The sequence below is a fragment of the Lepidochelys kempii genome, chromosome 1 (assembly GCF_965140285.1).
Source record: "Lepidochelys kempii isolate rLepKem1 chromosome 1, rLepKem1.hap1, whole genome shotgun sequence".
NCBI lineage: Eukaryota > Metazoa > Chordata > Testudines > Cheloniidae > Lepidochelys > Lepidochelys kempii.
Genome location: NC_136380.1, coordinates 75,241,232 through 75,529,589, shown reverse-complemented (window position 1 = coordinate 75,529,589; position 288,358 = coordinate 75,241,232). Strand labels below are relative to the sequence as shown.

Below are 288,358 nucleotides of genomic sequence, written 5' to 3'. Positions count from 1 at the left end.
TATTTTCATGAGATAAATACGATTGTATTATGTACATCAGATGTGAATTGCAGTTATGCAGAGAGATCAGAGATAGACTGTACTCTTGAACTGTAAACATATATTTGGAATTATGTCTGTTGAAATCGAAATTCCACTTTAAAACATTCACTAGAATCAAAGTTAGGTCATCATCAGTCAGTTACGTCATCATCAATTTTGTGGGACTCAAATTCAAAATGTTCAAGGGCGCATCAGTCTAAAACAGCAACCCTGCCTTGGAAATAAAGTTGCCAGAAGCTCCCAAGAGTCCTCTATTGGAGAAAAGTCTATGTAGCTCTGGGTAAAGTCTTTCTCTTTTAATTAATCCATGTCTACAGACAACAAGTATAATTACTACAAAAATTTCACTCTCTCTCTCACACACACACACACACACACACAGCCTTGGTTTATATGGGACTGAAACTCTGCACTTCATCTGGAAACCCATAAGCCTCTACATCTTTAGCTAAAAGCTATGTCTTCAGCTTTCAGTAATTATAAGGTCCTATATCCTATGGGAACTAGCCACCAGAGGAGTAACATGATTACCAGAGTGTATTTAAAGACAAATAGTTTTCCTTTTTGCTCTCCTCTTCAGTGTTATTTTTGCTGACAAAGTGTGACTCAAAGATCCACACTCTGGTTGTTGTAGTTGTGACTCTTAATCCTTGTATTATGATGTCATGTCCTATATCAGTTTCTCCTCAGTAAAACTAGATTTAAAATAAAAATGTACTCATTGGGTAGGAGGGAAGTACAAGAGAATACAGACAGAAATTATAACTCTTCATACACTTTCTGTTCGAAGAGAGAAAGAGCAATTCAATGGCTGTAGATAACTAACAGAGAAAGGTGTCACCCTGGTGTCACAGCCTGGATTTAGGTACCTAAATCTGTGAGAGGGACCAGGGCACGGCTAGCTTAGGCAGCTCCCCACCTACCATGCTGGTTTTAGTGACTCACATCCTAATGTTCCTGTCTTCCCCCATGCATTGCACAGGGACACTAGACACCTAACTCAGGCTTTGTGGATCCCATTGTTGTTCCAATGATTTTCTATGTGCCCAAAAGCTAGGTGCTGCAACTCTGAGCATTGGAATTTTATTTTCACTATAATGAAATCCCATTACAATCTAAGGTTCAAGGCACTCGTCCATTTTACTAGGACTTTGCATAGTAGGAATTATTTACAGTGAAATAATAAATATTACTATGTGTTCATATTTCCATCAGACAAAGTCATACAAACAATCATTTAGTTGCTTCTCTAGAACATCTTTCCTCAAAGTATTGTACATTATACTGAAATGGAATTCTTTCAAATCAATCACAATTCAAAGATCCTGTATAGCTACTGATATGTAACTTGCTTAAGTACTTATGTCAAGGTTCCTCCCCCACTCTGAACTCTAGGGTACAGATGTGGGGACCTGCATGAAAAACCTCCTAAGCTTATCTTTACCAGCTTAGGTCAAAACTTCCCCAAGGTACAAAATATTCCACCCGTCGTCCTTGGATTGGCCGCTACCACCACCAAACTAATACTGGTTACTGGGAAAGAGCAAATTAAACTCTCCCTTTCCCCCCAAAATATTTCCCAAAACCTTGCACCCCACTTCCTGGACAAGGTTTGGTAAAAAGCCTCACCAATTTGCCTAGGTGACTACAGACCCAGACCCTTGGATCTTAAGAACAATGAACAATCCTCCCAACACTTGCACCCCCCCTTTCCTGGGAAATGTTGGATAAAAAAAGCCTCACCAATTTGCATAGGTGACCACAGACCCAAACCTTTGGATCTGAGAACAATGAAAAAGCATTCAGTTTCTTACAAGAAGACTTTTCATAAAAATAGAAGTAAATAGAAATAAAGAAATCCCCCCTGTAAAATCAGGATGGTAGATATCTTACAGGGTAATTAGATTCAAAAACATAGAGAACCCCTCTAGGCAAAATCTTAAGTTACAAAAAAGATACACAGACAGAAATAGTTATTCTATTCAGCACAATTCTTTTCTCAGCCATTTAAAGAAATCATAATCTAACACATACCTAGCTAGATTACTTACTAAAAGTTCTAAGACTCCATTCCTGTCTATCCCCGGCAGAAAAACAGCATATAGACAGACACACAGACCCTTTGTTTCTCTCCCTCCTCCCAGCTTTTGAAAGTATCTTGTCTCCTCACTGGTCATTTTGGTCAGGTGCCAGGGAGGTTACCTTTAGCTTCTTAACCCTTTACAGGTGAGAGGAGCTTTCCCCTGGCCAGGAGGGATTTCAAAGGGGTTTACCCTTCCCTTTATATTTATGACAACTTATAAGGCAGTGAAGAAAAGAATTCAGAACAAATTGTACCATTTTCTCAGTTATTCTGTTTCCTCCATTCCAAATGATTGTGAAGATCCGATTTGCATAGTCACTGTGCCATGATTTATCAATAACTGTAGAGTATACAAATCCCTCTATGCTGATTTGCCTGACAATCACTGCATAATTGTCCAGAGCACTGGATAGTTGCATTTTAACAATCCAGATAAATATTCACTGCTTATTAATTGTATTATGAATATGCAAAAATCCTCATTCACACTGGCTAGTATAACCCCATATTCTTTTACTGGTTCCTGTATTTAGAAGTTTCAAGCAGTTTGTCATTAACAAGGACAACAGCTTTATTTTTCACTCCCTTCATCTCAAACAGAAAAACTCCAAAGCTTCAAGGAGAGAGCTGGGAACTCAACATAGTGCAGAGAAACTGTGGAAAGGCAAATTGTTTATCAAAACATTAGAAAATCCTTTTGGGTCCCTTACTTGCCCGCATTTACCTATTCTTCTCTGCCCAGCTTCTTACCTGCTTTATACCATTAGGAAATCAACATTTTCCACATTTTTCTCCCATTAAAATTTCAAAATTTGAAAAATGTCAAACCACTCTCATAAAGAATGATATTGGAGTTTTTCTGAAGAGAAGAACCTTACTGAACTTCCAAGAGGCAAAAAGAAAAGGAGTACTTGTGGCACCTTAAAGACTAACCAATTTATTTGAGCATAAGCTTTCGTGAGCTACAGCTCACTTCATCGGATGCAGTCTCTAAGGTGCCACAAGTACTCCTTTTCTTTTTGCAAATACAGACTAACACGGCTGTTACTCTGAAACCTTCCAAGAGGCAAGAGGTCTAAGAATGGCAAAAGGAATAAGAAGGCAGAAAATAACGAGGCAAGAAAGGGAGATAATAGGGAGAAGGAATTGCCCAAACACTAGTTTAAATTATTTAACTTAAAGCAATTTCATAGATTCAATGGGACTGATTCTGCACCAATGGAAGTCATTGACAATGCTTCCAATGACTTTAATGGTGCAGTATCAGGACCATAGATTTTAAAATAGAACGGACCATTCTGATCACCAATGCAGGCATTCCCAAACTTGGTTCGTGGCTTGTTCAAGGTAAGCCCCTGGCGGGCTGCAAGACACTTTGTTCACCCGAGCATCCGCAGGTTCAGCCACTCGCAGCTCCCAGTGGCCGCAGTTCGCCATTTCTGGACAATGGGAGCTGCGGGAAGTGGTGGCCCGGCCCGTTTGGGAACCTCTGACCTAGTGTGACCTCCTGCATAACACAGCCCGTAGAACCTCACCCAGTAATTCCTATATGAAGCCCATACACACTGTTTGAGCTAGAACATATCTTTTAGAAGGAAATCCAGGCTGAGATTCTGTGCTGCATCTTTAAGTGGTGCACCAGAGAACTTGCAGCCCAGGGGATGAGGGACTAAGGAAGCTATAAGTTCCCTTTGTACCTACCTGATCCTGGGCTTCAACTGGAGCCCTTTTACCTGGTGAAAGGACTGGAATGGGGGTGCGGAGCTAATTCCCTAGTCTTCATTTAAAGACTTGATGGAGACCCTACCGCATCCCTTAGTGACTTGTTCCAACAGTTAATTTCCATCACTTTAAATGGTTTGTTCTTTCCTTTTACTTTTGAATATTTATTTTTAAATTTCTCCAAAATTAGTAATATTAACATTCAGGTTTTTCCTTTTAACTTGATGATAACATTATCCCAGTCTACTAATATCCTTGGCTTTCAACCTCAGAGTTTATTTACAGTGAATACTTGGGCCTGGAAGTTTATCAGCCTCAGGATATGATTATTATCTCACAAATAGAAAGTATATTCAAGTTATTATAACAATATACTGTAGCACTCAGGGCCTGATCCAAAGCACCCTGAAGTCAGTGGAAGTATTTTTGGATCGGGTACAGAATTCCTGTTGGATCAGGCCCTTGATGTACATTATTCTGACTAGTAAATTCCAACCTCACAAAAATCCTATTGATTTCAAAGATACTAAGATGCTTTTGTCATCTCCTGAAAATATTACAAATAAAACATTTATTCAGAGAAACTGTATAACTATATTTTTGCCTGTAAAATGCTCAGGTCGTAAACCTCTGAAGGATCCCAGGCTTTATTATGGAAATACAGATAAAAAAACCTAAATATAAGGGCACAGCCAGGTGTTGCTTTATTTAAAAAAAAAATCCTTAATATCCTAAGCTTTAGGGAGAAAATATAAGTTTTCAGACTCTCTCTTTGTCTCTCTCTCTCTCTCTCTCTTTCTCCCTCTACCTCTCTGTTAAAATGTTCCAAATATTAACACTTAACTCAGTGCTGTAATTTAAAACAGATAAAGGCTACACTGAAACAGTGCTGAATCGAACACTGTTAGAGATACTTTTTCCAACAGAAAGTTACTTGTCTGTTCTCATTTATGAGCTTGTGATCAAAGGGGAGGAAAGAGGGCATGACAGTGAAAACAGATAGTTGCCCAACCTTATCAGGGGCATCAAAAAGTTTTTCCATCTGCATTACATTGATCTATCACATAGCTTTGGAATATTGCAGAGAAACTGGCAGTCGAATTGCAGTTTGGACTTTGTGTAGTTAAAACTACTAAACATTATAAGGTCATCTCTGAACATATTAACTGTACTACACTATTAAATTTCTGAAAATGAAATGAGTGTTATTTTGAATGAAGAGTATGGGTCTGCAAGCAGTTGGGGGGTAATTTTCTTCCTTCTTGTTTGATTTATATGCATGCATAGGGATAACTTAATTCAGAAGAGATGCACAAGTAATTTATTTCCGACCACTGAACTAAAACTGGACAATAATTTATCTGACTTTTAATGTGATGCTGCAGCCAAGGCATAAATGACATTGAGTCATACTGAAGAGCTGTCATTTTGCTGTTTATCTTTGGCTTGGGGCACTTAGACATTTTCTTTGCAAACCTAAATTAGGTCTCTTTTTACACACATGCAGAGAACAGATTTCCCCTGGTCAGATATTAAATGAAAACCAAATGAGCAATAGTCATTGTTGACTGTTTTTACTTAAATTGGATAGCTACAGAGCTGCAATCAAAAACGAGGGGGGAAAATATTGCAGCATTACCAGGTGCCGAGCACAACTAAATACTCACCCTTATTCTTGCCACTCCATATAATCAATATATTTCATTTGGTATGGAATTCAATTTCCTTCTCTTTGCAGTTTAGAAACAAAGAACTGCAAATTGCATTCTATCTGATTTTACTCAATATATTAAAAATACCTTTTATACCTTATACCTTTTCATATGAGCGATGCGGCTTGTACCGCATGAATGATAAATAGAGCGGATTCCATATCTTCCTCAGCTGCAATTCTCTTGATCTTGAAACGTTTTGTAAACAGGCAAAATGACCTCTTTAAATGGAGCAGACGTTTCATGTCTACATAAAGATATCTGAAATAAGAAAAAAATACATTATATATTTGCTGCTTTAATTAAATGTGAAGCAAAGTAACCCCAAAATGAAAAGAACTGCACATTTGACCTTGTTGATACGGATTCCAGCCCTGCAATAAGGTCAGCACTGCCACTGACTTTACAGAAATGGCACCATGGTGCCTGAGCCAAAGTACTCTGAACATGGAGCTCCTATGGAAGGCAGTGGGAGATATTCTCATGGAGTACTTAGATAACCATACCCAATATTTCAGTATATGTTTTTCTAACTGTTTCACTAAGTTCAAATCATTGGGATTATATTGGTGAGTAGTTATAACGACATAGAACAAAACTGATAATGTTGGACTATTCAGAGCATTACAAGCTTATAGGGCAAAATGGTTAGTTCTTCAGAATTTGGTAGGTATATATATATATACACACACATTCAAAAATCAAAGTACAAATATAAGAAAAAGTAAAATAATTTTGACATTTTGGGGTTCAACCCAGACCAGGAAGGGGATGTGTCACCACCTGCCCTGCAACTCTGGATGCCTTAAATGCCATGCTACTGTGGCTCATGGCCTGGATGCCAGCAGCCAGTCTTTAAGCATGCAGGTCACCGCTAGCCTCCACTGCCCAATTACTGTTTGTAGAATGACCCAATGCCCCTGTCCAGACCAGCATTTCCCCCAAAATTGTCTCCCTGCAGTGTCCTGTCTTCTCCTAGAACATTCACAGAAGTTAGTAAATTGACCCCTTTTTAAAGAGACAGAAACACAAGCTTCTTATCACGACTCGAGTTAACAATCACTTCAATCAGAGTATTGGGTTGTCTTAGATAACAAATAAAACAAGTTTATTTAATCAAAAGGAGATAAGGCTTAAGAGAGTTCAAGTATAAGGGATAAAGATAGAAAGGGTTACAGCCAAACAAAAGTAAAAATATACATTTTCTAATGGCTAAGACCTGAGTTAACAAGCTACAGTCTTTGTTCAAGATAGTTCCCTCACTGATTTTCCTTTTCCAGCAATGGATGACTAGCTCTTAGTCAGGATCCCCACAGAATCCAAGGCACTGGTTTTCCTTTTCTTCTCAGGTGAATGACCATTTAGGATTCTTTTCCCTTCTTTTTATAGTCCAGTAATCCTTTAATCTCTCAAAGTTCATTGACCCTGCTTGGAGAGGCAGGAAGGCTTCCTGGAGTTCAGTCTCCATCCCCCATTGTGATTGTTAACTGATCACTTTTCCCCCTGCTTGCTTTTCTGTTGGATTTGTTTAGCTGGCATGCAAATATGATTCTCTTTGTCTTTGGTCATACCTTGCTCAATTTATATGGGAAATAGATTCAAGCAGGCAGAACCATATTCCTTTGATTGCAAAACAACAACAACAACAACACCCCAACTGTTTATCACCTCCCCCGACATCACTGGTTTAAACATATTTTAGTCACAATTCCAGCATGTTTCTATAATCCTTTTTGAGTTGACTGTACATACATCATGCAGGAATATTAATAATCAATAGTTTTCCAATAACATATTACATTACACCTTTTAGATACAGATTTTAACAACAGTGAGTTTGGTATACTGAACTTGTCAGGCTAGCTGAAACTCACTTTTAAATACCCCTGTCTTCTGGCATAGGGATCCTCCTAGTGTCACAGTAATACCATCCTACATTGACATAGTACCTTTCTTCTAAAATAATAAACCCAAACATAGGTTATGCAGGAAGGTTGGTGGAGTGATGTGAGGCCTAGGCCTAGACTCAAGCTGTTCTTAACTACCTATGGGGTAATGGTGTATTTGTACCTCTGTTATTTCTAGCTGCTAGGCCCAGTTCTGAGCGGTCAGCTGACTTCCATGCTTGGAAGGGAGAGTGCAGTGCCCGCTCATTGATAGCTGTCTCTCAGCTGGGGTCACCACCCCATTCTGTAATCACTTTCCAGAGAATCCCAGTGAGCAGCGGGGCAGAAGCTCTGTTAAACAGCATATCTGTAGATGGAACTTGAGGAGGTTTTCAGCTACTGCTGAGCACATCCTCCCCTTCAAGATCTGAGATTAATTACTATAGTGCAGAGTATGGCCTCATAAAAAGTTCTGCCAGACTCCTTGACCACTAAGCATATGGATTAGGTTTCCCCAATGAGATATATTTTATTTTCCCCAACACACACACACCCAACATTGTATTACTAAGATTCAGTCATTAATCACCTTGACCACTTTAAGTGGTCCTACCATTTGTCATTTATATTATTAGTATAGAGTTAGCACCACATAAGAATCTGGGCCCCATTGTACGAATCATTACACAAACAAGTAACATAAAGCCAGCCCCTGCCCTTGATAGTTTGCAATCTAGGATTTACACTTGTGACGTGGTTCAAGAGCACTCCCTAACCCAGACCCTATAGGTTTAAGACAGCAGCTGATTAACTCTGACATATTAGAGGGACCAGGGAAAATATAAAGGGCTGCCTGGGAGGAAGCAGGGGGAAACAGCTGGGTATGAACTGGACCCCTGCCCACAGGATTCTATATGGTGAGTGTTGGTTGAAGTTCCTGTGTGTGTTTTGCTGCTGGTAGTTTTGTTCCGTTCAGACTCTTTATATGTTCTCCTAAAAGTCTCCCAGAAAGAAGGGACCACAAGTGACTGAAGGCTGCCCGACTGTTATATTTTGTGGGCTGAGAAATCAATGCACCAGCCCACTTAGGCATACACAGCAGGTGGATAAAGAGACGGGGGTGGAGGTGGGAGGGAGAGAATACAGTCAGAGTAGAGAAAGGTGTATTGGCACAAGTTCACAGCCACAGAGGTCGCAGTGATAGGTGACCATCAGCTTAACCAGATGGCAGTGCAATCACAGCAAAGGCATTTGCTTACCTGTATTTTAGGCCCTGAGGTTGCAAGTCCCATTGTGCAGGTGGATGGGCCACTGCACTTACACAGAACCTCACTGATTCCAGCAAGACTGCATGTGTGCAGAAGGAGCTATTCACATGTTGCAGTTTGCAAAATAGGGGCCTTGGATTGGAAAGAATTTCCTTTTTTGCTTTTTGAAAGTACCTAGGACATTGTGAGAGCTTCTGAAAACAAGAAATAGTAAGTGGTGATTACAGACTGTAGGGCACTTTTGGCAAGTAGCTTCAAAGTTGGCTTTACTGACTTTTTCACTGTGATTTATGTAGTACATCATACATAGGATTTCTGGCTCTAGATATTTTCTTCATTGTTAGTAACTAGCAAGATTTGCTAAATCATAATTATGTTTTAAAAATAAAATCTAGATTTAAGCCAACTAAAAGCAAACAATATTCAACCAGCACAACACACATAGAACCATGCAAGTGAGCTCATATTCTGGTACTGTTACTGGAAACCCTTGTTCTGTAGTTCCCTAACTTCCTCCCTTAGGTTTTGTCTTCATTGTGATATATCCTTCTAGGATGTAACTTCTTTGAAGATGGGGCCATAGTTTTTATTTATACACTTCTGCCTCTGCAGCCAAAACTTTAAATCTTTGGTGCTTAAAGTCAGTGGGAACTGTGGATGCTTTTGTGCTTCTGAAAGTCAGGACTCATCTACAGGGGTAGATGAGTCACAGAATTTTGAAACTGTGGGTCTTTGTCAATAATTTTATAATACTTGTAGTGCAAGATCCCACAATTCTTGCTCTTCAATGGCAGTTTTATCTGAGTAAATATTGCAGGATGCAGCCTTTAGTTTGTGTTGTCTAATCCAGATCATTCTGATAAAATTTCTTAACAGAGGACAAAAATGCCATATCCTCCTAATGCTAAAAAAACACAGTGCCTGGACAAAGAAAATAAAAACTGGCTGAAATGGTATAACTGTAATATTACTAGTTTCCAGCTATAGCCTTTGGATTTTCCTCATTTTATTGGCATGTTCAGAAATATAAATTTGATACTATAGCCATCAACTAGAAGCCCTCATGTGACATCTCCAGTTACACCAGGAAAAAGTAAGGAGCTGCAATCAGTGCCGATATAGTGGTCTCTTTGTAATATAAGGTGACAGCTGTATTGATCATTTGTTAACAGGGTCCTGGTTTCACCCCTGCTGACACACTATAATCACTGTTTTCCAACTTGCTTAATCAATAAGGGACATTGGTAAGTAAAGAAGTTAAGAATACCGAAGAAAAAGTTTGTAGGAAAGTAGAATTAAAGCAACCACTCTGACAAGACATTATATGAGGACAGATTCAAGTCAAGGTGAGCTCCAAGCTGATTGATTTGGCATGGGCAGAGGGGATAGAAAGAACACAGTTGCATTATGTGATAGGGTTGGTAACTGCAAAGAGTAAAACAATAATGTTCCTTCTTCATAAATTTCATTACTAGGGTTTTCGAATAGGTGGGAACCTTAGCTCAATGTCAGAATACAGCTTGCTGTACAACGATAATCCCTGACAGATGACAGATCATGTCTCAAACACTGAGGATATTCCCTACACCTATTTCTCTTTTATTTTCATGTCACTTTTTTATTCCTCTTTCTTTTTCATATTTGGAAATATATGAAAATTGACATCAGCTTTCCTTGCAGGCAGCACATAAATAAGTTTGTGATGTGTTAAAGCATCTAAGTTTAAGTGGAGAAATGCTATCTGTCTTTTGCAGCCTTAGCATAGCTCTTAGGGCAATAGCTGTTTTCTGTGCTTATGGTCAAAAGAAAAACAACTTGTTACAAAAAAAAAATGCTTGAATCCCAAACTGACTTTAAAATAATGTAAATTTAAGCCTGACATTCTTTGTTTTAAACTCATGTCATTGCAAAACAACAGTGAAAAAATAAGGCACAAGGCACTGAAGAATATGTTTTTATCATGTACTTTTACCATAAAAGAGATATGAAAGGTGACAGAGTATATTTGTTACATAAAAAATGGGAACACACAACTTACGGAAATACATTTTTGATTGGATTGGTTCCTCTTTATTAGGGCCAAAGGATTTTTTTTTAAGTTTATTTCTTTATGATTTTAAAAGGATGCAGATATATGATACCTATTAAAGCATATAGTTCTTCCAGCAGTGCATGGGGAATTTGCTTGTATAATTCCCATTACTGCTAATGGCAGTTAGGCACATCCATCTCCCCTGATCTGATGGGAGAATAGATTCCTAGTTTTTGAAAATGCATATTACATAACCAGTAGACTATAGCAACTCTTCATGAGTCATTACAGTCTTTTGAGTAAATTCCTATTTAAGCATTTTCATAGTGGTGAATTTTTAACCTACCATGCAAAAACCTCTTTAGTTCATAGTTTTGATTTTCAGCTCTCTTCTGAAACATAGCAGTCAGTATTAAACTGGCTTGGACACACGATCACAAGCTAAAACTTTTAATGACCTTTTTATAAAATAATGTGGGTTGTAAAGTCAGTAGGTGGCATAGTCAGGTATACAGCTGCCAGCTCAGTGATATTCACATGTGATCATTCAGAGGCTTATAAACAGTATATATTCAAAGAACCAGACCCCCGAGATGTAAATTGACATCGCTCCTTTGACTTCAAAGGATCTATTTACACCAGCTGAAGACCTGGTCCAAAGTCAGCATTAGGTCATTGGCACTGAAATTCATATCATTTGAGAAGGAACAAAACAAATGGGTGATTTTTTTGTGGGATTTGGAGAGAAGGGAACCCTCATATCCAGCCAGGACGGAACCCCTGCTGTATATACCATTGCTATAGCTTGTAGTGGTTACAAGCTGCTGAGTGCCTTGCTTAAATAATCAGTGCATCAGTACAATGGATGGACCCCACTGGCCATGTTCCTATGATTCTACCAGTTCATTCAAGAACTCATGCCTTGTACCCATGCAGAGAGAACTCTTATAGCACACCGGTGAGTTGTGAATGGCCCCCTGAAGTGCTTCTCCAACATCTTTCCCTCCACTCTGATAGTTTCTATAAAATTCTGGCTTTGTGTGCCTATGGAGTTGGAAAGAGAGAGGCAGGATTAACTTTTTTTTTTGTAACCTTTGAACAATTGCTTTCAGGTCTTGTATGCACTTTAGTTCTGCAGCTGTATGTGCCTAAACTGAGCTGAAACTAAAACATTGGCACTAATACAGGAATTCCAGGTTTCTTCCTTCTCATTTCCCATTCCTCCCGGAATCCTAGCCACAGCAGCCACTGATGACTCCAGTGTCTCTACCTTAAAAAAAAAAAGTGGAAAAACAAATCTGACAATGTTATGTAAAATAAACTTTGCTATAAAGCAGTTCCAAGCTCCCTGACCAGCTTTGGTCTCTCAAATCTATTCACACTGATACGCTCATGAAAAATGCTAAGGGGGCTGAAAAATCTCACCCCTGAGTGCCTCTCTGGAACCAACAGCTTCAAAGCTACATTGGTTGTGATGTAAACATCCAGATGCTGGAGCAAGCTTTTAGTTTTGATGCAGGCTGATACGGTCTAGATGCAAAGCAGCATGCTGGGAGTGAGCTATGTGATAATACTTTTGTCCCAAATATCCCCTCTATTTTCACGAGCAGCAGGGAACCTGATCAAGTGGATTTGGACTGAAGGGCACGTAAGGGGTTCCACAGCAGGTCTCCCATGATCCTCCACTTGAATGTAAGTTTATCTGTCAGGTGCAGTATGAATAGTGTTATGTTCTGGCTTGAGCCCTGGAGCAGGATGTAATAGCAACCAGCAGAGGCAGACTTAAAAAGCAATAGTATCTGCAGTTTACTGAGGAACATGCAGCTAGCATACAAGCATGCTGCAAGCAGCTTCTTGCCAGAGCTGAAAGAGAAACAGGAAGGTCAGCCATCTCTTCTGGGTTCACAGAATTGTCTACTGCAGCAAACGACTAAAATAAGCCTCATCCTAACAATTTGGGGGAAGGGCAAGAAGAGAGTTGTTCTATATATTCTCATTCCCCTTCAACTCCATGTGATTCTCTATACTAGCTAATACCCTTTCCCACCCAGGAGGAGGCAAATTTGCAAGCTGCAGCCAGTGTGAGTTGCTGGGCAGTATAGTAGGAGCTCTGTTTCCCTTAGGACTGAGGGGCCTGTGAAGCAGCACTGATGCCCAGGGGCTTAACATCATGTAAACTCACCAGCCAAGAAGGTAAAACAAAGCACCCCATTATCATCTAGTCCAGGGTCCTTTCCTTGGGGCTGAATTTATTTTCATCAAGAGTTCCAAAGCAAGAACAGAGAGACTCAAAATATGGGGTACTAGCCACCTGAGGCTTTCCTGGCGTCTTCCAGCAGGAAGGGGAGAGGACACACTCTTCCTTTAGAAGCCCTTCCTAGCCATAATGTAGTGACGCAAACTAGGACTTCCCTGACCTGGGGTCTCTCCCATCTGCTGCCCCTGCCTGAAAGGCAGAATATTTTACACCTGGCTTCTTGTAGATAACATGCTTGTGGTCTAATCATGTGCTCTTCAGCCACGTTCCCAGTTTGAAACAGCCCAAGACCATAGCAAGTGCACTGGGAATCATACTTGTACTCTACGGCCCCATGCCTTGTTACATGTGGATTGCCCTGGGACTATGATGTTGTCCCAGTTCAATACATATCTTAATACATCCACATATTTTAGGAGGCTGAACACCTCTCCATGCCACAGAAGGAGAGGAACACCCCTCCACAAATTGAGTGAATTGAGAGTAAACTCCACATGTTGGAATATACAGTGTAGCTGTCCCTTGTGCAATGACCTGCCCTGGAAGGGAGAATTTAATACATGCTGTTGATTTCTAGTTATGGGGCTGGTACTGGTTTGCATAACAGTGATTAAAAACTAGCCATAAAGGTTCAGAAGGAGACATCTAAAAGCAGATAAGAACTTGTACAAAGATATTTCCCTGTATACAGTATGGGAGCATTTAACAAGTTACATCCCCTACTGTAAATCACTACAACCTAATAGTTCAGTAGTTTTTCTTAGTCAAGATACTTCTGCTGTTTATTTCCCTGAGAAGGATTCAGGGAGAACAAATAAGGATATAGGAGCTATTTTTATAAGCCATTAAGCCAAAGATCAACATTATTTGTATCAGACAAGAAAGAATTTCACTGAGAAATTAAAATATTGAAGCTAAATATTGTTTTTTAAAATGATTTTCAGCCAGGTGAAACTAAATAATCTAAGTCTTAATATTCTTCAGAATAACACTTTTGTGTAGTGCTGAATGAAACATTAATCCTCACAGCACAAATTCCAGTCCTACCTGCACGGTTCAGTCTTCAGACATGTGTATATTAATCCTGGGACACCCTCCTCACACTTCTGTTCCAAAAGAGAACTCTGAACCCCCTGATCAGTCCTTTCCCATCAGTTTATTCTCAACTTTTATTTTGTATTTTAGCAGCTTGAGTCAAACTTTTTTGACATGTAAGTTGTACAGTGGTCACTGATTAACATTTGGAGGGTCAGCCATCTTAAAGTTTACTCAGTTTACGCAAACTTCCTTAGACAATGGCTATGGCTGTTAATTTTCCTCTATTGTTTCCTCACATTCTACAGTTCTTTGGTTCAAAAACAGATGCAAAGCACACACACCCTCTACTCCTTTATTTTCATCTGCTGTTGGAACCTTTCTCTTTCCTGTGTCTTTAACTTCTACAACAGAAGAAAATGGAAGGAGTTAGACGATTACTATACTGTGAAGTAGTTGCTATGCAGAGGGGCACATGAACATTTTCACTGCAGTATTATTATAGGAAGGCCTATGTTTAATGAACTGGTGGTCTCATTTCGGTTGCTAGAATACATTACAAAAAATGTATCTGCATTACAAAAAAATACCATCACTGTCAGTACTAATTATCACACTTATTGAAGGTTTCAGTAGAGACTAGAGAGGCTAAAAACTGAATTAAGATGAAGATTTCAACACTTGAGATTGGCCCTTCAGACCAGGGTTTGGCACATGAGAGCAGTAGTGTGTGGGGAGATTGCACAGCCACAGTCTTGGCATACATGATGACTTCAAACCCAGAGCTTTCCACTGGAAGATTTTGGACCCAATTCTGTATTTCTTGTGCTCTTAGCAACATGAGATCCCTTACATTACAATTTGATAAACGTGGTTGCCTCAATGTAAGCCTAAAACAGGCTGAAAGAGGTAGTAGCCCTATATTTGCTCAATCAAAAATGGTGTTTTGAGTCATGGTAATGTATTCCTGTAGAGTAGCAGAATGTATCCTCACCTGTGGCCTCTTCTGTGAGTTGCATCATCCGTACCTGTGCTCTAGTTCAAGAAAGCAGTTGTGGACTCAATTTGCTTCAATGCATATTTGCAATCACCAAATGCTGCTTTAAGAGCCCAGACATCTCTTGACATACAATCTTCACTAAAGGCTAGAAGCACAGGAAATATCTCAGTTAACAGATAAACACTGGGCTTGCAGGTGGAAAAGTGCTTCTTGTCGAAAACAAGCACACCGTGCAACCATTAATAAAGCAATCAGGTGAATGAGCAATTAAGAGGAAAAGCAGTTCTTGGGATGTCTAGCCTTTTGTTTGAAATAAAACAGCAGATTTATTGTATTGTTTTCCTTTGAGAATCCACAATGCACCATGTTGTGCCCATTCAGCTCTGTAAATCAAGGAGAGCACACAAAAGACAAACTTTTTTAGAATTATTAAGAATATAAAAACATTTCATTCACAGTGGAGAGTTGAAGACTCAAATATGGAGAAAATAAAAAACAAACAAAAAAAAACAAAGAAACCCCAACCAACCACATATTAGTGTCGCCCTGTCAATACATGCCACTGATTTCTGAAACTGTTTAGGGCTGTTGTAACATATTAGATACAGGTTTCCTAAAGTGCCTGCACTGACCTCTGATGCAGAAATTAACCCTGATTTGCAGGCACACATACCTATACTTGCATGTGAATCAAGGAGCATACACATGCATTGGCATTTCAATTTACATTTTTCACACCCCTTTAGCATTAGCATTTAGTGAACGTTCTTGCGAGCAATGTTCTGTCCACATAAATGGACATGGGAAATGAAGTTTGCGTCTGTAGCACACATTAATTTCTGTGACAAAATGACCATTCTAACCAGCAGCAGACAGAGTACACATTCTGCTTTAATCAGTCACTTTGCCCATAAACCCCTGCTGTGCCTTTGCCGTGGATTGCCATCTTCTGTTTAGAAAAAGTGTCATATTGTGACTAAAGCTGAGTGAATAATTGATTTTTCAGTTCAGTGGCCAAACTAAAAAAATCAGGGGGAAAAATCAGTTTGTTTCCAGTGGAAAGTGATTCTTTGTTGTTTCTGTGTTTGTTTTTTCTCACCCAAATGAAAAACTGGAGCAAAAAAAAAATAGTATTGGTCAAAGCCACATGTTTTGAATGTTGATCTGAATAGACATTTATTTTGAAATGTCAAACTGACATTTTCAGAACGGTTTATGTCGATTTTTTCTAAACAAACTGTTTAGACATTTCCAAACTGTTTGTTTTCCTTTTTTTCCCCATTCAAAACTTTTTGCTGAATTTAATCTCAATTTTGCAAATAGTTCAGGTGTCCCTAAAAATGATTTTTTCAGTGAATTTACTATTTGTCAATAAAAATAATAATCACCCAGCTCTAATTTTGACAATAAGACTATGTGATAACACCCATGTTAGTACTGTCTCCTGCCTTGGCATTGGGCCTACACTGGCATATCTACACTGCAATAAAACACCTGTGACTGGCCCCGTCAGCTGACTTCGGCTTGCTGTGCTTGGGCTGCAGGGAAATAAAATTGAAGTGTACACATTTGGGTTCAGTGCTCTGGCACCCAGTGCGAGGGGAAGGATCCCAGAGTCTAAGCTCCAGCCCAAGCCCTAATGTATACACAGTCATTTTATAGTCCTTCAGCGTGAGCGCCACAAGTCCATGTCAGCTGTCATGGGCCAGCCACAGGTATTGTATTGCAATGTAGACGTACCCATGTCTTTTTGGCAGAAGTTTCTCCTTCCACTTCTCTTCTTCATTATGTGCACTAATGTCCAGCAAAGGCCACTGCAAACAGGACAGTGCTTACTTACCACAACAGAGGGATTTGCCTGTTGAAATATACCCCAGGCTCCTGACACAGACATTATTCTGAGTATAACTGTGCTCCCTTCCCAAGTACACACATAGATATACACTACAAATACAAATGACCATGGTGAATGGTGATGGACCACTGAAACTTGGAGAGCAGTATATATTCACAAAATGAATTGTGTATATTATACATAAAATATAAAGGCTAGGTATTAGTTATTCTATGAGACACTAATCAACAACAACAGAACACCACAGGGACTTTGTTGCTCTCCTTTTCTTTCTGTCTTTCCTTCTGTGTTAGAACTATTGCTTCTCAATAGTGGCATAATTTTGCTTGATTTTGGTTTATTGCTTTGTGGCATTTGGACCTGCATTCGCTGGAATAGCTAAACATGCAGTTAACTTCCCCTGCTCCACAAAATCAAACTGCACTCATAGCTCTTCTGAAAGGTATAACATATTTTCCATTTATTATGTTGAATATATATTTAAAAAACAACTTTTCACCCATTATTTTCAAGCTCTATAATTCTTTGGAAAATATTTTCATGGATTTGTGTAACAGGCTCTCTTTTTTTTTCTTTTCCCCAAAAGATTTTTAGACGAATCTACTCTTATAAAGCTCTAAAATGTGTTCCTTTGAATGAAAAACTGATGAGATGTCCCATTTACAGCAGGCCTCATATTCTATTTTGTCAGGATAAATAAAAACAACTACTGTACATTATCCCTTTCAGTGGTAACTATATAACTATTGTGATACCGAGGATATTTTATTTGTGTTTTCTAGGCTTCAAAATTGAAAAGAAATAGCATTGGCAAAGGAGGTAGCTGTGTACTGTGAAGATGTTATTTCATTAAGGCTTATGGCTTCATTAATTTGGAAAGTGGTGCACAATTCAAACTCCTGAGGATTATGCACTGATAGATTGTAATGTTTTAATGTTGAAGGAGAAAGCTGCTTTGAGGGCAAGCCTAGATTTGGATGTTTGGTTCAATGAGCATTGTGTTTTTTCTCTCTCGCTTTCATTTTTATTTACAGTAAAAGCTGCCTGAAATGACCTCTGAATGGCTCAATAAAAACTCGTGACTTGGCTGGCTAGAAGTTGACCTGTATTGTACTGGAAAGCTTGGAAATGCTTTAAAGTGTGCACTGATAGGGGTTACCAGCACTCAAGCCCCAATTCATCAAAGCATTCAAATGCTTTGCTGAAGCTGAGTCCCAGCTACTAACACAGTGCACAGACAATATGATGTTGAAAGCCATAAAGGCATCTATAGATAGAAAGCAGGCCTTCATGCATGACTGAATGTGTTTCTTTTCTTTTCAAAGCAGGAGGTCCAATGCGTCCCTGATATTTCCTCCATTGTATACCTCTCCTGTACTCAACTCAAGATTCAGCATTAGCATTACAGCCATCTGGCTAGTTGATTAACTGAATCCAATTCCCTGTGGATTATGACCATAACACCGCTTTATCAGCACTATGGGGTCACACTGAGCTCTAGGATCATCTTAAAACATTTATTCAGCACCATATTTATATATGACACTTTATTAAACACAGTTAAGACATATCCTCTAGTGTTGGGGTGAGCTCCAAAAAAAATAGTGACTAGTTAGTAGTGGAGCTTGGCTCTACCACACCCACTTTTGTCCCTTGGGACATGCCCTCAGCCCCTTTGGTCCCCCTGTGTACTCCACTATTGGTGTCTGACAAACTGAGGAGGTGGGTGTGAGGATCTGCAGGCTGAAGGACAGATGAACCAAAGGATGCATCTTGGGCTTTGCAAGCTTGCCCTAGGGCACAATGTCTTGTGAAGGTATGGATAGAACCCCATGTCACCACTTTACAGAAGTCAATGAATGGAACTTCTCAAAGCAAAGCTACTGAAGCTGTCTTACCTGTGGTAGAGTGGGACCTTGTTACCCCAAAATTTGGACCCAAGGCATGCCAATACTGGCTTGCCTATGACCATAAACCCATTGTCAATTTATTCTGCCCAAACTGGTAAAAAGGAGTGGCTTGCCCTAGAGGAACTGCTGGGGTTTTACCAGGGGGCTTGTTTCTGATGCACAGAGGACTCCCCAGAGCAGACCAGTTCTGCTAACCCATGAGAGGAGTAGCATTTGTCCTCCAATGTATATCTGGGAAGTTAGTCTCCTATAATCACACAATTCCCAGTTGGTTTTGTTTCATTAAAATATTAAAGATGTTTCTGTCCACATCCAAATCAGATCCTGGGGGTCTGTAGTATACCCCAAGCAGAGAAGCAGCAGAAGACCAAGACCTTGCAGGTTGGCCTTGCTGGAACATGAATCTGTAATGCAGAAACAAGCTATCTTCTATATGTGATACATTTTATTTACATACATCACCAAGTCCTGAAACAATGGTGATCAAAACACATGCAGACAATCCCTTCTTTCAGGAATCTCAGGCCAACATCAATCTTGGTTCCCAAGGGGCAGCTCTGCCTCAGGAATTTATTGTAATTGGACACAAAGGCAGAGCACAAACTTTCTTGCTGCTCTCACAGCTCACTGTAAACATAAGCTTGCATAACAAATCTAATAGCAATACATCATACCTTCCCAAGATTAAACATTTGTTTACATACTAAGAAAAAGAAGAGCGAAGAATATGTATAGCACCACCACCTGGTGACACTCCTCATAACTATATCCTTGTAGGGTAAAGAATGTTCCCTTATTAGCTTGAAGGAATAGACTAAACCAGAAAGTTGGGCTATAGATTTCCTATAGATCAAAATGTTATAAATATTTGACTCCATCACGCTCATCTCTGTTAATACACCACAGTATAATTGACAATAACCTACCAGTGCATCCTTTCATAAAATGACATATAACATTTTGAACATGATAATAACAATATGCAATTTATTCAATAGTAATATTCATATCTTCTTTAAGGAAAAATTTCAATAAACTTCCAGTGCAGTAAATTACACACAAGGACAAATTTAAAAGAATTGTCCTTGACTGTCTTATATCTACTGGACAAAAACAAGCATTAGTGATTTATGATAAGAGGAATAATGACTTTATTAAAAGGCTTGTTCAAGATCATTTTTCAAAATATATATACTACATGTGATCATTTTCATTTATTACTGATTTTTGAATGCTTCAAATGTGCCATGCAACACACATCATTTGCTTATCTCATTAAAATTCCCTCCACAGCAAGAAAACATTAGGTCATCAACCTATGATCACAAATTCCATAATCCAAATGAGCAAAAATAAAATTAGGAGGATGAGAGAGAAAATATCCTATTAGATGAGGTTTATGACTCGTGTATGGAATATTTTTAAATGGTCAGTTGTTTAAATACTTGTCAATACCGACTTATTTATGTTGGCTCTGAAAACTTTTTGTTTTTATGTCTGTCTGGCAATCAAACCTGAGTGCTGCACAGTTTAGATTTAACTGATTAATGGTTTAATCCTCCATTCCTTTCTCAGCTAAAATTCCCACTAATGCCAAGTTTTTACATTTTCATAAGGTCATAAGTTATTAAAAATAGTAGCTAAATTGACTCTGAGGCCCTGATCTTGCAAACATTCATGTGCTTAACTTTATGTCTGTGAATAGTTCCAATGATCTCAAATAATTTGCAGGTGACATTCATTAATTGCCATTAAAATGCTGACATTCACCATTTTAAACTAGTTAATGTTACCACGCTATTATGGGCTGCCATTCTTAGCATTCCAAAAGTTCTGATGTTTCCTTCTCTTGATCTGGATTGGCCAGTTCTTTGATACTGGAAAAACACTCAGCTCCCAGCAGAAGATAAGACAGCATCATTAGAGGTGGGCAAAAGATTTTGATCAAGTAATTTATTTGTCAAAAAATGCAATTTCAGGGCAACTGAAACTATTAATGAATTTGGGTTGAATTTAATGGAGAGTTTCAGCCAAATAAAGAAATGAAATTATTTTTCAGAAAAAGTCAAAATGATTCATTTCAACATTTTCTAAAGGAAACATTTTGACTTTTTTTTCAAATGACATTTTGTTTCCAAATTTAGCTAGTGTTGTTTTATTTTTATTTTTTTTAAGAGCAAAACTCCACCAAATCCTGAAGATGGTACTCAATGAACAAAAACAAAAAAAAAAGTTTTGGGTCAAACTAAATGTTTTGTTTGACATGAAACAATAATTTCCCCTGTTTTATTCCCCCCACACTCTTCACTGAGTGTAACCAAAACCACAAAATTGTTTGTTTTGGATTTTTTAGTCTGGCCACCAAACCAGAAAAATCAATTACTTACCCAAGTCTACTCATCGTGACTATTTATTATCACATCTGCACAAGCAGATCCTTGGACTCTCACAGACGTAAGTGAGGCACTACCTGGTCCACCCACGAAGCTCCTAGGGCAGGATCTAAGCCTTAATTATTAAACTTCAAATATTAACCAGTCCACTAAGTTCACCTTTCATCATGGAATCTCCAGCAAGGTAAAGCTGGCAGAAATGTCCTAGGCACTCCTATGTCAGCTGTGCCACCCCCCAAAGGGGCACACACAGCTCCTTTCAAGGGCATCAACCTTGGAATCTCGCCCAGATGACATGAACCGCAACAACTGGCACCCAAACGTGGGGCCCTCAGCACTCACCTCGCCCGGCAAGGGTTTCAGACGCGTCACTCATCTGCTTCACGGATCCCGGTGAGTATTTTTCATTGTGGTAAGTATGGGAAGCTCCCTCTCTGCTTTGCAAGTGCAACACCGCAGTGAGCTACAGTATTTGCTGCGTAAGGCTCAGCATGATTGCCCCACTCGAGAACTCACTCTCCTGCTACAGGAGGTGAGTGCCCAATGCCCGTGGTACCCTGAAGCCGGAACCCTTAAGCTAGCGGACTGGGAGCAGTTGGGCCAGACGTTGCACAAAGAGCCTCGGGCGCCCGTGCAGGCTCTACATGCCTGGCACCTCTGCCGCGACGCGATACAGCGTGTTGCCTCGGACAGGCCCTCCCTCGCGAGGCTGGTGATCTCGCCATGCCCGTCTGCTCCTGCAGCCATCCCCCCTCCTGACGATGCGACACAGCGTGTCGCCTCGGAAAGGCCCTCTCCCGCTCCAATAGAGGGGATGCCGATCCCGCCACCCCCGTCCGCTCCTGCAACCATCCCTCCCCCTGCTTCACCCCAGTGCCTTTATTACACCGCCTCCCTGGCCTTCCCCACCAGAGCCGGTGTGTGATCACCCTCCCCCCGTGGGGCCCCATGCTCCGGGGCCCCCCGGGGGGTCGTCCGCGTCTGCTCAGCGGCTTTCGCTGGTGCAACAAATGGTTCACGCAGCGAAGACTCGCTCAGATCTTACAGCAGAGGAGCTGGCTGATCTGGTCTCAGTTTGTCCGGTGACCTGGCAGGATGATGGCCAGGGCAACCAGGTTGCAAACTGGGTCAGTTTGCCCTACTCGGTGATCAGAGACATAAAGAAAGCGATTCGCGAGTTCGGCCTCACTAGCACGTATGTAAGTAGTCTCACTGAAGGGCTAGGTACTGGGTACACCCTGATCCCTGAAGACTGGAAGGCGCTGTTGCGCATGATGCTGACGCCCAGTTAGTATGTTATTTGGCTTAGTGAGTATCGGCAGATGGCGGAACGCCAAGCCCAGGTATATAGAGAGCAAGGTATCATTTATGAGCACTTGGCAGGGGAGGGCCAGTTTGCTACTGTTCTGATGCGGTCTCAACTCCCTCAGGCTGTCTTCCCCATTATTTCCACCTGCGCCCAGCATACTTTCCGGAAGGTCCCGGATTCAGGCAAGCCTACCAAAAGCTTTGCCAGTATCCGTCATGGTGCATCAGAGTCCTTTATGGATTTTACCAACAGACTGCAGGAGGCTATTCTCCGACAGATGGATAACCCTGCGGCAGCTCAGGAGATCCTGTTAAAAATGGTGATTGAAAATGCGAACGAGGATTGCCGCCGTGCTCTCCAGGCTGCACAAGCCTCTGGGATTCTAGAGCTGTCAGACATGCTGCGGGCATGCCAAAATATCGGCACCCAAGCCCATAAGGCTGGAGTTCTAGCTGCCGCCCTATGGAAAAGCGGGAAAGAGAGGAAGCGTTGTTACCGCTGTGGTAAGGAGGGTCACTTTCAGCGGGAGTGCCGCTCATCGATGGCGCCCGCCTGCCCCTCAAAGAAGTGCCCCAAGTGTCGGAAGGGCTATCACTGGGCTAATCAGTGTTGTAGCGGGTCGGAAAACTGCACGACGGGTCTCCCCCGAAGCCAGGGCCAAACGGGGGTGTTTCCCACTCAGACAGCTGTTCCTCTGCCTTAAAATCCGTAGACTCCATGAGGGCGGCGACTGCCAGAAGTGCAGGGCTTGATTTGATTATGCAGGAGTACGCTGATTTTCAGTTGCCAGGGGAGGTTTGTGCCATACCTACCCAGGTGACGGGACCTCTCCCTGCCGGATTTGTGGGTCTGGTTCTCACACGCTGGGAAACAGGGTTTTATTGTCATCCCAGGGGTCATTGACGCCGATTACACCGGCGTTATTAAGGTTCAGGTGTGGACCCATCTTTCGCAGTCGCTCCCGAGTGGACAGTCAATTGCACAATTGATTTTAGTCTCCTATCAGGTGCCAGCTGCAGAGGGATCGAGCCCGGGGCGGAGGCGGCTTTGGATCGACGCCGGCTCAGTCGCCATCTCACAACACGTCCTCTCCACTTGTTGCTCTAACAATGTCGGTCCGCTCCTCGAAACCTCAGTTAACACTTCTCTTAAATAATGTTCCTTTTACAGGGCTGGTGGACACTGGAGCTGACATTATGGTGATTCGTGATCCTGAGTGGCCGGTCGGTTGGCCAACAGTTCCTTCTAAAGAGTTGTGGGGGATCGGGGGTAGCAAACCTGGGCGCCAAAGTTTGTCTTGGGTCACGGTCTCTAAACCAGGAGGCCGTGCCCTTGCTACAATCCGCCCTTTTGTACTCCCTGTCCACCTCAATATTTGGGGCCATGACTTACTTGTAAAGCTGGACACCACCCTCAATATTAATATATAATGGCCCAAAATCCTCCCTCACCCACCTTGCCATCCGCATTACCATTGGTATGGCAATCCTTAGAGCCCGTATGGATTGACCAGTGGCCCCTCCCCCTAGAAAAGCTGAAAGCGCTTCATTCACTTGTAAAATAATATTTGCATGCATAGCGCTTGGAGAGCTTTACTAGTCCTTGGAACTAGCTGCTGTTATTTTGGCCTTTCAACTTTTTGCTGATTGTCCCTTTAATTTGATCGTAGACACGTATTATGTTTATCAGGTAATTGATCATTTACCCCTTGCCCTTATTACCCCTCAGGTCGATGCGGACCTTCTTTGCCTGTTTTTGTCCTTACAGTATCTCATCACCACTCGTAATTTCCCTTATTTTGTTGTTCATATTCGCAGTCATACCCCTCTGCCTGGGCTACTTACTGAAGGCAATGCGCGCGCTGATCGCTCGTTATGTGGTCAAGTAAATTCCCTTTTTTCTGACCCCATTGAAAGCCATTTCTTTTTTCATCAGTCTGCCTCTGTTTTGGCCTGACAGTTTCACATTCCTGCTGATCATGCACGTTCTATTGTTCGTTCCTGTCCCCATCGTGCCGCTGCTGCCCCTACTTTTTTTTATGCCGTTAACCCCAGAGGTACCGCAGCGAATCAGCTGTGGCAAATGGATGTCACTCACGTGCCACAATTCCGCCCCTATTCGTTTTTACATGTTTCCATTGATATCTATTCGGGATTCCTTCGGGCGACCCCACAGCGTGGGGAAGCCACTCCCAAAGTTATTCACCATTTGCTAGCCTGTTTTGCTGTTATGGGTCGCCCGAGCCAGATAAGAACAGATAATGCCCCAGCTTATTGCTCCACAGCCCTCTCCATCTTTTGTGCCCAATGGGACGTCTGTCTCAAACACGGGATCCCTTATAATTCCACAGGCCAAGCTATTGTTGAACGTGCAAATTGCACACTAAAAACCTTGCTCGACAAACAATTAAAACAAGGGGAGCTGCGTCTCCGAACCTTAGGAGACATTCAGCAACAAATGCATATCTTTTTGTTTACTTTAAATAATTTAACGCTGAACGCAGATCAGCAGACCCCCACGGATGAGCATTTTCATAAATCCGAGGTACTGGGAAGACTGAGTGTCTATTACCGTCAGCTGCCCGATCCGCAATGGCTGGGCCCAGTACCTCTAATCACTTGGGGTCGAGGACATGCTGCTGTGTCTCTCCCTGCAGGACCGTTGTGGGTTCTGGCCCGGTGTGTGCGACCGGCACTGAAACAGCATGGCGTGGCACCAGGGCTGTCGAACCCCATACCAGAGTTTCAGCTGACCTTGGAGGAGAACGCGGTGCCTCCTGGGTCGACAACGGCGGGACGGAAACGGAGGAGGCGTAGCATTCCAAGCCAGCCCGTGACATGGGGAGCAGTAAAAGCATTGGTCGCCGCGGCTCAACGAAGACTGGCAGCAAACCAACAGCCAGAGACTTCTGACTTTGTTTGTGGCAATTTTTGCCCAAATTACTGCTAATTCTGTATTGACTGTATGCCTTTTGTGCCTGCTATTTCCTGTAGGGGTTGGCTTGGGAGTGCTTTCTCCGTTACGAGCCCGAATGACATATAACCCATGGGAAAGATTGGCTTCAATATCAAATGTTACCCACTTTTGTTTATTTGATTTTGTAGCAGCTGAAGAATTGTTAGTTACGTGCCTTATTTCAGTATGTCATCACCCTGAGGAAATTGGGATTAAAATGATGCTCGCTGCTTACTCGAACCTCTCTTCCTAGTACTCTAGCATGGCTAATTGGGGCCTGGCCAATTACACTTTACCTTCTTAAGCTCATTTTTTGCTGTTGCTGTGTGCAACATATTTCCTTTTTGTTAAGGCTTTGTCGAGAACCGCCCTGGCAGGCTTCACGAGTTATGACCTTGTCTGTCCGGGAGTTAATTGGCTTGCAAAAGCAAATTGATGGCTAGCATGAGATGGCCGAGCACAAATAAACAAAAAAGGAGGGGATGTAGGATTCATACAAGGTTTATGCACTTGGCAACATTCAGGGCACAACCGGAGTGTTGTGCTGGACCTGTGCACACACAGCTCCTTTCAAGGGCATCAGCCTTGGAATCTCGCCCAGACGACATGAACCGCAACACCCCAGGAAGCTATCTGACTAAGCATGCCAAGTTCTTGGTTGTTTGGGTCCAAGCCTTGCCTCATGATCGCCAGTCTCTGATCCTGACCAGACTCACACCCTGATTCTTTCTTCCTGAATTAAGCTTGGTAACTACTCCTGATCTTCATTTTCTGACCTTGGACCTACTCTGATACTGAATCTTGTTTATTGATTCTGGCTTGAGCAATTACTCTGATCACTGTCCCTGGCTACTGGTTCATGGCCATCCTTGACTCTGCAACACCTTCCCAGCAGTGACAAATAGGCAAGACTGCCTATGCCCTGGTCTCTTACAGGATAGCGATCCATAAAGGCCATCATACACTAATTTCAGAGCACAAGGAAAGGAAAGGCTCTGGTGCAGACCAAAAGGTACTGCTAGCAAACATCTTCTGGTCTCATGCACATGGATTGCATGCATACCCACAGTGTAATACAGACTGGAACCATACCTCTCAAAGAACTTCAGTTCCTTTACAGAGTAAGAGCCTTTCTTTATAGGTAGAATTGGTAGCTGAACATAGTTAGGGGCCTATAGTTAATGTTGCTGAACATTTTCCATTATAATACCCTGTTTTCAGTTGCCTAAAACTTTGCCCAACTTTAAGTGGTCAGGCTGAAATGTCTCATTCTGTTTGTCTGCCACAGGTGAACTTCATTTAGGAAATTTTCAGCAAGAACTATTCAGACATTTCCAGGAATGAGGTTGAGAGGAAAATAATTCCTTCCTAGTGTTAAAAAACTCAAAACAATTTGCATGGCAGTCACACTGGAGTCAGAGGTGACTTTTCTGATTCTCATGAAAATCCACCCAAATTCAGCTAGATTATAAACCTTTGAGAACATCTGTTTGCCCTTGCATAGAAGAGGTTTGTTAGAGCCTAGCAGAAAAATTCTCTAAACAATACATCTACACTCCCTGCCTGCCAGAGCTCCATGACAAACACACTGAGCATATTCCACCCCTAAAGAGTTCACTGAGTATACGCCATGGCTGAACAGGACTTTTCTGATAACTTCTCCCTCCAGCTGCTGAGCTCCCCTGTGGCAGTGGGAGGAAAGAAGAGGCTGAGATGGTGTAGAGATGTGCTAGGAAATAGGGACAGAAGGGGTCAGGCTGAGGGAGATAGAAGCAGAAGGGTCTGTCATGAATGGAGCACAGTCTCCTCCAGAATAATAATAGTATCCAAAACTCCTGAGTCTCAACACCCCTTTTGCTGTTAGCAAATATCTGTGCAAACCATGAGCAAAATGTATCTCTCATCCCCTCCTAGAGCCTTGGTCCACAGAGAACAACGACCTATTATTGCTATCAGCTGTACTATTAGTTTAAGTGAAGGTCTATGCTGTGAATCTAAAGATTCCAACTCTGCTGATGACCCATGTGAGGGACAATATGTAATGGAATTTCTGTTTTTTTATTTACTTTTTTAATAATGTAGGAAATTATGTGATTTTTTTAAATGGTAAAAGAATATTGTTTTCCAAGACAAGCACTCCCAAGTTCAGAAATGCTACAATTAAGGTTGACTGTGCAACCTTAATTTCATCCCTTGGGTGTTTGCATTATGATATAGTATTTAATTACATTATCACATACTATTATTTCCATGGGATACCTGCCACATTCACTGTACAGGATGGATAAGTAGGCCACAAAGTATTATCAGTCTCAAGTAAGATAGTGATTATCTCATATTGGTATCTGCTGATCTGTGTTCGGTACTGGAATCAGTCCTTCTCCCTCACTGCATACAGTGAATCAAAATGTTAGCATAACAGCTTTCTGAACCACTGGTAGCATCTGGTATTTTTCCACATGGAATGGATATTTCTTACTGCTGCATGTAAAGCTGAAGCAGGCAACATCTAAGAACAAATTATTTCTGTACTTATGGTAGTTACTGTAGAAAACCAGAACACTCAAAGAGTTCAGCTGTCCTGACTTTCAGAGATACTTCTTTCCTTCTACATGTCCATACATTGCTTATATTTTGCTCAATTGGCTAGTTGAAACAGTATCAGAGAAGCTTCTACGAGAAACTATAAACATGATTTTTGTTGAAAGACAGATTCGGGAAAAATGATTGAACAAAACATGGAACTATAGGCCGTCTTCATTTACCTAAAAAAGAAAAGCACTGACACAGAATAGAAATGGCCTCTGGAGAATTCTAGAAACATTAGTCTGCCCCACCAAATTCTTTAACATATACCGTCAATTCCACAAAGGTATGTACTCTGAGATGGTGGCTTCTCAAAACCATTGCCCATATTTAATGGAGAGGAACAAGGCTATATGCAGGCACCGGTCCTCTTTGGTCTCTTCTTCAAAGCCATTCTGAATTATGCAACTGACAACCTTCAAAATGGGATCCTCATAAGGTACAGATCTGATGGGAAACTCTTCAATCTCAGAAGGCTTAATGCAAAGACAAAAGCCCTTGAGAAACTCATATGTGAAGCCCTTTTTGAAGAGGCCTTTGCTCTACTTGGTCATAGTTCAAATGACCCACAGCTTATCCTTGACAGGTTCTAAGAGGCAACTAAACTCAGTGGCAAGGAGTCCAGGAGAGCTGGCTGTATTTTAAAGAAGACTTATTGAGGGTGCAGGAACAAACGATCCTGAAGTGCAGAAAGAATAGGAAATATGGCAGGCGACAGCTTGGCTTAGCAGTGAAATCTTTGGTGAGCTTAAACTCAAAAAGGAAGCTTTCAAGAAGTGGAAATTTGGACAGATGACTATAGAGGAGTATGAAAATATTGCTAGAGCATGCAGGGGTATAATCAGGAAGGCCAAGTCACAAGTGGAGTTGCAGCTAGCAAGGGATGTGAAGGGTAACAAGAAGGGTTTCTACAGGTATGTTAGCAGCAAGAAGGTGGTCAGGGAAAGTGAGGAAACCCTTACTGAATGGGGGAGGCAACATAGTGACAGTTGATGTGGAAAAAGCTGAAGTACACAATGCTTTTTTTGCCTCGGTCTTCACAGACAAGGTCAGCTCCCAGACTGCTGAACTGGGCAACACAGCATGGGGAGGAGGTGAGCAGCCCTCAGTGGTGAAAGAACATGTTAAGGGCTATTTAGAAAAGCTGGACATGCACAAGTCCATGAGTTCAGATCTAATGCATCCAAGGGTGCTGAGGAAGTTGGCTGATGTGATTGCAGAGCCATTAGCCATTATCTTTGAAAATTCATGGCAATTGGAGAAGGTCCCAGATGATTGGAAAAAGGCAAATATAGTGTCCATATTTTAAAAAGGGAAGAAAGAGAACCCGGGGAACTACAGACCAGTCAGCCTCACTTCAGTCCCCAGCAAAATCATGGAGCAGATCCTCAAGGAAACCATTTTGAAGAACTTGGATGAGAGGAAGGTGATCAGGAAAAGTGAATATGGATTCACCAAGGGCAAGTCATGCCTGACCAACCTGATTGCCTTCTATGATGAGATAACTGGCTCTGTGAATATGGGGAAAGGGGTGGATGTGATATATCTTGACTTTAGCAAAGCTTTTGATATGGTCTCCTACAGTATTCTTGCCAGCAAGTTAAAGAAGTATGGGCTGGATAAATGGACTATAAGGTGGATAGAAAGCTGGCTAGATTGTCAGGCTCAATGGGCAGTGATCAATGGCTCAATGTCTAGTTGGCAGCTGGTATCAAGCGAAGTGCCCCAGGGGTTGGCCCTAGAGCCGGTTTTGTTCAACATCTTTATTAATGATCTGGATGATGGGATTAATTGCACCCTCAGCAAGTTCGCAGATGACACTAAGCTGAGAGGAAGAGGTAGATATGCTGGAGGGTAGGGATAGGGTCCAGAGGGACCTAGATAAATTGTAGGATTGGGCCAAAAGAAATCTGATGCGGTTCAACAAGGACAAGTGCAGAGTCCTGCACTTAGAATGGAAGAATCTCATGCACTGCTAGGCTGGGGACAGACTGGCTAAGCAGCAGTTCTGCAGAAAAGGACCTCAGGATTACAGTGGACAAGAAGCTGTATATTAGTCAGCAGTGTGCCCTTGTTGCCAAGAAGGCCAATGGCATATTGGGCTGTATTAATAGGAGCATTGCCAGCAGATCGAGGGAAGTGATTATTCCCCTTTATTCAGCACTGGTGAGGCCACATGTGTAGTATTGTGTCCAGTTTTGGTCCCATCACTATAGAAGGGATGTGAACAAATTGGAGACAGTCCAACGGAGGGCAACAAAAATCATTAGGGGGCTGGGGCACATGACATACAAGGAGGGGCTGAGGGAACTGGGGTTATTTAGTCTGCAAAAGAGAAGAGTGAGGGGGGATTTGATAGCAGCCTTCAACTACCTGAAGAGGGGTTCCAAAGAGGATGGAGCTTGGCTGTTCTCCATGGTGGAAGATGAGAAAACGAGAAGCAGTGGTCTCAAGTTGCCGTGCAGGAGGTTTAGGTTGGATATTAGAAAACACTATTTAACTAGAAGGGCGGTGAAGCACTGGAATGGGTTACCTAAGGAGGTGGAGGAATCTCCATCCTCAGAGGTTCTTAAGGTCAGGCTTGAGAAAGCCCTGGCTGGGATGATTTAGTTGGTGTTGGTCCTGCTTTGAGCAGGGGATTGGACTAGATGACCTCCTGAGGTCTCTTCCAACCCTAGTATTGTATGATTCTAAACACTTTGGATCATCATCAGCCTGGAAAAAACTGAAGTCCTCTCCCAGCTGGCCCCATCAACCAATACCACTGAGCCAAACATCACCATCAACCACTACGTGCTGTCTTCACTCTATTCTAAACATCCACTGGCAAGACAAAGTGTCAAACACTAACATCCTTGAAAGAGAAAAATCAACCAGTGTAACAGACACTCACATCTTGAGAGTTCCCCTTGTTGGCTGGGTGTGATCCTGCACTTTTTCTTGGTGCCCGCTGTCAGCTGTTGCCCTCATCAGGTGGGTCTTCAGTGGCTCAGTCATCCAGTTAAGTCACACAGAGTCTAACACATGAAGGATCCCCTTTTGGGTAAAAGATCCAACAGGGCCTGTCCCTGTGCCATTGGTAATGTTGTTAACCCTATCTCTGGGCTCAGCCCTCAGCCCTTCTGGGCTAGCATTAAGTCTGTGTCTGCCCCGGTATAGAGCAGTGGCCCCAGTGCTTCTTCCTGGGAGACAAAGTCCTGCCCCTCACTTGAGCCTCTAAACAATTCTTATCCCCTTCCTGGGGCTTAGGCCACCCTTCCAGTGTCTGGTGGGGGGACCACTACTCTGGGTCCCAACCTAGGGATCCTATAAATAGCAGCCACATGCTGTTTCCTGTAATAGTTACTGTTGTTATTCCCTGGGCAACTTCACACATAGCCCCTTCCTCTTCACCCTTACAAAAGGATTCTCTGTGTGTTCCCTGGTAAAGCAGGGTCTCTCCCAGGCCTCTTCACCTTGAGAGTCTCTCAGCCTTCCAGTCCTTTCTCACCCTTCTCATCTCAGCCAGCAACTGACCACCTCTGCCCTGCCTCTTCCCATCCCCGCTCTGGTCCCACCCCTTCTTACCCAGTTCCGCCCCTTCCCCTCAAGCACGCCCCATGCCCCTCTCCTCCTCCCTCCCTCCCAGCGCCTCTTACATGCCATGGAACAGCTGATCATGGCGACTGGGAGGTGCTGGGAGGAGTTGATCGGTGGGGCTGCCGGTTGACTGGAGGCTCTGGCTGGATGCTGGTGGGTGCTAAGCACCTGCTATTTTTTTCCTGTGGGTGCTCTAGCCACAGGCGTGGGAATTGGAGGTGTGGAAGGTGCTGGAGCACCTCAAGATTTTATGTGGGGTCCTGGTTGCTGGCCCCATGTCAGGGACTCTGCTCCTGGCCCTGCGCCAGGGGATCCGCTCCTGGCTCCACTCCTTCCCCCTGTCTGGGTCCCCCCTTCCCTGAGACACTGCCCTGCTCCCAGCCTCAGCTCAGGGGGGAAGTGGGAGGGGAGGCAGACGGGGTAAGGGGGCTGGCTTTCAGCACCCCCACTACTAAAAGTGTTCCAGCACCACTGGCTCCAGAGCTGCAGCTCTCACAGATTTGGTGCCTATGCTAGAGGACCCACCTTCACTGCTCTTTTTGCTGGGGCGGGGTGTGGTAGGACCACAAAGCCTTTTAACTGTGTCCTCTTGTGTTTATACATTCCAGCAGTCAGTAGGTACATGATCACATACTATTTCTGAAACAACACAATCTCAGGCCCCATTTCTACAATGGAATCTGCACAAGTGCAGGGGTTCACCCACTGCAGGATCAGAGACTAATGCTGTACCTTGCTTTTTTTCTAGAACCCTAAATATTCAGATAAGTATACAATAAAACCATATTTAATCAAGCCCCGGATGACATATAATGTTGTGCAGTTCTGATAAGCATTAGGTAGTTGTGTATGATTTTACAATATTAGCTCTTCATGATTATGCTACTATCAGTGTTGATTCATTAACAGCGCTACTGTAAATAAACCTTGTGTGGGGTTTTCAAAATCATGGTTGTATTGGTCTAATACTGGTCCCATTGAAGTCAGTGGGAGTTTTACCCTTGACTTCAGTGGGAAGAGAGTTAAGTCAGTACTGAGTGCTTTCAAAAATCCCACTGCAAATATCTCATCAAATTAAATACCTAATTTCTACAAAAAAACCCCTTTTTTTTCTGATAACTGCTTATGGGAAAAAAATAAAGTACTCATTGCTTATAAATCTAGGAGTAGATAACTTTGGAATAATTATTGTACCTGTACTTAGAACTTCTTATATAAATCAAACACTTTTACATTACTTTAAAAAAGTACATTCAGCAACTAGTGATAATAATGCGTGAACTTTCTTCAGAGAATTGGATGATAGATCACATGAAAAATACAACTTAGCTAAACTTCTGCATAAAAACATCTTAATGAAACAAACAAATCATAAATATGTCCTTATTAAAACCCTATAATTGCATTTCTTTTGCCTACAGCTTGTCAGAGACAAGAATAATTTACTCCTCGGGTATTATTATTTATTGTGTGCTGACACCTGTGCTCAACACTACACAGAACAAAAAGGATACACAGATCTCAAGGAGCTAACAATCAAAGAGCTCAGTATTGTGGGGTGCTGAGTGCTTTCTGCAAGTGTTGTGCACCCTCAGCGTCTGTGAAGTTTTAAGGGAGTTGAGGAAGCTCCAAATCTTGCTGCAGGCATTTAGGACCATGTCTTTAGCAAACAAACCAGACACAGGGCCCAACACTACAGCACACACATATAAACAATTTTAGTGAATAGTTCTATAGAACTCAGAGTCACAACACTTTCCCCAATCCCTTGCTTGCTCCAGGGAAAATAATCTGCTATTACCAGATTTCTTCCTCTCTCACACCAGTTTAGCTGTGCAAACAGCTCATTGTTGGGAACAGGAAAAGGGGATGGAGCCTGGGCTCTGCCACTCACCAGCACTCTCCAGCTACCTGCATGGTGCGCAGAGGTGGAAGCAGCAGCCCATGAAGTCTGTTCTCCCTCTGGAGCACAGAACAGTGATACAGAGAAACCATGCAGTAGAATAACCAGTGGTGGGGTCAGGTGGGGAGCCCTATGTGGCTTACTCCACCATATGTTACCATAAGGAAATGTCACAGTTCTGCCCATAGTTAATTAAAAAAAAACAGTTTATATAAATAATGTTGTACTGTACCTGCGTAATCATAGGTGTCTATGCAGAGAAAAACACCATCTGTGACTACAATCCCACATTAACTTCTATGAATCTTCTGGGTTATGTTGCTTTAAAATCCATTCTCTGTTGTGCTGCCCTGCCCTCTCAGAATCCACTTCATGATGACAATTTAAGTATTACATGGTTGCCCAATCCCATACTGTTCTTAAGGTGGATTCACTGATTCTAGACAGCCTATTTTCCATGTTCTTTATGATAATTGGGCTCGTGGTTATGACACAGACCTTGATATCCAAATACAGATGCAGATTCTTTCCCTGCTGACTGACATGCTCACCTCTGGAGGAACTTTAAAAGGGATGGATTGCTTGAAAATCTGTCTGGCTGATCTCCGTTACTGAGCTAGCTAGGGAGAAGGGGGAGGGGGGCTCACTGGGTCAAAGGTCCTCCACTCTCGCAACAGAGTGGTGATATGACATTGGGAAGCCATCCACTACAATAAGATTTGGCCCCCATACCAAAGGCTGGCCTTACATTACTTATGGAAATGTGTGGAAAAAAGTTAAAACCCACCAGGCACTCAGTGAAAAGTAGAGCTGTGTGATTTTTTTTTCAGGTGAATAATTTATTCAGTGCAAACTGCAGTTTTCATCAACCTGAAACTATTCATGAATTTGACCCAAATAGTTTTGACCATGCACAAAATAGCTGGAGGAGGAAGTAGTGGTGCTTCCCATCTTTATAACCTTTATCTCAGTGGTTAGGGCACTCACTCGGTATGTAGGAAACCCAGGTTCAGAGCCCTCCTCCGGAACAGATGCAAAGCAGCTTTTCAGTTCACCAAAACTTCTGACTTTTTCAGATTTGGTTTCATACAAGCTAAATTTTTCCTTTCACTTTTTTGGAAGTCCCACCAAACCATGAAGTCAGTTATTCATCCGGCTCTAGTGAATAATACCTTAATTATTATTAGCATTTATTATAGATTTGCATTTTAATAACATTTAGAGGCTGCAGCTGAGAAGGGGCCCTCTCTTGCTAAGTGTTGTGGATATATAGACACAGACCCTTCCCAAAGAGCTTACAAATTAAATAGACAAAGAGGGTTCATAAAGGAGAGATGTCTGAATACAAGTGCAGTATTAAAAGACAGATACCTTTTTCTTACTAGAAGAGACATTGGCTCTCAAGCTACTAGTATCCTAGATATATTTCTTCAGCAAGATGGCTGTCACAAGCACCCTCAGAAATCTCAATTATAACATAAATTTTTATTTTCAAATGCATTTCCCAGTTTATTTATGCTGAGGAATGCTTTCTGACTTTCAGATTGCTGGCTGAGCAAAATGAACACACTTTTCTTTTAAGTGTTTATTTGTGAATCTCCTATGAGTATTAAACACACTCATAAAGACAAGCCTATAAGGATGAGAACAAACACAAACTTCATCCTGACATTTCAGTTAAGCTGTATTTAAAGAAAAAAAACTTGCCTGACAGATACTATTTTCCCCCGTAGGCACTGAAATATAGGGGATTAGCACAGAGACTTGTGCTTAAAGTGAAGATCCACATTTATGGTGAAATGTGAGGAATGTTCTTAGCCCCTCTAGGTTTTCATACCTTTCAGAAATGTCCTATTGTATAATATCATTAACAAAACAGAAGATAGCATTGCTTTAAGGAAGCAAAATAGTCTATTAAGTGACTTTAGCTTAAAGTTTGACCTGTATTATTACAATCTGGTGGTAAGTGTCCTTCAGAATCTAAAAATCGTTATTCTGTTTGTTAAAATGTATCACTCTGACAGAGATTAAAGTAAAAACAAAAGCTGCTTATCATGTATGGTCAATGGCTTCAGAGCCAGCAGAGTGAAAAGTCACATATAAACAATGGCCCTAATCCTATAGTCGATGGACTAAGGACTGCAGACTGTAACCCTATTTCTGAAGCTGTGCTAACATAATCTATTATGCACTACAGTTGTAAGGAAAATAATACCAGCATGCTTACTTTTGATCTTAAAGAAACCTTGAGAGACCGGACATTTTTAAATATACAATGAATAAGTATTAAAAGTAACAAGATAAAAGTGAGTTTGAAAGAGCTCCTTTGAAGCCATTTTAGTGTATGAACAGTACTGAGTTTATGAAAATAACAGTACCATTAATATGCACTTGATTATGCTGAGCTTTCAAAATGTTTTTTTATAATTTTATAGTTCTATGAATCTGTACAAAGAAATCTCCATCTCCACTCCAAGAAGCAAAGAAAAGGCTCTGAGGGGAGCTGCCTAGGAGAAGCCATGAGAAGGTTTCAGCAGGCTTCCTGTGATAAGATGTGCAGATTTTCTAAAATTGCCCAGTTGGTAAGCAAGCTGTGGAAAGCCCTCCTTAGAAATCACAGAGGACATGTGCAAGCTTAGGAGCATGCCGAAGCATAGAGGCAAATAATGAAGGATTGCTCACCTGACAGTCCATTGCACACACCATTGTGGTAACTGTTATAAAACTGTTTCCAGCATCACATTGAAGTAAGAGGAATTTGCTGTTGAAGGGCACAATTTTAGCTCATGGTTTCAATTATACAGGAATATTCCAAAAGAGCTATGTAGCAATGAAATGAAAAGTCTAGTTGTAGCAACTTGTAAATCAAATGCTTACACTGATACAAAATTTATTTGAATTTGAGACAGTAATGGTATTCCATGTCTGCAACAAAATACAATGTGTGTGTGTGTGTGTATTGCCTCGATTGGGGCCAAATAATACCATTTTTGTACTCATTTCTATGTTACTACTAATATATTTCGGGTTGCTATTAATGAACGGAAAACAATCTACTAAACTCAGTCCTATTGGGCTCAACAGGTAGTGATCAATGGCTCCATGTCTAGTTGGCAGCCGGTATCAAGTGGAGTGCCCCATGGATCGGTCCTGTGGCCGGTTTTGTTCAATATCTTTATTAATGATCTGGAGGATGGCGTGGATTGCACCCTCAGCAAGTTTGCAGATGACACTAAACTGAGAGGCGTGGTAGATATGCTGGAGGGTAGGGATAGGATACAGAGGGACCTAGACAAATTAGAGGATTGGGCCAAAAGAAATCTGATGAGGTTCAACAAGGACAAGTGCAGAGTCCTGCACTTAGGATGAAAGAATCCCATGCACTGCTACAGAGTACGGACTGAATGGCTAGGCAGCAGTTCTGCAGAAAAGGACCTAGGAGTTACGGTGGATGAGAAGCTGGATATGAGTCAACAGTGTGCTCTTGTTGCCAAGAAGGCTAACAGCATTTTGGGCTGTATAGGTAGGAGCACTTCCAGCAGATTGAGGGATGTGATCATTCCCTTCTATTCGGCATTGGTGAGGCCTCATCTGGAGTACTGTATCTAGTTTTGGGCCCCACACTACAAGAAGGATGTGGAAAAATTGGAAAGAGTCCAGTGGAGGGCACCAAAAATTATTAGGGGGCTGGAGCACATGATTTATGAGGATAGGCTGAGGGAACTTGGATTATTTAGTGTGCAGAAGGGAAGAATGAGGGGGGATTTGATAGCTGCTTTCAACTACCTGAAGGGGGGTTTCAAAGAGGATGGATCTGGACTGTTCTCAGTGATACCAGATGACAGAACAAGGAGTAATGGTCTCAAGTTGCAGTGGGGGAGGTTTAGGTTGGATATTAGGAAAAACTTTTTCACTGGGAGGGTGGTGAAGCACTGGAATGGGTTACCTAAGGAGGTGGTAGAATCTCCTTCCTTAGAGGTTTTTAAGATCAGGCTTGAGAAAGCCCTGCCTGGGATGATTTAGCTGGGGATTGGTCCTGCTTTGAGCAGGGGGTTGGACTAGATGACCTCCTAAGGTCCCTTCCAACCCTGATATTCTATGATTGCTCTCTTCACAGATTTTGAGGTTTTGGGATTTTGTATTTTTTTCATAAAAAGTTCCCAACATAAGAGTTCCCAGGAGATTAACTTTTAAATGCTCCTGAGACTGTTTGGAAACATCTGCATGTGTTGAGAGTTGGAAGGGGAGAGAAGGAATGGGGATATTGCCGAGGAGCAGGAGGGGAAAGATAGAAGAGCCATGGTGAGAGGGTTTGGTGTGTAATTCCCCTTTCATCAGAAATAGGAGTAGAGGGATTCATAGCTTGGTTCTTCTGCAATAGGGCCAAGGATATGCTTGTTCACCAGACTGCTTGAATACAGTTAATCTGTAGTACAGTACGTGCTGTATAATGCAGTACACTTAAGAGGTCGAGCTAAACCAGCCAACCTTGAGCCTCCTACAGGCAATTGTGGGTATTCTGTTGTTGCCATATTACACCATAAAATGCTGAGTAAAGCTCCTCTCCACCTGAGTCGTGAAACTGGTAAACTAATTTTTCTGAGGCGATGCCTCACTCAGACAGTGCTTTACATACATTGCATAGAACAGGCAGCCACTTGCTGGAAGTCACACTTGTGCTGTCGTTGTATCTTACAAATTGCTTGGGTTTGATCATTGATGTCAATGGAAAAATAATCCCATATCCACTATTTCTTTTGTTGTTTTTCAATCAGATGCTATATTTTGTTCTCCTACTACTTCTGATGCTGCTTATCTGAGTGGAGAAAATACAGATAGACCAGCTGGAGTCTCGAAATTCCCACCTTGTCCCTGCAGGCCTCTTATTCCAATAACAGAAGGAACAAATTCATAACAATCATGGCTAATCTGTAGCTTGCTCTTCATGCACAGGAAGGCACTATCTCCAGGCAGAAAATGGAACATCTTGAACATCCCTTGCGGGTACCAATGACTGATCCATCACTGGCCATCGTAGTAGTTTATGTACAACTGTCCTGGAGAAAAAGCTCCTACCGTCCCTGAAAAACTAACTCCTTCAGAAACTCTACTGTTAGCCTCTCCTATTTGCCTGGAATTCCTCTTTGCAAAATGTTCAGCCAACTCTAATTATGAAACTGAGGCTCTGAGATTGTTTGGTAAATCAGAATAATGGATCTCCCCTCATTTGGAGATTTCTTCTCTCCTCTTTTTACTGTTCCACTCTGGGGTCAAACCTGTCCCCTTTGAAGTCAGTGGGAGTTTTTGTCTATCATTCTGAGACATAGTCACATGCCTGAAAGGCCAAACTCTAGCATTTGTGTTTTGGCTGGTTCAGAGCTGTGATCAGTATTCTTTGACATGGTTTCATGGTACATAATCACCAAATGTTATTCATTCTGATAACTACAATTTCAAGCCATTGCATCTGAAAGGGTCAGTGGCTGAAAAGTAGTTATTTGTAGCAGTCCTAGGCACTCATTTATGATTTCTATTTCTCAAATGTGGAGCATGCTTTCCATCACAACAGCCTTTTATAAATGCATTTTATTGCCAAATAAGTTTTAAACTATTTTCTCTATGGATATATTCTTATTTGCACACAGTTTTTACTCTGTAGTTGATAAGTTTTTCTCTTGCTGATAGAACTAGACATTTCTTGTAAAATTTCTAAGGTATTTGCTGGGCTATGTTTCACAGCAGATGTCCTTTTTTCCCCATTCAGGGAACTACACCAATATACCTTGTAATTCTTTAGTGACTTCATGTTTCACACAGTTTATCACACGCTTCTTTGGAATATTCTTGAAAGTTATTTCCTGACTTCCAAGTTTGAGCTCTGAAAAGTCTTCAAAACCATTTATTTTATTTGTTTCTATTCAAGTAGAATAATTCACTTGTCGTCTTGCATCTTAGATGCCTGAGGACCAGATTTTTTTAGAATCCGTATACTGGTGAGCTCTTACTTACACTAGTAATTCCTCCCTTGAATCCTATGAGCTCACTCAAATGGGTACACACTTGCCAAGAGGAGTAAGGATCAAAAAATCTGGATCTTAATATGTAATATTGGATAAAATGGTCATTGTCCATCTGTGTTTCTCAGTATTAAACCATGTTTATCACCTTGGAATATGAGTGCCTTTTGATGCCATTAATGCAAACAGTGAATCTGTGTTTGTTATGCGTAAAGTGGTGAATATCTGTGAAAGAACATACTGTGGAGAACGGGAAAATTCTGATATATTTTTATGAAAAAACTGAGAGACTCACTTTCTTTGCCTTTGGATTGATACCCACTGGATGTGAAGGGGTTAATTTCTGTTTTGAGACAAGACAAACAAAAAAGAACATAAGAATGGCTATACTGGGTCAAACCAATGATCCATCTAGCCCAGTTTTCTGTCTACCGACAGTGGCCAATGCCAGGTGCTTCAGAGGGAATGAACAGAAAAGGCAATCTTTGAGTGATCCATCCCCTGTCATCCATGCCTAGCTTTCGGCAGTCAGAGGCTAGGGACACGCAGGGCATGGGGTTGCATCTCTGACCATATTGGCTAACAGCCATTTATGAACTTATCTTACATGAATTTACCTATTTTAACCCAGTTTTACTTTTGGCCTTCACAACATCCCCTGGCAAAGAGTTCCACAGATTTACTGTGCATTGTGTGCAAAAGTACTTCCTTTTTTGTTTTTGTTTTTTTAAACCTGCTGGCAATTAATTTCTTTGGATGACTGCTGGTCTTCTGTTATATAGTGTAGTAAAAAACACTTCCTTATGTACTTTCTCCATATCATACATGATTTTATAGACCTGTCATATCCCTCCTTAGTAGCTTCTTTTCTAAGATGAACAGTCATACTCTTTTTAATCTCTCCTTGTATGGAACATGTTCCATACTCTTAATAATTTTTCTTGCCCTTCTCTGTACCTTTTCCAATTCTAAAGTATCTTTTTTGTGATGGAAAGACTAGAACTGCACACCATATTCAAGGAGTGGATGTACCATGGATTTATTTAGTTGCATTATGATATTGCCTGTCTTATCTATTCCTTTCCTACTGATGCCTAACATTCTGCTTGCTTTTTTGACTGCCACGGCACACGGAGCAGATGTTTTCAGACTACTATCCTCAGTGACTCCAAGATCTCCTTCTTGAGTGGTAACAGCTAATTTAGACCCCATCACTTTGGGGATTATGTTTTACAATGCACATTAGTTTGCATTTATCAAAAATGAATTTCATCTGCCATTTTCTTGTCCAGACACCCAGTTTTGTAGATCCCTTTGTAACTCTTGTCAGTTAGCTTTGGACTTAACTATCTTGAGTAATTTTGTATAATCTGCAAATTTTGCCATCTCACTCTTTAGCCCTTTTTCCAGATCATTTATGAATAACTTGCACAGCACTGGTTCCACTACAGATCCCTGGGGGACACCACTATTTACCTCTTTCCATGCTGAAAACTGAACCTTGAAAGCAAATCCCTAGGTAGTTAGAAGAATCTGGAGAGGTGCACCCCCACCCCCCAGGAAATTGCATATCTTGGCTTACAATGGTTGAAGAAGGCTACAAAAGAAAAAATGGAGACCAGCCTGATACCGAGGAGGAGTCACTATCGCCTGATCCAAGAACTGGCATGAGGCTGGACAGGAGGGTCAGACTCTTCAGAAAAGATTTGCAGGACTTTGAAACCTGCCAGGATCACCATGTGGAAGATGGGTGATACTTGGCTTGCCAGGTATGCCTATAATCTCTTTACAGAGAAAATATATCTCGAAAACCATAAAGCTTCTGTGAATCAATACTTTGCTTTATAAAGTTATGACTATAACAGGGTTCAAAAAAGAACTAGATAAATTCATGGAGAATAGGTCCATCAATGGCTATTAGCGAAGATGGGCAGGGATGGTGTCCCTGGCCTCTGTTTGCCAGAAGCTGGGAATGAGTGATGGGATGAAGCACTTGATGATTACCTGTTCTGTTCATTCCCTCTGGGGCATTGACCACTGTCAGAAGACAGGATACTGGGCTAGATGGACCTTTGGTCTGACCCAGTATGGCTGTTCTTATGGCCAACACTGTTTCCTCCCCTGAGTGAGAACAGGACAGCAGGTGCTGAATTAAACTTCAACTTGCTAAAGTGATCATAGTGAAAAGCAGGAGGAATTGCAGACTAAGTCCCCATAGAAGAAGTTGGGTTCCTGACCCAAGAAAGGAGCTGACTATAGGTCTGAGAGCAGTGTTCTCAAGCAAGCCACAAAAGGCTTAGAAATGCAGTTACCTTGGGAACTGTGACACACATTTCTGGTGAATTCAGTAAAGATATTGTACCACTTTCAAAGTAACACAGACCCTTATTTTGAAAAATAAATTAGGCATCCTTTTATTTCATTTTTCTGTGATGAGAAATGGCAATTTTTCTTCCATACCACACTTCCATCTTTGTCAGATAAGTGACCTGTTATTGCTGGGGTGGACATGTTAGTATCAATGTCAGCAATCAAGAGCTGACATACCTGATCAGACCACTGATTCATCTCACCAAGAAGAAGGAAATTATAGTGATACCCATGATGGACAATTATGGCACAATCTACCAATAAGGGGAGCTTTTTTCTAATCCCCATCAGTTTACTAGTCGGGTTATGTCCTAAATCATGAAGGTGCACGTTCCTTCTAAAAATCATATCTAATGTAGCTATCCATGTTCTCACTATCCATATAATGTCCAATCCTTTATTGAATCCTTCGGAACTTCTGGCTGGTGCCCAGCAGAGAAAGGAAATTCCCTGTCATAGAGGATTTACTTATTTCAAAATTTGGTTTTGTTCTGAATGACAAAAACCCAAAATGTTGACATTCTCCATGAAAGTCTCTGACTCCAAGGCAGTCTGCCTGGAAGGCTGCCCTAGAGCTAAGGGCCCTGGAAGCCTTAGGGTCCCTGATTCAGTGGCTGTCCACATGGCAGATTGTCCTGGAGCCATGGACCCTAGGGATATGCCTACATAGCAATTAGCAATAGCTGTCTACATAGCAATAGCTGACTTGGGCTCGTGGGACTTGGGCTGCAGGGTGTAACATTTCAGTGTAGATATTTGAGCTTGAGAGGAACCCCTAGTTCTGGGACCTTCCCCCATTGCAGGATCCCAGACCGTAGGCTCCAGCCTGAGACTGGATATCTACACTACAGTTAAACAGCTCCACAGCCCAAGCCCCACAATCCTGAGTCAGTGATCTAGGCCAGCCACATGTCTTTAATTGCTGTGTCAAAATATCCTTGTGAGACCAGGCTGCTGAGGAACTGGAGCCTGGGAGCTGGAATTCCAAGGCTTTCTGGCTTCTAGGCTCTCAGCTCCCTCTCAGGCCACCAGGCAGGGTGCTGAGCAATCAGGAAGCCATGAAAAAGCATGGGTTGATAAGACGCTATGAGTTCATTCAAATGGTTTCCTTCAGCACTTTGTCTCCAGGCACTTTTGATTTTGACAAACTGACAAATTCCAATGAAGAAAGTTTTCATCTGATTAGCTCTGCTGTTTGCCTCATCAATGTCATGTGTCAATGAGTTCCACAGGTCAATTTCTTTATTTTAAATTTGATACCTTTAGGTTTTATTAAAAATCTCTTGTTCTTGTATTTTGAGAAAGTGAAATTAGGAATGCTTGTATTACCTTATCCATACCATTAATTTTGTAGATCTCTATTAACTCCTCTTTTACGTGTCTTTGAATTAAACAGCCCATATTCTGCAGTCTCAACATATCAAAGTCTTTCCGTACCTTTAACCATTTTGTCACCTTTTTTCTTACTTTTACTTTTTATGAGATGAGGTGACCAGCATGGAAAATAGTTAACCAGGAAAATGGATCAGTGATTTTCATAATGGCATTTTAATATTTTTAGTAGCATTACCTGTTAAGATTTCATAAATCCAAACATTTTGTCAGCTCTTGTGACTATCTCTGTGCAATGAGTAGATGTTTTTGGAGAATGAAAATGACAATGAAACTCATGTCTGTTACCTGACTGATTACAGATGATTTTAAGCCCAGCAATGTCTATGAGTATTTCAAATTAATACTTGCTATTTGCATTATATTTCATTTGTCTTTGTGCTGACCATTAGTGTACCCTTATTATTGGGTCCCCTCTGTAGTTCATTTTTTTGTTTAATCTTTAATCTAAGTGTTGCTTCATTCATCGTTTACCCCCTTTTCTAGACCACCAGTCCTCTGTCTGCTAATTCTAGTTGCTGATCCTGCTAGTATCATTTTGTGATGCTAATCTCAAATGGTCTGTGTGTCCCCTATTAACTAGATACTGACATAGGTCTTTATCCCCCCATGGGGTTTGATCCAAATCCCATTAAAGTCAACCAGAATCTTTCCATTCACGTCAGTGAAAGTTGTATCGGTGATAATTTGTGACACGAAACCTTTACTCTAGCCAAAACAACAAATAGATATGGGGAGCTGGCAGCAGATGCTACCTCTACACTCACTACTCAGTGGCTCTTTTGGAGCTTTTACCTTACCCTACAACTGATTCCTGAATAAGTGGAGACTACTCTAAACAGTGTCTCTACCTCACTGACTTCAGATGCTCTGCAATGCAGGGGGAACTGTGTACATCATAGGCTTGCTCCCATACTCTTAAAGGGCCTCAGAAATCAATGGGATTCCATTTCAGATGCAGGGATGCGTCCAAACAAGGTTCATTGATGGATCAGGGCCTCTGCAGTTAATTCCATTACATTTACTATCTAACCTGTACACCATATATTTAATAGTGACCTTTTTTTCCCCAAGCAGGCATTCAACTCCTACAAGGTTACTCCCACAGAATAACTAACTCAACGTGCTAGGAATGGATTAGGTAACAAACCAGAGCCACCTTCCTCCTCCCAAAGACCAGCTTTATCTGAACAGATAGGTCTGGTGTTGAGCCTGCTAATGTTCCTTAGGAGACAGCCTAAAAAAGAGAGAGAAAGAAAAATAATTAGGTTTGAATCTGAACTACAAATTTATAATTCTAATGATAAAATAAGACCAAGACCAAGCAAGTGCAAAAAGCACAAGCCGTACATAAAAAAAAAAAGAAAGAAAGAAAGAAAGAGAGAGAGAGAGAGATCAGCTATCAGCACACAGCCAGCCACGTTCTTGGTGGTAAGGCATCACTTAATCAAATAAGTTATTTCAAAAAATTAAGCAGACCAGAACAAAGCTTAAAAGCTAACACTGACAAAGCACCAATCATAGTTATCAGCAAACATTAAATTGCTTTCAGAAACAAAATCCACTTAAAAGTTTACTACACAGGAAAGGACTACTTCCCCATAACATTGTGAGACCCAGAGAACTGTCTAGCAAAAAATTGAATCCTCAGACCATGATTTTAAAAGTAAAACATTTTTGATTCTCCCTAGATGTTTGTGCTAGAGGTTCTGTGCCAAGTTAAGCCACTGAGCATCAAAGTGTAAAAAGCAGATGTCTTTAGAATAAGGGGCTTTCCTATGTATACATAATGACAAAAAAGTGTGAGTGATTATTTTTGTATGATTTCACTTCTACTTTTATGCTATCTTTGTAATTAACATCTATTTATTATATTAAGGAATTTTCAAATAGTTTTTTTTTTCTCAATTTGGTAGAATTTAGCAGCTTGGTGTGCTCCCCATTGTACAAAGATTCTGACAGGAGTACAAGTTAAAATAAACAGCCTAATGGCCCAATATTTGGGCTGATATCTAAACGGAATGCCATCTCCCAGATTGTTAATTCTTATCGGGATTGTCTAATATAGTGATTTACTTGATTAAGTCATCCAATTAATCTACATATTAACTCATTTAATTATTAATTGGATATGCTTATTTTGTTTCTTTTCTTTTTCATTTTACCTTTTTCCTGTTATTCAATTTAAGCAATAAATTATCTAAAATAAGGAAATGCTGGGGATGGATATTCCCACCGGTCCTGTGAGAACCAAGGGTAGATATAAACTCACCTTCCTAGGTAGTCCATGGAACTATCCTTCTATCTAGTACTTCTCACAACATGATTGGGATGTTGCCATGACCACAACAATATGATGGCATATAATGGGGCAGCTCAGACCACTAATTTAGTGGGTATTTCCTTGCTTTTACCTTTCATGACCAGTGGTAGGTTAGTTTGCAATGGGCGAGCTCAGACTAATCAGAGATCAGGGTTTTTTATACACACTCACCTCTTGGGTCTGATTGCAGATGTGCTGGCAAGGACACTTTCTCTCCCCCCTTCCCCCTCCCCCCCCCCCCCCCCCCGTTAGGTGGCTCAATTCTTATCTTATATTTATGCTTTGTTTTTATGTGATTGAAATACCACAGATTGTTCCTTGTAGCATTAAAGCAGCACAATAAACATACTTAGATCTATTGTTACTATTGTAAGTTATTTCTTCTTTCACTTCTCTAGGAGTCTGAGGAATAAGGCTTTCAGGGGAGAGCATGGTAAGGAATGAGTTTTCTTGCCATTTTTTTTTACTTCTTTGATAACACACCTGTAGTCTGGCAGTGGCACAGAAGCTCAGAAAAGACATTTTCCTCTAAGTTCCTTGTTCAGTTTTAACTAAAATAAGAGAAGTCATCTTCTTCCTAAAAATCTCTCTTCTTCAGGCTAGAACTTCTATACAGATCTTTCCCCAGCCCACTGGAGATTCTTTGAATCCATGGTGGAAAGGCAAACAATATGTATGTTTCTAAGTTCCCTGAAATCAGAACATTTGAAAGTCAAGAAAAAGAAGCAATATTCCTAACCCTACCCAAGGCCCTGGGAACATTCCTTTTTATTTTTAGTTAGCTCTCTACAGAGTGAATGTGTGCGCGTGCATGTGAGAGCAAAAGTCATATGAATGATCTATGAAAGGTATTTAAACTATTGCTATTTTTTTCTTTCTGCTGCTGCAGAATGCTGGCTTTGGAACCTTGTTTATTACTATATTTAAGGGATTAATTAAGTCATACGGTATGGCAGCATCTTAGCTACAGTTGGAAGAAAAAGAAAAGAAATCTGTAGTTTAATTTGTCCCCCCCTCCCCCAAGATGATGCCTGTAGAATCCCTTATCTTGGAAGCAGAAGGGAGAATTGTATCTATTCCCTCTCCAACTTGATCCAGCAGGAGAGACTGAATCTGACAGCTACTTTCTGACAATTGGTTGCTATTAGGCTCCATCCAGCCCAGCTGTGACTAATTTGAGGGATCACAGGTGCAGCAATAATTAGTCAGCAGGAACAGAAGCAGCATGGGTATTCTGCTGTATTAATATACTTCAGCAGAAGCTTTGGATTTATTTCAGACAAGAACTCCAAAGGAGTAGGATGATAGAGATTAGGAACCAGTAGAAATTTTAGTAGCTGAAGTTAAGAGATTGGAAGTGCTTAAACATTTGGGAAACTGCAGTCCATGTTTAGACTTTTTCTTTTGACCATATATAATGGTTTGGTTTTATGCATTCCGCCTCCATTTTCTCCAACTCATTTTGCAGGCCTACTCCCTTAGTGGAGTAATGGGAAGACAGTGTGCCCCAATGGATAGTGCACAGGTTTCCAGAGATGTGGGTTCTATTCCTGTCTATGCTAGTGGCCTGTTGGGTGACCTTGATTTGGAGAAGTCACCTCTGTATCACAGTTTCCCAATCTGTACTATGTGGAAAGGGATGATTACCTCCTTTTTAAAATACTTTGAGATGTACAGATGAAAGGCACTATATAAGGGCTAGATGCTGTTATGATAAATTATTTGTTTCTTGTAACACTTGCATACTAGGTGCTTCATGAATACAAGGGAATGAACAGTAGAAGCACAGAGGAGCTCACAAACAAAATCCATATAATAAATAAATAAATCATTAATAACTTGTTAAAGGGGGAATAAGACACTGTTCACCACTTCAGATAAGCTACAGAAAAGCAGAGCACTGTAAAAGGTTCCGGTAGGAGCCCTAATCCCACTGAAAATCATGACAACTAACCAAGGCCACAGACCTTAGATCTTGTCCAACAAGTAGTGGTGGATATAAACATGGTGTTTGTACACTCCACATACACTTCTTTCTGGTAGACCTCCCTACCTGTACCCTCTCTGAGATGCTTTCCCCCCCTCCCCCGCCCTCATCCCAAGCCTTATCTTTGCTATTTTCAGGCAACTGTTGCTGGGGCCTACTGCCTCCTCCCAACATACATCACTGAATTACTAACTGATGTGAGGTAGATGGCTGAAGTGTACCAGGGGCTCATGGAGGGAAAAAGTACTGCTGGTACCAGGCCTACAAATGCCATCAGTCTGCTCCCCTCCAAAAAACTCACAGGACTGGCTTAAAAATTATGAGCTTTTAAATGATGTGGGGACTAGTTCTGCTTTGAGCCCATAGGGTACATTCTGGCATTTTGTCAGGCTTTTCTCTGCCACCTTGAAGGCTAGAAACTTACGGGGGGGGAGGGGGCGATACAAGCGTGGGAGGGGAAGGGGCGAGAGAACCTGAGCTGAGATTCTCATGTAATCTCGTAACACCAGGAGCTGGGGCTTTCTGGAAAAAGACTTGTGATAAAACTGCAAGAATTGGTAAAAATATGGAAATGCTGAGTGTGGAAGTGACATTCCAATGACTGAGACAAGAGCTCCTTTTCCATTTGTGTGTGTTCATGTCAGGCAGAATTTTCATCCTGAAACACACACACACACAGAAATGATTGCCAGGAAGCTTCTCATAAAGAGTTCAAAACTCAGAAGCCAAACACCTGCTTCCCTCCCTCTCTCCTCCCGGAATATAGTGGGTTTTTTTTGTTTGTTTTTTTTTTAATCACATGCCTTTTAAGACAATTTATGATTGGTGGGAGGTTTCTCTCATGATTTTTGAACTCCTGAGTAGGACTGGACCCAAATTTTTGAACTCTATCCAGAAGTCGGCAGTACTGTGCTAGCCTCCCTTGCAGTTATTTTACAATGGCCAGGTTCTTGGTGTGCAGAGACGACTGCCTGTCATGCTGCCCAATATTGTCTCATTATTTCCTTCTGTTCTCCCATCTGTTTATAAGAACATGTTGCCTTATGCTTGGATTGTAAGATCCTTGGGGCAGGACTGTCTTTTTAATCTGTGTTTGTACAGCAGCTAGCACAACTGGGTCGGGGAATGGGATTAACTTCTCGCTTCCTGGGGATAATTATACAGCTTGTTTGAGAACTCCTTATTCACTAAAAAAAGCTGACTACCTCAAGGGACAACTAAAGCATAGTTTATTGGTTAATTCAAAATCCTAGGCTTGGGAGGGACTTTACATACTGTTCATTTAGTAAACGCTGATTAAATAAAATCTGGATTATGAAGTAAATATCCCAATTGTGCAAATTGCAATTAGATTCTTTCATGCCAGAATGTAACTGCACTAAAAAGGTAGTAGTATTCTGAAGTTAATTAGCAACGATAAGAAGAAGATCCAAATGAGGGGAAAGTGTGTGTAGGAAATTACTAAAAAAGAAAACCTGGTATTGAAATCATGGAATTTCTCACTTTCATGGTATCGTAATAATGATTATTGCCTATTTTAAGAAATTAAACCTACAGGGGTAAGCAGGTAAACTGGGTAAAACTCCATTTTCTACATTTTAAAGTTGTTTCAACTCTCGTTCTCTATTTTTGTCTCCGTTTACATCATGTTCTGTGTTTCCACAGCAACAGATAATGTAATGCAGTACCAAAACCAAATAAAACATAAAAACCAAAAAACAACCATAACAACAAAACCCCCAAACAACAACAACAACAACAACAAAAATACCCACCTCCTCGCCCGCCCACACACAGAAAGAGACTGAACTCCTTTTATTTTTATTTTATTTTATTTTTTGGTATATTTTTACAACCCAAAAAGTAAGCACCATACCTGAAGTTCTCAGAATGTTTAACAAAATATTTTTACCATAAATTAAAAATACACATCTTGGCCCAATAGATACCAGGGACTTGATTCTTCAAAATCAGAGTGGTAGTCCTTGAAATTTGTACAGAGTAAGATGACTGCAAAAGGTGTATTGCAGTAGACACTCAGACCCTAGCAAACAACTGAATCCCTGAACCCAACAAAAAATAACACACATCCCCCAAAGCCATCATCCACCAAAAGGAAAACAAGTAGTTTAGTCTTGTTCTGTAGGATGTCACGAACATCTCTGGCCAAATATTAAAATGAAGAGTATTCCATAGAGGCAGTCCATAAAAAGACTTATCACCAGGCTCTTGAAATGCTCATTGAGAACTATGAACCGAGCTGAAATTAGATTGGGTTCTAGTTCTACAAGGGACAGCAGCCAGAAACATGTCTATTAGCACTACATGGGGGACATTCCATTACCTCCCATCACTTAATGACTCCTCCTTTAGCTGCCTATCTAGCTGCCACCTTTCACCTTAGACCAAAGAATAGCCCCTTCCAACCACTCCCTCACACATTAAAATTGTTGAACTTTTTTTTTGGGGGGGGAGAAGGAGGGGACAAGTTGTGGTCTGATACCTTTCTTCTGTCCTAGGGCAGGCTGCCCCCTCCTCAGGCCCTTCAGCAGTCCATTAGTAATGTTCCCTGCCCACCCACCCCCAGCACCTTGGCACCCATTATAACATCTAATATTCTGAGAGTGATTTTTAGTGCTGTCTTATACAAATGCCTGTCATAAATTGAAATTAACATTATCTTCCCTTATAAATCATTTTGATTAGAGCTGGTTGGAAATTCTGTTGAAAGGCTTTATTGGATGGGAAATGCAGTTTCCACCAAAAACAAACAAACATGTGGGAAAATTTTCATTTTGCCATTTGACCCCCATCACCCAAATTTCCATTGGGAAAATCTAAAATATTCCATTTTGGGTTTGGCCAACCTCACTTAAAAGATTTCAGTTTGTCAAACTGAATCAATTTTTTTATTTGCAGGTGAGTTCAACATTAATCTGAATCTGCCTAAACTGCTGCAGTCCCTCAACAGAGTTGTGGTTCTGGTGCCTCAAGCTCCCAATTTACTCGGTGAGCTGGGCTTTCTGTCTGGATTACATTTCTCATCCTGGTTTCCCTTGTGGATGAACTGCCACAGCACATCCTGGGAACTCTACGACAGCAGCACACCATGAGACAGAAAGTCTGAGCTGATCAGCTACCCCCAAAATCATGAGGATAACAAGGCACTCAAATGATAAGTCCCAGGAGGCACTAGGGCAGCTCTGGCAGACACAAGTTAATGTAAAATTTACCCAAAATGAAATATTTTAATTCAGGTCAATAAACTGAAATTTTCTGATATTTCTGAATCAATATTTTTCCATAGTGTCTATTCCACAAAATATGTCTGTATTTCTATTTTTAATATTTTAATTATTCATCTTGATTCAGGATTAAAAACAAACATAAAAATATCAGGATTTGTTACAAGACAATTTCAAATTTATCACCAGATCTAATTTTGATCTGTAGACAAAATGTAGTCAGTAGTGGTCAGGAAATTATTTCCCCCTCCCCCTCACAAAATGTTTTGACAAAGACAACATTATTATTATCAATATCATCCTCACCATCATCAATGGGGAGAGGTTAGTTGATAAACTGGAAGATTTTAACAAAAGAGAAAATGTTTTTATGAAAATTTCCATTTGATCAAAAAAACTATTTTAAAAATGTGTTTAAATGGGAACGTTTTGACCATCTCTGCAGAAAAGTTCTGTGTAGACCCAATCCTGTAAGATGCTCAGGACTCTCAATTCCCATGGACTACAAACAGAATTCGAGGGCACTGAGCAATTTGCATGACCAAACCCTATATATGCTAAGTATTATTACACCAAATATGGAAGGTTTTAGAGTAACAGCCGTGTTAGTCTGTATTCTCAAAAAGAAAAGGAGTACTTGTGGCACCTTAGAGACTAACCAATTTATTTCATATTGTTTTATGATCTCTGTGTGTATATAAAGTCTGCTGCAGTTTCCACGGTATGCATCCGATGAAGTGAGCTGTAGCTCATGAAAGCTCATGCTCAAATAAATTGGTTAGTCTCTAAGGTGCCACAAGTACTCCTTTTCTTTTTGCAAATATGGAAGGACATCTGAAACAATATTTGCTTACTTTCTTTGGCTTACATACACTGTACTGATTCCTGCACACAGAATCTGCTCTCAAATAATCCTTATGTTGATCCATTTTTTCCCAATTTTTTGGGACACATAAAATGAAAAGGGCAAATTCTTAAGCTTCATTAGTTTAGAGAAAAGCACCCTCTCCCCTCTACTTCTTAAACTACTGAAAATCTATCTATTCCTAAAATCATTCCAGCCTTAAGACCACATGCCACTTTATCTTTTGTGTTTGTTCACTGTAACAAACCATGCAATTAGATTGTAATCTCTAAAGTGAGGGAGTCTGTTCTTTGTTCAACATATTTTACCTACCGCAAAGTTGCGTGTGAAGTCTTACAGTATCAGGTAATTACTAACTAGTAAAAATATATTATAAACATTTTCTTTTATATGTATAAAATAGTATTGTTCCTACTTCTGGCTCCAGGCATCTCTCAACAGAACATTGACCTGAAGGCCAGACTTCCGACTGAGTAACTGAAGTCCTCAGATTATGATTTAAAGCCTTCAGGTTCCCGAGAATCCACCATTTGCACTAATTTAAACCTGCCCCATGCTGCAGAGGAAGGCAACAAACATCAGGGTCTCTGTCAATCTGACAGGGGAAAATTCCTTCTCAATCCCAAATATGACAGTCAGTTTGACACTGAGCATTTGCAAGACCCAACAATCAGACACCAGGAAAGAATTCTCTGTAGTAACTCAGAGCCCTCCTCATTTAGTATCCCATCACCAGCCATTGGGGATATTTGCTACTAGCAGTTGCAGATCAGGTATATACCTTTCTAGGCAGTCTATCATACCATCCCCTCCATAAACTTATCAAGCTTAGTCTTGAAGCCAGTTACCCCCACTGTTCCTCTTGAAAGCTGTTCCAGAACTTCACTCCTCTGATGGTTAGAAACCTTCATCAAATTTGAAGCCCTAAACTTGTTGATGGCCAGTTTATATCCATTTGTTCTTGTGTCAAAAAAAGTGCTTAGGTGTTAACCTAAATAATTCCTCTCCCTCCCTGGTATTTATCCCTCTGAATGTACTTATAAAGAACAATCATATCTCTCACAGCCTTTGTTCGGTTAGGCTAAACAAGCCAAGCTCTTTGAATGTCCTCTCATAAGGTAGGTTTTCCATTCCTCAGATCATCCTAGTAGCCTCTCTCTGCACTTGTTCCAATTTGAATTCATCTTTCCTAAACATCATAAACCAGAATTGCACACAGAATACTCCAGATGAGGAGTGCTGTATTAGTGCCTTGTATAATGGTACTAACACTTCCCTGTCTCTACTGGAAATACCTCACCTCATTTAGAAATTATACACTAAAGCAGTGCAAATAGAATAAAATACACAAGATACACAGACTATACAGCAGTTACAATGTAATACTTATGGTACACAGAGACCCTTCATACATACATGAAGCCTTACTACAATGCCATACTAAACCTCTTACAATGTAACATGCAAAACTTCTATACATATTGTGAAAAAGTTCCTCCTCTGCCTTTGTGGGTACTGCGCTTTTTGAAGGATTTGCTCACGACAGCCCTCAGTTTGGCCGCTTCTGCTAGATGCTCAAACCTGCCATTCACTCAGCTAACCTCATCGCTGTCCAGCATGGGAGAAAGGGAGAACAATCTCCGCAGTCTCTGTTGTCCCACCTAGTGGGTTGGAGATAGGCCAGACCCCTTTCCAAATTAGACCTTTCCGTCTGGTGTTGCTCACAGACCAGGTCAACTCCTCCTGTGTCCAATCAGGAGTTGGGCTGGATGTGGGGAACCCAGGCCCAACCCCTACACCGGGTTCCAGGCCAGGGCCCTGTGGATAGCAGCTGTCTACAATGTCCTCTGTATCAGCTGCATGACAGCTACAACTCCCTGGGCTACTTCCCCATGGCCTCCCCCCAGCACCTTCTTTATCCTCACCGCAGGATCTTCCTCCTGAAGCCTGATCACGCTTGTACTCTTCAGTCCTCCAGCAGCACGCCTTCTCACTCCCTACTCCTTGCACGCCCTCCACTAACTGATGGGAGGTCCTTTTTAAACCAGATGTCCTGATTAGTCTGCCTGCCATAACAGATTCTAGCAGGTTCCTGATTGCTATAGCGCAGCCCCCGCTCTGGTCACTCAGGAAACAGAAAACTATTCATCCAGTGGCCAGTATATTTGCCTTCGACCAGACTCCTGTACCCAACTCATCTAAGTCTATCACAATATGCATAAGAGAACACTATAACATTACGCATCAATGAAGCATCTACTATTTAACACTGACATCCTGTGAGTGCTGGCCAAAAGATCACAGAATGGGTAAGGTGGATTGCACTTGAACACAGGCACGGGTGCTCCCTGTGTGGGTGGCAACTGATCAGCCAATCAGTCTTGCCTCTCACTTGAGCTGAACCTCCTCCTTTCCCCTCCCTTCAGGTATTTTGGAGTGAGCTGAGTCATACCTGAAGAACTTTATTTCACCCCTATTTCTTATCTGTTATTGGTTGATTTGATCTGAGTCATAGAATCATAGACTATCAGGGTTGGAAGGGAACTAAGGAGGTCATCTAGTCCAACCCCTTGCTCAAAGCAAGATCAATCCCCTCCTAAATCATCCCAGCAAGGTCTTTGTCAATCCTAACCTTGAAAACCTCTAAGGAAGGAGATTCCACCACCTCCATAGGTTACCCATTCCAGTGCTTCACCACCCTCCTGTTAGGATATAGATATTCAAGCCTGTCGGTAAATTCCTGTACTCGAAGAATTTAGGTGTATTCTTATCACTTGGCTAGTTAGAGGTATAAAAGAAAGAATCAAAATCACTGTCTGCCAGTGTAAGGGCCTTCTCTTACTGTGACAGTCTGAGGCCCTGTTCTTAGGCTAAGGCCTTTGGCTATGCAGCAGAAGCAGCCATAAGCTGGGAAGCGAATGGTCACCTCCTCACGTTCCAAACTAGTCACATTGAAATAAGGTGCTATTGGGCTGTTAGGAATACAATCCTGTCCTGATAGTTCCTATCACCTCCAGAGAAAGGGAAGTGCCTAGAAGATGTAAAAGGAAATTTAGTTTGATAGCATCCTGTCTGGCACGAACTCACTTATCAATCGCTGGGATGTGAAATCCTCACTTCTGTATTGTTTTGTCATTATAGTTCCCACTTTGCTATTGTTTGTCTGTATAATCTCTGTCTGGTTCTGTGATTGTTCCTGTCTGCTGTGTAATTAATTTTGCTGGGTGTAAACTAATTAAGGTGGTGGGATATAATTGGTTACATAATCATGTTACAATATATTAGGATTGGTTAGTTAAATTTCAGGAAAATGATTGGTTAGGGTATAGCTAAGCAGAACTCAAGTTTTACTATATAGTCTGCAGTCAACCAGAAAGTGAGTGGGTGGGAGTGGGGGATGGGTGTCTGGGTGGGGGAAATGGGAACAGGGAATGGGGGTAAGGAAATTGGAATCATGTTTTGCTAAAGGGGGAAATGGGAACAGGGAATGGGAGTGGGGAAATTGGAATCATGTTTGGCTAAGGGCAGGAATGGGAACAGGGACACAGGTGTAAGTCTATGTGGTGTCAGAGCTGGGAAGGGGGACACTAAGGAAGGAAACTGGAATCATGCTTGCTGGAAGTTCACCCCAATAAACATCAAATTGTTCGCACCTTTGGACTTCGGGTATTGTTGCTCTCTGTTCATGCGAGAAGGACCAGGGAAGTAAGTGGGTGAAGGAATAAGCCCCCAAACACCTCCCAGTGAAAACGTTTTTCCTAACATCCAACCTAAACCTCCCCCACTGCAACTTGAGACCATTACTCCTGTTCTGTCATCTGGTACCACTGAGAACAGTCTAGATCTATCCTCCCTGGAACCCCCCTTCAGGTAGTTGAAAGCAGCTATCAAATCCCCCCTCCTTCTTCCCTTCTGCACACTAAACAATTCCAGTTCTCTCAGCCACTCCTCATAAGTCATGTGATCCAGTCCCCTAATCATTTTTGTTGCCCTCTGCTGGACTCTTTCCAATTTTTCCACATCCTTCTTGTAGTGTGGGGCCCAAAATTGGACACAATACTCCAGATGAGGCCTCACCAATGCCGAATAGAGGGGAATGATCACATCCCTGAATCTTCTGGCAATGCCCCTACTTATATAGCCCAAAATGCTGTTAGCCTTCTTGGCAACAAGGGCACACTGTTGACTCATATCCAGATTCTTGTCCACTGTAACCTTTTCTGCAGAACTGCTGCCTAGCCATTTGGTCCCTAGTCTGTAGCAATGCATGGGATTCTTCTGTCCTAAGTGCAGGACTCTGCACTTGTCCTTGTTGAACCTCATCAGATTTCTTTTGGCCCAATCCTCTCATTTGTCTAGGTCCCTCTGTATCCTATTCCTACCCTCCAGTGTATCTACCACTACTCCCAGTTTAGTGTCATCTGCAAACTTGCTGAGGGTGCAGTCCACACCATCCTCCAGATCATTAATGAAGATATTGAATAAAACCGGCCCCAGGACCAACCCTCTGGGCACTCCACTTGAGTCCTCCATTTTGCATTTTCAGCTCTAAAGCATTAATTCTAAAACTAACTACTGTTTCATGCGAGCTAAAGCACTATGATATTGTCACCACCTTTGTTATTCTAACTGGGGGAGATAAGTTTTTCCGGATGTTTCACTCCCTCTCCAGATGCCTGTCAGTAGCTCTATGCAGGTCTCTGTCCTGGGTGTTGCAAATTTGTACACAGTATCAGAGCAGCTTTAAAAAACAAACAAAATGCCTTTCATATCAACCTCACATCTTGTGGAGACGGAGTATTTGCTAACTGGCAACAGAGCAGAATATAGCCAGAAATCAACTTAGAAAGTCACTGAGAAGAGACAGCTGTTCCCTTTTTCTGTCCTGCCAAGGACATGAACAGTGTAGATGATTTTCTAAATGATTTTGTTCTCTGTAGGTAGAAAGCCAATGCCCAGCATATGTCCAAGGAATGGAGCCTCATTGATAGAATGTGTTTTGTTTTTTTCGGGGTTTTTTTGGGGGCGGGGGGAGAGGGGAAATAACACGGGTAAGTGTATTATCTGATTTAGGTTAAAGTTCAAGATTACCTTGGCAGGTGAATCTTGGGTGCAGCCTCAATAAAACATTATCCTCATGGAATATTGTGTATGGTGGCTCAGCCATATGGGCCCCTACCATTCTACTGAAGTGATGTTCACTAGGAAGATGACTTTCACAGCTAAATGCATCAGTGAACGTGTCACTAGGGGTTGAAATAGGGACTCAATTAATGCTGATAGGACCAAGTTAACATTCCATGTTGGAGCAGGTTTATTTATGAGAGGGAAAGTTGAGACCAGACCCTTCAGAAAATGTACAGTCACTGGATGGGTGAAAATGGAGTGATTGTCAGTTGGATGATGAGAAGTGCTAATCACAAAGTGTACTCATAGAGAGTTAAGGGAAAGACTTGGGGTTTTCAGGCAAAAGGTAGTCTAAAATGGTAGGATTATCTAATCCTTCTGGGGACATCTGGTGCTCTTGAGACCTAGATGAATATATCTTACATTTAGCTAAGTAACTCTTTCTGGTCAATTCCTAATGACTACCGAAAACATCTTCTCTAGGTTCGATGCCCATCCAAATATGGGGCATGAAATGGAGAGACGGTTAAATGTTGGAATGTCATCTTGTCCATGTTCTGTGTCAAGAGGTCTGGGAAGGATTGGATACTGATGGGTGGGAAGGCTTACAGCTGGGGAAACAAAACTGAGGATAATCACTGCCCTGTCCTGCTGGATATTCCTGAAAACTCAAGGTGAAAGTAGGCTAGGAGGTGGGGGGAAGCATATTGTTATATGTCTTATTCACAAGTTTAGGAGGATATTGTTCCTGGTGTACTGACCTTGATCCGCCATTGGAACAGCATATCCTGCATTTCCTGTTTTCTTGTGACACAAACAGGGCCCAGGATGGAGGTCCCCATTGTCTGAATATGCTGTTTATCATAGAATCATGTAAGGGAAGGGAAGGAGGGGGTCTGTATGGACCATTGATGCCGCATTGCATGCTCCTTCAGATGTTCCTTATGTCTACAATCTGGTGCTTGCTAGGTTCAGTTGGGAAAGGGGGACAGATTCTGCACTTGATGAAAATATGTGCTTCTCTGAGGCAGTATAGGCACCTCTGGTTGTTGGTTGTTGCTGACCAGAAAGGACCTAGGCATAAGATACAATTTTTGAAGCCTGAAATCCTGCTAGGGGACTTGGAAGGGGTTGTGAATTGTAGCTAACTAAACTAGACTAAATTAAACTAACTAAACTAGTCTCTATACTATACTTCAACTTCTAATCTGTAAATATTGTAAACATATTTAGAGATTAGAAGTTGAAGTTTCGGCTCCATGGACACTGAAGAGGTTCTGTCACAGACCATGTAGATGTAGAAAGGAACTGGAGAAGTGGTCAGTCCACAACACCCCTGATACTGTAGGTTCAGAGAAGGAGGGAAGGAAGAGTGCAGGTATGGATTAAAGGGCATTGTTAGCAAAAATCTTCCAATATCACATTATGAATCACATGTACACATGCAGTGGAAACACATAGGGACCAGCACTGGAAGAAGACTAGCTATTTTAGTTCAAAGATCTTGCTGTACTTTCCAAAGTTACTTAAGAATTATTACTCTCATTTTACAAATTGGGAAGAGGGGTAGTTAGGTTGAGAGTCTTGCATAAGCTCACATAAGGAGATAGTGGCAGAGTCAGGAATGAAACACAGAACCTGACTGGAACACAAAAGTCCCTTTACACCACTTCATTGTAAGGGGATGTTAAATGGGTGTAAATAATTGCAAATGAGAGTCAGGTTTGGAACACTAGACAAAACTGCTCTACTTAGATGCAACATTCTTTACATAAATAACTGGCTTGTGACACATAAATTATCTCAGTATAATGCACAAAATAATAAAAGAGCAATAGGAAATCTGATGGTATAAATACATACAATATAATTTAATAACCTTTCTCCATTTCTATGATGTTGTATTTGTACCAACATTTTAAAATCAATAATTTTCTAGCACACAACACTAATATTTTTAAAGGCAAAGCATTCTTTTTCCAATTTTTCCTAATTTACCTTGTGGAACAAATCACTAATTAGATATGCATAAGTGTCTACAAGAAAAACAAAGATGATATTTTTAACCATGTTTTTGCTGGACACATAGTATGTTGCATAGAGAACAGAAATGATCAAATTTGGTGTCCCCTATAATCATTTGCCAGCTTGGCATAGTGGATCCTCCCTCTCACTTGGAAGTGGCCTTTAGTTTTGGGCAGGCCTAATCATGCCCATCCCAGTACCCACAATAGGTACACAATATACTCAAATCCTGAGAAAAAGGTGAAATGTGGTGTTAAAAAATAGTATAATCCAAAACAGATCAGTCATTAAAAAGGAATCAGGATTCAACATTCTAACCTTTATAATGTCAAAGGAAACCCATTAGTAAATCCTTTTTTGCATATGTGGAAAAACCTATACAAACTTTGTAACCTTAAACCAGTTTTCCTTAAACTGAGCCATTTTTTTTAACCCAGCTTGCTGCATAGAGCTATGTGAGATCTACAAAATAAGCCAATTTTGAACAAAATGTGTTCAGTTGTGTTTGAGTTATGCATGTGCAAAATTTGAGATCAGAACATGATGGAAACTCATATGCAAAACTCAAAGATGGCTGAATGCATTTTACTTAAACTTTCAAAAAATAAATGTGTGGAATAGACCAAAAATAAAAGTTTAAGACCAAAAGGAATGTATTTGAAAATTTAGGAACAATTAAAGATTAAATTTACAATGGAAGTTGTATTTCAATCTAAATTATTTGTATAGTGATAATGATGAGAGGCCCATATCAGTTCTTAGGGTCTCATTGCTTTTGGGTCTCCCAGTCTAAATATATTACAATTTCCATATATGATGAGACACAATATGTGGATATAATAAGCAGACAGGGGAGCACAAGGTAACACTAAGAGGACAGTGATTATTGCATTAAACAACCATTGAATTATAAACTATATTGAGCTAAAGTTTCTATGATGGGGCTCCACCACCAAAGTGCAGCTTTCTCTGGGGTGGAGTGTGGCAGCTATTATAAAAGCACCAGGACACAGAAATTAAGGAGAGGAATATACGTGTGTTTAATTGTAAGTGACAGGATCTATGACCTTAGAACACATAAAACAACCCACACTCGGGTTGGATGGGTGGTCTTGTAGTTGTGGTGCTGGGTTAGCACTTAGTTAGAGCTGAGTTCAATTCCTAGACCTCCACAGATGTAGTGACCTGGGGTGAGTCACTTTGGTGTAGAAAAAGATCATTCCCTTTTGCAGAGGATTTGGATAGTTTGTAATCTGGTTCCCCCACCCCCAATTTGGAATGAAAACCAAAAATTTAGAAATTCTCCATGAATTTGCTCCATTGCTCTGGAGCAGTCTTCATAGAAGGCTACCAAGGAGCAGGGTAGGAGACCTGGTGGAAAGCCAGGCAGGAGCCCAACAGAAACCTGCCTGCCAGGATTCTGTCAGAAATTCATTGAAATTGAACCATCTCTGCAAAATGTTTTGCTCTTGACAACTTTGCAAACTTCTTTTGGTGGAATTTTTCTGCCCTCTACTTAGCCCCCAATTCATCAGTGCACATAAGCACATGCTCAAGTCTTGTTGAAGTCAATAAACCAGGCCTTCATCTCTCTGTACCTTAGTTCCCTGTCTTTAAAATGGGTATAACATACTTCTGTATATCATGAGGTGTTGTAAGCAGAAAGTAATTAATGTAAGTGAGGTGCTGAGGTACTATGGTGACCACATAAGATCTAGACAGACTCAGTGCACATATGGGGAACCTGCATTCTTGGATCCAAGCTTGGGATGTGCTCAGGGAAAGTTCCACTGTGAAAGTGTCTCCATAGGGTCAGGTCTATCTGACCATCAGTGGAGGGGAAAGTCCCAGAAATGGTACTCACACAGAAATAACATTCTCCTACTACTTGAGAAGGGGAGGGTGTAACGGGGTCCCCGGGGTGTAACGCGGACTGTGGGACTGCTGAGCCCTCCAAACACAACAACCTGGGCTGACTCTCATACTGTGATGCTAATGTCAAGCTACACATCTCTGACAGGCACTGCACTTATACAGCCTTCCACAGGCAAGGATACACCCAATGTAGTTAAATGAATGATCTCCCTGCCACTCATGAACCATCAACAGAGAGGCTCCAATCAATTCCCCCCAGCTCTCCAGCCTTTCATCCCAGAAATATACTGTCTTGCACTGATCAAGGTTCCCTTGGACAGTGCAAACTCATTAATAAGTTCATCACTTCTTCACAGGAAAGTGGACATGCACCAGCCTTTGAAACCTGAGCTGAGATTCTCTTAGCACTTCAACCAAAACCACACTGTTTTAGGTAAAATGTAAAACAGGTTTATTAACTACAGAAAGATAGATGTTAAGTGAATGTAAGTAGCAGGCACAGAAATCAAAGTTGATTACCTAAGAAATAAAATAATTTTGCAGTCCAAATTCTAATTTAAACAGATTAAGCAAGATTTGGATCAAGCAATGTTTCACACTAACAGATGGTACAAGCAGCTTACAGTTTCTCAATATACAGACCGGACCACTTTCCAGCCTGGAACCAGTCTTCCGCAGTTCAAAGTCCTTGTCTTCCAGATGTAATTCCAGGTGTTGAGATGGAGTGGGGGGAGAGAGAGAGAGACCAAGTGACAATGTCAGTATCCCTCTTTTATACTTTCTTCCAGATGGTAGAACGATCCTTGCTGTGAAGTGGTTTAGTCTGCCCCCCTGTCCTGCATGCTTTCTCCAAGAGGTCTCCGGGATAGTGAATTGGGTGTTGATGAGCCATTAACACCAATCTGGCCAGTGATGGGAACTCCTTTGTTTTAACTGAAAGGCTGGTTGTGGGGGGTTCCCAACCTCACAACATATTTCAGTAACTTATATAGCAATACTTCATAACTTCACATACAATGATAGTACATATAATCCAACAGGATATCAATGGTCATCAGATTAAGACTTTTAAAATGATACCTCACAAGGCATACTTTGTACAAAACATGTCATAATTATATGATAGTGGTGAATATGGGGATTCCAGGGTGCTACTTTGAGGTACAGAGTGTCAAGAGGGGCCACTACAAGACTGTGTTCACTGATTACTCAGGACAATTTAAACGTAAGAAAGTTGGAGTGAGGTCAAATGTTTAGCAAAAGCGGTGATGGAGGCAGGTAGAGCAGGATTGTCAGAGAAGCTCGGCTAGATTTTTTCCTCCCTCAAAAAATAAAAATAAGGCAGAACCCATCTTCACTTATTGCTGACTAAGTCATCCATAAATAGTATCACTTCTCCACCCATGAGTATGGGTTCAGGGGTGGCCATTGTCCACGGACTTCTTTGATGGCATGACTCCTGCAGCAGCCATGCTACCCAAGGGCCAGTGGGGCTCTACCTGGAAATCAAGGGGCTCTACCTGGAAATCACTTGTCTCTGAGAGATTTTCTGAGATCTCTGAATTTCTTCTTCAGGGGAACAAGCCCTAGACAAATGAGTGGAGATCACAGGAAGCTCACTGAATTGAAACTTGAATTTCTCACTCCCTTTTGGTGGGGGAAATGTGACTCTATATAGTTAATATGTAAGTGATGCTACATTCAAAGCAGGCTAAAGTTAACAAAGAGTTCAGGGATAAAAGGGTTAAAGGATTTCATTTTCTTAAAGTGTCAGCATGTTCTGTATTTTCCTCTTTCTATAGAATAAAGCAGTGCTTCTGTAGATTGAGTCAAAATTTTATTTGAACATTCAGCAAAGTAAATTATTACTTTGGATAAGGCTTTGTAGTGATAAGATGTTGGCTAATATACTTGATTAGAATTGAGTCAGCAAATAGTTCTACTTTCTCATTTGTAGGGCCTGACTGTATAGAGAAATAGCTATAAAAATGCATGAAATCTGCAGCAGAAATCTGGCAAATTTTGTGAAAACGTCTTGCATTAGGTTGTGTCATATCCCACCCTGCCTCATGGTTTGATACAGCATAATATCATATAATTAAAGGAAAAGCATGTTTTAAAATTAACCTTTTTGCCCCATGAATAGTAGAAACACTCTCCATTACTGCTGCTCTTCTCAAACCAAAAAAGCAGTACAGCTTAAAATGTGCATAAATCTACATTTGTTTCTATTGGCTATACTTGCAACTGCTAAGGGATAGTGTATTTTTGGGTAAAGACTGAGGCCTATGAAGTAGATTTACAAGAGGTCTTAGGTGTTACAATGCTGAGCTAACCTAACTTTTAGGCACCTTGCCACCTAATGCAATTCACAGCTTTGAGTTAGGTACCTAGGCTCCCTACACAATGCACTTGGAGAGTGAGGTGGTTAAGGGTATGTTTGCAAAGCATTTTGGTGAAAGTCTCCCAGCCCGGGTTGAGAGAGAAGGCCTAACAGGGCTTACTCTTGTGCTTTAAAAATAGTTGTACAGACTGCACTTTGAAGATGGGGTTTGGGCTTGAACTCTAAAGCCTACCCTAGGCTTTACAGCCTAGGCTCCAACCTGAGCCACAACTTCAAAGCACTCTCTGTACAACTATTTTTAGGGTATGAATGCAAACCATAAACCCAAGTTGGTCAACCCAGGCTGAGAGACTCGTTCCAAGATGCTATATATACATACATTAAGAATGGGATTCATAGAAGCCAGTAAAATGACTGCCTAAGCTCTCCAGTAGGAAATGTCAGGAAGTTATATATCTAAGTCCAGGCCACAGGGAGGCACCTCAGCGGTATAATACTTACCTCCCTCCAGTGAGGTTTCTCAATCCCCCCACAGTAGCCTAGTAGCCTAGCTACTAACTCTTACTCATTTGCATTCTGGCACCAAAAATACTACCAACACCAGAATACCTTCTGGATCAGATGAGAGAGGAAGGGAAACATGCAGTTTGTGAACTTCCCTGAGGCTTGGGTGCCAAGCAACTCAACAGTGTCAGATTTAGGCAGCTTTGTGCATGCCCACTGGCAGAAATTTGGTACCTTGGGAACTTTACGTGTGGAATTTTAGGCACCTACAGGCTTAGACAGCAGCTGAACAGGGTTTTTGAGGATCTAAGTGGTGCCTAAATGTTGGATTTAGGTACCTAAATTCATTTTTGGATCTAGATTATTATCTTTAGCTGAGATTTGGGACCCAGCTCTCTAGACCTGCCCCTCTGTACTGTATTTGACATTACAGGAAATGGAGGGGGGGTGGAAGGGAAGCTTAAAAAATAGCATAATGGAAAATGTAATCTGCCAGGGCATTTAAAACTTACAGGAGAAAAAGGGGGTATGGTCCCCACAACTACATGTCACATAAGGCACCACAACAGCCTTTCTTAATATACATGTTTTGGTTTTCAGTTCAATTTTTTTTCATTTTTTAACTGAAAAGTCAGTTTTCCAAAGAAAACAAAGTTCACACGTTTTCCTTTTTGTTCCTCCATTTTCACTGAAATTTTCCACAGGAAAATTCCATTTTCCTATCAGTTCTATATTGTAAAATTGTTGATTGGCACAATTGAGCCCTAATTGTGAATGAGGTCTCTTGGCACTCAGACAATAAATAATGATGGCGATTTACAAGTTATTTCAAAGTAGGGTGGCCAGACAGCAAGTGTGAAAAATCGGGACAAGAGATGGGGCGTAGTAGGTGCCTATATAAGACAAAGCCCCAAATGGGACTGTCCATATAAAATCGGGATATCTGGTCACCGTATTTCAAAGTCTTCATGTGCAATAGTTCTGTGACAAACAACAACATGAAGCACAATAAGACCATTGCTTATGTTCATAAATATTTTAAAACAAAACTCAGAAGAAATCTTCAAAATACCCTTTATGTAACCACAGTAACATACCTTGCCTTTATTTAAAGAACTACAATCCACGAGTGTTTCACATAACTATTGTGTTGAGTTTTGTGTTGGATACATACTGAGATAATACCTGTAATGGTGTCTACATCATCTTTATTTTTATATTAATATTTTTCTTCATGATCACACTAATGACTATGTTTGTTCATGTACTTTGTCTCTTAAACATGCCTGAAAATATAACCTGTCTCACTGTCAGCCCCTTATAATCTCTGTATAGAAGTGTTGTAAGTTTCCTGACAATTGATGTTAAGTTGTACACTTTTTTTGTGAATTTTTAATGATTTTGTTTATTGATTCTCTTTTTTGTGTTCCTTGATCTTTCAAATTCCTTATCTTTTCTCAGTCCTTGCAATCTTTCTGATCTTTTCAGTGTTTTTATGATAATACTTTTGTTCATCTCTGTTTTTTTCTGACTTTACACCCACTGTGGTTCCTAATGTGTTCTTTGATGCCTTCTATCTTTGTTTGTGGAGCTTCCTCTTGATTGAAAGGGCTTCTCTCCCTCTCTTCATTATCCAGGTCTGCAGTGAAATGACAACTGAAAACAAAGGGAGCCTTTCAAAAACTCATGCTTTTCTGATTGCAAATATTTTCCTCTCCACTGGAGACACACAAAATAGTATTGAAAACCTGAGTGAAAACAATACAATATTTTATTCTAAAATAAATTATTTCCAAAATGTGGTGATTTGTCATGAAGACTCTGAGTTCTGGAACAAGGTCTGTACATCCACTTTGAGGGTGTAGGTGGTCTAGCAATCTGCATGGAACTTGGAGGAGAGGAACACACGTTGCAAGAGAGAAAAGTTTATAGAAGGCACTAGCAAGTCAGTCTGTTTGGACATGGCTTGAAGGCTAGCTGCAGTTGCAGCATATCTATAAATAGTCATCTTACTAAATAGCCACTTTATATTTAGAAATATAGAATCTTCTTGTGTTATTACCTGGGATCCTAGTTTACCATGGTAACCTCCCCCCCAAATTCTCTGATTAAAAAATATAAAAATCCACATTTTCCCATGATTACCCAGCATGCAATGTATGAAACATCACCATGGCAGTAGTCAGTGTAGTGAAACTCACAGAAAGGAAGAGTGTAATTAACAGGAAAACAAAGCAGCACCCAAAAACTAGAAGGAACAGGCAGTATGGAGGGACGTAAACATGGAAACAAGAACCGAGTCTGTATACAGAGTCAACCTTGAGGAATCATCTACTGAAGCCCAACGATGTAATGAGCGCTAGGACACAGAAACAATTATAACACCATGCTAGGCAAGCAGTCCACCACAACAAAGAAGCCAAGGACCTGAGGTAAGTATGCACAGGTGAGTGAGTGTAACTATTTTAGCTGCTCAGTGCTGTGGTACACCAAACCTCTAAAGTACCAGTAGCATCCAGGTGTACCACAATTTGGAGACAAGTGTTGAAGGCACTTCAGCTGCTAGGCCCTTCAGGTATTAACTCTGGTTTGCCCCAATCAGCTGTCAGACACATGCCTAAAGTGAAAGGATGTTTTACTAGGGCTGGCACAAAAGGGAAGGGTTGCAGGTACCCTAGGTACAGTGGCTTAAACAGTTACAACTCAAAATAGAACTATAACAGTTTTTATTTGCGCCTCTGGGGACAGTCCTGTCAAGTTTAAGGCTTTCCAGGCCTGGTACCTGGGATGTCCTCTCCAGTCCCGGCTTTATTCAAAGCAAATAGGACCTTCCAGGTTTCCAAGACAGGATCAGGTAGTGTTTAGGATTAGGATCAGGATTAGGCCCCTTTCCACTAGCTCCGTGCCCTGCTTCCCCATAAATCTCACACAGACTTGTTCCGAGCTGCAGTATCTGACAGTCAGAGCCTGTTCCACACAGCTCCCTGGCTTCTGATGCAGCCTGCTGTGATGATTTGGGAATATGTCTGTATAGTTTATGAACTGTAAACTCTATGTATCTGTGTCAGGCTGCACATTGCATTTGGACTGTACAGCTTTTTGCTTTCTCTATTGTCTGTTACCTTTCATGTTGGGCTGAAGTCCCAACATGTAACGATACAGGGCTGACAATATAAAGTAGTTGACTTTAAGTACCGAATTGTTGGAAATCTAGTCATTCTAGACAAAAGACTGATCCCTGCCCAGAAGGACTGCTTTAGAGTAGGGGGGAGGACACCTTGGCAACAAAGTCACATGGCGTGAAGTTGTGCTCATGTGAGGAAGCTGACAAGGGTGTCACCTGAGACAGGTAGCTGAAATTTTTATAAGGACAGAAGATGGTTAGCTCACTGGCATCTTCCTCCAGTCCATGAGGGAGAAGCAAACCAGTATGTGGCAGCCTACAAGCCATACACTGAAGCAGAAGGACTCTGGACAAACCCACGGGAGTCTAACCCCCAAATGCCCTGGATGATGAGGAAACTGAACCAGGGATATGCATGTAGTGTTTATTGTTTTATATGATCTGTACTCTCCTGTGGTTGAGATGATTAAGTAGAAGAGCATGAATGTGTTAAACTCTGTGCAAAGTGTGTGTGTGTGTGTGTGAACAGGATTTCACCCTGAGTTCTGTTTCCCGTCAAAATTTCTTCCTTTGCCGAGGTGCAATAATTCATAGGTCTGCTGAGATTGTGAAAATTCTACAAAATCATCTATCCCCAAAGCCTCTGGTCACTGCAGAGCTCTTCTGTTTTTGTAAATGGAATCAAAATGGAAACAAAACATTTACTGACTATGTGGATGTACTACAGAAATTAACAGCATATTGTGAATTTGAAGAGATTGTAAATGATACATTAAGGGGTCGGTTAATGCGTGGTATGCAAAATGAAGCACCCAAAACTCAGAGACTGACTGAGGCTGATTTGGTCCTAAAATGTGCACTAGCAATTGCTGTATCAATGGAGACAGCTACTAATGATGCCAGGGAGGAGCTGCAGCAGCACCATGTGATCTGTGCAACAAATAAACTGGAGGTCAAAGAGAAAGCACAATAATTGGTAGCAAGAATGGGGTCCTCCAGGAATACAATGAAATAGAGTTCAAAGCCAAAAGGCTCATGCTAGATGCACAAAAGAAGTTAGGCATTGTGACACTAAGCTAGCTTCTTGAGCTGGGAATCACACCTCAAGCTTCAAGTGTGGACACAACTTTGTGTAATTTGCAAACTTTATCAGTGATGATTTTATGTTCTCTGACAGGTCATTGATAAAAATGTTAAATAGTGTAGGGCAAAGGACCAATCCCTCTGGGACCCCACGAGAAATACATCTGCTCAGTGATGATTCTCTGTTTACAGTTATAGTTGAGACCTATCACTTAGGCAGTTTTTAATCCATTTAATGTGTGGCATGCTAATTTTGCAGTCAGTGACTGCAGAGGTCCAGTAAAAGTGAAACTAAAGGAAAGTGCAGCTTTCAGCTACTGGAATGGTGAGCAGATAATGGATTTCTCAGTTCAGGATCTGAAACTAAACATCAGGGGAAAAAATGGTTAGATTCAAATAAAAAAAAACTAAAAAAAAAAAGGTTTCAAGTGGAGCAAAACATTTTGAATCTATCCAAAATTATTTTTGTTTTTTGATTAATTTCAAATCAAACAAAATATTTTGGTCAACTCAAAATCAACTTTTTCGGGTTTTTCATTTTGATTTGGCCATTTAAGGTGGGTGGAGGAGGGTTAAATTGGCCAAATTTGAAATTAAAAAATATTTTGACTCTTGACATTTTTTTCCAAACAAAACTATGATTGACTTTGACCCTAATTCAGCAAATAATTTGGGGCCCCAAAAATGCATTTTTCAGAAAAAAAAATGTTGAAAAAATTTGGTCTAGCTCTAACTGTGAGTAAACTGTTCAATCAAAAGATAAGGATTAAAAATGTCTGGCTATTTGGGAACAATGCACTTGTTTGGTAGCTCAAGAGAGGACTACTACACATATACTGAAAAAGTGGAACAATATAAAATGGGTATTGGAATAACTGATGACAGAAAGGTGGCAGTTTTATTGAAACTGACTGGGTTAGACTACTCAGCAGATTATAGATTTTAACAGCTCCTATTAAACTAGCCAAAGTAATAGTGTATATTTATAAGTATCCCTTGCATGTGGTATATATTTAGTAAACATGGTTATTTGGACATGTGATTTCTTTATATCATTACTGTTGCACAAAGAGCGAAAGGCACAACATATTTTTAACAGAACAAATAAATACAGATCTGACAACATACTAAGGAATTTAAGGCCAATGTTCAGATCCTTTTTTCTGAGTAAAAAAAATAGTAGATCTTTGAAAATCAATATAAGATGCCTTTTCTAACAATAACAGATATCCTTTTTGATAATATGATAAGAGGGATGTGAATTTGTTTAAGGAACCATATTGTCCATCTTTTCAGCTCTAGGTATTTCCAAATTCGGTAGACAAGGAAGATGTTCTTGGAGGACATTGCACGTTTAAGATATATTCTTGTAGGAACAAACTCATTCAACTCAAACTTTTTTGTTTTTGTTTTTTGTATTCTCAATTTCTGCCCTAGAACCATTGCTGGACTTCAGCTGTCAGACCAAAACCATCTCCCCTGCTGCAATGCAGAGAAATGATACTGTTTTCAGATATGAAACTACGTCTCAGTTCTATGCCCTAAATAGGTCCTCTTTTGTTGTTTTCTTATGGCTTTACTGTGTCACTTATATATAGCTCATAATAAGGACCAGTGAACAAAATAATGGCCATATGGGGTAATACCAATGCTCCATCTAGCCCAGCATCCTGTCTTCTGACAGTGGCCAGTGCCAGATGCTTCAGAGGGAATGAACAGAGCAATTATTCAATGTTCCATCCCTTTCCTGTCATCTGGTCCCAGCTTCTGGCTATCAGAGGTTAAATAAACCCAGAGCATGGTGCTGCTCCTTGACCATCTTGGCTAATACTCTTTGATGGACCTATCCTCCAAGAACTTGTCTAATTCTTTTTCACACCTAGTTATACTTTGGGCCTTTGCCACATCCCCTGGCAATGAGTTCTACAAGTTGACTGTGTTGTGTGAAGAAATACTTCCTTATGTTTGTTTCAAACCTGCTGCATATTAATTTCCTTGGGTGATCCCTGATACCTGTGCTATGTGAAGAGGCAAATAACAGTTCCTTATTCACTTTCTCCCCACCATTCATGATTTTATAGACTTATCATATCCCCCCTAAATCATCTCTTTTCTAAATTGAACAATCCCAGTATTTTTAACCTCTCCTCACATTGAATTTGTTTTATACCCCTCATCATTTTTTGCCCTTCTCTGTACTTTTTCCAATTCATATATATATATATATATATATTTTAGATGGAGAGACCAGAACTGCATGCAGTATTCAAGCTGTGGACATATAGTGGAAAATGAAGAAGTTTTGACCCCAGGCTAGGAAATCAGTCAGACTGGAAGTCACCTGATCCAGCACATTAAATGTGTACTATAAAAAGAAAAAGAAAAACAAATAGAATTAAAAATTCTAAATTAAAAATCACAGTAAAAACGGACGAAGTGCTATACTAGAATCACAGATGTAATTGCTAAAACTACTACCAGCTATTTACTTATAAATATGTTCAATGATTATTTGAATATAAATTACATAGAATCATAGAATATCAGGGTTGGAAGGGACCTCTGGAAGTCATCTAGTCCAACCCCCTGCCCACAGCAGGACCAATCCCCAACTAAATCATCCCAGCCAGGGCTTTGTCAAGCCTGACCTTAAAAACTTCTAAGGAAGGGGATTCCACCACCTCCCTAGGAAACGCATTCCAGTGTTTCACCACCCTCCTAGTGAAAAAGTTTTTCCTAATATCCAAATAGCACAGTGACGTCCATTTGCACAATGTTGACAAAGGTAAATGATGGTGTGTTAAGAGTAATAAAAATAACATTTTAAAAAGTAAACCATTAGAAGGAGCAAAACTATATTTAAAATGGATTACAAGAAAGGAACTGCAATTCAGTGAACTACAGCAGCAGATAAGACACATTTGTGAACTGCTGTGAGACTTTATGCAAACATATAAACTGATAAAGGATTCTTTTAAATACTTAGACTGTGTGACATATATTTTTTGGGGGATGTATGTAAAATATTTGACTGAATAAAGTCTCCTATAGCACCTCAGCACATTATATGAGATAGAGAGAAGCTGCTGTGTCTAAGCATTGAGTTGTCTGTGCCTTTAAGAACAGAGCCCTGGGAAGCAGATTATGAGACATACTCTCTTGGAGAAGGTGAAATAAAAAAGTCCCTCTTCCTCCTACCCTATTTTTGTTAACATGGCAGGTACTTCATTCCATGGGGTAACTGTTACCCCTTCTGCATCTCCCTGTGCTGGGTTTTTTCCCTCTGTTCTCTGCCTCCCTTAGGGTTGCCAGGTGTCTAGTTTTTGACTGGAACACCCGGTCAAAAGGGGATCCTGGTGGTTCTGGCCAGTACCACTAACCGGGCTGTTGAATGTCCATTTGGTGGCACTGCGTGGTGGGGCTGGCAGGCTCCCAGCTAGCCTCCGTGCTGCGTGGCTTCCCCGGCATGTGCGATAGGCTTAGGGGCAGCCAGGAGGCTCTGCGTGCTGTCTCCACCCAGCCCGCAGGAGCAGCTCCCATTGGCCATGTCGGGGCAGGGGACGACCTAGTGTGACTCTCGAGTGCTCAGCAGGCAGCTGTTGAGGAGTTGTAGAGCACCTCTCCTGCTTCTGCTGGTCCTCTTCTCCTCCTTCTGCTCCTCCTGTGCCTGGGCTTGAGCTGCAGCACCTGCCCCTGTGGCAACCCACGGTCTGTCACCCCATCACTGGCAGCCAAGAGTTAGAGGTATTTATCCCCATCTCCGAGTGCTGGGAATGGGGCTGCTGGAAGGGAGAGGAGGAGAATGAGACTGCCCCTCTTGGGGCCCTGTGGGGACTCCTAGGACCCCTCTCCTGTAGGGCCCTGAGAAAGTGTATGAAAAAGTGTCTCTGTGTAGGCAAGTGTGTGCATGCATGCATCGTATGTATTTGTGATCTTGGCTCCTACCCTGCTCTGGCCAGGGTCAATGGGCCTGAGATCCTGCAGGGAGGTGGGGGCACTAAACATTCCAGGTTCTGGCCAATGCTGCTGGGCCCAATCCTGTGGGCGGAGAAAGGGCTGACACCACTGGGCCCAATCCTGTGGGGGGGAGGGTGACACTGCGGGGCCCGATCCTGCGCTCTACCCCATTTTTGTGCCCCTCCTGGCTCTGCATCCTGGGTGGCTGCCCCATTTGCCCTACCCTAGTTATGGCCCTTTGTACTCAAAACAGTGGGTAAAGGTTATAAGGGAGAGTTGGGTACTCATCCTCAGTTTTGTGTGAAATTACATGTGCTCTGAGCATGCCTAGCAGATAGTGTCCCACAGGCAAGATAACCACTTAGCATGCTGACTTTTGTGGATCCTATTCTAAGGCACCTGTCTCTTCCCATGCATTGTGTGCCCAGGAGCCTAACTCAGGCTTTGTGGATCCCATTGTTGTTCCAGTTATTTTCTAAGCACCTAAACAATAGATATTGCAATGTTTAAATCATTTTGTGGATTTGGGCCAAGGTTCCATCTGCCCACCCCACAGTGCACCCAGAGAAAGATCAGACAGAATCTGACTCTTAATTAATGTGCAAGAGAGCTCTTTATGGAGATAATGACTCATGAATTTTCTAGCTAGAAACACATACAAATCAGCAACCAAATATCTTTTCAATGCCCAATGATCATCTTTTTGGACATCAGGACTGTAACAACTGATTCTCTTTTTGAGAACTCAAGGATGGAAATCGTAAACCCTGGTACTCTATTCAACCCAGACTTTCTGCTAATTCAGTCAGTGAGAATAAGCTCAGCCACCAAAAATGTGCACTTCCTAAGGAGAAGAATACAATTTAATGTATTCTCAAAGAGAAAACTTCATCCAATGACGTTATTAAGGACATTGATTGGATGTACAGTAAAAGAGAAAAATGTCCTACAACAACAAAGTCAGGCAGCCTATAAATAAGGGATTAGATATTTTTCTGATAAATCAGGTGGTGAGTAACATTAAGCAGTTTATTATCAAACATTTCCATTATTGGCTACATGGTAACATTTTACTCATAGAAGAAATAAGTGACCTTGTATAGATAAACCTCCAAAATGAAATAAACTTCCCTATCTGTGAAGTATCTGTGACCTCAAGATAGGCTGTTTTAAGAGACACACAAAGTGGAGAGAAGTAAATTAGAAATCCTTGCTTTACCCCTGAATGTGCTATAACTTGACATGATCTAAACAGAGAGACTTCAATGGAAATAAATGATAAAAGCAGCACGTGCAGTTTAGTGGATGTTTGTACGCCACACCACACATGGTAATGAATTAATTTCTCACAGAGTCTTCAAGTTAACTCTCATCTTGCACGCTACAATAAATTAAAATAGTCCTTGTAACCTTTAGCTGCACACATCTTTACAAGCCTTTGTTTAATCTGTCACTGCTTTTTTAAGACAGGCTGCAAAACTACAGGGACCTACATTCAGTCCTGGAGTTAATGGGAGCTGAATTTAGACTGAACACTGAAAAACAAGCAGGACTGGCTGGAGCTTGAAGGCTTCCTATGTCAGTCATCGTCTCAGCTATTAGCTCAGGATATGTGGCCAGGAGAGACATAACCATGATGTTTTTATGTCTTGGTGGTTCCTAACTACTGGAAAGGCCTACTGTGGACATTAGCAGCTGCAAAGCATTAGAGTAGCCTTTAGGCAGGGACTAGCCCAGTGCCAGGACTCCATCAGAACTGGGGTAACACAAAGATGTCATGAAGCCACCTTCACATTCCTTTTCTCCTGAGCTATTCTGAACACTCCACAGCTGTAGATCAGGGTCTGGATGTAATATTTTAATTGAAATGTATGAATGCAGCCCTCACACACAGAAATCGGTCTAGTCCAGGAGTCTCAAACATGCAGGCCATGGGTCGCATGGGGCCCGCAGGGTTATTTTCTGCAGCCCGCCAGCTCCCCGTGGCACCCCCCACACACACACATTTACCTACAGCGGCTCCGGCCCGGCATGCACGGGGGCAGGGCAGACTCCCTGCCTGCCTTGCCCCCGTGCCGCTCCAGGAAGCGGCTGGGACCTGTGGGAGGAGGGTCACAGGGGTCTGTGTGCAATGGGAGCTTCAGAGGAGGTACCTGGAGGAGCGGCCAGGGCAACACACAGACCCTTGTGCCCCCCCCCCCCCAGGTCCCAGCCACTTCCTGGAGCGGCATGGGGACAGGGCAGGCAGGCAGGGAGCCTGCCCTGCCCCTGGTGTGGGCCGGGCTGGACCCACTCCCCTGAACCTCTCCTGCAGCCGAACTTCCTGCCCTGAGCCCCTTGCTGCAACCCACAACTCTCCTGCACCCCAACCGCCTGCCATAAGCCCCTGCTGCACCCTGCACCACTCCTGAACCCCAACCACCTACCCTGAGCCACCTGCCACACCCTGACCTCCTGCCCCACCCTGCACCCCGATCCCATGCCCTGAGCCCCCTGACACCCCCACCCCTCCTGCACCCCAACCCCCTGCCCTGAGCTCCCTGTTGCACCCTGGACCCCTCCTGCACCCCCTGGGAGCAGGGAGGGGGCAGAGTTAGGGGTGGGGATTTCAGGGAAGGGGTGGGAAGAGGCGGGGCAGGGGCAGGGCCTCATAGAAGGGGTGGAGTGGGGGCAGGGCTGGGGCACCGGTGGGGGGTGGTCAGTGGTGCAGCTCTCGGGCCAATGTACTAGTGCTCATGTGGCCCTTGCAGTCAGTTGAGTTTGAGACTGCTGGTCTAGTCTGAGAGACATCCCTAAGAAGTTAATATTCTATCATTTTTAGAGGAAAATATGTTCGCTAACTACTATGTTTCTGTAAACAAGAGGTTAGCATTTTTAATCTGTTCAAATTCATATATTCTCTGACTAGGTTTTAAAATAGGCTTTCATTTATTATTTATCCATGTCTGATACATTTGGTATGAATTGAATTGTTTTCCTACTTTAAAGTGCTCAGTACTTCAAATGTGCATGAATGTCAAGCCAGGGAAGAACCATTCTGCTTACTCAAGAAGGTAATACACAGGGTCATCTTGCTCTGGGGCTAGTGAGTACAGTTAATTATCCCTGCTGTTAATTCTGATGTTACAGTGGTAATTACCATGGAACATCTATCAAAATTATAGTGTGAAAACAATTTCATACTGAACTGATTACCACCTGGACTCGTCTGATTGTAATTGGTTAAGTAGTAGGCAAGCAAAGAAAGGAAAAAGTAAAACATAAAATAGTTTGCATCCGATTAGAGACCCCCTGAGGAATCAGTCACTGAGTAAACACAAAAGCCCTACAGTTATACTTTAGCAATGATACACAGTTTTTCATTCTGCAGATATATCCGTTTGTTCAAAATACATTTAATAATGATCTGGAAGAGAGAGAGAGCATACAGTGCAGAGCAATAGGGTGAACATTTAAAAGTGGCACAAAATCATTTAGGGCTAGATTCTGTCACCCTTTGAGGAATTTGCTGTTCCTGAAATACTATCACAGATTTCAATAGACTGTGAATGAAATAAGTTATCAATTACTCCATGTGAGTAGGGGCTTTGGGCCAGATTCTGGAAACCTTATTCAAGTTGATGAGCATTAACTCACACACATAGTCCCATTGAAGTTAATGAGCCTGCTTGGAAGAGTAAATTATAGATGACTCTGAAGCACTTACACAAGCAGACCCATTTGTGTGAGCTAGTGCTCAAAAACTTGAGTAAGGTTTCCAAAGCCCAGAGAGGTAGCACAATAGCAGGTGAAATTCATTGTTGCCAAATGTAAGCAATGCACATTGGAAAAAATAATGCAAATACCTTGTACGCTCCACTGAGTCCTTGATTAACTGTGGCAATTTAGGGGAAAGACCATCATTGTGTGCAGCTCCATGTAAACTTCCACTCAATATACAATTTTCAGGTAACAGCTGTGTTAGTCTGTATTCGCAAAAAGAAAAGGAGTACTTGTGGCACCTTAGAGACTAACCAATTTATTTGAGCATGAGCTTTCGTGAGCTACAGCATGCATGCATCCGATGAAGTGAGCTGTAGCTCACGAAAGCTCATGCTCAAATAAATTGGTTAGTCTCTAAGGTGCCACATGTATTCCTTTTCAATATACAATGACAGTCGAAAAAAGCAAACTAACTGTTGGGATGTATAAGGAATAGGATGGAAAATATAACAGAAAATGTTATAATGCAATACATAAATCAATTATATACTCTCACCTGGAATACTATGTTCATTTCTGGTTACCGTATCTTAAAAAGATAGAGGAGAAAAATACATGGATCTCAGAAACAGGTGAGAAAAATGACTAGAGGCATCGAATGACTTTCATATGAAGAGAAATTAAAAAAGACAGATTGTTTCATTTAGAGAGGAGATGGATAAGAGAGGCTCTGACAGCGGTATGTGTAGGTATGTGAGAGAAGATAATTCAGGCATTCCTATATATCTTTTTCATAATACAAGAATGAAGGGACAGTAAATTAAAAGTAGTATGTTAAAATTGATAAAAGGACATACTTTTTCATATGATATTGTGGCAAATTGCCGGTATGATTACGACGGGTCCCGCATGTCCTCTTCTTGGGGGGGGGGGCGCGAGAGGGGTGTGTTCAAGGCACAGTTTTCTGCCCCTGAACTAGGGTATCCAATTTCCCACTAGGAACCCAGAGAAGGGTAGTGGAGAGGGAGGAACCCGGGCCAGCCCTCTACTCCAGGTCCCAGCCTAGGGGCCCTAGGGATAGTGGTAAACCACTTGAACTAGTGCTTCCTTGCCCTGGGCTACTTCCCTCTCCTGCTCTTCAGCTTGTGGGGCTTACTGCCCGCTCTCCCTGCACAAACCGGGTGTCTCTTAACCTAGGGTCTTGGTCTTCTAGCCAGCCACTGCACTTCTCCAAACTCTCCTCTACTTCAACTCCTTAAAACTGCTCTCTGCTCCAATGCCAAACCACTGCTCCAACTCCTTCCCCTGGCTGATTGAAGCAGGATTTTTTTATCAGGTGACTAGCTTCAGGTGCTCTAATTGGCTTCAGGTACTTTTAATTAATCTATAGAAACCTTTCTTCCCTCTACAGGGACTAAGGCTTCTCCCAGCCTGGGACTTACATATCTCTCCTATATCACTTTCCTGCTGCCCTCTGGCCTGGGCTTTCCTTGCTTTTTGCCCTTGCTTCAGATTCCCCCCTCCACCCCGACCGGGCCAGACGCTTTTTCTTTGTTTTGTTTTGTTTTTTGCTGTTTTTTTTTTTGCTGCCGTTTGAGTGCTGGTTGGCTGCCAGCTTGCCTGCCAGCCCCCTCACACCTGTCCTCAAACGCTGCTATTGCTTCAGCTGCAACCCCCGGAGGAGGGGGGAGGACTGCCGACCCGCTTCCCGGAGGAGGGGAGTGGACGCCCCCAGACCCAACCGTTTTGCTGTTTGTTTGTGGACCCGCAATTAATCGTCTTCTTATCTTTGCTTGGCATTTTTGGAATGCTCCACAAAGACCTAGAGAGAAGACAGCTGCCGGAGACATCGCCCAGGGAAGCTACAAATCATCATGGAGGGGGCCGTAAGACTGAGTAACTTTTGAACTGTACTCTCGTGTGGGGGGAGTTTGACTGTGTCTTACCTGCGCTTGTAGGGGCACAGGGGGTGTGGCACGAAGCTGTCCCCCCCCCGGTCCATCGGTGCCCCCCCCACACTACTACAACCGTCACGGCCCCCCGCCATCCGTCCCTGCTGGCAACCTGCCATCTGCCTCTAGCGTCAGCTGCTTGCTTTGAATTCCATCATCCGGACCAGACACAACAGCCGACCAAACGAGACTCTTCGGACAAACACACGTGGGTCCACATCCCCCCTGGACTGTTTACCCCGCAGTTTGCCCCTGTTACCGGACCCCAACTCCTGTTTCCTCCCCCGTCCAGTCTGACGCATTTGGCACCCCCACCCGCCTGCAGCCCAGCAGGGAGGAGTGGTTAATCTGCTTCCCCCTCCCCTCTCCTCCTTCTGGTGTCTCCCTGTCTCTCCCTGCTCACAATGGCGGGGAATGAGAGGGGCGAGGCCCCTGTAACAAATTCAGTTGCCCCTCCCCCAGCTACCCCCCTGCCCAACCCCCAAACCCGCCCCACCACTGCTGCCAAAACACCTGCCACCGCTCCTGCTGGGGCATCGGCAGCAGGAGGCATCGGGGCGACTACTGCCGCTGCTACGCCCACCGCCCCCCTAGATTCTAGGAAACCCCCCGCAGTTGGCCGGAAAGGCCAGGGTGTGAAGAAAGGAAAGGGCCCCGCTAAAATCACCGGACCCTCCATGGCAGGGGCTGTCCCCACCGCTGTAGCCTCATCATCGACCATGGCGTCCCTCCCCGCTGTTCCCTCCACCAGCTCTGCGAGCGTCCCTCCCCCGGCCCCCAGGATGTATGCCTGGGCGGTGGCAGCCCCTCGCACGCCTGCCGCCTCGTCATCCCGCCCACCCACGTCTCTGCTACCATCACTAGCGGCCGGGGCCCCTTTCCCACCATGACCAGGAAGCACGGCGTCCGTTGCCTCCTGGTGCCCGCCTCGCCCCATGTGGAGACATACGTGCAGGCGTTGGCGAGGGTGGTAGGACCCACGGCTATTGTGGCGGCCTCCAAAATGTACAGGAAGGTTGTCTTTTTCTTAGCATCGGAGGCTGCCACCCAGCAGGCGGTGGAGAAGGGCCTGGCAGTGAGGGGGGTGTTTGTCCCCCTGGACCCGCCAGAGGACCTGGGCATTCGCCTAGTCCTCACCTCCGTCTCTACTTTTCTACCCAATGCCGCCCTGTTACCCGCTCTCTCCACCCTGGGGAAACTCGTTTCTGTCATCAGCCCTCTCCCGTTGGGCTGCAACGACCCCACCCTCTGTCACGTCCTCTCGTTCCACCGGCAAGTGCAGCTTCTACCGCCGGCAGCGGCGCATGACGGAGAGGCGTTTGAGGGGTCCTTCCTAGTCCCCTCCCAGGGAGCCCGCTATCGGGTCTTTTACTCCACGGGAAAGGCCCAGTGCTACCTCTGCCGATCAGCAGGGCATGTCCGAAGAGACTGCCCTTTGACCCAGCGGGGAGGGGCACCCGAGACCCCCGAGACCCAGCAGGACATCGGCTCTGTCGTTGCCGACGCCCCTGGCTGCCCGAGATCTGCAACCACCTCTCCTCCTGCTTGATCCACCGCTGCTCCTGCCCGGGCCCAAGAGACACCTCCCCTACAACACCCAGATGAGCGAGGGAGCCCCACCCTTGCTGTTAACCATCCAGCAGAGCCTATGGAGGAGGGTGCAGCAAAGATATTACCGGGCATAGGAGAGGGCCCGCCCCAAGGAGAACCGCCCCCCCCATCATGTTTCCTCACCGTTACCCCCCCAAGCCCCTGAACCATTGCCTCTGCCCCCCGACACGACCCCTGCTAACCAGCCCCCAGACGATTCTATGGAGGGCTGGACCCTAGTCCAGGGAAAGCGAGGCAAGCGGAAGGCTCGAGCTCCACTGCACCCATCCGATGCGGAGGCCCCCCAGAAGACCAGGAAGGGAGGCACTGACACTGAGCCTTCCGCTATGCCCACAAGTGAGATCCATCCGCCGGTGTCGGGAGGGGAAGACAAAACAGTACTGGAAAGTAGAATCTCCCCTCCATGGGAGACCCTCCCCTCCGAGACCCCCGAGGAAGCCCCTTCTGCCCGAATATCACCCGAACCCCCCACAAACCCTGAAGCGATCCTCGTAGCGGGCGCCAGAGTGGAGCCACCCGGGGTGGCGGAAGATGACCTCTCCTCCATGTATGAGGAGATCGAGGCCCTAGGTTTGATCCCGGTCACCCAGGGAGAGAATGACCTACTGCCGGTTGGCCTCGATCTGGGCAACCTTACCCCAATCCCCCTTTCCCCATGCTCCCTCCCCCTAACCGCCTTCCCGGGCGAGCACCCTGCAGAAGGTGGTCCACCACCTGAGGCCATGGCTGCCAAATCCACCACAGAGCCTGCACCTAGCATCACTGGGAGCCCCCTCCCCACCCCCTTAACCCTCAAATCTGTTCGGGAGGCACCACCTCTCAGCTGCTTGCCTCCCGAAGCCCAGAGCCTCGCCTCTGCCCCCGCCCCCACTCCCACCCCTGTCCCTGCCCAATCCACCTCCTCCTGCAATGCTATTGCCACCCCTGGGGTTATTTCCTTCCTGTTTTTTTTGCGGATCCCCCGCAAGGAGCAGCCTTTGCATTTTCCTGCTGCAACCCATTAGGAGCTGCAATTTTCCCTCCGCCATCCTCTTCTACCCCAAGGCTTGAGACGGACCTAATAACTTTAGCCTGTCAGACGCCCCGCCGGTGGTCTGCACTCTGCCTGCCCGCCTCAGCGGACCACGAGGCTGCACCAAAAGCCCCACCAGGGAATAACCCGGAAATCGCAACCCCACCTCCCCATGAGCTGCAAAAAGCATTGCAACAGTTTTTAGAAGACATCTGTGGCTCCCGCAACAGGGTACAGCTAGCTCTCCAGCTATGGGGGGACTTTGATCAAATCCTCCAGGCCACAAGGGCCCTTATAAAGGAGGGTAAAGGGAAAGGAAGGCATGGTGCTGCGGCCTACGGGTGGGCCTGCAGCTTCCGTGACGATTTACTCACTTATGGGATGGGTCACGGATTGTTGCGCGACCCGCCGGGGGCTGCGAACACCCCCGCCAACAAGAAACCCCCAACCCCCCAGCCCTCCGCATGACGCCCCTCATTATTGCAACCTTGAACACCAGGGGCTGTAGGAGGACTCTCTGCAGGTCCCAGGTTCTCTCTTACCTTCGGGAAGGGGGGTACTCTGTGGTTTTTCTGCAGGAGACCCATACGGATCCGACCGCCAAGGACAGCTGGTGGCTGGAGTGTGGGGACGGGGTCTACTTCAGCCACTTCACGATCCGACAAGCGGAGTGGCGACCCTGTTCTCCCCCAACCTACGGCCCAACGTGCTAGGGGTCACTGAGGCCATGCCGGGCCACCTGCTGCATCTCCGAATCCATATGGAGGGCCTCGTGGTCAACCTCGTTAACATCTATGCCCCGACAACGAGCCCGAAGCGGCCGCAATTCTATCAGCGGGTGTCCGACTTCCTCAGCACCCTAGATTCTCACGAGTGCTTAGTCCTGGGAGGGGACTTTAACACCACCCTCGAGGAACAGGACCACTCAGGGGCCAAGCTGAGCCCGGCCGCTGCGAATATTCTCCGAGAAATAGTTGAACATCACTCCCTAGTTGACGTCTGGCGTGACCACCACCCAGATGACACTTCCACCCAGATGACACTTCCACTTTGTCTGGGTGGAGGCCCATCGGTCACACCACTCTCGGTTGGACTGTATTTATTTATCCTGTTTCCATCTTTCAAAGGCCCACTCCTCCAACATTCGGCCGGCCCCATTTTCCGACCATCATCTAGCCACCATAACGGCCTCCCTCCGTGCAGAGAGGCTGGAGCCGGCCTATTGGCACTTTAACAACAGCCTGTTGGAGGATGAGGGCTTTGTGACATCCTTCCAGGAGTTTTGGCTGGCCTGGTGAGAGCAGTAGCGTGCCTTTCCCTCGGCGTGGCGATGGTGGGATCTAGGGAAGGTGCGCGCCAAGCTCTTCTGCCATGACTACACCCGGGGCACCAGCCGACGGAGAAATGCAGAGATAGAGCAGTTGGAACGGGAGGTCTTAGAGATGGAGAGGCGTCTGGTCACCAGCCCCGAGGACCTGTTCCTCTGCGGAGCGTGCCGGGAGAAGCAGGAGGAGCTCCAGGCCCTCGAGGACCATCGGGCCCAAGGTGCCTTTGTTCGATCCCGCATCCGCCTCCTTCAGGAGATGGATCATGGCTCCCGTTTCTTCTACACCCTGGAGAAAACGAGGGGGGCCAAGAAACACGTCACCTGCCTTCTAGCAGAAGATGGCACCCCCCTCATGGATCCGGTGGAGATGTGTGGGAGGGCCTGTGACTTCTACACAAGCCTTTTCTCCCCGGATCCGACCGATCCTGGCGCTTGCAGGGTGCTCTCGGAGGAACTCCCCATGGTCAGCATGGGCGACCGAGACCGACTAGAGCTGCTTCTCACCCTGGCCGAGTTCTCAGAAGCCCTCCGTCGCATGCCCACCAATAAATCTCCGGGCATGGACGGGCTGACCGTGGAGTTCTACCGCACGTTCTGGGACATTCTTGGCCCAGACCTAGCCACTGTCTGGGCTGAGTCTTTGCAGGGCGGGGTCCTCTCTCTTTCGTGCAGGCGAGCGGTGCTCGCATTGTTGCCGAAGAAGAGGGACCTCCGCGATTTACGAAATTGGCGTCCCGTCTCGCTCCTTAGGATGGATTACAAAATCGTAATGAAAGCAATCTCACTGCGGCTAGGGTCCGTGATGGCGGACATGATCCACCCAGACCATACCTATACTGTCCCGGGTCGCAGCATTTTTGACAATCTATTTCTAGTCTGAGCTCTTTTGGAACTCGGGTGTAGAGATGGTCTGTCGTTCGCCCTCCTGTCTCTTGATCAGGAGAAGGCGTTCGAAAGAGTGGACCATGGGTACCTCCTGGGCACTCTGCAGGCGTTTGGATTTGGACATCAGTTTGTGAGTTTTCTCCAGGTGCTGTACGCTGCCGCGGAGTGTCTGGTTAGGCTCAACTGGACCCTGACCGAACCGGTCAGCTTCGGGCGAGGAGTACGTCAGGGGTGCCCCCTCTCGGGCCAGTTGTACGCTCTGGCGATCGAGCCCTTCCTCTGTCTCCTCAGCAGGAGGTTGGTGCTGTGGGAGCCGGAGCTGCGGCTGGTCCTGTCGGCGTACGCCGATGACGTGCTCCTCGTGGTCCAGGACCCGGGGGACTTGGCGGGGGTGGAGGCTTGCCAGGCCATCTATTCGGCAGCCTCCTCCACCCTAGTCAACTGGGTTAAGAGCTCTGGCTTGGTGGTGGGGGACTGGCGGCGGGTGATCTCCCTCCCACCCGCGCTTCAGACCATCCGGTGGAGCGCGGGCCCACTGCCCTACCTAGGCGTTTACCTTTCTGCCACGCACCCTTCTCCGCCGGAGAACTGGCAAAATTTAGAAGGCGGGGTGATAGAGCGGCTCCGGAAATGGACAGGGCTACTCCAATGTTTCTCCCTCCAAGGGAGAGCACTGGTGCTTAACCAACTAGTCCTGTCCACGCTCTGGTATCGGCTCAACACCCTGATTCTGGCCCCAGGTTTCCTGACCGACCTCCGGACATCGATTCTAGAGTTCTTTTGGTCAGGAATGCACTGGGCCCCTGTTGGGGTTCTTCATCTACCCCTGAAGGAAGGAGGGCAGGGCCTGAAGGGTCTGCACACTCAGGTCCGTGTCTTCCGCCTCCAGGCCCTGCAGAGGCTCCTTTATAGTGCAGGTAGTTCGACGTGGAGCATATTGGCGCATGCCTTCCTGCCCCGTTTCCAAGGGCTCCGATACGACCGGCAGCTCTTTTATCTTTGTCCAAGAGGTTTTCCGCGAGACCTCTCTGAGCTGCCGGTCTTCTACCAGGATCTCCTCCGGACCTGGAAACTTTTTTCAACTTTTTTCTCCGTCTTATTCTCTATCCCTTTTTTAATTATTTCTAACATCCCGTTTGCTTTTTTGTCTGCCGCTGAACACTACATGGACATCTTCAGAGAACTATCCATGATGATCTTTCTCTTGATTAGTTGTTGCTAAATTAGCCCCCATCATATTGTATGTATAGTTGGGGTTATTTTTTCCAATGTGCATTACTTTACATTTATCCACATTAAATTTCATTTGCCATTTTGTTGCCCAATCACTTAGTTTTGTGAGATCTTTTTGAAGTTCTTCACAGTCTGCTTTGGTCTTAACTATCTTGAACAGTTTAGTATCGTCTGCAAACATTGCCACCTCACTGTTTTCCCCTTTCTCCAGATCATTTATGAATAAATTGAATAGGATTGGTCCTAGGACTGACCTTTGCGGAACACCACTAATTACCCCTCTCCATTCTGAAAATTTACCATTTATTCCTACCCTTTGTTCCCTGTCATTCAACCAGTTCTCAATCCATGAAAGGATCTTCCCTCTTATCCCATGATAACTTAATTTACATAAGAGCCTTTGGTGAGGGACATTGTCAAAGGCTTTCTGGAAATCTAAGTACACTATGTCCACTGGATCCGCGTTGTCCACATGTTTGTTGACCCCCTCAAAGAACTCTAATAGATTAGTAAGACACAATCTCCCTTTAAAGAAACTATGTTGACTTTTGCACAACCCTTTATGTTCTTCTATGTGTCTGAGAATTTTATTCTTTACTATTGTTTCAACTAATTTGCCAGGTACTGACATTAGACTTACCGGTCTGTAATTGCTAGGATCACCTCTAGAGCCCTTCTTAAATATTGGCGTTATATTAGCTATCTTCCAGTCATTGGGTACAGTAGCTGATTTAAAGGACAGGTTACAAACCATCGTTAATAGTTCCGCAATTTCACATTTTAGTTCTTTCAGAACTCTTGGGTGAATGCCATCTGTTCCGGGTGACTTATTACTGTTACATTTCTAAATTAATTCCAAAACCTCCTCTAGTGACACTTCAGTCTGTGACAATTCCTCAGATTTGTCACCTACAAAAGACGGCTCAGGTTTGGGAATCTCCCAACATCCTCAGCCGTGAAGACTGAAGCAAAGAGTTCATTTAGTTTCTCTGCGATGACTTTGTCGTCTTTAAGTGCTCCTTTTGTATCTCGATCATCCAGGGGCCCCAATGGTTGTTTACCAGGCTTCCTCCTTCTGATGTACTTAAAAAACATGTTGTTATTACCTTTTGAGTTTTTGGCTAGCTGTTCTTCAAACTCATTTTTGGCTTTTCTTATTATATTTTTACATTTAATTTGGCAGTGTTTATGTTCCTTTCTATTTACCTCAGTAGGATTTGACTGCCACTTTTTAAAAGATGCCTTTTTATCTCTCACTGCTTCTTTTACATGGTTGTTAAGCCACAGTGGCTCTTTTTCAGTTCTTTTACTGTGTTTTTTAATTTGGGGTATACATTTAAGTTGAGCCTCTATTATGGTGTCTTTGAAAAGTGTCCATGCTGCTTGCAGGGATTTCACTCTAGTCATTGTACCGTTTAATTTCTATTTAACTAACCTCCTTGTTTTTGCATAGTTCCCCTTTCTGAAATTAAATGCCACAGTGTTGGGCTGTTGAGGTGTTCTTCCCATCACAGGCATGTTAAATGCTATTACATTATGCTCTCTATTTCCAAGTGGTCCTATTATAGTTACCTCTTGGACCAGATCCTGAGCTCCACTCAGGACTAGATCGAGAGTTGCCTCTCCCCTTGTGGGTTCCTGTACCAGCTGCTCCAAGAAGCAGTCATTTAAAGTATCAAGAAATTTTGTCTCTGCATTTCGTCCTGAGGTGACATGTACCCAGTCAATATGGGGATAATTGAAATCCCCCACTATTATTATCTCTAGCAAGCTTTAGTGAGTATAGGCAGATGGCGATTTACAACAGGTGGTAAAGCACCTCAAAGCACTCTACCACCTTGAATTAAACCTCGGAACAGTCCTGTGGTATGTTTTATTACAGTACACCCTCTATTTTACAGACGCATAAACTGATGTACGTAGACATCTAGGACAAAATTTTAAGGAGCTCAGATTTTGGATGCCCTAATGTTGACACCTTGGGCTTGAAGTCAGTGAGAACTGTGGATATCATGTGACCATTGTTAAGAATCACAAAAAAATCTCCTTATTGTGACATTGAACAAAAACTTTTAATTAGAATGATAAAAATATTATTATCCCTAAAGCTACACAATTACTTCTTTACTGCAGAGCATCTGCCTAGAATTTTCCACAGACCCTTGTTGTCTGGCTTCTTGCTAGGTTTTAAATAAACTATACTCATATTCTTATAGCAGGTGCTCAATATCGCAGAAAAATGGACCCTCAGAGTATGTCTACATGGCAACTAGACACCCTCACGTCTCACAGGGTCCTAGAGCCCAAGCTCCAGCCCAAGCCCAGATGTCTACACAACAATGAAACAACCTTGCAGCACGAGCCCTGCAAGCCTGAGTCAGTTGGCATGGGTCAGTCATGGAGATCAAGTTGCTGTATAGACATACCCTCAGTGTTTTAAGCTTATTCCTAATTCCTTGTCCTGTGGTCCAACCAGTAGACTGCCTAAATATTCCAACAGTGTGCTTCAATTGTAAAATTTAAATTTGACAGGTGCAGCGAAAAGGTTTAATTTGTTTTAAAGAATGCAATAACCAATGTAAACTTTTTCTAAGCTGGAAAATCTTCATCCTAGGAAGAGACTCAATTGACATTTCATACAGTTTGCAGTGTTGTTGTAGCCATGTTGGTCTTAGGATATTAGAGAGACAAGGTCGGTGAGGTAATATCTTTTATTGGACCAACTTCTGTTGGTGAGAGAGACAAGTTATAGAGCTCACACAGAGTTTTTCTGGATTTCTTCTTTAATTTCATGTAGTAACACCTACTGGTAATCTAAACCAGTGGTTCTCAACCAGGAGTACGTGTACCCCTGAAGGTATGCAGAGGACTTCCAGGTGGTTTATCAACACATCTAGATATTTGCTTAGTTTTACAACAGGCTACATAAAAAGCACTAACAAAGTCAGTACAAACTAAAATTTCATACAGACAATGACTTGTTTATACTGCTCTATATACTATATGCTGAAATGTAAGTATAATATTTATATTCTACAGGTTTCAGAGTAACAGCCGCCTTTTATTTATATTCTAATAGCTTTATTTCATAATTATATGGAAAAATTGATTACTTTCTCATTTTTACAGTAATAGTTTGCGCTGACACTTGTATTTTTATATCTGATTTTGTAAGCAAGTAGTTTTTAAATGAGGTGAAACTTGGGGGTATGCAAGACAAATCAGACTCCTGAGAGGGGTACAGTAGTCTGGAAAGGTTGAGAGTCACTGATCTAGACTTTTCCTGCAGGAAAGCAAATGTTTTGACATGCTCTGCTTAGGAATTGTTTACATGATATTGCCCCTTTCTATGTTGCTTGCAGTAAGAGACTGGTTCCCATAAGGCACAGATGATACTGTCTGTGATTTGATATGTGAATCATTTTGTATGATCAATATGAAACACTTTAATTGTAACAGTGAATTCTGTCTCTCTATGTTTTTGCTACAGTTGAGCTGCCCCTTCTTTTCATTTTTAAAAGAAATGAGTACTGAAAGAATAAATATTTCTGTCCTGTATAATTAGGGCTCACATGCTCAAAGTTAATTACTTCAAATATAATAATAAATTGGCTCAGTGCTAACAAAGCTGTCACTTGCAAACAATCTAAACTGAGAGGCAATCTGCACTCCAAGTTGAATCATAGACTTTCATCTCTCATCCCTGCTGTAGTTCTTTGCAGCCTGCATTCTGCCATGGCAATAAGAAATAGAAGGGAAAATCCTCTCTTGATCCTTACATTTCAGGAGCAATGGCTTGCAATCTTATTTCTCATTGATGGTGCAAGACATTAATTATAAGATACATAGGAGAAAAATGGTCATAATGAGCAAGCGTTTCAAAGCAGCTTGGGAGATGGCTACTTCTGAAAGGTAATATTGAATACCAAAACCTAAGTACTATTGTCATTTTCATTTTATGTTATGTAAATTGGGTACTGGCTTCTCAGGGGAAATCATGGAAGTGAAATTTAACATTCATCTCTCTTCTTAATCCCTTATTCACAATCCTACCAAGTTTCTCACAACCTTAAATGTGATAGTAACAAAAGTGGTTTGCTTGTTTTTTTACAAAGAACTGTACAGTTTTTGTTTGTTTCTTTATTTATTTTAAGTCATGCTGCTGGGCTCCTACTAGTTCCCACTGAGATCAATGGGAGCTATTGGATGTTTGGTGCTTTTGAAAATCAGGCCACACAGCTCTTTATTGAGCATATATATGCATCGGTCAGTTTGGTTTTATAAATCTGAACTATAATCAGATGTCTGTGGTTCATCCTGCCTTACTTAATGCTGTATCAACATTCTTATGGCAGTTCGTGAGTGAAGATAGTTTTTATATAAAATGCCGTGAAGTTATTTACCATTTTTTGCAACTAGTTCTATGAATTAATCACTAGAACTGTATATGGGAGCATCTATTACCAGACAAATTAGTGAAATGACTTCTAGTGCGAGGGGTGCAGTTAGAGATGACTGAATATGTCCTTAGCAGACCAGTAATGATAATTTGATAATGTAGATAGAGCCCAGATAATGGGGAGGGGGGGTCAGGGTTTTTTAAAATATATATATAGTCAATCAAAAATCCCAAGTGCTGAAGTGAATGCTAGTCTCTACATTAGACCCTAAATTTCAAATGATAGTAAATTTTGTGAATCTTTGAGGAAACCATATTTATTAAATTTTCATGATTTAGAGTGCCTCAAATTTTGGTTGATTAATCTGAGACACCTTTAACTTGAATTCAGGTCACTTTAAGGTGTCCCTTTATGGCCACCCAAAAATTCCAGCATCTCAAATCACTAGTTACTTTTAGAAATTTAAATCCAAATATATACTGTGTTCAAACATTGAAGATAATCACAGAATCATAGAATCATAGAATATCAGGGTTGGAAGGGACCTCAGGAGGTCATCTAGTCCAACCCCCTGCTTAAAGCAGGACCAATCCCCAATTAAATCATCCCAGCCAGGGCTTTGTCAAGCCTGACCTTAAAAACTTCTAAGGAAGGAGATTCTACCACCTCCCTAGGTAACGCATTCCAGTGTTTCACCACCCTCCTAGTGAAAAAGTTTTTCCTAATATCCAACCTAAACCTCCCCCACTGCAACTTGAGTCAGGTGTGGACTCAGTTGAGACAACTAATTGTCAGGTGTATTTTGGTAATCTTGAATGGCCAGATGGTAATGTAAGTAAGGCCATCAGAATTCTAGTGAACATTTGGTTGGTCAAATCCCAGACCTGTTAACCTTCCAGCCATGCTGCAAAGTCCATATTTATTCCCAGGTTTCTTGGCCCCGTCAGATGGGTTGAAAGTTGCAGAAAGCGTTTCTTAGGAGTTCATTTTATTGTTGTATTTGCTGGAGAATATATGCCACTTCATATGTATAAACAGTCAATTGTATATATTTCTGCAATGGCTGCCTAGACTGTAGGATGTATGCCTATAGAGTTTTATAAATTAAAATAAATGATTAATTTAAACAAAATCAATTAAACATGGTGATGGATTTTCTAGTACAAGGAGCCTGTCGTCCTAATCAGGTGAAAAGTTTATCTAAATTGCAGCACACTGTAACCACCATGTAAGGTATGTATGGAGCTTCATTAATGAAGGCAATTTAAAAAGAATGGGGGTGAGATTGGTTCTCATAAAAGTTAATGACTGTTGTAAGACTACTAGCTAGAATTAGACATTGTTGCAGCATTAGGTGGATTCAGACAGACTGGAAGAAGTGATCTGCAAGTTTCCACAATTCACTTTTATCTTGACCTGCAACACCCCTGCTTTTCCATTCCTTCACTTCCCTTAAGCAAAGATTGACAACCGTGCCAAATTATGACAGATTGTGTTGTTGATTTGTAATGTGCACTTTTCTTCCCCCAGGGACTATATAATTATAAGCATAACATAGCAATAAGAGAAACGAATTGGAAACCAAATCCTAAGGAAGAGTGGTATTTTAAGAGAATTGAGGTTCTAAATAGAAAGTAGGGATTTATAAATATAAAATTAGTTATAAGACTTAACCCAAACTGGTTCTGCAGCTTTAGACAATTTAGCACAATAAGCAGTCAAAATAAAATTCACCACTTCCCTGTTATAAAAACTTAATTAACAAAATGTATTAGAGTCTCACTTATTCTCTATAGCCTGTTTATTTTGTGTGTATTATTTTCTAATGTTTTATCTTCCTATACTTTTCTCCCAAAGTCTGTTTCTCTCTGTCACCTAATGTAAGTTATGTCCATCTTTACATGCGCTATTTAATTGTAGCTTTTATATTTGCCTTAGTCTCTCTTTTTCATTCTGTACATTTGTGATTCATTTCCTTTTCACGGCTGTATGCCTCTTTCTCTTTCCCCTTGTCTCTGTGTTTATCCACTGTGCTCTTTGACAACTCTATCTTTCTCCACTCTGTCTCTCCTGCCTAGTTTAGTCTCTTCTGCTTTTTTTTTCCTCCATGTGCTCTCATGTTCATTACCAGTTGTTTTTTGTCTATATCCTTGTTTTTCCCCTTGCTCTCAGCTCCCTCTATTTCTACCTCCTTTCATCTTTCAGTCTCTTAATTTTCCTTCCTTTGTGTTTTGTTTTTCCTAATGGAAATCATCTAGCAAACTAGTCCTGGAAATATGGTGTATTCAGAATATAAATGGAGTCTCATTCAAATGTTTCCATCTTAATACAGTTTTGCCAAACCAAGGAGAATGCTTATTGCAAGGACTGTCCATCTGCTGCTTATGAGAAAGGGGATGGACCACCATAAGCACACAATGTGAATATTTTCCATTTTAGTTTAATGACAGATACATGTGAACATCAAAGGGGTAATAAAACCCAAAATGCAGTTGCTCATTGACATCTGATGATTGCCAGTTTATGAGTTTGAGCATATGTAGTAAAGCCTGACAACAGGAGCAGTACCGGTTCAAGAAAATAAGTCCCTGCAAATTCTTTAAACTGAGCCCGCTGACTGTGAGGCAAAAAATTCACTCAGCGACCTCCTACAATTCCATCTGCTTCAAATTCTTTTGCTTAGCAAGCTATGGAGTTGGGTATGCATGTGTGTTTCTTTCCATTGCGGGGTGATGAGGAAAATAGAATGTACCCAGATCTAGTGCATTTGTAAAGACCACTAGGGGAACAGTGGATGGAGTTCTTCTGGTAAAAAAAAAAAGAGGATCGGAGAAAATGGGCCCAAGATACGTCTGTGATATAAGGGAGAGGCACCCTGATTTGCCACCAACAAGTTTTGCCCTTAACAATGTGCAACACCATAGCATGAGTAGGAAACCTAACACCAGAATTTCAATCTGCCCTGGTCTCCATGCTGCTGCAAATCTGGCTTCACTGTCTGAACCAGCCCTGAACAGGAGGTTTCTTTCTTTTTCTTTTTTTTTTTTGTGAAATTCAGGCAGAAGGAGCTGCATAGAATACATTGCTAAAAATATGTGTGATGCTCAGTAAATTAGAATGTTAGTATATCTAAGAAAATAGTTTAAATAGAATGGAATTTAAAAAATCTACATAGGGCCCAAAACAGAAAATAAAATTATATGTTGACAGGTGCTTATTGTTTCTTGGAATGCAGTTGACCAGTTGTACAGTATAATAGATATGGGAAGATAGTTTGGTATGTTCTCTATGGTATAACTTAAGAAAGTGCCTTATCTGATAGCTTGGTACCTTCGTTCTTTGCCTTTGATGTGCTGCAGTGATAACTAGACTATAAGAAATGTTGCGTAGGAGAAACTATTTCCTTCAGGGAATTTAAAAATACAGATAATTCATCAGTGTGCCCCTCACAGTCAAAGTACTGACCTCCGAGAATGATTCATAAAGATGATTGCTGCTTACCAAGGCAGGTAAGGTGTTGGCTGGACATCACTAAGTAGGCTTTCTTCAGCAAGGGACAAGCTAAGTGTTACACGGATACTACTATTCTTTTTTTTTTTAACCTCAAACAGAGTTGCTCTCTCAACTAGTGCCCAGATATATCTTTTCCCTTTGGTCTTGATTTTGTCCTGGGATTCCTAATATTGCTCCTTCATAAGATTGCAGGATGAAACTTCTATCTAGGCCTCGAACTCTCCTGACTCTAACCCACTGTTTCCACCTCACCTCACCTAACATAAAATATAACCTCAGCCTCCCCCCTTAGACCTGAACTGGTTTAAGCTCCTCCCATGAGAAAGAACAGAGCTTAACCTCTTTACAGAAAATTTCCATGAAAATTGAATAATCACTCAAGGATGTACACAATGAAAACGGTAGCACTGCAAATCAACTCCCAAGGAATGGTTTTCTGCCTCAAGACTGTCTCTATTTGGTAAATATCATGTATTGCCAAAGAAAGAATGTGTATGAAAAATCGTTCAGAAAAGATCAATGGCAAAGTCAGAAAAGTGACCACATGGAATGGCTTTAGCCATTCTCTGTGCCATTCACCTTCCCACTATACCACTCTTAAGACATTCAGGCATAATACCAGCAAAACTTGTGGTTCGTCATGAGTGATAAAGGGATAGAATAGTTACTCTGTGAGTGACCTGATAATGAAACAATTTCACCCCAAAATGAGCTCCCCTTTTGGAGGATTAAACACAATCACCACAAGATGGCTCCCCAACTTCTCCAGATATATTGTTTTTCTGTCAAGCCACTCTCCAGTGAAGACATTGATTATCTTTTAGAAATCTGGAGTATAACTGAGTGGACTAAGGATTAGAGCCTTGCCTAATAAAATAATAGCTATTTTTACATAAAAGCCCAGGGGATCTCTGTGAAAGGTAATTCTGTTACTTTAATTTCTGTACCCCATAAAAAGCTGTTATCTAGTTTGTGCCTCTGTTCATTTTTTTTCTAACAGACAAAGATTGGCTCAGAGAATTCAAACTGATTTGGAGTTTTAAGCCTCTTGCTTTTAAAGGCTAAAGCAGCTTATGCTCCTAAGATTTTTAAGTTTTTTAAGTACCGAGAATTTGAATGTCAGAGTTTTTTTATTATATTTGCTTGTCCTAAATTTGTGGAAAGTAGATATAAAATAAAAGGCCATGAGTCATGGTGTATGGTAAGCTTTGGACAGGATACAAATAATCTGGAATCAAAGTAGATGTATACTATTCTGAAAAAAACAAAAATAAAACAACATCATCTTCTCTCTTCTTATCTACCTTGATGAGGTAGAGACTTTGCAATCAAAACAACTTAGAGATGTCATGATTCAGTTAGTTACAACAGTTTACATACTTTTTAAAACAAGCTAGCAGTTCTGCGTGAAATAGGTGTGGTGTTTCTCTGCAGCTATCTACTTCTGCTTGGAGGAGTAAGAACTAGAAAATGTATCATTACAAAATAAGTTGATAACAGAACAATATCTTAGTTGTGGCACAGGGTAGAAAAAGACAGACTTTTGTTTATGCAGTGGAAGAGTTTGTTTTCCTTATAAGATCAGATGCAGCAGTTCTGGAAACTTAATTTTTCTGATGAAGCAAAATGCACATAATTTTTATGCTTCTTTGAGTGGCAGGTTACTGACTGTTTTTGGACTTCCCAGGTAGAGACAGTGTTTCTTCTCAATAGCTCAATTTACCAAAATCAATGTACTTCATTCAGATTTACAAGGGGCTGGACATCCAGTTGTCTCTTTGTGAGCATGGATGGGTGCCTGTGCATGCCTGGAGAGAGAGATGGTAAAAATGCAGATCTTTATTAGATTACTATATCACCTGGAATGACTCCATTTTAGCACCAGGAGGATATCACAAGTGGATTAGATGTGCATGCCAAAACCTTTTCCAACTTTTTTTTTGGGGGGGGGGTCTAAAATATGTGTAACAAAATTACATATAGCTAACCTGGACCACATGCAATCTATTTTTTATCAGAACAATTATTAACTATGTGCTAACATTGTATTATGGTACAATCTCAATAACTGATAATGGGCCAACTTTTCAAATGTGGCTGCATGAAGTTAGACATATAAATCAGAGTTAATATATATAAATGTATATGTGACTGTGCATTTACCAAATTTCTAATCTGTTTATTTAAAAGTGTAACCTTTAGAATGTAAAGGTTTTTTTTCAAATTTGGGGATAACTTTTTAAAAAGCGTTTATATGGGTAAGCAGTCTAAATCCTACTGACTTTCAAAGAGATTTAGGCTCCTATGAGACAGATTTACAAACTATGTATTAAAACTGGGCAGGAGACAGGTTTTCCATCCCATGAACATTTTGCAAGATTTCAAAAAATGTTCCCATTGAAAATCACCATGCAAACATTTTTTTTTATGATGGAATGAAGAGAGTCCAATTTTTGTAGTGTACAGTAGCTCCTACTACAATACAATCTATGCAGGAATATGCTTAGTAGAACTTTACAAAATAGTCATAGCAAATAATGTATCTAGTGAACTTAGCTTCTCTTCTGTTAATGAATTAATTTTGAAGAGACTCTGATTCATTTATTGTGATTCTTCAACAGGAATCTTATGTGAACACATTTCTGCCCCTTGGTTGCTAGTGAATAATCAAAAAGTTCACAATGATGTATTAATTCTTCATGGTCTGTGATTGGTCACCTATATCACATGGCATTTTTTTCTCCTCCCTCACTGTCTAAGTGAAACTTGTTAAATATCTGAAAAATGAATAGTATAGCATATATTTAAAAAAGTGAATACCATATGCTTTTATTGTATGCAGTGTTGTTGTAGCCATGTCAGATTCAGGATATTAGGGAGGCAAGTTGGGTGATATAACATATTTTATTGGACCAACTTCTGTGGGTGAGAGAGGCAAGCTTTCCAGCTTACTCAGAGCTCAGGTCCTGAAGAAGAGCTTTGTGTAAGCTTGAAAGCTTGTCTCTCTCACCAGCAGAAGTTGGTCCAGTAAAAGATATTTCCTCACCCACCTTGCCTCTCTAATATGCTTTTATTCACACTCTAATATTCATGTTCACATGAGAATACAGGCATTTAAAAGAAGATCAGCCATTTTTCATGCAAACCTAAAATTGTTTGACTAAATGTTTATGAATGATACATGACAAGGGGCACAAATATAATAGAAGCATACAGCTGTTTAGTGTAAACACTATTTTGCAGAATTTATCTAGCTCTAATGCTTAAAAATCATCCAGTTGAAAATGTAGCCTCCTCTTCCTGCTGTCACAAAAGCTTTTCTCTAGAGCTGATTGGAAGGTTAACTAGTCTTTATATTTCATGACATTTGACCTGTTGAAACTGCCATGTACCCAATCAGTTCTTAGCTTTTGTTAATATAGAGGTAATGGGTTACAGCAGTCTGTTATAATATCCGGTTTCTGCTTCTTTTCAGGGCCTGTCTAATGCTAATTCTGAGGCAACCTTGTTTCACACATGTTACTCTCCCCTCTCCTTTCCTGTAATGATCTAAGTCACACACTCCTCTTTCTTAAACATCAAATAAATTGTGTCAACTGTGTCAAAGCTTTATTTCTTGAAGGTGAGGAAATCTCCTCTTCTTCAGGAACTTCATAATTGAATGAGATTCTCCTCTCTGGTGGGGTTTGTTTTTTATTTGTCATCAGTGTTGAAGTACTTGTCTGATTTCTTCCTTTCTATGTTGGCCACATCTTCTCTTTTCTCTAGCTTCCATCTTGTTCTGAAGGTGTGTTATGACCTGAGTTTTTCACACCAACAACTTGCTCTCATTTCATTCTAAGCTGCAGTCAGTCAAGGATGTGCTAATTTATCACCCCCAACAGAAAATCGTGCTCAAAACATGAGGAACATTTAAAAGTAACAGGATCCCAGGAAGTCTAATACATTTCTAGTCTCAACTATTTTCACCAGTCTGTTTTAATTTAATGTTTATTTAAGCAGGCTGTTGCAGAATGTGATTATTGTGATTGTTTGTTGTTTTCCTTAGATCTGTAACTCTCTTGTTCTTTTATTAAGAGTAAAGTGTTTGTGTCTAAAAAAAGTTCCTTTTAAGTCTGTGTTTCTTGCTTTCCTGCCACATTGTCCCTGAAGGCTTTATCTAGAAACCTGAGCTCCCACAACCAGTACTATACATTTGGGAGAATGCATATAAGCAATTGGAGCTAGGGAGGGTTATGTCACTGGTTCCAGGGCCTACACAGCCCACACGGGAGTCAGTGTTTAGACCAGTCACAACAAACTGGGGTTCATCCAAAGGGAAGGACTGACCAGGTTGTGACAATCCTAAGGCCAGATGGAAAAGAAATTTCAAGGGTCTTCCAGATTGTAAAAAGAGCCAGGGAACTGAGAAGTTCAGGTTCAATTCAAGATTAGATTGGCTACGTTAGTGTCAACCCAGAGTAACTCCATTGCCATTGCTAGAGCTACTCTGTGTTTTCGTCAGAGAAAATGGAAATTCTGGCCCAAACAGAATGTTACCATTAACTTTAAAGGGTGCCATATTGGGCCCATTTTACACATATATTGGTTTGGCTAGAAATAGAAACCCATAGGGATAGTTATTTTTAAAAATAACATGCTAGATAACAAGCAGCATTCTAATGTGCTTGCATTCTTCCTCGGGATCATGTTCTAACCCTTGTTTCCTCTTCCCCACCCCCATTCTATAATACATACTAGAATACAATGTATAGCATAGGCTTAGTCTCACAGAAGGAATTATTTCAACTGTTGTTTGATTATTACATAGATTACACTCAATTCTGAGATAGAATTAGTAAGCTCCTTTACTAATGACTTCAACAGGACCAGGATTTCACTCCTTATTTTTATTAATTTTCAAATATATGAAATTTACAAATTTTGATTTTTTGACCAACTTGAATTAACCCCTTTGTTGTTTGATGACTTTTTCTGTAATATGACATGAAAACACGTACGTGTTGACGTATGCCACGAGTAAAGTGAGTGCTGCCCATGTGGCCCCTGGAAATATTTGTAATAATAATACTGTAATAATTGCAGTAATATTTGTGCAAGGCCCTCCAGCATTCCTTGTATGCAGCATTCAAGGATTTAAGTATTGTGGGTGTGATCCAGTGTTAATTGAAGTCAGTGGGAACCTTTCTGTTGACCTCAATGAATTTGGATGAGACCCTGAGACCAAAGATGGGATTATAATGAGACACAATCTTCAACATTAGCAAACCTGTAGCAATATGTCTTAAGCCTGAAGATTCATTCAATGAATTTATTGTTCCACAAGTGAACTTGGAAAATCAGTAAGCCTACTTCTCCATAGAGTAACTCCATTACATACTCTCAAGAATCTTGGGAATTAAGGGGTATTGTTTAGGGACAAAGAGTCATGTAGTTTCATGCCATCCTTTTGTTCTGTTTTGTTTTAAAGCAGAACTCCCCATTGAAATTGTTTTAAATTGTCTCTAGTGAATGATGAAAATCACTATTGCTGTACGTTTTTTTTCTCCTAATTTTGGAAAGTATGGGCTTACTTTTAAAACTCTTCAGCAAGGACTTTTTTGTGTGTGTGCAATGTGCTAGTAAATATGTGTGCAAATATTAACCCTTGGTAACTAACTATATGATTTGCAGCTTAATGAAAATTAGAAGCCACTCTTCAAGATCAAGCAATATGTTTTTTTTTCAATTCCAAACAAAAATATGGTCCTAGATAAAATTTATTCTCGATGGTGACAGGTGGAATGTAACCCTCCAGCACCTGTCAGGGAAGATATTTCTTCATCCCCTTGGCATAATCCTTGAGCGAAGACATTACAGGTAAACTCAGATTGGACTTCTCTTTCTACTCAAAATGGATTTCTCTTAGCATGAGTCACTGAAATTTACAGGAGTTCCTATAACTCTGCAGCTACTCTATCCCTGTTCCCATAGAAACACAGTACCTAGTATGGGAGATAGTGCTTTAAAATAATCACTGTTTCATGAAAGGGAAACAGGTGTTTGTAAAGTGATGATTATCTTAAAGCACCTGATCCTGTTTCCAATGAGTCTGACAGCAGTTCCATCAGCATGGGAACAGGAGTGCTATCCAGCAGCAAGATAGATTAAAATCTTTTTTCAGTTCTCTGGCTAAAGTTCAGTGCTGCAATGCAAGTTTCCCCAGAGTTCCAAAATACTTCACAATCCAGTAGGCTCCTGAAATTTCAGCCTTCTTGATTCTGCTTTCCACTACAGCTTCTCTGCTGCAACAAAGTGATTTGGCATTCATCTGAAGGACAAATTTTCCAATGGAATGATGGCATGTCTGTATGGCATACCCTATAAATAGGATAGCACGGAAAATAAGTTTTGATGAATATACCTAGTACCTCATGCTGTATTCAATTGGTTAACTTTGGTTCAAAAAGTAGTAAAAACCACATTAGGCCTGAATTACATTCTTTATGATTTCAAAATTCTCATTTGATTTATACAGTTATATAAAATTAGTTCATACTGTCTGAATGGATGAAATGGTGAATACCAAGCTCCAAATAAAGCTAAACATAAAATCTTAACATTCTTCTCCTAATTAAGAATTTGGTTGAGAGGTGTCCAAAAATGTATGTACACTAGATTCAAACTGTACTTTTAAAGCAACACATAGGCCATGTGTACATGAGGAAAAAATGTGTATTTTTAATATACTAACATCTTAAAATCCTAGTGTAGAAAAGGAAAGTCATAGATTTAACACATTAACTGGCTGAAGTAAATCTATGTAATATGTGTTTAAAAATATACCATTTTACCTAGTGACAATAAGGCCATTAAGAGCCAGATTCTGTCGCCTTACACTTAATATTATCTTTCCCCACAAGCAGGTCCATTGAAAGCAATACTTTCAGTGGGAATACTTGTAGAGTAAGGTACTACTCACTGTGATTGAGGGCGATAGAATTAAACCCAAAATGAGGACAAATCTCGCTTTTAGTGACACCAGTATTAATTGGGAGTATCTTCATTGAAGTCCCTAAGATTTCCAGCTCAATGCACTCCAGACTTATATCCATTTAATGGATAGCAGTATATGGTACAGTATTTTTTTTTTAAAATTACGGTAATATACTGTGCCTTTGGAACATACAAATGGCCATGCCATGAACTGAAGAATGGGGTATTTTCATTTTTTCATGTTATTTTTATTATGGGTTTTGAGCCACTGTTCCTGAATACTGGAGTACAAGAAACATTATATGGCTTTTTCAAGTGATTAAAGGCTGAGATATTAGATAACCACAAAAGCCATTTATTTTAAATATAGTCCACTTCTGTGAACATTATTCTTTCTATGACATTATGAGCGATCAAAAAATCCGACATTTTAAAAATATATGAGCACTGATTTTTCTTTGAGGGTTTGAAACTTCATTGTTGAGACCTTGTTTTCAGATTATCCAGTTCTGTCTTTACTCAGATGCTGTGTGAATGGGTCCATGTAAGCCAGACAGAAATAGAGATGACACTTGGGCTGTAACTCAGATACTGGGTCTTGGAATTCCATAATGATATGGGGTACATGTCTCAAGTGGGAGCAACATTTTGTCTTTTGATATTGAATCCTGGACTCTCTGTTTTTAAGGATTGTGTCCCAGGTACTATTTTCCAAATTCTGTGATATACCAAGGAAATTGTTTTAGCATCCCTTTCATAGCAAAAGTTTGAGGGCTGTTCTATTAAAATAAATATGGCCTTCATGGTAAGTGCAAGTAGTTCTAGAGTCCTTAATGTACAGGTAAGCAGTAACAGGTCATGATGATCAGCAGGTAATGTGGATGGATATTCAGTGAATAACAACAGAAAAATGGCTGCATGTATTCATGTAAGACAAATATTCCAGCAGACCCAGATACAAAAATTTCTGCAAATTCATACACTAGCCTGTTGGACTTACACAATCCTATCTAAATACTGTTTGAGAAGATATGACTGTTCAGACTGTTTTGGTTATGAGCCTGGAAATATAGTATTGTTTATCAGTGAAGCTCTGAAACTATCAGCACCCTTGCCGAGAAAGAGATTTTTGGCTAACTTTTGCTAGGTTAGTGACAATAACACTAGGAAAATGTTTCTTACAGAAAAGGCAGCCAGGTGGTTTAACATGAAATTAGATATGTTGCCAGACTCAGCAGATAACTGATAATATGATTGAAATTCAGGATACTTATAAATAGGAAACAGTGCCTGAAATAGAGTCTGGGTCACTGAAAAGCTGCTTTATACTGTGATGTCATCTGCATCTTACATTAGTTCAGAAACATTGATTGTGTCACAAGGATGACTTTAAGAAAAGGAGTACTTGTGGCACCTTAGAGACTAACCAATTTATTTGAGCATGAGCTTTCGTGAGCTACAGCTCACTTCATCGGATGACTTTGATTCACTGTGCCACTTTGGAACTTTTCAGTGGCTTCCACTTCTAGAAAAGAGTGGAAAAATAAGTCTCAAATATGAATTATTCAGCCTCTCCACAGCTCTGGAGAGCCCTGGCTGCATTATAACTAATATAGGTCTGTTGCATGAGGAAGCAAGATTTGATGAGCCTGCTGATGCAATCTTTACCTCTTACATACGATGTAGGTCAGCTCAGCAAGGCTTGCTGGTCAGAGCCAAAAAGGGGGAATTGAGAGGGGCGAGGGTAGAAGGATCTGCATGTTCATGGAATTGCTGTCTACATACCCTTTAAGCATGAATGCAAGCTGAATGGAAACTACTGTAGCTGCAGCTTAGACCATAGAGTGGCTCTACTGCTACTGTGCAGAAGATGGGGATTTCTCAGCCTGCGTGACACCAGCTACTTGACCTTGGAAAGGAGAGGAAGGTTTCCCCTTAAGTGCAGCACTCAAGTATTTAAAACTAAGATTGAATGCCACTTTGGACAGGGATTCTCAGCATTGGTCTTACTATTTCCTCACAAAAGTTGCTGATATGGGAGCCCAAGGACCACAGGAAGGACACAACTGTACTAACAGGTAACACAAAAGAGAAGTCCTGACTCCAGAGAATTCACAATCTAGGATTTAGAGACGATGTAATATAACACTTCTGGAACCTTTTTTCAGTTTTGTGAAATTAGTTTTCTTATGTTTTTCACATATAGAGTAAAGGCAGAGAGGGTGCAAAAGAAAGAAGTTACAATGAGCACCTTCTAGTCCAATAATAAATACATTCTCAGGGTCAAATGTGCCCAACTCCCTGTGTGGGTGGATAGGGCCTCAGCTGCAGCAGAACTGATGAAGCTTTGCTCCTCAGTGGAGCAGAATTTGGGTATCCCACAAGGAGATCAGAATCACCTGTTTGCAGTGGAGCTCAGCTCCTCAGAAGCATCTTGTGCCCAATGCAATGGGGGATTGGGAGAGTGGGGATGGAGCTAGTGATTTTGTGACTAGATGGAACTGTCTTGTATTTCCAGCCTGGATGGAGTGAAGGGCAGACTAGCAGTGGGGGCTACTAGTGCCTTTCATGCAACTTTGGGGAAAGGTCTTTCACTCTTACCCCTTTGCCCGCCTTTCCAGAACACGGCCCTGTACCTCAGGCTGTGTACTGGATTTAAGTTTTGTCAATTTTAGAGGCTTATTAACAGCTCTTAACTACTTGTCACTGATAAATAATTAATGAGCAGGATACAAAATATTTGTAAGAATATTTTTTTTCCTATCAATGAAGATAAGGTATGAATCAAATACTTTACTATTCATATAGACGTAAAATGAAACCACAGAGACAAGGAAATGATCTGCTTCGTGCAGGGACATAATGTTCTTTCAGATATGCTCAGGTTATACTTGTTTCGGAATCAAAACAGTCAGAAATATACACACTGTAGCCAGGGTTACTCATTAATCAAGAATGCTTTAAATGCACAGTTGTTTCAGGAATGAATGGGTCAGGGACCACAAACAAAGTATAGACCAATCAATCATATCTTAAATCACCATGAGCTGATCAATAAATAATAAAAGTGCTTTTAAAAAGAAAAAAATGACAGGATGGTCTTGTGGCTGTGTCATTGGAATGAAACATAGGAGGTCTGGAGCCCTGCCACAGACTTTCTTTGGGGCTTTCTGGGCATATTATTCAAGCTCTATGAGTATGTCTACACTGCAGTGTAAGCACAAGGTTAGTGGGACTTCAGTCAGCAGACCCATGGTAAAGAACCCTGGCTTGAGCATTTACACTGTTTCTTAAGCCTACATTAAGACTTCTCTAACCTGTGCTCAAACCTGGGGTTTTGGTGTCAACACTCCTGCATACAGACCCAAGTCAAACCAACAATACCACAGAATCCCTAGCTTCTTCCTGAAATGTGCCCACTCTAGCCCCTTAACTATAATGCACTGTGGGAAAACTTTACTGCCCACCCTGCACGTTACAAGAAGTTTGAACAGCCCGCTAATGCAGTCAGCAGATCAGTGGGTTTTGTCTGTGTATTCCCAGCTCCCGGAACCAGCAACAATGAGGAAGTATCTTCTGAAGAACTTCTTTTGTTTGTGCTTTCACTCCTGTGTCAGGAAACCGGCAGGTGTGCTGGTGGTGCTGGTGGACATTATAAGGCATTTTATGTCCACCAAAGGCATCTGAAGGATTTAATGATGAAACAGCAGGCAGAGGAGGAGTAGCAGACAAAAGAGGAGGAATGGCGTGGCATGGCAGACTTGCACTGGCAGAATGCTGCTCAGTACAATTGGCATAACCGCTGATGTCCCCTATGTAGACTGGCATTTCTGCTGCCGGGACACAAGCACTGGCTGGTGGGATCACATCATCATTCAGACCTGGGATGGCCAGCAACGGGTCCAGAACTTTTGTATGAAGAAAACTACATTTTTGGATCTTTGAGCAGTTTGCCCCCACCCTCCAGCATAAAAAGACACAACTGAGGACACCCTTGCTGTTTCAGAAGCAGGCTGCTATAACCAGCTGGAAACTAGCTACCCCAGGCTGCTATAGGTCCATTGCCAACCAGTTTGGTGTTGAAAAGTTGACTGTGAGTAAAGTGATGGCAGAGGTTTCTGAGACAATCAGTTGTGTGGTTTACCCCAAGTTGGGTGGCATTAAAGATATAAAATGACTGTTTTTTTTTTTTCAAATTTAGCATCCTAAATCCTTTAATGGGATATTCTGTATCTGAAGTTTCAGAGGACGGTAACCTTTACTCCCATAACCTCACAAAACCAGGCCAATTTGCACAATGTTGTCATGAGACAAAATTACTTGAGGATCTTTGTTTTGATCAGTCTATGTGCTGATGCATGGAACTGTTTACCCCTTTTTCAGTGAGCATAATTACAAATGTTGTTATTGATCATAAAATAAATCCAGTTTTATAAATCCAGTTACTGGATTTAAATCTATGCTGGTGAGTTTTCCAGACTGACTATATACTATATGATGTATTTGCTTTTATTTGTTTTAAATTTGTTATTTTCATCTAGTGATCCATTATTTCATTGCATGACCTCTTAACAGTATTATATATGTGTATGAAGCATGTGTGTATGCATATCCACAGATGTTGTGGTGTGATACTTGTTCTATTAATCACATAATCTCATGTACCAGTGACCACTGCACCTATATAAATTCTTCTCCCCTGGGACTACTTCCAACATTCCTAGTCTCTGAACAGATCCCTATAGCCACCAATTTTGTTTTCAGATCAACCTTCCACAGAATTCTTCTCTCCTCTTCTTCGCTTCAAATCGGAAAGTTGGATGGGGAGGGTATGAGGCAAAGTTAAAAGCATGGTTCTAGAGAAAATCAGCATTGATCTTCCTTTTCAAAATCACTTACGGATTTTCAGGATCTGACCAAGCAAACTTCCATGAAACTGGCACTGATAAATGAGACAGAATATTCATTATGCATCTGATAATGCTCATCATGTATATTAATGATACACTGTCTCTCCTATATGAGACTCATGAACTGTTTTGTATAATGATTTTTTGGGGTGAAATATATCTTTTCCACAGTATGTCTAGTATATTGGCACTCTCAGTCCTCAATAGCATTTGGAAAGAGTTGACTTATCTCCCATTGGTCTTTGACTAATTGTATTGTTTTTTGTTTGTTTGTTATTTTTCTAAGCACATAGAAGCTCTTATTCAGGAAAGCACTTAAGCATGTTCTTAAATTTAAGAAAGTGCATGCCAAGGTCCCACTGATTTCAAGCTAAGCAAATAAGCTTAAGTGTTTTCCTATATAGGGATGCTCTACTGAACTGGACTCAGAAGCTGTATGGCAGAGATTGCATTTCAGTTCACTTATTCATGTTGCACTCCCTGTCAGTAACTGGCCCAAGCCGGGGAAGCTAATGAACCAACCAGCAGACCAAATTTGGTGATGTATCTTGGTCACGTGCCACCTGAGCTACATTGTGCATATGCTAAGAAGAAGACCAGTAGGGAAAGTGTTATTATCTCATTTCCCTTTACCCTTCTGTTTACCTTGCCCTTTATTTTTTCTTTGTTTCTCACCCTTTTCACTTCTAATTTTGGAACAAAATGAGAAAAAAATCAGAGTCCTAACTCTCATGTTACAGATCAGAATTCAGTTTATGATGCCTTATGAGAATTTTTGAACTATACGTGGGGTTGGTTTACTCAGTACTCAGTGGTGGTTCAGGAGCCAAAAGAGCCACAGTAGTGTGAGTTTATTGTTTCATTTACTACAGTTCTATGTATTCATATTTAAACAGTCTGACAGGGGAAATATTTAGTGTTATATATTATTCTAACATAAACATGACTGACCAAGTATTTTTATTTTATCAGCTATAATTGGTTAATAACATAGTAAAAACATCTTGCTTGGTTAATAATTAAATCCTAGAGTGTTGTATATCATGTGCTGCAAAGAGCCACAGGAGACACATTGAAGCACCACTTGCAGCTCGTGATCCTGAGTCTGAATATCACTGGTTTAAAGTATCACTCTATCATGCAGGCGTGGGCAATAATTTTCATAGGAGGGCCACTCCACGAATTTTGGTAACTCATCATGGGCCACACATTTCTATTATATTAATGGAGATGGTGCAAAGTCTGGGAAGGAGTTAGGGTGCAGGAGGGGGCTCCGGGCTGGGGCAGGGGTTTGGGGTTTAGGAGGCGGTTCTGACCTGGGGCACAGGGTTGGGGTGTGGGAAGGGGTGCGAGGTTCAGGCTCTGGCCGGGAGACACTTACCACAGGTGGCTCCCGGCTGGTGGTACAGCAGGGAGCTCAGGCAGGCTGCCTGCATGCCATGGCCCCACACGCTTCCGGAAACGGCTGTGGCCAGTTGCTGCTGGCACATCTCTGCGCTCCCCTTGGAGGGAAGGGAACATTAGGTCTTCATGTGCTGCCCGAGTCCACAATAACCACCCCCACAGTTCCCATTGGCCAGTTTCCAATCAATGGGAGCTGTGAGGATGGTCCTGGGGGTGGGGGCAGCGTGCAGAACCACCTTCCCCCATGCCAGGGGCGTGCAGAGACATGCCAGCAGCAGCCAGCTGCTTCTGGGAGCAGTGTGGTGTCATGACAGGCAGGTAGCCTGCCTGAGCTCCCCGCTGCACCGTGGGACTTTTAGCAGCCCGGAGATCGTGAGGGGGCGGCCAAAGAGCCTGGTGGGCCGCACAGAAATTTTAGATGGGCCGGTTCCAGCCCGCAGGCCCTATTTTGCCTACCCCTGCTATAATGGAACGGCATTCACTCATGAAATACTGAGAAACTGTGCTACACTTTGTTTTCTGAGCTGGCACAACATGCTGTCTCAGGTTGCAATAGCAAATGATACCCAGATGCCAGTGTATCATTTGGAAATAGTTATAAACTAGTAGTGACAATTGGACTTGCTATTGGAGAACTGCTCTTGCATTATTATGGGAAGACACAATGAATAATGTGGGTTCTTCTGCATGCTGATTTTCCAGGTCTAGATATTTTTTCTCAGACTTTGGTGCCTCCCCAGTTTTCCAAGATAATGAAATAAAATAAACTGTGTCAATGTAACAGTAAGATCATTTGCTAATTCCATTAATTCTCACAGGATGCATGTCATTTGGACCAGTTGATTTATATATCTTCACATTTTCCAAGCACCCCTTGTTTTGATTTTCAAAGGTACCGAGACCCTTCAGTTCCCATTGCTTTCAGTGGAATTAGTGTGTGCTCAGCACTTATGCAAATTAGGCCACTTACATTTGTCTGAATATGGACTTAGGTGCCTAATTTTAGCCTCTCAGGTTTAAAAAATATTTGCCTTTAATTCTCCAGTCTTGTTTTAAAGACACTATAATGTCGATCACAGAGGAATTTTTAGCAATTTCTTTGGCTGTTTTCTGAACATTGATAAAGTTGTTTGAACTTGAATGAGCAAAGTCATATGGTGACATAATTCTTTCTCCTAATTCTTTAATGTTTCGGCACTGAAAGATATCCCAGGTGATGTAGACAATAAACATATTGGTGTAATGCCTATTGAGGCCTACTTATCAATGATCTATTGCTGCCACATTACTAGCATCCATAAAATTACTATTCCATTGCAATACTTACTACCAAGGTAGTCAAGGAAATTAAAGTTTTACCACCACTGTCCTAATGAAGTGAAGACACCAAGTAAGAAAATCTTGGTGGTAAAGAATCACGCATGTGGGCAGATTTTGATGCATTTGCTCACGTTGAGTGGTACCTTGTTCTGTGAGTATGTCCATTTAAATGAATAGGGCTACTCATGGTGTAAGATACCCAGAAAAAATACAGCTATTAAAATACGATCCTCAAATGGTACTGTTAGCTTGCTGTGTGTCAAGAAAGAATATTGTGTTATTCCATTAGCAGTACTTTATAGTAATAGTAATTTAATAGTATATGGGTCCAAGAGCTATGTGTTCTCAACTCCCACTGAAATCAGTAGGAGTTGAAGGTGCTCTGCTCCTTGCAGGACTGGTCCCTATAACACTTCTTTATGTTGGCCATTACCAGCTTTGTCTCAATAGTTGTCAGGAAATTCCACAGAGGGCAACAGTGCCCTCAGTCACCAGCTGTGCTGCCTTTTATATTCTCTCCTATTATCATTTTTAAGTCTTTCTTTCACTGTTTTATTTTTTCATAGTACTCTATGAAATGGGGTTTTACATTTCATGAAAGCAAGTGATGAGACTTGGTTCTTACATGCCAAGTATGGATTTCTCTCAACCCAGTGGAGTTTAGACCTGATAAAAAGGGAGGAACAAAAACTTCCTATATTTTCTAGAGTTTGATAGGTCAGCTTAATGGCTTTATTGAAGCAGGGATGCATCATCCAATCAAGCAACCCTGGCATTATTTGATGTGAAAAATATTATACCTGTTTTTCTTCATACGTGTACTGGGGTTGCCCCTGCAGTTTTCATTCAGATATAGATTTTCTAATTCCTTTTTCTATTTGGATAATAGAAATTAATTAAATTTGTGGGGCTCAGATCTGTGCTACTGGGATTTTCCATTGCAAATATTTCAGTTTCCCAATAGAGATTTGGTACTTGACAATGTTTTTTTTTAATTAAAGTACCTCTTCCCACAAGATTTGCTATGCAGAGAACTGCTATTCAACCAGTCAGCAAGCTTATAAAATGGAGACTCTATGTATGATTGAATCGTTATTCAGATACCCTAAATCTAATATTCCATCATTTATTTCTTATTAAATACACTTCACAGCCATCCAAAAAAAAAAGCGTTGAGCCCAAGTTTAGGAGTTCTCTAATGCAAATTGTTCATCCATATTATAGGTGCTCAGGCACATGTAAAGAAGTGAGGCATTATGAAAATGTATATACAAATCACTATGTTTGTGAGTGGCATACATATATTTACTAGTGTTTACTTTAAATGTTGGAAAACAAATAATTAACATTGCTATCATTTTCCTTTAAAAGTCAGTTCAAGTCTATATAAAGCAAAGTCTTTAAAGTACTATATGTACTTTTTTTCATCCATGGTGCTCACAATATTAACATACTTGAACTGTATTTACATTTCCTCTCTTTCTATGACTCTCCACTTATTTGGCAACTCACATATGACATATTGAAGAACATTAACAGAATACATATTTGTGGACAATATCGGTATGCTAACAGATAAATCTAAATATATAGGTATTTTGGGGGCACCCATAACTCTGTTATCCGAGATGTTTATTTTTTAAGCTGCTGTAAATAATTGTTACAGTTAAATCTTGCTTTTTATTAACATTTCTATTCTAAAAAAAGAAATAAATGTTATAGAACAGATACTTGGATGATCTCTTGTGAGAATCCAAAATGATGTTCATCATAGTATTCTTCATAATTTTAGAACCTTTAAAAGCTTAATTTTGATAAGTCTTTCGAGGCAATATCAGACACATGCTTTTGTTACTTTCTTGATTACTGATTGGCTGAACGTTTTGCAGACACAATGACTATCTAGCAGTATATTTTAATTAAACAAAACTGGGGAATGCTGATGTTTGGTGGGCGGTATAAATCATCCAAAGTGAGAGTGAATGGATGAAGGATTACATGCCTGGGAGGAACCAGATGGACTCCTTAACTATGTTTATTTTGTAAAAAGGTGTTTGGTGTTGTGCAGTGAAGCTATGCCAATGTATATCAGCTGAGGACCTGACCCTTACAGGGGAATTGCCCATTTAAAAATAGAAGAAAAAAAATCACTTGGACTACTAACATACTTAAGCTAACCATTTTGTGTCTACAGAGCTGAGACTTCCAGAGTTGTTTGTAACAAAAGTAGATGAACACTTTTCAGACAGAAGTTTTATTTAAGTACAGTACTTCTTTAAATGACAGTTTTTAATTTAAGAAATTGTTGTGCTATCTTAAAAGAAAACAATAGATTTGACTAATATTTGTGTCATATATGCTAATGTCATTTCCTTTTTTCTATTATCTCTATATCTGTCAGATTTCTTTTATTTCTTTCCTCTGATTTTATCATGCAATGATGTATTTCTCAGTCAGTGACTTTTTGATGTGTTCCACCACCTTAAGAATAGAAATTACACACAAACAATAGAACAGACACTCAGCTATGTGCTGATGGGTGCTAATGTGAAAACTGAGAGAAATGAATATAATTAATCCACACCTCATCCCCATTCCCACCAAGAATGAAATTGTGTGGAATACATTAAAATATTGAATTGCCAGTTATACATACTGTAAAATACATAATGGGCCAAATTTATGAATCCATTGAGTTACATCAGGGATGCTTTTTCTGAGTTTTCCTCATTCTTTAAGTGTATGTAGAGATTTTAGCTGACAAGCCTTCAAAAAGAGGTTTGTCTTACTACTGAAATTTGTACCAGTGACCTATAATTTAGTAATGATTCATAGGAAAGTTACAACAAAATACTATGATTCAGGTTATGAAATTGTGTTGTAAGTGGGGTGAGGGGAGAAAGGGAATGTAAATTATTTTGAACTGTGCTCTATTCAAACTGCTTGAAATGTTGGTTAGCGAGAACATCTGCAACTGGGTAATTTTGAAAACATAATGGCAAAATATCTGTTTGTAATATTGGGAAACAGAATTTAGATTCTAAGAACAATGCTCACAGCACGCAAACTGCAGATTTAGAAACACCATCAATGCTCAAAGCAATTTGATAGAGCCATTCTTCATAAGGATTTTTTTTTTTTTTGTCGATATAGACTCTTCTGGATCTGTGAGTAAATAAGCACTTTAGAGTTCTGTAAAAAAAAACGCAGAGAGGTTTGAGAGGAATTGTTCTTTTATATCCAGCAAAGCCAGTTACTAATTTTTAGAAGCTTTGAAATTCTTGATTCAGCACATGCCTGAGATAGGGATGTGCTCCAAAGATTTGTATGCTGGCTAATAGGTAATTCTTGACTTCTATGGTTTATAAGCATTTTAGTCAGGACTAGAAACTAAGTATAATTGTCCTACGTTCTCGCAGCTAACTGATATATTTCCTGGCTATAATGTTCTACATCTCTTCCAGTTGCAATATACAATTTTACTTTTTAAGCAACATGACCCAGTTTTCTAACAATGTGCTTGCAAAGCCTGAATAATGTGAAGAAGAATAATGCTTAATGTGGGTACTTTGATTCCATTGATTTTTTTTTTAAGAGGAGATGTGTTTTATTTTTATGTCTTGTGCAGCTTAGTTGCCTTTTGCATTGGTCTTTCTTCTTGAGGCTAAGAAAGCTTAATGAGAAACTGGACCACAATGCAGTAGGTTTGCTACTATCTCTACTTAAAAGAGTAACTGGATGTGAAAAATAAATATTTACTTTTACTTTTAACAAACTTTTTAAAGATCCTAGCTTTCTTTAGCTTGCTGTAGAAAATCAAACTCAAATCGTGGGTTTTTTTGGTGGGGGAGGCGGGACTTAAAGATGTATTTTAGCAGACCTGGATCAAAAAACTGAAAAACCTGAAATCTGGTTTGTTTATCCATATTATGACATATCAGAATGACTAACTGTTAATAAACAGACCCTTTTTGTCTGTAGGGGAGGTGTATAAGAGATTCAAAATAATCTTCCCCCATTCCACAGAGATTCCCATTCTCTTAGCTGAACTGAAGTCTGGAGTCGAATGAGGAATAAAGTGATAAATCTACCAGTGGGTTCAGCCTTAAGTGTACATATCAAATTACAAGTCTTGGAATAACTGTGCTAATGAGATGATGTAATGGTAGGATTAAAATGACTATGCTAATGCCTGCATTGAGCCTCTGAATATACCCAGTGAAGAATTAGAAGTTTTGAGGAGCCTGCACAAACTCAGTCTGAGCTGGCTGCTCATGCAGTTGTTAAAAAATATCTTGTCTCCAATTAACCTGCCCCCTGAGTTCTTACTAAATATTACACACTTACACCTGTTACCCGTTCAATTTAGAGCACCCCATCTATACCCTATTGAGGGATCAATGCATGACCCAATCAATTTAGGACACCCTGCCTATACCCTACCGAGGGCTCAAGGAGTGACCCAATCAATTTAGGCACCCCCACCCTTTCCCTTCCAAGTGCTCAGGGTGTATCGCACCCCTCCTTACTCACAGGGTTCAGGAAGAAACCTGGTCAATTTAATTACCCACCCTTTTCCTCGGACTCAGGGTTCTATGGGTTTGCAAAACCATTTCCCAGTGAAAGAGCCTTACACAATTGTGCTCTAAACATCTATTTATTAGCAACACACACAGAATACATATACCAAGAAAATCTCTTATGCTCTCCACTTCCAATATACAGAGAAATTTCACCTGATGGTCAGTCAGGATCCACTCATCTGCGGGTTCCCAGTGATGCCTCTGTATGTCATAATCGTGGATTACTCTGGAAGTCCCATGGGAGAATTTGAACAGACTCTACACCTGGACTGCCTATTGGACTATAACCTTTTAAATTGATTCCATAAATACTTTTTAACAAATGTGCAGCCTCACCATCTCTCCTATTAAAGTGACCTAAGGGCTTTACACATATTTGGGTGTATATTGATCTTTTAACCTTTTGCAACTCTTTTCTTTATTTTCCGTTTTTTATTAAAACCTTTAGTTTTTGTCACTAAAGAATTAGCATCAGTGTGTTTATTTGGTAAGATCTGAGACTCATATTGACCTGGGGGTAAATGTCTGGTCCTTTGGAATTGGTGGACCTCACATATGGTGAATCAGGTTTTCAGGAACCTCTCACTATATTAGACTTGGTTGTCTAGATGGGAGTCAAGTGCTGGAAGGCTTAAAGAGGACTGTATTTGGCTTTTTGTTAACCAGTGTGGTATTACAGGGGCTGTTTTGTTACTGGCTTGGTGAATAATTATAGAATAAACCACCAGTCTGGGGAATTGTCTGCCTGATTCCTTTCAGTTTTCCCTGAGTGTGGCATTTTCAGTGTGGCCCTGCCAGTCACCCTGGTCACAGCTGGTGAACAGGGAGAAGAACTGCTTGAGAATGTCAGGTGTAAAGAGACACCATAGGAGAAAGATAGCTGCTGGTATCCGTAGGTGAGCCAGAGGAAATGGGCCGGTTATGTGACAGTGACAGTTATGTGACAGTCTGGGGCATTTTTTTCAAAACAAATATAGTTATGTTTTGAGTTTGGGAGTAATAAAATGTTATCCCTGTTGAGAAATGGAAGATGAAAGAGGTTCACCAAATGTGCCTGGGGCTAAGGGTCACCCTGAGACTGCAGTCAGGCACAGTCGAATAGTGGTGCCTGAACAAGCATCAGTAAGTACAGAATGAAGAGCCTGGTTCTGCCTTCCATTGGGAGGGCCTGCCTAGTGGTAAGAACTATGTTAGGAGTCCTATAGGCCACTGATCCCTCTCTGAAGACTCAGAACAGAGAAAACTCCAAGATAGTGGATGGATTCAAGTTGGTGAACAGAGCGGAGGCAGTAGACAGCACAGAGGTGGCACTGAGGTGTTTAGCAGTGGTATAGTGTTAAAACGGGGGAGAGGGAGATAAACTAACCTAAAGAAGAAAAGGAGTACTAGTGGCACCTTAGAGACTAACCAATTTATTTGAGCATAAGCTTTCTTGAGCTATAGCTCACTTCATAGGATGCATTCAGTGGAAAATACAGTGAGGAGATTTATATACACACAGAACATGAAAAAAAAGGTGTTATCATACACACTGTAAAGAGAGTGATCACTTAATATGAGCTATTACCAGCAGGAGAGTGGTGGTGGTGGGGGAGAAAACCTTTTGTAGTGATAATCAAGGTGGGCCATTTCTAGCAGTTCACAGGAACGGCTGAGGAACGGGGGTGGGGTGGGGAAATAAACATGGGAAAATAGTTTTACTTTGTGTAATGACCCATCCACTCCCAGTCTCTATTGAAGCCTAAGTTAATTGTATCCAGTTTGCAAATTAATTCCAATTCAGCAGTCTCTCGTTGGAGTCTGTTTTTGAAGTCTTTTTGTTGTAATATTGCGATCTTTAGGTCTGTAATCGAGTGACCAGAGAGATTGAAGTGTTCTCCGACTGGTTTATGAATGTTATAATTCTAGACATCTGATTTGTGTCCATTTATTCTTTTACGTAGAGACTGTCCAGTTTGACCAATGTACATGGCAGAGGGGCATTGCTGGCACATGATGGCATATGTCACATTGGTAGATGTGCAGGTGAACGAGCCTCTGATAGTGTGGCTGATGTGATTAGGCCCTGTGATGGTGTCCCCTGAATAGATATGTGGGCACAGTTGGCAATGGGCTTTGTTGCAAGGATAGGTTCCTGGGGTAGTGGTTCTGTTGTGTGGTGTGTGGTTGCTGGTGAGTATTTGCTTCAGGTTGGGGGGCTGTCTGTAGGCAAGGACTGGCCTGTCTCCCAAGATTTGTGAGAGTGATCGGTCGTCCTTCAGGATAGGTTGTAGATCCTTGATGATGCGTTGGAGAGGTTTTAGTTGAGGGCTGAAGATGACGGCTAGTGGCGTTCTGTTATTTTCTTTGTTAGGCCTGTCCTGTAGTAGGTGACTTCTGGGTACTCTTCTGGCTCCGTCAATCTGCTTCTTCACTTCAGCAGGTGAGTATTGTAGTTGTAAAAATGCTTGATAGAGATCTTGTAGGTGTTTGTCTTTGTCTGAGGGGTTGGAGCAAATGCGGTTGTATCGTAGAGCTTGGCTGTAGACAATGGATCTTGTGGTGTGGTCTGGGTGAAAGCTGGAGGCATGTAGGTAGGAATAGCGGTCAGTAGGTTTCTCGTATAGGGTGGTGTTTATATGACCATCGCTTATTAGCACCGTTGTGTCCAGGAAGTGGATCTCTTGTGTGGACTGGTCCAGGCTGAGGTTGATGGTGGGATGGAAATTGTTGAAATCATGGTGGAATTGCTCAAGGGCTTCTTTTCCATAGGTCCAGATGATGAAGATGTCATCAATGTAGCACAAGTAGGGATGGGGCATTAGGGGACAAGAGCTGAGGAAGCATTGTTCTAAGTCAGCCATAAAAATGTTGGCATACTGTGGGGCCATGCGGGTACCCATAGCAGTGCCACTGATTTGAACGTATACATTGTCTCCAGATGTGAAATAGTTATGGGTGAGGACAAAGTCACAAAGTTCAGCCACCAGGTTTGCCGTGATATTATCGGGGATACTGTTCCTGACGGCTTGTCGTCCATCTTTGTGTGGAATGTTGGCGTAGAGGGCTTCTACATCCATAGTGGCCAGGATGGTGTTTTCAGGAAGATCACCGATGGATTGTAGTTTCCTCAGGAAGTCAGTGGTGTCTCGAAGATAGCTGGGAGTGCTGGTAGCGTAGGGCCTGAGGAGGGACTCTACATAGCCAGATAATCCTGCTGTCAGTGTGCCAATGCCTGAGATGATGGGGCGTCCAGGATTTCCAGGTTTATGGATCTTGGGTAGCAGATAGAATACCCCAGATTGGGGTTCCAGAGGTGTGTCTGTGTGGATTCGTTCTTGTGCTTTTTCAGGGAGTTTCTTGAGCAAATGCTATAGTTTCTTTTGGTAACCCTCAGTGGGATCAGAGGGTAATGGCTTGTAGAAAGTGGTGTTGGAGAGCTGCCGAGCAGCCTCTTGTTCATATTCTGACCTATTCATGATGACGACAGCACCTCCTAAAGCACCTCCTAAAGAAAACTCCATATTCCCCAAATGAGAAGTTTTCCTGTGTTTAACCTCAGCTACACTACTGGGGTCTTGGCTGAAACTGCAGAGAGCAGCAGTCTACCCAAGGGATTCTGGTGTGGGTCCTCATACCAAGCAATCAAAGCTGAAATCACCTCTGGTGGCAGAGGCACCAGGCAGCACTTCTCTTAGGGGATATGAGTGGGGGAGCTGGAGAGGAAGAAAGTGGCTGGAATGCATTATCCACTCACAAATGCGAAGGAGCAGTGAGGTTGGGACTGTTACTAAGACACCCTGGGGAGAGGTGTGTCTTACCAAATATTGTTCATCTATTAACTTCTGGCTTTCTCAAGTTTATTCTGTTGTCCTCCCTTAACACCCATCTTCCCCCCACCCCACACACCCAAGATAGCTCTCTTTATTTTAAATCCTTGGACTCAGTACTTGCAGATGGGGAAATATTACCTCTCAAGTGTGTCAGAGGTATATATACTTCTACAGGTTTCTGGTGTTCATGCTCAAGCTGGTGTTTAGTTTCAGAAGGAACCCGCTAGAAAATTGAACACGGCCCTTTCTGCTGCTGTGCTGACAACAGCTGGCAGAAGGATTACATTAATAATAATACATAATAACAAGTAAACTACAGAAAGAAACATAGGGCATCAAGTGAAGGGGTTAATTCACTAGAAAAATTAAAGATGATGCACATAAAGATTCTTAGAGCTGGATTCACAAAAAGACTTACGCGCCTAACTCCGACTGCAGATGCCTAAATCCTACCATTAGGGCCCACTGGGATTCACAGGTCCCTCTCTCACATTCAGCTGCTGCTGAACACTATAGGTGCCTAAACAAGCTATTATCTTAATTTTTGCAGTAAAAGTTCTCAAGGTGCCTCTGTTTCTGCTTCTGCACATGCATCACTCTAAACAACTAGATGCCTATCTCCCGGTTAAGCACCAGTGCAATTCACAACTGCGGGGAAGGGCAGGGCTCTTAATTTGCCAGCAGGGCTCAATCCAGTAAGTGTATGCTGCGATCATCTACTGGATCAGGCCCCCATACGTGAGCTCGCAGAAAATGTTTGCGGGGAGAAGGAGGACCTCTTTATAACTTTTAATCCACTGGTGAGGGTACTCACTTTGGATGTGGGAGGCCCCTGGTTCATGTCCTTCTTCCGTTCAGGTGAAGATGTGAGGGCTCCACAGTCTCTCCTGCTAAGCTGTTCCACTTCGGATAAACAGTTTTAAAAGTAATTGGTGTAGGAGGAATATATGCTTGATCTCCTAGCTGTGTGCTTGAACCACCAAGCTACAGAGTCATTCTCATGCTCCCTTTTACTCTCTGGCCCAATGCTTTTTCATTAGTGAAGCAGCTTTAACAGGAGAGACTGAGAGCTTTGCAGCTTGGACTATCCTATAGCTCAAAAGTTAGGGTACTCACCTGAGACATGGCAGAGCTCAATTCCAATCCCTTCCCCCCCCCAAATAGAGAGGGGACTTGAACTGGGGACTTCCCCACATCACGGGCAAGCACCCTAACCACAGGGCTAAAAGTTACGAAGAAGCAGTCACTCTTCCTCACTTCTGGCTTCTTGCAAAAATGGCACTGGTGCCTAACACCAAGAGAAATTTGCAGTGAATAATCTCAAATAGATTAGAATATATTTTTTTGCAAAAATACTCTCACCCTGGATTTAGGCACAGAACTCTCTGAGTGGAACAGGATTCAGGACACATCCCTTGAGTTGGCAACTCCAATTGGCTAGTTTAGAGGGGGAGCCACGTACCATGCTAGCTTTTGTGAATCCATTCTGAGGCACCTATCTCTCCCCATTCTTTGTATAGGGAGCCTATGCACTTTACTCAGGCTTTATGAATCCCAGTGATTTTCTAAATGCCTAAATGCAAGGTGTCCCCACACCTAAGTTCCACTGTGAATCTAGCCCCTAATATAAGCATAGGCTATCCAAAAGTAGGAGCAAAAATGATGCAAGTCACTGGCAAGATACATCATGTGTTTCAAAGTAACTCAGTAAATAATTGCTTAATTTAACCCAGATGATTTTATAAAGCCAAAACAAAAGGATCCTCGAAGTTTAGTCCTCAACTACTAATTACCTAATAAAGAAATCAGCATTCTGCATAGAAGTCTAGATTGATTTACAAACAAAAGAAGAATACAGTTTAGCATCTGTATGGTCAAGAAACAGCAAAAGAACAAAACATTGATGGAATAGTTAATTACAGAGTAGTACGATAAAAAAGGGAAGTTTCTGGAATTTGTTAAAAACAAAGAGTATGTTCTTCATTAAAAAAAAAAAAATCAAGGAACTGGACATGAAGAAGCCCCCAGATCTTCATGAAGAATATAATAAATACAAAGTGCATATCTTATAGTACATGTCTAACTTCCCCTCTGTAAATATTAGATGTGACCATAGGAAGTTAAAAGTCACAAACTAGTTGAAGCATTAAAATAGAATAGCAGAAACTCATGAGAGGAAATAATTAGCATGGATCTTGAAGAGAAAAACATGATTATGAGCTAGAGAGCCATAAACAAATCAAATCTGTGAATTAAACAAGAGCCAATATTAAAAAAAGAAAGAATAGAATATGAACAACTGCCGAAAAGTGCATAAGATGAGGAAGCCAGGAGAAAAAATGTCTTCTCTGAAAGACCAAACAATCAGAAACTATAATGCATGGAAACTAATCACGGTACAGTATAAGATTTGCTCACCCTATATTGATTGATAGAGTATGGTCCTTATTTGTTTCTATAAACTGGTTCTGAGTGTTCATTTGTTTGTTTGTTTGTTTGCGTGTCAGCTATGTTTACCCACTTTCCGATGTCCCTCCCCACCTCTGTGCTTAAGACAAGCAGAGAAATGAAGAAAGGTTTTGATATCATAAATAGGATAGAATCCTAGTTTGTAAGGTCTTGAGAGGCAAGGGTTTGCCTTTGTATGTGATTGTACAGAGCCTAGCACAATGGAACTTCAACCCTGATTAGACTCTCTGTGGGCTTCTGAAGTATACATATTTTATAATAACAAATAAAATCTTAGATATTAGAGTACTGGGATGAAACTATGAGTGGGGAAATTTAGACTGAATATCCTCTGAATCTGTGAAAAGTTACTTGCTGAAGGTGAGCAACACACATTTTCTATATTATCTTTTTTTTTTCCAAAGAGAACACAGATTTTAGATGGCTGCTGCCATTCTGTAATATTAAAGGTAGAAACACATAAGGAATTCTATGGTTCAATACAAAACAACACAGAATACAAAAAACAAACAAACAAAAAAACCCACGACAGTGTTTCCCTCCAAAACAGTTTGAATTATTTTTTCATGAAAGATTTTGTGAAAAAGAGAATAAAACCCACATACAATACATCTGCTGCATATAGTTTCTAAAACAGAGAGAAGAAAGATTAAAGGAACTAAAATTGTGGTACAGGACAAAGATGTTAATTAAGTAATTGACAGGGCAAATAAAAATGAGGGAAAAAGAGCCACTCAGCAGTGTATCTGAAAATGTGTTCAATATCCCCTCTAAAGTAGTCCACAAAGTATTATTTTATAGATCAAAAGAATAAATTAATTTTAAACGTCAGTAGACATTGTGTATTGTTGAAAAGCTGAAAAGCAAATGAGGGAAAGTCAACACTTTAGAATCATAGAATCATAGAATATCAGGGTTGGAAGGGACCCCAGAAGGTCATCTAGTCCAACCCCCTGCTCAAAGCAGGACCAATTCCCAGTTAAATCATCCCAGCCAGGGCTTTGTCAAGCCTGACCTTAAAAACCTCTAAGGAAGGAGATTCTACCACCTCCCTAGGTAACGCATTCCAGTTTTTCACCACCCTCTTAGTGAAAAAGTTTTTCCTAATATCCAATCTAAACCTCCCCCACTGCAACTTGAGACCATTACTCCTCGTTCTGTCATCTGCTACCATTGAGAACAGTCTAGAGCCATCCTCTTTGGAACCCCCTTTCAGGTAGTTGAAAGCAGCTATCAAATCCCCCCTCATTCTTCTCTTCTGCAGGCTAAACAATCCCAGCTCCCTCAGCCTCTCCTCATAAGTCATGTGTTCCAGTCCCCTAATCATTTTTGTTGCCCTTCGCTGGACTCTCTCCAATTTATCCACATCCTTCTTGAAGTGTGGGGCCCAAAACTGGACACAGTACTCCAGATGAGGCCTCACCAATGTCGAATAGAGGGGAACGATCACGTCCCTCGATCTGCTTGCTATGCCCCTACTTATACATCCCAAAATGCCATTGGCCTTCTTGGCAACAAGGGCACACTGCTGACTCATATCCAGCTTCTCGTCCACTGTCACCCCTAGGTCCTTTTCTGCAGAACTGCTGCCTAGCTATTCGGTCCCTAGTCTGTAGCTGTGCATTGGGTTCTTCCGTCCTAAGTGCAGGACCCTGCACTTATCCTTATTGAACCTCATCAGATTCCTTTTGGCCCAATCTTCCAATTGGTCTAGGTCCTTCTGTATCCTATCCCTCCCCTCCAGCGTATCTACCACTCCTCCCAGTTTAGTATCATCCGCAAATTTGCTGAGAGTGCAATCCACACCATCCTCCAGATCATTTATGAAGATATTGAATAAAACCGGCCCCAGGACCGACCCTTGGGGCACTCCACTTGATACCGGCTGCCAACTAGACTTGGAGCCATTGATCACTACCCGTTGAGCCTGACAATCTAGCCAGCTTTCTACCCACCTTATAGTGCATTCATCCAGCCCGTACTTCCTTAACTTGCTGACAAGAATACTGTGGGAGACCGTGCCAAAAGCTTTGCTAAAGTCAAGAAACAATACATCCACTGCTTTCCCTTCATCCACAGAACCAGTAATCTCATCATAAAAGGCGATTAGATTAGTCAGGCATGACCTTCCCTTGGTGAATCCATGCTGGCTGTTCCTGATCACTTTCCTCTCATGCAAGTGCTTCAGGATTGATTCTTTGAGGACCTGCTCCATGATTTTTCCAGGGACTGAGGTGAGGCTGACTGGCCTGTAGTTCCCAGGATCTTCCTTCTTCCCTTTTTTAAAGATTGGCACTACATTAGCCTTTTTCCAGTCATCCGGGACTTCCCCGGTTCGCCACGAGCTTTCAAAGATAATGGCCAGTGGCTCTGCAATCACAGCCGCCAATTCCTTCAGCACTCTCGGATGCAACTCGTCCGGCCCCATGGACTTGTGCACGTCCAGCTTTTCTAAATAGTCCCTAACCGCCTCTATCTCCACAGAGGGCTGGCCATCTCTTCCGCATTTTGTGATGCCCAGCGCAGCAGTCTGGGAGCTGACCTTGTTAGTGAAAACAGAGGCAAAAAAAGCATTGAGTACATTAGCTTTTTCCACATCCTCTGTCACTAGGTTGCCTCCCTCATTCAGTAAGGGGCCCACACATTCTTTGGCTTTCTTCTTGTTGCCAACATACCTGAAGAAACCCTTCTTGTTACTCTTGACATCTCTGGCTAGCTGCAGCTCCAGGTGCGATTTGGCCCTCCTGATAACATTCCTACATGCCCGAGCAATATTTTTATACTCTTCCCTGGTCATATGTCCAACCTTCCACTTCTTGTAAGCTTCTTTTTTATGTTTAAGATCCGCTAGGATTTCACCATTAAGCCAAGCTGGTCGCCTGCCATATTTACTATTTTTTCGACTCATCGGGATGGTTTGTCCCTTTAACCTCAACAGGGATTCCTTGAAATACAGCCAGCTCTCCTGGACTCCTTTCCCCTTCAAGTTAGTCCCCCAGGGGATCCTGGCCATCCGTTCCCTGAGGGAGTCGAAATCTGCTTTCCTGCTTTCATAAAGTCAACATGACAGTAAGTACCTGCTGCATCCAAGAAGGAAGAGTTAATATTCTATTGAGAGGCAATGGCAAGGCAAATACTAGAATAGTGTCTGTGCTTGCAAATGCAGGTTTGTTTGTTTGTTTGTTTTTTTAAAGACGAACATCCACGCTGGTTTGCAAAAACACCACTTCTGTTGACTTTATGGACTGTCAATTTTATGGGATTTAGCCATATGTCTGGATCCTCCAGGGAACAGTTCTCATGAGAGATGTAGTTCCCTTAATATTTGGGTAAATGGGAAAAGGATAAAGGATAAATAGAAACACAGTGTAGCTGAGAAATCTAAAAAGTGTTTACATGATCAGCTAGCTGTCTGTAAATTCTCAAAATGAAATCAATCATCAGAGTATATGGATACCTTCCAAGAGATAATAACCAATCACAAAATGAAAGTATTATACTCAGTTACCATTAAGGGGTCTGTTCTAGGGTTTGCAGCCATAAAAATGTTAAGACTAAGAAAGTGTAGATATGCAGACCCTGAGCATCAGTGACAGAGGAATTTTGCATATGGATTGTTAAGGCAAACATAATGCCTTCAGTCATGCTGATGAGGAATTTGCACAATAAGGGTTTTTATGTTTTCTTATTGGAGGTGATTTGGGCGCTTCCCACAAGAATTGGCTTTTGACAACTAAGCAGTGCATTGGTGAAGACTTACCCTCACACCATCCAGCTTCATATTTAGGGTGTAGCACATTCCTGCCTTGAGTCTGCTATTGCAAGCACTAGCATTCTAACTGGCTTCCGCACTGGTCTGCAAGTGAGGGAAATGGACACCTTGGGCCTTCTCCCTCTCCATTATGCACCTATATGGGGCAGTCAAAATCTAGGCCTACCTTTCCAAAATGGAGGGGAGAGATTAATCAGAAGCATAGAATTAAACGGGAAAACAATGGCTCGCTAAAATACTTTAGCCCCTACCAAGCAGCAAAGTTGAAGACATCTGAAAGCAGCTAAGTGAATCTAAAGGATTAAGATGAACTCAGAGCTTAATTGATGGCCGTGGATAAACATTTTATTATTGTATCCAAATGCAACAGGGTGACTAGGTAGCTTTCTGGCCCTTGCTGCCCACCTACTTCTATCATTTGAGTGTTTCTGAATCCTCATCTCATTCATTTTCCCCACCCCCTCCTCAGGTCCACTTTCTACCTCCCCATCCATCAGCAAGGCCCTTCTCTGCTCTCCAGAATAATTGAGTTGTTTGTATTATCTCTCAAAACTGGGTTAGGATTCTCCCAATGTGCAAGCAGGAGTGGAAACAGAAATATAACAGCTGTTGTGAGGACTAGACCCTTGTCAATATGTGTGGGAAAGAAGAAGATGTGGAAGGGTGGGGGTGTTTTTATGCTTGTGGGGATGGGTTTAAGTCCAGGGATTTAACTATTTTTCAGGTGTTAGCTCCATTTTCTTTGTTTGTTTGTTTGTTTTGTTTTAAGTTTTAGAATGTGTCTATATCAGTTGAAGAGAATGAGAAGCTGAAAGTGCATCTTTGTTGCTGGTAAACAGCTTGAACAGCTTGAACTATTGAGAAATAACTGTACAGTGATTATGCAAATCAGATAACCACAACCAACCAGTGTGCAGAGAATTGCCTAGCTAAGGGGAAAATATATGGTTATGCATCAATAGCTATACATCTTCTCTTTGTTCTGATTGGCTACAGCAATTCCATTTCTGTATAATATGCTATAACTGGCACACACCCAGATGATTTTCAAAATGTTTGCAAAGTTAATTTGATTGCCTGCAGAATTTGGTTGGTTGTGCAAGAGGCCAGTTTAGCCACCAACTTTGGCCTTTTTTGTGGATTGGTTACAGAAATACTTGTTTCAATCACTAACTTCTATTTAGTGCTACAGTTCAAAGTCAGTGTTACCTTCTAAATGAGGCAAAAGTTAACAATTAACAACATACAATGAGTTTGGCAAATTTGATGTTCACAAATTGGTCACCCCCAGAGTGTGAGTTTTACAGATTAGTTCAGTATTTAAAGTTGTTTGAATGTGTAACATGAACAAATGTCAGCGTGTGGATTTCTTGTTAACTCTTTGATCTGAGGTTTTCTGTTAACTTGGGACTGGCTTTGCTGGTTGACTTCCTTAATATTTATCAATTATTTTCATTCTGAACAAAATAAAATTAATTTTGGTAGCATTTTCAAAAGCACCAGTATGATTTGGGAACCTACCTCCCATTTTCAAAAGTGTGGCACTTAGAGGCAGATTTCCAAGGGTACTGTTGGCATTACACCACCTATCTCCTAGGTGCCTAGTGGAATTCTCAGTCCTGACTTATCTGCCCAGATTCTTCATACTATGCATGGGGAGGTGTAGGTGCCTAAGGAATGGATTCTCAGGAACCAGTAATCTGAACAAGAAGCTGCCAAAATTAACCATTGGAAATGCAGCGGAAAGGAACCAGGCTTAGGCCTAGATCTTCAAAGGTTTTCGGGTGCCTAGTTCCCATTGATCTGGGTTAGAAGGAGTTGCATCCCTCCACTTAGGGTCCACAGATGTGTGCCCTTCTCCTGGAGTTACGTGCTTAAGTCAGGACATCCCTTTGTCATGAAAAATCAGAGAGAGAGACCCCAGTGCCTGAACAGTCAATAGCAAAGTGGGAGCGGAAGGAGAGAAAGCAGGAGCCTGACCCCATAATACAGCAATAGCACAGTGGCTACTCTGCTTGATTTAAAGCAGAGGCTTGAACCCCTGTGCCAGATAGTGGTTACTAGGCTGTTCTGGAGTGGGTCTCTCAAGCTCTTCTATTGGATCTTTTCTGTATTGTATACATAATTATTTATTGGAACAGGGACTTAAATCTGATTCTGCCACATTCCAGGTGAATGCCCTAACCACTGGGCTTTTATGACTGTTTCTGCCTGATCTAATTTATATATATTTAATTTGGCTTGAGGGCTTCTGCATTTTTTTCCTTAGGTTCCCAAATCTCCCCATGCATTAAATGGGGAACCTGGGCACCTAATACAGGGCTGAAAATTCCTGAGGTGCTGGGTTGGCTAGATATTGCAACTCTGAGCACTGCAGAGCCTAAGTATTTTTGTGGACTGGCCCTTCTTCCTAAAGGCTAGATTTTTAAAAGGTATTTAGGCTCCTAAAGAGCCAGATAGGTGCATAAATAGCCCTTGAAAATACAACTGGGTGCCTAATTCCTATTGAAATCAAATAACTTTAAAAATCTAGTGAAAATGACATTTAAGTCAAGCCATTCAGGTAGTTTAAAAATGTTATTCTTTGTGATTGTGTAAATCTGGGATATGGGCCATAATTTGCACTCTGTGAACACTCACACAAGCAAATGTTTGCATGAATATGGAAAAAGTGAATAAAAAGGGCCATGAATACACCTGAAGCAAAATGTTGTTTAGACCTCACCAACGCGCTCACACATTATTTTGCTTACTATTTGCTAGAGATTGCGAATAAGTGGTTTTTCACTTTGCTAGCTGAACTGAAAAATAAAAAAAAAATTAAAAAATGGGGCGTTTACCCAAAACTTTTTTTTTTTTTGGTGAACCAAACATTTTGTTTCATTTTCAGGTTACTTCCAGAGTTTAAAAGATAACTTTTTACAGAAAGCATGAGTCTGTACAGTCTGGAACTTCAAAAAATTCTTGTGGGATGGGAAAACCATTTTCTGCCCAATGTTAGTATTAAGAACATGTCACCAGCATTATTTGCTCTGCTTCTAAACCTATAATTATATTTAATAGTGGAAGATGTTCTATTACCTCAAATCCATTAACACATACAGTAGTAGAAATGATGACTAGTCAGTTTTGCCAGCCATGAACTGTCACCTGGAAATCACATAGCATATATGCTAAGGAACACTGGACTTATTGAGGGAAAAAATAATTTCAGTCTTTCAACCATACATCATAAAGTTTATTGACTTTATGAATTGCTCTTGTGGGATTCTGTCGTAGGTCTGAATATCCTGAAAAATAACTGTGATATGTCTCATTATTCTTTGCCTTGTCAATTACTTAGGGTAAGACCACAGCTAGCTTTTATGTGGCCTCTTGTGGAAGGAATTCACTTGAATGTGTCTGTGGTGGGGGACTAAGGAATGCAATGTCAGCCTAAATACTAATGTGATTTATTTTTGTTAACAAAATAATTACCCTTATCTAAATTCTGACACTTTCACTTGCTTTGACATGCCCATACCTTTTGTAAACCACAAACACTGATAACTAACATCAAAGGGAGTACTGCTCAAAGACTGGGGCTACACTAGGTCTCCATGCTAGAAAGAGAGCCTTAGACACACCACATTTAAATCAATCCCCTTCAAAGTAATTTCAAGAAGCTGTACTGTATAGAAAACAATTTTATTCTAGGAGTATTAGTATGAAGATTGACATTTTGGGCACATGGCCTGTGTCCAGACAAGAAAGGTGGCCAAGATATTGTTTTCCTGACTAATTCTTCAGAGTTAAATGAGTTTTAACATTTAATGTTAAAGTGTTAATCCTTGACATTGTTTTGATCAGAAGTAGGTTAAAACAATGGGCAAGTTCTACTCATATTTACTTGCTCTGCTCTGAATTTAGGGTTTGATTCTTCTCTCACAGCACAAAAATGGGACTTTTGCCTGTGACTTCAGTGGGAGCAGAGCCTTATAGTATAAACTCTTAAGAGCTAAAGCTAGGATTCTACCTTGATTTGTTTTGTATATTGCTACTTGCATCTTTGGTGCCCTGTAAGTAACTAATAATAACTAAGTTACTAAATAATTAAGAGTAGTCAAGGGTGTTTTCAGTGGGATAGCATTGGTCCTGTCATTGTACAAATGACTGGTATTTATAATAAAAAATTGCCCTTTGGTATAATTTTCTCATACCAGAGCCTCTTTTTATTTTATTATTTATTTATGTTATTTTGTTATTTGATTTTGGTAAACTATTTAATCTTAGGAATTATGTAGTATTTTTCTGACATTTTGAGTGGTAACCTTGTATCTCCCTCCCTCCACAAATTTGTTCCTTCTCTTTAAAGGCTTATGACAATTTTAACCAAAAATAATTTAAAACAAGACAGAAAGAGAACACCTGATTGAGCTTTTAAGTATTATACATTCATGAGACATCTAAATGTACAGACATTTCTAGCATAGCTTGCAAATTACTATAAAACCAATTATGAGGCCACCTAGATATTAACCAAAATCCTGGGTTAGCTTCCTGCTTCTTTCTCTTCCAGCTTTGCTCCTCACACAAAAATATATTGATTATAACAAAATTCTCTTTTGTGTCTCCAGTGCTTGAACACTACTTTATAGATTTTTTTTCATTTTTCCTTCCTAGAATGTGATACCCTTTCTTGCTGAGTTGCAGAATATAACAGCATGATGCACAGCATATCAAAGCAAAATACAAAATATGCATATTTGGCTGTTTTTGCTTTCTGTATGAGTTTTTTACATGGCTCTGGGAGGACACATTATCAGTGCTCGTGACTTAGCAATCACAACTGCTTTTCAGTGGAGTAAGAACCTAAATTAACATATTCTGAACTGCTGAAAATCAGCAGTAGGCCCATTTTATTTCAATTGATTATGAATTGGAAATGGTTTTAAACTTGTCTTTGAATCCACTGTATAAATTGCTCCAAAATGGATAGCTGGATATCATGGATATGGAGTAACCACTCTGCTATATCAAGAGGCGGATGGTAAATTTTCTTGTTTTACTTGCCAGCCTAACAAACTTGCCATTAGTGCCTCATGCTGGAGCAGACTGTGGCAGAACTACTATAGTACTTAAAAATTCTCTAATGTAATCATGGTAAATGCTGGGAAAAAACTTCGTATTTACAGACCGTTCTGCTGACATAGCCCATATTTTCTGTATTTCTCATGTGCTGGATTTTTATGTCTGGAGATAATTGCATGAAAATAGGATTCTGATTGCATGGGCATTCATTTGTTTTGGCTGCTTAGTGCTTGTTTGGATTCATAATCTTAGGATGATGACATCACAATTAGTTCTGTGAAGATGCTGCTGGTGTCACAAAAGAGGAAAAGCTTCAGAATCAGCTAAGCATTACAACCACAAAGGAGACTCAGACTCAGCATTGCAATGTCTCACTTTTGAGGTGGCCTGATGTTAATGGAATGCACAGTGAGCTAGACACCCAGGCTCCCTCTACAATGGATGGGGAGACAGGGCACTTGAGATTGGGAGTCACAAATACCTGAATACTAAGTAGGGAGCTGCCTAAGCTATCCAATGGGAAATGCTGAGGAACCTAAGACTTGACCCTCAAAGGGCATTAAGTGTCTCACAGGAGACAGTTCCCTCCCCTCCTCCTTCGGCACCTAAGCCAGGTTAGCCCTTTCTCAGAGGAAAAAAAAAACATGGGAAGAGGAGTCATCCCCACCCTCTTTTTACTTAATAGTCCAGAGGTTAGAGCACTCACCCAGGAAGTAGGACACCTAGATTTAAATCCCCACTCTGCCTGATGTTAGGCAGGGCCTTGAACCCAAATATCTGCCCTAACAACTGGGCTATGGGATATTCCAGAGTGGATTTTTCTCCATCTCTTGTTGAAGCTGACCAACTTGTTATAAGATAGTGAAATAGTCATTGGAGGTGGGAGTGGACTATGGGTCTCCCAGGTGAGTATCCTAATTACCAGGCTACAGAGCCACTCACATGGTCTCCCTGACCCAGTGATTCTATACTTACTTCATAAAATGGAACAGCTTGAACGGGACAGCCAAAGTATCATTTTAAAATGTGACTTAGAAGTCAAAGTCTCATTGACTATCAATGAGTCTTATACTCCTAAGTGTTCGTTACTGTTGAAAATGGGACTTTAACTCCAAAGACACTTAGGTGTTTTTGAAAATTTAACTCTGCTACTTCAAGTGAAGAATAAATGGCAGGGAAAGGTTAACTCCAAATCGAGCAATCAGGTGTGTGAGCAAATGTCCTTAGTAATAAAAATATGAGGGCAAAAGAAAAGCTTCAAAAATGACTCTATAGAAAAAATATTAAAAAATAAAATAAAATGTAATTCAGTGTATTCCATTAGGTCTTTTCATTTACAATTGAACTCTGTGCTGATGTACCTTAATTGCACGAGTAAGCTTCATGTTCCTATGGAGTGGGGTATAAACTCCATTCTCTTCCCTGTGTTTCTGGCCTCAAGCCCTAGGCAAAATTTGAGACTGTGCATGATGGCCACTTCTCAAACAGTGCCTCAGTCTAGTGGGATATTACTTTGTCCAAGTGAATCACATTCCTTACACTGCCAGATTGATCTACACCCACTTCAGCCCTTCTTAAAGTATGCATAAATTATATCCAGGAGGATCTGTGAAGGGGTCAACTTCCCTGCTACCAAATGAAGCAGACACAATCTGTTATTATTTTCTACTTTCACAATTCCATCCAGACCCAGAAGAGAAATAGATCACTCTTTGTCACTCTTAGCAAGCAGATCCTCAGCTGGAGTAAATTGTCATAGCTCCATTGACTGAAGCTGTTTTGTAACCCTAATCATATTTCGCCCTTCTCTGTAGTTTTTTCCAGTTTTTGAAATGGAATGGACCAGAACTGCATGCACTATTCAAGATGTGGACATATCATGGATTATATAGTGGCATTGTGATATTTTCTGTTTTATTACTTTTCCCTTTCATAATGGTTGCTATCTTTGTTAGCCTTTTTGACTGTCACTGCACAATGAGCAGATGTTTTCAGAGAACTTTCCATGATGACTCTGAAATCTTTCTCAAGTGGTATCAGCTACTTTAGACTCATCATTTTGTATGTATAATTGGGATTATGTTTTCCAATGTATATTACTTTACATATATCAACACTGAATTTCGTCTGCCATTTTATGGCCCAGTCACCCGGTTTTGTGAGATCCCTTTGTAACTCTTCACAGTCAGCTTTGGACTTAACTTTCTTAAGTAATTTTGTATCATCTCCAAACTTTGCCACCTCACTGTTTATCTCTTTTTCCAGCTAATTTATGAACATGTTGAACAGCTATTTCCCTCTCTCCAAGGTGAAAATTGACCATTTATTCCTATAGTTTGTTTTCTATCTTTTAATCAGTTACTGATCCATGAGAGAACTTTCCTTCTTATCTCATGATGGCTTACTTTGCTTAAGAGCCTTTGTTGAGGGACCTTGTCAAAGTATCCAAGTACACTCCAACCACTGGATCACCCTTATTCACATGTTTCTTGACAACCTAAAAGAATTCTAATAGATTGGTGAGACATGATTTCCCTTTACAAAACCAAGGTTGACTTCCAGCATATTGTGTTCATTTATGTGTCTGAAAATTCTGTTCTTTACTGTAGTTTCAACTAATTTGCCTGGTAGTTTTCTGACCAGTAATTGCCAGGATCATGTCTGGAGCCTTTTATTAAAAATCAGCCTTACATTAGTTATCCTCCGATCATCTGATACAGAACAGTGTTTTCCCCAGGGGGTGTTCTAATTTACAGGGGGATGAGAGCCAACAAAGGGTGACACTGTGAGGATGAAGGTGGTTTATATGGCACCACAGTAAAAACTAAACAATGTTTCATGACCATTTTATTAGATTTAACTCATGTTTTAAAATCATCACACAAATTAAAGCTGGCTACTCAAGCCTCTATGAAGCACTATATCTACATCCTTCTTGGTTTCTTGTAATTTTGCATAACTCTGTTAATGTACTTCTTAAATGCAGTGCGTTCATCTTTGATGGCTTCTCATGTGTCTAGTACTTCCAGTCCTTCCTGATATGCTCATGATCAGGCAGAAGGCAACTTCTTTCAGAACACAAAATTCTATTCAATAAGGAAAAAGAACATTCAACTGTAGCTGTTGTGACTGGGAGTAGCGAGAGATGTATTCCTACTTCTTTCATCCCAGGAAACTTAGCACAAAGTTTGGGTCAAACCACTAGTGACAATAAAGAAAAAGTTGAAGTAAAATCTTTGTTCATTCACCGTATGACATTCCACTCTGTGTTCAAGTTCTCTAGTCTGTCCTGATCAGATGGCAGCCCCATTGCTGATAGTGCCTCACTCCACTCAATGCTCAGTGTTTTCTAAGACAGGCATCAATAAAACCTACCTAGAAGTTGAGTAGAATGCAAAAGTCACTGTTGCAGATTTGTAAGAATCAAGTCTGTGTACTTTTTCAGCTGGCTTAACAAATACTTCTTGTCCTCTTCACTTAAGGATTCAACATACTGACTTCATTAGTCAACTTCTGGACTGAAGCCTTTGCTTCTTCCGGTAAGTTTTGAATGGATCTCTCTCTAATTGATCCAAGTGTAGCTTCAATTTGCTGTACAAAGATCTACTACTGTTGGAGGAGATGACTGGATGGCATTGTTTAATGACCCAAGTGGTTTCATCAGTAGACTTACAAGAGAGAGAATGTCAATAGTCTTCTTTGAACTTAGTAGCAAACGTAATCCACCAGCCTCACTACTTAGATCCATCCCATCTCTGTAGATACTTTCCAAAGCCAGTAATTACAGTTATAGTAATTTTAAAACAACAGCCAAGGATCGCTCAGGAGAAAGCCACTGGGTTTTCCCAGGTTGGACTAATTTGAACTTCAGTCCCAGTGTATCTTCTGTTTTTCCTAAGACATTCAGTTCTTTTGGACTCTTGCTGAAAAAAAAAGAGCATAAAGAAGGCATTACATTTATGGCTTTTTTAAAGTCTTTTGACGTTTCTGCAGCTTGTAGTGGTGCTAGTTCGAATAGGTGGCCTTTGCAGCGTGTACAGGAGAGATTAGAGATTACATTTTTCTCTGAGCAAACTTGTATTCCACTATGTCTTCCAGAGAAGTTTGCAGCTCTATCAATTGCACAAGCAGCCATCTGTGTGGGGTTCAATTTACAAGCATTTAATTCTTGTGAGATGTGGGTTGTCACAGATGCAGCCAATGTGTCTTCTATAACCTGATCATCTAGAAATGCATCTACTGGCCTACCCCTGACATGAAGATCACCACAGTGACCTAATACTTGATGCCAATTTCCCTCACTGCATTCATCAGCCATATATGCACATTTTTTGAATATGGTGAGAGAGGTCTTCACTTTTTCAACTGTTGAGTCTTTCACTGTTGCACCACATGCGTCTTACCAGTCAGTTGAGCTTCTTGCAGAAAGATGGTGAGCATTTTCCAGTCTTGTTCGGAACCAGTGTCCAGCTTCAGGATTAAAAGTGACAATAGATTTAACATTGGCCTCTAGTTTGTAGTGTGTGATATCTCTTGCTTAAATAGAAAGTATGATGTGACAGCCATATTTGTTCATGTAAACTGTGTTTGTGTATCCAGAATTCTCAACAGTCTCATTAAGTACTTTTAAAATTGGCTTTTGTGGTTTCTGGCTTATATGGCTTTCTGCTTGTCGATGCAGTTCAAGGGTTTGGTGTTTTACAGCCTTTTCATGTAGGTTGTCAGCATTGGCTTTGCTAATAGGTCTAGCAAACCAAGCTCCATGGTACATAAATCCATGGCACTTTTACTATATACGCTCACATCTTTCATACTATGGGCAGTTCTGGTCACCCAATCTCAAAAAAGATATATTGGCATTGGAAAAGGTACAGAGAAGAGCAACTGAAATGATCAGGGGTATGGAACAGATTCAATATAAGGAGAGATTAAAAAGATTTGGACTTTTCAGCTTGGAAAAGAGATGACTAAGAGGGGATATGATAGAGGTCTACAAAATCTTGACTGGTATGGAGAAAGTATATGAGGAAGTGTTATTTACTCCTTCACATAACACAAGAACTAGGGGTCACCCAGTGAAATTAATAGGTAGCAGGTTTAAAACAAACAAAAGGAAGTATTTTTCACACAACGCACAGTCAACCTTTGGAACTTTTTGCCAGGGGATGTTGTGAAGGCTAAACATATAATAGGGTCAAAACAGAACTAGATAAGTTAATGGAGGATTGGTTCATCAATGGCAATTAGCCAGGATGGACAGGGATGCAGCCCCATGTTCTGAATGTTCTTAGCCTCTGTTCGCCAGAACCTGGGAGTGCACGACAGGGGATTGACCACTCGATGAATGCCTGTTCTGTTCATTCCCTTTGAAGTACCTGGCATTGGCCAGAGTCGGAAGACAGGATCCTGGGCTAGATGGACTATTGGTTTGACCCAGTTTGGCCATTCTTATGTTCTTATGTAAAAATTAAGTTTAAGAGAATAATAAAAAGGTTTAGCACAGAAACTCTCCAGGATGGAGATATTGTGAGATAACCTTGGCAAATAATGCATTTTAAAAATCTTGGCCTACTAGGAAGTGCGAACGTATATAGGTTTCCCAGACACAAATCTAGCATTCTGGAGCACAGTCACTAAAATTTAGTCCAACAAACAAAGTTTTCTGTTACGTGCCCCTCCCTTCTCTCACCACCACAACCCACTCATAGTTGTTGTCCTTGGTCAGTGAAGACACAGACTTCAGAGCTGCTTTCTCCTGAGTTCACCTCCCACCTGGCGGGGTGGGAGGGGAAAAACACCTTGCTCATTCCTTCAGCTGCTTGCCACTCACTCTGCTCACTCACTCTGGCGGCTGTTGTTTGTCATGGCACCATTCACTCCACTGTCAACATTGTCAAAAAAATAGCTGTGTGAGGAAGCTAATCTTTGTTCAAATACTTTGTTCAATACTTTTCAAACCTATCATGCTTTCTCAGGTAAAATTATTTTACCATATAGTGTGTGTGCTTTTAAAGTGTGTAATAATATTTTGATTTCAATTAAAATTTCCAACCAGACTAAATTGGCCATACTGCATATAACTCGTTGAGAACCAGGGGGCAGGGGAGGGGAGAATGTTGGGGAAATCCAGGAGAAGCGTACACTCCTCCCCCAATGGGATGTAGGAAAATTCCTGGTAGAGAGGCTGATTTAAGTGTTATGTTACATGTCACAGTTAGGAGTTCTGCAATTTCATATTTGAATTCCTGTAGAATTAGTGAGTGAACACAATCTGGTCCTGGTGACGTGTTAGTTTATAATTTTGTTCCAAAACCTCCTCTATTGACACCTCAATGTGAGACAGTTCCTCAGATTTGTTATCTAAAAAGAATGGCTCGGGTGTGGAAATCTTCATCACATCCTCTGTAGTGAAGACTGATGCAGAGAATTCATCGAGCTCCTCCACAGTGACCTTATCTTCCTCGAGTGTTCCTTTAGCACCTTGATCATTCAGTAGTCCCACATTTACATTATGGTTGTATTATGGAGCAGTTCAGCTGTATTTACCTCTTAGACTGGACCCTGCGTGCCACTTAGGACTAGATCTGAATTGCCTCTTCTCCCCTTGTGAGTTTCAGGACTAGCTGCTCCAAGTAGCAGTCATGACTGGTGTCTAGAAAGAGTACACAAACAAATGAAACTAAACCTAAGTGACAGAGTGGTAGAGTGAAGTCAGGCAGGTTTTGATTCAAATGCCAGATTGCATCATGCTACTCAGCAAAGAGGATAGCAAGAGTGTGACAATTGCAGTTCAGAGTGTGGGAGTTCCCTATAGAACAGCTTGGAGGACCTTGAACTTGTCAAAGTCACCCATCAGGGCCTGGAGTATTCAGCTGAAGCTAGGGTTGAGCAGATGGTGGATGGATATCAGCAGTACCAGTGTTGTGTTTGTTGGTACAAACCCTTTGCTATATTTTCATGTCATGAAGGATCTGTGGCCAGCCCTGTTCCATGTAGTTGTGCAACCTGTCCCCACTCAAGTATTTATTCTGAGAAGCTTTTTAGCATCGTAAGTGCAATATCCATCCACAGCATGCCTGACTGCTCACAGCCAGGATATGCTGGCTTTCATTACACCACCTTTTTCTATGCAATTATAAAATGCCAGATAATTTCATTAGGTGCAGCAAGGACAAATAAAATGTTGAATAGAGGCTGTGGAGGAGGGAAGCAAGTGGCCTCTTCAAGCATTAATGTGTTCCAGGGAGAAAACCTGTCAGTGATCTCTTTTATTTTCAAAAATACACATGCTGCCTTTTGCTTGAAAAACATCGGACTGGGTTATCTTTAAGATGGGACAGAAAGAAAGAAAAAGAGAAAGAGGGAAAGAGTACTAATCTCAGTATGCTGGAACTGGCATTTGGAGAACACATCTAGGAAAATCTAGCACTAGCAGTAATCAGTTTGCCAGAACTGCTTCTCTACATGCAGTGGGTTCACTGGAAGTTTCTGGTAGTTTGAGAAAGATCTGTTCTATTGGTATTCTACGTTTTCAGTAGAGTCAACAATTCTCCAGCTGGTAGAATTTTTCCAAACGGAACAAACATTTTGAGTGGGACCACTCCATGTGTGTGTTGCCTTCATTAAACACAGACATTGTATATTTCGGACATGTTTGTAGGAGTAAAGGATACATCCTGCTTCTGTCCTGTGAATGCTTGTTTCTGGTCACATGGCATTGACACACATACAGAATTAAGCACACAGTGATTATGCAAATCAGTCACTCATAACCAAACTGAGTTCACAGAATCACATAAATGAGAATGCACTGTGTAGTTACAGGTCACTAACCATCCAGCATCCTTACATTCTGACAGCCTGAGACAATTTAATCTCTACATATTTCCATTTACTAAAAACTAACTATTTTTCAGGTGTTGTTTTTGCAAAAAGTTACAGTTTCAAAAACATGGCAGGGTCGAGGGAGATCAATTGCTCAAAGATGTTTAACCCATATTTTATTTAATTCCACAAGATTTGATAGAATATGTTTTCACCAAATAAATTATTCTATCTACAGGTGAATATATCTGTGTTTCTACAGTAAATATATTCAGTATTTTTAAAGATATACAAAGAATTGAAAATACTTGTTTACTAATTACAAGGGAATATATATGTCATAAATATAAAGGGAAGGGTAAACCCCTTTAAAATCCCTCCTGGCCAGAGAAAAAAATCCTCTCACCTGTAAAAGGTTAAGAAGCTAAAGGTAACCTCACTGGCACCTGACCAAAATGACCAATGAGGAGACAAGATACTTTCAAAAGCTGGGAGGAGGGAGAGAAACAAAGGGTCTGGTCTGTCTGTCTATATGCTGCTTTGCCGGGGATAGACCAGGAATGGAGTCTTAGAACTTTTAGTAAGTAATCTAGCTAGGTACATGTTAGATTATGATTTGTTTAAATGGCTGAGAAAAGAATTGTGCTGAATAGAATAACTATTTCTGTCTGTGTATCTTTTTATAACTTAAGGTTTTGCCTAGAGGGGTTCTCTATGTTTTGAATCTAATTACCCTGTAAGGTATCTACCATCCTGATGTTACAGGGGGGATTTTTTTACTTCTATTTACTTCTATCTCTATTAAAAGTCTTCTTGTAAGAAAACTGAATGCTTTTTCATTGTTCTCAAATCCAAGGGTTTGGGTCTGTGGTCACCTATGCAAATTGGTGAGGCTTTTTATCCAACATTCCCCAGGAAAGGGGGGGTGCAGGTGTTGGGAGGATTGCTCATTGTTCTTAAGATCCAAGGGTCTGGGTCTGTAGTCACCTAGGCAAATTGGTGAAGCTTTTTACCAAACCTTGTCCAGGAAGTGGGGTGCAAGGTTTTGGGAAGTATTTTGGAGGGAAAGACGTTTCCAAACAGCTCTTCCCCAGTAACCAGTATTAGTTTGGTGGTGGTAGCGGCCAATCCAAGGACGACGGGTAGAATATTTTGTACTTTGGGGAAGTTTTGACCTAAGCTGGTAAAGATAAGCTTAGGAGGTTTTTCATGCAGGTCCCCACATCTGTACCCTAGCATTCAGAGTGGGGAAGGAACCTTGACAATATACTAGAGGCCTCTGTAAATTCTCCGTTCATATAGCAAGCTATGCCCACATTTTGCAGCAGTTCTGCATTGTAATATAATGTCTTCCTGCAGTATCAGTAAACACAGCAGCAAACCAAACAGCAAACAACAGAATTATAGCTTCAACTGTTTAACAATTCTCATCTTAACTTCCTTGCTTTTATCATTATTTTAATTTCAAATGGGTTGATTAGAATAAAGTAGTAAGGTCGAAGCAGATGGCTGTCAGAAATCTGCTTACCACAATAATGAAATTGAAAGTTAGTGAGCAAGCATTAGCAAGTTGGTACAGTATAAAACATCCCTACATTAAGATGCCAAACGAAATCAGGCTTGGAGAATATTTTACAATTTAATTCCATTTTTTATTATTTGTGTTTTAGAAATATCAAATACATAAAATGCATATACAAAGAGATATGCAAAAGCCTATAAATAAAATAGACACTAAGCACAAGTCAGAAGCTTCAAACCATACATAAACTCTCCAATTAACTTTCTAAACACTCTGGAACAATTTATTCTGCTGAATCAAAAGCAGTAAGATTAATTAGATTAAAAATAACAGAAGAATATTTGGCCAAATACCCAGCAAACTGATGTTTGATTTGTAAATGTTCTCTGCCACCATACTATACTATTTCTCTGTGACAATCCCAGGGCTATTGTTGTTGAGTGATTGATTCACTTGGCAAACAATCTTGAATTTGTGTAGATAATTAGTATGTTTTAAACCCACCAGAAGCAGATACTGCACATTTCTAGTACTTGGAAAAGGAGTATCATAAACACAAAGAAAGGAAAAAATATAGGTATTTTTATTTCAGAAGTAGATGGATTCAAATTATAGCTAGACATGACCAACTTAAAAATCATACAAATCCACCCAATATATGTTTAATAGAATGTACAATGTGTGCCTCTCTTCTGATCCCCTATAAAAAGCTAGGGTTGGCTAGAAGAATGGTGTATGTATGCATGCACCCCATGCTCTCTAGCCCATTGGGCCACAATGGAAGTGGGCATTAATTAGGAAGAGCTGAACCCTAAAATATCTATTTTCAATGATTGGCAATGGACCCACTCCTAAGATTTTTGTCTCCAAGGCAAAGACACCCCCACTTGCTACTCACCCCAACTTTGCTGTTGGGGAGGCCCACTGCTTCTTGTCTTCTTCCCCAATCACCAAGTGGCCACCATCCCTGCAGCAAGACCTTTGATAAGAGTTCCTACTCCTGCTGCCAGTAGCTACCGCACAGAAAACGGGGCACAGGTGCCACACAAGCTGTAGAATCATTAGATACACTCCAAGTGTTTCCCAGGCATCTGTTATGGATTTTCCCAGTGTTTCTATATACCAGGCTAGGGATGTCTATGTCTCTTCAGCCACAGGTTTAATCACTGGCAGAAGGGGCAGGAGTGTTTCTCTATTTCTGTTGTTCACTGTGCAGAAGAAGAGGATAGTCAAGATGGGAGGACATGTTGGATTGGGGGATTGTGGCCCATACTTGACAGAGTACTCAAAAACCCAGCTGTTAGGATAATGGGCACTGGGCACCTGCTGAAGTCTAAGCTCCAAGAGGAAGCAGGGAAAGACTCTAGACATGAATGTAAGACAGAAGTAGGGTAGGTGTGCCTAGGGTTAGGGCTGCTAAAGATGAGTATGGACATGACAGTTAGCTAGCTGATAAGTATAAAAAGCAACAGCCCAGGTCTGACAAACATGTGGATCTCAGTGGGTGTTCAGGATTGCATGTGAATCTTTTGCACAGTCCCATCATTAATACACTGCAAGAGTGACTTTGTAGGTACCAAGCCAAGGTCATATGGAATATATCTAGAAATGCAATCTTGTCTAACAAAACAATTCACCAATGTTGTTATGCAAAGCACTCTGTCCCCTCAGGTGTGAGCCAAAGAAGACAAAAGTTATATTCCACTTCCCTGCATTATGTGTGTTAATACCTTAGCATTTTCCCCTCCAATAAAGAAGTTAGTAATACCGTTTCTGTGTTTGTAGCACTGCGAAGCCCCAGCTCTGAGTGGTACTCCGTGCCTACTATGTTCTCCACTTACACAAAGGATGACATGGTTCCTAAATACAAAGGCTGTACAATCTACAGATTTTACCGCCCATTAATGGGACTAGTCACAGAATAAGTGTTATTCAGCATGAGTAAAAATGGCAATATCTGGCCCTCGGAAAGTACTAGAAATGTGGAAATGATGCCGATGTTTTTCATTTCTTCCCCCACAGTGCAGAATTTATTTCTGTGGCTGGTTACCTAGGAAAGGGCTGTAGAATTGAATTTGTTTAACTATGTTGTCAGGCTGATTGTCAGAGTTTTGAGCAGGGGACATGTGGATGATGCTGGAAAAAAAGTAAAGACAATTTGGATTTTTTATTAACTGTATAAAAAAAAAAACTATAGTACACTGAGCATTAGATAGTTTTACTTTTGAAAATCTTGCTTGGAAATACATTAAATACTAGTGGCTTAATTTGGTTGCAGTGGGAAAATATTTCCCATTCCTACAATAACATGTCAGAATGAAAGGCAGCAAAGTGGCTCATCTAAGTCTGTCTAATGTTTGTAACTTATAATTTTTTTCCCTGTAAAGGCTTGTCTAACTCTATGATAAATATGTGCACAGTAGGAAATTCTATTGGTGTTTGTAGTCCATTCCACATATTAATTACCTTCTGCCTAAATAGTCTTTCCCAAACTCCCTTAATGCCCTGTCCTTTCCCTACCTTAAGATGCTATGCCCATCTTGATTTTGAACTTATTGCGTCTGGAATGTTTCTGTGACATTTATCTCCTTTATTTCCATTATCGTCTCTCAATCCTATACAACTTAATCCAATTTTATCCCATTTTTTTTATAGATTCAGTTTATATGAATTAAAAACTCTACTGTTATCATTTTCCAAGTTCCTTTTTCATCCTTGTTGACTATTTATTTCAATTTATATAAGTGCCGATCACAATTGCTAGGTACATTGTGAACACTAAGAGTCTGATTTTCCACTGACTTACACCTTGTGTCATCATTTATACCTGTGCAAAGTGAACATAAATTGCTACCAACTCAGAATGCCATAATTTTATACCAGTTTAGCAGAGGTGTACCTGACAATAGACGGACATTTAGGCCATAAAAACTGCTATTTTATGGGGGGCAGGGGAATCATTAAAATCTCTTCCAAATCACAACCACTACATAAACAAAATAAAACAAAATCAATAAACTGAAACCTCCTCTAGATGTCCTCTAAAATGCCTGAATAAATAAATGAAAGAACTTACAACATACTTTGGAGGTCAGCAAACTTGGGCTGTACTGGGAAAGTGATTTCCAGGATTGAGGGCACTCCATTGACAATTCCAGTCTGCTCTGATGTATATACTGAGGACAGTTAGCTCAAGCATGCCAATAAATCTCAAGGTAGGGCACTACCAAATCACAGTCCATTTTGGTCAATTTCACAGTCATAGGATTTTAAAAGTCATAAATTTCATGACTTCAGCTATTTAAATCTGAAATGTCATGGTGTTATAATTGTAGGGATCCTGACCCAAAAAGGAGTGTGTGTTTGCGGGCGGGAGTTGCGGTACTGCTACCCTTACTTCTGTGCTGCTGATGGCTGCTGTGCTACCATCAGAGCTGGGCGGCTGGAGAGCGGTGGCGGCTGGCTGGGAGCCAAGCTCTGAAGGCACAGTGGCCTCCAGAAGCAGTTTGGCAGCAAGGATGGCATGGGATGGTATTGCTGCCCTTATTTCTGCGCTGCTGCCTGCACAACTGGGCCCTCAGTCAGCAGCCACCACTCTCCAGCTGCCCAGCTCTTAAGGCAGCAGCACAGAAGTAAGGGTGGAAATACCGTGACCTGCCTAAAATAACCTTGCGACTCCTGTCATAAAAATAAAGGGAAGGGAAGGGTAATTACCTTTCTCTATACAGTGCTATAAAATTCCTCCTGGCCAGAGGCAAAACTCTTTCACCTGTAAAGGATTAAGAAGCTAAGATAACCTCGCTGGCACCTGACCAAAATGACCAATGAGGAGACAAGATACTTTCAAATTGAGAAGGGAGGGAAACAAAGGGTCTGTCTGTCTGTCTGTCTGTGTAATGCTTTTGCCGGGAACTGATCAGGAATGCAGTCTCAGAACTTCTGTTAGTAACTAATCTAGCTAGAAATGCGTTAGATTTCCTTTTGTTTATTGGCCGCTAAAATAGCTGTGCTGAATGAATGTATATTCCTGTTTTTGTGTCTGTTTGTAATTTAAGGTTTTGCCTAGAGGGATTCTCTATGTTTTGAATCTGATTACCCTGTAAGGTATTTACCATCCTGATTTTACAGAGGTGATTCTCTTACCTTTTTTTTAATTAAAATTCTTCTTTTAAGAACCTGATTGATTTTTCATTGTTCTTAAGATCCAAGGGTTTGGGTCTGTGTTCACCTGTACAAATTGGTGAGGATTTTTTTCAAGCCTTCCCTAGGAAAGGGGCTTGGGGGGATATTTTGGGGGAAGATGTCTCCAAGTGGGCCCTTTCCATGTTCTTTGTTTAACACGCTTGGTGGTGGCAGCATAGGATTCAAGGACAAGGCAAAGTTTGTACCTTGGGGAAGTTTGAGGTAGTTGGACTCTTCGGGAGAGACTCTACAGGGACTGTCCCTCTGGACGCACCTTGTGGTCCCCACCAACAGACAGAAGATTGGCTATTGGAAAGTTGTCACTGAGCCACTTGAGAGCCACACCCAGCTTCAGTTATTATTGAGGGTTGGGGGAGGGGGGAGGGTTTACTAACCTGTTGTGGATGTGTGTAAGTGCTTAAGACTAAGTAAAGTTTAGCTTTAAGTGAAAGCACTCTTGTGTTGTCCAGTTTGTGCCAGCCATCTATCGGTCAGACAGCCATGTCTCCCGTGATTTATTTCCTGGCACTACCTCGCAGAGAGTAAAAGTTACCAGGAGCTTTAGGTTGAAAGAATGCCAGGTAACAAGATCCAAGAGCAGAACAGCTGCAGGGCCCAAGAGAAGATGTAGAATGAAACAAGCACCGAGATATTGGCAAAGGCAAAGAAGTGCAGCACACTGAAAATAAGGCTAAGCAGGCATACTATATGTACTAGAAATACAGACAGTATTTGCTGTACAGGGCTAGCCCTTGATGCCTACGGCACAAAGACTGACAGGGGGAAAAGGAGAGAAAGCAAGGCAAAAAAAAAATCCCAAACCCTCTCTGAGCTTTAGCTCACTCCCTCTTTCGTATCTGATTCCTTCTGCTCATTATCACATTCCCCCCTCTTCTGCTTCCAACCAGTTAGCCAAATACCCAATCAATGAACATAAAGTAGAAGTGAAAACCGGCATATGCAAAGCACAATGCAAATTGAGAGAAAAATGCTGGAAGGCCAGTGTGACAGAGCAGGGACTAAAATAGAAAGAGCTTTCCTATTGCAGGGTCCAAAATATAAAGGACTTTTCTCATAGTGTCAGAAAAGATCCTGTACTTTCCATCACAAAGCAGTGGAGGAAAAACTATGCATAACCCTATGTAAAGAGAAAGAGACTGCTAAGCTAGCACCAGTGCTATGCAGCACCCTGCCACAAAATCAGCAATGAGCATGAATAACACATGGACAAAAAGGATAAAACCCCAAACACACTATCCTGAGGAGATGCTTAATATATTTAATCTATCTGTGCCAGAAACCCGAGGGGTTCTGACATTTTCACAACTGGGAACACCTGTGCTCTTTGTCATGTCAATACCCTGCTATTGAAATGAATTCAGTTGGTAGTGTGTGTCTATATAAGGGAAAGGGTGTCTGCAAGAGGAAAGGAGGCAGTGTGTACCTGGAGGAAATTTGAATGATGGGATCTGTGTGTGCAGGCATTGGGTGTAGGTGATGGGGTGAATGGGGAGCTGTGAAAAGAAATGGAGGGATAAGAAAGATACAAGAGGGAGACCTGAAGGGGAGGACTGAGATGGAAGCCGCACATATCATAGAAATAAGGAAGGAAGGGGAGTGGTGCACTTCCATACCAATGTGCTGTGCAGTATGAATGTAACATAGCTGAACATAAATATTATAATGGAGGGAGAGAAGAAAGGAATGAAAATTTGAACACTCTACAAAAATGTTGCAAGTGAAAACAGAAAAAGGAGAATAAAAAGATACAAAGAAATATACAACTGACAAAAAGATAGAGTGAAGGAAAGGGAAAGGACAACAAACTTTACATTTCAAGTGCATAGCTCAGTGTTTGCATATTTAGGCCTCTATCCTGCTTCCATTGCCACACATTGTACAGAATTGGCCCCCAAACTACCTGACTGCAAATGCAAGCCAGCTATTTGGAGAAGCAAATACTTGACTGTCATTTTTCAAACAAAAATAACGTGGATGCAAATTGTGTCTGAAAAAAGTTTTTAATCTACATCCCTTCTGAAAGCTTATCACATAAGTTATTTTGAATTGTGCGGTAAACTCTAAGTAATTTAACAATATACTCAAAGAGAAAATAGTATTCTATGTAAATGACAGTCAGTTTTGCATTTATTAAATATTATCTTCTTTCTATCATATCCCAACTCCATACACACACTCGGTGATAAATCATATATTAACCTGTCCTGAAATCAAACTGTAAATAATTCAAAATGTATTTGATTTTCCTCTCATAAAAAAACAAAAATAAACAAACAAACCTTCCTTAAAGGAGACTCTTCAAAGAGGAAGGAGCACTGTGTCTGTGTAAAACAAAAACAAACAAACAAATTCTATGTGAGCCAACTAATATAATAATTGCTACATTGGAAAAAAGTGAAGAATACTGCACATACCTTGTAGGGCTCTGAATTTTTTTGTCATGGTTATCATGAGCTCATCAGAACCCCCTGCTGTATGTATATAGCCTTAGAGCTCTCTGCTTCCTGTATGTGGTGTAGCCTTAGAGCTTACCTCTGTAAGCTCAGTAGTGTGCACTGTGGGCTAAATTTTCAACAACACCAACTGAGCAAGTTGAGTCCTTGATCTACAGTGCATGTGCACACAGATCATAGAATCATAGAATCATAGAATATCAGGGTTGGAAGGGACCCCAGAAGGTCATCTAGTCCAACCTCCTGCTCAAAGCAGGACCAATTCCCAGTTAAATCATCCCAGCCAGGGCTTTGTCAAGCCTGACCTTAAGATACATTGTGTAAGTGTACAGAACTCACCCCTCCCCTCCTGGAGTTTTCCTTTATTCTTAAATTAAGAACAACAAACATAAACTTTAACTTGAGCCTCCCCCTGACCTGGAAGGTATAAGGTTTTCCCTGCAAGACTTTCTGCCTCATCCCCTATTCACCCATTTCCCTTAGTGACTCACCTGCACCTTTTGCCCTCTGGAGTTGGAGATCATAAGTAGAGATGGTTAAGAAATTTCCAATAGAACATTTTGCCATCAGAAATTGCTGATCTGATGGATCCAAAAAGTACAGTGGGAATGCATCGATTCCATCCAAATTTTGGAGGGAAGCTGAGGCTTCTTGGCTTCTTAGGTTACTGGCTCCTCAGCAGTCCGCCTGCAAGCTCACTTTCTGAAAGTCAGGTACTTTTAAGATTCCGGACTGTGTGTATGTTGATGAAGCTGACCCAAAAACATAACACTCATTCTGTGGCAGACCTAGCATGGATTTAGCTAAAATATTCAGTCATTCTTTTTTGCTATTCCTTTCCCTCCAGTTTGTGTGTTACTCCCGTCTCTCCCACCCCACCCTCCACTGGTTTCATCCTTTAGGTATGGTGATATATGCAGATGAGAGGAAACCTGGTACTTAATCTGGTATTCATAATGGGGTAATTTCTTCCGATAAGAAACTCCGAGCTCTTTCTCTTTTTTTTGTAATAGATATTGTTGCATATATATATATATATATGTGTGTGTGTGTGTTTGTGTATTTTGGTGTTACCTCACCAAGTTGGGTGTATAAATCCTGGGTTACATGACAGTAAACTTTTTAGGAGTGTGTACATCTTTAGCTTTGCTGTGAATTGTTTTTGTTTAGTGCTATTTCATATTCATTATTCTGCATGTTATTTGCCACTTAATTTGCTTCAAAAGGTGTTTTCATATTGAACTACTGTGTTTGTTACAATTTATAGCTACCTTCTCTTTACCTGAACTCTTGTCAGTGATTCTATGACTTATTATCATGTGACATACCTTTAATGAAACTTAATCAATCTGCTATTGTTATTGACTCTTTGAATCTCTTTACTGCTGCAATCATACTCTTGGTGGAGCTTTTGTTTTATTTATTGGATTTTGCCTTACATTGGTATGCACAACTTCTTTTATCTGTATTTTAACCATATATAAAGCATTGTCAGCAGAGGAAAAATGATCTAATAAATCTTATTGTTTTTCAAAGAGCAAAAATGTGTCGTACACAATGTCATAAATATAAAACTATTTGTTTCCACAGCCAAAAATGTATTTTTACAGTTATGTCAATGTTGGACTGTGGCTATCACTTCTATTTTCAATAATTGTAAAGCAAACATTTCAAACAATGAAAAGCAGACTAGTAAAGTCTACAGAAATGGCATAATTCATATTCTTCTCTGTTGAACAAGTCATGAGTAAATAATCCTTATGTAACTTGGTCCTATAATTGAAAGCAAGACTGCACATGTCTGCTCACAACATGGGAAACTTTAATGAATGTCCACCAACACTGACACAATTGAGATAGTCTTTTGGGTTACTAAATAAAAAACAAACAAACAACAACCAAAGCTCTATTTTATTATTAGGCAGATATATTTGAATGGGAATGTACTGCATGGCAGAATCAGATCTTTTTTTGCCATAATATTTCTGAAAAGTTCAGATACTGCAATACATGTGTAATGCTCATGCCCCTGGATGGGTTGCCAGCAGCAGAAATCAAAGTTTGGACCTTGGGATCTAAATGCCTTCTACTGCCTGATCTAAAACCCCAGTAGAGAAATGACACACCCGGAAGTATAACAAAGGGGGACTTTACTGGAACAGGAAAATAGCATCTGGGGAAGGAAAGGGTTAAACTTAACTAGTAAGTACTCAACATTAATACATAAACCATTTCCCCACCTTCCAAGACGTACAGCTATTCCCAACACCTAGCAACCTCTCTGGCACCAACACAGGTGTCAGAATCCAATGGCCCCCTCCCCTTAGGGAGTCTCTTGGGAAGGCATATCAGCACTGTATATTGCTAACTCTGTTGCAAGCATCACAAAGCATTCTGGGGAGGGTCAGAGGTGTGTGAGTGGGGAGTGGAAGTTTCCTTTGCAGGTATGAGAGGCCGAGGGGGGAGAGAAAGAAGAGAGCAGAGAACCTGTTAACTCAACACTGCACCTCACAAGCTCAGTCCAAAGATAAGAAGCTGACTTCGGCCCAAGGCCAGCTGCTACCTGCTGTTTTGGGATGTTTTGGGAAACCGAGAAGGCCACAGCAAGCTTGTTTGGACTGACACAAAGTGCACCAGGAACAGAGGTCATGGAATGGAACAACCCGAAAGGAGCCCAGGGCTTAAAACCGTCCTGAGAGCTCGAGCAATTCGGAGAACACAGCAGATCTTTGGACAGCCTGGGCCCAGGACAGCACTCCCGTCCACCTTATTCCCTCTCCCCTCCACCTTCTGACATTACACCCAGGCCTGGCCAGTCTTCGGTAGTGCATATGTGAGTATGAAAGTGGGTTAGAGCTTGGGACACTAATGCTTTCTTTATTCCCCGAGTGTCGTAGGAGCATTCCCAACACTCTCTGCTGTTGTTTTATTATTTTATAAATAAAGCTTTAAAATGTACACACTTGGTGTGTCATCTCCTCCCTAAAAGGATCCTGTGGCCCCAGCCTGATCAACTGTGGCCCAGGCAGATTGGTTGTGAAAACCTGTCACACAGGAAGATGGCACATTGTGGTTGAGTCCTGAAATGAGTGCTGCAGGGTTGTGAACGTTGGCTGGCTTAAAGAGAAAGGGTCCTCTTACTGTGTTTTTGCCCCTGGATGGGGCAATGTCCACTCCAATTAGGCTCGCTGGCTCCCTGGTCTGGAGTCCTGTGGAGGCCTTATCAGATGGATCTCAGTAGCTGGTACCAGGTCAGAACTCTGATACTATACACCAGTCTCTGCAGGGCTGGAACTGCCTGACCCATGCACTAGATCCCACAGCAATTCATAGACTCCCTTTGTAGGGAGGGGAGTTAATCAGAGACTCCCTGAACTGCTCTGCTTCTCTCCCAGCTCCCAAATTCAGAATGGAAATGAAAACTAGTCTCTTTGTCTCTATGGCTATGTCTACACATCTGTTCTTGTACCATAGCCCCCCTCCTGTCCATATCTGAAGCCCTGAAGCACATTCCTGAAGGCTAGCCCACACCTCTGCTGTGGTATGGCCTCACACCTCCTCAGTGCAGTGTGAATGGGGACACAGAGTGTGTACCAGGTCATGGGTATGAATAATCCTCCAAGGCCATTTCCACAGTGCATTGATCTCTTTGCTGCCTGACCCTTACCCAAAAGGTATAAAAGTCCCTGACCACTCATTGCCAGAAGTAATAGTGACCGGCTCTGTGCACCTCAGATCAGTTCTCCTGTGAACTCTCTTGATCAGCACAGGTGATTATGAACCATATTCCAAGAGCTGCTGTCTGGTCTCTCGAGCATACCCGGGTGCTGATCAACATGAGATCAGAGTGCACCATCCTCCATGACTTTGCACAGATCGGCAGGAACATATTTTGTTCCGCTACATTTTACAGAGGCTGGAGGAGGTAAGCATTCACCCAATGCTATCCCCATGCCAGGGAGTGCATAAAGCATCTCAGGCGCCAGTACCAGCTTCTAATAATTGCTCCAGGAAGGGACTTAGCACATCTATGCTACGATGAGCTGGACTGGGTGCTCTACATAGCTGCAAGTGTGGAGCCTGAAGTGACTCACAACTCCCTTTCTCAACCCCCACCCCAGCCTCACCCTATGATGGATGTCAATGAGGGGCAGGGCGAGGAGGCAGCCGGGATCTCAGAGGAAGTCCCAGAAGAAGGTCTCGGAGACCTGAAGGAAAAGGAGCATGTGATTGGCACCTTTACCAAGCAGACCTGGTTGAGGAAGTCCTACTCCCTGCTCCTGCCCACACACACATCGAGGATCCTGAGGAAGATACCAAGCTGCTGCAAGAATCAGACTCCAAGGCTGGTAAGTTACAGTACACCCCCGCACCCCGCAGAGGTATCCCCACTTGCTCTGGTAATACATGCCTGAAGTCCCATTCTCCCCCCTGGCCACCCACCATTCCTGGTGCATCCTTACTTGGTCCCCAAGCAGGACATAGTTGAAAATGTATCAAAATCTCATGAACCACCATAAAGCATTTAACAGAAGCTGTAACAAATTACTAACAAGCAGTCACACTGCCCCTGTTTCTGTGCACTTCTCAGCCAGGACTCTGGCAGTGATAGTCTCTGGGACAGGCACACTGGTAGGGAGAGGGAGGTGCAGGGAGAGGAGGGAGGGTGCAGGTTCTGAAAAGGCATGGCTGAAAAGAACAATTTTATGACACAAGTACAAAAAATCATAGAATGTCAGGGTTGGAAGGGACCTCAGGAGGTCATCTAGTCCAACCCCCTGCTCAAAGCAGGACCAATCCCCAACTAAATCATCCCAGCCAGGGCTTTGTCAAGCCTGACCTTGAAAACCTCTAAGGAAGGAGATTCTACCACCTCCCTAGGTAACCCATTCCAGTGCATCACCACCCTCCTAATGAAAATGTTTTTCCTAACATCCAAACTAAACCTCCCCCACTGCAACTTGAGACCATTACTCCTTGTTCTGTCATCTGGTACCACTGAGAACAGTCTAGATCCATCCTCTTTGGAACCCCCCCTTCAGGTAGTTGAAAGCAGCTATCAAATACCCCCCCATTCTTCTCTTCTGCAGACTAAACAATTCGAGTTCCCTCAGCCTCTCCTCATAAATCATGTGATCCAGTCCCCTAATCATTTTTGTTGCCCTCCACTGGACTCTTTCTAATTTTTCCACATCCTTCTTATAGTGTGGGACCCAAAACTGGACACAATACTCCAGATGAGGCCTCACCAATGTCTAATAGAGGGGAACGATCACGTTCCTCGATCTGCTGGCAATGCCCCTACTTGTACAGCCCAAAATGCCATTAGCCTTCTTGGCAACAAGGGCACACTGTTGACTCATATCCAGCTTCTCGTCCGCTGTAACCCCTAGGTCCTTTTCTGCAGAAAGACTCAGTACTATCCCTCTCCCCTTCCTGCCATCTTTCCTTCCCCTTTTGAATTGTAGCCACATGGAAGGGGTGGGGGGCAGACTTGGTTGCTTGTGTACAAGTTCACCTAGGTCTGGGAAGGGAAGTGGAAGCATTTGGTTTCCGAGGAACATCATAGCAGTCCATTCTCCCTGTGATTATTTCAGAAGTTTAATACTGTTCCCAGTCCCTAGTGTCTGGTGTCTCCCTGCACTCAAACACTCTACAGAAGCCAGGAGAAGTTGGGGCAGGTAAAGAATCTACTCTGGAGCTTGCTTAAACACACTGCTATAGTCCTTGGCAATGGAGAGGTAACTGTCTTGTGGTGTGAATCCAAAAGGTCAGGAAAGACAATACACTTCTGATGTGACTCTCTGTTTCCCTGTCCCTTGCAATGCTGTGTTCTGGACACAGAGGCTGGATTTTCTGGCAGGGCGGGGGGAGTAGGGGGTGGGTGGACATGTTCTGTCGTTCTCTGTTCCTCTTCTCTGGGAACACAATACAGTCAATTTCCTTTTGGAATTGCCCTCAGTCCTGTCAGCACAATTTCAGCAAATTTTCGGTGTAGTCAAAATTCAAGCTGGTTTTTCAGGTTTAACAGCAGGGCAAATGTACTGGATCCACATTCATAGCTTACCAAACACCTCCACTCAGAAAGATGTAGAGGGCTGACCATGAGCAGAAATGTCTCTCTGGTTGGGTGTCCGCCACAGAACAGGAAAGTCACTTCATTTTTCCATTCCAGCACCTCGAACACTGCTATGATCTCCGAATGATGGCCAGCCCTTAAAGAAGAAATAGGTAACTAGTAACCTCTTTACTCTCATATATGTTGTGCAAATCACAGCACACCATGGTAACATGAAGTGCATTGGCTACATTGACATCCAGATGTGTCTGCTGGCGACTCTGACAAGCTTTCTGACACTCAAAGGTGCACTTCACTACCGTTCTGTGTCTACTCAGTCTAAAGTTGAATTCTCTTTTGTTCGGGTTGGCAATATCAGGGTACAGCTTCATAAGCCATGGTAGAAGGGGATATGCGGGATATCCCAAAATAATTGTGAGCACAGAAACAGCGTACAGAACCATTTCATTTCTGGGGAATAAAGTTCCCTCTTTTCCCCCCTCCCCAGTACAGTCCTGACCTGCTGAGCACCCTAGCATCATGGACCTTTCCCATGTGTCCAAAGTTGGTGTTCATGAACTAACCCCTGTGGTCCACTCAGGAGAACAGGTGAAGAGTAATGTTTTTGGTTCATGTATTCAGTGGATCCTTTTAGGATGTGTGTTCTGTTGATGGCTTCTACACAGTTCAGAAACCCATCTTTGGAAATTCTGCTATAATTTAAGGGACTTCAGTTTTGACAACCACCTGGGGGCAGATGACAGTATTGATAATATGGCAAACCTGTACGGTCACCACTCCAACAGTTGACTTTCCATCCACAAACTGGTTTTCAACTGAGCAGTAGCTGTCAGATGTTGCCAGCTTCTAAAGGGAAATATCTACCCACTACTATGCTGCTATGGGTTTCCAAAAACAAGTGCTGCTGGAGGGTTGGTGCAAGCTGCTTGCACAACTTGATGAAAGTCTGCTTCTTCATTGGGTCATCATCCCAGGTTTCCAAGATGATGTGGTTCCACCACACCATGTGGTTCTCCTGGGAATACCATTATGATCTTGGCATTCAAAATATCTGTCCTATGGGCCCGCAGTGGATTTTCATTCACCCTCTCAGTCAGCTGTCTTCAGTGTCTCAATTTTTTCTGGACCCATTAAGTCCAGAATGTGATACTGAACTTTATGAGCTGATCCGACAGGAAGAGCAGAACCACATGGTCATGGACTTCCTCACTGTATTCAACACAGTTTGGCAGAAGAGTGAGATCAGTGGGAGCTGATGTCACCAAATATGCGAAGTTAATGTACAGTACCAGCAACACACAGCAAGGTACTTCCCAGAGTGTCTCCTGTGATGAAAAAGACTCTGGGATACTGACCCTGAAAGAGTAGTGCTACTAGTGCACATTGAAAAGGGAAAGTGTGGATGCAGGTTTATGCCTTTGGACATCATAAACTCATGGCTAGCACAGCATTGATAGACACTCCGTGGAAGTGCAGGGTACATATGCTAGCAGTACACAGACAAGTACCCAGGCAAGCAAGCACAGATGTAGCCTGTGGGTATGGCTACACTTTCAGCCACATTAGGAGTACAGACACTGCACACCCAACTAGCATGGGTACAAATAGCAGTGTAGATGGTGAGGTATGGCTTAGGTGAGTAGAGTAGGGTACAGTGCCCTACATGCCTGAACCCCCAGGTTATGTATCCTACACAGTTCTCTGCATGCCCAAGTAATGCCTCCCTGCTGCCAGAGCCTTCCCCTGCTGCCAGAGCTTTTCACTGTCACATGCAGCTACACACCCGGATGACAAATGTGGATGCAGCTTGCCTTTCATGGGGGCACGTAGCTGTGTGTGTAGTGCCTGCACTCTACATGCCACCATAAATGTACAAATAGCCTGAGTCAGGTTGTTCCCTCCCACTGAGGTGGTGAACAGCTCTGGCTCATCAGTGGCCCAGCAAACTGCTTGTCCAGGTCATTCCATGCAGAAGCCTCCCTACTGGCCTCAGCAGGAGTTTCTAGTCTATTCGATCCTCTCTGACTCAATGCCTACTGGGAAATAGTGTCTGAGTGATCTGGCAGCCATTACAGATGTAGTCCCTTGGATAGGACCACCTAGAAGTTCAGCCTGGCACTCCAGGAACTAAATAAATATAAATAATAATAAAATAAAGAATTGCAGACACTTAGAAAGGTGCATAACTTTAATCCCATGTGTGGTCTCCTTTATTGCAAGGGTGAACATCGCCTAAACTCCCAAATAGTTTAAGTCATTCAGATTAAACATTCTGGTTCTTCTTCATCTCTATTGCCCAGTACTGTAAATCTGACACCACAAGTATTTTTCTCACATGGAGTGCAGGAATGTCTTGGCTATTGACCTTTCCTTCAGCTGTACCTCAAGTGCTAGCCACAGTGGGCAGGTGGAGTGTAAGGAGCTGCTACAGCAGCTTTGCACTCTCCAGGGTTCCTGCTACACAGGGAGATCCCCTGGGGCTGGATCCAATAGGTGTAGGATCACTATTCATTGTGGGAAAGAAACAAAGGGGCTGGAGAGCAGCCCAGCATTAAGGGCAAAATATTTTAAGAAGTGCCTGAGTGGAGTAATTATTGGGTAATCCAAACAAGAAAATATGAACAATTGGCTGGATACTAGTATGCAACACTTCCTACCTTTGCAGAAGAGATGAATGTCAGACAACAGTGACCCCCTTTCTAGCTTTTTTTAAAAACAAACAAAACACACAGACAAACTTGAGTAAAGCTTTAATGCTATTTAGATACAAGTACACATGATCTCTTGGGATCACTTTTGACTTTCACAAATTTCAAAAAGAATAACAAAAATAGATAAAACATTCACTGAAGTGTGAGCCTTATGTAGGCAAAAAAAACCATAAATATTAATTTCTAATTTTTGCCTCATGAACTGTAGAAACCACAGCAAAGTTTAACCTAAATCAAGTAGAACTTTAGATTCAGGGTTTTTTTGTTTTGTTTTGTTTTTTAATGTTACCTTGTTTTATGGTAGGAGTATGGACATATAACATTATTTGCATATGAGAAGCAAATGTCAACAAAAACGAGTGCACAAGGTTGACTCAAAGGGAAATATAGCATGCAGCACAATGAGAGCTAAAATGATGCAAAATAAAAAAAAATCCACAGACTGCACATATGAATCAAGAAACTTTTAATGAGTTACAGAAATTAGCTCTTAAAGACTATAAGACCTCACAAACAAAACATATTCAAGAAAATTAAGAACTAGGAGCTGCCTTTTATATTCAAAGAGAGAGACATGAGTCACGTTGTCACTTTGGATGGGCTATCACCAGCAGGAGAGTGAATTTGTGTGGGAGGGTGGAGGGTGAGAAAACCTGGATTTGTGCTGGAAATGGCCCAACTTGATGATCACTTTAGATAAGCTATTACCAGCAGGACAGTGGGGTGGGAGGAGGTATTGTTTCATATTCTCTGTGTGTATATAAAGTCTGCTGCAGTTTCCACAGTATGCATCCGATGAAGTGAGCTGTAGCTCACGAAAGCTCTTGCTCAAATAAATTGGTTAGTCTCTAAGGTGCCACAAGTACTCCTTTTCTTTTTGTGAATACAGACTAACACGGCTGTTACTCTGAAACCTATGCTCCTTCTAATTTCTAACCTCCATGTGTGTTAACCAGCCACCTGCAACACACTTTGAAGTAAAAGTAACTCTTAACCTAACCCTGCATTGTTGGAGCATAGTTTTTTGCTCCTCCCCTCCAGCCCAAGATGTGAGAGGATTCTCATTGCAGCCTACAATAAACAATGTACCAGGATCTTGAATAAGGCCTGGATATGAAGCTGTACAATGTTGTGACCAAATAAAAAAAAAAAAAAAAGAGAGAGCAAACATTCTGGAGATATATCAAAAGACATACACTGGCAGCCTGAAAAATACAGATATCATGGCAGCATTAACAGACCAGATCAATACTACCTGCTCTCCCCATTCCCCCCTCTCAACAAAGTCTCTTCCTCTATTTTAATTCTTTTTAAGGTTTTCCTAAAATAATAAAAAGTAGATGAAACTGCATTTGGAAAAAGATTATTGATCATACAAGGGTAAAATGAGGATAGCAGTTTTCTCAAACTTTCTATAGTAACAGTTTATACATATTTAACTCAGGTCTCATAAGCACTATGGCCTAAAAGCACAAAAAGACAGTAGATACCTAAGTACCTAGTTTAGGTACCATCCTGGTTTTGGCACCACTGCAATGCATATAATTCCCCACCTAAGCCCGTAGGCACCTAACTTTTCAGGGTAGATGTTCCCTAAAGTCTATGTAAATTTCTACAAGTGCCTACATTTCTGCCTGTAGGCCTGCACACTGTTGCCTCACTCCATGTGTGATTCCTATCTCTCACTTGAGTGAGACACAAAGCACCTGGGGATAGGAGTGCAGATGCCTATCTTGCCTATAGGACCTGCTCTGTCAGCAATACCAAGAGGATGAATGGAAGAAGAGGTGCCCCAGCCCCAGGGCAGAAAGCCAACCCCCTTACCTCCGATGCAATGTGCTCTACCACACATGCATTTGCCATACATGCTCCATCCCCACATGGATCAGCATATCCCTGGCCATACTGTCCTCAGGATCTTTCCATAGCATCACCACCCAGACCATTGGAATCATCCAGACTTCAAGGGTACTACAGTAGTCCTCAGCTATGTGGGAGAATACATCCAGTTCCCCTCTGACCAAGCCAACTAGAGGCAAAACATGGTAGATATCTACCACATTGCAATCTTCCCATGTGTGCTATGAACTGCAGACAGGATTTATGTTAATATCATAGAATATCAGGGACCTCAGAAGGTTATCTAGTCCAACCCCCTGCTCAAAGCAGGACCAATCTCCAAGTTTTGCCCCAGAACCCTAAATGGGCCCCTCAAGCATTGAACTCACAACCCTAGGTTTAGCAGGCCAATGCTCAAACCACTGAGCTATCCCTCCCCCCATGACTCCTATCACAATCATTTATGTTAATATCAGAAAACCCCAGCATGATGTGCACATCTATGGCCATAGGCATAGAACCTATGAGAGATGGTTCCAGAGAATCATAGAATCATAGAATATCAGGGTTGGAAGGGAACCCAGAAGGTCATCTAGTCCAACCCCCTGCTCAAAGCAGGACCAATTCCCAGTTAAATCATCCCAGCCAGGGCTTTGTCAAGCCTGACCTTAAAAACCTCTAAGGAAGGAGATTCCACCACATCCCTAGGTAACGCATTCCAGTGTTTCACCAACCTCTTAGTGAAAAAGTTTTCCCTAATATCCAATCTAAACCTCCCCCACTGCAAATTGAGACCATTACTCCTCGTTCTGTCATCTGCTACCATTGAGAACAGTCTAGAGCCATCCTCTTTGGAACCCCCTTTCAGGTAGTTGAAAGCAGCTATCAAATCCCCCCTCGTTCTTCTCTTCTGCAGGCTAAACAATCCCAGCTCCCTCAGCCTCTCCTCATAACTCATGTGTTCCAGGCCCCTAATCATTTTTGTTGCCCTTCGCTGGACTCTCTCCAATTTATCCACATCCTTCTTGTAGTGTGGAGCCCAAAACTGGACACAGTACTCCAGATGAGGCCTCACCAATGTCGAATAGAGGGGAACGATCACGTCCCTCGATCTGCTCGCTATGCCCCTACTTATACATCCCAAAATGCCATTGGCCTTCTTGGCAACAAGGGCACACTGCTGACTCATATCCAGCTTCTCGTCCACTGTCACCCCTAGGTCCTTTTCCGCAGAACTGCTGCCTAGCCATTCGGTCCCTAGTCTGTAGCTGTGCATTGGGTTCTTCCGTCCTAAGTGCAGGACTCTGCACTTATCCTTATTGAACCTCATCAGATTTCTTTTGGCCCAATCCTCCAATTTGTCTAGGTCCTTCTGTATCCTATCCCTCCCCTCCAGCGTATCTACCACTCCTCCCGGTTTAGTATCATCCGCAAATTTGCTGAGAGTGCAATCCACACCATCCTCCAGATCATTTATGAAGATATTGAACAAAACCGGCCCCAGGACCGACCCTTGGGGCACTCCACTTGATACCGGCTGCCAACTAGACATGGAGCCATTGATCACTACCCGTTGAGCCCGACAATCTAGCCAGCTTTCTACCCACCTTATAGTGCATTCATCCAGCCCATACTTCCTTAACTTGCTGACAAGAATACTGTGGGAGACCGTGTCAAAAGCTTTGCTAAAGTCAAGAAACAATACATCCACTGCTTTCCCTTCATCCACAGAACCAGTCATCTTATCATAAAAGGCAATTAGATTAGTCAGGCATGACCTTCCCTTGGTGAATCCATGCTGGCTGTTCCTGATCACTTTCCTCTCATGCAAGTGCTTCAGGATTGATTCTTTGAGGACCTGCTCCATGATTTTTCCAGGGACTGAGGTGAGGCTGACTGGCCTGTAGTTCCCAGGATCCTCCTTCTTCCCTTTTTTAAAGATTGGCACTACATTAGCCTTTTTCCAGTCATCCGGGACTTCCCCGGTTCACCACGAGTTTTCAAAGATAATGGCCAATGGCTCTGCAATCACAGCTGCCAATTCCTTCAGCACTCTCGGATGCAACTCGTCCGGCCCCATGGACTTGTGCACGTCCAGCTTTTCTAAATAGTCCCTAACCACCTCTATCTCCACAGAGGGCTGGCCATCTCTTCCCCATTTTGTGATGCCCAGCGCAGCAGTCTGGGAGCTGACCTTGTTAGTGAAAACAGAGGCAAAAAAAGCATTGAGTACATTAGCTTTTTCCACATCCTCTGTCACTAGGTTGCCTCCCTCATTCAGTAAGGGGCCCACACATTCCTTGGCTTTCTTCTTGTTGCCAACATACCTGAAGAAACCCTTCTTGTTACTCTTGACATCTCTGGCTAGCTGCAGCTCCAGGTGCGATTTGGCCCTCCTGATATCATTCCTACATGCCCGAGCAATATTTTTATACTCTTCCCTGGTCATATGTCCAACCTTCCACTTCTTGTAAGAGGATGGTTCTAGACTATTGTCAGTGGTGGAAGAGGACAGGACAAGGAGTAATGGTCTCAAGTTTCAGTGGGGGAGGTTTAGGTTGGATATTAGGAAAAACTTTTTCACTAGGAGGGTGGTGAAACACTGGAATGTGTTGCCTAGGGAGGTGGTGGAATCTCCTTCCTTAGAAGTTTTTAAGGTCAGGCTTGACAAAGCCCTGGCTGGGATGATTTAATTGGGGATGGGTCCTGCTTTTGAGCAGGGGGTTGGACTAGATGACCTCCTGAGGTCCCTTCCAACCCTGATATTCTATGATTCTATGATACTAGCTTAGGGACAGTTCCCGCATGGGTGGCTGCTAGGTAAACATCAGACAACTTCCTCTCCCTCACTTATGTTCAGACACAACATTCCCCTACTTGCCAGTGATCAAGTCATACACAGTCCTGGTCACCACTGCCCACTTACCATAGGCAATCCTACCGGGGGACAGGTATCTTACCAGCCATATGCTAGTGCCCTGCACATGTTGCAGAGCATATCCCCTATGCCCATGGCTCCTCATCCTCATCATCAACATGACTAGTGCAACAGAGGAGCAGTATGCTGTGTCCGTAAAGCCACCTAGTCAGTGATTGAGAGAGCCTTCGGCATCCTAAAGCTGTGATGAAGGTGTCTCCATGAATTCAGTGGTATACTTCAATACAGCCCCAACACTACCCCTAAGATATTCCTGTCCTGCTGCACATTGCATAACATTGTGATGCAGAGTGGAATACCTTTAACTGAAACGGAATACCTTTAACTACAGGCAGACAAGGGGGAAGAGGAAGACGATGACAACAATGACTACCATCTAGCATCTGAGGAGTCAGAGAAGTCAGAAGAGCCATGACCAATGGCTCCCCATGAGGACTGACACCAGCATAACCCAAGGGCATGTACATAGAGGCAACCATCCCTCTAATATCTTCTGCAGGAGATGTTCTAGGCCACAGAAGGTACCCACTGACTTTAATGGTTATTAGTGAGAAAGGATGACAGGTTCCAAAATGTGTGTGCAACAAAATTTAACTGCAAAGTGGAGGAGAAGAGATTTATAGAAAAAAAAAAAAGATGGAGGCCACAGGTGATATTGCAGACACATTTTGGAGAACAGAAGGAAATGTGATTAAATTAGTTTTTGTTATAAAATGTGCTGTACGGGAGAATGGGATTGACTTTCGAGGGGAATCACACTGAGACTGAGAAGAACCCATCTCTGCCAGGGCCATGGGAGTGGGTGGTAACAGAACATTAGGGCAGCCTGACAGGCCAGGGTCTGGTTTGGGTGACAGGTAGTGGTGGCAGCAACAGGAAGGTTCAGAGGGAGTCAATGGGGCATCTTTCTGCGGGGAGGTCAAGGGCAATGTGGCTTCTCTCTGTCAAGGAGGGGACATAGAGAGGAGGATATGAGATGGAGACTGGACATCAGACACACTGGGAGTGAGGGCAAAGATGCTAACAAATGGAACATATAAATATTCATATTACCTGAAAGACTTCAGTATTTTTAATTACTAACTTTTCATTAAAGATAAATGGAATTGGTGACATTACAAGGCATTTTCTTAGACCAACTATAAAATGGAGGGTATCAGTTATTAAAGATAAGGGAATATAGCAGAGTTAAAGTGGTATGTATTATGAGCTACAGAAAGTATACACAATGCTAGTTATAAATATTATATCAATGGGGTTTTGATCAGTTCATCCTATTTTTATCCATACTTCCTTAAATTTTTCAGCTGTTAAGCTAATGCAGGAATCAGGTCATTTATCTTGATTCTTTTATTCTTGGCATCCTCATTTAGCAGAGTGGTTATTTGGTTTTGCAACCATAAAACCAGATTATGAGCCCCTAATTCATATTGATGTGCAGTTACTCACCTAAATAGTCCCACTGAATTCATTGGAACTAGTTATGTGAGTAACCACAGATTAGTGAGAGTAAGAGTCTTGCAGTCAATCTGGCCCACAGTGATTAAATGCATTTGTTATTAGCTTCTGTGCTTGTTAAAGTTGTCTATGTATTGTTTATATCTTGGTGAAGGAGGATTAGCATTTAAAGGCAAAAATCCTGTTTCCAGCACACAGTGAGAGTAAGTGAGCTTTGGACTGGAGTGCCCCATCTATTGTACTATCAGGGATACAGTAGCCTCTGTAGATCCTGCAGGTTTTTTCTATAGCATGCTTAATGGCAGTTGGATCCAGTTGGTGACAGATCCACGTGTCCAATGTTACTCAAACCTGGGCCACCCTGTGTTACACCTCCAACCCCTGCATGTTGGACTAATTTGATTCTCCTTATTTTATGTGGCTGCATGTGGGTGGAAATGCCCAAATACCATTGCAATGGGTGCAGTAGGTGAACCTAGACAGAATGACTAATGTATTTAAAGCAACTGAAATTAATATAATTAGGAATCTTAATTTTGAAAACTATCTATAAGAAAACTATCCCCTGCAGGGAGGATCATGTGAGTCTTTTGGTAATACACATTGCCCTTGAGCCTCTTGAAGGAGAATCTCAATCTTCATTTTTTTTTAAAGGAAATCTCTAGTACATTTCCTTGTGATGATAAACTTTTTAGACAGTCTAAAAAGACAGACAGAGTTTTAGACAGTCTCTAGGGTGGAAAGGAGCAAGCAGCTGGCCTCCACTTCTTCAGCAGGAGGCTAAGGGGGGACCCTAAACATCACACAAACACACACTTTTCATGTAAAGCAAGTCAGGGAAATATAGAATGCACGTTAAGAATCTCATTGTGAACATACCCCTGAAATCTTCAAGCCAGCCCTACCCACACTGGTCTGACCTCCGACCATGGCACTCACAAATTGGTTACACTGAGGTGCAGCAGCTAAATATTGTTCCCATTGGGCCGCATTCTATTGTTAAAATGTGCAGCCTTCTGTGAGGCTGGAACTGAGCCAGGTGCTGCTGACTCAGAGAGCTGTTGTACCCTTTCTGCACTTACCAATGACTTGGCTACAGCCGCTGCCCCAACTGTCTCTTTCACCATTGCCACCCTGGAGGATGTAGCATGGAGTCCTCCTAGAGGATCACCCCATGCTGGTAGTTCTAATACTGCATGAGGAGGAGGAGATCAAATGGAGACAAGATATTGCTGCACAGAGTGGAAGTCCTGCCCTGTTGTAGCTCACGTTTGCCCCTGCCTCCCTAGTTTTTGTTCAATTTGAAGGGCTGGTACTTGGAAGGAACCTGGAGCCCTGCACCCTCCCAAATCCCTCATGCTCGCTTGGGGAAGTTGATAGCAGTCAGTAGAGCTCTGCCCACGTCAGGACCAATTCTCCAACCCACCATCAAAAAGGACATGTATTGCTGAGTGATACAGAAAACTTTAGAATAAAAACCCTTTTATTAGCACATCACCACTATCTTGTGTTTCCTTCTGTCCTCATTAGATTCCTCCATTAGATATTTTTAGATGCATTAGCAGTACAATTCAGCTCTCATGTTTGCCTTGAACAAATAAATATTATATTCTGAGAGAGTCACTAGAATTTCAAAATTGTTTACTGCATGTGCTCAATTTTGGCTTTGCATTTAATCACATATTTTTATAAGACATGAGTCATTAATTTACAAAGAATTGTACTGTTGATATACAATATAACAACACATCCTAATGATGTCTTTTAAGTAATTTCTGGGTTTACCTCAAAAGCCATATTTACTGTAATTAAGCTCTTTACTATATGAATGGTTATGATAATTGGAAAAATAACAGTAATTACATCAATTGTCTTCAAGTGGAATGGAGAAGCTTGTGGAATTCTATCTAGGCTGCACTAGGCTGTTGGATCTTCTCGGTTTGTTCACTGTACTTAAGAGTTATTGGAAGTGGATGGAGGAGAGGTGTTTTTTCTCTTTGTATTTTAAGTTACTGCTCTGTTGTTGATAACTGTGATGCTGGCAAACCAGGTGCTAGCTCTTGCCAAGGCTTCAGACCTTAGTAGAGCATTGACAAATTCATTGCTGGAAACTAGTCCAGTTCCCCTGTGTGTTAGTATGGTTAAGATGGGTATTGAACTTATAACAATGTGTTTAGCCTTTATGAAATGCTTATAAGTTGCCACATGCATTAATCTCACTTACAATATCTTTGTCACATGCTAAAAGGTAATATTTGGGGTTTTTTTACTTTATGACTGTTAAAATGTTTGTCTGAAACTCTGAACCCAGGCAGGAGGGATCATCTTCTAATAATCAAAAAAGCCTCTCAAGACTAAATGGGCTATTGTGGGACATCATAATACAAAGACTTTGCGAATTGCACTCCGCACCCATGAACAGGTGTGGTCAAAAGGGCTCGTTCCATAAGCTTAAATTCTGGAATAAGGATATAAAGATAGGGACAAAACAATTTTTCACCTCTCTTTCTTTGGCTGTTTGGACTCTCACAGGGCCAGAGCTATGAAACAGAAGCAGAGATCCCCAGGGTCAACCTGGGTTAGCCCCAAAAGACATTCAGTACTGATAGATTGCTATACCTCTGTCACCTTTTGGAACCACAGCCTATGACTAATCTATGTATATATGTTTTCCTGCTTTAGCCTATAAATAACTCTCATTTCTTTTACATAGTTAATACATTTTTAGTTAGTTTACTATAGGATTGGATACAAGCATGGTCTTTGGTGTGAGATTTGAGGTAAAAACTGACTTGGGGTAAGTGACTGGGCTCTTGGGATTGGAAGAAACCGGAGTCTTTTGTGATCTTTGGTGTATAGCAACCAACTTTTGCTAAGTCCAGCTTGCCTGGGTGGCAAGATAGACTGAAATAGCATCTGTGGTCCCATAGTAAGACTGTTATAGAGCTTCAGGACTTCACACTTGTTACTGGGTTGGTGAAATCTAATTATGGAACATACAACCAGTTTTGGGTGTCTGCCCTGAGGCTGGCACTCACAGTCACAAACCATTTCAGACAGCATGAGAAAAATCTGCAAGCAGAATAAAGGAGAAGACAATGCGTAGGGCAGAGACATGTCTGAATCAAAACCTGAAATCCAAACATCCATGAACTTTAGAATATTCAGAATCCAGATGTGGATCCAGATTGTGTGTGAATCCATCTCTAATGCGTATGGATTTACTTAAGGTTCAAGAAAACACAATAGAGTGACTAAAATCATTCAGAGTTTAACTCCTGTGATGTGTACTTGGAAAGAAAGATCTCCTTGCTGCAAGCTGTGGGAGAACAAAATACTATGGTAATATTACTGAAGACAATAAATGTCTGAAACATAATTTGGATGTCACTTAGCATATACCTCAGATTATAAATGTGAACACTACAGGTGCCTTATACTCTGCTGTCTGTGAGGGCCTTGTAATTCTGAAGAACGAATCACAAGAGGTCATAAGTTGCTACAAAAAAGAACCCAGATGATTACATGAAACTTATTCGACCTCTGTGGTTCTACATACTTGGATTAGAAATCTTACTTCCTACTTCTACAAAAAGAACAGGAGTATATGTGGCACCTTAGAGACTAACAAATTTATTAGAGCATAAGCTTTCATGAGCTACAGTCCACTTCATTGGGTGCATAGAATGGAACATGTAGTAAGAAGATAGATATATATCTATATCTATATATATACCTATATATATTATATACACACATATATACACACACACATACAGAGAAGGTGGAAGTTGCCACACAAACCATAAGAGGATAATTAATTAAGATGAGCTATTATCAGCAGGAGAAAAAAAACTTTTGTAGTGATAATCAAGATGGCCTATTAGGCAGTTGACAAGAAGATGTGAGGATACTTAACATAGGGAAATAGTTTCAATATGTGTAATGACCCAGCCAATCCTCACACCTCATCTCAATCAGTTAGCCTCTTACAGTTTGTATGGCAACTTCCACCTTCGCTGTATATGTGTGTGTGTATATATGTATATATATACTGTAAGAGGCTAACTAATTGAGATGAGCTATTATCAGGAGAAAAAAACTTTTGTAGTGATAATCAAGATGGCCCATTTAGACAGTTGGCATCTTCTTGTCAACTGTCTAAATAGGCCATCTTGATTATCACTACAAAAGTTTTTTTCTCCTGCTGGTAATAGCTCATCTTAATTAAATATCCTCTTACGGTTTGTGTGGCAACTTCCACCTTCTCTGTATGTGTGTGTGTGTGTGTATTATATATATATTCTTACTACATGTTCCATTCTATGCATCTGATGAAGTGGACTGTAGCCCACGAAAGCTTATGCTCTAATAAATTTGTTACTCTCTAAGGTGCCACAAGTACTCCTGTTCTTTTTGCGGATACAGACTAACACGGCAGCTACTCTAAACCTTCTTAGTTCTAGCTGAGCTGAAAGTACAACAAATACATCCTTTATTGTAATATCATAGTGCCCCTGCTTTTAGTCTCAGCTAGGCCATGGAACCTCTAAGGTGCTTTGTTTTCTTTTAAAATGAAAGAAGTTAACCGCATTGTTTTAAATTTGCAAAAAATGTTCAGCTTGACATTGTTTTGGCTGTGGAGAACATTTGGGGTTTCTTCCTGAAAGACTTATCGTGATTTGCAGTATTGTCAACCCCAACTGTTTAAAAAGCACGAGTCAGGCCCTAGCAAATCATAAGACTAGCTTAAAAATTATGTGGTTAGAGACTCTTTCACTGCCCAGATAAACTTGCTATGCACTGGAGAATTTCAGGGGAAATGGTGTTGCAGGGAAGGAAATCTTACTGATGAGTGACATATGGCACGTCTAAACTGCAGCAGCAAACTCATGGCTGGCCCAGGCCAGCTGACTCAGGCTTCTGGGGCTCAGGATAGGGGCTGTTTAATTGTGGTGTAGACATTCAGGCTGAGACTCTGTGACCTTCCCACTTTACAGGGTCCTAGAGCCCAGGCTTCAGACTGAGCCCAAACTTCTACAGTGTGATTAAACTGCCCAAACCCCATGAGACTGAGTCAGCCGGCACAGTACAGCAGTGTAGACATACACATTGCATCTTCCATGGCTTCTCAGGGTGGCCATAACCCACTACCAAAGTAAGTGGCTTCTGTGATTTGTATGTGATTTGACTGATGGATCCATTTACTCACAGATACACTTGTCAAATGCCAAAATCGTGTCTATATAGGCAGCTCATGTGGAGCTGTAGAGCTGTGGTCTGCAGTGGACAGGTGTCAAGGCTAATTCCCCACTCTGGCACTTTGAATGCAGAAGGTGGGGGCCCGCAAGGACTCTAAAAATTAATACTGGCCACTGTAGGCTTGTATTAAACTCCCAAGGTTACAGCTTTTCTCTGACCTTGGATTGGTAGATGCTGCCACAACCCAAGTGCAGAACCCCTTTGAGAGACCAGGAAGGCGCACTTGGGAATTCCTTCCTGTGGGGTACCCGCAAGTCCTCCCCCTCCCACCCCCCCTGCTCTGGGAAGAACTGAGAAAGGAAAAAAAAGGAAATCAGCTGTTGCCACCAGCTAACTAAACAACATGTGCACAAACCTCTTAAGATACAAAAATCCATTTCTGTTCTTAAAAAGGGTAAATTTCATTTTTTTAAAAAAAGAAAATACATCTGGGAACTCAGTCTATTGCTAGATTTTAAAAGAGCAACTACAAGGATTAAGCACAAAGAATAGCTTACTTGAGGTCCAGCTTAAAGATTACAAGCAAAACAAAAGCACCTGGAGTTAGCGCAGAGGAATCCACAAGCCATAATGAAATGAAAGGGATAAACCTAATTGCGTCTTCCTTAACTTTTCCTGATCCACTTACATATCTGGAGTTTTAAATGAGTAGTTTCTAGATATGATATGGATGATTTTTTCATACCTGTCCTAAGCTTCTTACAGCATAACTGCTGCCCTTTCTGCCTCTCCCCAGTAGAACAACAGACAGACAGACAAAAGGGGAGTCTTTTCTCAATTTAAAAAAGTTCTAGCCTTCCCATTGGCTCTTTTGGCCAGGTGCCCACTCACTTCTTTTTACCTATGCATAGCAGTGAGCCTTTTTAACCCTTTACAGGTAGAGCAATTAGAGAACAGCTACTAAGAGGGATTTTATAGCTACTGGCTGGCTGGGTGTTCATAAAAGGGAGCTACCCCATCCCCCTTTCAAATATCACAACAGGGGTTGAAGACCTCCTCACTTTACCTTCTGTGCTACAGAATTGTGATGATTCTACTGCCCAGGGAACTAGGGGTAAAAAGGAGAAAGCATAACTTACACCTTAAGAAAGCTGAAGAACTGAAGCGTCAAAACTCAATCCTACACTGAATCACTACAGCAGCATGTTTAAAGCTATTAAACCCATGGAAAACAGCATCTTGTACAGGGAATAAAAAAATTGTTTTCCCACCTTGTTCCTAATTAATGTTAAAAGGTTTAAAAATATTTTTGTTGACCAACTGATGACCATTTTGTATTCAAGACAGAACTTCAATAATGTGCATGTAAAAGCCACAATCTTAAAAATTATATTTACCCACAAATGAATAAAGAGCTAGATCCACAAAGGGATTTAGGCTTCTAACGGCCACTTTAGGAATCTAAATTGATAATTTAGAGTCTCAAAAGGTGACAGTGTTGGCGTAATATACTTTGATTTCTGTAAATAGCACACAGCATTTTGATTAAAAAACTAGAATGCAGCCAGTTATTGGGAAGTGGTTAGTAAACTCTCTCTCTTTCTTCAGCGGGAAAGAGAGAATGGGTGAGATCTACGGAGCTACTTAGGCACCTATGCCCCAATTTTAGGCACCACTGCAACCCACAAAACTCCTGCTCAGCTGCTGCCTAACCTTCGAGTAGCCTGAACTTGCTTGGTGCCTAAGTTTGTTCAGTAAGTATTCCCTAGATGCCTATGTTTTGGACTCTGAATATGCACACTGCTGCCTCACTTTAGGGTCATGGGCACTTTTCATGTACCTAAGTTCCAGAGTGATCCACAAACCAGATGAAAGACAGGTGCTCAGCTGCCTTAGCTTTTACCTGCGCTACAGGGTAGGAGTGTGATTCCAAGCTCCCATAAACATACTCTTGTTAGCTGTCATCTTAGCTAGCAAGCTAAAAATAGTCATGCAGCTGCAGTAGTATGGGCAGCAGCAGAGGAGGCAGTTAGATGCTGCAAGTACAAACCCACCTGAATCCCATGTGTATATTTAATTGGGGAAGCAAGTCTGTACCACCACTCGCTACTACCCAGAAAACCCCCTTCTGTCATTGTAGCAAGTGTCTCTACTACAACTGCTTAGCTGCAGTATCACTGCTGTGCTACTGTAGTGCTTGTACAAAGACAGACCCTGAGCATCAAGATGCCTCACCCTTTTTTTTTTTTTGGTGTGGATCTGGGACCCTAGCTACTCTTTCTTCCCTAAGCAGAGGGGGAAAAGCGAAAACCAATGAAACCAGAGTAAGGCTTTCTGATTATTGGGAGATTAGTCTCTCTCTCTTTTTACTTGTTACAGATGGACTACGCCGTGTTGTAGCCATGTCCGTCCCAGTATATTAGAGAGACAAGGTGGGTGAGGTACTATCTTTTACTGGACCACCTTCTGTTGGTGACAGAGAGACAAGCTTTCTGTGTAAACTCAAAAGCTTGTCTCTCTCACCAACAGAAGTAGGTCCAATAAAAGATAGTACCTCACCCGCCTTGTCTCTCACAGATGAGCTACATCATTTCAGGAATTGGCACATAATTGAACTTCACACACTGTTGTGGTTTGAATCTATGTCCAGGTGACACCATATTATATTTTATCTACTTGACCTGACAACACTTTCTGTTACAAAGAAAGCTGGATGAGATGTACATGATGTGTGCCCTTTAAGTGACATGCTTTTGTACTATTAATTAATACTCTGAGGTTGTTTGTGTTTAGCCATCAGCTTCATCTGGGGCAAGCAACAAGGTATGTCACAACAGCACAGATAAGGAGCTGGTATAGTTATATATAAATGTTTTGTAGTTTGGAATTGAATGGTAAGCCCATTCTGACTTTAGGGGTGGGAACAATGCACATAATGGCAGAGCATGTGTGGAAACAGAGGTATTAGGCCTTTCTGAAGAAAAATCTTAGCAAGGAAGGGTGAAAGGGGGGATCCACAGAAGCCTCTGTTAAATTAAACTCACTGGTCCCAATTCATCATTGCCTGAGTGTCCCTTTGCAACTATCCTTGTCAGAGATTCTGGGCAGACATCCTCTTCAGAGATTCTGTACCCTTGCAAAGCCTACCACAGCCATTGGAGCAAACATGCAACTTGAGGGCTATCTAGCCTGTGTTGGGGACTGCACTGGTCCCTGGATGCTCCTGCCAAGTGGAGGTTCAAGCTATCTCACCTCTGTCCCTGCAACGGTGAATCTGCCCTGCTGAGTTTTGCTGCATGTTCTTTTCCGGGGAGACCCCACAGAAGAAGCCTGGGGTAAGGCCTATAAACCCAACATTATTTCCAATCTGTAGGCAAATCTTCTGGCTTCCATGTCCTCTATTCATGGAGTTACTTTGCTCAGTGGTACTCCCATCACTTCTTGTTGGTATTGGCTTTAATATGCCTTCCTGCCCTATGTCTGAACGAAGCCCCTCCTCTCTCTTCTGAGGTTCAGTAGTGGTCCAAGAGTTATTGGGGGTTAGAGTAACATTAACTGTAATAGCTAACTACTAAAATAAGAGGTAGCATTCACAAACATCAGATGGTTCCCCCAGACTTGCTGCCTCCTATTCTCACCATGCACCTTCCAACCCAGAGAACCCACATTCCATTGGGTCATATTACAGGATCCTCTGCATTTATAGATTAATAGATTTTAAGGTCAGAAGGGAACATTTTGATCACCTAGTCTGACCTCTTCCATAATATAGTCCAGAGAATTTCACCTAGAAATTCTGCCATAAAGCTCATCCATATCTTATAATGGAGCTGGAACATATATGTTTTCAAATGGACATCAGATCTGAATGACGGAAAAGTCAACACCATTCTTAAAGAAGAATCCTTCCTACAGACCCCCCCTTGGGATGATGTGGCTTTGCATTGTCCTGTGTCTAAATAGCAGACTTAGCCCAGTTCTTCAAGAAAGAGAGGACAGGATCTATAAGTTCTTCCCTGCCTTATGCTGAGGTCAATGCATAAACTGAAACTTATGGATCTTCTTCTTTAAAAGCATAGAATTTCTCTCTACATATTTAACTCAAAGGTATTTTTGCTGGGCCATGATGGCATGTGTGTCCTTTTAAACGTGCTGTCTTTTCTCTGCAACATTTATCTGGGAGAAAATAACTTACTCTGGTTAAGATTGTTCACCTGTATGCTTTATTAAAAGAATGCTCAAGCTTTTGCAGTGAAAAATGTCATTTATCAAATGGCCTGTGCTTTGTGTACAGGGCTACATTTGGGGGAAAAAAGTAATATCTTCAGATACGGGCTGACAGGAGCTCATTTTGTAAGCATTACAAATGGATGCTCACAAACAAGCAAGTGGTGCTTACCTAGAGTGAAAAGGAGATAAGTCCAGCTGACAAGAGAACAGAAATCTAATTGTCAAATTACTCCAATGGATTTTTTTGCCGGTCAATTAAAAGAAATTATTTGCTGCTATGACCTCTCTAAATAATGGTTGGCCAAAGAAAAATCAAAGAATTCCTGGCAGAAGATAATCAGCAAAGATATTAATTTAATAGTCAGAGCCCAGAACAAGACAGATTGATTTATTGACTCTCTATATATGTAGGTTAGGCCTTTGAGCTCACATGTTCATTTATAAACAGCCCTATCCTTATAGCTGTGTAAAGAATTATTTTTCTGAGGGTATTTTGTATCCAAGGTTAATGCTCTCTATCTGTTACCAGAGGAACCTCAAACAGCAGGCTTCAGTTTAAAAAAGAAAACAACATATTGATCTGACTTACAACCTTCAGTACTGTCTGGATGGTGCACACAAAGGTAACTTTTTAATGGAAATTACAGAGTGTACCCAACTTGAATTTTGTTTTTTGTTTTTGTTTTTGTCATTAGTTTATAGAGCAAAAGGAAGAAAGAAGAGAGGAGGAAAAAAAATCTTCAGTGCCATGGTAGATATATTATTCACATCTATGCAGTACACTCTTGATTGCTGACTGCATGTGTGTTTCATACTTGTATCATAAACTGATCAGTCCCATATGGATGAACAACAGTCTGTTGTAGGACCCAGTAGCTAGGTTCACTCACATGCTTCCAAATTATCTGGGACTGGGCCAAGTCTTGTCCTTGTTCCTAGCTCTGGCTCTCAAGGGCACATTCCCAGACTCAGACACCTCATCAGATCCCTTGATTGGGACACCCAAGAACCCGTGCTTCAGCCTTCCTCAAGCAAACCTCTACCCCACCCGTGCCACCAACTGAATATTGCTTCAGAGTTTCAGCTAACTCTGGGCTTTCTGACTTCTAGTTTAACCCTTTTTGGGGACAACGTGGCAGGGAAGCAAGGAACATAGGCTTAGCCTAGGAATTTCTTAACCACAGAAACTTTACTTTTAAACACAAGAGTTACAAGTTACAGACTTTTGCCAAATAACCAGAGTCCTGAGAAGCACCCTCTCCTAGTTGGACATCGCCCCTTCTGTGAGTCTAAGGTCTTCATCTCGCTTTCTCCAACAAGTTCTTCTACCTGGTGGTGATGGAGCTCCCCTCACAGAGAAGCATTCCTCCTTCCCTTAAATATAGTCTCTGTCTCTTTTTGGATGTGTTCCACACGTATGCTTGTCCCTCCCCTCCACGGGACTCCTGTGTAAGATAGTCCATTGTTCCATGGGGATGGGCTAGTAGCTGAGAGGTAATCTAAGTCAATGGCTCCTTGACTGAGGTCTTCTCAGAGATCATCCTTCTAGGAGATGTTAAGTCCCTCCAAGGGGAGGGAGGCCATTTGGAATGCAGTTAAATAAGCTTGCCTTGGGCAAAGTTAAACATGAGTTCAGCACATAACAAAAAACTGATATCCTAATCCAAAATGGAGACTATATCAGCAAACTGAAGTTCACAATTTGCCCCAGATATATCTCCCTCTGTCACAACTTACATATTTACTGTATCAATGCCATTTTATTTCAACCTTAGGCTATGTCTGCACTGCTGTAAGGTCTCCTGTGTGGCCGTTCTATGCCAGTGGGAGACAGCTTGCCTGTTGGCGTAATTAAACCACCCCCAACAAGTGGCAGTAGCAATATTGGCAAAGAGCATCTCCTGCTGACATAGAATTGTCCACAATTCTATTTTGTCGGTGAAACCCATATCAGTCGGGGGGGGGGGCGGGGGAGGGTTCCACTCCTGACCAACAAAAGTGCTAGTGTAGACGTAGCCTTAGTGTTAGTTGTTTTAGCAACTTCTAATGATGGCTAACATACAGGCCCGTTGACAGGGTGGGGAAAGGGGACAATTGCCTAGGGCCCCGGGTGATTTAAAAGGGCCTAGCAGACGGGAACCCCGGATGCTTTTAAATTGCCCGGGTGGGCCGCAGGGCTCCTTGGCATGCATGATCGCTCCGGGGCCAGGCCCTGTGCTTTGAGGGCCCCACAGGCCAGCGCAGGGTCAGTCCTGGAAGTGATGGGAGGTTCCAGAAGTGACAGATTCGTCGCTTCCACCCTCTCCTCCACAGGATGGCCCTGGCTCTGGCCCTGGGGCCCGGAATTCCTGTCAGCAGGCCTAATAATGTATCTGAAATGAAAACTGAAGTCAAATGGGAATGGTTAGGAATTGTACAACACAAAGCAAAGGAAAACAATCAAGATCCAATGTATACTATAATTTGAATGTGAATATTTGACAGAATCCCCTCCATCAGTAATGCAAAGAGAAACAAAAACAGGTGAAATAAAATATTTAAATAAAAAGATACAAGAACTGAAGAGGACTGGTTTAAAAGTAAAAAGGAGAGATGAAATTATTTTGTTCCTTCAGATAATGGAAACTACAGGTGAGATTTTTAAGGGACACAGCTCGTGTAAGCTGATGTTGCTCAATTCACTTGAAAACAAAAGAACCATTTCAGCTTGAACACCAGCTGAGGATCTGATAACTTAGATCTTCATAACACGCAATAAAGGTTATCTGAAATGATGGATCAAATTATAACACCCCCCCGAAATACAGAATTAGTTAGATTCCCCCCCCCCCCCCATCCCAATTAGCAGCAACTCTCACAGCAGTCATTGGGAGCTGATGGCACACAACACTTCTTTGGAGGCACTTCACACCTTGCAAGATTAGTCCCTTGGACTTCACATTAAATGCAATGCATATTAACATAAATAGCTGATAGTTTTCCATTTGGGGTAGTTTGTGCTCTTATGGTATAAATGTTGCCTCAGGAAATGGAAAGAGTGGATTTTGTAAGGGATGGTAACAAGCATGATTATTTTTCAGTGAACATGGGAAGAGTGAGCTAATGCCTGATCTGTGCCATTTTCTCAGCACCTTTTAAATCCCCTCACACATCTTTTCCTAAGAGGGGGGTGTTGTTTTTTTTTTTAAATATGGTTATATTAAAATAGGATTTTTACGAAGGGAACCATTCAGGTAACTTGAGCACTGAAGGGATGAGTATGCAAGTATCAGACATGAAATGCAAAAAGAAAGTGAGTAATTTTAATTATGCATGAACATGAATGGGTATTTAATGAAATAGACCTTAAGGGTTTTTATTCTAGTTGCTATTGCAAAATGATTCATATTTAGGATAGAAGTTATATTATAGGAAAAATCATGAAGGAAATTCAAATCCTAATAATGTTAAACACTATGTTACAATGAAAATGCTAATAGTAGCATGAAAGTAACAGAGATAATGAGAATAAATTAAATTACTTGAATTAGTCTTAAATTAACCACAGATAATGTAAACTTGTAGATCAAAAGCTAGATTATTGAAATATTATTCTTTTACCGCAAGCACTCCGTTGGAAATCTTTTCAAATATGTTTTGTTTTAAAAAATAAATCTTTATGCAAGTTACTATCTATAAACAAGTTTACCATACATGTAATATTGGGTGAAATTTCTAAATATCTATTTGATGCTTTCATTACTAAATCACTGCAATCACTACTAAAACAAGTAACATATTGTGATTATTTTAGAACTACCCATGCTGCCGCAAAGAACAAGCAGAAACAGAAATGATTGGATAAAGCCATTAGGAGAAGGTGACACTTTATAGTTTGTTCCAGAAAGATACAGATCACAAATGCTATTACGTAGTATTATTATACAGTAAAATTGAAAAAACAAAGATCAGATTGTTTATTCTGAGCTGGCAGTGTTATCTTTCTTCAAAGACAACAGACACTTCAGTATTGTTTCCTTTTAGAAGTTTTTGGTGTCAAGCCAGAGAGTCAGGTTGGCATGCAGTTTAACACAGTATAATGCAAGAATCAGACAGTATGCCCCAGTTCAAAATCGCATTTAAGCATGTGCTTAAATTTTGTCTCTATTCAGGATAGCACTTAAACTTGTTTTTGCCTTCAGCAGGATTTAAGTAGATGCTTAAATAACTTTCTTGAATCAGGATACTTTCTTGAATCCTGGACCTGTTGAACAGATTCTGATCTCACTTAAACCAGCACAAAGCTGCATTCCATTTGGAGTTCCTCCCAAATTAAACATACATACATAGAGATCAGAATCTGGCTCTGAGATCTAAAGATATAATCCTGGCTCTCTTGAAATTACTGGAAGTTTTGTCATTAATTTCTTTGGTATCAGGATTTCATCCTAAGTCTTTAAGTCAATGGGAGTTTCACCTGAGTATGAACTGGAAATATGACCCCCTTTCCCACTGAAGTCCAAAGATAAACTTCCATTGACTTCAAGAGTACCATTACTAGGCAACACAACTGACACATAAGCAAAACACTTAAAGACGACTACATTTTCTTTCTAGGCCAGGCCTTCGCTAACATTTCATATAGCTCGTATCCAACTTTAAAAAACATTTCACTAAGTCTGAGTAATGTTTAAGAATATGAGCTTGTTTTGTGTTCCTTGATACTTTAGTATCTGCAACATCTCAGCACTGATGCGTGCATGGTTGAATAATGCATATTTATAGTTTCACATAAGCTATGTTTATGAATATTCATGGACAAGCAACATTATTAGTATAGGCCGGATAATGAATATCAATGAATACTTTGTTCACAGGAAAGGAAGCCAAGTACAATATGAGATGAACATAGCATTTTCATTAGGAAAAGACAATGGGTAGCCAGCACTTTGGGATCAAACCAATCTCTTGCAGGCGATGCCACCTTTGGCACCTCTAGTGTCAATAGTGTTAAATTGTTTTACTACAAGTGTGCTTACTTTGCCAGGAAGGTTATGGTGGTTTGTTAGTTACACTGACCTTTTCTCTTTTTTCCCAGGGCCACAATAGGTACAGGTTTGATTAAACCAAATATTTGATACCAATCAAAATAAAACAATTATGCTTTGCATTCAGTGAATTAACATTGTCCCTTATCTCTATAAGCTTCTAATTTTATGACTTTACATGGCAGATTTAATCCGTATTAGTTCCCATATCAGGCTAGTTGACAAATGTCAACCAGATTCACACATTATAAGCAAAGATGAACCACAGAATCCTCCATTACATATGTATAAGAATGATTTCCATAAATGTGTCACATTCAGAAATGTTTTACAGCTAATTCCTCAGCATTAAACCAGGAGTAAACAAACTGCGTTAGCATGAAAAATGGTAAAAGAAAACCCAAAAAACACCTTTACATTTTCAATGTAGGTCACTACAGATTAACACTCATTAATACTTCCTGGAGAAAAGAATACAAAATGGCTTTTACATCAGCATTAGATTCTTTTTCTTGCAAAATGGAATGTGGATGCCTAAAGCTTATAAGGAAGGACCTTTTCATTTACAATTGTTCATCTTATCTATGTTGACACAAAATATTTCCTTTCACTCAGTCCTTCTGCATTCTGAAAGAACAAAGCCAGCTAATAGTCTGCAATCATTGAAATTAGAGATGAAATGGATGACTAGGTCTTTTCCATCTCATATTTTGGTATGTTTTATTGTTGTTCTTCCAGGATAAAACATACAGTAGCTTTTTTATTTTAATTTCTATTATAATGCTTCTGAAAAGCTCCATTCATTAGTTGCTCTATGAGTACAAAGCATTTTTAAAAGGTGTAGATTTTTTGTAATGTATCTCCAAATCTACCTTGCAAGAAATGTCACTTACTCTTTCAGATGGATGTTCATCACGTTACATAAGCAAAACTGTTCTCAGTATAACTGCAGTGGAATCAGTCTATTTAAAAAACTAAATCCTCATTTTTGAGTATCTTCCATAAGATCAACTGGAGCTGCATTAAGACATTTTAACCTAGGAATAAAGCTGAAAGAAATTAAGTTTACAGTGCGTGAATGCTCTTTAAAATTGTTAGAAACCATTGTTCATTCCCTACTTATCTCTAAACCAAACTATAGCAACTTCCTGCTGTTTGGCCTTACAGTCTCGCACGAGACAACCTTCAAGCACAGCTTGAACATGCAGCTAAGATCTTCTTCCTCACCAACTGTGTTGTCTCCACCTCTCTCTGAATTCATGCATTGGCCTAAAATATTCTTCTGCATCAGATTCACAGACTTCATCCTTGCCTTCAATAGATTCTTTGATTGCTACATCTTGGGCAAATATTTTGTCCTGTGTTAGGACTACTTTGTGCCACTGGGGAGCAGTACACATTAATATTAAAGCGCCCCCAAAATGGCTGAGGAATCTTTTTGTGATGTACTGTGAATACAAGAGTACTTGCATGTATAGGGATGGGAAGGGTTCATCACATGCCATTACAAGCCAGTGCAGAGTACAGCAGCCCTTAGACATCTCTTACCTGTGCTTGGCACCAATTTGCCCTCCCAGCCAACACTAAGATTGTGGAAGGTGGATTAGATTCACCTTTGCTTCCTTCCTAGCTGCACTGAACTTTGCTGCATCACATCCAGGGACTGAACCCTTGCCTCTCATCTCCCATCTTGACATGTCTTAATTCTTTCTTAGTCTATTCCCCCACAAGTGACTTGGATCCAGATCCTCAAAGGTATTCAGGTACCTAAATCCCATTAAATTCAGTGGAAGTTAGGCACCTAAATACTTTGAAAGACTGGGCCTTGGTGTCTTTTCCCATGTCAACCCCCACACCACAAAACCAGATCCTATATGTCAGTCCACCTCCCTTTCCTCCCTCAAACCCCTCAAGATTCCCTCCTTTTAATTAGCCTCATGTGCTCAACTCCATTTCCCTGGCCATGCCTGACTTTTCTCCCTTGGTCATTAAATGTAAATAACATTAACAACACCAAGTACAAAATATTGTTCATTTTATATATTGTTCATTTTATACATATTTATATAAAGAAGCATCCGGAGAGCTTTCTTTAACCCTTGTCTTTATTGCCTTTATCTCTGTGTTTACAATCCTATGCTCTCCTCATGTAGGGCTGGATTCTGATTCCACTGAAGTCGTTGGTGGGGGAGGGGGGGTTGCCATCATCTCCAATAAGAACAGGATGAGGCCCTTGGGTTACATAGAAACTCCTTGAGATACTGACTTGTCTTTTTTTAAAATTCATTTTAAGGTGACACCAGCACATGCCACCATAGAAATAATTACCCATACTGCTAATAATCTTCCGATTTGTCCAATCCATTTATTCCAGAATTTGTGAATTTGGCAACAAATGAAATTTCACTATTATGAAGGCAGCAATAGAAATTCCATCTCTCTGCCATGAGCTTCAGGGCAAATAGCATCATAGATAAGAAAACTCTGACATTTTCCCCACTTTTCTCCAACTCTTTAGTCAGTATTGGAATAGACAGCTGTAAAATAGAGGGAAGGCAGTTGTGATCTCCATTCCATTTTCTATCTGTACCAAATAAATTTCTGCAGTGAAGAACAGAGAAACAGGGCCTCCTAAAGGAGAATGGAAACCGGCTAACTGCCTGGTCCACAGTGAACAAAAAGCAGAGTCAGGTAGAGTTACAGTCATTTATGCTCCAGCCAAGCATGGCAGGAAATTCTGAAACTGAACAAACAAAAAGTTGGGGAGAAAATAGTCACAACAACTCTATCCTTTGAAAGCAATTAAAGAAAATATTTTAAAAAGTCAGAGGAGTAAAATTATTATCCAGCTGGACTGCCTTAAAGTAGAATTGAAGTAAAATATCTGGTCATACTAGAGTAATAGAGAAAAGTGAGGATAACATTTACTAAATTGGAATCCTGCTTTACAAAAAAGGTCACAGTGATGGACTTTGTCAAGCTTCTCTAATTTATCATGACAAGTTTTCCTAGACTTAATATGCATCTTCTTGGACTCCCATAGGGGAATAAAGCTGAAGATGATATTTAAAAAGGTACTAAAATACTTTCCACTGAATTCCAAACAACCAAGACCCAGCCTTGGAGTTTGCTGAATCTTCTCAACTCTCACTGAAATTAATTGGAGGTGCGGGCACTCAGCACCTCAGAGGATATGCATAAGTTATTGAAACGGAGAACTGATTACCATCACAGTGTTCCACACCATGTGGCTTGTTGCTTAACATCTCCATTTTATTGCTAGCATAGGAATTGACCTTGCAAGGTGTTGGGTGTCCTTGACTCCCATTGACTTTGATGTTCCTGTAAAGTAATGAGGCCCTTCTTCTCAGTGCTGAGCACCCTCTTCTCCAACTGTTATCAAAGCGAACTTAGTACTTTCAGCACCTTGCAGGGTAGAACCCTAGTGAGTCAGGCTTTAATACACACTGACCAAATATTATTCAGCTAAATTATTCCTGTTGACAGATTATCTACCTGAGGGTGACCAAGTCAGATGAAATTTCATAAAGGTGGAAAAAAAACTGAGATAGAACATGACACTAGATACTCCTGAGGTACCTTCCAACCCTGATATTCTATGATTCTGTGTTCTTTCCTGGAAAGCTTTGGGTTGAAATTCAAAGGACACTTTAATTTGCTACTGAATCAGAAGTGGTCCTGAGTTTCTTGGAGTGTTATCTGTTATGATACAACCAACATGGACCCAGTCACTGAAAAAGCTTGAAGAATCTCTCCCACACATGTGAAAAAAAAAATGGCACCAATTCAGCAAGGTACTTTAGCACATGGATAATTTTAAGTACCCAAGTATTCACATTAAGTTTGACAGGATTGCTTAAAGTTAGGCACAAACTTAAGTCTGTTGCTGAATCTGGACCTTTATCATGAAGATATAATCAAGAATGAAGGTCTGTTGTGCTTGTTGCTGGTACTGCTGATCTGTGCAACAAGTCATGTGCAAGTTATTTCCTTGGTAATGAAATAATTGGGTAAAAAACCTTGAAAAAAGAAATTCACACACAGAAAAATACAGTTAATTAGGACTGTCAGTCTGGGGCAAAAGGAAACCTTCATTTTTAATTGTTAGTCTGCTATTATTCATTTAGCTTCAGCAAATGGCTGGGAATTTGAATTTAGAGAGTTAGTATGCCCTTATTAGAGGATCCTTATATAACACTTAGGTGCCTTTGAAGTAAGGTGGAGAGATCCTTATTCCTTTCTGTCACACCAGTTTGTATCACAATTGACTTACTTGGCTCTGATCCAGGAGAGTATTTAAGCATGTGTTTCACTTAAAGCAGGATTATCATTTGCTACTGGGCAGTTGCCTCTCCCCCTGCTCCACCCCCAAGGCTTTTCATAGGTCTATATGCTCCATTATGACTTCCATTTTCTGCCTCCCAAAGACTTTTCAGTATATAACAACATATCAGATTCTCTAGTCTGACACATCCTTCCCCAGATGCCCACCCTGGAATTTTTCTGAAATGACACCCCTTATTTCAGAAACATGAGTAGTTCTGTCAGTGTCAATGAGACTACTCATATGTCTAAAGTTAAGCAAGTGCTTTTTTGTTTGCTCCCATATGAGAAGGGTGTATATCCACATGTAAACAAATTATTGATGGAAAACTAACTGAAACAATGTTTCATGGTAGCATTTTTTGAAACACTTCCAGTTCCACATACAGGATCACTTAGACATGCAGAACTGCAGGATCTCAATGTGTGGATGAGATGATGATGCAGGGAGAAGGGATTAAGGTTTATTAGGGTCTGGGGAACTTTTTGGGAAAGGAGGAGACTCTAGAGGACGGATGGGCTCCACCTAGAACAAAATGGAACCAGATGCTGGCATGTAAATTTAAAAAAGTTTAAGATGAGTTTTTAAATGAAGGCTTAGAGAGAAGCTGACAGGGTGCAGAGGAGCATACAGTTTGAACAGAGCCATCCCTTAGGGGAGAATCTATTACTATGCATTTTCTATATCTAGTAAAGAGGATAGGATAGAAGTTGATAAAATATAGTTAGGAACTGAAGAGCAACGAAGTTAAATGAAAAAAAATGCATCAGATAATGGTATACAGCTAAATAGTGACAAATTTTATAAGTGCTTGTATAAAAATGCTGGAAATCTAAATACTAAGATGGGGGAAGTTGAGTGTCTGATATTCAATGAGGATATTGATATAATAGGCATCACAGAAGCTTGAGGAACAATGATAATCAATGGAGCATAACATTACCAGGAGTGTTAAAAATACATAGGAATGACAGAGTATGTCATGCTGGTGCGGGAGAGGCACTATATGTGAAAGAAAACAGAGTCAAATACAGTCAAAATCTTAAATTAATCAAACTGTACCATATAATCTTGCATAAGAAGAAGATAGCAGTAGGAATATACTACTGACCACCTGACTGGGATGGTGAAATGGTTTGAGAGATTAGAGAGGCTATAAGAATAGAAAACACAATAATAATGGGGGGTTTCTGCTGTCGCCATATTGACTGGGTACATGTCACCTCAGGGTAAGATTCAGAGATAAAATTTCTAGACACCATAAATGACAGCTTCTTGGAGCAGCTACTCCTTGTGGAACCAACAAGGGGAGAGGCAATTCTTGATTTAGTCTTAAGTGGAGCTCAAAATCTGATCCAAGAGCTGAATATAGCTGAACTGCTTGATAACAGCAACAGTGATATAATTATATTTATTATCTGGGAGGGGAGGGAGAATACCATAAAAGCCCACCACAGTACCATTTAACTTCAGAAAGGGGAACTACACAAAAATGAGGAAGGTAGTTAAATGGAAATTAAAAGGTATACTCTCAAAAGTGAAATTGCTGCAGGCTGCATGGAAACTTAAAAAAAAAAACATAAGAAAGACTCAGATTATATATATCCTAATTCTTTTAAAAAAATAGTAAGAATACCAAAAACGTGCCACCATGTCTAAATAAAGTAAAAGGAGCAGTTAGAGGCAAATAGGCATCTTTGAAAGATTGGAAGCTAAGTCCTACTGAGGATTATAAAAAGGACCATAAACTCTGGCAAGTCAAGTGCAAAAGTATAATTAGGCAGGCCCCAAAAGAATATGAAGAGCAACTAGCAAAAGAGTCAAGAACTAACAGCCTAAAATATCTTAAACAATTAGTGGGGTCACTGGATGATCAAGATGCTAAAGGAGCACTCAAGAAAGATAAGGTCATTGTGGAGAAGCTAAATGAATTCTTTGTATGAGTCTTCACTTCAGAGGATGTGAGAAAGATTCCCACACCTGAGCCTTTCTTTTTAGGTGATAAATCCGAGGAACTGTCCCAGATTGAAGTGTCAGTAGAGTTGATAAATTAAACAGTAAGTCACCAGGACCAGATGGTATTTGCTCAAGAGTTCAGAAGGAACTCAAATATGAAATTGCAGAACTACTAACTATCATTTCAATCAGATGCTTTGCCATAAGACTGGAGAATAACTAATGTGACACAAATATTTGGAAAAGGCTCCAGAGGCAATCCTGGCAATTATAGTCCAGTAAGCCTAAATTTTATGTCCGGCAATTTGGTTGAAACTATAGTAAAGGACAGAATTATCAGACACAGAGATGAACATGATTTGTTGGGGGAAAGAGTCAATGTGGCTTTTGTAAAGGGAAATCATGCCACACCAATCTGTTAAAATTCTCTGAAGGGGTCAACACACATATGGACAAAGCCAATCTAGTGGATATAGTGTACTTGGAGTTTCAGAAAGCCTTTGACAAGGTCTCTCATCAAAGGCTCTTGAGCAAAGTAAGCAGTCATGGGATAAGAAGAAAGGTCCTCTCATGTTTCAGTAACTGGTAAAAAGTCAGGAAACAAAGGGTAGAAATAAATGGTCAATTTTCAGAATTGAGAAAGATAAAATAACTGTGTCCCCCAAGGGCCTATATTGGGACCAATGCTATTCAACATATTCATAAATGAAAAATGGAGTAAACAGTGAGGTGGCAACAAGTTTGAAGAAAATACAAAATTACTCAAAGTAGCTAAGTCCAAAGCTGATTGTGAAGAGTTACAAAGGAATCTTACAAAACTGAGTGACTGGGCAACAAGGCAATAAAATGGCAGATGCAATTCAACATTGATAAATGCAAAGTAAAGCACCACTGGAAAACTTAATCCCAACTATACATACAAAATGATGGGGTCCAAAGTAGCTGTTACCACTCAAGAAAGACATCTTGAAGTCAGTGTGGATAGTTCTCTGAAAACATCTGAAAAATGTGCAGTGGCAGTCAAAAAGCTAAGCAGAATGTTAGGAACCGTTAGGAAAGGATAGATAATAAGACAGTGAATGCCATAATACCACTATATAAATCCATGGTACGGCCACACCTTGAACACTGGATGCAGTTCTGGGTGCCCAATCTCAAAAAAGATATATTAGAATTGGAAAAGTTACAGAGAAGGGAAACAAAATGATTAAGGGTATGGAACAGCTTCCATGTGAAGAGAGATTTAAAAGATTGGGACTTTTCAGCTTGGAAAACAGTCGACTAAGGAGGGATATGTTTGTGGTCTATAAAAGTGAAAGTGAATTAAAAAAATGTTATCTACTCTTTCGTGTAAGACAAGAGCCAGGGGTCACCTAATGAAATTAATAGGCAGCAGGTTTAAAACAAACCAAAGGAAGTACTTTGTCTCACAATACGCAGTCAATCCGTGTAACTCACTACCAGGAGATGTTGTCGAGGACAAACTACAACTGGGTTCAAAGAAGAATTAGATAAGTTCATAGAGGATAGGTCCATCAATGGCTATTAGCCAAGATGGTCAGGGATGCAACCCTATATCCATAGTGTTCCTTGCTTCTGACTGCCAGAAGCGGAGAGTGAACAAAATGGGATGGATCACTTGATGACTGCCCTGTTCTATTCATTCCCTCTGAAGCACCAGGCATTGGCCATAGACTACTGGTAGATGGGACCATTGATATGTATGGCAGTTCTTATGAGCTCTGAAAGAAGTTAGTTCCATGGTCATTCTTCTCTTGTACAGGGAATAAAAACAACAAAAAAACCTGAAGTTTTTATTATTGTTTTTTTCCACGTTTCTTCTTTTATTGTGTGTTTGCAGGGATGTGAGGAATTTACTGTAACAAATGTGATGTCAGTTTATCTAAACCTTTTTTAGTATTAATAGTGAGGTGGAGGAGAGGGAGGCGAGTCTGAGAATAAATAAATAATAAAAAGAACGTGGGACTTGGACCTTTGTCAAGTCCAGCTAGTTCCTGATTTTCTTAGTAAAATTCAGATTTGACACAAAAGTGAGATTATGGAAATCTTAAGTTTTTATTCTTAAAGATGACTGACAATATTCTCAAACTTAGGGCCAGAATGTGAACTTCACACTCGCAGTGGTGAGCAGTTAGTCCTAGGAGTAATCCCATTGAAGCCAATAGGACTACTTGTGTAACTACACATCAGGGCAATAAGCACTTCACAAACTGGCCTTTAGAATCCTATGCTGTAATCTGAACATTTTCAAGTAATTTATACATGACCATGTACTTCATTTTATAGTAGGACAATGGCCTGCACAAAAATTAGAAGTTATGAGATTAGGGGCAGATAGGGAGGTAACAGAGTCTCTAGGGATGTTGGGGTAGGTGTGTGTTTGGAGGGAGTTCTGGCCGGTATCTGAGTTTCCTGGGTGGAGTCTGCAGTAGGTACATGCTGAGAAAGGGGGAGTGCTATTTGGAGTGCATCCTGGGATGTCAGATAGTGCTGGTTTTTGCTGGGCCTGAGTGAGTTCAGGGATGCCTTTGAGTGCTGGAGTAGATGGGCAGATGCTGTCTGGGAGGGAGGCTAGCATCTGTAGCTGGGGAAGTAGTGGCTAGAAAGTGTAGATGATAGAGATGTAGCTGGGTTCTCTCTAGAGAGCAAGGGTTGGGGCTGGGTGTCTCTGTGACCTTGGATCTGGCTACAAGGCAGGGGCTCCTGCTAGGTCTTCGGGGCAGAGTTTAGCTTTGGGAGCTGGTAGGAGGCAGGAGTTCAGGGGCTCCAAGGGAGAAAGGAAGTCTTGTTAGTCAGGCAGGGTGTTGGTCTTGGGTCTGTCTAGGGCATCCTGGAGTTAGCAGGGAGCCATCTTGCCTTCTGTCCCCCAACCCAACTAGCCCTCACAGCTGCGATGCCACTACCACATCCCACCTCCTAGCACTCACAGAGTGGAGGTCTCCAGCCAAACAGAAAGAAGCATGCAGTCCCCTCAATGCCCTTGGATGGTCCTACCTTCTCTCTACGTCTTGCTGGTGATTAACACAGGTGATCTTCTCAGTACTACCATTATATATTTGTGGATTATGCCTTGCATGAAGAGGGGAATTCATTTTTTGAGGACATGAACAATGTGTATAACAGATTGTCTCCTTCCTATTACAGTTTCTCTGGTCAGTTATCCATTAACTGTTCAGTGACTAAATATATAGCTGTCAAGGTTCCTTCCTCACTCTGAACTCTCAGATACAGATGTGGGGACCTGCATGAAAGACCCCCTAAGCTTATTCTTATCAGCTTAGGTTAAACGCTGCCACCACCAAAGTGTTACACAAAGAACAGGGGAAGTGCCCACTTGGAAACATCTCCCCCCAAAAATACCCCTCCACCCAAGCACTACACCCCCTTTCCTGGGGAAGGCTTGATAAAAATCCTCACCAATTTGCATAGTTGAACACAGACCCAAACCCTTAGATCTTAAGAACAATGAAAAAGCAATCAGGTTCTTAAAAGAACGATTTTAATTAAAGAAAAAGCAAAAGAATCACCTTTGTAAAATCAGGATGGTAAATACCTTACAGGGTAATCAGATTCAAAACACAGAGAATCCCTCGAGGCAAAACTTTAAGTTACAAAAAAGATACCAAAACAGGAATATACATTCCATTCAGCACAACTTATTTTATCAGCCATTTAAACAAAACAGAATCTAACGCATATCTAACTAGATTGCTTACTAACTCTTTACAGGAGTTTTGACCTGCATTCCTGCTCTGGTCCTGGCAAAAGAATCACACAGACAGAGAGAACTCTTTGTTTCCCCCCTCCTCCAGCTTTGAAAGTATCTTGTCTCCTCAGTGGTCATTTTGGTCAGGTGCCAGCAAGGTTATCTTAGCTTCTTAACCCTTTACAGGTGAAAGGGTTTTTCCTCTGGCCAGGAGGGATTTAAAGGTGTTTACCTTTCCCTTTATATTTATGACACTAGCTCTTGACTCTATATACCTTACTATAACAGTTTCTAAATGGTGGTTATTACTGTAAGTTAAAAATCCACATTTCATAATGTCCTTGTTTTGTACTTATCATTAGCTTGTTTGAATCCATTACAAATTGTTGTGTAAATATTTCTAGTCTATAAAAATAGATTAGGAAAACAATAAGATTACATAGTTAAACACCCAAAAGTCAAGAAGTGCCAAAAAGTAAAGGATGCTTGTACAACCTATGCTTTCTACTCTTTATACCTATGCATGATGATACACACTTCAATTTCATGATCACATCCTTTTATTTTGGCAGATCCCTTGCCTCATTCATTGCACATGTTAGACAATGCATAGTGAATCGAGAAGATATGCAACATTTATTTTCCTGAAACTTATTAGAATAGAAGAGAAAAATGGCATTGAAGATGAATCACTATCAACCAACAATAAATACATTAGCTTTTCTATGGACATTCAGTTACACTTATTTTTTAAATATACCTTATTCAGTTATCTATAAATATATATCCATAGTCTGACTGCTAAGGATAAAAATAATGTAGCAATGTTTTACACATTACATTATTTTTCCTTAGCATTTTAACGATGGACCCCTGCTTCATTTACTGTGTGCCATTTAAACTGTGCTCTGAATAAGGTAGGGCCTTTTTAACTATTATTTGTATTACCATATGATGTAGGAGTCTTAGTCATGTATGAAAACCACATTGTGTGAGGTGCTGTACAAACCCAGAAGGAAAAAAAAAGACTAAAATTCTGATCTTTGCAGTGTTGTTAAATACTCCAAGTGGGCCGACTAAAAATAATTTTTATGTTGAGAAAAGTAATTCCTTTTTGATTTGTATCTAAGTGCAGCATGTTAAGAGATGTCTGTTTTTTATTCTGCCACATAAACCACTTATATTATTCTAGGTTTAGTAAAAAATATTGATTTCAATCTATAAGGAAACAGAATTTGATAAAGAATGAAGGTATGTTCATTTTTAATAAAGCATTCCTCCCATGAAGGATACAGGAAGACTGGGCCCTCTCTTGAGGTCTGCCTGTATGTGTTGAATCAGCAATTCAGTATTTATCTTTTGCATTTTTAAAAGTCAGTTTGCACTTTTAGGGCTGTATTATCTTTTCTAAAGATTCTCTCTACAAATGAGGAGGAGGAAGAGGAGGAGATGATGTGCATCAGAGACCTTTAAAACCTGGAAAAAAATATTTTCAGCATTTCCATTATAATGGGACTTATTATAGTTCAAGACTCGCTTTAGCCCCAGTCATACATTTATGATGTCTTTGTGTGAGAGAATTTGCTTGCTCTCTACATTAAATAGACATGAACATTTTCTTTCTTTTTTAATACTAACAAAATGTTTACTATGTACGTGTCAGCATTTGGCTTACAGAATGGATAGCCATTCTCCTATCCCCAGAGTGTTGAGAGTACTGGAGTACCAGAGTCCCTATGTTTAGGCAGAATCCTCAATGCAAGGAGAAAGCCTGTGCCATGTTAGCATCTCTTAGGTCAGGGCCGGCAGCTTCTCCAAAGTCCATATGTGACCTTGGCACTGCTATTGGATGCCACTCATTGGCTTTTCCTCCTATGAAAATAGCATCTCCATTGTCTCCCGGGGAAGACAATCAGCACATGTTCACCAATACTAATGGCTAAATGATAATGGAAGGCTAACTGGCATTCTGTTTATTTAAGAGTGAATGGCAAAAAAAATAATAATAATAAAAAAAAATCATGTAGTCTTATTTGTGTGTGACAAAACTGAAGCAACTGTGCTATTTATTGGCCAGAAAAATAACTTACAACATTTAAAATGAAGTTACCACTATCCCACATCATAGTCCTTTTCTGATCATCCTGGTCACGGAGTGCCTTGTCTTTCCCTCAATTTATTACAAGCTCCCCTAGTCAGAGCAGTTTTCTTGTGTGTCCCTAAATTGGAAAGTTTTACATACATCTCTGTTAATATCATCTCTTCCACTCCTACAGGTTCATTGCAGAGTTGGTCTCTAATCCACATTCCTGAGGCATGTAAAGCTTCTTCTACTCGCCCTTTCTTCAGAGGGTCATCATGTAAAAATAACTTATTTCTGCTTACTAGGCCACTTGCCTCTACCCCTCCCTCCAACTTGCCCTTTCTCAAAAAAGCATATGCAGTACTAAGTCTGCAGTACTCAGGAAAGAAAATAAGTATTCGCAGAAAATGGTACTGGAGACATAAGCTCTGGAGACACAAGCCTCAGGAACAAGCAGGATCTCATGATTTATATTGAGTGCATATAAAACTAATGAAAAAGAGTATATACAAACCAATAAACTTGACCAGTGCAAAACCAAAACAGTCTAGACAACTGAGTGCTTGAAATAACTTTTTCCTTCCTTTTTACTAATCTGCCTATCACCCTTACCCCTGAGTCTAAGCAAGGAAGGAAGCTCTGTACTCAAAAACCTCTTTCCAAAGTCACTTCCTGCCAGGGCAATCCACTGCTAGTTACTCTTGGTCCTCTCTTCTCTACATATATACAAGAAAGGGGTGTCAAACGGTAAGCCCACCAATCTCTTGTAAAGGAAAGGAGACATTTCTCCTCAAACTTTTAATTATCTTTTAAAAAAAAACAGCTACAAGTGGTGAATTTTTTGAGGAACAGAGATTTTTCCTGTTCTAAGTGTAGTATATACTGTTTTTTGTTTTATTTTGTTTTTAAAGGAAAACTTGAGAAAAACTGGCTTCTACACTTTAAGGATCAAGAGTTCTGAAGGACTGACTAGTGGGCCAGAACAAATGTGAATCAGAGAAGGTACCATCTCTTCATGTGTGTTTGTGGACCACCTACCACACTGGACTCCTAATCAGGATCTTAGGGGGCTACCATAAATATACATACTAAAACAGTAATAAGAATGGTAACGGTAGCAACCTACAGACATTCCTCTACTAACCAGCAATATTCACTCAACTAGAACAAAAATAGTTTAAGCTAACAAACCCCTTCAGGGAAAAAAAATGTACAAATATAGGTCTTGACCCAGGCCCTGAAAATTAAAAGACTGTGGTTCTGTCACAGAAGGTTATGAGTTTACAGAGTTGATGGCCCAGTTCTATCATCCTGACCCCTTCAATTAACATTCAGAGACTTTCCAACATGATCTTAACCACTGGAATGACATGTTCTCTGGGTTCTTCCGACTATAGGAAAGATGGGACATCATCAAAAAATAGTTCAGCTGTTTGTCCAGTGCTTATTCACATTATTCATAGCTTTGCAATCTGAAAGATTTAGTTGGTAATCTTGTAAGAAAATGCTTTTGGTAGAACTTGAAATGCTTCAAGGATAGCCCCTTTTATCCCTTTTCTCCGGTTCTGGTTCCCAGTACAACTGGAAACCACTAGTGCAGAAGTTGACAGGAAGGAAAAATAGTGGGGGGAGAATTAGTCCTGAAAAAATACAAAGGTGGAAATGTGCTTATTGTTTCCTCAGACTAGTTCACATATTCTTAAGTATTTTTGAGTGGGAGGAATTGATTTGCTATCAACCAGAAAAATTGTATGATTGCACATCAGCCTGAAATGTTTTTTTTTTCCCAACTTCCCTTAATAATTGTCTAACGTGTTCCCATTAAAAGTTTAACATTGTTGCATTATGGTGCAAGACTATTTAAGATGAGCTATGAACAATTATAGAGCCTTGCTAAATCAGTTTAACATACCTAAATTCCTAAGTTTCTTTCCAAGCATGTGACAAAAGTACTGAATGCTGATCTATTATTATAAGTTGACATCTTTTGTAGCAAAACTATTGTTGTACTAATCCTGCATTTTTGTAATCTTTTACAGTTCCTAATAGAAAAAATCACTCTTACCTTGAAAACTATTTAAATTTTAAATGCAGACAACTGTCTAGTTGTATTATTTTCAGAAAAAAAAATCCTCCCTTTCATTAAGAATCTACTGAAATGTAATACATCTTAAAATAGACTAAATGAGGCAGTTCACAATATATGTAATATACAAAGAAAACATAAAAGTCTCAGTATTAAGGCACTAAAACTAGAACAGGTGTAAGTAGATAGTTATAATAAAATAAGGGATAATAAGACAGACAATCTTCACTCAAAGCACTAAGAATTGATACATTTGCATATCGATGGTGGAACTAGCATAGCTGCCACGGTAATACAGCTCTCTTTTAACTGGTTCAGCATTCATTTCCTTAGGTATCAGACTTAAGATTTTGTAGTTTACAGTATGAACGCTTATATCCTTATCACAAATATCTGCAATGTGCCCAGGGGATTTAGTTATTCTCTGTCTGCTGCAACTTTCTGTAAACAACCAAAGAATGAATATTGTTTATTATACATTATTTTTGTTACAGTAGTGTCTAGGAGCCCTAGTTATAGACCAGGACACCATTGTGATATAGACAAGAGTTCTCGCAATCACAGACCATCAACTTGATATTAGCAAAGTTAACCAAAGAAATGGGGCAGGCACTCAGGACCACTTCCATTGCAACTGAGCTCACATGCAGTTACTAGGGCGCCCAGTTTAACACCCTTTCTCATTCTGAGTAGCATCTTACAGCCAGTCTTTTAAAGATATAAGGTGCCTATTTGCACTTAAAAATCGGTCCCTTACTCCATAAGGAATCAATAGGTCCATTCGTAAAGAAGGGTACTATTAACTGAGAGTAGAGGTGGCAGAATTGCCCCCTAAATTGTTACTGTGTCTTGAATTTCAGAACTTTGCATGATCTGTAAGGGCTGTGTCCTATGATGTGCACAGCTAGAGAATGCACGGAATTTGAAGTTAAACAAGTGGGCCCTGGTTCTTCAAATGCTTCAATGCTATATGAAGTAAATGAGAAGTTAAATCCTTAGCAAGATAAATACTGCGTATCTTCATGAAAACATAGATGATAATTGACCTTGCAAGTACTGCTTTATAATCAGGAGTACAAACAAAAAAATCTACTTTAAGTACAACACACCATGCCATTATTTGTGTCAGAATTTTTCTTCTTAAAGTATAGCAGCACAGATGGAAGTTTATCTCTCATCTTTCATACAGCACACACTCTGAGTTTCTCTTTGTAGCAGTACAAACTTTTTGCAGCAGCATCAACTGCGAACCTCTTTTCACTTTTTTTTTTTTTGCAGTTGCACATAATGTGTAAAAATCATGCTGTGAAGAAGAATATAAGTCAATGATTGACATATTCTATAGAACTGTCTGTTCCTGGGTGCAAGGATACTTAAATCCCCAGATATGCTCTGTCAAATGAGTGTTTCATCATATATGACTAGCACTTTTCAGAGACCGAGCCTAGTTTGAACAAAAATGATCCAGTCTCTTCAACAGGGTTTATCCATTAGTATTTTCAGTGGCAAGGACAAAGTGTAACATCTTTAATCATAACTTACAACAGTCTAGAATGATTATGTAAAGCACTTTGGGCAAGAAGGGAAAAAAAGACCTCTAGATAAATAAAAGACATGTATCTTTGTTTGTTAATTAATATTAGCTCACCAGGGTGGTAGACAGACTCTCCGAAGTGCCAGAACTTCATGGGTCTCATTTTCAGAAAGTTGAATGCATGAAGCTCTAGATATGCATGTGCAAGTGAGTGTGTGAAAAGAAGATATGCACAGACATTTTCAGAGGGGCTGTTTAGACATGTACAAACCATATGCACATCTATAGATGGACATGTATGAATGGGTATTTACTCCATATAGCATTGGATCTCAACTTTTCCAGACTCCTTTTAGGAGTCTGAGGCCCGAGCCCTGCTACCCAGGGCTGAAACATGTAACTTAGCTTTGCGGAGCCCCTTGTGGTGTGGGGACCCAGACAATTTGTCTCCTTGCCACCCCCTAATGCTGGCCCTGCACTTATGACCCCCTCCCCAGCCCATCCTGTGACCCCCACTGGGGCTCCCAAGCCCCAGGTTGAGAAATACTGATCTACATGAGTTGATGTATCCCCTGGAAGACCTACATGTACCCCTAGTTGATAACCACTGCTGTATCGTACCCAGGTTGAGGTTCTATTTCCATTTTCATCTTCTGCCACTTAAAGGAGGCAGTGGCTGAAGCAAGATATACATAGACACCTATTCAAACACACATACACGCTTGAGTTCGGAGGCAAGTGCACAACAAGAGTAAAGATAGAGATTTAGGCAGTGGAGGTGGGAGACGAGAGGGGAAAGACAACAATCAGAGGTACAGGAAATCAGCAGGTCAAGGTACAGGCACAAATGACGAGCCTGTTTGTGAGTTGAGGCAGATGAGAGGAAGGTACAGGAGACACTTGCACCCTCTAAATAAAACGTGTAGGCCACTGAGCTCTCAGCACATATCAGAAGAACAGGTGCTTCAGAGCCACAGATTAAACAAGCAAATCATCCATCACCTCTGTGCAGAGCTGTGCATGCTGCCAGAGCATGGGTGGCCTACCTAATGGGTGGAGCAGGACTTTGCCTGGTGATTGCGGTGGCAGTTTGGAGTAATGGCAGATGTAGGTACAGGAGTCCGGCACCAGGAAGCTAGAGACAGGGTTGAGGAGCCTAGCCAAAGGTCAGAACAGAAGAAGTCAGAATGAGGAGCAGGGAAGGGAAGGAAAGACTGGATTGGAGCAGACAGGAATCAAGGCTGGAATGGGACTAGAATGAGAATGGAAGCAGACTGGAGGAGGGTAGGAACAATGGCTGGAGCAAGTGGCTGGAAGCTGGACCAGGGCAAGCACAGCCGCGAGTGTGGTCCACATAGAATAGCTGTTGTGTTGCTGCCACTGCAAGGCTCAGATAGCAGTCTACTGTCACCCATGCCCAATCAGAAGGCTTATTAACCTAGCTGATCTTGCTGGGTTGCCTAGCAACCAGGCTGGAAGTCAGCTGTGGTCCTGGCAGCCTGGAGAGCTTAATAGACTCAGTCCAGAGATTTACACTTTATAGGTCCTCTTATCTTCCACTAGGACTGTTTTTGCCTCCTGTCTGGCTATATCTAGTTTCAAATCTAGTAATAAATACACTTGTCTTCTGTTCCCCGCACATCCACTCAAGATTTTACTATGGAAACCTCTCTCTGAGGAATAATATGAGCCTTGTAAAAATTCCAGATTATTTTCCAGTACATCTGTTGTTTCAGGTCCTCTGCAGGTTCCCACAGGGAGTTTTACCACTGCAGCTTTTGAATGCACCCTTTATTCTCTTTAGGTATTGTTGTGACACTATGAGTATCACAATTATCCCTAAATATGTTTTCAAAATATACTACAAAAACAGGTGTGTAGTGGAGATTGATGTGGTAATAAGAGCCCAAGGTCAATTTGTGATCTGTTATCACTTAAGTATTTGTAACTACAGTGTTTAAACTCTGTTTCTAATTGAGTAATTTAATTTAAATAATTGGTGGTCATAATGTAACAGTTGCTACTAGCTAGTAGAAAGAGAGTGAGATTCAATCACAAAAGAAAGAATGGGACATTACACAGTTATGAACTACATTTTCCATGTGTGAAAAGTTAAAGTCTATGCGATATTCTCTTTCTAGGAGTTGGAATATATTCCATTTCAGGGTGCTAGATAAGCTCCATGTAAGGCCTCTGTACTGCATAATACTTTACTCTCAGTTATAAAGAAGGAAGGAAGCTTTGCTTAAAGGCTCTTTGTTAAAAGTAAAAGAGGCTCTGAGTTAAAATTCCTTTTCTGTATTCCATTTCAGGAAAACGTTAAAGAACTGGGGAAAGAAGATATAAGTATTTTCATGGCTATTCATTTTATAATTTGTTACATAACCAGGATGACTCAGTTACGCAATGGAGGAAGGAGAGTGGCACTACTTAGAAACAAAAACAGTATGTTTTGACAGTCTTGAAAAGTAACCCTTCATTTAAAGAAGGGTGTTTAAACTATTGTAAACAATTATTTTACTCGTATGACTTGTTTAATTCTATTGTTGCTGATGCTCCCCTTTGTATTCAGAAAATAGATGAAAATCTTCAGGGCCATGGACTATGTCTTCCTTTATGCAGAGCACCAAGAAAATTGTCAGTTATTTCAACATTTAAAATAATAAAGAAAGACTTATGCTCAAATAAATTGGTTAGTCTCTAAGGTGCCACAAGCACTCCTTTTCTTTTTTTTAAAGAAAGACTAATTAAAGCTACCGCCGTCATTTTAAGGGACAACATGCATCCACTGCCACTGCCTTCACAGCAATTAACATCCAATCTTATATATGTGATAGTGTACCAGTGGCTTCTCTGTGGTCTTTAAAAAGGTAGGTATCTAGCTTACACCACCTTTCTGAGTCTGCCATTTTAGGTTTTCTAAAGAAAATAAACTAAGGATGATTAATGAGCAAGAACTGGGAGCCACTGACTGGCTGGTCCCTCCAAGATTCACCTCCAGATGTGTAGATGGTGCAGCCAGCAATGCAACAGCAAGTGTCAGGTGCTGGTCAGTAAACCTGTTTCACCCAAGGAAGATCCAATGGTGCCCAAGTGTGGGGTAGTTGGACTCCCTGGGTGAAGGAAATGTCCCCAGAAAAACGGATGAGCCATAGTCCTGTTGGCAGATGCAATAAGGGGAGGGGTGCTTCTTTTAATTTGGAGTGATGTTCTGGCTAGAAGCTGCAGCAGGGCTATATGAATCATCTTGACCTTCATCTTGCCATTGGGGTTCTATAGTCCCCGATGAGAGAGAAGGTGGAGGGCCTATGGCAACCTCTTCCTTCTTTGTTTTGCCTAGGTTTACACATCAAAGGTGTGCTTGATGATTGCTTGCCCTGGTGGGGAAGAACCCAGGTATCAGCAGTGGCTCAGAGGTCTGAGGGTGGCCTGCTTGCCCCTATTTAGGGAAGGCCCTAGAAAAGGTGGGCTAAAAAAACCTCCCTTTCTTCTTTCCAGGCTCTCAACTAATCATTGTTTGTTAACCAGACTTGAACTGAAAGACCATGAATTTTAGAAAACAGCCAAAATTGATAGAGAACTACATTAATGGGGTGTCAATATTGCAGCCCTCAGGGAGACCAGACTTTTGGAAACTGAATCACTAGATGAAGTAATCTACCACTTCTGCTGGGTTGGGAAACCTGAACATGAAACAAGGATATACGGTTTTGGATTTGCTGTCAATAAGTTTGTCTTCAGTGCAGGTACCCCTCCCTCCAGTATTTATCACTAAGAGGATCATGCAACTGAATGTAAATATGAACTCAGGAACCCTGACTCTTGTGTCCATCTACAGAGCAACGACTCCTAACAGCAAAAAAGTGAGTTCTGTTCTCAACTGAAACAAATCATCAAGAATGTCCCCATAAGGAACAGACTTGCGGTTCTTGGTGATTTCAATACCCGTGTGGGTAAGGACTGGGACTGCTGGGGGACATAATTGACCAACACAGCACAGGTATCCTCAATGAAAATGCCCAGCATGTCCTTCAGTTTTAAGCCGCTTGTGAGCAGATAGTCTTGAATGCCTATTTTTTTTGGCAGCAGTGGCAGCAAGGTCACATGGAGGCACACCCACTCAATTTCAGCATGGTAATCAGTATCAACAAAACAGTTGTCATGTCACAGAGCACCAACATCCCATCTAAAATCTACATCAATAATGAAGCTCTGGACAACTAGATCACTTCTGCTATCTTGGCACAAATTTAACCAATTCACTCAGCCTTGATAGGGACCTTGATATGGGAATCAACAAAGCCTCTGTAACCTTTCCCAAACTTACCTCACATGTCTGGAACAACAAGCTGCTAACCCTGAACATAAGTGTCCATTTACCATGATTGTGTCCTCAGTATCCTTTTTTATGGCTGTGAAAGTTGGGTCATGTATTCAAAGCAAGAGCAGAGATTGAACAGCTTTCATCTTTGCTGCCTCAGTAAAATTCTTGGAGTCACTTGGGACCAACTGATCACTAACAAAGAGATCCTTGAGAGAACCGGCCTACAGTATATGCAGACTATGCTTGCAGGCTTCGCTGGCTGGGACAGGTAGAGTGTATGCCTCAAGATTGTCTGCCAAAGGCTGTACTCTATAGCCAACTCAAGAACTATCCACAGCACAGAGGAAGGCCAAAGTTCCTATACAATGTCAAGTTTAAGCAAGGCCTCAAGAAATTCAGCATTCCCACTGACAAATGGGTAAACCCTGCCCACAACTACTCAGTCTGGACAAGCCAGGTCAAGGCTGGTGCAGTCATCACAGAGAACGAGAGAGCCAAGGCTGAAGCCCATAGGCAAGCCAGGAAGTAGAGTGCTCTCTAACCTCCGTCTGGTAAGTGGACCTGTAGTGACTGTATGAAGGTCTGCTGCTCGCACATTGGGCTCTTCTCCCACACTACTGTCAAGCACCACAGACTGACTGACTTCACTGTGTTTCCTTTCATCTGTCAAGATGTTGGATGGCCATAAAAAAGCTGGTAGCCATAGTACAGGAGTACCGTAAAGGATTGCAGATACCATACAGATTGTTTTAAATAGTGTAGAACATAATAACATGAGTTTGTTAAAATAGTGTTTTTTTCTTACAGTGGGGAAACTAAGGGAAATAATAAGTACAAGTTTGCCAGTTCAGAAAGTAGATCTGATTCTACACTGTTTTGTTCATTTGTGCAGGTACTATGCTTGTGTAAAATGGGTATGTAAAACCTTTCATTATTCAGTTTTGCTCAAGTGTAAAATGACTACATAAGGTACAAATGAGAGAATTATGGTCTGGATGGACTTAAAACCTGCTAATTATATATATAGTCATTCTGACTTTTTTTCCCCACCTAAAAGTACCCAATGCCTCCTGAATACAGGACTTTAATGGAGAGTTGCAAAATACTTCTGTGTGATCCTGAGTCCTTACTAAAGTTTCAGCAACAAAAAGTGTCAAAACATTTTCAGAGTCAACAATATTATAAGACATATTCTTGTTTTGGCTACATAAGTATAGTGTAATAGTCCATCACACAGGAAAACCTGCCAGAATTAATTGTGCTGCATGAGTAAAGAAGGTCAGAGACAAGCTGTTCACATTTGTCAGCAATTTGCAGAGAGTGGGAATCTTTACATCTTTACCCCGGATGAAATGCACAAAATGTATAGAGATAGATATAAGAACATAAGAACGGGGTCAGACCAATGGTCCATCTAGCCCAGTATCCTGTCTTCTGTCAATGGATGGTGCCAGATGCTTCAGAAGCAATGAAGAGAACAGAACAATTAGTGAGTGATCCAGCCTTTGTCATCCAGTCCCAGCTTCTAGCAGTCAGAGGCTTAGGGACATCCAGAACATGGGGTTGAGTCCCTGATAATCTTTGATGGACCTATCCTCCCTGAACTTAGGTACATTCTTTTTAAACTCAGTTATAGTTTTGGCCCTCAAACTACCTATCTATCTATACAGATACATTTAAAGGCAGAACAATCCTATCTGACTTCCCAGCAAACGAAACACATGGGATAACATGCCCTTATGTGGTACTCCCATATTAATCAGGGAGCAGACTCTCAGCAGCTGTAAATTGGCTTATGTGGTGCTACACTATTTTATACCAGATGAGGATCTGGGCTGAAATATCCAAGGATTAACTTGTCCAGTTTTGCTGGAGGTTTCTGGGAGAATAAAATAATTTCAGATACTTTCTCAAATCTTCTGGCCACTCCCATTCCCCTATCAGGTCACCCTCCCTCAGCAATCTCTACTTCTGCCCCCATACTCATTTGATACTCTCCTGGCTCGTCCTCCTCTCTGAGACTCTCCAAGGCCTGATAATTTCTTATTTGACAAATTGAGTCTTCAATATCACATTGCTCCTTAATGCTCCCCAAATCTGGCCAATTCTCTCCATTTCCAGAAGCTGCCCAAACTTCTCATATGCTCCCTATTACAGACACCTGAGAACAAGTCATTTTGTTCAGAACACCGATATGTGTCAGTCAAAGAGGTCAGATATACACTGCATTGCAACATAAATCAGATGCTTAACACAATTAATATTAACAACAAGGAAGAAGGATTTCAGACAAGATTAGGGAAAGAGCAGGTTAAAGAATACTTAGATAAATTAGATGTATTCATGTCAACAAGGCCTGATGAAATTCACCTTAGAGTACTGAAGGAAAACAAAGCAATCTCTGAAATATTAATGATTATTTGTGTGAACTCATGGAGGACGGGTGAGGAGCCCAAAGGAGGGGAGAAGGGCAAACGTACCTATCATTCAAAAGGGGGACAAAGAGAACCTGGGGAATTACGGACTAATCCACATGGAAGGTTACTGGAACAAGTAACAGATACATACACATTCAATTTCTAAGCACCTAGACGGCAATAGAGTGATAAGTAATAGCCAACATAGATTTCTCAAGAACACATCATGCCAAACCAACCTAATTTCCTTCTATGACAGAGTTATCAGCCAAGAGGATCAGGGGAAAAAACAGTAGATGTGATACATCTAGAATTTAGTAAGGTTTTTGACACTGTCTCCCATGACATTCTCATAACAAATTTAGGGAAATATGGTCTAGGTGAAATTACTTTCAGGTGGCTGAAAGACAATACTCAAAGAGGAGTTATTAATGGTTTGCTGTCAAACTAGGAGGACATGTCAAGTGGTATCCCACAGGGGTTTATCTTGGGTCCAGTTCTAGTCAATATTTTCATTAATTATTTGGATGTTGGAGTTGAGAGCGTGCTATAAAATCTGCAGATGACACCAAGCTGAGAGAAATTCTAAGCACTTTGGATGACAGAATTAGAATTCAGAATAATCTTGATTAACTAGAGAATTGGTCTGAAACCAGTAAGATGGAATTCAATAAAGATAAGTAAGAAGTACTATGCTTAGGAAGGAAAAAATCAAATACCACTACAAAATGGGAAATAACTGGCAAGGCAGAAGTACTGCAGAAAAGTATGTAGGGACTACAGTGGATCACAAAGTGAATATGATTCTGCAGTGTGGTGCTGCAGCACAAAAGGCATATGTCATTCTGTTAATGAAAGTGTTGTGTGTAAGACATGGAGGGTAATTATCCCAGTATACTTGGCACTGGCAAGTCCTTAGCTGGAGTAGTGTCTCCTGTTTTGGGCGTGGCACTTTAAAAAAGATATGAACAAAGGTGAGCAAGAAAAATATTAAGAGGTTTAGAAAACATCTTCCATGAGTAAAGGTTGAAAAAGCTGGACATGTTAATCTAAAGAAGGGGAATCTGATAAGTCTTCAAATATATAAAAGGCTGTTACAAAGAAAACTGTCATTTGTTGTTATGTCTGCCAATGGTAGGGCAAGATGTAATCAGCTTAGTTTGCAGCAGGGGATATTCAGGTTAGATATGAGGAAATACTTTCTAACAATAAGGATAGTTAAGTACCGGAATAGGTTACCATGGGAGGTTGTGGAATTCCGGTCACTGGAGGTTTTTATGAATAAGTTAGAGACACCTGTGAGGGATGGGGTCTAGGTATATGCGGTTCTGGACTGGATGACCTCTTGAGGTTCCTTCCAGCCCTGCATTTCTATGCTTCTATAAACCCTGATTTCACAAGCAGATGTGGCTATGGTACAGCCCCTAGCACACTAGCTTGCAGTTAGAACATTATGCAGGGGAAAATATAGACACACCTGTTACAGCCCTGGCTGAGCTCCCTCTTGTGATTGGACTTTAAGCTTCCGTATTGGACCCAACTTCTGGATCACAGATACTTCTATGTCTACTGGGTCTGAGCAGTGTCCATCTACTGTTTCTGTGTCCAGCTTCTCTGGCACACTCATGGGATGCAGATCTCATGTTTAGTACCCATTCTTGGGATGTGGGACACCATGGTCCATATGACTGATGCCTGAAGCCCACTGCTTACTGCTCATGTCTCCCCAGTAGCTTCAATACACTCTCCCCAAAGCCCCACCCTCATGGGTACTCTGGTTTACAGTTTAACTCTTTGGGGACTACGTGACAGGTAAAACAAGGAACTACTAAAATCATACACACTTTACTCACAAAAAAGCACAAGAGTTACTAGATCTAAGCAAAACTAACACCTGTACACAAAACCCCTCTCTCCAGGAATCTCACCTCTCTGAGAACCTTTAGGTTTTGGTTAGTGCCCTTTTAGGAAACCTTTCTGAACATCACTCCCCCTGCTCCATATTCCTGTTGGCAACTGTTGGATGGATGATCAGAAAGACACTAGGCTTGCAAAGGGCAAGTCCTTAAATAGAGTTCTGGACCCCTCTGTAAGGTGATTACCTTCCCCAAGCTGTTTCAAAACCTTTGGCAGGTGATCAGTTGCTTAACTCCTGCTCCAGTCACCCAAGAGTCCAAATTGAGAGAGCTAGTTCTCCTGGACTGAAGCCCACCTTTTTTTCCTACAGTAGAGCTATCTGAATGCAGGACATCTAAGCTAAAGACTCTTGATGCCTTTCCCATAGTTAGCTGTTCTTCTAGGTGTTAAGATTTCTCCTAATAACTCCTGGGTGTCTGGCAGGGACTGGGACATGAGTAGTCATACCTAGTGGGTAGAGCCAGAGACAGGCATCAGAGCTGGGTTACCTGGAGTGAGGTAAGAATGAGGGCAAACCAGGAGCATAGCCAGGAGCACGCAGGTACTATTCTCAGCCACAGGCAAATGCACTAAACAGCCAATGAACTACTGCTACTGCTGAACTGAAGAGCAAGCCTGCTAGTTTCTTCAGCTGATCAAGTGAGGCATTCTGTCAGGAGTCTAGCTGATGCAGCCCAGCTGTGCTCATTAGGCTGTCAGGAGATTGAGTAGGTTTAGCTGCAGGGCTTTATTCCAACAGCCTCTCAGAACAAATAGGAGGCTTCTGTGCAAGAGTAAAAGCTTTAGCACCGTTTACAGTCAAAATGGTATTCATAAAACAGAATGGAGCCTGCAGATATAGTCATATACAAATCCATCACAATGCCTTTTCAAAATATGTAGTCTGGGCCACTGGCATGAATGGAAAAAATCTTCCTGAGTTAATCCACAAACCTACTTTCCACATTTGGGGGTTAACGCTGCACCTTTTGAAGTAAATGGACAGACTTCCCCTGACTACCAATTGTGGAGCAAGGTGTTGCTCAATGTAAGTACAGGTGTTAGAGTCTGGCCCTTTGCTTGTATGCTGTATCCCCTTCCTGCATCTTTTAATGTCTTATTTTATTCAAGTCTCCAGGGCAGGTGCTCTGGGACTGATTCAAAGCTAATAAAACTCAGTGGAAATATTCCTATTAATTTCAACGGGCTACTGATGAAGTCTCATGTCCTACTCATGTCTTAAAGTGCCTAGAAATTATTGCAATATAGGACAATAAATAAATTCATGCTTTCCCCATTATTTAATCTCAGGAAGTTCACTTGAGAGACACTATTTCATAAAATAGATTATTCCCACAGATATGATGTCTCCAGACATTGCCTCTCAAGTGGTGCACCTTCTCCTTCCCTTCCTATCTCCAGTAGGGCTGTAATTCTAGGATCAATGGCTGAGTCCATTACTGTAAAATTCTGTTAATCTGGATGTTTTGTATTTCATTGTATTTATATATCATAGAGAGAGTTATGTTTGGATTGCAGACCAAAGCAATGGTTTTACTGTATAAAATGTTAGTTAAAAATTAAAAGTATCCTCCAGAGATTATCCAGAAGAATTGCCTTTCTTTCTGAAAGTTCAATTTGAGGTTTAAATAGATTGACAGTGCCCTTTAAACCAAGGTAAATAGCTCTTGAGTTAGCATAAGATGCTGGAGAATTACAGCTACAAGGCCAATTATTTATACATTCTTCCAAGAATCTTGTGACAGATATTTATATCAATATCTACAGGGTCAGCTTTCTATCACTTTATAGCTTTTAGAGGAAGCATTACAGATTTTACAATATAACATTTTAGTCCCTCGCAAATCCTGTAGGACAATGTTGCATGTGATTTAGGTTTATAGGATTACTTTACAGTCATCTAGAAATTCTTTTAATCCATCAGAAAATCCTATAGGATTGTTTTTGCAAAGGCAAAAGGAAACATAGCTCAGACTCATCCCACTTCTCACAAGAGAGTTCCCTGAGAATCTACACAATATTAGATTCACAATTACCTAAAAGTTTTGTGGCATTACACAGTTCATCTTAATAAACTCCCTTGTTCCCATAATTGGGAACCAAGCAAAAACCACATTTATAAATGTACAACAGCAATCACTTTGAATGAAGGGTTCAAATATAACATACAAAAACAACCTATATATTTTTGCCCTTACCTTAACCTTAATTTTACCTTGCAAGCTTTGGTGAGTTCCATTGAACCCAGCTTCCGCCATTTCTGAGTTGGGAAAAGCAGACTGATTTTGTTCCCATTGAAGTCAAGGGCAAAACTATTATGGGAGAAATATTGGGGCCCAATAATCTTACATTTATTTTACACTGTTTTATAGAGAGGAACCCAAAGTATTCTACAGAATAGGTTGGAATCATTTCACTCAGTACTGCTGTATAGCCTGTTCTAGAGGTGTATGTTGCAGGCTTTCAGAAGTGTGAGCATCACTATGCACTAATGTAAAGCAGGAAATGAAGAACTTATTGAAGAGAAACTGTTGGGAGGACATAAAGTAAGTAAGGCCTGAAATCCACAAAGGAACTTAGGAGCTGTGACACTGCCTAGAAAATTGCTAAGATTCCCAAATTCTGAATTAGGTGCCTAGGCTACTGACACAACACGTGGGGAGAAACAGACATATAAGAATAGGATCCACAAAAGCCAGCATACTAGGCAGGGAGCAGTCTAAGTAGGCCAATAGCAGATGCTGAGGATAGCGATGTGTCCTAAGTCCTGTCCCTCTCACAGAATTAGATGCCTAAGTCTGGGCTTCAAGAACACACCTATCTGTGCTAGTGAGCCACAGCCAGGAACTCCTCTCCTGGAATCAGGAACCTAAACTGTTTCTTGTGAGAACAGCTTAGGCGGATGCATAAGTCCACGCAAAATAGCCAGTGTGGAGTAGATAGCATTACCTTTAATCCAGTGATTAGGGTACTCATGTGAGATGAGGGAGACCCCCATTCAATTCTTTCCTCTGCCTGATGATGAGAAAGGATTTTAAGGGGGGTTCCACACCTCTCACGTGAGTACCAGGAAACTACAGAGTCATTCATACTCTTTGTCTGACCCATTTAATGTTCAGTTATTTAATACAAAGTGGAACGGCTTCAACAAGAGATACTGTGATAGATCCACATCGGAATATTCCATGGTATAGTTGTTAGGGCACTCACCTGACAGGTGAAGGACCCCTGTTTTAGTCCCTTCTCCTTATGAGGCAGAGGGGGAAATGAACTGGTATGTTCCCATCCCAGATGAATACCATAAATCATAACCTGGGTAAAGCTTAATGGGAGGTTGCCTAGCCCTGGGTGTTATGTGCAGAGTTCGACACGCTCTGAGTATGCCTACTGGATTGGGCCTTGCAGATAAAATAGAGATAGGAAGGAGAATGCCTAACTGGTTAAAGGCTCACTCTGTGGCTTTGTCATAGGCAGTTGTCCAGGTGCCTGCCTGAAACAGCAATCTGCATGCCCAGAGGCAGTAACATAGGCAGTTAGCAAACTTTACAGTGGAAAAGTAGGTGTTGATTCAGCTGCATTTGAGTGCCTACAGGATTAGGCAGCAGCTGAGTGGGGGTTGTGAGGATGGCAGTGGTGCCTAAATCTGTGACTTTAGGCACCTAAACCCCTATGTTGATATAGGCCAATGTCACAGGCCATGTAAAGATTTGGGCAGCACAATAGCACTGTTGTCCTTATGTCTCTGCCAAGTGCCCTGGCATCCTGAAAGATCATTAGTGATCACTGGTTTTATAGCTGAGATTTTTTTTATTTATATGGATTGTTTTATTAATGCTAACAATAACAAAATGGACAGTACCACAAAGTTGATTTTTAGGAATGAAACTGGCTGATTAATATTGTCATTTGAACATGCAACTCTCTTCCAATAATTATCAAACTTTTCATTGCCTCACAGAGGTCAGCAGCAGTCCCTTATACTTACCGCCACATATTTCATGTGGAACTGGTGCCTTTTCTAGTGCAACAGAGCATCTTTAAAGTCATACTTTACATGCTCTTCTCAGGAGAATGAATTATAATTAATTATAGCTATCAAAAAATGTATTTGGCCAAGGGTGTACTCTTATGTCTAGGAATAAAGCTGTTCATCCGAATAAGTCATGACCATACTGTGTAAATAGGCAAGACTCATTCCAGTGGTATATTTTCTAAAAACCTGCTTTCTTGTTAACATCCATAGCATACATGCTTAAAAGAAGTACCAACCTTGAAACTTAGTACAGCCAGAAATTTTGATATGGTTTAATCATATGAGATTAGAGAGGCAGCATGATACTAGGGGCTAGGATACCAAGGGGATGGAGGAGAGTAGATCTTTAGCTGGTGGAAGCTGTCATGGCTCTATTAAAATAAATGGACACTTTACACCAGTTAGAGAGTTACCCCAGGAAGACAAAAAAAAATCTGAGTTCTATTCTAAACTTTGCTACTGACCTTCTGTGTAAACTTAGGTAAGACAAGACAGTGCTTGGTGCCTCAGTTTCCCCATATGTAAAATGGAGAAACTGATACAGCCATCTTCTTTTGTAAAGCACTATGAAATCTATCATACAGAAGAAAAGCTCTACATATGATCTAAGTATTATTAATAACAATCAACATAGCTGGTAGGGTTTGGTTCTTTTGGGAAAGATGATATATAAGATGTCACCGTGTTATTTATAATTACAGAGCATATTATAATAAATATTACAAGAATTGAAATATGAAAAATAAATACTAATTCTTTAATGAGAGAATGTTTGTACACTTTTACCATTTTAAAGGCACAGTTTGTATTTTAAGGTCTAGACTAAAATGATGTTTTGCTAATAAAGCTAAAAATACACTTTATTAACCACACATGAAATTGCATTGCTCCTTTCCATCAACAAAGTGGAAATATAGTGACAGCTGTTCATTTTTCTACACATTTGCTCAGTCAGGCTAAATGACAAAAGCTTAGTGATCTTAGAGAAATGCTACCTCTAGGGCATATTCTGTGTTACTTGCCATGGCCTTCCTCTTAAGCTTCAAAAATGAAGCACAGTTTAATTGTGACACATCCTCCTCAGTCTTCTTTGTTAATATTTACAGGTGTGGAATCAAAGCTGAAAATGTCAAAAACGATGGAAAGACAAGTCTAGCTGATGGCTCTTAGCTTATAAAAGTAAATCATCTAGGAGGGTGTTATGGCAGAGGAATGGGGAGGAAATACATGGGGGAAAACCCCCTGTTCCCTTATGGGAAAATACTTCATCCATGCACATAGCCCTCATAAAGGTGCTCTGTAAGGGTCAAGGAAAATGGAATTCTCCCTCTCTGAACCACTTGGCTCTCTATATATATACCATCTGGGGGTTGGCAGGGCAAATGGGGGGTTGGTTATTGAGTCTACAAGTAATGGATCCACTGTCCATGCTCCTAACCCATTCATAATCCCTTCTTCCATCATACCTGTCACATTTCAGAGCAACTGCACCTGTATTCCTCCTCTGTGGTCCCTCACGGGCCCTCTAAGGCTCTAAGGCTTCCAGCTTTCCAGCTGTAACCAGTCTTTGATGTGTCTTTCTTCCTCCTGACCAGGGTATTTTCAGGTTGCACCATTCCCTGCCTTCACTGTAAGTTCCCCAGCAAGTCAGACTGCCTAAGCAACCCCCCTTTGCTTTCTCCTAGAGGCTAAAAACAGCCTAACTGCCTACAGGTATAAGCCCTTTCTAAGCAAGCACATTTATTATTAAGAGGAAAGCATTACAGTGAAAATGTATTAAAACCATAAAAGAACCTACACGCAGGGCAATAAGTTTAGCAGAGATCATCCCAACTCCAAAAAAGGCAATCTCTTTTCTGTGGTTCAGCAATCAATTTGAAATTATAAGAGGGATTCAGTCCAGTGACTATGCACACCACAAATCCATCACAACAGCTGGTCAGGAAAAGTACACGATTCTAGCATATTTAATTAAGTAGGTCTTTTCAAAAAGCTGCAATCACAGACAATCTTTCCTGACCAGCAGATTATCATTTGTACTGTTGAAATGCCAGTAGTGATTCTGGAGGACCCAGCCTATCCCTTGATCCCATGGCTCATAAAGCCATATATGGGCCATCTCAACAGCATCTCAATAGGAAAGATTTTGCTATCAGCTCAGCAGGTGCAGAATAACTGTTGAATGTGATTTTTGCAGTTTGAAGGGAACTAGTACCATTTGCTCATTAGATTGGACCTCAGCAAGAAAAACATACCCATTGTTATAGCTGCATGTTGTGTATCCCATAATATCTGTGGGGTGAAGGGGGAAAAGCTGCCACCAGGATGGAGGGGAGAGGTGGACTGGCTGTCTGCTGCATTTGAACAGCCAGACACAAGGACTGTAAGAAGAGCCAACTGTGGAACTATATGGCTGATGGAGGCCTCACAAAAGCATTTGAACAGTCAGCCACAGTACTGTTATCTGAGGCTTTTATGAAATAATGTCTCTCATGTGAACTTCCTGAGATTAAATATGGGTGGGTCTTAGCCTTCTGCAATGAATTCTGCAATGCTTGGTGTAAACTCAAAGACACTCTGAGTTTCCAAAAAGAGAACTTCATTGTGTGCAAAGAAACAGGCAACAAAATTAAAGTGCAAACAAACACACAAAGGTAACAAAGTTTTATTGACACTGTAACATAGAATCATAGAATATCAGGGTTGGAAGGGACCCCAGAAGGTCATCTAGTCCAACCCCCTGCTCAAAGCAGGACCAATTCCCAGTTAAATCATCCCAGCCAGGGCTTTGTCAAGCCTGACCTTAAAAACCTCTAAGGAAGGAGATTCCACCACCTCCCTAGGTAACGCATTCCAGTGTTTCACCACCCTCTTAGTGAAAAAGTTTTTCCTAATATCCAATCTAAACCTCCCCCACTGCAACTTGAGATCATTACTCCTCGTTCTGTCATCTGCTACCATTGAGAACAGTCTAGAGCCATCCTCTTTGGAACCCCCTTTCAGGTACTTGAAAGCAGCTATCAAATCCCCCCTCATTCTTCTCTTCTGCAGGCTAAACAATCCCAGCTCCCTCAGCCTCTCCTCATAACTCATGTGTTCTAGACCCCTAATCATTTTTGCTGCCCTTCGCTGGACTCTCTCCAATTTATCCACATCCTTCTTGTAGTGTGGGGCCCAAAACTGGACACAGTACTCCAGATGAGGCCTCACCAATGTCGAATAGAGGGGAACGATCACGTCCCTCGATCTGCTCGCTATGCCCCTACTTATATATCCCCAAATGCCATTGGCCTTCTTGGCAACAAGGGCACACTGCTGACTCATATCCAGCTTCTCGTCCACTGTCACCCCTAGGTCCTTTTCCGCAGAACTGCTGCCTAGCCATTCGGTCCCTAGTCTGTAGCGGTGCATGGGATTCTTCCATCCTAAGTGCAGGACTCTGCACTTATCCTTATTGAACCTCATCAGATTTCTTTTGGCCCAATCCTCCAATTTGTCTAGGTCCTTCTGTATCCTATCCCTCCCCTCCAGCGTATCTACCACTCCTCCCAGTTAAGTATCATCCGCAAATTTGCTGAGAGTGCAATCTACACCATCCTCCAGATCATTTATGAAGATATTGAACAAAACCGGCCCCAGGACCGACCCTTGGGGCACTCCACTTGATACCAGCTGCCAACTAGACATGGAGCCATTGATCACTACCCGTTGAGCCCGACAATCTAGCCAGCTTTCTACCCACCTTATAGTGCATTCATCCAGCCCATACTTCCTTAACTTGCTGACAAGAATACTGTGGGAGACCGTGTCAAAAGCTTTGCTAAAGTCAAGAAACAATACATCCACTGCTTTCCCTTCATCCACAGAACCAGTAATCTCATCATAAAAGGTGATTAGATTAGTCAGGCATGACCTTCCCTTGGTGAATCCATGCTGGCTGTTCCTGATCACTTTCCTCTCATGCAAGTGCTTCAGGATTGATTCTTTGAGGACCTGCTCCATGATTTTCCCAGGGACTGAGGTGAGGCTGACTGGCCTGTAGTTCCCAGGATCCTCCTTCTTCCCTTTTTTAAAGATTGGCACTACATTAGCCTTTTTCCAGTCATCCGGGACTTCCCCGGTTCACCACGAGTTTTCAAAGATAATGGCCAATGGCTCTGCAATCACAGCCGCCAATTCCTTCAGCACTCTCGGATGCAACTTGTGCGGCCCCATGGACTTGTGCACGTCCAGCTTTTCTAAATAGTCCCTAACCACCTCTATCTCCACAGAGGGCTGGCCATCTCTTCCCCATTTTGTGATGCCCAGCGCAGCAGTCTGGGAGCTGACCTTGTTAGTGAAAACAGAGGCAAAAAAAGCATTGAGTATATTAGCTTTTTCCACATCCTCTCTCACTAGGTTGCCTCCCTCATTCAGTAAGGGACCCACACTTTCCTTGGCTTTCTTCTTGTTGCCAACATACCTGAAGAAACCCTTCTTGTTACTCTTGACATCTCTGGCTAGCTGCAGCTCCAGGTGCGATTTGGCCCTCCTGATATCATTCCTACATGCCCGAGCAATAGTTTTATACTCTTCCCTGGTCATATGTCCAACCTTCCACTTCTTGTAAGCTTCTTTTTTGTGTTTAAGATCCACTAGGATTTCACCATTAAGCCAAGCTGGTCGCCTACCATATTTACTATTCTTTCGACTCATTGGGATGGTTTGTCCCTGTAACCTCAACAGGCATTCCTTGAAATACAGCCAGCTCTCCTGGACTCCTTTCCCCTTCAAGTTAGTCCCCCAGGGGATCCTGGCAATCCGTTCCCTGAGGGAGTCGAAGTCTGCTTTCCTGAAGTCCAGGGTCCGTATCCTGCTGCTTACCTTTCTTCCCTGTGTCAGGATCCTGAACTCAACCAACTCATGGTCACTGCCTCCCAGATTCCCATCCACTTTTGCTTCCCCCACTAATTCTACCCGGTTTGTGAGCAGCAGGTCAAGAAAAGCGCCCCCCCCCTAGTTGGCTCCTCTAGCACTTGCGCCAGGAAATTGTCCCCTACGCTTTCCAAAAACTTCCTGGATTGTCTATGCACCACTGTATTGCTCTCCCAGCAGATATCAGGAAAATTAAAGTCACCCATGAGAATCAGGGCATGCGATCTAGTAGCTTCCGTGAGCTGCCGGAAGAAAGCCTCATCTACCTCATCCCCCTGGTCCGGTGGTCTATAGCAGACTCCCACCACTACAATCACTCTTGTTGCACACACTTCTAAACTTAATCCAGAGACACTCAGGTTTTTCTGCAGTTTCGTACCGGAGCTCTGAGCAGTCATACTGCTCCCTTACATACAGTGCTACTCCCCGACCTTTTCTGCCCTGCCTGTCCATCCTGAACAGTTTATAACCATCCATGACAGTACTCCAGTCATGTGAGTTATCCCACCAAATCTCTGTTATTCCGATCACGTCATAGTTCCTTGACATCACCAGGACCTCCAGTTCTCCCTGCTTGTTTCCAAGGCTTTGTGCATTTGTATATAAGCACTTGAGATAACCTGTTGATCGCCCCTCATTCCCAGTATGAGGCAGGAGCCCTCCCCTCACAGACATTCCTGCCTGTGCTTCCTCCCGGTATCCCGCTTTCCCACTTACCTCAGGGCTTTGGTCTCCTTCCCCCGGTGAACCTAGTTTAAAGCCCTCCTCACTAGGTTAGCCAGCCTGCTGGCAAAGATGCTCTTCCCTCTCTTCGTAAGATGGAGCCCGTCTCTGCCCAGCACTCCTCCTTCATGGAACACCATCCCATGGTCAAAGAATCCAAAGCCTTCTCTCTGACACCACCTGCGTAGCCATTCGTTGACTTCCACGATTCGACGGTCCCTACCTAGTCCTTTTCCTTCCACAGGGAGGATGGACGAGAACACCACTTGCGCCTCCAACTCCTTTATCCTTCTTCCTAGAGCCACATAGTCCGCAGTGATCCGCTCAAGGTCATTCTTGGCAGTATCATTGGTGCCCACGTGGAGAAGCAGGAAGGGGTAGCGATCTGAGGGCTTGATGAGTCTCGGCAGTCTCTCCGTCACATCGCGAATCTTAGCCCCTTGCAAGCAACAGACTTCTCGGTTTTCCCGGTCAGGGCGGCAGATAGATGACTCAGTCCCCCGGAGGAGAGAGTCCCCGACCACCACCACCCGCCTTCTCCTCTTGGGAGTGGTGGTCGTGGAACCCCCAACCTCAGGACATAGCATCTCATGCCTTCCAACCAGCGGAGTCTCCTTCTGCTTTCTCGCCCCAGACATATCATCTGGTCCACTCTCCGCAACGATACCTGTGGAGAGAACATGAAAGCGGTTAGTTACCTGTGTCTGTGTTACTGGAACCCGGACATTCCGCTTACCTCTTCTGGAGGTCACATGTTGCCAAGCTTCTTCACTGGCCTCTTGGCTTCTCTGTGCAACCTGCTCTATATCTTTAGAGCTTTGTGCCCCTAGAAGCCTATCCTGAGTTCTGTCCGGAAAATCCTCAGTTTCTCGTATGCAACACAGGGTTGTTATCTGTTGCTCCAGACCTTCAATCTTCTCTTCCAATATGGAGACCAGCTTGCACTTTTTACAGACAAAGTCACTTCTGTCCTGTGGAAGAAAGACAAACATGGCACATCCAGTGCAGGTCACAACAGCTGAAACCCCCCCCCCCTTCCATATCACCTTCCTACTATGAGCTTCCTCAGAGCAGTTTGCAAGACGTAAGCCTCACTGGGCTCACTCCAGGCGAACTCCCAGGCAAACTCCTGCTGTGAGCTGCTCTGCTGTCCCCCGCCGCTCAGCTGGTTCGCGAAGCTCTGGCTATTTTTAAACAGCCAGGCTTCCCTGACGCAAACAAATAGACACCCTACTGCCCGCCCCCTGCAGGCTAGCAGCCAATCAGACACTCACTCAGGCTCTCACACTGCCCTCCCAGCAAACACACGCTCGGATACTTCCTCCGCAAGCAAACAAACACACACTCAGATACTTACCAGTCCCAGGCAAACTCCTGCTGTGAGCTGCTCTGCTGTCCCCTGCTGCTCAGCTGGTTCGCCGCCGCTCAGCTCAACAGGGTGAGCCATTCTTTAAAATCAGTAAGTAAACAGTAAACATTTATGTCCATGTATGTAAAAGCTACTACAGTGTAGTAGGTTGTGATTACATATAAACCAACCTCTGGTTTTCACATGGAACTATTGTTCTCTGGACTGGAGTAGTAGGGGTAAGGATGTATACTATGCTGCCACCTTGTTTGTTGGGTAGTGTAGATAGCAGCCACCATGTAGTTCTCCAAAGTTTGGAAAGGCTGCTGAGTCCGATGTTTTTGGGCATGTAGATCAATAATGCTGTGACTGCAGCATTTGAGATTGTTGCCTGAGGAAATCCATTATGTCTTGGTGCATTTTCCAGAACGTCTCTCAGTTCTTTTGTCTCTTCTGCAGCAATCACTCTCTCCATGGTCATATTGAGATGCCCCCTCCAATTCCTTTGTTTATGATCTGAGGCCATTCAGAATTGGAGGATCTCCCTAGATCTCTTCTTTCTCCACGTGATGAAGGTCAGGCATTGAACAGGCATGGAGGGGGCCTTCAAGGCCACCAACCAGAAGCTGCAGACAGATACACCATTAGACTTACAGTCATAAGAGAAAGGGAAAGATAAGTGTCCAAACTCCCTCATAAATAGCATTTACTATGAAATGCTTCAGGGCACTTTAGCTTTGGAATGCTTCAATACAAGCTCTGCACTGCAGAAAAAAAACATGCTGAGTACAGCCTTGCAGAGGGGAGGCAAGGTGTTCTGTTGCATGGAAGATATAAATGCTGGGTGCCCCTCCCTCAGTATGGGTATAGGGAAAGTGAAGTGAATATTGGCATTGTGTTCATAGACAGTCTGTCCTCTGGTGTCCGTGCGGGACAGCTTGCATGCTCTAATGATCCCCAGAGTCTGTGTCGGCGGGGACTTTTTTCTCCTGGTAGGTTCAACCATGCTGGATTGGTCTGTGGGGGAGTGGCCAGACAAAACAGACATCCTGGCCTCCAGGTTGGGGGTTAGGCACAGGGCTAACAACCCTGTCCCATAGAAAACAAAATATGTCACGGAAACAGTGACGAAGAAAACAACCATTACTGTGTGTGATGGCCTTCAGGAGTCAATGACCCATATGACTGTCTGTGGTGAAAGCCAAAAGGAAGCCACTGGTATGAAGACTGAAGTGCTCAACACCAAGACAAAAAACAAACTTGTTTTTTGGAACATACTGTCAATGTACGAAGCAGGGAAGCTAGCTCAGGTCACAGCAGAGATGAGATGCTGCACCTTACACAACTTGTGTGTCAGTGAGAGCAGATGGATGGGATCAGGAAGATTAATAACAGCCTTGGGAGAAACTTTCCTGTTTTCTGGATGGGATGATGGACAACACCATGAGGGTGTTGCCATCCTTTTGAAGAAGGGAGTGGAGCATTCCCTGCTTGAATGGAAATCCATCAGCAGCAGACTTATGAGAGCCATACTGAAAGGGAAACATAATAATATCACCCTGATTTAGTGCTATGCTCCGACAAATGACATAGATGAAGAAGTAAAGGACAAATTCTACCTTACACTACAGGCAGAGTTAGAGAGAGTACCACGCCATGACTGAACTCTCATCATGGGAGATCTGAATTCCAAGGTCAGTAAAGACAACACAAACAACGACAGAGCAATGGGAAGACATGGGTATGGTACTATGAATGAAAACGGAGAAAGGCTTGTTGATTTCTGTAATATGAATGACCTAGTCATCGGCGGAACCCTATTTGAATATCGTGAAATTCACAAGCTTATGTGGTGTTCTCCAAATGGCAGAGATAAGACCCAAATTAACCATATCATGATCAATGCCAAATGACTTTCACTGACAGATGTGAAAATGAGAAGGGGTGCAGATGTTGGCAGTGACCACCATGTTGTGACAGCCTCCATCAAGCTAATACTGAGAAGTGTGGGTCCACCAAACAAGGGACATAGACATTATGATATTGACAAGCTAAAGTCCCTTGAAATACAGAATGTCTTCATTCTGCAGTTAAAGAACAGGTTTCAAGCACTTGCAGACCTTGATGAAGAGGAGGGTAATGCAGATGAGGAGATCAACAGAAAGTGGGACAAAGTAACAATTTATAAACAGAGCAGTGAAGTCCATCTAGGCTACAGGCAGAAGAGAAGGAAGGAGTGGATTCCACCCAGCACATGGAATGCCATAGAAACCAGATGAGCCCTGAAGAAAAAGATTTTATACACAAAATCCCAGAAGCTAAAGGACAAATACCACGAGCAGTATAGCAAGTCACACTGGGAGGTCAAACGCCTTGTGAAAGCGGACAAATGGCATTATATTGGTAAGCTGGCAACACAAGCAGAGGATGCAGATGCTCGTGGTGAACAAGGAACTGTCTACAAAATGACACAGCTTATCAGTGGTAAACAGCAGTGTCATAAATATAAAGGGAAGGGTAAACCCCTTTAAAATCCCTCCTGGCCAGAGGAAAAATCCTCTCACCTGTAAAGGGTTAAGAAGCTAAAGGTAACCTCGCTGGCACCTGACCAAAATGACCAAAGAGGAGACAAGATACTTTCAAAAGCTGGGAGGAGGGAGAAAAACAAAGAGTCTGTGTCTGTCTCTATGATGCTTTTGCCAGGGACAGAACAGGAATGGAGTCTTAGAACTTAGTAAGTAATCTAGCTAGGTATGTGTTAGATTATGATTTCTTTAAATGGCTGAGAAAATAGCTGTGCTGAATAGAATGAATATTCCTGTCTGTGTGTCTTTTTTGTAACTTAATGTTTTGCCTAGAGGGATTCTCTATATTTTTAATCTAATTACCCTGTAAGGTATTCACCACCCTGATTTTACAGAGGTGATTCTTTTTTTACTTCTATTAAAAGTCTTCTTGTAAGGAAACTGAATGATTTTTCATTGTTCTAAGATCCAAGGGTTTGGGTCTGTGGTCACCTATGCAAATTGGTGAGGATTTTTACCAAACCTTCCCCAGGAAGTAGGGTGCAAGGTTTGGGAGGATTTTGGGGGGAAAGAAGTTTCCAAACTACGTTTTTTCAGGAACCCAGATAAAGTTTGGTGATGGCAGTGGAAGTCCAAGGGTAAAATAGTTTGGGGAAGTTTTAACCTAAGCTGGTAAAAGTAAGTTTAGGGGGTTTTCATGCAGGTCCCCACATCTGTACCCTAGAGTTCAGAGTGGGGAAGGAACCTTAACAAGCAGACACCAACAAACACTCTCATCACGAATGAACAAGAAACTAACAACCAAAAAAGAACAAGAAATTTGCTAGACAGAGCATTTCAAGAATTGCTGAACAGGGAGCACCTAAAGAGGAAGCAAACATCCAGGAGGCAGAGGAAGATCTTGATATCAACACAGACACCCCAACTAAGGAAGACATCATTCAAGCCATCAAATCCTTAAAATTTGAGAAAGTTCCTGGCAAGGATAACTTGAGTGCAGTATTGTTTAAGATAAATCCTAAATCTATCCTGGCTCTTCTATTGACATCAGTCTGGGAAAGGGGAAAGTGCCAGATGAGTGGACCAATGGGTTATAGTGAAGATACCAAAGAAAGAAACTCTCAGTGATTGTAATAACTGGCATGGTATCACACTATTATCTGTGCCAAGTAAAGTATTGTGTAAAATCATAGTCCATCGTATATCAGAGGCATTGATAACGTTCTCAGAAAAGAGTAAGCTGAGATTCGGAAAGGGCATGGATGCACAGACCAGATCGACACTCTACAAAACATAATAGAACAGTGCTTAGAATGGCAACGACAACTCTACATAAATTTCATAGACTTTGTGAAGGCTTTGGATAGTATTCACAGGACCAGCCTATGGCACATTCTGCAGGCAAATGGAATTCCTTTCCGTATAATCAGCGTCATCAGAAGCTTCTATTTCAATGTTACATGCAGTGTTGATCACAGTGAGCTCAATTTTGAAGTCAAAACAGGAGTAAGTCGGGGTCTGTCATGGCTGCAATCCTCTTCAACATTGCCATCAACTGGGTCATGCGGCATACAACAGAAAACATGCCAAGCGGCATTAAATGGACACTCTTCTTATCCCTTCGAAGACCTGGAATTTGCAGATGTCACTCTTCTATCACATACCCAACACCATATACAAGAAAAAACAACTCAACTCAATGCATTCAGCCAGCAAATTGGACTGAAAATCAACCACAATAAGACAGATATTATGACCTTTAATATTGCCTCACCACCACGAGTACGGATAGGGGATTATGATTTCACCAATGTAGAAACAGTCACAAACTTGGGCAGCACCATCAGCCAGGATGGTGGAACAAGCCAGGACATCCAGAACAAAATCAATAACGCCAGGAATGCCTTCAGGAACTTAAATACAGTCTGGAAATCATCAAAATACACCAAAATCAAATTCAAGATTTATCAGAGCTGCATACTTTCAACACTACTTTATAGTGCATCATGCTGGGGAATGAGAAAGAATGACATGTCCAAACTGCCTTCATTCCATACACCTGCCTCAGAAAAATCATCCATATCTTTTGGCCCAGAACAATCTCAAACTAAGATCTATTGACACAGTGCAGCCAAGAATATCTGAGCACCATCATTGCCAGCAGGAGCTGGAGATGGATTGGCCATGTTCTTCGGATGGAAACTGATTCCATCACCAGAGTAGCAATAAGACGGATACCTGAAGGCAAGTGAAAATGAGGCCACCCAAAAACAACATGGCGAAGAGCTGTGGAAGCCGAGCTGAAAAACCTGGGGCACAGCTGGGTAACCATTGAAAGATTTGCCAGAAACAGACAGGAGTGGAGGAGCTTTGTCACTCCCCTAAAGGCCAGAAGCATAATAGGAACATGATGATGATGTTCATAGACAGTGGTGATTTTGGATGTTATCTTACTCCTGTGGGTAACAAAGGCACAGAGAACCTAGCTGCTACTGGCATCCTGAAGCTACCTAGGCCCATACACTGCTCATCTGTTTACTGCAACAGTGCTAACTGAACTCACTGCATTGTGGCATGGGGAAATTTCCTCTCACAGTGGAGGAAACAAAACTGCCATCCCTAGATATCTTCAGGAAAGGATTGCACAGTATCTCCATGAAGGTTTTACTGAGATCCCTCAAGAAGATAAGGGTCATCCCAACTGAGATAAACAAAGTACTCCTCATGAGCCCTCTCCATACCTAGTCCATCAAGCCAAATAATGGAAAAGTGGGTGCCAACTCTACCTTTGTTCTGTGACTTTGTGGATGGGGTGGGTTCCATTTTTTATCAGTGGGCTCACTTGCTCTTGCCTGTTTGGACAGGCTTGATTCCAGCAGAGTTTCAAGCAGTTCCTGGTTTGAGGCAAGGCTTGAGTCCTATGCTGCATCTTCTCCCCATCCCTTGCAATTCTCATGGCAGGGTCTCCACCTCGGGCTTCTCTGAGGTATCTACAGTCATCTGTGGGGTGCTGGTGGGGTCACTGTAAAGTATACATGCAGTTCATTGTAAAAGTGAAAGGTCTGCGGGGTAGTACTGGACATCTTGTTGCCTCCCTTGCCTTATGGTATGCCTGGCAAAGTTCTTTTGCTTTCACACGGCATTGCTGTTCTTCCCTGTTGTGCCCCCCTGCGGCATCCCCTGTGCAATCTCCACAGGAATGCCAATATTCTACGGCTGTTCCATAGCTGTGCTTGCCCAGCCTCTTCTCCCCACAGGGTGAGAAGATCCACGACTTCTTGCTGCTCCGGGCAGGAGCACATCGAGTAGCTCTGTGGGTCTGACCTGGCATGGTCAAGTATACACAACAAAGGTGAGCTGCTTGCCAAGGTGGGCTATCAAGAAAAGGCATTTCAAAAACATGCAAGAGGTTTTAAAAGAGGGAAGGCAGATCTCTGTGATCCTCAGGCAGGGCAGTTCAAAATTGTGACCAGAGCTGTCACTGTTGCAGGTACACTACAGGATAGCTGCTGGAGGACTGGGGTGATCAGATATCTCCCACCCCGTCTCAATTTTTCACACTTGCTAGCAGGTGCCTATATGAGAAAAAGCCCCAAATATTGGTATAGTCCCTATAAAATTGGGACATCTGGTCACACTAGGTCACTCTGGTCACCAAGACTATTAGGATGGACACAACTAATGCAGTGTCTACACTCACACTGCATTGACCTAGGTAGGTCAACCATGACTTTTTCTCATTCAGGTAGCTGGTGTTATTGTGTCAGCAGGGCGCTCACATTGACGAAAGACAAATTTTACTGTACATACATGCTCAGCTAGGTTGACCTAAGTAGACATATATCAAAATAGCTGTACTGTAAACCAGGCCTACATGACTAAACATGGAGTCCTTACCTCAGATGCTAGTGTTCTGTAAATGTGCTTCATCGTTACAAAAGCAATTATTTTAAAATTAATTTTGTATTTTACTATTTAAAACAGAATCATTAGGTGCTCGCTATTTAAAAATCATAAACTAAAAAGCATGTCAATCAGCTTCTAACTGATCGTACGAGTTAAGTCTAAAACTGACTGTATGCTGTGTAGTTTAGAGTATGTCTAATATAAAATCTTGTGATAGGGTGAAATCCAACTCACTTAACTCAATGACAAAACGTTTATTGACTTCAATACATCCAGGCTTACAACCTAGCACAGACTCATTTTTCACTGGTGCAGCATGATTTAAAAACCAGATAAGCTGGGCTGGTGTAAATCATGTCTAAAATAGTGGTTTGCATCAGTGCAGGTACCCTGGTAGCTAAAATCCTCGCCCAGACATGGCCTAAATCTCTCATAATCTGAGTCTTTAACCAGTAGCAAAGGATGTATCTCAAAATAGTTTAGAGATTTCATTCAAGCATCCAAACTGGCCAAATTAATTAAAAATGTGGACATTCATTGGGCCAGATAACTTTTAGTATGAACTCCTAGAAAAACTTTCCATGGTATTAAACCTCCAGTTCATATCATATACAGCACAATTCTACAGTACTACGCTGTACCCATTTCACTCCCTAGCCATTAACTAGAATTTTAAGGAATTGTAGTTTCCTCACAGCCTTCAACCTTTATCAGGAGTCACTACTAAGAAAGAGAAAACAGTTCATTCTCCATGGCTGCATATCTGTACCTTCTGCAGCAGCTGGCAGACCAGGGTACATGTTCATGCCGGCTGTTGTGATGGATTTGTGATGTTCATAGTCACTGGACAGAGTCCCTCATATAATTTGAAATAGGCTACTGAGCCACAGAAAATTAATAATACTATTTTTATTTCTAAATTATTTCCTATTTTACTGCTCATGACTTTTGTCCCAGCCAACAACTAGTCAGATTTTAACCAACAATTTGATGGTGAAATGATTCCTAATCCATCCCTTGGTGTTTTGGGGGAACACCCCTGCTGTTCTGAGAGAATGTTACCTTGGATCTATTTTTTTAAAATAAATAAACTTATACAAAAGAGCCCTCCTGCTCTTCCTTAGTTCCCTAAACAACATTGTTTCTATAGTTTTCACTTCCAACTCTAGCCTTTCCACCTTCATTACCCATCCCCATTTATTCTTGCCAGCCCCCATGTTCAACTAACCTCTGGCATCAACTCCTGCTGTCATGCTGTAACAAAGAGGCCTTTGGTGTGACACTACTGAGAGTATCAATTCAGGACAAATTGCTTAGAGCAGGGCAGTTAAAGCCAAAGGCTGGGGGGTCCTTTACTACTAAGGCACACCAAACCAACCAAACAGAGAGGACTTCAGTTTTATTCCACTGGCTAACCAGAAGTCTGACAAGCAATTCCCTCAGATACTCCAGTTTTCCAATATCACCACCAGTGTCACTCCTTATGGCGATGAATGATTTGCGGATGATACTAAACTGGGAGGAGTGGTAGATACGCTGGAGGGGAGGGATAGGATACAGAAGGACCAAGACAAATTGGAGGATTGGGCCAAAAGAAATCTGATGAGGTTCAATAAGGATAAGTGCAGGGTCCTGCACTTAGGACGGAAGAATCCAATGCACCGCTACAGACAAGTGGCCGAATGGCTAGGCAGCAGTTCTGCGGAAAAGGACCTAGGGGTGACAGTGGATGAGAAGCTGGATATGAGTCAGCAGTGTGCCCTTGTTGCCAAGAAGGCCAATGGGATTTTGGGATGTATAAGTAGGGGCACAGCGAGCAGATCGAGGGACGTGATCGTTCCCCTCTATTCGACATTGGTGAGGCCTCATCTGGAGTACTGTGTCCAGTTTTGGGCCCCACACTTCAAGAAGGATGTGGATAAATTGGAGAGAGTCCAGCGAAGGGCAACAAAAATGATTAGGGGACTGGAACACATGAGTTATGAGGAGAGGCTGAGGGAGCTGGGCTTGTTTAGCCTGCAGAAGAGAAGAATGAGGGGGGATTTGATAGCTGCTTTCAAGTACCTGAAAGGGGGTTCCAAAGAGGATGGCTCTAGACTGTTCTCAATGGTAGCAGATGACAGAACGAGGAGTAATGGTCTCAAGTTGCAGTGGGGGAGGTTTAGATTGGATATTAGGAAAAACTTTTTCACTATGAGGGTGGTGAAACACTGGAATGCGTTACCTAGGGAGGTGGTAGAATCTCCTTCCTTAGAGGTTTTTAAGGTCAGACTTGACAAAGCCCTGGCTGGGATGATTTAACTGGGAATTGGTCCTGCTTCGAGCAGGGGGTTGGACTAGATGACCTTCTGGGGTCCCTTCCAACCCTGATATTCTATGATTCTATGATTATAAAAACCAATACCCGAGTGAAAAAATAAAAAGGATCTTCCAATCCCAAAGCACCAAGCCCCAGATCCAGGTGAATATACGAGTCAGATCTTACCCACAAATCACGCTGTTGCCAATCCTTTAGAATCTAACATCTAAAGGTTTATTCATAAAAAGAAAGAAATATAGATGAGAGTTAAAATTGGTTAAATGGAATCAAATACATGCAACAATTTCAAAATTCGTAGTTTAGGCTTGTTTCAAGCTTGATGGGATTACTGCTGATTTAAACCAATGAAGTCTCTGGAGCACACACATCCTAGTTTGGATGGGTCGTTCAGTCCTTTGTTCAGAGCTTCAGTTTCAAGCATAATTCCTCCAGAGGTCAGAAGCAGGACTGAAGATAAAATGAAGAGGTTTCCGGGGCCGTTTATATCCTCTGCCATGTGGCAGGACCCCTTTGTTCTTACTGTGGAAAATCACAGCAGCAAGATGGAGTTTGGAGTCACATGAGCAAGTCACATCTCCCTGCATGCCTCAGTTCTTTACAGGTAGAGCAGCCATTGCTCACATGCTACCTTGAATGTTCCCAGGAAAGCTCCTCATATGTGGATTGGAGTCTCCCAAGGTTCATTGTCAGTTAAGCATTTCTTGATTGGGCACTTAATCTGAAGAATTCTTTCTCAAGAAGCTGACCAAATGCTTCACTAATGCTATTTAGTATCAATGACATTGAAATACAAGTACAGAGCCCATATTTATAACTTCACATACAAAAATGATACACACATACAGACAGCATAATCATAACCAGCAAATTACAACCTATTCATAGACACCTTACTTGACCTCCTTTGTACAAGATTTGGTGCAACTATAGGACCTTGGTTGCAACAATGATCTATACGGTCACACTTTATGTCAATAACATCACACATGCCATTGAACGTCTTGACAAAATTCCATAAAAATATATTTTTCATTCATCACAGATATGTTGTCTTCCTTTATGTATGGCAAGAGGGATGGATTGATGTAAAAAAACTGTTCTATTCTGAAATGTGATTCTGTAAAATTGTATTGTGTGGTTCTATGTTTATTGTCCCTCAGTGGTTTCCTTATCAAATGTTCTCAGTTTACAAGCAGACTCTTTGTTTTTCGACCAACTGCCAGCCCTACAAAATCACCCTGGATCTACATTGCAAGCCAAGTTACTTTCTTCTCATGTATCAGCCCCAGTAATCAAGGTTCTATAGATCAAATTCAGCCCTCAATTATCTCTATACAATCCACAGCCTTCAATTGATTTATATATATGTACATATGTAATTTATATTTTTTTTATTTTATATAAACTGAAGAATTATGTTGAAACATAATAATGACCACAACCCACCACACTCTTCCTGTGATGTGCTGACTCAGTTGGGGCAACAGAAGTAAAAAGCAGTCAAACTTACTTTTCTCAGTAAAATGAGCTATTGTGACTCTGAATACCCTCAGTTGCCACATTTATATAGTCACTTTTTACATCAGCTAAAGGCTGCAAATGGCCTGAATTGTCAAAAATGTCAGGCCTCCAAACATTTTTAGTAGGAAAGGAAGCAACTAGAAAAAAATCTGTAGGTGGTGGTGAACATTGCAGATGGAAAACCAAACTTCAGAGTCCTATTCAGAGCCTTGGTCCATCACTAGCTCTGGATCATCTGGGTATATCTCATGTAATCAATTCCTTGGTATTACAGGGACCTTAGGAACTCATGTATCTTGGTCCCTCCTATTCTCTACCTGTGTCACACAACTGTTTATTCTCCTGAGGGCTGTAATACTTTGGATTAATTTTAGTTGTTAGGTTTAGTGAGTGGATGCTGAGTGGTGCTGCTCTTTTGTGACACAAAAGAGGTCAGACTAGATCAGGGATCGGCAACCTTTGGCATGCGGCCCATCAGGGAAATCCACTGGTGGGGCAGGACAGTTTGTTTACCTGCAGCATCCGCAGGTTCGGCCAATTGCAGCTCCCACTGGCTGCGGTTCGCTGCTCCAGGCCAGTGGGGGCTGCGGGAAGCAGTGTGAGCCAAGGGATGTGCTGGCCACCACTTCCCGCAGCCCCCATTGGCCTGGCCAAAGGTTGTCAATCCCAGGACTAAATGATCCAGTAGTCTCTTCTGGCCTTATACTCTGTCTTTGTTCATGTAATGTGTTTAATAAGCCTGGATAGAGTAGTGTGGAATTTTTAGTTTCTAGCTGACAACTGTGTCTTTTTTTACTAAAAAATGACTTCTAGTGTGCAATAAAGGCCTGATCCCAAGCCCATTAAAAACTATGAAATACCCCTAATGATGTCAATGAGCTTTGGGTCAGGCCATAATTGCATTACCCCTATATTTCTTTAGGCATTATATCCTACAGTTCAGTAAATTTTTCAGAGCATAAGAAAATAGTTTTCCACTATTATTATTAACCTGAATTCCAGTCAATATAAATTCTGTACCATTCATACATGCTTTTATTGAAGAGTGCAAAGAAATGACAAGTATTCATGATAGTTGACACTATCTATGAAAGCCATATTGATTAGTAAGAGAAGAAAATATGGATTTATTATTTTTTTTAAAAATATCTTGATGCGAAGAATACCGTTTCATACAGATACTTGAAATAAGCAGAAATGACTTTTCCTTCATGGAAAATTAAGTTATTTTTTCTTCCTATTACCATTTCAATTGAAAGCATTTCTACTCATTTCCTTCTTAATGGAAGTGTATAAATAGCAAATAGCCTTTAAATACTGCTTTTTTTTTTTCTTAAGCAAAGAAAAAAATCTTTTTAACATTAAGAACTTTAATAAAGCTCAAAAGAGAAGTGATGCAAGCAGTATGCCAAATAAATGACTATTTTCAATTTAGCAAATACATATTGATTTTTAAAAAAATATTTTGTGTTAACAGCTATGCCAAGTGTTAACATATTTCATGGTGGTCACTTTAAATAAAACATTCAACTATATAATGTGATAAATTCATATGCATATTTGTTTTAGGCTTTATAGTGTCATCTTTACTGTAATTCTGAAACGCTATAGAGAAATATCTTCATGTGAGGATTTAAGAATTTAAGGTTTATGTTATCAAAATGTAATTAAGTATTGCAACAAAAGTCAACCTACAAACGGCTAGGAAGATATTTATGGAGACTAAATGACACACCTGGATTGGAGATGTTGCTAATGCTAAAACAGTGTTTTTGCACAAAGACAGGCAAAAGCCTGAAATCCCAGCAGAATCCTCCTCCATGCTTTGTCCAATTCCAAAAATCAGGTCTGTCATTTTAAAATATGAATGTGGTGCCAGTCCTGAAAGCTGATCCATGCAGTCAGACCCTTGCGTCAGCTTAGCATCCCATTTACTTCAATTGGACTTACAGAAAAGCAGATGGCCTGTCTTTGTATATCAGTTTGCAAAATGGGCACCTGATGATATACATGGATCAGGGTGAGTTAATTTTTCCTTAAACATTCTACTTTTTCTGAAGTATTAAGTTTTTAGATCTTTGTAGGTTCTTAAGGTGGCCCGGTAAACACAATAAAGTTAAGAAATGTTACATAATATTTCACCCTCATCTTCTAAGAAATAATCACAAAGTCTCAGGCCAGTACCTCAAACTGCTCTTATATCCATTGTCTTCCATTTCATTTCAAATCTATGATGTGGGCATTTAAATGGGTAACAACTAGTATCCACTGACTAACCCAATGTTTAAATTAAATGAGTTTTTTAATACCATGGAGGTGCTTTTAAATTACGAAGTAGAACGGAGCTACAGAGGTTCAAGTGAGAATTAACAAGATGGGCTCCATGTATCAAAACATCTGAGATTATGAGATAAGGACCTACAGAAGTAAGAGTCTGCAGATGATGAAGACAATGACTTATAAGGTAATAAAGATGAGACTCAAAGGATAGTAGAAAAATTTGGGAAGGAATTTAAGAAGCGTTAATAGAAAGGGGTATGGTGGAAATATCGATTTTTATTGGGGAAAATTAAGCATTTGCAGGAGTTGAGATGAGGAAGTGTTGGATTTATGAACTGGTTTCTTTGGCTGAGAAAGACTGTTGGTTTGCTACATTTAGTTTTGTTCTGTGTTTGATTTTGTTGTTAATTATCTATTTGTCAAAGAGGCCGAGAGCCTGGGATAGGTTCTTTTTGGGTTTACTACTTAAAACTAATAGTAAAGAAATAAAGAAATAAATAGCATTTAAAATGAAAAGCCATAGATGCTGATGGCACCAAACAAAGGAATATTAAAACCCACAGATTCAGGCTTATGTTGACAATCAGTAATTTGGTTTTCTCGAGACTGAGTTTTAAAAAGTACATTTTCCTCCAATAACAAATATTAAAATCAGGCAGACATTCAACACAGAGTAATCCAATTTGCAAGAGTTGTCTATTTATACAGTCTAAGTAAAAATACCTCTATCATGAGATATTCATTAGAGAAAGTAGACACATTTTTCCAAACATATGCTTCTCTCTCTAAGAGTAATAGAGATGGGATATTGCAGAGTTGACTCTTTCACTCACTCTGCTAGTACTGCAGCACTACCAGTATAGTCATAGTATAATACGTATAGTGCAATACATATAGTACAGCATTACAGTACAATCATCCTTCTCTATTTAACTAGAACCTTCAAGGGCAACAGCCCACAAAAAGAGTGGAAAAAGAAAAAAATAGCATAAAACTATGAGAGGTATTTCTGGATGTCATGATTGAAATACTGGAAAAATTCCAAAGAGCCCGAACAGAAATTCTTGGCAAAGTACACTGTAAAGCTGGAACAAGATATTTATCAGAACAATCCAGACAGAAAAGTCTGAACACATTATTCTGAGAATGGCAAACCTCAGCCACTGGGATCTGTGGGGGGCCATGCCTGTGGACGATCAATGTCAGCAAAATGTCTCGCGGCCCGCAATCAGTTTACCCTGATGGGCCGCGTGCAGCCCGTGGGCCACAGGTTGCTCACAGTTGAGTTAACCCCTGGCAGTCGGTTATATCCTGTTTTTATTTTCCCCACTTGTAACTTCAGCTGACATACTTGGTTTGACCTGAACATAGATGCCTTTACATGAAAGGCAAAGGAGAACTTATCTTCTATAAAATTGGATGAAAATTGCTCTAATTGTTGTGAAGTCATTATAAAGTTACCCCAGTTTGAAATGTTGATTTGTGACCAACATTTCTTAGTGTCCATTTGGGTCAGCCAGGTCAGATGGAGAAGACAGGGCAGTGTTGTGCTCGCCTGCTCCATCTGCACCGTCCCCAGCTTGCTTTCCTGAAATGGCTGCTGGACGTAAGAGCCCCCCAACTACTGATTGGCCAAAATTTTCCATCAACATCTTTTTTATGGAAGAAAATGTTTGTTTCAACAAAACAAAAATGTTATTATCAAAAATCATTGAGTTGTCAATAAAAGCCTGAAAATTTTAGAAGAAAAATGTCAACAAATATGAAGTAAAAATATCTTTTTGGTTGACATTTTCCACATGGAAAAATTGTTTACTGACCAACTATCCTACAACAACTCCATTCTTTCCTTTGCCCCACCCCTACCCCCATCCTCCTAGCACAACCCTATTCTGCATGAGAACATAAGAACAGCCATATAGGGTCTGACCAATGGTCCATCTAGCCCAGTATCCTGTCTTCTGACAGTGGGCAATGCCAAATGCTTCAGAGAGAATGAACAGAACAAGGCAATTATTGAGTGATCCATTTCATGTCGGCCTGTCCCAGCATCTGGCAATCAGAGGCTTAGGGACACCCAGAGCATGGGGTTGCATCTCTGAGAATCTTGGATAATAGCCTGTGAGGTGATGCATCTGTGCAATGGCACCCCCTCTAACCAAGCTTGGCACAGGCCCTGGGCGCATACAGCCTAGTGGGGCTGTCAGTCTATTTTTGGTCCCCAGGAAGCTGAAAACCCTTTCTTCACTCCCAAGCCCATCAGGGGCTTAGTAGAGGAATCTAGGCCCACCCACTCCACTGGGTTCCAGCTCAGGGTCCTTGAGCTAGATAAGTAGCATCAAAGTTCTTTGAATCTGACAGTGCCCTGAGCTCCTTCCTACCTTCCCCTGGATCTCTGCAGGCTCTCCAGCCTGTCAATCAGTTCATCCCCTTCTGGGCTGTCTCTGGGCAGCTCTTTAGTAGCATGATGGTAAGAGCTCCTTTCTCCAGCCTGCTCATTCCTCCCAGCTGCTGTGAGATGGCCAATCAGCAGTGGCCAGCAGTGCCTGTATTAACTCTTTGGTTGCTGGCTGGCCTGGGATAGATACACCCCATGATATAGCTGTTGATGGATCTATCCTCCATGAACTTGTATTATGCTTTTTTGCACCCAGTTTTACTTTTGGCTATCACAACTTCCCTTGACAATGAGTTCCACAGGTTGTCTGTGTGTCACGCGAAGAAGTACTTCCTTATGTTTGTTTTAACATAAGGTGCAGTCTATTAATTTCATCAAGTGACCCCTGGATCTTGTGTTATGTGAAGGAGTAAATAATGTTTCCTTATTTACTTTATCCACACCACTCATGATTTTGTAGACCTCTGTCATATCCCCCATTAATCATCTCTTTTTTAAGCTGAATGGTTCCAGTCTTTTTAATCTCTCCTCATACAGAAGCTGGTCCACACCCCTACTCATTTTTGTTGCGCTTTTCTGTACCGTTTCTAGTTCTAATATATTTTTTTGTGAGATGGGGTGACCAACTGCACACAGCAGTCAAGATGTGGGCATACCAGGGATTTATATAGCCCTGGTCTGCACTAGGACTTTAGGTCGAATTTAGCAGTGTTAAATCGATGTAAACCTGCACCCGTCCGCATGATGAAGCCCTTTTTTTTTACTTAAAGGGCTCTTAAAATTGATTTCCTTACTCCACCCCGACAAGTGGATTAGCGTTTAAATCGGCCTTGCCGGGTCGAATTTGGGGTACTGTGGACACAATTCGACGGTATTGGCCTCCGGGAGCTATCCCAGAGTGCTCCATTGTGACCGCTCTGGACAGTGCTCTCAACTCAGATGCACTGGCCAGGTAGACAGGAAAAGAACTGCGAACTTTTGAATCTCATTTCCGGAGACTGCAGGAACTGTGGGATAGCTACCCACAGTGCAACACTCCGGAAGTCGACGCTTGCCTCGGTACTGTGGAAGCACTCCGCCGAGTTAATGCACTTAATGCACTTAGAGCATTTTCTGTGGGGACACACACACTCGCATATATAAAAATGATTTCTAAAAAACCGACTTCTATAAATTCGACCTAATTTCGTAGTGTAGACATACTCATAGTAACATCATGATATTTACTGTCTTATTGTCTATCCCTTTCCTAATGATTTCCAACACTTTTTATTGCTGCTTCACATTAAGCAGATGTTTTCAGAGAACTATCCACAGTGACTCCCTGATCTTTTTCTTGAGTGGTCATAGCTCATTTAGACCCCATCATTTTTTACGTATAGTTGGGATTATGTTTTCCAATGTGCATTACTTTGCATTTATCAACATTTAATTTCATCTGCCATTTTCTTGTCCAGTTACCCAGTTTTGAAATCCCTTTGTAACTCTGCAGTCAGCTTTGGACTTACCTATCTTGAGTAATTTTATATCATCTGAAAATTTTGCTATCTCACTGTTTACCTCTTTTTCCAGATCATTTATAATATGCTGAATAGTACAGGTCTTGGTGCAGGCACCTGAGGGATACTGCTATTTATCTCTCTCCATTCTGAAAACTTAGCATTTATTCCTACCCTTTGTTTCCTTTTGAGCAGTTGCCCCACACATCCCTCTGGGCAGCATAGTGGAGAAGCATTCAGAGAGGAGCCTGAAAATTGGCATAGATGCACAAGACTGAAGGGAAGGGTATATGCAGGGAAAATGGAAGACATTGCCACAAGAAGGCCAACCATGCTCCTTCTATTTTCTTCTTACATTCTTAAGTATTCTTTCTCCAGAAATTGTCCTCTCCTACTTCCAGCATACATCCTCAGCTTCCTCACTGCAAGTCTCTTTCAAATGAACCTGCTTCAAATGCAAACTTACAGATGTGATGAGACATGGATGAGGAGACAAAGATGATTCCCCAATCCCCTCTAATGGCTAGCTAGTTTCAGCTGGCTCTTTGAAAATGCCCTCACAGCCAGGTTAGCTTCTTCAGAGTAACAGCCGTATTAGTCTGTATTCGCAAAAAGAAAAGGAGTACTTGTGGCACCTTAGAGACTAACCAATTTATTTGAGCATAAGCTTTCGTGAGATGAAGTGAGCTGTAGCTCACGAAAGCTTATGCTCAAATAAATTGGTTAGTCTCTAAGGTGCCACAAGTACTCCTTTTCTGTTAGCTTCTTCACCTGTCATATTTAGACTGACTAGCTGCAGCTGTGAATCCCAAAGATAGCCCCAAATACCTTCCTTCCAGACCATGGGGTTCAAGCCATTCATGCAGTCCCAGGATGGGGGCTCCATTCATGTTTCTATGCTATGTTCTTTTTGAATTATGGATGAGCAAAACTAGCATAAGAATTGTCCTATAGTGAGTACCCACTAGATATGGAGTGGAGAGGGTTGAATTAGAATTAGAATTCTGGAGCTCCCCAGAATATGTGAATTGTATGTGACATTCCCCATTGTATGTGAAGCTGTAGCTCATGAAAGCTTATGCTCAACTAAATTGGTTAGTCTTTAAGGTGTCACTAGTACTCCTTTTCTTTTTGCGAATACAGACTAACACAGCTGCTACTCTGAAACTTGGTAGAAAAATAGTACCTCCAGGTCAACCTACCAATTTTCATCCTTATGGGCTGTTATTTGTAGAATTTAGGGAGAAGTGAAAAACAATGTTTTTAAAGGGGACTGATTTGCAACCTAAACTGTGGAAACCCTCCTGTCACTCCATAATGTAGTAATCAATCCAGTTTTTCATAATAAAACTCAAGTCCTAAATTATAGTTGTAGTTCTTTTCTGATGCATGTGGAAATCTCGGTTTGGAATAAAAGGTTCTTGCTAAGAAAATCCTTTTAAAAAAAATCAATAAACAAAAATCAGATTTGATGGAAAGATCCTGTTGCACTGATTTATCTTTTTGGTCCTGCACCTTGATCGATCTGCTCCATGACACTGCCGATCACTCTCTCCTCTTTATGATCTCCTTGTCCTATCTTATTGCGATTTTTAACCACATCGGGACAAGGAATGTGCCTTAGTGTATATTTTTGTGTGTACATACATGCAAAGCACTGTGCTTAGTTTACAGGACAACATAAATATCTTAATGTATGGTCTTTTAAAGCAGTTGTAAAAACTCCAGTGTATGTTATCTCCATATCTTAGCCATGTACTCATAATATTAATCATCACTCTTTACAGTTGCCCTTTCAATTCTAGTCATCATGATTGATCAATATCCAGAAAAGTTCATTATCTCCTCATTTTCAAAACCTTTTTTGTCTTCTCTTGTCGGATTCTGTTTTTATGGAATGCAATTTAAGTATATTTGCAGTTCAATTTCAGTACCTTCAACTGTAATGTAACAAATTTTTAAAACATTTTGATATTTATCTTCTTTCTCTGCCTATCTTTTGGTCTATTCACATTTCTCAAGTGCCTTCTAGGCATTGCACATGGTTACAAAGCCAGTGGGGATTGCCCAGAGGGCAGTAATTTTCTTCCACAGATTCAATTTTGAAAGTCCAGGAAATTTCATGAAGGAAATAAATGCTTTGGGAATCATTAAGATTTTTAAAGATTTTAAACTGATCTGATCTTAGAATATTGTTGTTATTCTTGATCTGCAAACACTTCAGGAATATTAGTAATTCATGTTAACACCACTCTTCTCCTCCTGCATCTCATTGTGCATGAGTCTAATGGTTTTTTCCCTTCTCCTCTTCCCCACTCTCTCCTTCTCTTCAAATTTTCATTCTTTCCCCCTTTATTTTATTTCCAACACTTTATTGGAGAAGGCAGAAAAGACTCATTATGCTATTCATCCTATCCCCCAATAGCTTACAGATCATGCTCTTCATTTGCACCTAATCAGCCATTGGAGCAGTCCTTTCTTACACGCCAATCAGTGCCACAAGGGACATGAAGGCCAGTGAAGAGTGAAGGCAAAGCTTTAATTTGTCACCTTATGGGGGATCTCTGCCTATATTAATGCAGATACAGAGATCATTTCTCATTCATTCATTGTACCACTTCAGTTATCTGTAGTACCTCTCCCCACAACTGCTTCCTTTTACTGCTCATCTTTCCTCCTCAAGGTTCACAGAGCTGTTACTCTGTTTCTTTTCCTTCTCCTTTTCTTTTTTTGGTCTTATTTTAACTCTTTCACCCACAGGTATTGCTATTGTATCCTTAACTTTCAACATTTTATCCATGTGTACTAACACACACAGTCCCCTGTCAATGACCTCAGAACTGCAGGTGATCATAGAATCATAGAATATCAGGGTTGGAAGGGACCTCAGGAGGTCATCTAGTCCAACCCCCTGCTCAAAGCAGGACCAATCCCCAATTTTTGCCACAGATCCCTAAATGGCCCCCTCAAGGATTGAACTCACAACCCTGAGATTAGCAGGCCAATGCTCAAACCACTGAGCTATCCCTTCCCACCGTCAAAAATCATGTGCTAGCCATGGGAGACATATGGCCCAGCACAGGACATCATTACTGCTTCTAATACTATGACTGAAAATCTCCACTGCTAACACAATAAAGTCACTACATTTCAAACCCCGGCTGCCCCCCACCTCCACCCAAAAAATGTTACGGTGTACAACAGAGCCGAAAACAGCAAAATGGGAGAGGGGTTGTGTGCTGCCGTATGATCAAAACATGACCATTTATATAGCTAGTATTGCCACTGATAGACAATTGCTACAAATCTTATATAAAGTATGTCATGTAAGGCGTCAATGGAAAAGTTATAAATTTGCTGAATATGGTTATCCTATTTGTGTGCATGCATCATCTTTATATCTAAAGCCATGAATATTAACTATGTGCCACAATTTCAAATGTATTTATTCCTGGTGTAATACTCACCAGGTAATTTACATCCAGTGTGGCCAGCACATTGAGAATGGTATCATTAACATTATGCCTATTCAATAATATTTTAAAAATAGTACCTGTCCCTTGTGATTGTTCTTAATCCTTTTCCTTCCTCCTTTTTTCTTAGGAGTAGTTTCCTTACTCCTTTTTTTCCTATCCATCTATATACCATTGTATCCCTTCCTCCTCCTTCTGTTTTCCCTCATATTTATACTTTCTGTAATATATAGTATTTTTCTGTGTTGAGTTCTCTCTCACCTTCCTACATGTTTTTTTTTTTCAACATCTCACCTTCCCAATTGCTCTCCTTCTTCACTCATTCTTGTTCGGCACCCCAATCTCATTTCTGCCCTTTCAGTTTGACCTTATTCATTCTCTCTCTCTCTCTCTCTCTCTCTCTCTCTCTCTCTCAAAATATACCTTCAGTGTCCCTTTATTTTTTCTCCTCCTGCCCTTCACCACACTGGCAAGGCCAGCTAGCTATAGAAAAGTAGCGGGAGATAGATATATAAGCTCCAGGCTAAACAAATCCCTGGTACCAGGATAAGTGAAATGGCAGCTGCTCCAGGTCAGTTAAGACACCTGGGGCCAATTAAGAACTTTCCTGAAGGCAGGGAAAATGCTAGGTTGATTGGGACACCTGAAGCCAATCAGGGGCTGGCTGAAACTAGTTAAAAGCCTCCCAGCCCATCAGGTGGGTGTACATGTCAGGAGCTGTGGGAGGAAGTTGTGCTGGTGGAGAGGCTGAGTAGTACACACCATATCTGGCACAAGGAAGGAGGCCCTGAGGTAAGGGTGAAGTGGAGCTTGAGGAAGTGAGGGCTGCTGTGGGGGAAGTAGCCCAGGGAATTGTACATGTCATGTTTCTAAAAGGTCAGCTACCATAGCTGATACTATTAGGGTCCCTGGCCTGGAGTTGAGGGTGGGCCTGGGCTCCCCCGATTCCTTTGCCTCCTGATTAATCACTGAGACTGGGAGACAACAGAGACTGTGCAAGGAAGGATAACTTCTCCTCACCTCCCTTGCTGGCTTATGATGAAAATGGCTCAGTAGACTGTGACCCTTGTCTCTAGAGAAAGAAGGGTTAAATGGAGGGTCACAGTGAGCCTCTGAGGCTAGCGAAATCTGCCAGGAAATGTGGGACCCACGGAGGCAAGGACAGAGCTTTGTCACTATATATATATACACATATATATAACCACTAGAGGGAGTCTCTCTCTATATATATATTGAGAGGAGTAAATAGGGGTTGGGTTTTCCCAAGCCTTTTTGTTTTTATTCTAGCCCTTAGTCTTTGTGACCTTGGCAGACTTGCTCAGGCTGTCCTGTAGATTCAGTCTTGCCTGGATCCTCTTGTCCATCTCCTCTAGTGGTTAAATGTGCCACTGCACTGCTACACCAATTTCCTGAGCCTGATTCTTCAGTGCCTCACACCTTGTGGTCACTTATAAAATGTTACCAAATCAGAATGGTTATGTTTTGCTCTCATTTGTCACAGGTGTACATTATAACAATCTGAGCTCATAATAGAATATCTGTAGCATTTGCTTCTAGACAATGGGCTTTGTCTTTGCACTTGACAACATAACAATTAGCTTTCAAATGTATAGTTTCTTCTGAGCTGTTTTTCAAGAAAGGGCATCATATAGGCCTCTCTCTTCTGCTATAACTATTCACAAGGAGATATGACTAGGAGATTCAACAAGCTCATACTGCCTTAACTCTGAATTTTCTTTTGCTAACTTGTGTTTCATACTTAGCCTAAATTAGTACAAGTTGTTTTGTAATTAGGACCAAATTCTGCTGCCCTTATACTAAGTAGTACCTTACTCTGTGAATAGTTCCACTGATTTCAATGGGACAACTTCCAAAGTAATGTGTAACTTATTGTGAATAGGAGTGTCAGAATCTGGCACTTTAAAATGTTTTATTTTCTAAATACTATAAACACTACACACAATTACAGCAAGGATTCAGGGGCACATAGAAAATAACCACTACGGGGCCTTCTGTAAATCAGTATAGCTTCCTTGAAGTCAATGGAGTGTCTTTCCCACCAAATGAATTCAGTTGAAGAAGTGAACCAACCATAACATGGAACATAAAAATATCACTGGAAAAAAATGAGTGTCCATGGAAAGTCAAAGATCAGGCTAAGATTATCACTTGGGAGTAAATCCACAAATTAATTCAAATGTAGTCAAATTGAAAGAGTGCTATACACAGTTTGAAATGTTACATTGTTATCAAAGTTCACATTCCTTTTCCTTGGGGATTGTGAACTTTGAGATGGTCCCTGGCTAGAGTCTTTAGAATGTTATGCTGAATGGAAACAGAAATAATATGTTCATTTCCATAGACTCTTACAAATCTTTGGCTAATAAAATCCACCACAACAGGGTATTTATGATGAAGAAAGCTGTTTAGAAGCTAGAATTTCCATTCTGCAGAAAATTCTTAATTTTTTTCATTCCAAATTGGAACAAAAAATCCAAAATGAATGAATTTCCAGTGGAATGAAAATTAAAACAAAAAATTTGGATCCACTGTTAACATTTTTTTGGATAATGTTGAAGTGATTCATTTTGATAATGTTGAAACATTATATTTCAATTCATTTTGTGTTGACCTTAATATTAAATATAGGATATTATATATGTATACATTATATGTACATATCATGTATACATATATTATACTTAATATTTTGATATAATATAAAAGCCTAACCAAAATTAATCAAGATGATAAAGCCGAAATGACTCCCACCTTATTGAAATGAAAAGAGAAAGTAAAAAAAAAACCTTCTTCCGATTGAAAACTTTGTTGAAATTCACACATTCCTGAAAAATATTTCAACACTGGCAAAACTGCGTCTTTCAACAGAAAATTTTCCATTTTTTTTCAACTACCAATTAATGAGTTCTACATGAGTAAAAAGTAAGAGCTATTGAAGGGTTGCAGAAGTGAAAGCTCAAAAAGAAATATAAAATTAAACAAATGGATAAATCCCTCCATCTCCTTCGACAGGTACATGGATCCATATTAGGGTTTTATACTAAAGCTCATCACCATAGTACCTGAATATCTTTCATATAATATCAACAGTAACATCAAAAGTCCTCAGTGGACTTCATGGAATTTCTGGTGCTCTTTCCTTTAAATGAAAACACTGTTTGGGATATTTTCATTTGTTTGTGTTGCTTAATTTGTTTGTTTGTTTGTTACAGAATTTTGTTTGTTTGTTTTTATTTTTTGCTTCTTGGTGAGGTTTTTTTTTCTGGGGGGTTGGGGGGGAGGAATGCATTTAGGTAGATTCAATGCCGGTGTTGTGAATGTTCTTGCTATGGCAAAAAGATGTTTTTGAAGGAGATAGTTGTTATGCAACAACTTCTGAAGATGGATGTTCCCAAACTTGCACAGGATGGAAGGCCGAAGCTGCCTGCTCCATCCCACAGGTGCAAAGCAGTGCAGCTGCCAAGGTTCTGCTTCATGATAAGGTTGAGGAGGTCACAGAGTGATTGCAGAATGGGTTGACAATCACTGTGTGCAGCAGAGCTGTCCTTGATAACTCTTCCACTTAGAGCATGACTGCGATGGTGGGAGGGATGAGGGGAAGGCTGAGACTTACATGGGGTGTAGTAGTGGCAGCAGAAAAGCTGTGCTGGAGCCCCATGCCCTGAGATCGAAAAGTATATTCTGCCACCCCCTCCCCCCACCAGGTGATCTGCATGGCCCATTTTCTGAGGGCACATGACATAGTCTAGGATTTGACATCATTGGAAATTTGTTAAATACATAACATTGTGCAAAAACAGTCCTGGCTAGTTATTTCCCTTTCACAGATATGGGATATATACGTGAAAGTTCCATTGTTTTAAAATATTTTAGTGTGACAACCAATTCACTACCTAAGCAGAAAAGAGAGAGCACCTACTCAAGAAACATATTGGTTACATATTGGTTATATTGGTTACATATTGGTATATCACCCTTTTGAACTGCAGAAAATGTAGAGAATAGCTGGAGTGGGGTTGAGAATCTAGCCCCAGAAATTGGGATCTAAAGAATTGGTCAAAATTTGATGTTAAATAAAACATTTAATATTCAAGGTACCTCAGACCCTACTACATCATTAGTTAATACTACCCCTCAATTCGAGGATGATCTCTACCATGGATTTACATATGGGTCCTGAGATGACCCATATACTACCAGTGCAGTCAACTTGACAGCCACAAGCTGCTGTAGAGTCTCTGATAATCTTTACACTTATAGGGAGTTACTCTTGACTGGAGGTGACTGAAGTATGGAACTGGGAGGCCGGTCATGCCTTACTGTAGAATGTGTATACCTTATCCACCATCTCACTTTTCATGTTGTGTATGCTAAGTGCAAAGGCCACTGAAATCAGAAGAATTACTACTACTGTCACTTAAAAATGTACACCTTATTTCCAGTCTGAATTTGCCTAGCTACAACTTCCATCCATTGTATTGTGTTATACCTTCCTCTGCTCGACTGAAGAGTCCATTAATAAATATTTGTTCCCTATGTAGGCACTTAGATTAGAATCAAGTCACCCTTTAACCTTCTCTCTGTTAAGCTAAATAGATTGAGCTCCTAGAGTCTCTTACTTTAAGACATGTTTTCTAATCCTTTAATCATTCTCATGGCTCCTCTCTAAACCCTCTCCAAACATATCAATATCCTTCTTTATTTGTGGGTATCAGAACTAGATATAGTTTTCCAACAGCGGTCACAGCAGTTCCCAATACAAAGGTAAAATACCCTCTCTATTCCTACCTGAGATTCTTGTTTATGAATTAGAAGCAAGGATCTTGAGGACAAGTGCCGGTGACAAGGCAGCATAATGCCAGCAAAGACTGGAAGCCGTGAGTTAATCAAATGAGAATGAATCAGATGGAGGAAGAGGTTTTTGTCCTTTTGCTCTGTTTGGGTGATGACTTATGGAACATGTTTCTTCTGTTGTAAGGTCAACTTCCTCTCCTTTCTGAAAAGAACTTCACTGGACTTCTCTCTCCCCTTATTGAAAAAGTCTTATTATTAATCCACCCAACAGACCCAATAGACTGTAAGCTATAAATCAAAATATTATTGCATTTAAACTACTTTTTCAGGAGAAGGTAATGGAGAGAACTAAAAGGTTAGGGAAGCTCCAAAAGCCAAAAATAGCTTTGAAGGTGAAGTGCAAAATTATTGGTTTATGTCAAAAATAAGTTAATCCTATAGTTATGTGCAGAGGGCCATCATTCTTATAAGTAATTCTTTATAATCATTCTTTTTAGATCCCAGGAAGTTTCACTAGTTGTCTCTTATCACTCCAGCATATCATGATGCTTCATGTATAGACATCAGAGCTTTCAGAAATTTCATTGGAACAAGGTATCTGGCCTATTTGTCACTATGGGGAAGGATATTTGGTAGGCATATTGCTCTGATTTGAAAACTGTGAAGGTTTTTTTAATATTATTGTTTTAACTCTTTGATATCCCTTTGACATGCTGCTGGCCACCTTCTGATCACTGCTGTGCCTGAGAAAGCATTATTGTTATATTTTGTTATATCCAAAAGGTTACAAAATGGCAGTATTGGAATAAAAATGCTAGAGACTATGCACTGCATTCTGGGACTTTGCAGTGAGTGGGAGCCTGTCAGATGACCCAACAAACATTTTTAAAAGATTAATTTAGACTAACTTCAATGCCAAGCACTCCACTCAACCCTATACTATTAAGGATTATCCATCATCTATCTGTAAGGTTAAATAATTGGCCAAGAATTTTTGTACTTCCCTGTTCATGTTATTGCCTCTAGTACAGCTCATCCATTATCTTTACTGGTGCTGATGTTTGCTTGTTGTGAAATAAGATGAATGATTTTTCATTACGGAACAAAAGTGATTATTTTTAACTTTTACTTCTGATAGTGCAGAATGTTGGGTACAATACAATGTAGTTTAAAAATTATGATCACCAAGAAAACCAGCACAGGAGCTGATCTTTAACTGCAAACTTGCTAATTCACATGAATCTGTTATCACTCCCACCATTATAATGCATCTGTGTGCTATTTCATAGCCATCTCCTTCATATATCTAAATGATCTCTCTCCCTTTTCCCTTCTTCCTGGTTCCTCGTAAACATTCCCATTTCCTCTTCCTCTGCTCACAAATATCAGGTTCATTTGATAGACTCCTGATTTCCTTCACCTTCCTTCCTTCTCCTCACCCTTCTTCGTTGATGTTTGTGCCTCCCTCCTAAGTGCTGGGAAGAAGATTTTCTCCCTTGCTTCCCCTGGCTGATGAGCTATCAGCTGACACAAGTTATTCTCTTGTTTCTGTTTTTTTCTTTCATACAGAATAATATATATTTAGATCTGTCATCTGGGCTCAATCTTCAGCGGTGACAGACCTGGACAGAAAACAAAGGGTGAAAACCTGGTTCCATAAAAGTCAATAGCAAAACTCCCTTTGATTCCATTGGGGCCAGGATTTCATCCAAAAAGCAGGAATAAATAGATGGTTTTCAACATGGTAAAGATGGGATGAGCCAAGGTTTTGTACGAGGACAGTGTATATCATTGGATACATTAACTAATGATCTGGGAGAATATTGAGATGGTTACATTAACAGAAGACAATATTAAAGTATTTGGATTCATCAAGACACATAGAATGAGTGAAGAAATTCAAAGGGGCCTTGGTGAATGGGCAGCATGAAAGTGGATGAAATTGTCTGAGAAAGGGGCATATTGGAAGGAATAATGTGACCTACTCATGCATGTCTGAGTTCTAAATGAACTGTAACCACTCCAGAGAAAAATCCAGGCAGCACCATTGACAGATCAACAAACACTTCTGTTAAGTGTGCTGTGGAGGTCTTAAAACAAACAAAATGTTATGATGCATAAAGGAGATGGTAGAAAATAACACAGCAATATATAAATAAATGGTAGTCCCTTACCTGGAATACAGTTTGTGTCCAGTCATCCTATTTCAATTAACATAAAGCAGAAATTAGTAGGGTCTTGAAGAGCACTGAAAATTATTAGAGGGCTGGAGACACTTTCATATGAGAAAAGACTGAAAAGACTGGGACTGTGCAGTATAGGGAGGAAATGAGTAAGAAAGAGGTATGTATAATAATGAATAGAACAGAGAAACAAGATGAGGGATTTTTAGTATTTATTCTCTTAATGCAATAACAAAGGGATATTCACTGTCTTCCTGCTCTTCTCCTACTGTGCTTACTCTTAGTATCAACAATGCCTGCTCTGCCTGCAACACATGGCTGTTCTGAGGCCGGACAGTAATTTAATTACTATATCCAAAGAGTGCCACAACTGCAGATCCATAGCATATGAGAGTGCTTGCTGCACCTTCCTAAGACATGGCTCAGAAGCTGTGCTCTAGGACTCGCTGCTGGGAGTCACTGGCTCCATAAGTGATTACGTGCTTAGCATTCATGTTTCAGCTAGAACACTTGTTTCAGTTTTCTAAGGCATTTTCTGAGATGTGATGGCTTCACTATACTCCCTCAGAAGGGTTCATTCTAGCCCTTTCTTAAGGCTGCCTGTAGCTTCTTATATTGTGCCATTCACTGTAGTGATAGCATTCAAATGCCAATCTGCTGAAACAGCAACACAAGACCTCCACAAGATTGACATCCAATTAGTATTACATATTACCTTCCAATAGTGTTGCAATGTACTTGAGATTGTGCAAACACAAAAAGTGGTTCAAATACTCCCCAAAGTGTTTACTATATTTCAGGTGCATGGATTATTTGAAAATGCAACTATCTGAGATTAAATTGGGAAAGATGTTTTTCATGACCTTGTGTATTATTTTAATCATTTTTCTGCTACAGGTTTTTATATTTTAATATACTTGCTTGAAAACAATAGGGATCCATTCACAAGAAAATGCCTTTGACCTAGGTTAAGTAATAACTCTGAGGAACATGCTTCACATTTTTTTTAATATCAGTTATTGTGTAGTCTATTTAATTACAACGATTGAAATTATAGTTATATAAACGTGAGGTATAATAGGATTAGCTCGAATTTAAGTAAATTGGCTAGAATTCTGCAACCCTAAGACAGATGTAAAATAAGATATTTTATTTAACTAAGTAAGAGTTTCTGTGCTGCCCCTGCCACGCCATGGACTCTACAGAGATCTCTATGTATGGATCAGCGCTGAAGTTGGGACAGGCTGGAGGTGGGATCCAGCTTGTGTGTGTGTTTGGGTGGAGGGGGAAGATTGCCATCATCCCTTCTCTGACCCCACAGAACTTTTCTGAAAAAGTTAAAATAACCTCAGGCTGTATTACATATTTTGCAGATCCTTCCATCAGGGAATAGGATACCTTCATGGAGAAGGGCCATGCAGTGTTCTTGGCAACAGGGGAAGTATTCTTGCCAGCAAGTTAAAGTATGGGCTGGATGAATGGATTATAATAAGGTGGTGTCAAGGTTCCTCCCCCACTCTGAACTCTAGGGTACAGATGTGGGGACCTGCATGAAAAACCTCCTAAGCTTATCTTTACCAGCTTAGGTCAAAACTTCCCCAAGGTACAAAATATTCCACCCGTTGTTCTTGGAATGGCCGCTACCACCACCAAACTAATACTGGTTACTGGGGAAGAGCTGTTTGGACGCGTCCTTCCCCCCAAAATACTTCCCAAAACCTTGCACCCCACTTCCTGGACAAGGTTTGGTAAAAAGCCTCACCAATTTGCCTAGGTGACTACAGACCCAGACCCTTGGATCTTAAGAAAAATGAACAATCCTCCCAACACTTGCACCCCCCCTTTCCTGGGAAATGTTGGATAAAAAGCCTCACCAATTTGCATAGGTGACCACAGACCCAGACCCTTGGATCTGAGAACAATGAAAAAGCATTCAGTTTTTTTACAAGAAGACTTTTAATAAAAAATAGAAGTAAATAGAAATAAAGAAATCCCCCCTGTAAAATCAGGATGGTAGATATCTTACAGGGTAATTAGATTCAAAAACATAGAGAACCCCTCTAGGCAAAACCTTAAGTTACAAAAAAGATACACAGACAGAAATAGTTATTCTATTCAGCACAATTCTTTTCTCAGCCATTTAAAGAAATCATAATCTAACACATACCTAGCTAGATTACTTACTAAAAGTTCTAAGGCTCCATTCCTGGTCTATCCCTGGCAGAAACCAGCATACAGACAGACACAGACCCTTTGTTTCTCTCCCTCCTCCCAGCTTTTGAAAGTATCTTGTCTCCTCATTGGTCATTTTGGTCAGGTGCCAGCAAGGTTACCTTTAGCTTCTTAACCCTTTACAGGTGAGAGGAGCTTTCCCCTGGCCAGGAGGGATTTCAAAGGGGTTTACCCTTCCCTTTATATTTATGACAGGTGGATAGAAAGCTGGCTAGATCATCAGGCTCAATGGGTAGTGATCAGTGGCTCCATGTCTAGTTGGCAGCTGGTATCAAGCGCAGTGCCCCAAGGGTTGGTCCTGGGGCTCGTTTTGTTCAATATCTTCATTAATGATCTGGAGGATGGCGTGGATTGCACCCTCAGCAAGTTTGCAGATGACACTAAACTGGGAGGAGTGATAGATATGCTGGAGGGTAGGGATAGGATACAGAGAAACCTAGACAAATTAGGGGATTGGGCCAAAAGAAATCTCATGAGGTTCTAACAAGGACAAGCGCAGAGTCCTGCACTTGGGACGGAAGAATCCCATGCACTGCTACAGACTAGGGGCCAAGTGCCTAGGCAGAAGTTCTGCAGAAAAGGACCTAGAGGTTACAGTGGATGAGAAGCTGGATATGAGTCTACAGTGTGTGCTTGTTGCCAAGAAGGCTAACAGCATTTTGGGCTGTATAAGTAGGAGCATTGCCAGCAGATCAAGGGATGTGATCATTCCACTTGATTAGGCATTGGTCTGAGGCCTCATCTGGAGTACTATGTCCAGTTTTGGGCCCCACACTACAAGAAGGATGTGGAAAAATTGGAAAGAGTCCAGCAGAGTGCAACAAAAATGATTAGGGAGCTGGAGCACATGATTTACGAGGAGAGGCTGAGGGAACTGGGGATGTTTAGTCTTCAGAAGAGAAGAATGAGGGGGGATTTGGTAGCTGCTTTCAACTACCTGAGAGGGGGTTCCAAAGAGGATAGATCTAGACTGTTCTCAGTGGTACCAGATGACAAAACAAGGAGTAATGGTCTCAAGTTGCAGTGCGGGAAGTTTAGGTATTAGGAAAAACTTTTTCACTAGAGGATGGTGAAGCACTGGAATGGGTTACCTAGGGAGGTGGTGGAATCTCCTTCCTTAGAGGTTTTTAATAGCAGGTTTGACAAAGCCCTGGCTGGGATGATTTAGTTGGGGGTTGGTCCTGCTTTGAGCAGGGGATTGGACTAGATGACCTCCTGAGATCCCTTCCAACCCTGATATTCTATGATTCTATAATCCTATGGAACCAAGATGGCAGCTAGCCATAGTGAGGTTGGAGATGTTTTCCAAGGGCTGGAACTCTAACAGGCAACTTTTCCATAGTGAAAGGAAATGATAAACTCCACCACTGAGTATATAAGTGAAGGGATCTTGATGGAAATTCCTAGCAAAATTTTTTTGTCTTGAATCTTTTCTGATCAGGAAAGGATTATCAGTGCCTTAGTATTTTAGATTTATTGATAAAAGTTTGGTCCTGGATAGCTGATAAGCCACTCTCAATTTGGTAGGTGCCAACTGCAAATTAAACTGTTCAGGTCCAGAAAGTGTTCTCTCTCCTACATTTAGGATGCAGGCTAGTCCAAAATGAGCAGCAGCCAGTGGATTTGACAGCTGCCCAGTGTTTGCACTCACCTGCAGCTAAAACTAAATACCGAGAACCCAGTCCAGCTCCTTTTTGGAGTCTTTCCACATTGCTCTGCCAATGATGCCAGCTTTGTTAATTTGCTTATATAATTGTCCCACATCAGAATTGTCACAAGTGTCTTTAGACTCTCCTCCTTTTTGCTCCTTAAACGTGAAACATCTCCCCCAACAGACCTGTAAGGACTCCTCCAAATCTCCCCTCAAGATCCATGCTGCTTGCAGGACATTACGAATTGAGAACAGTTGGACACAGTAGGAATGGATATCTATATCTATATAATTAAAAAACTGATTCAGAACAAGGGAAGCCCCATTCTGATTAGGGCCTTTGAGTGCTACCAAAATACAAGTAATGATAATAATTAAAAAGAAGAAGATAAGGGCTGTTGAGAAGCTATAAAATGGGAGAGAACAAAGAGAAATATTACTTTATAAACTTAGACAGTCTCTAAGTTACATAGTAAAATTTCACATCACCTGAAAGCAAATAACTTCATGCCAACAACATTATTTTAGGTTCAGAAGTCACGCTTTTAGTGCATCATTAAATAGTTTTTTTTCATTTCTAACAGCACTGAGGATCCCACTATTCCCAAGAACATCACACCATTTAAGTTTCACTTGTTTCTAATTCACACATATAGTACTATAAATGCACAATGGAATAAAACTGATGGAGATAATTGGTTTGTTGGAATGTGAAAATGTACAGATATGTTAAAAATAAATCTTTAGCAATGATTATTATTAAACCTTTATTTTAATCATTGTTTTCATTTGACCCTTGGCAGCACATAAAAAATATAACTTAGATCTGATTGTCTCTCTCTATTTATATATTAAACTTGATAGTAGTTGGTAAGAATCCTATTCTTCACTTATTTAATATAGCTTCAGGATCACTGCTAACCAGAGTTCATAAATAAGTGTTGTATCTATTTTTTTCAACTTATCTAATCTATGAGAAGAATATCTTATATGGGAATTCGTAACTTTTAAAATTGTATGTTTCAAGTGGGTATCATCCTGATGGGCTTTAAAGTGACTTTCCTCTATCAAGATAAAGATTTCAGAAGATAAAGTGTCTGACTTCTAGCTCAGTTAAAAAATAGAGGGATCAATGTAAATGTCTCATTTGTTAGAAAAATACAAACTCTGAACTTATTTTTAATTTTGTTGGTGAATGAATATTGAGTGACTGGTTGTTGCTAGAGTTCTCTTTTCAACTGTCTATTTTTACAGAATTTTAATGTTGAACTTTCCATAAACTGGTGACATAATGTTATCTCAAGTCCTTTGATCCACACAAGAACATCAGTTTCCTCAGAATTGGTCTTACTGGATTTCTTATTGGGGGGAGGAAAGGTCACAGACATCAGTCTCCATGGTACATAGAATGCTGAATATCACTAAAATTGCTTATTAAAGCAGGACTTTTCCAAAATACCTGCCAGCTAAAGATGAGCTATTCAAATCTGATTGGTCCAATTTACATGTGTTAAAGGTAGGCCTCATATCTGATTAGAAGATCTTGTAGGGAGGCTCTGTACAACAGTCAACACAATTTACTAACCATAATAATCATAGCTAAAGCAGAGCAGATTTGCCCTAGAGGAGACAGATATTCCAGAATCTCCAAGACTGACTGCCTTGGGTCATGACATCAACAAACAAGCTATACCACCCTTTGACCAGTCTCTCTGAACCTGTAGAAGGTCTGCTAGCCAGAAGCACTGTCTCAGCAGAATATCACTCTCTGGCTCCTTGGCTGCAGCTCTTACTCCTTGAGAGTTCAGAAAACTACTAGAGCTGAAGAGTTGAAAACTGCTGTTATCTTAGATATCTTATTTTCCCTTAGTCTATTGTTCTTGGGAGGCATCCTGGCTATGTTATATTCTTTACTTGTAGGGCATGAAAGTGTGGCTGCATTACTCAGGTTTAGACAGTCCTAAATATTGTCTCAAAGTATTTATTAAAAAATGTTCTGTCTTCTATATTTAAAAGTCCTGAGAGACTTGAAATTGTTGTCTGTAATTTCTGCTTAATAACAGTTGTAAAATTTCTGCTTATCAAGAGTGTTTTTTTGGTTTTTTTTACAGTCTGTATTACCTCTGTTGGGGAAGTGCAAGGGGAGACGGGAGGGAAGAGTTAGTCATCATGTTAGCCATCACATAAAAATAGAATTCTAAGAGAGGGACCTTATCATTGGCTCTGTGGTTATGGTTTAAACACCAGATTAGGTTTCAGTATTAAGCTCTTAAATAGTTGTAAAAATAGATATGATTAACTTTGATAAAATTCTTTAGTTTTGATTTATATCAAATGTCTTCCACCTTCTTAGAATCCTCTTCAGAATTTATAAGGATTATTTTTAATATTAATTTAATAATTAGCTAATTGGATTGTTTAATTCCAATCCTATATTGAGTTTAACTTGTTGATTTGATAGTTGTATTTATGTTAATATTAATAATAACTTAGCTTGGATATGTTTTCTTGATTTTTTTTTTATTTTTGTTTGAGTGCTTGAATAAAATTTATGGTAATTATACTGTCACACTCCTTTCATTAAAATATCAGATTCCAGAACTTTTGAGGACATGGTAGGATATCAGCCAGCCAACCTAAAAGCCTGATCAAATCCCACTAATTAGCTTTTGATTCTCACAAATGTAATAATGAGAGCTGGTCAAAAAAAATGGACAGAACAGTTTTCTATTGGAAAATACAATTTTGCTGAAATTAAAATATTTTGAAGGAATATGTCAATTTCAACAACATTTTCACAGGAAGAAAGCTGAAGTGAATCTTTCTGACTCTCATTTTGTTTGAGCTTACTTTTTTCATAGTATTTCACTTTGAATTTATATTCCAATTTGAAATGAACATTAATTTTGAAATGTCAGAGTTTCCCATGACATGGAAGTTCCATTTTCTGACCCACTCTACTAATAACAAGAATCATGGGGTATTTTTGTTTTGTTTCATTTTGTTCAAGGGACACTACGCAACTGTGACAATTAATAACAAGGACAGTTCCAGCTCCAGAGAGCTCACAATCTAAAATTTAGGGGATAAATTCAACAGATAAATAAAGAAATGGAAATTTGAAAGGGGTACGGGAGGACACAGTCAGAGCAAAACCAGATGTGTGTCTGTATATATATTAGTCATGGCACTGGTCTCAGGAGTCACAAATGGTGGCTGGTATAGCTGTGCCAGATAGTACTAGTTTCCAGGCACCACAAGTAAGTTTTAAGGAAGAGGTTTCTAAGAGAATAAAAAAAAAAAGCCATTTCCCCCACTAAATGTGTGCAATTCATTTATAACCCAGCAATATGTGAAAGTAAATTTAGATTATTTCTTCCAGTGTGCATTTATCACAGTAGAATTTAGCAGGTCACCTGTTCTCTACTCACCAAGCTTTGTTAGGTCCCTCTGAAGTTTCTCAGTATTTTCTAATCTTGATTAATATAAACAAGTTCCTGATCCAACAACTGACTGCATGCGGGCATCTCCCTAATTGCACACAGAACCCACCAAAATCATATTTCATCTAAATCTTAGATTAAAGCCAATGGGGCTTCATGTAGTTAGAGAGGTGTGTTAGATCACATAGACCCTCACATAAAACCTCTTAGCAACCCACTGCTAACCTTTTGCCAAGTTGAAAAGTTACAATTTATTCCTACTCTTTGCTTTCTATTTTTAAAAATATTCTGATCTATGCCTGTATTTAACATTCATCTAAAGACTACTTAGTTCCTGTAATAGACCCTGGTGAGGGACTTTGTCAATGGCTTTTTGTAAATCCAAATAAATGTCAACTGGTTGTTTAGCCATAGATTAGTTGACACATTCAAAATAGGAGAGAAGCATGGAAAATTGTTTGTCCTTCATCCAGGTTCTTTAATTTTCATTCCAATTACTCCTTCACCCAATTTTCCTGTTACTGAATTAAGATTCACTGGTCTATAATTCTTTAGATCAACCCAACACCCTACATTCCTCTAGTGTAATAGCTCATTTCAGTGAGACTGCATAGTTTACTTTGCATTCTTCAGAACTCATGGATGTGGATCATCTATTCCTGTTGATTTTTTTTCTTTATTTTTTCAGTTTGCTTTTGCACCACCCTCATTTGACACTTACCACTCTGAGATTAATAGCTGGAATGAGTAGGTATATCTCCAATATCATCTGTTGTGATACCTGACAAAAAGAACTAAAAACATAAGAATGGTTTTACTGAGTCACACCATCTAGCCCAGTATCCTGTCTTCTGACAGTGACTGGTGCCAGATGCTTCAGAGGGAATGAACAGAACAGGCACATTTATTGAGTGATCCACCCTCTGTCATTCAGTCCCTGACCATCTTGGCTAATAGCCATTGATGGACCTATCCTCCATTAACTTATCTAATTATTTTTCTTTTAAATCAGTTATAGTTTTGGCCTTCACCATATCCCCAGGCAATGAGTTCCACAGGTTGACTGTGTGTTGTGTGAGAAAGTACCCCCTTATGTTTATTTTAAACCTGCTGCCTATTAATTTAATTGGGTGAGCTCTGGTTTGTGTGTTATATTCTTGCTTATACAATTTATCCACACCATTAATAATTTTACAGACCTCTATCATATCTCCTCTCGTCATCTCTTTTCCAAGCTGAAAAGTCACAGTTGTGTCAATCTCTCCTCATACGGAAAACAGTTCCATACCCCTACTCATCTTTGTCGCCCTTCTCTGTACCTTTTCCAGTTCCAATATATTTTTCTGAGATGGGGCGACCAGATCTGCATGCAGTATTCAAGATGTATTTGAGATGTACACCCCACACAGGGTTGAAAGGGAGTAAGGTGGCCAGGCAGGCCAATTAACTCTACTGGGTGCACCTGGAAGAGCCAGGAAGCATGCCACTAATTAGAAGTAGGCTCAGCTGGGCAGGAACAGGCAGGGCCAGTAAAAAGCCCATGAGGGGGTGAGTTGCTGGAAAAGGCTGAAGGAAGGCAGGAAAGTAGGCTGCAGTTACTCCCTAAGTGAGGGGAATTGGAAGGCTGGCAAACCCAGGGGAGATATATGAGGGAGAGAAGTCCAGGGAAACAGAAGTAATGGGTCATATCCTGCAGAGACCTTGGTTGCTTGTTTATAGGGTCTTTGGGTTGGAACCCAGTGTAGCTGGAGGGTGTGTTCCCCTACCAGCCACTAGGAAGTGGAGAGGGCATTGGAGATGCTAGACGGACAGTGGGCCTGGAAGGACTTTGAATTCCCTGGGACGGGAGTACCTTAGTGACCTGGCCAGAGGGCCAAGCCACAAAGAGAAGACTGCAAATCCAAGACAGGATGGGAGAAGACACCACTGGAGGGAGAGTGCACAAGCCTGGCAGAACAAATTCCCAATATGACCAGCAGGAGGTGCTGCTAGCAGTGAGTAAACCTTATGATGATGTGGGTGTACCATGGATTTATATAAAAGCATTATGACATTTTTTGTCATATCTATTCCTTTCCTAATGGTTCCTAACATCGTTAGCCTTTTTAACTGCAGCTGCACATTGAGCAGATGTTTTCAGAGAACTATCCACAATGACTTCAAGATCTCTTTCTTGAGTGGTAACAGCTAATTTAGATCCCATCATGGATAGCTGGGATTATGTTTTCCAATGTGAGTTACTTAGCATTTACCAACATTGAATTTCATCTGCCATTTTCTTGCCCAGTCACCCAGTTTGTCAGAGCCCTTTGTAACTCTTCGCAGTCTGCTTTGGATTTAACAATCTTTAGAAATGTTTTATCTGCATATTTTGCCACCTCACTGTTTACCTCCTTTCCAGATCACTTATGAATATGTTGAACAGCAATAGTCGCAGTGCAAACCCCTGGGGAACACCACTATTTACCTCTCTTGTGAAAACTAAACATTTATTCCTACCCTTTGTTCCCTATATTTTACCCAGTTACTGATCCATGAGAGAACCTTCCCTCTTATCCCAGGACTGCTTACTCAACTGCCACAAACCCTGTAGGCATCTCAAGTACCTTTGTAGATTTGGGCTTTAGTGTCCCTTTGCTGCCTGATAATCCCATGGACCCATCAATTCTCTCACAGGTTTCTAATGTGTGATATAATTAATGCAAATAACTGTAAAATATTTACCTCTGTCCTACAGCTAGGGAAGCTGAGGTACAGAGAGGGTAAGAACCTAGAACAAGGACAAACAGTTATTCAGTGACAGACTCAGCAATGGTATCCAAAAATGTTCAGTTCCCATCCCTTCTCAAACCATTAGACATAAACACTGGCAGAATAGCACCATTTACTTGCTTATTAGTAGCAGCTTCGAATTTTGCCAAAGCAAATAATTATGTTTTACAAATGAATTAAATTTTCAGAAGATAATACAGGCAAAAGCAAATATGCATATATTGAAAGTATATCAAATGTTGGCTATCATACATACCTAAAGGCACTTCCTCTTACAAGACTGCAGTAGCTCTGGGCAGCTGGCATAAGCTAATTGGGACATAACTCCTAATTTTAAGGTAAATTTGTTGCTTTAGTGTGTAGCCCCTGATGGGACTATTCTGCCAAAGCAGGTCTCTAGTCATAAAAAATAAATGAATCATAGACACAAGCTAATTTGTCAAATTTGCAGCTAACATTATTTCATTTACAGCAATGAGTCTTGAAGAATTATGCTAGAAAAAGGACCAGACTATTTATTGTATATCTTTCTGATTCTAGACCTCTAGCAGGGTGCATTTATCAGTGACTTTATTTTTGCCTGTTTAGATATTTTGTGTTGTAAAATGTATTCATATCCAGGTACACTTCTTCTTTTAGTGAAGAGTTCACTGTGATGTGCTGGCTGATATACCATGTACATCAGGAATTAAAGCAGATCAAAAGTGGAAGGGGACTATTGCCAATTAGGGGGGCCACTGCAATGGGTCTGACCATCAGGTACTGATATAGTGTTGTATCATAGTACAGCATGAGGAAAAGCAAGGACAAAAGAAGAGAGCTCTCAAAGGATCTCTGCTAGACAGCCAAAAGAGCTATGCATATGGATATGCAATACTTGGAGCTGTGTTAAGTACGCCCTACATGTTCCCTACCCCCAACTCTTACTTCTTCAGTTGGACTTGATGAAGATGGAGAATCTGTAGTGATATAAAAACTAATACAATAATTTAAAATATATGTATCCAGTGGTTTCACCCTGGGGAATCTTGATAAAACCAATACAATTGCCTGCATTGTAGATTTCAAGGCTATTCAGAAGTTAGATATTGTGGCAAATTTCCCACACTACTATGATGGGTCTCTTCTTGGGGTGAGGGGTGGGGTTCAGGGCACCGTTTCTTGCCCCTGAACTGGGGTATTAACTGCAAGGTGGGTGAGAGAATATCTTTTATGGGACCAACTTCTGTTGGTGAGAGAGACAAGTTTTCAAGCACACAGAGCTCTCTTGAACAGAAATTGGTCCAGTAAAATATATTACCTCACCCACCTTGTTTCTCTAATATCCTGGGACTGATACAGCAACAACTACACTGCATTCATCCTGGGTATCTCTGTTTCTAAAGTACTTTGGAATGAAAAATGCTAAAAAAATACAAATTATTAATCTCTGGGGAGGGGGCAAACAACTTCACATGATCTGAACCATCAGCAAATCAAAGAACACTGAAACGGTAGAGAATTTTGAAACTTCAGGGACTATAAGATGGCTCAGTACTCATATTTACCAAGCTGGAGATACACAATACCTTTGGGAAAACCTCACAAGTAGCTTTCTTCTATGAAGATAGAATTAAGAGTAAATTGCATTTTGCCTTGTAATATCAGCCCGTGATGGGGGGAATACCATTAAAAAAGGGAGCAATCATCTTCCACAGCTGCATCCTATGGGCAGACTAACAACAGCAGGGATAAAAGGCTGCCTCCAAACCAGAACCAGGTGGTTATCTGAGAGATAGAAAGTCACAATGATGGGGTTCCATAGGGTTAGACTGGCAGACACTGCCCAGAGAGACCAGTTCCTTCCTAGAAGGGATCAGAGACTATTATGAGGCAGGAAGTAACTAAGGCAAGGTCCCAAGGTAGGAAGCAGCCCAGGGAAGCAGTAGAAGATTTACACAAACAAGTCTCTGACTGCCCCAATTAGGGTCCCTGGGCTGGGATCTAGAATAGAGGATGCGACTGCATGGATGGGGGTTGCGACTGCTGAGAACATTGACGAGGTGGTAATAACGGGACTATTGAATTTTTCCTTTGTGTTCCTACTTTACCTTACTTTATTTCTTCCTTGTTTGAAGAAATAAGGGGAGACACCTGTAAAGGGGACAGCACTAGGAAATGACCCCAGAGATGAAAGTCCAAATCCTTGGGACTATTGAGCAAAGGGCCTAAAGGAGTGTAGAACTTGAGGTGAGGCCAGACTCCTTTCATCCTGAAACGGGAGATACACAAGTAACCCAATCAGAGGACTGGAGTTACAGAAAAGATTGATGGATATAAAGGTTCATCCCTGGATCAATGAAGGGAAACTGAGGCAGGGACAGCATTTCTGTGGCAGACAACTAGGGGGTGTTACAGTGCTGAGATTCCTCAGTTATACAGACTTAGACCATCATGCAGACAGGTATGCATGTGCTGCCCTTTGTGGACAGGAGTTGTCCCACTGAGTTCAATTGGACTATTCACATGCATGAAGTTAAGCATGAATGTATTCAGGTTCGGAGCCTTGCTGTATAAATAAGATAAATTCCATTGCTCATGTGGAAAGCACTATCTAAACCCTTCTGCATTGTATTTTCACTGGATAAAAGCTCTAAACAAGACCTTTTTTTATAAACATAATCTCCATAGTTACTGTCTAGACCCTAGATAAAGAGAGAGAAATGGGATTTTAGACTTTCAAAAAAACTGATTTCATCTTCCAGAGGCATACAAGAACTGGCAGTCTCATTACTTCATTCCCTTCAGCTGCAGCTAGCAAAATGTTTTTTTGGGGGGCCTCTCATCCCCCTCTCAAGAAGTCTGGGAATCAGTAGCCTTGGGCTTTATGGGTCCCAGAGGCCAACCATGAAGGGGGATCTCCTGATTGAAAGCTTGTTACCATGATATTCCTTTATAGCTTACTGCTTAGTTTCTATTTTAAAGGGTATAATTCACAGGAAGTAAATTATTTGACACAATCTGCGTATATTTCTGTTTGACAATTGGCCATAAATTGCTTAAGGTTTTTCCTTTCAAATGTATCTTGTATTTTCAATTATTTACTCAATAATAATACCTAGCTTTTGTATAGCACTTTCCATCAGCAGATTCCAAAGCACTTTACAATAGAGGTCAATATTATCTCCATTGTACAGATGGGAAAAAATTGAAGCACAGGAGTGGAAATGACTTGCCCCAGCTCAGCCACCAGGCCAATGGTAGGAGATCAGCCATAGAGCCAGGGTCTCCCAAGTCCCAGCCAAGGGCTCTACCCAATAGACCTCACTGCATCCCAGCAAATAGTCTTGATGTATCACATAAGAGCAGTTCATTGCAAATGCATAGTATTAGATTTTTGACTCAGCTGTGCTGGTTCGCTTTGGTTGGACACATTAGATCAGATAGTATTGATCTTGTTTCCTAATTGGATGAGTATAACTCTTAGAAGCAGGTTTCTAGTGCAAAAAAAATCATTTACTGTTTCAAAGTATGTTTTCTATAATATTCACTTAAAATTTGCTATATCTACAAACATTCTTGCCCACAAACTTATTTTCTAGAGGGCATGGGGACAGGGAATGAATAAATTCATTGAAACTTTGTGATGGAATTTGTGCAGATTTTTTTTCTCTATACTTGTTGAAAGGTCTGCTAGAAGCTTAAAAAGTAACATAAAAATGAGATTAGCATTTGAGGTCAAAATGTCACAAAAACTGGTATACTCTGTGGCAGCCACCAAAGGTCATCTCTTCATGTAAAAAAGTCACCTGTTCCTTCTCCTTCTGTCCTATAGTCAACCACTTTCCATTGTGTAACAAGTAAAATTCAAGTAGATGCATATGGCACTGCATTGATAGTTGGCCTCTCCTTGGGCATTATGGTTTTCCCTCTTAAGCTGTTTTTCTTTTGTAGAATTCAACAACATGTTTTTATCAACACTGTTTTACTAATGAATGTCTTTGCAGTCAGGTTATTCTCTTTCACAACACGATTGATTTTTGTCTTATTACATGGTGGTAAGAAAAGAGTTAAAACATGGCTTATTCGTCTTTATAGGTACGATAATAAATTAAAATCTATACATGGATTAATGGAATGAATGAATAAATAAATAAAAAGCAGCATACTCCTGTATAGAGAAACTAGTCCTGGAAAAAAAACAGATCAGCTTCAATTCCTAATAAAAGGGACAGTCAAAAACTAATTTAGGAATATTGTTTTCTGTTAAACAAGGGATGGATCACAGATCCTTTGAGGACTTCCCAATCAGTGTCTGAAAACATCCCAGCTGTTAGCGGGTACATTAGGGTCTATCAGGCATTCTACCTGATCATTTCAATTAACAATAACTCCTACTGGCCCTTCACTGCACACAAGTGATGGATTTTCACACTATTGTTGGTGATAAACTGATATAGAAACATATCAATATTTCAGCTACAAAGATGTCCCATTAATGCACTTAGTTTCACAAAAATTACATATTTTTCAGTATGGAAATGACTACCTGTCACCATTTATCATGATCACTTTAATAGTGTCTCCTGTTGACCTGATCATCTGGATTGCCTACTGCAAACCCTTTACTCTTTTGCAGCCCATTAATTTTACAAATTTTAATTGTGTATGGTTTTGACAGCTTTAATTTTCCTCATACCCTAGTGTGATCTTATCAAGAGATGTCTTTACATTAATGCTGTAATTGGTGCAGAAGCCATGACTGCAGACGGAAGAAACACATTCCAAAAGTTAGGAAGTTTATCATCTGATTAACGGTACAAGGTTGGGGTTAAATGGTGACGTTAGGAAGGGATGGTGAGTAATTTGGGCCAGGCCAGGCGGCCCTGTGATTCAGAGACCCCTCTCTGAGCCATAGTGCCTCCCTTTCCTCTCCCTTGGTATGTTTGAGTGGCTGGCTGTAGTAATTTACCTATATCAGCAGTAAACTTCCTGCTCCTCGCCCTCTTGTGATAGTTCAGCTGTGATAGTTAGACAATAGGGATTTGGAGCTGAGGTACAGTCTACTCCCCACCCATGTGCTCCAGGCAGGAAGTAAGTGACTGTGTGCCCTTACTAATTCCTGCATATCTGTACTCTTTTAAGTCTTTGTACAGGCATATAGACCAACTCACAATCCATCTTTGAGTGGTCAGTGTGCTCTTTATTTCTCTATTTTAAAAAAAGCAGTGTGTTGACTTCTGTATATAATCGTCTCAAACTGAAAGGAAAGAAGAGACAATAAACTCACTGCAGAAAATGAAGTGGTATTGTTAAAGCCAGCTTCAATGTATGTGCCTGGTACATTAATCCTTCAGAAGCCAGCCTGGCTTGCATCCAGCTGCTTCCACATGACCTTGTACAGGTGGCATGCCTGGTTCTTTCACAACACAAAGGTAAATCAAAACCAGACTGATGGTTACCAAAGTTTTGTTTTTGCATTGTCATGTTCTCTGAACACCTTTGTCATGGGAAAGCTGTGTCCCAATCTTTCCTGAGAGTCTCTAAACCCACGGCTCCTTTTCTGTTATCACAGCTGGTTTTCTACCAGTGCAATTTAATGTCCATAGTTACTGCAGGTTCAAAGTCACCAGCTGATAAGCTGGTGCTTGAAATATATATTTGAACAGCAAGGGGAAAGAAGCTTTTAGGTTAAAGGAAACAGAAAAATGTTAATAGCAGAATTTTTTTAAAAAGAACAAGTGCTTGGCCCCAAAATAACAGAAGCTTCCCATTGCTGAGGGACAGGTTGTGTCATTCCCAAAGCCTCTGATTTATTTTATTACCCAGACAAATGCATTCAACTTGTATTTGGTTGCTGGAGTAATGGCTGTGCACTGGTCAGGAAAAAGAAAACATTTAAAATTTGCCGCTACTTCCTGGCATCCAAGTTAAAGTATCTGAAAACTGGCTTTAAAAATACCAGCAGAGGGATTCCCCCTTTATTGATCAAAGCCAGCAGAGCCTTAATAATAACTGAAGAATATATTCAGCAACAAATAAATTCAAAATGCAATACACATGCATTCACCAAAGAGGCAGCAGTCAGTTGCCTTGCATAGGATGACAGAAGAAATACTGTGACACTATTAGCACCAACTGATGAGTTCTGATGAAGTTGTATACAAGAGCTGCCTATCTCTGTCTTGTTCACTGAGGGGCTGGCTTTCCCTTTTTGCATTCATTCTTTGTCCTCTTTTGTCATCTCCTGCTATCACAAAGCAAAAGAATCCAACAACAACAATATGGCAACAATTCCAAATTGGAGAGTACTGCTTTCACATAAGTCAGAGTCCAATTATGTTTACATTATTATACTTTCTTTGGGTGTATAGAACTACTTAAAATAGATGCATGAGCAGTGAGTTTTCCAGTATTAATATGGGATCAAGAATATTGCTCTAGTAATAAATTCTCACTAAGTGACTACATGTCCATCAATCATTTGATTAACTGTGTATTACAGAAGAATTCCACTTTGGAGGATCCTTCAATTCACTCTCTACCAGAGAGAGTTGCTGCAGATGCCAGGTCAATAAAACTTTAGGAGAACATTTATTACCTACTGTATTTTTACCAATATAATAATTCCCAGACGAAATACTTCAGTGAGAGTTTGTTAGAGTTGAGAATATAGTTAACATTAAAAAAGGTTATTGGAATTTTATAGTATAGAAACAAAAACATTAAGTAGGTTAAACTAAGGAATTTCAAGTTAAGCTTCCCACACCAACCCTAACTTTCTTCCATATCCTCACCACCTTTCAACTACTGCAGGGATCAGCAACCTCTGGCGTGCAGCTTGCCAGGGTAAGCCCCCTGCCAGGCTGGACCAGTTTGTTTACCTGCCACGTCTACAGGTTTGGCCAATCGCACTGGCCGCAGTTCGCCGTTCCAGGCCAATTGTGCTGCGGAAAGTGGCAGGTAAACAAACCACCCCAGCCCGGTGCCAGAGGTTGCCGATCCTGCCAGAGGTTGTCTGGAAACTGCTGCTTAAACAGCAGGTCTCCCCTTCTAAAACAGAAGACAGCCAACCTTTCTGCCCACCAAAACTCCACATGCTAAGCATTTGCATATGAAAGCCAAACATATGGGGAAGTGAGACTGAGCACTTGAGCAGGACAACCTGGGCTAGATCCACAAAGAGTTTTAGGTGCCTAAGTCCAAAATTTAGATCCGCAAAACCCCCTGCTCAGTTGCCACCTCACTCTGTAGGCACCTAAATTTCTGTTGGTGAACATGCTCAAAGCTGTCTAAATCTGACTGTTCTAGGCTGCTTGGCACTGAAGCACTGGTGGGATTTTAAAGTAGGCATTCCTCTGTGTATTTTTCCTGATCTGCATTCTCAGGGTATCTACACTGTAATTTTTAACTCAGCACCCTGAGCCCTGTAAGCTCAAGTCAGCTAGGATGACCAGATGTCATGATTTTATAGGGACAGTCCCAGTATTTGGGGCTTTGTCTTATATAGATGCCTATTACTCCCCACCCTAGTCCAATTTTTCACACTTGCTGTCTGGTCACCTGACCAGCGCTAGCTACAGCCATGTCATGTGGCTTTTATTACAGTGTAGACATACCTTCAGAGCATACCTAACCTGCACAAAGGCAGCTGAGGAAGAAGTAGTGCCCTTATACCCATCACTGATTCCCAGACAACTTTCAAAATGCAACTCACAGGGTCAAATTCTCTGCTGGGACAGAGTAAATTCTGGGGTAAATGGGGGAACTCTAGAGTGCTGGTAATGACTTTGCCGTTCTCAGAACTGGCTCCAGCCTCAAGGCACTGAAAGCTGTTGCCAAACAGCTGTAAGAAGCACCACTAACATAAGGCCCTTAAGGGATCCTATGCCAGTGGAGGATTAGTGTAGTGGACCTCTCCACTGACCAGGGGTGAAAGTAACTGAAGGGACTTACAGGTACACAGAGCTGGGGCCTTGGGCAGAAGGGGCGGGGCCTTGGGCAGAAGGGGCAGGCCTTTTAATCGCCCTGCTATCCGCAGGCTCCAGTGCCAATTTAAAGGGCACAGGGCTCCAGCTGCGGTAGCAGCAGCTGGGAGTCCCGGACCCTTTAAATCATCACCTGAGCCCCATGGTAGTGGTAGCTGCGGTGGCAGCCAGAGCCGTGGCCCTTTAAATCACCACCAGAGCTCCCAGCCGCTGCTGCAGATACTGCTACCATGGGGCTCTGGTGGCAATTTAAAGGGTCAGGGCCTCCAGCCACTGCCGGGAGTTCAGGGCCCTTTTTAAATTGCTGGCCTGTGGAAGCTGCCCCCCTGCCAGTATGGTCTATGTACTGGTTCTTGCCAGTACACTGTACCAGCTTACTTTCACCTCTGGAATTGACCTACCTTCTCACTGCCCCTATGCTGGAAGGGTGGGGATGTTTGAGGAGCAGCACAGCTGGGGATAGAGCCTCTATGCTTTTGGAGATCTGCTACTGTAAATATGGACAACACATGGCTCTTTCTAGCTAGGCATTTCTACCAAGCTTATTTATCATCATAGTATCAGAACACCTACTCTCTGGCTCTTTGGATGATAAAAAATTGAGATTAAAATAACCAAAACAGGGGAGATTTTAGAAGCTCACTTACTATACAATGGAGACATGTGCTCTGAGGAGAGGAAAGAGAGGAGGCAGAAAATTTGGCCCTAAACTTGTAAAAGAAAATCTATCCTGGTTTCTTTTAATTTAAATAGACATGTTTTATTTTAAATCAAGATGTACTGCTTGGACGTTATATCTGCACAGAGCTTAGAATGCTACAACAGATTGCCATCAAAGGAATGCATTTTATTTTTAACATTTTCTTACTACCATCTAAGCCAGTTTTTAAGTTGCATAGGACAGAAGCTGTTTTTAAATAAAGTATTTTATATTTTAATTGAAATTTTAATGGCAGTTGTCATTACATCAAAAGCAGGAAGACAGCTGTTAATGCCAATTTATATGTTGTTGCTGTTCTTTGACAGATGAAGTTAATATTTTCGTTTTAAGAAATAACTGGGACTCAGCTTAAAAACTTGAACAACAAAACAGAAATGAAATTATTTTTTCAGGTTATTCTAGAAACCTTGTTGAATGTTTAATGATAAATGTCACTTATTAAATTACATTATGTGGCATAGTATGGTAGCAGCTACATAAAACGCTTACCTTCTCTCTCTCATTACCTGCCCAGATTAAATAAGAACAGTTTAAAACAGTTATTGCTTTTTAAATTGAAATGCAGTAATCTACTATTTTTAACTTTTTTTTTTTTTTTTTTTTTGCTGGAACTGTGTCTAAAGACAAAGCTTTTAAATGAAATGTTTCTACAAATTAATAATTAATTTGAAATTGTTTTTATTTATTTCCTGGTGGCCTAATTAAGCATTTTATTATCTTTCCTCTCTGGCTGATTACATTTATATCTTAACTATTGTGTCCCACATTAAGAGATAATGTTGCAAAGAAAGGGATATTGCCTTTTTATTTTGTTTTAAACCAACTGGAATCTGAATTTGATCATTATTCTTATTTTTGGACACCTCCATTTCTGACCTGTTGAACTGAAGACTTGCTTGCAAAATCCTACTTGCATCCAATTTATTTTGGTTTCTGGTCTCTTTCTCTTCTCTGATCATTGGGTAAGTGATATGAAGTCTTAGACCTAAACCTCCTATGCAAATACGTTTTTTTTCCCATTTGTTCTCTCTTATTTATGAAAAGTATACTAAATCTATAAATAAGTGTTAGAGAGAGCCTAATATTTCTCTCTTTCTAAAAAAAACTTCTCAATTCACCTTTATATTTGTAACCACTTAGCTGGAACTCAGTGTTTCCCAATTTGTAATGGCTTTTGACCTTAAAACTTCGGAACATTCCATAACTTAATTGTGATGAGAAGGGAGCAAAAAGACAAGAAACAGAATGGATGAAAAGCTGAGGAGTGATAACAGAATAGGGACAGTGAGAGAGTAAAGAACAGTGGGTGAGGGGAGGACAGAAAAAAGAGAAGGAGGGCACTGCTCTGGCCTGCAAAGGAAGAAATAGATCATTATTTTAAAAAGAGGAGAAATAAGAGAAAAGCCCCAGATAGAAGAGAAAATGAGAAGAGGAAATACAGGGAAAAGCGGGGAAGGGCAAGAAGCAAGAGGTAATAATAAGGAGCAAATTTTGCCTTCAATTATTGCCATGTAATCCAGTGATGTCAACTGACTAGTAACGAAAAATAAAAATGGTGCCAATGCCGGAGATGATGAGGCATCAAAGATTTCCAGGTTTATGGATCTTGGGTAGCAGATAGAATACCGCTGCTTGGGGTTCGAGGGGTGTGTCCGTGCAGATTTGCTCTTTTTCAGAGAGTTCCTTGAGCAGATGGTATAGATTATTTTGGTAACCCTCAGTGGGATCAGAGGGCAATCACTTGTAGAATGTGGTGTTGGAGAGCTGCCTAGCAGGCTCTTGTTCATATTCCAACCTATTCACCTGCACATCTACCAACTGATATATGCCATCATGTGCCAGCAATACCCCTCTGCCATGTACATTGGCCAAACTGGACAGTCTCTATGTAAAAGAATAAATGGACACAAATCAGACGTCAAGAATTATAATATTCAAAAAACAGTCAGAGAATACTTCAATCTCTCTCATCACTCGATTAGAAACCTAAAAAGTCTCAATATTACAATAAAAAAATTTCAAAAACAGACTCCAAATGAGAGACTGCTGAATTGGAATTAATTTGCAAACTGGACATCATTAACTTAGGCTTGAATAAAGACTGGGAGTGGATGTGTCATTACACAAAGTAAAACTATTTTCCCATGTTTATCCCTCCCCCCCACCAAATGTGTTCTTCACACATTCTTGTCAAATGCTGGAAATGGCCTATCTTGATTATCACAACAAAAGGTTTTTTTTTTTCTCTTGCTGGTAATAACTCACCTTACCTGATCACTTTCCTTACATTGTGTATGGTAACACCCATTGTTTCATGTTCTCTGTATATATAAAATCTTCCTACTGTATTTTCCACTGCATGCATCCGATCAAATGAGATGTAGCTCATGAAAGCTTATGCTCAAATAAATTAGTTTGTCTCTAAGGTGCCACAAGTACTCCTGTTCTTTTTGCGGATGCAGACAAACACAGCTAATACTCTGAAAAATACCAACATTACACATCTCTCCAGCAAGGATTCCCTCGCTAAAGTAGGCATGTAACAAACCCGTTGAAGCCATTTTTGCTTCCCCATGATAAGAGTGATGAATCTGGACTGAGTTAGTGAGAAGAGCAGAAGAGTAAAAACGGTGAAACTAAGCTTAGGTAGAGGGTAGTGTCCTGGTACCTGAACATATTACAAAAATAATCATTTTGGCTATTATACTAGGTTTAGTCATATCAGCATTTAAGACAAGGAAGAAAGAAAAGATAGATTCAGACAGCAGCAAGGAAGCCAAAATGGCTTCTTTGGTACATTTTTGGAAGATATCAAATCTTTGGTCGTGGAGTAAGTGGGCATAGCTCCATTGACATTGACATTTTCCACTTTATGCATCCGATGAAGTGAGCTGTAGCTCACAAAAGCTTATGCTCAAATAAATTGGTTAGTCTCTAAGGTGTCACAAGTACCCCTTTTCTTTTTGCGAATATAGACTAACACGGCTGCTACTCTGAAAATTGACATTGATGAATTTGACCATTTAGTTTCATAAACTAACACTGGAGATAGAACATAAGAATGGCCATACTGGGTCAGATCAAAGGTCCATCCAGCCCAGTATCCTGTCTACTGACAGTGGCCAATGCTACATGCCCCAGAGGGAATGAACGTAACAGGTAATGATCTAGTGATCTCTCTCCTGCCATCCAGCTCCACCCTCTGACAAACAGAGGCTAGGGACACCATTCCTTATCCATCCTGGCTAATAGCCATTAATGGACTTAACTCCATGAATTTATCCAGTTCTCTGTCAAACCCTGTTATAGTCCTAGCCTTCACAACCTCCTCAGGAAAGGAGTTTCACAGGTTGACTGTGCACTGAGTGAAGAAGACGACCTTCCTTTTATTTGTTTTAAACTTACTACCCATTAATTTCATTTGGTGGCCCCTAGTTCTTATATTATGGGAACAAGTACATAACTTTTCCTTATTCATTTTCTCCACACCACTCATGATTTTACACCTCTAACATTATCCCCCCTTAGTCTCTTCTTTTCCAAGCTGAAAAGTCCTAGCCTTTTTAATCTCTCCTCATATGGGACCCGTTCCAAACCCCTAATCATTTTAGTTGCCCTTTTCTGAACCTTTTCAAAGGCCAGTATATCTTTTTTGAGATGAGGGGACCACATCTGTGTGCAGTATTCAAGATGTGGGCATACCAAGGATTTATATAAGGACAATAAGATATTTTCCATCTTATTCTCTATCCCTTTTTTAATGATTCCTAACATCCCATTTGCTTTTTTGACTGCTGCTGCACACTGCATGGATATCTTCAGAGAACTATCCATGACAACTCCAAGATCTTTCTCCTGATTAGTTGTAGCTAAATTAGCCCCCATCATATTGTATGTATACCTGGGGTTATTTTTTTCCAATGTGCATTACTTTACATTTATCCACATTAAATTTCATTTGCCATTTTGTTGTCCAATCACTGCGTTTTGTGAGATCTTTTTGAAGTTCTTCAGTCTGCTTTGGTCTTAACTATATTGAGCAGTGTAGTATCATCTGCAAACTTTGCCACCGCACTGTTTACCCCTTTCTCCAGATCATTTATGAACAAGTTGAATAGGATTGGTCCTAGGATTGACCCTTGGGGAACAGCACCAGTTACCCCTCTTCATTCTGAAAATTTACCATTTATTCCTACCCTTTGTTCCCTGTCTTTTAACCAGTTCTTAATCCATGAAAGGATCTTCCCTCTTACCCTGTGACAAGTTAATTTACATAAGAGCCTTTGGTGAGGGACCTTGTCAAAGGCTTTCTGGAAATCTAAGTACCCTATGTCCACTGGATCCCCCTTGTCCACATGTTTGTTGACTCTCATCAAAGATAATCATAAGATAAACATAGATAATCATACAACATGGAGTTCTAATACTGAATAATTAATTTGATACAGATATTCATCAAAATGGCATGCTTTCCTAAAAACATACTGGAGATGTTTGTAGTGTGGAAAGGAATCTTGATAAACTTGAGAATCTAATGAAGTTCAAAAATTCCAAAGACCATCGGGCAGTCCAGTTGTTTAAGAACATTGAAGATCTTGTAGTAGACAAAGGAAACTATGCCAACCCACCCCCTTTTCAACTGAAATTCAAAGAATCAGTTTAAATGAGTGGGGAAAGGATCTGACTTTACAATGGCATTTATGACAACACGCACACACTTGTGTGTCACTTAAAACTCTGCACACAGCTAATATTCTCAGAGTAAGTTTTTTTTTTTGTTTGTTTGTTTGTTTTAAGGAATAATGCCTTCGGCAAGGCCTGTGTGGTCCAGGAAAAAAAAATGTTTAAATACTGAATACAATTCCCTAATCGTTTTTATCTATTCCATACCCCGCTGCCTTGAACTGAGAGTTTCAAAGCCTCTGTGGCTTCAAATTCTCCTCTTGATTATACAAATCATGCTTCGCCAATCAGGAAACACAAATGATTCTATGTGGTTTATCGGAACAATGCAACTAACCAATGTAGTTCCAATTTTGAATATCCAGTATTGAAAACTTGCAGTGATCAATACATAGATTAAAAATAACCTGGCTAAAATGTATATTGAATAAAGCTGCTCATGAATTTTTTTAAAGCAAACCAGAGGCTAAATCTATGGAGTATATTTTTCTATGTGACTTATTTGTGTGGCTCAAACCACAGTTACTATTTATTCTGATCAGCATCATGATCATGCATCAGTATTTTTTTCTTGTTTATGATAGCTAATTACTTATTCCCAAAGTGAACAAGGAGAAAAATTATGACAGAAAATATAGACAATTCTTCAGAAGTTGCAATATCTATATCTGTCTATCTAGATATAACAGTTTCTTTATTTTTGCCTACTCTCTGGAGAAGAAAATTAATTTGTTCTATGCTGATCCCTTAAATTAAATTATATCATAATGCTTGAGTGTGTTTCATTTTCCTTGGTTAATAGTTCAACTTAAACATCCATCACCACAAAACTTCAGTATGAGCTCCCATATCAACAACACATTTTAAGGGCACAGGCAGTTCAGAGTCATCTGAATACCTCTCAAGTACTCTTATCATATTTTCAGTGAATTCAGGAGTTGGGCTGACATTTGATGGAAGATGATGTATGCAGCAGCCTGCACTATGTGTTTAAGAAATACAACAGTTCTTAGAAGATACTACTGAAGGTTTTATTTTCTGAGCACTATCACTTTTCAAATTGAAAACAAAATGCCATCACAGGTGCTTCCAGGCTATTCTATGTGGTGCCATAGAATTGAACTGAAAAAGCTCATTATTGTACAACCATTTGTAGGAGGCAGCCACCAACAACCTGCCATGGACCCCCTGTCAGCTTCCACCGCCGATCATGGAACTTCATGATTGGCCTCCCCTGCCTAAGCACCATCCCATGGAGAAGCAAATACCATTAATTCGCAGGAGAAGAGGTTAAAAAGACCCTTGCTGTCACTGGGACTAAGATCTCTTTAGGAGTGGTTGTAGGAGTAGCAACAGGGAACCTTCATTGTGCAGGCCAAGCCACCGCTTCCCGCAGCTTCCATTGGCTGGGAACAGCAAACTGCGGCCACTGGGAGCTGCAAGCGGCTATACCTGCGGAAGCTCAGGTAAACAAATTGTCTCGCAGCCCGCCAGGGGCTTACCCTGAACAAGCCACGAACCAAATTTGGAAAACCTGATCTAGGGTTTCCTCTTCAACAATACAACACAGAACCAGCTTGAGCCCCCACTAGGTAACCTGGGAAAATTACACACTACCCAAGGCAGGGAGAAGGCACCTTGCTTGTTCCGCAATCTGAGCACTTGCTCTGGCTGACCGCTCTGCCAGCCGCTACTCCTCACCACCTGGCAGCCCTGCCAGCCGTGGTTCCTCTCCCCCGGTTGTCCCTCCAGCCGTGGTTCCTCTCCCCCGGTTGTCCCTCCAGCCGTGGTTCCTCTCCCCCGGTTGTCCCTCCAGCCGCGGTTCCTCTCCACTGGCCATCCCACCAGGTGCTAATTGCCTTGCCAGCTGTTCGTTTCTAGCCACCTGTCTCTCTTCTGTGACCTCAACACATCAGTCTCTCTGTGATTCTCAGCTCTTTGCATACTAGACAGAAACACTGCCCCCACCACAAGTGCTGTCAACTCTCATTTGAGCCCTTTAATAACAAAAGTCACCTAATAAAGCCTGATTAGCTCTATCTTTGAACAGAAGGGAAGAATAGGTTAAACCAGACCATGAACCCTTAGGGAGTGTCCACATCACCTGGCTAGGACATCTGCCTCCACCCCTCTTAATTTCAGAGGGGTCTGGCATTCAAGCCCCTGACTTAGCAAGTTCCTTTCAGCTGAGGGTGACCCCTCAATTGGGACAAGCTCAGCACAGTTTTGCTCCCCTTTAGTCATACAATGAAGACAACATTGATAACAACATTTCACTACTCCTGCATTCCATACTGAAGTGATTTGTAACTCAACACCAGCCAAAGCTGCTCACTTGGAGCTCTACAACTCCTCTCTGCCAGATATCTATGCAGAGTAGGTGTGTTCATGTAAATACAGGTTGCTCCCGAAATCTCTTCCCCCTCCCAAACTAGCTGTCAGGGGAGAGTTCATTTAGACCCTGCTACACTGAGCTGATTATTGTGGCAATTTCCCCAATAAGCACCATAAGATTTTTTTTGTACAGAATATATCAAATACTATGAAATCTTGATGGTGGTGATTCCCTTTTCCAAATATAAGGAATAAGTCTTTACTCCAATACCCTAGTTTTACGTGGTGTAAGGGAGTGGAGGATCAGGCCCTTTGTGGTAAGTTAGCCAATCAGCATCTGACTAAAAAGGTAGATTAATGAAGGTTTCCAATACACATCTTTATAACACAACTTTAGCCAGTAAATTAGTTTAGGAATTATGCTGCAAATGGTGCTCTCTTTAGCTTACAGGGAAATAAAAATGAGAAGCAGCGATGCATCAACTCAATATATTCTTACAAACTAGGGGTATGTTAGATTTGCCTTGTTAAATACTTCTTAAGCAATTTTTAATTGACAACATATGTTGAACATCACATAGCAATGTGTGCAAAGCACTTTACATCTGTCATTGCCTCCTGAAGCTAATCCTTCTTTTAATGTGCTTGCTTCCTTTGTATTGCTGCAGGCTTTGTTTCTGTTTACTGTCTTCCAAAAGGAAGAGAGGAAAACAACAAGTTAGCTGTCAGCAAGAACAGGCTTATTCTGCACAGATTTTAATTCTATTAATCTTTTGACTGGCTATCTGTTAGGAAACCATCATTGCCAAGGACAATGACTTACTTGGAAAGAAAAAGTCAAATTCCACCTCTTTCAAGGTGAAATTGTATACTTTAATTGGGCTTCCTGAAATGAGATTCCTGATCTCATTGGAATTTTATCATTCTTCACATTTTGTTTTTCTTGAGAGAAAATGAAAAGCTTAAATATTCTGATTGTTCTCTGTTTTGCTGTCCCTTCTGTTGCAGAATGCAAAATTTGGCTACTATTACTATTTAAGTGATTATATAATTGCTAAAATTCTTTTTTTTTTATGGTCCAGTGGTTATGGGGTGGATCTCGGAGTCTGCAGACCTATCATCTATACCCAGATCTGTATTAACCTGCTGTGTTACCTTGCGCAAGTCACTTAACTATGGATCGGTTTCCTCATCTGAAAATTTCCATGATGATGTAGATGATCATTACCCTCCTATAAGATGCACTTTGAGATGTCTGAATGGAAAGCACTATAAAATGTAAGTTATAATATAGAAATGTGTCAATTTGAATACTTCAAATTCATATCTGACTTTTTATATATATAAAAACACCACACCATATAGCATCATTGGCAGTATTGCTCAGGAAATTCTAGAACTGGGACAACATGGTCATGTAGACCAGTACTGAGGTACACTTTGGCATAGCTGTGTGGAAGTTTATATATGACAGGCCCACACTATGTCCAGCTTTCTCAAGAGATATTAGACTCTCATCTGAAATACTTTTCAGAAAGAAAGAAAGAGAGAGACAGAGACATAATACCTGCTAATCAGACCAAAAAAACAGTAGTTTAAAAAAGCACAAAGGGTGAAAGAGTGTTTCATTTATTCTGACACCCCCAAAACAAGATTATACCTTTACCAAACAACCCAAACACAGGCTCACTCACAGACTTAGTTCAAAAACTGGAAATGCCATTCTACAGGAAACTCCCATTTTTTTAAAAAAAAATTAACAATGTACTATGACAGTGCAATTAGAAAGGAAACTGCAGTGCATAATAGGAAATGTAGTCCAGCCTGGAAGCATGGTCCATAGAGGAGAATGGGAATATTGGGGTCAGGGATTAAAACTCCCATAAGGCACCATGGTAGCTCAGGTGGACACAGATTAATGTCAAATTAACATGAAAGGAAAGGTTTCCATTCAGCTCAAAAGACTAACATGTTTCAAATCAAGTCAGTCTGACACAAAATGAAATATTTTACTCTGATTTTCCTAAGGGATAATCAGAAAATTTCTGCATAATTGAAATTTTCACATGGAAAACTTCCATTTTTACAGAAACTCTAATTTCTGCAGAAGAAACATGTTGATAGAAAACTTCCAATCAGTTCTGTGGCTTAAAACTATAGGGAAGTCAGTGCGTCCTCCACCACTGTGGCTATCTGATTAAGCATGTGGTTGCTCAGATCAAAATTCTTCTTCCTCTGCCTGGGTTCCAGAGAGGGTGAGCAGAGCACCAATCACAGAAGCACCGCTGAAGCTGCCTAAAACATGTATCATCAACCACACAGACTGCTAACTGTAAAACAGACCCTGAAAGTGTAGTATAAAGTTTAGCTTAGATAATACAGCAATAAAGTTTAACACAAGATATAATGAAATAAGACAGTTTAAGCAGCCACGATGGGGAAAAGAGCTGATATGATGATGATTTGTTATCTTTCTGCATGAGAATGAGATGATACAGAGTTTTGACATGGTGCAATGTCATCACACATTGATGCAAGGACATGAGGCGAATGTTTCAGCATAATATTGATGGCCTTCTGTGACTCATTAGATGTGTTAGTAAATATTTACTTTTTATGATTTTTTGGATGTTAAACTCTCATAATTTTATATGCTAACCAAACTCCTTGTTATGTTGTGTGTCTATAAAATTGGTCCACTGTACCTATGAAGCTAAAAAGTTTTGTCCTAAAATTGAATTTAGTATCTAAGCCTTACTGAGATATTAAGTAATTAAGTATTCAGCTGTACCTAATTGATCACTCTGCCGCTAACTCTGTGAGAGCTCAGATGTTCAGTAAAAAGGATTCCTCAAAACTAATGAAAAGTGTTTACAGAAGTATGTTATCATAAGCAGGACTGGGGAATTAATAATGGATGCTTATAATACAATTATGTTCGGTGATTGATAATGAATATTAGTTATCACTGATTTTTTTATGATTTATGAAATACCCCATTGACATTTTTAATTCATTAGCAAATGTGTATTGCAATAGGAGTTTTAATAATAATAACTGAGTTATAAATCCATTTAGCTTATCAATCAGATAAACGGAGATGCCTCAAAAATTCCCATAAGTAATTAGATAACATGTGATATCAAAAACAGAGCACGGTGAAATGAATTGTGAGAAAGGAGCTTTCCCTCCCTACATAGGAATTTATTTGTGTCTCACCCTATAAAAGGAAAGAAGTTTTAGGAGCTAGGATATTGAACGCTGCTAGTATTCCCCCAGCTACAGAGGAAGGGACCAACCTACCTTTCCTTCACCATTTACAAAGGGTGGTAAAGTATGTTTTTTCTTTTGGTATTCTGTATAATACTGTAATAATTGAGTAATAATCTTTGATTAAATAATTCCATTTGATTCTGTTCTGACATCTCACATTGTTATTAAATCAATAGAACAATCAATAAAACATTTAATAGAAAAAGTGATTCTCCTCAACTGTTAAATGTTGAGAACCCTGATTTAGAAGGTAATTTACCTACTAGAGATGCAATCTTTGCAGGGTACTTCAACATTGCAGAAAAAGTTTCCATCAGACTGAGAACATGTTTCACAATTAAGCTACCGTGACTGAGCTGCTTGTTTGTGTTTTTTTGTCAAACTTGATAAAAGGGGTTAGCAATTAAAAGAACAAAACCCAAGATAAAACCATGTTAAGATTATTACAGAGGTTTCTACCTCTGTTCACACTGTAATATATGCAATGATTTTATAACCATGTTGGTCCCAGGACATTAGAAAGACAAGGTGGGTGAGGTAATATCTTTTATTGGACCAACTTCTGTTGGTGAGAGAGATAAGCTTTCAAGCTTACAAAGATAAGAGCTCTATGTAAATTCAAAAACTTGTTTCTCACCAACAGAAGTTGGTCCAATAAAAGATATTACCTCATACATCTTGTCTCACACAATAATGTGGTGTTCTGATCTATCAATTCACAATTAAACAAATTAGGGACCGGATCCTGTTTCCATTTAAGTCAATGGGAGTTTTGCAATTTGATTTCAGAAGCAGCAGCCTTAGGCTGTATACAAACAATGTGTTGATATACAGAAGGAAGGTTGTCTTAACCACCAGAAAGGTTAGAATCTATGTGAAAACCTCAAAGCCATCAGTGTGTACTGCCCCTCTTTTTGAATGTCTGAGCCTCGCACATTGTAAACAAATCTACTGACAACAAACCAGAGGTGCGGGAGTGAATGTATTTCACTGTGCCATTAACAACACTAATAGCACAATTAAAAAGTTGGTTATCACAGTTATGCTAAAAAATAAGCACTGTCATTACATCCATTTTACTGCAACCGATCATGAAATCTTAAAACTGGTGCAAACTTCATTCATGTCACCACTATATGAACAACTGAAGTAGATTAGAAGACAAGTTTAGTAACGATGGCTAGATGTCCATAGACCAGTGGTTCCAGCATGAGCTTGTACAGTGGCTGCTGATACATATTTAAATTTTACATTGTTAGTTATTTTATTTTATTGGAGATATCCAAGCAGGTGAGAATCAATATTTAGAAAGCTCTTTAAAGCTAAGTGGGACTAAATGAGGGCTTCACATGTGTGGTTAAACACGCCCATCATGAATAAAGGGTTAAGCCACTCTGCTATTGGAAAGACATAATTTCTATCCCTTTTCAATTATTTCCCTTTCCCCTCCATCCTGAACTTGTTTGCCCTATGCTTTTTATAAGTAAGCAAAAGAGGCACCAGTAGGTTAATACTTGGCTAAGGTCACTTAGTGAAGCCCAGATGTTCTTGTTCCATTTCCCTACACTAACTTAGAGGATTGAAGGAAAACTTCCTCATCTTTATTTTTAAGAGATTTTTTTTTTTTAAAGGCTGCTAGTGAGAGCTTCTTGTCGTCTTTCATATGTCAGTTTTGGGCTCTCCTGTAGGGCTGCGATTTAGTGATCCTTTATGTCTCACCTGATATGACCACATAACAGTGACATGGAAAAGAGAAATTGTTAAGAGCATTCATACAATTGCACAGAGAACAAAAACCAAAATGTGTTCATGCACTCTGCTGTCAGATGTATGAATTAAATTAGCACTTATTGTTTTATAAAACTAGTATGATGTCAGGTTTAGAGAAATCTCAGTAAATTGATGCTCCTAATCATTGCCACTGGAATTCAACAGAGGGATCCTTGCTTTCCATCAAATGAGACATGCTGAAACAACAGGATGGGATTCTGTTAAAGATGGATTATAGTCATGCAAACAGAAAAGTAGCATTACCATGACCTTGTCTTTATCTATCAGGTTAACTTTTTGAGTGAAATCTTACCACAGCATGCAACCTTATTAGGCATTATTGCCACTGATTTTTTTCAGAAACATCAACACAATGGCAGAAAGCCCTTAACTCATATTGTTTTTTAATAATTTTTTGCTGTCTTGTAAAATGTACTCTCTAGGGCATCGCAGTCAATTTAAATTATAATAGTTTTGACTGCTGACTATTACTGAAACAACTTTTAAAACTGTGTGTTGCTGTAAATTGGCTTTTTAGATTTACAACAAGGTGAAGAAGGGCATTCTAAAAACCCAGTCTGTTGTTCTGATGTAATCCAAGACTCACACAGGATTAACACTCATCCTTTCAATTTGCTGCCTCTAGATTTAAACAAACAAAAACACAAAAAACCAAAACAAAACAAAAAAGGATGTTCTCCCCCTTCTATCATGTTTAAAAAGAAAATAAAATTAAAATAAGACAAAGCCTGTTCTGCAAGTAGAAGTATTAAGACTTGTAGCATTTGATACAAAAATCTCTTGATTACTAGTCACCTTTTTCAAATCGAGCCTCAGTGATAAGTAAGCAAGTCACCATTCAACTGTAATAAACAGATAATAAAAGCATATGGTCCGGGCTGTGCCACCCTTACTCACATTGAACAGTACCATTTCTCAGCAGGTAGTTCCATTTCAATCTATAGGACCCCACTGGTCTGAATTCCACAGTGACACTATAATAAATTCTGCTTTATGATCTGCAAAAGGAATATAAAGATAGGAAAAGGGGAGAGGGTCAGTGCTGAGAGCAGTCTCCTCTTGGTGCAGGCAAGTAGAGGCAGGAACCAGGAAAACCAGTGATGGCATCAGCACAGAACTCGATTCAGCTTTTCCCTGATCACAAGACATCAACTTTACACCATGTGCAATAACTTTGCTTCTGGGCTGCTCACAGCTGCGCCATCATTATATGCCAACCATCTCTATGTGGACCATCAAGCAGACCATAAAGCAGAATTTATCATAGTGTCACTGTGGAATTCAACCCAATGGGGTCCTATTAATTTAAATGGAACTATTTGCTGAGAAAAGGTATTACTCAATGTGAGTAAGGGTGACAGAGCCCAGTCCATAGGTTTTTATTAGCTGTTTATTACAGCTGAATGGTGACTTGCTTATTTATCCCTGAGGCTTGATTTCAGCACCCCAATTATGAAAACAGTTCCAGCACCACCGCAAGACAGAGAATTCCACCTCTCCTAAAAGCAGAGGGTGGGGAGCTGTGCGGTGGTGCTGAAACAATTTTTATAACGGGGGTACTGAAGGCAGAAACCATGTATTTGGGTTGTTATTACTACTTCAAGCCAAGGGGTATGGTAGCACACCCAGCACCCTTCATTCTAGCACCTCTGCTGCCCTGCCCCTAGTTTGGGTAAGCAGTGCTCTCACAGATCCCCCTCCTCCTGAGCTGGTGAGATAAGAATTCCCCACCCCAATTTTAACCCTGGCTGTTCCCCTTAAAGGGCTGTAGCAAGTTATTCTCCCCCTGCAGTGCAACTGATGAGCTATGGGAGGTGTTCTACCTCTTGACCCTCCCCCTGGGGCAGTCTATCTCCACACTGTGTGCCTTTATGGAACAGCTCATAATAATGAATTGTGATCTATGTAATCCTGTGTGATCTATGTAACCATGGAAGAATCTCCCAAGATAAATTTAAATACATTTATTTTGGTACTTTATGCTGGAAACAATAGCTGTGATTCACAGTCAGTCTGGCAACCTTATATTAGAAATTCCAGAAGGGTAGGCACACAACGTGTTTTACAGAGGTTTAAAGTCCTGTGGTGTCAAAAAGAAAGACTGCAAGTGTGTTGTATTCATATAATTAATTATTTGCCCCTTCATAAATTTAAAAGTCAGAGTTAAATAAGAGCTGGTTCTCAGCTTTCCAAAGATGATATTATCAAAATTTTAAAGATTTTTGGAAGATAAATCTGTTCCTTATTTGACCTCAATCATTTGTTAAATCATTTGCATCCACATGAGAGTGGATTTTGATCACCGTTTGCCAACGGTGTTTGGGATCCAAAAGTAAGATCTTTGAGTGTAATCAACTTGGAGTTGCTGTCATTCTGGAAAGCTCCTCCTTTCATGAATGTACCTCAGGACAGTGATGTATGAGTGCTGATGGACAACAAGAAAGGACTGGCATATCTTTCCAAATTTGAGAGAACATGGTTAAAGTAGATGGTTATAGATATGTAAACAGAATAAAGTGCAGACCAATAATATATATTTTTGTTGCTTTTTAAAAGGCTAATTTCACAATGTTAAAAACAATTATGAGCCAAGTCAGCTGGGAGGAAGAATTTAATGAGAAAAATTTGAATGATCATTGGGAATTTTTAAAGAACAATTTAGATGTCCCAAAAGCCACAATCCCACAACTGAGGAAGAAGGCCTTATTGGTTAAAAAAATGACCTGGAGTATAGGGGAAGTAAAAGCAGCTATAAAAAATTAATGTGTATATATAACAAATGGAACAAAGTAGAGGTGGATAGCAATGAATTTTAGAAAATTGATAACGGAAGTACAGAGACGCAAGGAGAAATCTATGGACAGCAGATTTAATGACAGTAAAGAGTTTTTAAAGTATATTAGGAAAAAAGAATCTTAATAATAGCATTGGTCCATTACCAGATGGAAATGGTAGAGTTAATAATAATGCAGAAAATGCAAAAATGTTCAACAAATATTTCTGTTCTGTGTTTGGAAAAAGAAAACAGATGATATAGTCATATCATAGGATAACACTCTTTCCATTCCATAAACATCTCAGCAGGATTTTAAACAGTAACTACTAAAATTAGACATTGTTAGCTCAGCAGGTCTGGATAACTTGCATCCAAGAATTTTAAAAGAGCTGGCTAAGGTGTTTGCTGGACCATTAATGTTGATTTTCCATAAGTCTTGCACACCGGGGATGTTCCAAAAGACAGGAAGAAAATTAATGTGGCAATATTTTAAAAGGGTAAGTGGAATTATCTGGATAATTATTCATCTGCCAGTCTGACATCAATTATTCATCTGTCAGTCTGACATCTATCAGGCAAGCTAATAGAGTAACTCATAAGGGGCTTGATTGACAAAGAATTAAAGGAGGTTAACATAATTAATGACAATCAATATGGGCTTATGGAAAATAGCTCCTGTCAAACTAACTTGAAGAGATTATGAGTTTGGTGGATAAAGGTAATAGTGTTGATATAACATTTGGACTTCTGTAAGGTATTTGATTTGGTACCATATGACATTCTGATTATAAAATACTACAAAGAACTAAAATCAACATGGCACATATTCAGATTAAAATCTAGTTCACTCATGGGTCTCAAAACATAATTGTAAACGGATACTAATTATCAAGTGGCTGTGCTTAACACATTGACAAAGTGTTATGAAGCGTAAGGGATCAGTGCCTGGCCTTACGCTATTTAGCACTTTATCAATCGCCTGTAAGAAACCATGAAATCATCACTGAAAAAGTTCACAGATAACACAAAAATTGAGGGAGTGGTAAATAATGAGGAGGACAGGTCACTGATACAGTTATCTGGATTGCTTAGTAAGCTGGGTACAAGCTAGCAATATGCAGTTTAGTACATCTAAATGTAAATATATACCTCTAGGGAAAAAGAAACTCCGTCCTGGAAAGCAGTGACTCTGAAAAAGACTTAGGGATCATGGTAGATAATAAGCTGAATATAAGCTTCCAGTGTGACTGTGGCCAGAAGAGCTAATGAACTCCTGGGTTGAATAAACGTGAGAATCTTGAATAGTAATAGAGAGGTTATTTTATCTCTAGCAACCACTGCTAGAATACTGTGACCACTACTGGTGTCCACAATTCAAGAAGGATGGAGTAGAAAATACTGCTTTGTTGTGATGGGATGTGCCAACTTCACACTGGGCCTGCAGGGATTAATAAGAGTCTGTGGGCAAATCTGTCAGCCATTGGCACAAGGGCAGCCTAACCTAGTGGTCAGGGTCAGAGCCATAGTCAGTAGTCAGGAGCCACAGCTGAAAGGCAGGAACTGGATACAAGAGCCAAGGGTCAAGCCAGAGTCTGTGGTCAGAAGCCAGAGCTAAGTGTCAAAGTGGAGGTCAGGAACTGGAGTTTGCAGGCAGGCAAGGAAGAGTTCACAGCAGGAGCAGGACAGAGGCAAGGCTGGGTGAAAGGCAGAAACAGCAGGAACCAGATAACACAGGAGAAGGCACAGTGGTGTGCATGAGCATTGAGAAGTCAGCAAGCTGCTGTTGGTGATGGTTTAACAGCCAGCTTTCTGGCCTCTGCAGCCAATCAGGTTGTATGGTTAATCAGACAGCCTCCTGCATGCCAGCTGTATTGATGGGGCTGCCTGGAGACTAGCTTTGCTGCAGGACCTGTTAACCTGACAGCAATCAGCCGTACCTGCTACCCCATAGCAGGTTTCAAACCTGGAGGAGGAGTTCAGAGGTTCTGAACATGTCTCAATGAGCCCCTGATGTGGAAGCAGATCTCTCACTCAGTGACAGAAGCCTGGCTGCAGTCAGGGAGCTGGGTGGGACTGATGGCAAACGGTGCCTCCCTGGAGGCTGATGTGTCTGCAACAGGAGCCCAAAGCAGTTGAGAAAGTGTGCAAGGTACTGAGTCTGCCCAGCATTGTGCAGAGGGGTCTGCAGGGAGCAGGAGGACTCCATGTGATTCAGGGACTACCCTGTGAGGCGAGTGGAGAAAACTTCCTTCTGGCTGGATGGCAGAAAGATGCTAAGAAGCTAGGCAGTGAGCCAGTAGAAAATAGATCAACCTAGCTACTGTGCTCAGGGCTATGAAAAATGTCACACTCCGACCACTGTAGTTAGGTCAACCTAACCTCCAGTTTGGGTATGTTGAGGTCAACAGAAGAGTTCTTCTAGCATCCTAGCTCCTGCATCTTGGAGAGGTGGATTCATGACAGTGATGGAAAATCCCCTTCCTTGATTTAGGAAGTAGCTTTACTGTGGTACCACAGTGGAACAACTGAAGCACTGCAGCTGTGTTACTGTAGCAGCTACAATGTAAACATGGTCTAAGAGAGAGGGATTAGACTGGGAGCTGGCTAGAATGCTTCATGCTTACAGATATAAACGCTTATCAATTATATGAGGCCTGACTCTGCTACCCTTTTTCAGGTCAAGGTATGTATTATACTGAGAGCTCTCACTGAAATCAATCCACTCAGAGTAAGGTGCTACTCATCATGAGTAAAGCTGGTAGAATATGGTTCTTGATGAGTAAATTACAAGAAGTAATATGCACCTCTGCCAGCTTTCTGTTTCTGAATGCAATAATAAAACATGGAGAATTCAGACTCTAGATAAACTCAATCCTACCTCAGTGTGGTGGAATGGACTAGATTACTTCTTGATATCCTTTCGTTCTGTGATTCTGTGGCTCAGAGTATCAATATTTCAGCTCTGAACTATTAAACTAAATTATCCTAATATTTGGGATACGGATGTATTTTTGTCCCAGTGGTAACAATAGAAATTTAAAAATCCATGACTGATTTATCAACTAAACATACCCGTTGAACAGCCTTATCCTGATCTTTGCAGATTTATGCATTAACTGTAATGAGCGTTACAGAGCCTTGGAAAAAGAGATACTTTTGGCATTACTTTTGCATTGCAGATCTCAGGTTGGTTATTTTTTCCAAAGTTTTTGTTACATTTGGAGTATTCTAAAGAAAACACTGGGTTACACAGAATCTTCCTCCATGACTGGAGGTACCAGATAGTATGGCTAGAAGACAGAAAAAAATCAGAACAATAAAGTCAACATAGGTGAACAAGATCAGATCTGATCTGAAAAAAATCATGGGAAGAGATAGAAGAATAAATGTTGGCACACTGTCCAACAGCCTGTAGTTACATAAACTGGTTTTAATACAGGATTATTTGTTTTGTTATAGTTGCAGCTATTGGAAATGTTTCCAATAACCAAACTCATTTTTAGTCTTGGTTATAAATAAGTTGGGAGTTGTCTGGGGTGTGTGTTGGTTTGTTTCCAGGTTTTTATTTTGCTTTTTGTTTTTAATGCAGTTTAAAACTGGTAGTGGAATTTTGTATACTGTTTCAAATTATCTTAATGTCAGATTGTGACAGAAGATAATGTGACTTTTGCCCTTTCTTGACGTGCCATGAACAATGTGAAAAAAACATTTGGAAAGGAAAATATAGTAGTTCATCACTGCTATATGACAAACCTTAGTCATTTTATATATGGTTTTATGTTAAAATACTTTATTTGTACTGTAAGGGAAAAGAACAAGTACAGTACAAGACAGTTAAAGAGGTCTCCTTACAGGTGGATACCATAACCCTCCTGAAGAGCAAAAGGTTAACAGTATTTCCATCAAAAACACTCTCCAAACAATTATTTTCTCTTTTAGACAGAAGCAGGTGGCATGTTTTACTTTATAGCCTGCAGAAATAAATCCAGGAGGTCAAATTTGAAAAGTTCACAATAAATATTGAATATATTAGCACCTCCAAAGGCATTAATGGTATTAAACAATGAAGGCTATAATAATTATAATGGTGAAGGAAGAAAAATTACCATAACAGTCACACCTCTTCCTCAGAAATCTCTAACTTTTAATATACATGACTAGTTCTCTGACAACTTGCTTCACCGTGCTTTAGTATATATTTCACTTTAAAAAATGATCTCTATCCTTTGGATAAAGGGACACATATAATCCATTAATAACCTATACTCATTCACTTTACAGGCAATATTGTACTTGAAACTGTTCTCTCTCAAGAGGGAAGGCAGGCTTCAGGAAATAATGTTTTAACTGCAAATGATAAATCTATCACATGAGACAATCCAGTTGAATATTTTACAGTGTCCTTAAAGAATGCCAAAGAATCTTACTTGGAAGAGTTTGTTGTTACTCAAAAGTTTCTGAAGGAAAAAAAAATCTGTCCTTACATGGATCACATCTGTATAAAAAAAATCCATATAAATGTTATCTGATAACATTAAGATCTGCTTCAAGGAGAAAGTGACTAGCCAGCAGGACTTCATTACGTGGCTTAAGATTTAAGATAATACAAATGAGAATAAGAAGACTTATTTTATGATAAGTCTGCTTCATTTCCATACTAACATCACTATCTCCTTCTTGGACCTAGCTTTCTGTGGCAACATTTATTTTTCTTTTTGAGGAGGGGAGTGGCTGGAACATCATAAATGCTGACAGTCTGATCTGTTTGACTGTTGTAAGTCAGAGTCTGCTTTTTCCTTTTTTTCCCAAAGAAATGTCTTCTTCATGTGTATTATAAAAAGCATCCCTTTCAATAGTAGAAATTGGAAAGGTTAGTTGACCTGAATGTTAAGCTATATTTCATACTGGTCGGAAGATCCACAAATGTCAGTTACTCAGAAAATATTAGGTTTCAGAGTAACAGCCGTGTTAGTCTGTATTCGCAAAAAGAAAAGGAGTACTTGTGGCACCTTAGAGACTAACCAATTTATTAGAGCATAAGCTTTCGTGAGCTACAGCTCACTTCCTCAGATGCATATCGTGGAAACTGCAGCAGGCTTTATATATACACAGAGAATATGAACCAATACCTCCTCCCACCCCACTGTCCTGCTGGCAATAGCTTATCTAAAGTGATCATCAGGTGGGCCATTTTGTGCTGGAAATGGCCCACCTGATGATCACTTTAGATAAGCTATTGCCAGCAGGACAGTGGGGTGGGAGGAGGTATTGGTTCATATTCTCTGTGTATATATAAAGCCTGCTGCAGTTTCCACGATATGCATCTGAGGAAGTGAGCTGTAGCTCACGAAAGCTTATGCTCTAATAAATTGGTTAGTCTCTAAGGTGTCACAAGTACTCCTTTTCTTTTTTCAGAAAATATTGATACTTCAAAATGTGACCTGGGTTAGTTTACAAACTCAAGTTGCTGCCTTTTCCACTGAGAAATTAAGTCAGTCATTTTTTTCTTTCTTCCCTGTATCTTGAAGTGTTTTTGTGTGGGGCTTAGCAAATTTACACTAAAATTGTTTAATGTCAATGGACTACATCTCAATTACTAGTAAGGCTCAATAGGTAGCACTCTTGTCTTGGGCAAGAATGTAGTGATGTCGAATCCCACAGAAAGAAATCAGCCTACATCTAATAATTGTTCCTGTAGAGATTAAATACTTTGTTACCTAGCAAAATGAATTGTGAATAATCCTAGTGTTCCAGTAATTGTTTTCTCTAACATGCTTTATTGTGCAAGACTGTGTAGATATGTGTGACGAGTTCCGTGGGGTACTGTTTAGCCCTCTGTCTTACCAACCTGGGATCCCTCTCACACTGTGATGCTGTGACAAGCTGCAAACCTCTCCAGGTATTGCACTTAACACAGATATCCACAGGCAGAGACACACCCAGCTGAGTTACACGATTGCTTTTGCCAAACACTCATGCACCAACAATAGAGAGGCTCCAGCTAATTTCCCACAGCTCCCTAGCCTAAAGGAACCCTTAATTGGTTTACAGTGGGCTTATTTGCTGGAATGATATGAAATTTAGGTCCTAACCTTGCAAAAACCTACATACATACTTGATGTTATGCTCTGTGAGTAGTACCACTCACTCAAAAGGGAGCAGAGTTAGGCAAATGCTGAGCACTTTGAAAATCCCATCTTCAGTGTGTAAGGTTAAGAACATGCCTTAGTCTTTACAAGACCAGTGCCTTAGACACTTCAGAGTAGCAACAAAGGTACCCTTAAAAGCAAACTCATGCTACTACTCCTATATTAGTGTAATTCAAGAAATAATAGTGCCACTTTGCTGCATGTGTAGGGTTGACACTCAAATAAAGCAGGATCCTATGGAAAAATATAGTATGTGATCATGTAGTTAAAGACTACCATAATGTATACGCACAAGGAGGATGAATTACGGCTGCACAGGCAACCTTATTTCTCGCACCACCTTACTTTTGAGTGCTTTATTTTGAAATGTTAATGTTTTTATTATGGGTTTTGTGTGTGTGTGTGGGGAATATATCTATAACTGCTAGGACTGGAAAAAAAACAATTCTAAGATATCAGAAGACCTACAACAGCAAATGGTAAGAATGCAACCAGACAAGGAGAAGCCTTACTCACCTTGAGTACCTTCCTTTTGTAAATCATCTTATTGAATTAAATGGACCAGTACTTGAGGTGTGTAAAGGTTGAAAGCCTAGCCCTTGTAAATTTAAATTAACCCAAAATGTATCTATTACATTACTTTCTTTTGAACTCCGAAATATTTACATACTTTTAAGGTGTCTGTCACTGTGATGATATCAAGGAAAGCTATATGAAAGCAAGCAGTTGTGGTTCGTAAGGGATTCAGGAGAAAACATTATTCAAGAGCAATTGCATTGTTTCTTATATTTGTTCAAATTAACCTCAGTACAGAGATTCTCAAACTGTGGTCCGTGGATCACCAGAGGTCTGCGAGCTCCATTCAGGTGGTCCGCAGATAGTTCCTTCTAAGGTGCGCGCGCCTGGGCAGCTTCACACAAGAGAATGAAGGGCCACCCACCTAATTAGTGGAGCTGCGCAGGCAAGGGGAATTTGGGATGTGAAGGACTGCGGCGGCCAAAGAAAGACCAACTTTCCCCAGCTCCAGGGTGGTGGCTGCCAGGGAGAGGCAGCCCTCCTTCCCAACCTCAGCTCTGTTGCTGTGGCAGGGGAGAGATCCCCCTCCTTTCCAGCCCCAGCTCAGGTGCTGCCGTGGCGTGGGAGAGAGGGCACATCCATCGCATTAGAAAGGTAACACTACTGATATTAAAATATGAGTTGTGTGCTTTTATTTGTAGAATAAAAAAATGTTGATTATTATTAAGGGTTTTTTTTATATAGCTCTTTTATCCAAAGTGCTTTACAATAGTTAGTTAACAGTACAAACATTTGGAAAGATCATTAAGTGGTTCGCCAAGACCCTCAGCAATTTTCAAGTGGTCCATGAAAATAATGTTTGAGAACCACTGCCCTAGTACGCTACTATTCTAGCTGATAAGATATCAAAACAGTGTTTAGGTTTTTATTAGTCATTCCATACCTGTAAGAAGCAGCTCTTGATAGAAAAGCTCAGTAAATAATGGATGGTACATAGTACATATTTGTATAGACATTGCTGATCACTTTTCACTCTCAGATGTAGAAAGGAAGTGAAGGAATGAGTAGGCAAATAGCCAAGTCCAAATGAGTGTAAACAGGTTGAAAATTACAAGAAATGTCATGCTAAGCCACAGTATTTTAAGTGATTCCACAATGAGAGAACATTAGGATTGCAAGCTATTATTTAATATTTATATTATAGTAGAATCCAGAGGCCACAGTTGAGTTCAAGGCCCCATTGTGCTAGGTGCTGTCCATATTGTTGACCTATGATTTTTCCCCTGCATTTTCTCTTTGCGAGAAAAGCAGTGTTATTTGGGGTGTATGATTGGCATTGATGTTTTACTTTTTTGTCTGAAACATGCATGGGGGCAATAAGTGAACAGAAGTAATTGGGTTATCATGCTTGCCATGTCAAGAGTATGTGATATTAGTATGAGGCCTAATGGAAGTAGCTATACTACAGGCTGGGTTTTAGTTAGTGTAGCCCTGAAGGGAAAACGTGAAGTCATAATTTTGCACTTTCATTTTTAAGAAACAAGTGACCGCAAAGGATATGGTATACTTCAAGATTCTATAAAAGTGGGGAATTTGAGAGAGGGGTGATTGCCGTTAGATTTCTATTCAGTAGTTAGGTAGTTAAACCACACTGATGCATAGAAATTATTAAGAAATGATTGATGCAAATTGTTAATATTAGTGACTGGTTAATTATGGATGTCCAGAATGCTGCAGATGGAATGGGGTCAATAACTGACTTTATGACAGTTGTGGTAACAGAACAAATATGGATATACATGCAAATATGGATATACTTGCATAATGTGGGGTATAAGACACCACGCCTACTTGTCTTTTTGTTGTTTCTCTCAGTCTTTGGAACTGGTGTCAACTAGATCTGTGGCCTTGTGATGTGCTCACTAACTGATGCTTCATCCCTGGTTTTTTTTTTCTCCCTTCTCCTCTTTTAGAGTGTAAGTATGAACTGTGTTTATTAGCCCAGTCCTATTGGGAGTGGTAGGTGCTTATTTGGATTGGTTTATACTCTCTAATAATTAAATGTAGTACAATTATTTGGTTTCTTTCTAAGATTTTAATTGAATCTATACTATATTGCAGGTCACATCAATCCCGGGGGGGGGGGGGGGGATTTCTGAGAGAAACTCATATGTAGCTCATTTTGGGAAGGAACTTGATTGATTATTTATAATAAACATTATAAGTGTGGCAAAATCAGTCGTGTCATTATGTAAGGGCTACAATATCCCAAGAAGGAATCCCTCTCTGAAGAAAGTACAATGTCTATAAACAAGACAGACAAAGGATGGTAGGTATCCCCTTTTTATGGATGGGGAACTGGAGGCACAGTTCACACAAGATGTCTGTGAAAAGGATGGAGACAGAATCCAGGCCTTTCAGGTTCCAATTCACATTTGTAAATGTGTCCTCATAATAGCCCTAAGGCTAGGAAAATGTTTTGAAGATGAAAGCTAAGAGTGTGTAGAACTTGCTGGCAGTGAATCTAATCACTTGGAAGAGTGGGTCAGTGGGCTTTTGGAAAGTAGTTTTACAAACAAGTTTAAGGAAAGTCATTCTTTATATTAGCAAGGTCACTTCATACTGCCTCTGAGTTTATAAGACAAGGAAGATATTTTTCTCCAAATAGGGATCCCTTAAGGGAAAGATGGAAGGAAACGGTGCTAAACAACTATATCATTTGCTGGAATGTGTTTTGAGTGCTATGTGTCAGAATCTCATTGCCTTCATACCTCTCAACTTTCAGCCCCACCAGTGTGTGACACAAGCAGTCAAAAATGGGGAACAGCCATATTTTCTTGCATGTCATAACATAAATGACAAGTTATAATAATTTTTAACTACACAACCTGATTTTAGGCTGTTTTCTCTGTGTGTATTAACTATACCATTTTATACAAAAGAGACAAAAATAAAACAAACAAACCAAATTTCAGTACATACAACAGGTAAAGAATGCCACATGACCATCAGCCAGCTTTGAATGCTGGGCTTTACTTTTCCTAGCACTTGATCTACAGAAGTAACTGTTGATTTACTTTCTGTAGACCAACCAGGAGAAGGGATCACAGCACATATGTAACCAGGGGATTACATATCTATTTGGTAGACAGCATCAGAATATTAGGATCAGGAATCCTGCATTCTTTTCCTGGACTGGCACAGGCGTAGTGACTAGATCTGCAGTTGCAGAGCAAAGAGGTAAAGATACCAAGTTGGCATTGTCATTCTAAAAGGTAGTGTGTCTGACTGGATGTGACTTGGACTGGTCACATCTGAGATGACCTGGGTACTCAGCAATGTCTTCTTAGGTAGGATTATGAAGCATTACTCAATAATAAGGGTTGTGGAATGCATAGACATAACAGCTGTCTGGTGAGGTGAGATTTGAACTCCTAGCTTTCTGGGTCTCAGTTTAATATTGTCATAAATATAAAGGGAAGGGTAACCACCTTTCTGTATACAGAACTAATAAATCCCTCCTGGCCAGAGGCAAAACTCTTTCACCTGTAAAGGGTTAAGAAGCTAAGATAACCTCTCTGGCACCTGACCAAAATGACCAATGAGGAGACAAGATACTTTCAAAGATGGAGGAGGGGGGGAAACAAAGGGTCTGTCTGTCTGTGTGATGCTTTTGCCGGGAACAGATCATGAATGCTCTTCATAACTCCTCAGAACTTCTGTTAAGTTAGTAAGTAATCTAGTTAGAAATGCGTTAGATTTTCTTTTGTTAAATGGCTGGTAAAATAGGTTGTGCTGAATGGAATGTATATTCCTGTTGATGTCTTTTTGTAACTTAAGGTTTTGCTAGAGGGATTCTCTATGTTTTGAATCTGATTTCCCTGTAAGGTATTTACCATCCTGGTTTTACAGAAGTGATTCTTTTTACTTTTTCTTTAATTAAAATTCTTCTTTTAAGAACCTGATTGCTTTTTCATTATTCTTAAGATCCAAGTGTTTGGGTCTGTGTTTACCTGTGCAAATTGGTGAGGATTTTTATCAAGCCTTCCCTCCCAGGAAAGGGGGTGTAGGGCTTGGGGGGATATTTTGTGGGGAAGACAGCTCCAAGTGGGCTCTTTCCCTGTTCTTTGTTTAACACGCTTGGTGGTGGCAGCATAGGGTCCAAGGACAAGGCAAAGTTTGTACCTTGAGGAAGTTTTTAACCTAACCTGGTAACAAAAAGCTTAGGGGGTCTTTCATGCAGGTCCCCACATCTGTACCCTAGAGTTCAGAGTGGGGAAGGAACTGACAAATATACTGTTCCATAGGATGCTTTAGCAGCGAAAATCTCCCTCTATTCCCTGCTTGTGTGATCGTAGAATCATAGAATATCAGGCTTAGAAGGGACCTTAGGAGGTCATATAGTCCAACCCCCTGCTCAAAGCAGGACAAATCCCCAACTAAATCATCCCAGCCAGGGATTTGTCAAGCCTGACCTTGAAAACCTCTAAGGAAGGAGATTCCACCATCCCCCTCTGTAACCCACTCCAGTGCTTCACCACCCTCCTAGTGAAAAAGTTTTTCCTAACATCCAACCTAAACCTCCCCCACTGCAACTTGAGACCATTACTCATTGTTCTGTTATCTGGTACCACTGAAAACAGTCTAGATCAGTGGTTCTGAACTCTGGTCCACCGCTTTTTCAGGGAAAGTCCCTGGCGTGCCGGGCCGGTTTGTTTACCTGCCACGTCTGCAGGTTCGGCCGATTGAGGCTCCCATTGGCTGCGGTTCGCCGCTCCAGGCCAATGGAGGCTGCGGGAAAGGCGGCTAGCATGTCCCTTGGCCCGCACCACTTTCTGCAGACCCCATTGGCCTGGAGCAGAGAACCGTGGACAGTGGGAGTCACGATCGGCCTAACCTGTGGACACGGCAGGTAAACAAACCGACCCAGCCCACCGGGGCTTTCAATGAACAAGCGGTGGACCAGAGCTGAGAACCACGGGTCTAGATCCATCCTCCTTGGAACCACCCTTCAGATAGTTGAAAGCAGCTATCAAATCCCCCCTCATTCTTCTCTTCTACAGACTAAAAAATCCCAGTTCCCTCAGCCTCTCCTCATAAATCATGTGCTCCAGCCCCCTAATAATTTTTGTTGCCCTTCGCTGGACTCTTTTTTTTTTTTTCCAATTTTTCCATATCCTTGTAGAGTGGGGACCAAAACTGGACACAGGTGAGGCCTCACCAATGTCGAATAGAGGAAAATGATCACATCCCTCGATCTGCTTGCTATGCCCCTAGTTATACATCCCAAAATGCCATTGGCCTTCTTGGTAACAAGGGCACACTGCTGACTCATATCAAGCTTCTTGTCCACTGTAACCCCTAGGTCCTTTTCTGCAGAACTGCTGCCTAGCCATTCGGTCCCTAGTCTGTAGCAGTGCATGGGATTCTTCTGTCCTAAGTGCAGGACTATGCACTTGCCCTTGTTGAATCTCATCAGATTTCTTTTGGCCCAATACTCTAATTTGTCTACGTCCCTCTGTATCCTATCCCTACCCTCCAGCGTATCTACCAGTTTAGTGTCCCAGTTTAGTGTCCTCCCAGTTTAGTGTCATCTGCAAACTTGCTGAGGGTGCAATCCACGCCGTACTCCAGATCATTAATGAAGATATTGAACAAAACCAGCCCCAGGACTGACCCTTGGGGCACTCCGCTTGATAGCAGCTGCCAGCTAGACATAGAGCCATTGATCACAACCCGTTGAGCCCAATGATCTAGCCAGCTTTCTATCCACCTTATAGTCCATTTATCCAGCCCATACTTTTTTAACTTGCTGGCAAGAATACTGTGGGAGACAGTATCAAAAGCTTTGCTAAAGACAAGGAATAACACATACACTGCTTTCCCCTCATCCACAGAGCCAGTTATCTTGTCATAGAAGGCATTTAGTTTAGTCAGGCATGATTTGCCCTTGGTGAATCCACGCTGACTGTTCCTGATCACTTTCCTCTCCTCTGAGTGCTTCAGAATTGATTCCTTGAGGACCTGCTCCATGGTTTTTCCAGGGACTGACGTGAGGCTGACTGGCCTGTAGTTCCCAGGATCCTCCTCTTTCCCTTTTTTTAAAGATGGACACTACATTAGCCTTTTTCCAGTCTTCTGGGACCTTCCCCTGTCGCCATGGGTTTTCAAAGATAACGGCCAATGGCTCTGCAATCACATCCACCAACTCCTTTAGCATCCTCGGATGCAGTGCATCCGGTCCCATGGACTTGTGCTCATCCAGCTTTTCTGAATAGTCCCGAACCACTTCTTTCTCCACAGAGGGCTGGTCACCTCCTCCCCATGCTGTGCTGCCCAGTGCAGCAGTCTAGGAGCTGACCTTTCTCGTGAAGAGAGAGGCCAAAAAAGCATTGAGTACATTAGCTTTTTCCACATCCTCTGTCACTAGGTTGCCTCCATCATTCAGTAAGGGTCCCACATTTTCCTTGACTTTCTTCTTGTTGCTAACATACCTAAAGAAACCCTTCTTGTTACTCTTAACATCTCTTGCTAGCTGCAACTCCAAGTGTGATTTGGCCTTCCTGATTCACGCCTGCATGCCTGAGCAATATTTTTATACTCCTCCCTGGTCATTTGTCCAATCTTCCACTCCTTGTAAGCTTCTTTTTTGTGTTTAAAATCAGCAAGGTTTCACTGTGAAGCCAAGCTGGTCGCCTGCCATATTTACTATTCTTTTTACACATTTGAATGGTTTGTCCCTGTAACCTCAATAAGGATTCTTTAAAATACAGCCAGCTCTCCTCGACTCCTTTCCCCCTTATGTTATTCTCCCAGTGGATCCTGCCCATCAGCTCCCTGAGGCAGTCAAAGCCTGCTTTTCTGAAGTCCAGGGTCCTTATTCTGCTGCTTTCCTTTCTTTCTTGTGTAAGAATCCTGTGATGTACAGGAACATGCAACTTGGGTCCACCAAAATGCACAATACTAGAAAATATGCTTGAGAGGTTTTACTATGGCCATCACCAAACAGTTGGTAAGTACAAAATAAGGGAAATATCAAGCATTAAAGGAGAAATTATTTTAAAACCCTTGTGAGAAAAGTTTATTTAACATGCAGACAGATGTATTTACAGTATACCTGTTGCAGTTTGGCAATAAATGGGGTACAGCAACACATTCTCTCCTTTGAATCTTTAGAAACAGTCTTTGCTAATAGATCACTGAAAATATTGAACAGTGAATCTCTGTCCCAATAACTTAATTATTCACCTGTGAAAATTCACTCACAATCATCTTTCACTGTGAGATATGGTCGCACAGATCAAAATCAAATTCTGACCTACAAATTGTGTTGTGAACATCTGACTTGGTTATAATCTCTACGCATATCAATTTAGCCAGCTAACCTTATGTGAAAGCATGTTTTTAGCTATGAATTAGTTCACATTACACAGTTTTACATCCGTACTTGTGCAAGGTTTTCAGGTTTTTGCCTACTGTTACATGAAAGTGTGTTAGTTGCCAATAGAAATAATTACATACTAAGCTTAACCTTAAGAATATGCTTAAATCCCTTGGGATTTAAACCAAAAATTAAATGTTTTGCTAAATTGGGGCTAATTTGAATTATGTGTACCCAAGTTACGAGAGTGCAGGGGCAGGATTTTTTATTTGGGGGCAGGACAGGGGAGACATGGGAAGTGGGTTATTTTTTTTATTAGAGAGAAATTTGGCTCAGTGCTCATGTAATAGCCATTCATGACACTGAAAACCAGGTATATATATTCTGTTTTTATACATATGACACTTACAATTGGAAGTAAGGCCTGGTTTTCAGAAGTGGCATGCACCCATAATGCTAATTGACATGAATCAGATGCTACAAAGCTTTGATAAATCAGGCCTAAGGGCCCAGATCCATAAAAGTGCTTAGGCACTTAACCCCCAGACTTAAGTCCCTAAGGGCTTGTCTACATGAACAATTGGTTTGTGGCAAGGTGGGGTGTGAACTTATCCTGCACTAGCCTGCCATAGACTAAGGCCTTGGCTACACTTGCAAGTTAGAGCACCTTAAATCAGCCCTGGGTGCCCTAACTCCTGAGGTGTCCACACTGGCAAGGCAATTAGAGCGCCTGGATTCTGCTGCTGGAGCTCTCCTGGTAATCCACCTCCACAAGAAGCATAGAGCTTGCTGTGCTCTGACTGAAATGCCCAGGTGTCAGTGTGGATGACATGTTGCATTACTGCACTGATTGGCCTCCGGAAACGTCCCATAATCCCTTAAAGTCATGTGGCCACTCTTGTCATTGTTTTGAACTCGGCTGCAGGCATGGGGATATTCCCTTTCAAAGCTCCGTTTCTGACAACCAGCATGCTTACCTACTCCAGGACAAAGCCAGACATTACTGTGGAATGCTGCTGTTGTGACTGTGTGTGAGAGGGGGAGGGGGGGGTCTGCTGCTGTCTGAACTTACAAGACAGCGTGCTGACAGACTCTCTGCCCCCCAAAACACACTGTCTCTTCCCCCACATACACACAACACACTCCCTGTCACACTCCACACACACACCCTTTTGAAAAGCACGTTGCAGCCACTTGCACACTGGGATAGCTACCACAATGCAATGCTCTCTGTGGCATTGCAAGAGCTGCTAATGTGGCCAGTCAGCTGCACTTGCAGCTGACAGTGTAAACACATGGCAGCGCTTTCCCTGCTGCTGTCTCTGAGGGCTGGTTTAACTCCCAGGGCTCTACATCTGCAAGTGTAGTCATGCCCTTACTGTTTGGGTGAACCCTGCTGATGTGCATTAGCAATTGGACAGTTAGTGCACAGCCAATTAGTGCAGGGTAGATTCACATCCCAGGTTCATAGAATCATAGAATATCAGGGTTGGAAGGGACCTCAGGAGGTCATCTAGTCCAACCCCCTGCTCAAAGCAGGACCAATCCCCAACTAAACCGTCCTAGCCAGGGCTTTGTCAAGCCTGACCTTAAAAACTTCTGAGGAAGGAGATTCTACTACCTCCCTAGGTAACGCATTCCAGTGTTTCACCACTCTACTAGTGAAAAAAAATTTCCTAATATCCAACCTAAACCTCCCCTCTGCAACTTGAGACCATTACTCCTTGTCCTGTCCTCTTCTACCACTGAGAATAGTGTAGAACCATCGTCTCTGGAACCACCTCTCAGGTAGTTGAAAGCAGCTATCAAATCCCCCCTCATTCTTCTCTTCTGCAGACTAAACAATCCCAGTTCCCTCAGCCTCTCCTCATAAGCCATGTGTTCCAGACCCCTAATCATTTTTGTTGCCCTTCGCTGGACTCTCTCCAATTTATCCACATCCTTCTTGTAGTGTGGGGCCCAAAACTGGACACAGTACTCCAGATGAGGCCTCACCAATGTCGAATAGAGGGGGACGATCACATCCCTCGATCTGCTCGCTATGCCCCTACTTATACATCCCAAAATGCCATTGGCCTTCTTGACAACAAGGGCACACTGCTGACTCATATCCAGCTTCTCGTCCACTATCACCCCTAGGTCCTTTTCCGCAGAACTGCTGCCTAGCCATTCGGTCCCTAGTCTGTAGCGGTGCATTGAGTTCAGGACCCTGCACTTATCCTTATTGAACCTCATCAGATTTCTTTTGGCCCAATCCTCCAATTTGTCTAGGTCCCTCTGTATCCTGTCCCTGTCCTCCAGCGTATCTACCACTCCTCCTAGTTTAGTATCATCCGCAAATTTGCTGAGAGTACAATGCACACCATCCTCCAGATCATTTGTGAAGATATTGAACAAAAACAAAACAGGTTACAGTGAACTAATTGTTTTTAGGCTCCCCCTCGCAGCTGTGCTGAACCCTGAAGGAACCTGAACTCACTTGGAGCCCAGGTTTTTTCAATAAGAGTTGCTTAGATACCTATATTCTTGCCTCTGGTTGTGCACACTATTGCTGCACTAGGCATCCAGAGACCCCATCTCCCACCTATTCCCAGAGCGATCCACACACCAGAAGAAGACAGGTGTTCCTCCATCCAACTTGCATGTGGGGTCTGATCCAGTAGACATGCTCAGAGGCTGCCTACAGGCCCGCCAACAGCAATTCCGGGCCCCAAGGCAGAACAGTCAATGGGTGCAGCATCCCCTACAGTTGGGCTCAGGAGAACCTTTGTTCTTTCCAAGCTCCAGTCTGTGTTTCTGTGGATCATTTTCTCTAATACACATTTACCAACCACAGAGATCCTAACTTTCAGCTCTTCCCCATAGGTATCCATCCAGCTGCCTTTTCCATGCACCTGGAACTGGTACAAGCTCCAGAGCTACTTCAGAATTTATTTGTTTCTCAGATACCAACCAGCCCCTTCTCCATTGTATCACCAAAGGAGTTTCTTCTCATTGGCCTTTGGGAGAATGAGGCAGACTAACTGTCACCACTGCCTGAAGGCTCTGTGTCCTACAGTGCAATGTCTCAGCACTGAAAAATTCCCTCTCCACTTCCTTCCTCAGGCCAGGAGTAACCTGATGTCCTAGTAACCAGCCGAGATCTGCTTTTTTTTAAAGGTATTTCCAGACAACTGGTCCAAAAACTAAGGATGTATCCAAAGGTACTTGAGCATGCAAATACCATAACTCAGGTCCCAGTGGGGAACCATTACAGCTGTTGTTGTTTATGCATTTGTATCATAGTAGCACCTATGAGTCCCAACTGAGATCAGGGCCCTATTGTGCATGGTGCTGTACACACTCCTGGAGACAGTTCCTTGCCCTAGAGAGACTACAATCTAAACAGACAATGCAAACAAAGGAAGGGTTGCTATATCACCATTTTACAGATAGGAAATTGAGGCACAGAAAGATTAAGTGATTTACCCATGATGGCATTCTGTCCCCTCCTCCCCCAAACCAGAATCAGCCCACATGCAGCCAGAGAATTCCCCTGCCATGAGCACTGAATTGTGCCATCATAGGCAGCCTTACATTGCCCCCCACTGCACACTCCAGCTGGGGAGGCAGGAAGTGTAGGGCAGAGAATTGAACAAGAGCTCCAACTGCTGTACCCCCAGGACTTTGCGGATGATACTAAACTGGGAGGAGTGGTAGATACGCTGGAGGGGAGGGATAGGATACAGAAGGACCTAGACCAATTGGAAGATTGGGCCAAAAGGAATCTGATGAGGTTCAATAAGGATAAGTGCAGGGTCCTGCACTTAGGACGGAAGAACCCAATGCACAGCTACAGACTAGGGACCGAATGGCTAGGCAGCAGTTCTGCGGAAAAGGACCTAGGGGTGACAGTGGACGAGAAGCTGGATATGAGTCAGCAGTGTGCCCTTGTTGCCAAGAAGGCCAATGGCATTTTGGGATGTATAAGTAGGGGCATAGCGAGCAGATCGAGGGACGTGATCGTTCCCCTCTATTCGACATTGGTGAGGCCTCATCTGGAGTACTGTGTCCAGTTTTGGGCCCCACACTTCAAGAAGGATGTGGATAAATTGGAGAGAGTCCAGCGAAGGGCAACAAAAATGATTAGGGGACTGGAACACATGACTTATGAGGAGAGGCTGAGGAAGCTGGGATTGTTTAGCCTGCAGAAGAGAAGAATGAGGGGGGATTTGATAGCTGCTTTCAACTACCTGAAAGGGGGTTCCAAAGAGGATGGCTCTAGACTGTTCTCAATGGTAGCAGATGACAGAACGAGGAGTAATGGTCTCAAGTTGCAGTGGGGGAGGTTTAGATTGGATATTAGGAAAAACTTTTTCACTAAGAGGGTGGTGAAACACTGGAATGCGTTACCTAGGGAGGTGGTAGAATCTCCTTCCTTAGAGGTTTTTAAGGTCAGGCTTGACAAAGCCCTGGCTGGGATGATTTAACTGGGAATTGGTCCTGCTTTGAGCAGGGGGTTGGACTAGATGACTTTCTGGGGTCCCTTCCAACCCTGATATTCTATGATTCTATGACTATCCTTCATCTCTGTGTAAAAACTCTTCCCAGGAACTTCCAAGACATGACAATAAATACACTGAAAGGCAGTCAAGCTGTTTGACCCATTCCTAAAGCCTACAGCTAAAATTTCTGCACACAGTTCTGCACATATAATGATTTATATATGCAACAATCTGAAAAGCAGGCCAAACTGAGGTTCCCTTAAAAATATGGCCCTTTATGCCTAAATAATGTTGCCTAAAGGCTAGAGCAGCTCACTGGGTTCTATCTCTGTCTTTGCCACTGATTCATTGGGTTTCCTTAAGCAAGTCATTTAATCTCCCTGAGCCAAATTCATTTTGACATTGTGTTCCAGCTAATCCCCATCCCTCTGCCAATTTCCCACCCAGAACATGAAGAAAAATCCCAACTAAAAGTCTGGCTGAAACAAACAGAGTACTAATATATGGGAGAGGGAGGGTCCCAACATTAACCAGTGACCTAAATAATTATTAAATTTACCTACTCTGTGCACATGGGCTTTATAAACCCACATCTGTGGATGTATGATAATCCCCTATTGCTTGTATGTCCCTCTTTGACATGTTACATATGCACCAGTTGAAGCTCTTTTTGGAGCATTATATTCTTATTCATACATTCCAAGGCCAGACGGGACCATTGTGATCATTTAGTGAGTCTGACCTCCTGCATAACACAGGCCACGGAACTTCCCCAAAACAATTCCCACAGCGGATCCTTTAGATCCTGATTTAAAAATGGCCAGTGACGGAGCATCCACCAGCATTATTATTAGCGAACATAAATAAAATCTCTGGTGAGACTCCATCATGTTCCCTTTACAACAGTTCCAACAGCAACACATCCCCATCCTCAGCTACCAGCCCCTATCTCCAATTATCCCATCACCCCCAAACCATCTCCAAATATCAGAGATAATCCCCTAATGAGATCAGCCACATGACCCCAAAGAACAGCCACCAGCCCCAAATCAAAATAACCTCAAACACCCTCCCCACCCCGTTCTCAGACCCACCCTGCACTTCCCTGGCAGATGCCAGACACCGCTGCCAACGCCTTTGCTGTAGATGTTGGACCAGCGGCTGCTGGATCCTGAGTCCGATCCCGAGTCTGCCCCCAGTGGTCCTGTTCCCGGCTCTGCCCTGGCCTGCCCACGGCTCCTTACCCAAGCCGTCCCTGCCTACCTCTGCTCCCCCCTCCCTCTTTTCCCTTCCCATCCCGGTTCCTCTACCCCCCTACCCCGCTCCCTGAAGTCTCATGCCCGGCTCTACCCCACGAGATCGGCTTCCCAGCTCTCTTCCCAGCCCAGTTCCCCCCAACTCAAAGGTTTGTTCCTGGATGCAAAGTTGCAGTGATGGTTGCCGCAGTGGGGCCAGCTCCTCCCCACAGCTTGCACACACCCCCCGGCGCAGCTAGGGGGGGCTGTTGCGCCGACTCACCCTCGGCGCAGAAGTGTCAGGTAGGGTGACCAAACAGCAAATGTGAAAAATCAAGACAGGGGATGGGGAGTAATAGGAGCCTATATAAGAAAAATATCCAAAAATTGGGACTGTCCCTATAAAATCGGGACATCTGGTCACCCTATGCCCAGGGCCCCTCCTGCCCCAGCACTGCCCTAGCGGAGCCACTCTGCAGCCCATGGCGGGCGCCGGGACTCAGGAGTACGCGCCTAGGAGCCACAGCAACAACTGGGCTAGCTACCCAAGTAAGTACCCATCTGAAACCATAGGCAAGTATTTGTGACAGCTAGCCACTCATTCCACAGCTGCTACACTATTTTTAGCACGCTAACTCAGATTCTCAAACTGGTCGTCACACAACAAGCTTGAAATGTAGGCACCTCCTAGTAAGTCTATCTCCATGAGAGTGCTGGGGCTTAGGACATACCCGTGTTGTCAGCATCTCCCACTGGCAGCTCCCCACCTAGCTTGCTGGCTTTTGTGGATTGCAATCTGAGGCGCCGATCTCTCTCCATTTATTGAACTGGCAGCCTAGGTACCAAACTCAGGTTTTGTGGATTACAGTGTTATACCTGTGGTATTTTTCTAGGAGCCTAAGTGTAAGGTGGTGTGATGCTGAGTGTCACAATGCCTATGTCCCTTTGTGGATTTGGGCCAAGATCTATAGATGGAGGTAGCCTGGCAGGTTATGCAACACCTGATCTCTTTGTACCAGGAGCACCCCTTTTAGCCATTAGATCATTAAGTGCAGAGCACACTTTGCTCAGCTCCTGGACATTAAAAATATAGTCTCATGATTACTACTTAGTTTTTTTATTTAAAGAAGAAAATCAGAATTTTTGTCCTCTGCAGTCTGAGATAAAAGAGTTCATTTTGTATAATGCAGCTTCAAAAAGAAATCACACTGTGTTTCTCCATTATAAGAAGGATTAAAACATACAAAAGTGAACTAGTCCACTAAATTTACTACTGATCTGCTAACTGCTAGCAGAGAAACATGCCTATTGTTATTCTCTCATCCTTAGTTCTGGATCTACAAAAGTATTTAGCATAAGTAATACGTATTAAAATGTCAATAAAGTGTCTGTGGTATTTGAGACCTAGTTAGCATTTTTATT

The 288,358-nt window shown here is 41.2% G+C and overlaps 1 long non-coding RNA gene across 1 annotated transcript; it reads left to right on the top strand.

Moving 5' to 3' along the window:
- Nucleotides 1–87,230: 87,230 nt before the first annotated feature.
- Nucleotides 87,231–260,586, top strand: LOC140903793 (uncharacterized). The gene is made up of 3 exons (XR_012156343.1): nucleotides 87,231–87,399; nucleotides 184,224–184,314; nucleotides 260,414–260,586. It is a non-coding gene; the product is annotated as an uncharacterized LOC140903793 (long non-coding RNA).
- The last annotated feature ends 27,772 nt before the right edge of the window (nucleotides 260,587–288,358 follow it).